General features: G+C 43.5%; 2 protein-coding genes across 5 annotated transcripts; one reads left to right on the forward strand and one right to left on the reverse strand.

Moving 5' to 3' along the window:
• Positions 1-52,651: 52,651 nt before the first annotated feature.
• LCLAT1 (lysocardiolipin acyltransferase 1) lies at positions 52,652-179,537 on the forward strand. 4 transcript variants are annotated; one of them, XM_080614531.1, is made up of 7 exons: positions 52,652-52,791; positions 52,921-53,032; positions 97,209-97,377; positions 100,272-100,470; positions 111,947-112,093; positions 120,851-120,967; positions 175,457-179,537. In XM_080614531.1, exons 3-7 carry the CDS (start codon positions 97,213-97,215, stop codon positions 175,963-175,965), a joined length of 1,137 nt encoding a protein of 378 aa, XP_080470657.1. In that variant the 5' UTR covers positions 52,652-52,791; positions 52,921-53,032; positions 97,209-97,212; the 3' UTR covers positions 175,966-179,537. The 4 variants fall into 4 exon arrangements, with proteins under 4 accessions (XP_080470657.1, XP_080470658.1, XP_080470660.1 ...); XM_080614532.1 differs by lacking the exon at positions 97,209-97,377; XM_080614534.1 differs by lacking the exons at positions 97,209-97,377; positions 100,272-100,470.
• Positions 179,538-215,627: 36,090 nt separating this feature from the next.
• CAPN13 (calpain 13) lies at positions 215,628-264,762 on the reverse strand (the record flags this gene model as incomplete). The annotated part of the gene is made up of 21 exons (XM_080615135.1): positions 215,628-215,654; positions 216,660-216,715; positions 219,589-219,705; positions 223,116-223,194; positions 224,183-224,251; positions 226,469-226,536; positions 227,410-227,467; positions 228,603-228,665; positions 230,358-230,394; positions 231,910-232,070; positions 235,378-235,526; positions 236,798-236,964; positions 238,192-238,266; positions 239,680-239,765; positions 241,465-241,536; positions 242,434-242,608; positions 244,424-244,557; positions 248,118-248,236; positions 249,489-249,558; positions 258,365-258,613; positions 264,679-264,762. The coding sequence occupies 21 exons, from the start codon at positions 264,760-264,762 to the stop codon at positions 215,628-215,630; spliced, it is 2,115 nt and encodes a 704-aa protein (XP_080471261.1).
• Positions 264,763-288,358: the final 23,596 nt, after the last annotated feature.

The raw sequence follows: 288,358 nt of genomic DNA on the forward strand, positions 1-288,358 counted from the left end.
CATTCTTACCCATGACTCTATCCATGCTCCTTTAATCCAGTGCCAAGCTTCCTACTTCTTCATAAAGCACTTGCAGCATCTATTTCCAGTCTTTGCACTATGGGAGCAATAGCTAACCACTCTGTAATGTTTTCCATTGCATATTTAACTTTGCATGCATGGTTTGTCATTGCCAGAGCTTTTATTTTCCATTCTGCAGCCTGAGAAATGCGTGCACGAGGCACATCTTTAGTGAAGGAACCCCTTCAGAGTGATGCCTTCTCCACCAGTTTTAAAGATCAGCACACGAACAAACTGCTGTGCTTCCGACAGAGCGCTGCTATAAATAAAGGAAAGGCCTGTTTTACTGTGATCCACGTCTTCCAGTCAGATCCCAACCCCCTCAGTATTGTGCTGATGCCAAATCAGCAAATGTTCAGGGAAACAGGATAGGCCACAGCTGTAAACCAGCGATGGCATCTTGTGTGTTGGCTTGTTTGGGGTTTTTTTTTAGTGTAAAAGACTGGAGTGGTGCAACACTGAAATTGCATTGTCTAAGATGATAAATGGAGCAGACAAATATAGCTGGGCATATGCTGAGTGTGGGTATAGGTTTTTAATTTCCCTTCTTCAAACCAAGATCTATAATAAGATGTTTCCTGACTTGCGTGTGAGTGTTTTTAATAGCTTCGTCTTTTTTTTCTTGCTGGATACTTCTGGATGTGGCTGTACTGGCCAAGCCCTGCACAGTAGATGCAATGAGTATTGTTTTACAGCTCTGAGCTGAGAGTACAGTAGGTGCTATAAACTGTCCTTCATGTCCACTCTGTCAACGGGTGAGCACATTAGCAGTCTTTCTTTGCAAACTGAAGCAGCATCAGAGATGGCAAAGGAAAGACGGGTTTTTTTGGGTGGCAGCATCAGAGCAAGGGAAAGCGTGCTCTTATTTTGTCTGCCTCTGCAGTCATAACAGGCAGTGGGTTTGGTCCTTGACCTTCTCCCTCACTGATCCAAACTTCTGGCTCCTGTATGGGCACCAGCAGATCCCATGGCCATGCAGCAAACAGGAGCTGATGGAAGATGAAGTGGTAGAAGGAGCTGGTAAACAGATTAACTTCACCCGGTGTCATGCACATGCACACCAGCAGCAGTTACTCCATGGGCTTGCCTGAAACTGCTCTTCATGTTAGCTTTGCTGAGTCTGTACTGTGTCCTTCATCTCTTAAGATGAACTAATTCAAATCTATGTTCACCATCCCTGTCCCATGATACAAAGGCAGGATGCCCAGGGTCACACTGTGCAGCAGCATGGGGCTCTGGCTGCTGCTGGCCAGGTTTCTTCATTGTTGTAAGAACCAGTAAGTCACATATGGATAAGTAGGGCCTTAAGGCTGGAGTCAGTCATGTGTGGTGACCGCTTCTTGCACTGGTCTTTAAAGTACCTGCCAGTGAAGGCAGATTATTAGAAGCCCTATGAAATGCGTGTACTCACTTAAAACTGCATCTTCAGACATCATTTGAATGATGAATCTTAGCTTTCACTTTAACAAAAGCCTTAGTTAGCACCTTTGTCCTAGGTGGTGCAGAAACCTGAAGGTGTATCCAAAGTACGTTCTTGTTTTAACCCACAAGATTTATTTGTAAAGCCAGCGTCGTGGCTGGGAGAGGCCTGAATTACAGCCTCTTTCAGACTGGAGCCAGTTCCTATGTCTCAGGTAGGACATTTTGAAGCCTTTTGCATAATACTTGTACTTCAATTTTATAGAAGTCAGTATTGTACTGATATAAGAAAGGCGAACATCATACTAGGAATGTGGTCTACAAGAGAAGATCAAACTATGTGTACCTACTGACACTGAAAGAAGAGAAAGCTGAGGGAAGGGCACGTCTCTAGGGCACAACAGGCCATCTGAGAGAGCGACATGTTTCTGCTGTCATACTAAGACACTTGCATCCCACTTCACTTCTCCCACTGTACTTCAAGTACAGGCACATCCCTTATTGAAAAGGGACAGTGAAGCAGAAGTGGAGCATTAGCCCTTGCTCTGACAGACTTTAGTGGGGAAATGTTTTACTACTTCCGTATCTCTGCTCCTCACTTCAGGAATGGGAGCATCACCATCGTTCAGCCTTGTGCATGTTAACAGACCAAGTAATCAGATGTTATAACTTCAGAGCCATGTCAGTCCTGACATGCAAGTTGATAGCTCTAAGTGGATGCAGAGTCAGGAGTCAGTAGTGGCTTTAGGAAAATCTGAGCATGAGTCTGGGTGAAGGACACCATCCTGATCAGCATCTTCTGCAGGCGTGTTCCCCCTGGACCTCTGAGACTGTTAACAGGGGGCAGGGGAGGAAAACAGCTCTGATGAGCTGAGCCCTAATGGGACCTCTTTGCTGGGGGTGTGTGCAGGGCAGTATGTCTGGAATCAGCTTTACAAAGGGGTTTTGTCTCCCTCTTCCCTCTGTATCCAGCTGGGCAGTGCTCAGCTGCTGGGACAAAGAGAGCTGGGAACAACTGCAGGGGCAGCTGCGCTGATGAGGAGCACACCCCTTCTGCTTGGCTTTGGCTGGGGCTGCACTGCCCACAGTCCCACGGCTGTGCTGCCATCCCTGAGGCTCTCAGCTTCGCTGCTTGTTCTTTGGTGCTGACTGCAAACATGGCTGTAAGTGCCTACACTGCTGCTAGAGAGGTGGCTCAGCAGTGGACACGGGACAGGTTTTGCCCTTAGAGAAAGGACTTTCATAGAATCCCTGGCTTTACACTGGTTTGAGTTGGGAGGGACCTTAAAGCTCATCCAGTTCCAACCCCCTGCCACGGGAAGGGATGCTTTCCACTAGACCAGGTTGCTCCAAGCCCTGTCCAACCTGGCCTTGAACACTGCCAGGGATGGGGCAGCCACAGCTTCTCAACATAGTCATGGTTGTTGCATTCCCTTTGTCCAGAAGCAATTGCTTCCCAGGCTTTACCGCACATCCATGTGTCCTTTTGCAACAGCAAACCAGGGCTCAGGGGGTCGTGCATGTCTCCCAGGTCATGTAGTAACTCATGGGTGTCTCTGTCCACACAGTCTGCATTGGGCCACTCTCTCTTCCTACGGATGTGGTGCAAACAAGAGCTGAGATTGCGTGACACTTGCTAAGTAACGCAGAGATACCTCTGTTCTGGGAGGGTACTTAGGAAATTCTTCCCGTTCAAGCCAACCCACAGCTGGCTGCTTTTCTCCTGTGCTGGCTTGTGCCGAGCAATCACCTCCCACTCTTCCTGATTCCAGCTTTGCAGGTGTCCACGAACACCTCACACCGGCCTGAGATCAAGCTGATGCAATGAGATCATTGGACTGGTGAAAGTCTATGCACAAGGCATCTTCCTTAAACCATAATTACCTTTGTGGTTACTTCCATTGCTGCCACAGCATTGTCCCTCTCAGGATGTCAATCACCACCTTCCCGCAGGGGACATTTAGGTTTTCCAGGAGGTTGCAAAGCTTTGCTCATAAGCCATGGAAGTGCAACCTAACACATAAACACCCATAAACCCTTCTTATGCTGACATCAAGCAAGATCAAAGCTTGCTGGTGACAGTTCAGCGTGGCACAAGGCAGGGTACACTGCACAGTGCCTCACAGGCCCAAAGGGAGATGTGAGATGTTTTCCTTGTCCTTGGAGTAAGTGGGATTGGTAGCAACATCCTTCTTCTCAAGCCGTGATAAGAGAAGGCGTTAATTCACCACTGACACCAAGTGCTGAAGTGTTTTATCTGGAGTGCCAGGCAGTAATACACTTTAGACAGAGAGATACTATATAAAATGGAGTGGTGACCCATGGAGGTGTAATTAGCTCTGCTGCCACATAGGAATGAGCATGTTTGTACAGATTATGTCCAATTTCTAGCAACACCTGCTCATTTGCTTTAACCAGATTTCTCAAAGAGGAACTAATTAGCACTTCCTTGGAAGCCCAGCAATGGCTTTACCTCTCAATCGGTATTCCTTCTGCTGGAAGGCAAATTAATTACTATATCAGGAAAAGCTGATGGAAGCAGGAAATCATCTTCATGCCTAAAATTAATTAAAGGAGAAGGCAGAGCTCACTAGACCTGGACGTCCTCTCTCGTGCAAGGGGTGAGGGCTGTGTGGTGAGTTTCCTTCTCTGCACCCTTGAATGAAAATGGTGTTTTGGATCTGTATGACGTCTGAGGGTGAGGGCTATGTGGTGCTGCTTCTCCAGGGTTTGAGCCCAGCAGCTCAGGGCAGCGCTTGTGCAACCCCAACAGTGGCACATGGTGGCTTGGGAATGAAGGGACCCCCTTTAGCATCGATGCTGGAGTCGTCTTCTGAGTGAGCCTGTGCCAGTGGGGTGGACAAGGCTCTCTTTTTAGTTCAGCAGGTGTAACCATGAGCGAGGCTCTATCTGACCATATTAGCACTAACTACAGTTCGGGAGCTAATGGTGTTAATCGATGCTACTGTTTGTAGAGCACCAGACTAGCCAACCCCTTCCTAAAGCAGAGGGTTATGATGAAGGCTCCCAGTATCCTGGGAGGCAGGTGAATGGTATTCAGATGCTGCAGGTGAGCGTGCCAAGGCACAGGGCAGATGTAACTGAACAGGACAGTTCTCCCAGCCCTTCATTCTGCTACTAACCACTACCTCTGCTGAAGCTTTATAGCTAAATAAACCCTTTAGAAAACCTGCTTTCCTCTCCTGTGTGATGGGACGAGGTGTAGCCATCCAACTTGGCTGTCCCACACCCTTGCCACATTGTGGGAGGTGCAGATGACCCTTCTTGTTCCATGACACATTCTTGGGGGTGTTTCTGTTTTGTTTCAACACCCTTATTTGTGAAATCAGTCTTCTCTTGACAGCTGCTGTAGGTGGCTTCTACAGCACTGCAGGCTTTATGAACAGATAGATGCATTTTGGGGAAGTGATTTGTACTAAATCAACTCCCTTGAGTCTTCTTTGCCACACACAGAGCACAAGATGAGGAGACATGGCCAGTCCTACCTTCACCTTGTTTGAGGCCCTGCAACCACACACTGAGTCTGTTAGCTTGGTTTCTGGCTATAAACCTATCTTCCAGGCCGCTATCCAAGCTGGCTTTGACCATCTCAAAAGATGGAGACTGCTGTTTCCTTTGATGTTTGACTCTCAAGCTTGCACTGCTCATGTATTTCTTAGTTTGTCCAGCTTCAGCCTACACATTTTACTTTCTGTTCTCCCTTTTTCTGATGGTGGAGCCTTTTAGTGCCTGGACTTACGTGTTTGTGCACTGTAACTGAATCCACTCTCTCAACAAGATAGACAGCTCTTAGGATGCCTCCCTAGCAGTGTCTTCTCCAGCTCTTAAGCTGCTTTTGTGGCCTGGTTCTATCCTCTTCTTAATTTTACTGTGCGTTTTGGCAACCATATGCACCAGGACACTGATGATATGTTCTAGTTCCAGGGTAAAAACTCCTCTGAATGCATATGTAAGGATCTCCCCTATATCTTCTTCCCCGACTTCCTCTCCTACTTGTATCACACTGAACTCTCAAACACTAAATGGAGCAGAAAAGTGCATAATATCAAAACTTGTTTAAAGAAACTGTTTGGGTGGAGGGGTTGTGCAGTGAAACATCTGGCAGTGCTGATTGCCAGGCCAAGGCAGAGAAGGAAAAGGACCAACAGTCTGGGCCAGCCTGGCAGCTCCTACGTATCGGTGCTTGTTGTCATGTCCCTTGAGGGGAGAGGTGTGTGACCTTCCAGAGAACAGAAATCCCAGTTCCCCAACCGACCTAGTTTATTTTCAAGCATCACTAAACTCCCCTTATAATATTTTATAGACCCACTTCTGTAACTCAGCATCGAGCGAGTATTTAATGAAATGATCCCCAGCAGGGACCTTAGGAGAGCTAATTGTACGTAATTGTACGTGCTCTGGGGGTGGGGTGGTGGGAAACATCCACAAATGCTTTAAATAATGAATTTTGCTTCTCAGTATTTATTTCTTTTTAGCTTTGGTTGTGGTTGCAATTCTGCAGACACTCATCAGTAGTGACACTGATGAAATGTCTGGGGCTGATGCAAGCCACTATCCGAATCAGGCCCAGGGAAGTAATATTTTAGTTTTTCTATGATCATTTTGACAGCTGGGACCTTATTTTAATGGCATCTATGCAAAACAGTTCATGAAGGAGACTTCTAAGGGAAGGGTTGGGAGAAATTCAAGGGTGTCCATTGGTGGGTCTGAGAGTTTGGATATATTTCCAGGCTTGAGGTCTCCCTATGGATCTCTGTCCACATCCGCAGCAGCAGGAGGCTGGGCCCATGGGTCAGGCAGCACTGGAAGGTCCCCCTTGATAGAGGTTCCTTATTTATCATATTTTCCTGCTTTTCTTCTCAGCACAAAACTTGCAAATTTAGTATGACCCATTGAGTTTTGGTGACCGCTTGAATGCTTTGTAAAAATGTGTTGAAGCATTAATGTATTATTATATCGTTCTATTATTATTTATAGTCTTTATTATTTTATATGTCCGCTATCTCAGCAGACCTGTGTTACAGCAGACCCCAGGAAGACTCACAAAAAAATCACATGAAGTTGCCCATCATGACTTTGTATTGGGGGACTGAGAATGAAATGGACCAAATTTTACCCTCCAGGACCTGGAGGACAAAGAAACTTAAGGAACCCTTGAGTACTGTTGATGGTATGAAGTGCAGGAGGACATAAGAGCTCTACTTCTTGTCCCATGGAGGCTTTTTAGCTTGCCAGTCACCATGGAATGAGGACAACTTCCAGTACAGGCTGATGCGTAGATACTTTTCCTGCTGCTGCTGAAGCCACTGGAAAAATCTGATTGATCCAGGATGTCACGTCAGAGCCTAATTCCCCTTTCTGCAAGCACCCATATGCTCGTGTTCGGTGCTTAATGAAAGGTAAGCTCCAGTCAATGGGAAAATGTGCTTAAGAGCTTTATTCGCTTTCTTAAGTGCTTTGCTGGGTCTGGCCCCATGCAATGTGTCAAGCACCTATTAGTCTCATCTTTTATTGCTGTAATATAGATAGCTCCTTGGAAATAACCCTTTCAACACAAAGATGGGGTGTTTTTCTTTGAGGGGAAGCCACCCTGTGCATATGCACTTACTAATAATGACAAGTGTTTGGGTATGTTCTGGCTTTCTGCTCTGAGGAAATAAAGGGAGGGAAACATGATGGTTTTGGAGCAGGTACAAAGCTCTCAGTCTCCTGGCTCAGACGAAGTTGCAGAAAGCATTTCTCTTTGTGTTGCAGGGCCTGGCAGCCCAGCAAGATAATAAAAGATAAAGCAAACTGTACGACAATGGAAAATGGTGAGCTCCCTGAGTAATTACAGTTGTGTAAGACGGTCGCATGTCTTGCAAGGCTTATTAATACAGTCACGTTTGTGTTATATAAGGGGTAATTACAATGCAGCCTGCTTACCATTGATTACACCCTTTGCCTGGCATTCATAGCAGCGGGTACACAGCCAGGCTGCAAAGGTGGCTCAAGAGGCAGTGAATGCCAGTGAAAGGAGAGGCAGGATGGCCAAGGCTGTGGGACCACCACCATGCTGTGGCTTTGGACAAACCCCAGGCAAATCACCCCGGAGACCATGTTGGCATGGGCAGGGGGGATGCCTTATCCTCCTGCTGTGCCACAGCCACCAAACTGCCTTTTGGGGTCTGGTGACTGTGGAGTTAGCGGCAGCTCTCAATAGAAAGTTAAATGGCCATAGATTACAGATTGGTGCTCCTGAAGAAGCTTTGCCAGGGTATCCTAAGGAAGCTGGGAGCTGAGGGATGTCTAACATAGAGGGAGGTCACTGCCCAAAGACACTGGAACCACCCTTAGTGCTAAGCAGACTGCAATGGTTTTGCCAGCCCTGCGCCATGCAGAAAAGCATCTGAGTCTTGTGGGTACCACATGATGCTCTCAGGAGCATGGGGTCAGCGAAGAGCAGCTTCCTGAGGTGCAGAGCAGACCCATCGCAATTCCCAAAGTCTGGTTTTGTTAACAATGAGGCACAAAAGATGGGAGTGGGCCTGGCTGTGGGATTCTGGAAGCCCCACCTTGAAGATGAAGAGCAGCTTCACTCGTTTGATGCTGCACATGAAAGTGCACACAGAGGGGGGTCTGAAGGCCCTTGTGTTACTTGTGTGGAGGTTGCAGCAGGCATTTTCCACTAATTTCAACAGCAGGGAGAGTCAAAGGGCCTGGACGAAGGAGAAAGGAGTGTAAACTCCCTGATGTCAGCTCCGGTGAGTCCTTGAACCCCTGCTTTGCATTTTCTATTGCATAAGGTACTTTAGGTGCTGAAGAGGGGCTCAAGTGGAAACACAGAAGCTTGGTCTCCGCAGGATGCTCCACTTTTTGGAGCTCTGCGCTGTCTGCTCCTGGCAGGGCTTGCGAAGGAAATGCCTCACAGCCATGTACAAGACTGCAATGGATGCTGTGAGCACACCGCGTCCCTGTGTTCCTGATTATTTCTCTGTATTCCTGACTATTTCTCTGGACTCCTGTCCCTTTTGAGAGGGTACTTCTCAGGCAGCAGCAAAGGCAGTGCCTCTGAGGGAGCTGGAGATAAGAGTACACATGAGAATGAGCTGGACCTACTGTTTTCTCCATGGAAACACGATTGGCACTCGGCTGTTAGGCCCAGCAAATCCAATTACAGCTGTAGACAGAAATGTGTTTAAAAAAACCCTAAACAAGCCAAGCTGGTGTAAATGAAATATTATGGTGTGCTTTAGAATCGTTGGGTTATTTCTTTGTTTTTTACACTACCAACTACATACCGTACCCCTTGAGGGGTGTGCGTGTTGAGTGATGTTTCCCCGTGGTGCTGCTGCCCTCTGAGGCCATGGTACACTGCCCCTGCGGTGGCAAATGCTGGCTGGTCCCAGTATTGATTTTTCCTAGGGCAGACAAATTACAGGGCTGGACAGGCAGCCAATGCTGAGCATCCAAAGAGTGAAGTGTTTCTGGAAAGTCACTTTCCATGGGCCTGAATAACCAAAACCTGAGTTCCTGGAGGCTTGTAGCCTTCCTCCCAGCCACTCCTGCCCCAGCAGCCCTCCAGTGGCTGGAGAAATCCCTTCCAAATACACATTAGTGTTTCTTGCAACGCAGGGGACCCCTTTTAAGGATGCTTTAAAGACTTAGTCTAGAGTTTGCCTAGAAATGTGGGACCAGATGATCCTTGAGGTCCCTTACAGCCTGGGATGCTATGAGTCTATATGTGGAGAAATGCTGTGAGGTCACGAAGCCATAACCTGAGTTTGAAAGCCCTGGTTACAGACGGATGTCTATCTCAAATAGCCACCATGAGTTTTCTGCCTCTGCTTGCATAATTCCCCATCCCCACAGGTGATGTGTTTGTTCTCCATTGGGCTGGGGGTGAAAATCGTTTCCTGCAGCTAAAGAGCTGCAGCTGGATTCTGAACACAGCACTTTAACAAAGAACAGAACAGGCAAATTAAGATCTCTCAACCTTAGCCCTACCCTTGACGCAGCGTTTTAGCCCACCCAGCCTTCTCCATGCATGCCTGGGTAACGCTGACAGCACCTCCCACTCCCCAGGTAGGGGAACCCTTCATGCTGCCTTTTATCATGTGCAGGTCATGGGGAGGAATCTGCCAGCAAAGCCACAGACTTCAAAACTATTCATTTCTGCCATTTAATTGCTTTAACTGCATGTTCTGGTGGGTACAATTTAGCATCTTTTTAATTGGCATCTCATCTGCACTTTCTGCATTCCCTCATGACTGGTTTGAGGTCTATTTTCCTCATTTAATCCCAGGGTGGCACACCTGTGGAGAAGTTGGGAGATGCAGATGGCTTTTCCAATGCTGCTACTGAATTTGCTTGAGTGGCTTTCAGACGCTTATCCAAAATACGACTTGGTTCTCCTATCTGTAAAATGGAGGTTGTTGCTTAATCCCCTTTAAATCTGCTGTGAGAGCTTGGGGTAGAAGCCACCGGGCTCCAAGAGATGAGTGAGCTTCTATTTTTCACTTTGTGACAGTTTTCTCTTAATTCTGTGCTTTGAAATACAGAGATGTATGGAAATGTTCAGCTTTTTTTGGGGAAGGTGGTTTTTAAAAGCTCTATAATTGTGGTATGGTGGAGAATGTAAAAATAAATCCTTCCCACAACATTTTAGCCTTGCACTGGACTAAATATTGAAGGAAGCAATATTGGTTGGTTCTAATTGTCAGGCTTCAGCATTTCTCTGTTGTGGAAACCATGTATCAGGGTTAGACGTTGTGTCTCATCCCAGCTGTACTGTGCTTTCTCATCTTGGTTATTCCTGAGGCAACAGCATGCCTCCCATCCGAAAGGGCACATTTCAGGCTCTTGAGGGAGGAAATACCACTCTGTGGTGAGAGGCAGCTCCCTCTGCAGAGAAGCATGCTGGTGCAGGCAACCAAGCACGTTCCTGCACGTTGAAGTATGGAGGGGAATTACCTGGCTTTTCCAGGTGGACTCCATCCCCAGAAATCAAGCCTGACCAACTGCTTGGAGAAGTCATCCCGTCCATCTTCCAGCAGTGAGCAAAGTCCGGGTATCATTCCATGGATATAGAGAGGGGTGCGTCAGCCCCTGCATCACCAGTGCCCTCTGCAGACCCTGACCAGATGGGCTCCATTTGGCTTCACCAGGACCTGGAGCAACCCACATTCTGGAGCAGCAGGGTGTTCATTCCCATCCTGCCTGGTGGTGGGCTCAGGCTGGAAGCAGACACCCTGGTGTGTGGTCACAGGAAGTTATCTCCTTACACAAGTGTCCCAATGCAGGTAGCTCTGCTTAATGGTATTAAACAAAGGGTGATAATGTTACCTTGGGGATCAAGTGGTGAGCTTTGTATGGCATGACCTGCAGCAGCAGCCTCTCATGCCACAGAGAGGCCTAGGGTGTCATGGGCACCAAACAGGTAGGGGATGGATATACTGGGGAAAGTGGCTAATGCCCTGGAATGGGTGGGCTGCTTAGATTAAAACCCACCTATTTCCAGCTGCAGCTCCTCTGTTTCAGCCCAAGGGCTCAATTTCATTTTGCAGTATTTAAACTATGATTTTGTGTCCAGGTCTGAACATGCCAAAGCCTTTCATACCCCAGCCCCCTCCATCTCCTCTTGCCCAGACCCATCATCAGCCCAATCTCCAAGCCTGCCAATGCTATTCATCCCCCTCCATTCAGCTAGAGAAAGAAGATGCTATAAGGGGGAAGTTATATGTGCGAGGACATATATATAAAAGCACATATATGAAGTGCTGCTGATCTCCATTGTGAGTGCAGCAAGTGTCTCAGCTGCATTAAAACAAGCTGCTCCCTTAATTTCTGGGAAGACAGCATGGATTTCGGGTGGGTTTCTGTCGGAAGGGAGGGCTGATGAACTCTTGATGAACTGGGGCTGGAAGCAGACAGTCGTTCCTATTGAATCAGCATCGTGTAAGGATGGGCTGATTAATGAATGTCAGAGAGCCCGCCTGAATCGGAGGTTTCAGGCCTCTGCTTTTTCTCTTTTAATTGCATTTTCCAGAGTTCACAGGCCAGAGCGAGCGGGGAAATCTGCGATGGGTCAGAAACGGCTGTGGTTTGGAAAGAATTTCAGGCATCCTTCATGTGACCTCCTCCTCCTCGCGCGCAATTGTTGCTTTTAAAAGAAGCAGTGATAATGGGAGACCAGGGGATCTGCCTTGCAGAACTCTTGTCCTCAGCCCTGCCATTTTCAGGTCCCTTCTTTGATGTGTGGTCAGTGCTGTGGGGAGATGTCCAAGGCAGTCAGGAGCCTCTCACCCCGCTTTCTGGCGACAGCCAAAGCCTACAGCAGCATTTTACAGTAGCAGCTTCAGATTAGTCAGCCACAGCTCCTGTACCATCGGCTGGGTTTGGACTTAGTCTGGAGCCAAGTCAAAGCTTGCAAGGCCATGGGAATGGATACAGCTTGTTTGAAGAGGATGGGGGAAAGCCCCCTGTGTTCCCTTGCTGACTCAGCTGGTCTTGTTAATCTTAAATAAGCCAATTAAGGCTGCAGGATAGGAACGCCTCTCAGCTGAAGGTTTGCTTGAGTAAAGGCTGCAAGATTTAGCTAAAGTGCCCCAAATCCCAGCAGGCTGTTCCTTACCTAGAGGGGCAGTCATGCCCTCTCAGCTCTTCCCATGCTGTGGGCAGGATGTGATTAGATTGAATCAAACCCAGCAGGGAACAAGCAGCAGCCTCAAGTTGCCCAAAAACCAGAGGATGGGGAGCAGCTCAGCTGTGCTTGTCACTAGGTAAGTTGTGATACAGCTCCTGTGCCTCAGTTTTTCCAGCTTCAAAACCGGTGGTTGTCCTGAAGGCTGTGGGACAATGACTGTGTGGTAGTTGTAGCACTGGGTTAAATCAAGTGTGTGTACTGGGGAGGACCACATGTCACCACCATGCAGGCAAGGGCAAAGAGTTCGGCTTTTGAGCATCCCCCAACAGCCTGGTGGTGGCCTCTCCGTGTAGTGTTTTTAGGCTTCCTGATGAAAAGGTGAAGCAAGTTATCCTCAGCTCCAGCTGACTGCCCTGTGCTTCCTGACAGGAACGCCATAGGAAGCTTGACCCAGCATGGACAGGCAGTGGTTATCCCTGCAAAACTCCAAAACAAATTGCTTTCCTGAGGCCTGAGACCCAACACAGGGCTGGGTGAAGCTCATCTCTGCCTGCGGTGCTCTAATTAAGCCTAAGAGACAAGATGATATGTAGGGACCCAGATCCTTACCTAGACAAGGTGCTGCAAAATAGGAGGGTGCTTGCAAGAGAGGGAGGGGTGGGGATTTTTCCCCCCTTTCTCTTTTCTTTTAATTATTTTAATTGTAAGAAGAAAAGCTCCCTTCAAAGAACACCTCCTTGGGAATTTATAATCCTCCAACCGAGTATTTTATGATCTCAACAAGAAGCTCATAAACCCAAATGTTTGGAGAGGGGAGAAAAAGGGGGAGTAAAAAGCAGGGGGTATAAAAGAGGCACCAGCAAGTCTCAGCTGAAAACATGGAGTGAGGTTTCCTAAGGCAGGGGTTACTGTAGGAGGAGCTTGGCTGGCTTGGGAGGAAGGATGCTTTTATGGGATATCTTGTTCTCAGGATCTTCTCCACACTGGTGGGTTGGAAATGGCAGGGCAGTGCACAATGAAAACCACGGAAATACTTAAAAGCTGGTATCCTACAGTCTCCACTTCCTTGTGGGGGTGTGTGTGAAGTTTATCATTATTTTTATTTTTATCATTATTGATATCTTTATTTTTATTGGTTTTGTTTTTTCCTCTTGTCTTTGCCCTCCCCAAAGACTACACTGTACTTAAGGAGAGGTTTTTACATGTTCTGGTTCAGCAGTCTCTGAGCACCGTCCCCTCCTGTGCTGATGGAAAGGAGTAGGCTTGGCTTTGCAGAGGACCTCTCGATGGGTCTGATCTCCTGAGGGCACCCTGGTCGCAGGGCTCTGCTGCCTGTGTTCCAGGGAACTTGAGTACCAAAGCTGTGTTTCTACTGTGAAATCAGGGCTCCTTTCAGACAGTCAAAGCCAGGGAGGAGCATCCATCCAATACTCTCCCATTTAGCCTAACCTGGCCAGTTTCATGTGTTTGCCATATTTCTCTACTGGAGAAGAGTCCTGTTTGTGTCTCCATGAAAGCAAATAAGCTGTGACCAAACCACTTCCCAGATTAACCCTTTGGGGTTCTTCTTCCCTTTATAGCTTCTGAGTTGTTCCTACCTTTTCAGTGTCTTTTCCAAATCGCAAACCTCAGCACCCAGTGCAATTGGTATGGGCTGGGTAAAACCGAGCCCAGCTTTCTCTTCGTAAGCCACATCGCCAACACATTAGGAGCTCTTTTACCTTTTTGCTACTTGGTTGTAAGGGGAGTTTGGAGTTGCTTGTCCTCTCTGATCCGCCAAGGGAGGTTTAATGTGTGCCTAGGACCCCTGGGTGCACAGGCAACTGTTTGCCTCAGAGCCAGCAGCAGGGAGAGCTGGCCTGCAAGCCATGGCAGTGGTACCCACTGCTGTCCAGAGCTGCTCTTTTAAGGCCATGCTCAGGTATTGCTCCTAAAGTGGCTTTAAGGGCTCTCTGCTGACATAACAGCATGTCCTGCCTTTGCTTTTTCTTTCTTTCATTTTTAGTGTTTTCAAACTCCTCTTTGGTTTAAGGATGTGTAAGAACGGCTCTTTCACAATTCGTGCTTTGGAAGCGTAACACTTCCCCTACGCTTGCTGAAATTTACTCAGTGTTTTCCAAAACAAGAAGTTTACCCCTGGCCAGGGTCCAGAATGGAAGATTTAAGAAAAGTAAACACTTCTGAGCGTGTGTGTGGGGTTGGTTTTGATTTTGTGTTTGGTTTTGTGTCTTGAAGCTACGAGGGTGGCTGCCCTTTTCCTCTGACTCCTTGTGGTGCTGCAATGGGATGTCCTCGTTTTCACTATGAGGGTGCTGAGGCCCTGGCACAGGGTGCCCAGAGAAGCTGTGGCTGCCCCATCCCTGGCAGTGTTCAAGGCCAGGTTGGACGGGGCTTGGAGCAACCTGGTCTAGTGGAAGGTGTCCCTGCCCATGGCAGGGGATTGGGACCGGATGAGCTTTAAGGTCCCTTCCAACACAAACCAGTGTGGGATTTTGGGAGGCACAGGCTGATGTGGTTCTCTTTGGTTTTCTCCTTCCTGACTCAGAGGGGCTGTGACAGAAACCCTGGGGCATGATAGTTTGTGCATGCTGGGATAGGTGAGCTTGAGAGCAGCGCGGAGGCTGGGCATGACTATAGCAGATACTCTCTGTGCTTTTGCATGTGTGTATGCAGATGTGCACAGGTACAGAGCCGTGAAGGTGAGTGCTCTTCCTTGTACTGCACTTTTATATGTATAGGAAGAAAGCAGCATGCTTTTATAGGCTTTATCTGCTCTCTTATCCGTGTATGTTCTCAGAACTATTAATTGCTGAGTGTAAGGTGATGGGAAACAGCTGTGTGAATCCATCCCTTTGCTGCTAGGCTCATTTCCCCCGCATCCTTCCACCCCTGCATTTTAGAAAGGAAAGGGTTTTATTATAAGGCAGCACTGTGGAAAAAGCTTCCTTAGAGAAACATACTGGCTGATCTGGGAAAGGCCTGAGTAATGGAGTTTTTTGTGGGCTAATAGAATAAAACTGCTCCACAAAAATATTATCACTGGGAACATGAGCTGAAAAGGGAATGATTCATGTGAAATACAGGATGTGCCTGTGTTGTGTATGAATCAGTGCTATGTGAAGTGGGAGAGGGCTGGGGCAAGATGAGCACCTGAGACCTGCCCCTGAGCATGGAAAAGATAAAACACCCTTATTAAAGACCTCGGTACAAGGCAGTAAGGAGGGTGAGATAGACCTGGGAAAACCACAGGATAGAGATTCCCCAGAGCTAGCACGAAAGCCATGTTAGAAACCCGGGTGATAGAATTATGATTAAGAACAGGCAGGCAGGATTTCTTGTGATACTCCATGCAAGACAAAACAAATCTCTTCCTCTGTCTGCACCTACACTACCTCACCTAGGAACATAAGAAACTGCTGCTGAAAGGAAGCTTTGTGGCCTAAATTTGCAGTTTACTGGGAGTTACAGCTCCAGAGAACACTTAGCAAAGAGATTGGGAAGGGGGGAATCTGTGACCTAGTCATCTTTTCTCTCTTCTTTTAAGGAGCAATTTTTCCCATCCCCACTATTCAGTGTTTCACAGGCAGCAGGACTTGTGCTTCTAACTTACTATAAGGGCTCTTGAAATCCACCCCTAATTTCTTCTCTGATGTTGCCACTGGCTGAAGTAATGGAGGAGAAGTAGGAGGCTTGGCTTTTGTGATGTTTTTGCTTTCTTTGTCTCCTGCTGAAGACCTCATGGTAGCACCAAGGTTACTCAGTGGTGCATGCAAGCTGTGGGCCCCAGGGACTGACAGGGCCAAAAAGCTGCTCTCGCCATGACTTTGAACACATGCCTGTATATTGTAGCTGGGCTGTTCCTGCCTCTGACAGTCCCTTGAGGTACCAGATTGCTGTGTTTGGAGCGGGACTTTCTGTCGTGTTATATTTAGGCTGTGGATTTGCATTGTTAACTTGCAGGTCTTCATGAGCAAGCAGCTTGCTTGTCACACCAAGCACTCACCTCCTGGGCTATGGCAGCCTTTGAGCATCTGTTATGTGGTCAAGGATGCTGCAATAGGGGCAAAACCTGTCTGAAACCTTCTGTATCACAAGCAGGGCTTGGACATCCACATGTCCAGCAGGTTATAGGTAACTCCTGGGGCTGTATACCCATAGCCATATATAACCCACTTGGAGGTCCCTGTGGTGCCTTGCTTCTTTGAGGTAGCACAAACGCAACGGCATGAGAGCTGGGGATGTTGGGCTCTCGGGGGGATCCCCGACTGCCAGGACTACCCATTCCCTGCACACTCATGGCTTGGACTGCTTTGCAGGGTCTCTTCCTAAAACAGAATGGTCTGGGTGACAAAATGGAAAAACTGCTCACCAGTGATTCACAGATGGATCCTAAAAATGTATATGGCTATTGTTCCTTTCCTGATGGCCCAGCTGGGATGAGTTGTTTTATAGAGGAAGCAAGAAGATAAACAAACCATTCCAGCATGCAAGGGTGAAGGCTGCGGTCCAGTTTTTTTCAGCTGCCTGAATTCAACTCCTAGATCATCCTCTGCCATCAGGCTTCCCTCTGCATCTCCTTCTCTGAGCAAGGAAGCCAGAAAAGGTGGCTGAGGATGTCCTTGTTGAATGCTGTGCTGGAATACTGCATGTAGGCACATGCGGGGGTGCTCAGGCCGTGATGCTTCTGCTCATCAGGTCACTGATTCAGCCGTGGGTCATCAGGGCTGGGGAAATGATGCATTGCAACACTGGCACAGCCTCGGGAGCAGGAAGAAGTCCCACTGGTGGGTGTCATTGATAGGGATGTGGTCCTTTTGCAACACCTGGAAGTCCACCAGTGCCTCTGGCAATGTCTGATGAGACATCGTGTGAAACGATCTTGCTGACCCCAGCCTGGCTCTATGGCTCCCACTTTCTGTGCCAGTGGGAACACTCCTGCCTGGCTGGAGCTGAGTCTCCCCTTTGCTCCCACCTCTCAGCGTGGCTGTCGCCCTGCTTAGCAGCTTAACCCTAGTTTGGTCTCTTTGAGCACAGGGAGGAAGCACAACACCCATTAAGCTAAAAAGCCAACTCAAAGCAAAGAGTATTGCAGGTGACACGAACTTGTGGGTGCCAGGATCCAAATAATTGCTTGTGAGGAAGCTCCTTTTAGTCCTTTCAGCAGCAGGTTGATCTGCAACAGCTCATTTCAGGTCTGGTGGTAGGGTTTTGGTACCATCTTTGACCCACTGGCTCTGTTCTGTATGCTGGTCCCTCATATAATCACACATGCCTGCAGTGCTTCACGTTTCCTAAATCAAAGTGAGTGATGTAGTGCAGACCCTCACATGGCCTTGATTTGCTCACCTGATATTATGCAAAACAAGAACAATATGGAGTGAGGCAGCACTGGTGCACTAATTGGTTCTGCAGCTGGTGTGAATCAACCTGGTTTTGGGGTGTCTGTGGAGTTACACCCATATGCACCAGAGATGGTGTGAGCCCTCACATGCAAGGGGTTCCTCTAAAACCTGTCTTGGTGTCAGACCTTGCACAAGAACCTAGACAGCAATACATTATTTTGCAAGCCTGGCTGTTCTCAGCAGAGCAGGAATAGGATGAGCAGGAACAGCTCCTCTGTCTCCAGGCTGCCCAAGTGCCACTTTGCTCTATTTTGGCTGGGTGACAGCTGGGAGACACTGGAGGGAATTAGGCTGCCTCAGCATCTCCAGTCTTCCATGTTTTCTCCATGTTTTCTCTCCGATAGTCACTTGCCAGATGGGGAGATGAAACCGGTGTTATAATCTTTTGATTTTGTGATGGGGAGAGAAATCTGTGCAACAACCTCAGACCCAAGCACCCACTTCTGCTCTGGGCACACTTGAGCCTGAAGCTGGTTTCCTGATGCATTACACCAGACCTCTCAATCAGAGCACCCCAAGCGCTGTGGGTTTGCCAGCCCAGAGCCCAGCTTTGCTGCTAAAGAAGCTGCTCTTGAGCTTGGCGTAAACCAGTGAATTTAGGAAGCAGGCTGCCTGGGAGGGTTCCCATATACCCCACTGTGTTTGGACAGGAGCACCAAGGATTTGGCAGATTTGCCCTTAGCGCTCAATAGCCTAAGGAAACCCCAAGCATATCCTTGCAAAGTAAGGATGTTTGTGAGTCTGCAACACTGCTTTCATTTTGACATGTGAAAAAGAACCTGTTATTCTGAATTACCTTGAATAACAAGGTTTCCTGCTTCAGCAGGTTGGCAGTTTACGTACCAGGTTGGGCTGGGCAGGAGGTGTCCAACCCTTCCAGCACATAATAGGACTTCATCACATGGCACTGCTGCTGGTTTGGTGCTCTGCAGTGCATTCCAGCTCTTCCTAAAGACTGATGTGGGACACCTTTCTAATGGCGTCTCAGGCACTATCACCTTCCCTGAAGCTTTGGACATCTATAGGGGTTTATGCTGTCACCCAATTGCTGGTTGGATTGGTGTGGTGTGCTCTGGGCATGCTGCTAGCTTGAGGCTAGCATAGCGATGGAAACATCCTTCATGGTCCCTATCTGAGGTCCTCAGTTACCCCTCAGGACCTCCTGTGCTGGTCCACCCCTGCCAGGGTAGCACAAGATGGGCTTGAGGAGCAGGTCATGGGATGAGGGAAGGTAGGAGAGAAGCCAGCCTCCTGACATGGTGCCTGGATGTCTTGGACAGTGTGGGCACCTCAGGGAAGGCTGTTGACGGGTCCAAGACCCTCCAGCTCGTAGGGTACAAAGATCACTTTTCTTCAAGCTCCATTATGGTGGATTTGATGTGAAACTGAGAGACAGTTCTTCACCAAAATGCATGAGAAGCAGGTGCCTTCAGTCACTGTTTGATCTCAGCCTTTCTCATGTCTCTGGTTTGTCTGCTTCTTTCACTGAGCACCTGGAAGTGGCTGACTAATGAAGATGTGCAGATGGGCATCAACTTCTGCATTATGCAGCACGTGGCTAAAAATAGCCAAGGTTGCAGGTCCAGGCCTGGCTCTGCTGGAGAGATCTACAGGGGAGAGGCAAGAAGTGATTTGTCCTCTGGTGCCATGGCAACACATCTCAAAATGTGAGCAGCAGGACCATGGTGGTGTGGCAATGTTCCACCAGTGGGTGGGATGACCTTGGAGAAGTGGGCAGCAGCAAGGTGGACCGTCATTCCCATGGGATGCTTGCAGAAGCCTCCTTCTCCAGCCTGCAGCCATCAATTCCCCACTGGCAGTAAGGAAGAGGTTTGTGAAGGCTGGACTAAAATACAGACAATGTGCCTTGTTGCATTTGCATTTAGGTGATAAAGATAATGTAGAAACTATCAGTGCAAGTGATAGGGGAAAGAATACAGCAGAGACTGAGCCACTTCTGCTTTGTAGCTGCATCTTCAGAAATGCCTGTACTTCTCCTTTTTGGGAGCATTTTCTGTTCTGTTCGCTTTTAGGTTAGTGTTCTGCTGCTTGTTAGGCACGCTGCTCCAGGTGCTTTCTGGAGGACAGTTCAAGTAAGCGGAAGTTCCACTAGGAGATGGAGCTCACTGAAAGTGTTATAAATGCTGCCCAAACCCAAGAGAGCAAAGGTCCATCCTCAGCTGCTTGGCAATAGGTGTCTTAGCACATCATGGCTCTGCTGTTTGTTCTGTTGTCATGTTGTCCCTGTAAACTGATGGATAAAACTTCACCTTTTAATGGGAGTGAAAAGGTGATGGGAGCTGAACTGAGATAAACAATTCAGGTACTTCTGTGAATATTTTCCTGCACAGAGCTGAGGTGCAGGCCATTAATATTGCTCACTGTTCCAAGTGAACTTTGGTTACAAAAAGTTGTTGTGTGCGTCTTGTTTTCCACTCTGTTCTCACCTGAAGGGAGAGGCTGAACATCCTGGGCCACATTTTCATGTGTGACATGACCTAGCTCAATTTTCCAGGGGACATGTGTGATTCTTTTCCAAAAGCTTGAGCTTTTCCATATAGCCAAATATATTAGATGGCCTGGTTTGAATTGGGCCCAGCATCAGGGCATCTCAGGCCCCTTAGAGACCTCACTGTGGGTACCTAAAACCAGGCAACCCGAATCGTCAGCTCTGCAAAAGCACCTTCATGCTGGCTCCAGGGTGACTTATGCATACAGGCTCTCACTGAGATGGCTATGGGTATTTGCTGTGCTCATTTGAGTTAGGGAAGTGGTGTAGGAAGGTTGAAATGGAAAGGGGTACAGGCCCAAATGTTCGGGTACAGGAGAGGAACTGAAGCACAGCCACGTTTTGCAGAAGTCTCTGTCTCCACCTGTGCTGTGCTCAGAGCTGTGACTCCTTGCCCTGCTCTGTGGAGCTGGGTCCAAGTTGTAGGTAGGAAACTGACTTTTGAGGCTGGTGAGCTTGGTTCAGTTGGGTGAAAAGATGGAAACTGTTCAGGAGAAATAGAACCCAGGGTTGGGTGTAAATTTTATGTGCAAATCTTCAGATTTTATGAGTTTTGGGTAGGCCGAATTTTCTTTTAGGCAGCCCCGTTTGTCTCTAAGGCTGAAGGAAAGTCCTTGCTCCTTCTGTCAACCTCTTTTATGCTGAGAGACAGCCCTGTCTCCAAGGAAGGGACATTCCCTTTGTCAGAGTGCGCTCTTGGGTAAGTGCCCCACTTCCCTGCTCAGGACTGAGCAGGTAGGATGGAAGGGGAAGTGAAATAAAAGCAATCAAATCAAATAGAGTAATGAAGTATAGTCACCAGCATTGCTCCTGGGACTGGGCATCCCCAAACTCCCATTCTAATGCCAGAGCAGATTTAACAAGGTGTGTTAAATGCTGAGTTGCTCAAAATGAAAAGCCTGTGTCTCGGGTGTAATAAGCACTGCAAGAAAAAACACGCTGCAAGGATCAGACATGCAGGTTTCAGATGGGTCTTCAGCAGATCTGTCTCTTGAGCTGCTGCTTGCGTCTCTGGATACATCCCTGGAGGAAAAATACTCATGGAGGTGCAGTTTGCCTTGGGAGAGTAGATCATACCTGTTTTGTCCTGGGAAATGCCGGTATCCTTCAGTCCATGACCTGAGGCAGCAGCCTGCTCCAGCTTTGCATCTTTGACTGTGTATTTGGGTGACTGAAGCATAGCTCAGTGCTGGCGTTACCCTGGGGCAGCAATACAGCACCTCCTTGCACTTTCTTATTCCTGTTTTCCACTGCCTCTTACAAAGCACAGCTCAATTCCCACAAAATCCAGGTTTTTTTCCCCATGATACCAGCCTCTTCTTTTTGGTAACAAGGGCCTATTGAGATAGGAACTCTGTGTGAAATCACGCTCAAGGCCGTGGGCAGGGAAGGTGAGGAGCTGTGTTGCCCTAACAGGCACCTGCAGGAATAGTGATGGAGCTGGCGGAGCACCTGTGGAAGTCTCCCTTCACCAGCAGCTTCACAGGGATCATCCTTCACAGCAGCCTTGATGTGCAAGTATTTACCAGGCATGGTTTTGGCTGCTTATTGAGCTAGTAGTGGCTGCAAATTGGGTCATGGCCCTGGGGTATTTCCTCCACAGAGGCTTTGTGATCAGCCATGCTTCACCCATGGGTGCTCCTCAACCATGGCAGAGCATCGGAGGACGACCTGCATGCTTTCCAAACCCCAAGCATGGAGAGCCATGGGGCTGAATTCCAGCTCCAAGGCCAGTAGAAGAGCTGGGGTGCCCTTCACCCATCCCATGGAGACATGCCCTGCAAGAGGTGCTGCTCTAAAAACTGCTGTTCTTTGTAAAGCATTAATATAGACTTTCCTCCACTACTCTGGCAATACTAGGCCATTACTATGGTGAAATGTCCACCATCCAGTTCTCGGTATCAGGTGTTATTTCCAGTTGGGTTTTGAGCGATGGCCACCCTGCAGAGGGAGCAGGCAGAGCCCTAGCACCAGTGACTTGGTGCTGTGCCCAGCGATGGCAGGAGCAGGGCAGCTGCAGCAGCTATTAGAAGTGATCATCAGTCTTCAGCCAGGGTGGCTGTGAGACAAGGAAGTGATTAGGAAATGGGAACATGAGTGAGAAGTCATCTATCAAACAAACTTATTAACCTAAATGCGCCAAAGAAGTTTCCACTGAAATATATTTATATATTTATTTATTTTAATTTGGGCTGATTCAAAAATGGAGAAAGAGGCTAATTTGTAGTTTTTCAATGTAAGTAACATTGCTTATCAAAGCTTCAGATAGCATGTGCTCATTTGTTCACCTGTGTCCAGCTTGAAAACTGCTAGCAGTAAAGAAGGGCAAATTGAGATGCAGGGATCATGAGGAGACTAACACTGCACCGCTCTCCATTTGCCCCTTGCTTTCTCTGCCTACACAGTCTCTTGCAGGCAGATGCATTTGCATCCTGTACCCCAAACTGGCAGGACATGAGCCAGCTCAGACGGAAAGCCACGTAGCCATGGTTAGCTTGGTTCCTCTCCAGCTGCCTTGGGGTACTAAAAGAGCGTGCATGTGTCTGTCTGCAAGGACTGCAGGTAAAGCCTTGTTGCATTTCAGCGGCACAGATATGATATGGGACCTGTAGTTCTGCTAGGGAAATGCATCCAACCCTGGGAGTAGCTCTGATAGACAGGCACTGGTTAATCTTACAGTCTTACTAAGGTAAGATGTTGCTGCTCGAGATGGCCACATCCACAGCAGATGACGCAGCTGAGTGCAGTGTGCATGTATGATGCTGTTGCAGCAGTGACTCAGTCCACTGATGTTAACTTAAAGCAGGAGGAGGTTGCCCCTATGAGGATGTGATGGAGAGCAATAGCTCAGGGTATCAAGTCTGTGTGCACATGTGTTTTTCCAGAAGCACCTCTGCTTGATGAAGAAATTACTGGCATCTGGTTGCCCATCACTGACCTCCCTTAAATACCTTGATTCCTTTAGGCCTGCTGGTGGTGTGACTGTCTGCAAAGAATCCCAAGAAATTTGAACCATGTTTGTGTAAATAGCCAAATTCTTGGGGTTTTTTTGTGAGCAAAGATGTCTTTTTAGTGAAGTGGTTTAGGCAGCATCGCCATGATTAGCTCAGTGAGCAGACCTGAGATGGTGAGAACCTCCAGTGGGGAGATTGTGCTGAGTACCCAGAGTTGGACTAGTTGCTGTTTGACTGCGTGTACCTTGCCCACAGCTTGGACCAGAATGACCCCCATCATCTGCATATTGCAGTATAGATGATGCCTCTGGCTGCAGGATCTTACAGAAAGACTTTGGAGAGCAGTAGGGCATTTTCCTCCTGTGGCCACACTGCTGGTGGCTCATTGTGATCTGATGAGTGTGGTTGGCCTTGTGTTCCCAGTTACAGCTGCCTGTGTGATCCCTTATGAAAGGGCTGTTGGTCCATTTATCAAGGCCAATCAATCTCTTTCCTAAAGACAATGATAGGACATTTAAAACAACAATACAGAATGAGCAGAGGAGAAAGCAGTGAACCACCTACCTCCAGGAGGCACAACCAGAGGTGTGATGAAGTTAATAACAGAGGTGTGCTGCTTTTCACACACACAGGGTCTGCTGTATAAAACCAATCGACAGCCTCATGTTTGATTATATTTCCTCTCACTTTAAAATACCCTGGGTGACAGTCTTTGTATATAGTGAGGTCTCTCAGTGCTGCATGTGATACTGAAGAAAAACAGTGAGTTTTGAGGTCTGGTGTGCTAGATCAGTAATTTCCTACAGCCAAAACCTGATAAAGTAAGATCTTCATCTGGATCTAATGTTCTCAAATCCATTTCTGCTTGAAATCTAGGACTTTAGTTTGGCCATTTAGGCCCTTGTCCTGTTCAGAGAGACCTGAAACAGATCTGAAACAAACAGGCTGAGCTGAAATGAAGACCCCAGGTGTGAACATCCCTGAAGTTTAGGGGAGAATCACCTCTCAAGATGGGCCATCTTAAAAACCTCTCTATAATCTATCATTCCAGCCCAGTGCAACAGTTTATTATGAAACCAAGAAAGAGAATGAACCTCAAAGTTGGGAAGGCTGGAGCCAATTCCTGTTGTACCCTTTGCAGATTCCTTCTCCAAGCAGCAAAAAATAACCCAGCTCTTCCACTCCCTCTGACAAACTCCAATCATTTTTATAAGCAAATACCAAAAGCAAATCAAAATATTTTGGATGTTGATTCACTTTGTGTTCCAGCCGTAAAGGAAATAAAGGGCTGGAGACCAACATTGTTTTCATGGTCTCTTCTAAAATGGGAAAAGAAATCATGGCAACTCAGATGTGTTTAGATAAACTTTGCTTCTAGTTTTAGGTTTATGCCTGGCTACCACGGTACTTTATGGGTGTTCATTTCTGCCAGCATTAGAAGCACTGTTACTGTTGGTCTTCTGCTGGATAAGGCCTCGTTGTCCAACCTAGACAAGACCAGAGAGACCTGACCTGTTTGCCAGACCAAGGAAGCCTCTCAGGCTTTTCAGAGCTGAGGTCTGCAAGGTGCTGCTGTGGATTTGAGTGCTTGTTGGAGCTGGGTTTGACATTTGAACTCTCTCATTGAATGTATCTGTTCTTGAAGGCAGCCATCCCACAGGGTGTCTCCAGACCACAGGGGTATGTTGTACCGGCTGGTGTCCATACTGCTAGAGGCTGAGTCTCTCTGGAGCAGCCTGGCTGCACCCACACTGCATAGCTCTTGGCTTAGGTCTTTCCTGGGCCACAAGTTATGGTCTTGACACATCGTTAGTATATTTCAGTGGGTTTCTTCTTTCTTTCTCCTCACCCAACTCCTAAAATAAAAGCTTGAAGAAATTGTGTGTGGGGTGTTGTAACCAGACAGGATGGTGCTTTCATAACGTGATGCTAATGGTATGTGCTGCATGCTCTGGGTTATAGTGTGCAAGTATTCAGAAGAGGCTAGTGCAGAGGGTCCCAGAGGAGCACTGATGTACCATCCCAGAAGGGACCAAAACTGGTGATGCGCCATCCCTGGAAACACTCAATGTCAGGTTGGAGAGGGGCTCTGGGCAACCTGATCTAGTTGAAGATGTCCCTGGTCATTGCAGGGGGGTTGGACTAGATGAGCTTTAAAGTTCCTTTCCAACTCGAACTATTCTTCAATCCTATGAATATGTGGTATGGATGATTACACAGAGAGTTAGGAAATGAGGCTATCTGTCAGTGTAGACACACTTATTTACATTTTAAGCCATAATTGTATTGATAGGTTTCCAGCAATGGGAGGGGGAATATTGGATCTGTCCTTTGGATTCAGTGGCTGCCCTGGAAGAATTCAGCAAGAGGAAAGGAGGAGGAAGTGACTTATTCCTCCTGAAGAGGCAGAGTGGTAAAATACAGTGTGAAGTTCAGCAGTGGTAAATATAGTTAAATCAACTGGGTTTAGTTCATATCCTGAGAGCCATAAATGTACACAGGTGAAATTTTATAAGCTTTTAAAAAGAATTTTATGAGCTTAGAGGGAGAAGCAGTATAATTTGAAACTAGCAATGGAAAAATAATGTAATATGGATTGTGGCATACCTAGAAAAAAGTGTTAACTTAACCTACAGAAGGACCATAAAGCATAAGCAACAAGAAGAGACCTAGGGATGTCTTTTATTCTTCCCCAGGACCTGGATCCAATCCCCTTTCAAAGCTGCAGTACCCACTGAAATTACATACTGGGCAGTCACAGAGTCTAAAGCACTCATGTGCCAGTGTCTCAAAGGGAGAAAGTGGGGAAGGTGCAAGTCTTTGGTAGGCTCTGCTAGTTCTCCATCAGGCACCCTCGGGCTTTCCTCCTGGGGACTAGAGGTTGCCCCTCTGCACACTTGATAAGAAGCAATGTTCCAAGACATTTAAAGATGCCTCATCTTGTCTAAGAAGTGTATAAGAAGGGTAGCCAGTAGCCTCACCTGAGACATTTGAATACCAAAAGATGCGGTCTCCGGAATCTCTTCTTGTATGAGTAAATTAAGTACCCCTAAGAGCAGAGGACTGATAGCAGCAGGGGAAGGCTGAGTTGTGCACGCTCTCTCATGTAACTCTGGCATTTAAGAGACTAGGACAGATGTTCCCCTTACCACTGACCCCTCCTGGGTTCCTGCTGAGCTCTGCTAGTGCCTGGAGCTGTCAGTGACACCTCCTGTTCTGTGCTCTGTTTCAGCAGAGGTTATTGGTTCCTCTGGATCACAAGTCAGGCTGAGGAAGTTTTTTGAGAGGGGAGGTGAGCTGTGACAGGCTGGTGAGCAGTGCCATAGGCTTCCCTTCAGCCAGATGCCATGGTAAGATAGGGGCTGAGAGCCATTCCTGGTACTTGTCAACCTGCCTGATCAGTTTTAAGTAGCTGCATTTCCACAAGTTTATATATCCCAGCATCATGGGTGAGTGGGATGCTATGTGAGTGGGTTACTTTGATTTGGTGAGGTTCTGCTTGCTCCTGACAGTGCATCCTGAGACCTCTTACTCTTTTGAGTGTGATAAGGCAGGCTGTGCTCTAGAGACTTGCACATCAAAGAAGTCTCTGTGACTAACCAGCTAGGTCTGGTTCAGATTCAGACATTTAGGAATGGATTTTCAGCAGACAACTAGATGTAGAGCAGTAATTAGGGCAAAAGCCTATTGTTGACCTTTTCTCACAGGCAAGAATTTATGCTAGAATATGAATAGCCACTCAGCACTGCATTTGAGACATGGTTTTCTGAAGCAAAGGCTTTATTCCAAACAAAACATTTCCCCCCCTGTTGCTAATCAGATCTGGCTTTGATAGAAAACTCATCACCAGAATCCTCGTATGGTGCTAATAGCTAAACTTTGCCTTCCTCAGTTGTGTTTGGTGTTATATATATATATATATATATATATATATATATTTAAAGCTTCTCTTGTTAATGCATCAAGTATGTGTAAGCAATTAACAGAAGATTGCGTTTGATTAAAGCTTACAAGAAGGTCTCCAGAGAAGTTAGTGTTCATTACTCAGTGAGTAGCCCTTTCAGCCCTGAATGGTGACCTTGGCAGAAGGTCTTAGAGACCACAGAATTAATTGAGGAAGTTTTAATAAAGGCTAGTGGATGGAAAAATATCTGTATGACTAGTGCATTGTTTGCTGGTGAGGGTAGATTTGGCAGATACCTATCCCGTTACAAATTCAGATACTGAGTTCATTGCCGAGCTGTTCTTTCAGGGTAGATTTGATGACACACTAGAGAAAGGCAGCTTTGGAAAATGTTCTTTGATATATTCTGAAGGATGTTTTGCAGTTTGACAGAAGCGTAGGATTGCTTACAGGGAGTCTGTTGTATTTAGCCAGATGCTTTCTTGGAACAGCATTTTTCCATGGCATCATAGAAGTGGTTGTGAGCCTATTCACTAACTCGTGTGGCCTGAACAACTTTTCTTAATGGAAAAGTAGCCTTATGTGTTGATTCTCTTCGCTATTGTTCCTTCAAGTCATAGTTTGTTGTTTGTGAATGCTCTGATAACTCTATATACTTGAATTCATTCAGCCTGAAAAAGGGCACAAAGAGGAGATGTTAGTATGGTTGTAAATTCCTACACAGGCATGGCTAAGCTTCAGGAAGGGCTTGGAGCTCCTTAGTACACTAGGGAAGTAGTATGGTACACTGTGGAAGTACAAAGGGCTAGCATACACAAAGAGTGTTTGTGTAGTGTCTTTCTGCAGTGTTCACATCATGTACCAGCAGATGAAGTGATGCGCATTATCAGGTGTTAGTTTTCCCCAGAGTGACAATATGCTCACTGCAAATAAAGACTGAAAGGAGCCTTCATGCCGTAAGTCCTCCTTCTCTGTACCAAGAGTATATTGAAAGGACTGCAGTATTATTTCTGCTTGTGTGAAGCCTTAATTAGGCTATTACATCAGTATCTGTTCAGAGATCCTGGCCTCTGTAATTATAGGACTATGCCATCTTGAAACATGTGGACCATGACTGTGGGGAACCCTGAGCAGTTCTAGAGAGAGGTTTTAATCAAAGCCCATTGAAGTCTTTGGGATTCTTCGTACTAATGTGGATGGGTTTTAGACTGAGATCTCGAAACTCAGCAGGTTTAGGTAAATAGGCATGAGTAACAAGTTGTTTCTCAAAAGCTCATTTTGTTGTCAACAGGGAAAATGCACTGCAGATGCTCCAGATGCACAATTCAAACAATTCAAGAAGTTGCTTTTTTCCTTTTGAACAGAGAAATACTTTTTCTCAAAAATACTGAAACTGTGAGGGTTCTTATCAACTTCAAGCAAAGCTGTCTCCACTTCCCAATCTCTCTTCTGACTCAAAGCTACTTTTTACTTACTATTTAAAGTAAAAAGAGATGTACTGCTAGCACAGAGCAGGAAGATTTGCTCCGAAGGGGGTAAAAACCTGTAAATATGGGCTAGACCAGAGGTCAGCATGTAACTGGCAAGTAATCAGCCTGTTCTTTAGCGTAGGTTCAAAGTTATCCTCTGGTTGGGCTCATGCTTGTTTTTGTTAACATTCTCATCAAGCAACACTGATGGGCTAGAGAGGAGCCAAAATATCCTGCCTGAACACCTGCAGACCTTGGACCTGGAAGCAAACAGGGCTTTGGCACTGGCTCTGTGTTGGCGTGATGGGTGAGACTGCAGTCAGGTCTGTGTGGCTTTCTGGGGGGTCGGGTCTCATCCTAACACTGAACTTTGTCTTTTGGGAAAGGCCAGCTCTTCCCTGCTGTCCCACCACGTGCCGGGCGGTGGGATGAGCCAGACGACGGGGACAAAGCGTCGCGTCACACTGCACAATGAAGAGCGTTAATATGAGTAATTGTTGCAGTATGTCACTGTGCTATTTTAAGGCTGCTTGCTGCGTGCCAAAGAGTGCTTTGGGCAGGGTTTTCATTACAAAATCCTGCCAAAGCACTTCCTGAGGGAATCATGATAAATATAGATAGCAGAGAGCCAGTCTGAATCCATTGCAGTGAATAGCAGTGGTGCACATGCCTTAGGGTCCCCAAGGCTCATAAAGCAGAAGACACTTGAGTTGGCTGATGTCCCTGAATAATTTGGCTGACTCCAGTGAGGGATTTTCAGGTAGCCTTTTGATATGGTATATAAGAAACACTGGAGAATCATCTCCCAGCTCTCCCTACCAGTGCTGCGGGGGTCACTTTTATTTCTGGCCCTTGATGAATCGTGATGAAGCCTTGTCAGATGTTTTAGGCCAACCGCTTTTTTCTCTTGTTACACAGCTTCATTGCTGACCATCTGTATGACATTGCTCTTTGCATCATGTCATGGCAGAAAAATACAGAACAAAGGGAAAATGTCTGGCTGTTTTTAAACTCTCCCTTTATAGCAGAATGATTCCCAGTTGCCACATGTACATGAGCAGCACTGTCCCTCATTTTGCAAGCAGCTTTTTGTTCTCCTCACTGTCCCTGAGGCTGCCAAAGGTGCCTAACCCAGCTGTTGTATCTGCAGTGTTGTCTAGGGACTACTGAGAGATTGTTCGTCTCCCAAGACTGCCAGACCTTAACATTCTATTCAAGTAATGCAAAGTAATGACTGCGTTGAAGCATCTGTATGTGGGGGTCTGGGCAGGTTCATCTCACCTGGACCAATTGGTCTAGTAGCCCTGATGCTGCTGCAGTGGGACTGCTCTAAACCAGTGACCCCATGTGTGCAGTGAAGGCTGTGATGGCTTTGGCCTCTGAGAACACTTCTGTAGCACAACGGCATGCCTCATGGGATCAACTTGTGTTTCACGAAGGCTGATTTTCACCACCAGTCCTGCAACACTCAAATGTGCCAAGAGGTGTTTTGTGTCTCAGTGGAGTAGCGGAGTCGAGGGGCAGAAGCGTCCCCACAGTGATGTGGGAGTGGAGACATGACTATGCTACTTCTGCTTGGAAACCTGTAGTCGCTCCTTCATGCTCTGTCTCTGGGGACTGGTGTAACTTGTTTCCCCATGTTGTAGGTTGTGGGCTGTTGCCAGTGTGTGAGACTGACATTCTATGAGCTTGTCCCAGGTTTCTGCTCCTGTGTGGCACCAGCGTTCCCTTTGCTGAGCTCTCTCCTGTTCCAGACCTGGTGCCTGAGGCTGTTGTAGAGTCTAACTTCAGGAGGTCTTACACATTTCTTAAATTGAATGTTGATTTAGTTGAAACTTTCTTGTCTCCGTGTCTGTTGGAGTCTGCTGTGGAACGTTCCTCCAAGGGATTCTTTTGAGTCCTCCTCACATCCTGGCTTCATAAGTGACTTCATCTCCTCTCCCAGCAGAAACCGAGAAGCTTACTCAACACATGAAGTCATGAGGAGCGATAGGGAAAGCTAACAAAGCGGGCCCATTCCTCCTGCAAGCTGAAACCCATTCCGTTCAGGGACAGCAAAACTCCCCTTTTGTATTAACTCCTTGCTGTATATTCCCTTCTCACTTAATTTCCCTTAATGTCCTGGCTCCTGAAGCCACCTGAGAGAGCTCCAGGACAGCCCCTGTGGGCTCCTTTCTGCCTCCTCCATTCCCCATCCTGACCAGGCACATGTTTCATCACCTCTACACTGTGAGTGTGCACAGGGAATGGAAACATAGCAGCAAGTTAAAACTTCCCATGGCTTCCAACCAGTGTGCTGTGTGTGCCATATGTTTCTCCAGAAAATACCTGTGTGCTTTGAAAATAATGCTGCCATAATGGCTCTGAATGCTTGAGGAGAAGTAAAATACAGGTCAGCTCACTGAGAGGAGTGACAGTGCATGAGCAGTAAATGAACTTGGGTGTCGGTATCTAATGAACCTCACAGCTCTGTGGGCTGTGAGAGGGAAGACATGAACTTTGTAGTTATTTTCAGTTCTTTTTCTTTAAAGGGTAAAGTTCTAATCAATTCAAAACTGCCCACACCGGATAAGGGAGGGTTTGTACATGTGTGTATGTGGTTATTGACGTTTATTATTTATTTTCTTATTCATGACAAAAATCCTTGATGAAAATCAAAGCCCATTCTCTTATCTCCTGTATAATTACTTGGGTAAACCAAACCTCAACTGTCTTGTTAAAGTATGAGAGATGCTGATTTGCTCATAAGTTTGTTATAAAGCAATGCAGACAAGGTACCTACTAATCAGTCTGAACAAAAATGCAGAAAAGGGTGTTCTAGTCCTCTTTGCAGCATCTGCATTGCTTTCCTTGTAAAAGAATAACAAGTGACTTTGTAATAGGGAAAATGTCTACTCCAGCAGTTTTGCTCCTCTGCAGAGAACTCCCTGTACCTGCTGGGAGAGCTGGATCAGTTGACTGCTACCTACTCTATTTAATCATCTGTTTTTGTGAGTGCTGGGAGCTGGAAAACAGGAATAACAACATGTTTAGAGGTCTGATCCTTTCTCATGACCCACAAGGACTGTTTCCACCATTCATTCCAAAGGGAGAGTTGCAGGTAGCGGAAGCGGAAAAAGTTATGAGGTAAGATAGCTGTGAAGGTTTGATTTGGACATGTTCATCCAAGCTAAAAACAACGATTATTTCCACTTCCCACCCTCATTGTCCCAAACAGCAATCTGACCTGCAGTTGCATGTGAAGACATGCTTTTGACATACTTCTCTGTAACACACAGAAGACGAGTCAGGTGTGAAGATTTGGGGTTACCACCTCTTTTCCACCCTAACCCTCTCCTGTTCCCTCAGCATCCTTCTCTTCTGCAATGTGTGCCTTGACTTCTCTGCATGGTGCTTAAAAGGAGCAATGAGGTATTCCAAGCCCCAGAGGTTGCCACCTCTTAGCCACAAATAAGACCAACCATGGCAGGGAGCATGCACCAGGTAAAACGCTGAAAGAATCACTCCAGGGACCTGTTACATTAGTGTCATTCCTATTTCCCTTTCATTTTATCCCTTGGTTTCACCCAACCAGGCTGATGCAGGGGTGGACCAGGTCTCAGGCATGGAGAACTGGTTTTGGTGAGAAACCCTGACTGTCTCCACAGGATGCCTGTGACCTTCAGACTTGCGTAGTTTCTCGGACTACGGCTGTCCGTGACTGAGAAAAAAGGTTTCTTGAATAGAAAATTCCAATCATTGACCTCATCAGGACAAAATTCATATTTGAGGGGGGGGGAAGGGAGAGGGGGTAGAAAATAGCAGTAAAGAGCTGTAATTGGAAGCACAATCTTGAGCTGTGACCAAATGGGAATTGGAAAAACCTGGAAGTTCCGAATGAAAGTCACATTTTTCCCCTTATACAAAATTTAGTATTGCCCCTAGAGACAAGTGATCTGTCTTTACTTCATACAGCTCACGGCAGCAGACCTCAGAGCTGCATTTTGGCTTGTAGAGCCTACGTATTTCCTAGCAGCACTGTTCGCACAGTGAATCCAAGCCTCCTGGCAGCATACACACTTCTCTGGGCCCCCTGTAGCTCCCCCAATACCCTTAGGGACCTGCAAGCAATAGGTTGAACACCTCTGTTCTCCAGCTCTGAAGCAGCATCCCAATTGGAGGTTTCTTTTGTAACCTGAATAGACCACATGGAGCTTTGGGTTGTATTGGAGAAGGTGGTGCTTTGCCTCTTTCTTCACCTGTCTAGGAGAGCAATATATTGCTTAAGAGCAGTGCGCAGAGAAGCACCAGCTGCTGTCATGGCTCAGCAACCTGAAAACTCCCTGGAGGCAGAGAGCTCCTCCCCAAGTCGTGTAAAAACTATGTTTGAAATGCCTTTTTTTTTAATTAAAAAATACCGTTCTGATCCGCCTTTGCCGTGGCACAGATTCCCTGCAGGCTGAGCAGTTCCCATCCAACTGCAACACATGTTCAACAACAAGAACATCCCCCACCGCTTATTTAAGCAAAATGCCTAGTAAATCTGTGGGTGTTGGAGCTGCCTTGGTGCAGATGAGCCTGGAGCTTGTCTGAGGGATCAGGGTTTATTTGCCAAATTGCTGTGACCTCCCGACAGTGACATTGGCTTGGTCACAGCCACTTGTTTCTTTCCATCATGCTGACAGAGCCAAGCACAGCACAGGCAGTTTTCTCCAAAGCCATGTAGCTACTGGGAACATCTTGTTTGGAGTCCCATTTATGTCCAGTTTAACCAAGACCCTTCTGGTCTGAAAGTGCTGGTGATCAAAAACAAGTCTGAGCTCCCATGGAAGCTACACCACTAACTTGCTGAATCCTTGGCTGAGTGATGTAACTTCTCAGTGCTTTGGTTTTCCCAATTGTACAACTAAAGTGAAAACTTTGAGGTGTTGTCTGACAAAAAAGCTGTAATAGTCTGGGGAACTTTGACTCCTTCTGCTCCAACAGAGAATAACTCACTTCGATTAACTATGCTGCATTTCAAGGGTTAGTCAATATTTGTGTACCTACAAGACCATATTAAACACTGTACACATGCTATGGAGTGTTACCACTGTTCTTTTCTCACTTGCAATTCTCTTTTTTTCTCTTTCTCTCCACTTTTGTCTAGTATATAGAGAATATATACAAAGGGCAGAAAAGTAGCAGCAGAGAGTGTGAATAATTCTAGGTCTTCGTGTGTCGGGGTGATCCATGGGAAGTTCACATCAAGCACTGGTTCCCTAAACCTCGGAGAAACTTAGAGTTCAGGTCACTGCTTGACTCTTTGAACTGCAGAATCACCTAATAAGGAGACTGATTCAGGAACCACTGCTCTTCGAAACATCCTCTTTGCAAATTAACTTTCAGACCAAAGCCTAAAAGCGGTAGGTAACTTCTATGCCTTCCTCCTCTCACTTCAGAAAACAGATGTCAAAAGTCATACCAACAACTAAACCCCAGAGGAACCTACAGCTCCTGCCCTGTTCTGTTTGAAGGCTTCACGTCTTTTGAACTCTCTAGGGCAACAGCCTGGCAACAGTCCGTGTGCTTTACTACAGCAATAGAAAGTGATGAGTGCTTTGTTCAGCACAGAGGTGGTAAAGGTCAAAGTCGAAGCAAAGCTGGCTTTGCCTGTTGTGGAAGCACCAGTCAGGGGTGAGGTTCCTCACAGGAGTGGGAGGGAATGGCTGCACAAATCAGTGTTAGATCCTGGATGGCGCTGGCAGTGCAGCTGGTGCAGTATTCAGCTCCGTGGGTACCACTGCTGTCTGCAGACTCCAAAGGAGATGCTTCCAGACAGATGGGTATCTTCCCAGTCATTAGGTAACCAAACTTGCTAGCCCCCTTTAGAGACTGGGAAAAGGAAATGGCCCCAGACACACATATCACAGTGTATGCAATATTCAACAGAGGAGAGCTTCTGCCACAAAATTGCTCAGTTATACCAACTTGCATGCCTGAAGTGCCTGCAGCTGTATTGAAGGACTCTGTAGTCAACCAGCAGCCTGTTTGTCAGAAGCCCTGAGCACCCATTATTGTTTTTGCCTTCAGTAAGAGCTAAATGTTTCTAAGATAAAGTGAAGGAAGTCAGACTATGGGAACTAAGAGCCATGGTCAGCATGTAGGGATGCCACACACCCTGCTCATTCTACCAGCCAGTGCACAAGCCTTGAGTGACTCTGCAGCTCGCTGCCTGCAGATGCAAACCTTTGGGATCTTGGTTCAGCATGCCCTCACTGTGTCCTGGCTGCATGCTTCAGCTGCAGACGTGTTGATTGTGGTGGCCAAAGGCTTCTGTCTTAAGGGGTTTTGGTAGAGAAGTCTGTGATGTTTTTCCCAGTCACGATAGGTTTTCCCGGCACAGTCGACCTGCTTTGTCACCTTCTTGTATGGTCGCGTGCATTGGGTGAGCTTGGCATAAAGTGCATTTTCAGAGTGTTTTTTCTACAGCTGTGCTTTTCTCTTCCAGTGGTAGGGTATCATAGCCCTTCACCCCTCTGCCATGAGCTCTGCCTTCTGCAGTCTGGTCCTTGCCTAATCAAGGGAGACAGCTTTCCTGTTGTTACTGTTGAAGCTGCAATAAATAGCATATCCATTTCTCCATTTATCTGCTTTTTGAAACCCAGCCCGTAATGCCAGCAATAATTACTCTATTTCTATATTTAGAGATCATCAGCACCTCATGAATATCAAATTGTACTGTTATTATCTCTGTACAATATGGGCCAGTCTCCTATCAGTGTAAACATTTATAACAGTGATTATCGGTAGGACTGCAAGAGATCCCAAAATAGACAAGGCTGAACAGAAGTCTGCCATTATTTGTTTACTGGGAAGGCAGGGGCAGAGCCAAAAAGTTGACTGAAGGTCTGATAGCACAGAGCCCATCTACCGCTGGTGTGGGAAGGCTGGTGCACAGGGATCTCTACCTGGTGGGACCATTAGGGGCAAGTGTGGAAAGCCCTTTGAGCCCAAGCAGCATCTTAAATCCTTGGCATAGACATCGTGCCCCACAAGCAAGTTCCTTCGTATGCTTCCTTAGGGTTTGTTTTTAGTCTCTTCCCTTGTCTGTGAGAAGCTGATGTTTAAAGCTCTAGTCCGACTGGTTTGGCAAATCATGGAAACTTAATTTCCAAATTATGGATTCAACTAATTTTACTGTCAGCATTACCTGGCAAAGGGGAAATGGTTAACGTCCCTTCTGTGCCAGAGAACAGTGGCATCTGAAGGCGTTTGGCCACCCCTCCACGGCAGTGCCTGCTGTTGGCTTGAAATGAAACTGTGCTCTGAGCCCAGGCAAATGGCAGGATGCAGAGACAGGAGGGCAGTGGAAGACTGCTGGGCATGGGAGAATGCCAATGGGTTTCTGCACTCGTTTGAGGGGTTTTTTGCTTTGATGGATGCGCCGCATTGCACTGAGAAGGGCTAACCTAAACCTCTGTCAAACAGTTGAAGCTCAGTGGATCTGGCTGCCTCCTAAGAGACCTTTGCCACCTTCTGGATCTCCAGCTGAGGAGGCTCCCAAGGGACAGTCACTCCCCATCACCATCTTTCAGAGCTGTCAGGATGCTTCAGCAGCTCAGCTCTTGGCATGGCTTTCCAACCTGCCCCTGTGTGTGGTCCTGGACACATATGTGGTTTTCCATCCAGATTGGTATCTCCTCACCACAAAGGATTATTGTCATTAATAATGGCAATGCTTAATCGAGTTACCTGTTTCTTTACTTTTCCTTGGAATTATTGCTCTGGAGTGTTTACTTGGTAGCTCTGTTCCCACCTGGGCATGACTAGGCAGAGCCACCTCCTGGCAGGATGCTAAGCACCCAGTACTTACCTTTGCACAAATATTTGCTTGCTATAAGCAGTGTGTCCCCAGTCTGCAGGCTGGGAGCACAGGGTTACCTCTCAGTACCTAACTTTTTCCACCCAAAAGGATATATCTATGCTTCATAATAACTGTTTTGTATATAAAGTGGGGGTGCCAAAGTACGGGCAAATGAAAATAGTGGTTCATCACTAGACCATACAACTCAGGGGTGGGCAGGTGAGCTGCTTGGAGACAGGGCTGATGGTTCTGAGGGACACCAGGAAAATGGTAAAGCCTTGTGAGCGCAGTTGATGCAGTGAAATTGCAGGTCCTGTGTTTTGCTCCAAGACACAGGCACATGCACACCCAAACCCACCCTTTAGTTTCCAGCTCAAAACACTTTAGTAACACCAAAGCCAGGCCCCAGCATCATATTTTCTGCTCCAGATAGAAAAAAGCTAGTAAACAAAGCTGGCTTCTTATCAATTCCTCATCCATGAAAGTGCTGTAATACACCCACCCAACAGTTTCTGTTCTAGCTAATTTCTAGAATCAGCTCTCTTTTCAGAGAAACCTCTGCTAGAAGAGGACATGACTAAGCAAGAGGAAGCTCAACTACAGAAAAATGTGAGTGAAACAGAAAATAATCACCGAGTAAACTAGTGCTTGTCTGTTCAGTGGGAAACAGATTCTAGATCATTCCTTGCAGCTTTGAGACTTCACTGGCTCTAGCACAGCTGGACTGGAGAGGCAAACAATGTACAGACCAGGGGCTCCAGGGCTGTACATGGCACCTAGCTCTCTTCTCTTGCACGAGGAGATGTGTCCTTCCGACAAGAGAGCTTTTGTACGCATGTTTATGCTATGAGAAAGCTGTCTATGTTTGGTTTGGAAAGGCTACGCTTGCTTAACAAAACCTGAATTTATCCCTGTAATCCTTCCCTGCATCTCCGTGGCCAGATTGGAGCAGCTTGTGGAAAAAATTCCTGTCTATTTTCAGAAATAGATAAAAGCATTCAGATTACAGAGTGCAAATCTCAGCTCGAAATGGCTGGAAAAATCCATTCAGCGCCACTGTCGCTGACCCCAGCGACCTCTCCAAGTAATGAATTTCAGTCGCCTCTGCCTCCTTCTCCTCCTGCTGCCGCTGCCGGAACCGCCCGCAACTGCAGAATGTCAGCCTGTGTCCCGCTGTTTATCCCCTGGGGAGCTGGGAGGGAGGCGTTATGTAAAAGAGTGGAGTTTGTGGAAATTGTGATTGATCTCGCTGCTCAAGACCATTGTGGGATCTTTTTAGGCTGGTGCTCATTCTGGCAGAGAGCTGGTGCACCAAGGATGAAGGGCTTTTTGCCATAGAAATGAAATGCCAGGAATTTGCCTCGTTGCCCACAGTCACCTCAGGGCTCTGCTCACTGCTGTACCTGGAGATGAGTACAGTGTCGTCCTCTCCACCACTGGGAGATCCCGAAGCAAATGGGCCTTTAGCATCATTTATTAGTTCATGAGAATGAAGATTCGATGAAGGAGATTACTGCTCATTTAGAGGGATTGTGTGCTTTAGGTAGCCCCTGAGACTTGATGAATTCCTGCTCATGGTGGATTAGACGCCCTGTTAGCAAGGAAAATATTAAACACAACTGCAGCAAGTTTACATATCACTCATATTTTGCTTATGGATTACAGGGTTAGTCTTTGTAATTAATCCCAAGGAAGAACGCATCCAGATGGACTGCAGCTTTTGAAAGATTAATGTTAATGGGATTTCTTTTTTTAATTTAAAACTCTGTTCTCCTTTCTGTGATGTTCAGAGCAGACCTGAGACGCTGATAAATTTGTGCCCAGCTCATCAAAGTGTCTTAACAGCAATCCTGTGGTCCTCCCTTGGGGTTCACCCATCTGATGATCACTGAGCTTGTGGCTCCTTTGACAAAACTGGGCTGAATCCTGGGAGGTTCTGAGCAACCTGATTTAGACCTGAGGGTGGTTAAGATGTCTTTCCTTCTGTTTCAGGATGATAAGCAGTATACAAAAATCTAAAGGAGTTCTGTGTGGCAAAATGTGATGTTGGAGAGATCGCGTGCTCTGATGATGAGTACGTGGTTCAGGATGATAGCACTTCTGGTGTTGCTGTCAGCCCTGCTAACCAGCAAGGAATGAACTCGCTTCACAATGAAACTTATACCTACTTTGCAACAGTGATGAGAGGCTTAATTTTCATGTATTTAGTGTGGATAGAGAGGAACATAGAACTGAGCACACTGCTAGTGAAATACGTGAACAGGAACAAAGTATAGTAGCACCAAATGACTAAACCAGTGGATATTTGATTTTTAAGTTACTTGAAAATACTTTGAGATTTTTGATTTAAATACTTCAGCAAGGCATCAAGAATGATATAAGCATAAATTATGCATCTATTGTTTGTGTATATTCAGAGCTGGGTTTATACCTGTGTACATACCTCTGTGTGTGTGCTTTCATGTCTGTGGTTTGATTATCCAAACACAGCTCAGCTGAACATAGAAGTGAAGGAAAGGGGGATCTGTGTGTGTATATATATATACACACACATATATACATCTTGTACATTGAGTGTAAGTGCCAAAATACACTGGAAAGCACAACACATGTATTATACTCTGCCTACTAGTCTAATGCTAAGATCAGAATTCATTTCATCCCACTGCCTCATTTTTAAGGCCTAGAGAAATACTCATAGTAGCCAAAATAATCTGACTCTTGAGCTCATTTCAGTATTTTCCATGTTTTTCAACCAGCTGTCAGATGAAACCTTCAGCATTTGTAAATGGTTGTTGAAACTTAAAAAAATGCTAGAATCTCACCATTTAAAAACATGCAAAATTGCTCTTCTTTTAAGTTATTATAAGCATTTTTCATCATCTCTAACAAAGCCTATATTGTTATTGAAAATAGTATACTTGAAGCAAAGTGTATAACTTCAGTACTTCAGATAATGGTACACCAACAAGGATACCACAGGAAAGACCGTTATGGCCTATAAAGGTTAATTAATTTAAATCCTCTGAAAGTAGTCAGGAAGGGATACATATTGATTCAAGGTTCCTGGATCTGCATATGTGGAATAGAATCTGAATACATAAACCTAAACTATATCTATATATGAAAATGAAGTCGTTCATTAGTAAATGGAACCAAATTGCAGGTTGTAACAAATTTATTTTAAATATCAGAAGATTTGGAGGTGTTCCCATTGTGATTGTGAGCCTGAGAACTACAACAGTGCATTCCTCAAGTAAAAACCTGACCTGTTCAGAGAAAATGTGGAAACCCAGAAAAAGATTCAACTCTGACCCATTTGGAAGATAAAATAAGCCTGTGATATCCTGTTTGCTCACCAGGGAGTCATACTTATCATTGAATTGCTACAGCTAGCCAGAATACAGGTAGTTATATATGCTGTATGATCCAAGTCCGTAAAATTGTTCTCATCTGTTGACTTCAGCAGAGATGAATGAAAGAAATTAATAGGACTGCTGTGATCCAGGCTCTTCCTGCAATGTGTAATGAGCCCAGGAATATCTCCTGTGTGCATCATTCCTGTCCATTCCAGGAGTTCCCAGGGCATTGTGCAAACCCTACAGCAGAGATATCACCATAACTACAGCTGCCAAGTCGCCCCACTGTCTGGGGCCAACTGATGATTGCTCAGCAGGGAACAGCTACATGGTACAGGTAACTTGTATCCATTCGGTTGGGGACCCTCTGGTAAAAAGGGGGGAAAATAGGGAAAAAAAGAGAAAAGAACAGAACTAAGATGAAACATTTCAGGACGGATGGGGAAGATGAGTCCTGTTCCTCACTGAAACTGTCCAGACTCTCTTACCTCTGTCCACGTCACACGATGTGTTTGGACAGCTAGGTGAATGGCTGGATGTGTTATCCAAACACTGAGTAATGCCTGTCATCACTTTGCTGTGACACTGACCAGTCAACATGGTTTCCCCTGGGCATCAGCCATGTGATGGAGGCAGAGGAGAGCGAATCTGCCTGGATAATGCCCATGTTTCATGTTGCCTCTTTGCTGCTGTTTGGATTATCTCTGTCTTTTCCATGTAGTCTTCTTCTTCAGTCCTTACTCCTGCCTGTTGCTTCTTGCTCTGGAGTCAAGGCCATGTGTTGTTTTAATGGGGGATTTCACAATAGGAGAAAGCATCTCCCTTTTCTTCTGGAGAAGGTAGGTTTAAAGGGCCTCCTCAAAAGGGTTCTCTTAGGTTTTCTTGATTACGTTTCTAGGTTCAAGATGAGCACAAAGTTTAAATTAGGCAAAAGGCTGTAATATGTAAAACCTGGAAAGCATCCAAACCTCCCACACTTACTATTTTCCACATACACCTTCCCAAAAAACTCCACAGCCTCATCTCTAAGATTAATGCTTAGTTTCAAACTTCGTTGTGTGTGGCAAAGAATCCAGCCTAAAGCTAACTGAATTAGTACCCAGCCCTTGGGTATTTCAGTAATCTCCAAACAGGCCCAGTAAGGCAGAATGGAGGGGGAGAGCAATAGATTTTGTAATTGAAAGGCTGTCTGTCTCCTAAGGTTGACTAAATGAGTTAAATTATCTAGGCTTTTCAGATTGAAGATTAGCATTTACATCTTCAGGCCCAAATTATTTATAAGCAGTTGCAAATGATGACACACATGTAGAAATACCTCTCATGGTAAATACTGCCTTGGGCACAGACTAGTCAGCACGAAGCAGCAGCCTCCATATAGTTTGGAATTACAGTACTGGGCAGAGCAGGTTACAACAATGCAACAGGAGAGGTGACCTTCTTCCTTCTGAACTGGGATGATGCAGCCTCCCAGTCAAGCACAACCGATCAGACAGAACAGTTTTGGAAACCACATTTATCCTTTCCAGCCTTAAGGAGTCTTGTGCTCAGGACATACTGATGTGGACACCTGACTTGTATGACAGTGTCTTGAAGAAAGCAGCATCACAGTTACACAGGAAAGTGGTCTGTCCCTTGCATACCTGGGCTGCTTTAACAACATGCCATAAAGGGGTCTAGAATAGTGCTTCTTTCTCAACCTCTGCCTGTAGGCTGTACCAGGAGGCAAGAGTGCGGTAAGAGTAACCGCAGTGCAAGAGGGTACACCACACTCCAACACCAATTTGCTGATAACTGGACATGGGTTGATGGCACTCTGTTGCCTACAGTCCTGCCTTGCAGCTCCATACTACATGGCTGATTCATTCAAAGGGTAGTATGGAGCATCACCAGGTCTTTGGGTGATTGTGCAGAAAAGCTGAGGGCTCTTCTATCCATAGTACCAGTAGCAAAGTTGGGGTTCTCCATTGCTGCCTTGCCTAGGACTGGTCACTGATCCTGACCCCAGGTGGGGTGCTGGAGCCACAGGGACTATTTTCACTAGAGGGAAGTGGACCTCTGCCAGCAGATCTGAAAAAGAGGGGTCTTTTGCTCATTATTTGGATGTATATTGCCATTGCTGGGTTTGCCTGCCTTTATGACTGTGTTCCCTCTTGCCTAATAAAGATCCAGGAATGCAATTGAGTGGTGGAAATCCATCTCTTTAAGAGCTCTCGGGGAGGATATTTTAGTTTTCTCAGGTTTCTAAGTGGAGATTGGAATTTAGTCCTTTATCAAGAGGGGCCATGGGTATATTAAATCCAGGCGTTTTCCTCTACTGTTAACCACCTGGCAGAAAGGTTACACTAATTACATCAGATGTATTTTCTCAGATTTTCCTGTTTCTATTATAAGCATGAGGCTTATGTCAGAGGAACCAGTCTGACGGCTGAGAAATGCAACCTCTCTTATCCATGTCTCACTTCCCATATTAACCAGGTGACAGAGAGACCTTCATGGAAGGGAAGGTGTGGAGATAGAAATAGGCTGGTTAAGGGAGATGAGCACAGAGCCCCAGGTCCGTATGCACAGGGCAATGAGCTGACAGGCAGTGTGTCAGCAGTGTGCAAGACTGTGGCTTGGACTTTGGCTTAGTAGGAGCAATGAAAGTAAATTTTATGCTGTGCAAATGGCTCTCCACCTTCTTCCTAATGCCCAGCAGACATTTTTAGGGGTTGCCATTGTGAGAATGATGGGAATGGTGGAGTAGATGTTGGCTTGGTCCAGAGTGGGAGGAAGAGAAATGAACAAGAGGTGGGAAAGGCCATGTTTATGATACTGAAGATGAGCCTTCATATCCTCCAACAAACCTGTGCCCTTCTATCGAATGCCACACTGTGGCTAGCCATCATCTCAAGCCCTGCAGTATGACTCACAGGAACTGGAGTATTTGGCCATTTATTACTTATGTAGTACTCAGTACTTTTTTGCTAAGGATGCGGCAAATCTTGGACATGTTAAGCTGTGGGCCAGGCTTTGGTGGAAACTTACGGTGCTTGGATTTTCCTGGAAAGCAGCGTTAATTATCTCTATCCAAAACCAGATTGCCCAGAAGTGAGAGTGGCAAAGCCAGGTTTTGGTAGGAAAGAAAACCATTGTCATTCTTGAAAGAGAGAAGCCCAGTAAAAACTCACTATTAAAAAGGGAGAAAAGTAAAACATGATTTAACCTTGTTCTTTCAAGATGAGACTCAGGCATAAAACCGCATTGTGGGTTAAAACTTTTACGTTTAAAGACAGATCTTCAGACATGCTCCCACCAGATGCTTTGGTAGATTGGAAATGAGCACCAGGGAAGAAATACAGTATTTTCTTTACATGATGCAACAAGATGTTGTATTTCCTGGCCACATGTAAAATGAATTTACAACAGAAACATGCCAGAAATGCCTGAGGGTAACGCTAGCCATAGCGGAACACTGAGTCTTTCTTTTTTTTTCTCCAGCTTTTAATAATGGGACTGAATGTCATTTTTTAAAACAACCCCAGGACGGGTGGCTGGAGAGGGAGATCAAGGGTCCATATTTCATAAGGCACATCAGGAAAAGGTTATTGTGTGATCAGATCTCATATGCACATACGTCCTCTGTCACACATGCTAAGATAACTCTCGAGGTTATTTGTTGCAACAGACCCCTACGGTGATGACAATTTGAAATTAATATTATTACTATGAATAATTGTATTGTTTTCTCTGATCCTAGTTATTCTTGTTTTCTGCTAATACGTGCATGTCGATGCTGTTAATTGCTGGCGTGACTGTAAACATTTCACATGATTTGCAGCGGGTAGGTTTAACGTCCTCCAAGCAAAAGAGAAAAATACACTTTGACTCTTTTTGGCCTTGAAACTATGCAGCTGATTTGCAAAATATTTAAGCATGGGGCTATCTGATCTCTGTTAAGGTCATTGTAACCTATAAGAACACTCCCACTGATTTCATTAGGCTTGATGTTACACTGAAAGGACCAGAGCAGTCAGAGCTGCCTATTAGTACAAAGAATGGAGAAGAGGGATAACCAATCTTGTAATGCATGTACAATAGTAAATTGACCTGCACTGAGTCCTGCACGTCTCAGAGGACTGAATGTCAGTGCTGAGCAGTAGGTGATGAAAATCCATATGGCAAGAAGGGTGGATTCAGGTGCTGATTACAATAGCGCAAAACCTCCCTTTCAGCATAAGCAATGCTTTACACTTTATGGAGGGAACAGGAGAAAACACCACTGGGGAGTACGTTGAGAGACCTGGAAGATCTTAATGCCATAGTTAGGGCTTTTTGCCTTAGTGTCAGCTCCTCCACACTGATGCACATATGCTTTATGCTTTCCTAACCACAATGCTATCCGAAGCCTCCATCTTGGTTAACATTTCATCATTCACACTCCGGGAATTATCATTTCCTCTAGACATGCTGACAAAGCTCATTGTTTATTGCTCACAGCATGTCAGAACTGCTGGTTTTGCTTCGGACTGCAAGATGTTTGGAAAGCCACATGCTTTTTCTGAAGGCGGTTCCATCCCCTCTGTGCCAGCCTCAGCTGCTGTGTTTGCTTACGCCCAGAATGCCGGATCCTGTCCACAATGAGAAAGAGCAGAGGAGAATGTCAGCTCAAGACTGACCAAACAGCACTGGTTTTCATGTAATCATGGCCAAATTCTTCCTGGCAGTCACTTGTACAGCCTTCCCAAACCAACGGGTAAACCCACGGATAACAGTGAGCCAGGGAGGGTGTTCTGGAGACGCTCATCATGCTGTTCCCCATACCCAGGGGAGATTACAGCTCTTTCTGGCAGCAGTATTGCCCATGGATGGATTATAACAGGGGAGGAGACCATGCACCACCCCTTCTGGAAAAGGAAGTGATCTTCAGCAATGGCTCTCTGCTCTAGGTCTCCCTGTCCAGAAATGGGGGCAATATCTAGCTGCTCACTGACCTGTTACAACACTGCAATCACGAACAGTTGCTAAATGTTGCAGTTGGAGAAATGCAGATCATTATTTATTAGGTACTGCATTTCATGTGACAGGACATACACCATCCGATGGATGGTTACATCTGGCTGAACAGTTAAGCCTTCATTTCAGTCCAGGAGGAGCGAGAGCTGAGTTTTTGGTGGAGGCTCCATTTCTGTCTTACAGGGAAAGTCCTGAACCACATAATCTGATCTCCCCAGCTAAAACTTCTCCTGGACGACCTGTCCTGCTCAAAGCAGTCCTGCAGGCAGGAGAGAGGATACATGGCACAGGAGCTGCCCAGGGTTCCTGCACATGAACTGAAGCCACCCAAATGCAGGCAGTGGGGGCAATTGGGCAGGTGTATGTGATGAGTGGAGGAAGAGCAGCTGGAATGGACCAAGCTATAAGTCCAGCACAGCATCGGCCAGGGGCTGACTTCAGCACATAACAGTTCATGGCCAGAGATGAGCGGGGCGATGGCAGCACTCATTGTTACATGGTGCAGACGTGCTCAAAGGCACAGGGCACATCCTTCAACAGGATGTAGGTCCCTCTGTATCCAGTGATTGCTCACAAGGTTGGGTTGCTTCCCCCATGGTAACCCCAAAGGGGCTATTCCAGCCCAGGAAGATAGGAAGGAGAGGTGGTGGGTTTGTTACCACTGGGAAATCAGAGTGTGTTTCAAACAGTTTTGGGGAGTGCAGAAAACTCCTGAGGGTCACTGGCACTGATGACAAACAGCAGCTTGACCACAAGCCCATAGGCAGGTATGTGTTACTGGGAGCGCTGTCTTTCCTCTCTCCCCACCAGCACCTCACTCTGTCTCACTTTGCTATGTTGGCCTTACAAGCCTCTGCAGATGTGACCTGTCTCTTGGAGCTTGTTATCCCACATTGTATTTGCATCACACTGGGTCTGTCCAGGTGATTAAACAAAAGGCATCTTTTTATTATTGTTGTTGTTTTTACTGTGCAATTGCTATGTCCTTTATTAGGGCTTTGCTTTTCCTGTGAGGAATAATCTCTGGAAACTTGGACAGGATTCTTTGGCTCACACTAGAAAAGGTAATAAAATCCTGGGAACCCAAAATGCTTCTCTGTTGTTTTCACCAAGCATCTCTTCCCATCTTGAAAAATGTGTTTCTGTGTTCTCATTTGTTTCCTAATTAAAGGAAAATTTCTTCCTAACCTGCCAGCTTTCCTCCTGTCCAGCAGACCTGCGCATTTGAAAGGCTGTGACCACGTGTTTAGAGGGCTCACAGGCCTTAATTCTGTTCCCCACCACACTTCTGACTCTCCCCACAGTTACAAGGAATCCACTTATTTTCTCATTGCTCTGGGTTCTTGGTCTGCCACCTTATATAATATTTAGTTACTTTTTCAAAACATTTTAAATCTCCATAGGAATGCATTATAAAAGTGCATTAGTATTATTACTATTCTCCATTGTGTAACTTTGAGAAGTAGCTTATGTAAGGCTGGCTCCTCTATCCTGTCTCTCCAACCCACATCCATTGTCCCAGTGCTGCTGCTTCCTCCTCCCATGACAGCAATAATTAAGCTCTGGTTTCCCAGTACCTCCCTAAGGCTCCTACCCAGACCTTGGGGAATAATCATCCAGTCCTCTCTACATCAGTCCAGAGACTGGGAGCTTTGGATTCGAAGATCCTGCTGTTTCTCTCTGCACCTCTGTTGAACACGCCTGCATTAAAGTCCTACTCTATGTTTTCAGAGGCTCCGGAGTTACTTGTATGATCTCAAAGCCCTTTTTTCTGGCATCTCTAAAGTACCCAATCAACAACAAAATTAGGTATTTCCTTACAACTATGACATGAGTTGTACTGGAGTGCATTTGTAACCTTTTACCCCCACACTCTCTCAGACTTTCACAAACCAAGTATAGTAGGATCAGAAGAGCAGTCAGGCAGTAACCTAAAGTAGAATGTATTCAGATAGTACGGTGGGAAGACTGAAGCTCCCGATAAGAATGGCATAGCTGAATGCTGATGTGCTACTGACTGTGATCTGCTTTCTCTGCCACAGCATTTTTCTTTTTAGTAGGCATTATTTTTTTGTTCCTTTCATTTTCTGTCATGCCAAAGCACCTATTTTCAGTGAGATAAAAGCCTGTCAAAACACTAGGTACTTGAACTAACAACGCCATGTAGGGGTTTTCAGTAAACAGGATGGTGACAAGAATCCAAAGGCTGCAAGCCAGTGACACTCCTCCATGCTCTTTCTCCTCTTTCTCTTCCTCCTTTCCTGAAGGATATTGGTCCACATCCTTACCATTTTATGTGAAACAGCTGCCAGGTTTCATGCCAGAGATGACTGCATTTCAGAGACAAGCAAATGTACTGCTGTATTGCTGCCAGTTACTGATCTCATGTACATTAGCTTTGGTTTCCCAAACGGCTCCGTTGGACTTCAGTGGGTGCAGTTCCAGCCTGACCCCAGTGGAAAAGAGATCTGAGCCCATTCCGCTGTTTTTTGGCATTCAAAAAATGTAAAGTATGTATTTTATAACGATGTACCTGTACATTCTGCCATCCTGTTAACTCGTGCCTCACACAGGCATTCTCTCTCTCTCGTAGCCAATTATTTAGACCGGAACTGGTGACTAATAGGAGCAATTTGTAGGAAACATGCTGTTCCCAAGTGACCAACAGCAAATTGCTAATGACTGGCATTAGAATGACCGTTCTCCAAAAAGGAGTAGTTGAAAGCCCACTGTGCACAGCACTGATCACATTTAACAGCAAAACAACCCTCCCTCATACTGGCACCTGCCATTTTTCCTGGCGCCTTCTTTTGCTGGTACATCTGCAAGAGCAATTACATTGAAATGCAACAACCATGTATTTGTTTACACAAACATGAGATGTGATTTAAAACACTTCAGTAATGTGACCTTCTAAACTTGATGGACAAAATATTAAAGCCCCAAATGCACTATAGGGAGCAATTCTGCACTGCTCAGGAGGTGGATCATAAGGCTTAATAGATCGTTTCCATCTCTGAAATTTCTGAGTTGTGATGAATGGAATTTGTTAGTATTTGAAACAGGAGAGGGGCACGTTTAAAAAGACTGGAAAGGACTGCAGTGTAAAATCTTTGCACTATAAAAAAGGCAGCCCTGGCTTTATTGCCCCTGTGGGGAGTCTCCCGTGAACCAAACAGCAACTAAATCAAATAAACATTTCTGAATTAAATCCATCTTCTCTTTAGCTTTGGGGAGTTAAAAAACCCCAGTAATTTACTGAATTGCCTTTCACAGTTATACCTGCAGATGCCTTTTGAATTTGATAGCAAAAACATTTAAACTCATAGTGTTTCCCAAATCAGCTAAATCCATTATATCACCTGTGCCAGTTACTATATTTGTAGGGCAGTAAACAGTGGCCCTTATTGTTTGCTGTTCATGGGGCTGTGCATAAGAATGAGCTTAGTCTGTCTCCAGAGATATACACCTACCTTACTGGCACGAGAAATATTATACCAGCTTAAATCAGTGCAAGCTTTCCATGCTGTCACTGCCTCCCCTGTTTTGATATAATCTCTTCTCACTGCTGTGCTGATACTCTTTGAGTCAAGGCCCCTTCTCTACTTCTGCTGTTTAAGAAAAGTAATTTAAAAAGTGCAGCTTAGGCATGTTATGAACAGTTAGCAGATTTCCACACCTAGGAAGGTATGTGGGCTCGGATATCTGCTTTTCTTTGCAAGCAGATGGGGAGGTGAAAATCCTTATGTGGGTTTGTCATATCCTTATCTCAAACCCTCCAGAAAAGTACGAAAGTGAAGGTGAGAAGGTGAATGATCCAGACATCAAGTAACTCAGCTCTTCTCGCAGGCAGTGAAATTTGCTTAGAAAACCCAGGAGAGAAGAAAAATCTGGGTAGATACGGAGCACTGCAGTTTCAGCAAATGAGATATATGAGGTGTGTCAGGACAGAGCATGGGATTAGGGCAGAGCCAGCCTAAAGGGTTTTAGGAGAATACACTGTAGAAGCTCTGATGAAGGTATCTGCACTGCTCTCTGGGGTGGAGGTCTATGGGGAAAGCATCAACAGCTCCTACCTCTTGCATTTATTATGATCCCTTCTCATCTTTCCCTTTATTTCACACAGTCCTCTTCTTTCCACTCTTTCAGTAACATCTCTGGGGTTAATTCTTCAGTTGTTTACATGTCATAGGACCATTAGGAAATCATTTAACACGTTCTGATGTGATTTAAGAGGTGGAAGTAGCCATGTGAACAGCAGGCTCTTGGCAGACCCGTAGTGGCTTGTGGGTCACAATTTGAAAACCTTTTGATGCAAGCACTGCCCAGGCCAATTAGCAACAAGAGCTCCTAGAGAGTCTCCTCATTCAAGTGACTGAGGCTTTTGCTAGGAGCAGGAGAACATGAGTTTTCTTTCTGCTGTTTTTTGGCAGCTCTAGGGAGGCGTAACTGGCTGCTTAAAGATATTTTCCATATTGCTTATCTTTTCTCTCCTTCTGAGTGCCACATGGTCTGTCATTTCTCTCAGCTCAGATATAGGCCCCAGGGGGACTTAGTCCATGAGTAAAACACAGAATTAAGCAACAGTGATTAAAACTAAAAAGTTTTAGGCATACTGCTGTAGTTAATGACACACTGATTTCAAGTGCTTTCCCCTCCTCTCTGTCTCCCCTCTCTTATGAGCTCCATAATGCCACTTGTCATCCAGGTGAGCTATGCCAACAGAGGATGGATGGAAGGGTTCCACTGCACAGCATATCACTAGAAACATTTTGTAAAGCCTACCCCAGCTATAGCCAAACCCCTCCCTTTTCCTGTTCCTACAAGATCTGTTAGTACAGCATGCCAGAGGAGCAAGAACTAAATTCGTGCCCCCACTGAGCAAACATTATTGTTTCTTTTGGCAGCTGGTACTCACTGGCCAACCTGCACCTACTGCTTCTTGCTTTGAGGGGCTGTCATCCGTGGTATGGGGAGAAGACAAAATTAATGCAATAGGGACACAGACGAGGGATACAAGGAGCAAGTCTATTGGCAATCAGGCCTTGCTGTTTCCAGTCTTCCCACAGAAATGGTTTTGTGGCTAAGTTAAATCTATATTGTTTTATTTTAAACATGTCCAAAGCTTGACTACAGCTTGAAATGGCATTATTGGTGTGGAGGTAAAGCCAGTACCTTGATGTTATTTCAACAAAGCCTTCTGAAATGCATACATTTCCAGTCAGCTGGATTCTTCCTTTTTTGCTGAATAGTGAACATTCTTTTCTTTCCCTCACTGTTGTCTTTGGCTGTAGAAATTGTACTTTCCACTTTCACAAAAACTGTAGGGGCATTATGAATGCCTGTATTTTTCTTGAGCAGACCTTTTGCTTTCTAACAAGACGGTTACACTATCTCACCTCAAGCAAGTTCAGCGTTAAGTGTTGTAAAGCACAAGGTGCTTATCTACTTTGCCTGTGTAGCTGCAACTGAAAATGAAATTCTCCTTTGTATTTTCTAATAGCGTGCCATGGAGAATGGTTGAAAAGATGTCATGTTCTTCTCCAGTCGGCTGCATGGCGACGTGATAGACAAAATGATTTCTCTACAAACAGTACAAAATTGCTTTGGGCTCCTCAAGGAAAACAAGAACACAATTACTCGTTGTTATCTGCCTTAGCAAATTGTTTTCTCCACAGTTACAAGTAAAATCGCTTAACTGGAAGCTTGTATAGCCAGGTATTGGTATTGTAAGGAGAGCTGGATAGCATTTCACATTTTCTACTCAAATTACAAACTTTGATTACTATCTCCTGTCATCACTCTCAGCAAGAAGGAAGTGTCATTATTCCTACTACACTGATAGGGAGAGGGAAGTGATTTTTCCAGGGTCACCATGGAAATGGCATAGGGTGGACTGCAGTAAGATTCAGGCTCATGTTTTGCTGCTCAGCGATACAGAATGCCAAAGCTCCTTACTTAGCTACAAAATCTTCAAGATTTTATGAAGCCATTTTAACATGGATTTCTTCCATACAGAGAGCTTCAACCTGAGACAATTGGCCACATGCATTTTTCCTTTTATCAAACTAATGAAAAGAACAGTGACTTCCCTGCATTGCGAATACCAGAAGCCACACATAGACGACTGCAGTTTCCCCTCTCTCACCTTCCTATACAACAGCAGTAGAATAATGTGGGACAGCTTTCCATTTAGCATTCCAGGGTTGCACCAGGAGGCCTGTATTGCAGGTGCCATCACTGCAGATGCCCTGATTCTGTTCAGACTTTTGAGGTTGCCCAGGAGCTTGGCCACAAGTCAATAGCTGACAGCCCAAGACATGTGTTCCCCTCGGAGGCAGTCTGCCTGTGTTATTTCTTTCACCCTAAGGTGTTGTGCTTAGCTACTTTAAATTCTGAGGTTTGCCTTCCTCTTCTCCTTGTTTTCAGTGAGGATTCATTTCACCTAGCTTTAACTGTCTGACCAGTAAGAGCACTACCAAAGTCAGCCATTTCAGCTCCCTGTGTGCTGAGCTGTCTTAGACATCCATTTAGGATGGAGTGGTCATTTTTGGAGCTGCCTAGATGGGGGAACCTCAATAACTAAGTCTGACCAAATGCAGGTTTTATAGTTAGCACAAGCCAGGTAAGCTGAATCACTGGGCAAACAGCCTCCTGACACAAGACAGTAGTTGTCTTCATTGCTTCGGCTAAGTGATTTTGAAGGCTTTAGGATGCTATTAGGACTTTTACTGAAGACCTTGTCCATACCAATATTGAGGTTGCAAGGTCTTTGAACTTTGTACAAGTCTCTTCCACTGCTTGTCCAATATCTATTTGGGATTTCTCTTGCTGCAGCAGGGAACCAGTGCCTCTCATCTGTTTGCTGTGCCCCTTTGCCAAGAATCTGGCTCCAATTCTCAATAATGTCTCACCAGTGGAAGACAACAGCTGAGTCCCCCCATAGCCTCTACTTCTCCAGTCTGAATGAACAAATTAGATCCCTCAGTAAGGGTTGACAATGGAATTCCAAACACTTTTTTATGACTTTTAGGGTGAGATTCCCTGAGTGCTAATTTGCTGGTTTTAATTTCATTTATTTCATTTATTTATTTATTTAAAATTTCAAGCATTGACAAAATTGATGAATGATTCTCAGCTCTGAAAAGGTACTTATTAAGACAATGAATTCTCCCTGGATGATGGTAGGCACTTCAGAAGAGCTGGTGATGTCCTCAAAACTAACTGCAGTAGAAAAGAGGGATCCCACCAGGGACAAATATCCCTAAACGGGTGGGGGATCAAGGTCTGCACTGGTGTTTGTATTTCGCAGGACATGTTCGTCTGTGCATGTTAAATGCTAGTGGGGTCAGAAAGAGCCTGGGTCACTTTGGTCCTAATCCAGCAACTCTGGGCAGCAGGGCATGGGCTCACTTTGCTTTCACACATGCATAAAACTTCACTTAAAACCTCCTGGCATTTTCCTTCTTGGAACCCAGGCAGTGGCAATCATAGAATCATAGAATAGTTAGGGTTGGAAAGGACCTTAAGATCATCCAGTTCCAACCCCCCTGCCATGGGCAGGGACACCTCACACTAAACCCTGTCACCCAAGGCTCTGTCCAGCCTGGCCTTGAACACCCCCATGGATGGAGCATTCACAACTTCCTGGGCAACCCATTCCAGTGCCTCACCACCCTAACAGTAAAGAATTTCTTCCTTATATCCAATCTAAACTTCCCCTGTTTAAGTTTGAACCCGTTACCCCTTGTCCTGTCACTACAGTCCCTGATGAATAGTCCAACCCCAGCATCCTTGTAAGCCCCCTTCAGATACTGGAAGGCTGCTGTGAGGTCTCCACGCAGCCTTCTCTTCTCCAGGCTGAACAGCCCCAACTTTCTCAGCCTGTCTTCATACGGCACGTTCCAGTGTGGCACAGGACCTGCTTCTGCTGCCTCCATGGCTCTTCCGAGCACCAGGGCTGTTACCCAGCGCCGGGGCGGGCATGGAAGGAGGTGTAGGGGTGTGTGTGGTAGCTGCTGGCCCTTTAAGAGAGGCCAGGGCAAGAAGCGGTGCCATGGCAACAGCTTGACAGCCGTGACCGGAAGTGATTGGCGGGTTAGAGGTCGCCGGTGGCAGCGGGAACATGGCGGCTGCCCTGGCGACGCTGCGTGCTGGCGGCGGCGCGGCCACGCTTCCTCGGGCGGTCGCCCCCTGAGCGGACGGGGTCCGAGCCGAGCTTCTTCTCGCCGCGGTGCTGTCCCGTGTGAGGTGAGAGCGGGTGGGCTTGGGCGCTCTGTTGCAGGCGGCAGGCCGGGGTCGCGGCCCTGGCCCTTCGCCGCTGGCCCGACCTTGCCGGTTTGTTCTGGCCTCTCTCACCCGCCTCCCGTCTCTCCGCAGGCATGGTCGGCGCGGTGTAGCAGGGCTGGGAGCCGCAGCGATGCCAGAGGAGGAGCCGCGAGAGGAGAGCGCTTAAGCCGGCCTGAGGATACGTTCAGTGTGTGTGAAGCGTGTATGTTACCAACAGTGGGGGTTTGATGCTGCTGCTTCTGTTGTACCTAGGGTAACGAATGGAGGCTTGTTCTAATCTTTTCTTTAGTATCACTCCATTTGGGAAGAGTAGAGCCTCTTGTTCGGACTTGCACATGCACCAAAGTCAGTTTTTGCCCTCTGTAGCTGTGTAGTTTTCCGTGTTCGTTGTGTGTGTTACCACTTCTCCCATCCATGTTGTGTAGGCTGCTTTCTCAGCTGGGGTTGCCCTCTGGCAAAGCTAAACTTTGACCTGAATGCTGTCTTGTGTAAGAAGCACAGTGTGAGTGTCAGAACAAGGCATGTAACTGGCACAACCAGGCTGTTCAGAGCATAACTGGCTGCAAAAAGCTGCAGACTGAAAAAAGAATGCTAGAATTAAACTGTGTGTGCAGCTTCACATTTTGTCCTTATGTGAATTGATTGTGATATAGGACTTGCTTGTCACTAGATTCCTCTTTTAATCTTTAGTTATGCCAGTGGATGGAATGGATTATGCTTGCATGATGGGAAGTTTGCTTATTGATTACTACAACTTGCTGTATCTCACTCCATATTAGCTTGTTTTGAAGATACCACCCACTCTCTGCTTTTGGACCCACAGCAATATTTTAATGTTTCTCAAGCACAAACTTATTTCACTGAAACACAGATTAGCAGATGGTCACCACCATCACCCCCCTTCTTCTTACTTTACTAATGAGGAAACTAGGATTAAAACAAAAGGAGAAAAGCCAAAGTATGTCTTAAATTGAACACAAAAATCTGAAGCAAGTTGTTGGACTTTGTAATCAGATTTTATAGTATGATGTACTATTCTGAACATGAAGCTTTTGTGGCAGCTGTAATCCCTGGCTCCTCTGCAAATCAAGGTACAGTTTAACAGTGTGAATAGTTTGGTCAGTGTACAGGCTGCAGCTGAAGAGTGTGGTCTCACTCCTTCACCATGCTTACACATGGTTATGGGTTACTGCTACTCTCTTTGTAGTGGATTAATGGTTGGATGATTTCAGGGACAGTTGATCTAACAGGTTTATGGGAATGGCTCTCTGTCAGATGGAAGTTATTTCAGTGAGTGCTCTGATATGAATGAGAGCTGTCTCTTCTTCTGCACTAGTGTAAACCAGCTGTGGGTTAAGTATAATGTGAAACTGTACCTTGAGAAACCAAAACTCATATTGGCCATTCAGAAAATCAGGGCTACATAGAAAACTTCTGAAAAGTTTGGATTTTAAAAGGAGAAGAAAAAAAAAATAAAAGCCAGCTATGTGTAGGGAGCATGTGGTAAGAGTGAAGGGAGTATAAGCCTGTGAAGGAACCTTCCCATCTTTCCAGAGTATTTTCTCCACTCACTTCATGGCACAGAGCTTCTGTGCTGAAAAATGGAAGTCTCCCAAAGCCTTATTTAGACTTCAGGGGCTGGTCCACCATGTGTACTCAGTGAGGCAGCAATCTTGAAAGGAAAATAATACTGCATTACAGTAGGATACCTTACTGTAAAAACCCAGCTGAAGTTGTGTGATGAAACCTTGATTCTGGTGTGTTCCTCAGTCTTGATGAGTTTTGCTTTCTTGGAGTATCCTCACCTCCTCACAAAAACAATCTGAAAAGAAAATTGGAAGGGGTTTTAGCAGCGTAGGGCTACTTGATCCAGCGGATCTTTTATGCAATTGCTCAGGTGGCAGCCTGTTGTGGTTCATCTGTTCCTGCAGAGTCTCTACTTCTTCAGCAGCTATTTTTAATAATGCCAGGCTGGATTCTTAATCACCTGAACTGTCTCAGGTGCAAATCCTCTTGTCCTTCTGCTCGCTTTGTATTTAATTCTGTACAGGACTTCTTACTGTACAGTTTCTATTTCTTAATTTTTGTTCAGACAGTCTCGTTTATGTCCTTCCTTACCTGTCACTTGTCTTGTCCTTCCCTGTGCTGCTGCTCCACATGCCCGCCATCTCTGCTTTGCTGAAACACACCTTTTCCTTTTCTTGGCTGCTTCTTCCATCTTCTTGGGACATTCAGAGTGTTTGTGTCAGTTTATGCTTTTCTCATACCAGGTCATCACTATGAACTATCTCTGTTTTCCTCTGTCCTCCTTTCCTTATTTCATTCTCCTGTTCTCCACTTACTCTTGTTCAAGGCTGTCCTTTCCTTGTTCCATCAGGTTGTGATGCTGAGAACACACAAACAAGATTCGTCATGTTCTGTATGTGATACTGAGTTCCATAATCTGGTTTAATATTTTATTAGCTAGGGGCTGAGGAGAGCTGGCTTGTTTGTGTTGCATGTGTGTTGTTTGGTCAGATAAGAGCTGGGAGGGGAAATCTAAGAGAGGGGAAAACCAGAACTTTTACAGTTGACTTTTTGTAACAGGTTCCTGCAGAGTGTGGGCAAAGGCTTGCAGTTTGGTTTTATGTGACATTTGATGATCTGACTGAAAAGTAAATTGCTGCTGAAAGACAATTCTGCATTGTCATAGAATCACACAGAATGGTTTGGGTTGGAAGAGACCTTAAAGCCCGTCCAGTTCCAACCCCCTGCCACAGGCAATGACACCTTCCACTAGAGCAGGTTGCTCCAAGCCCTGTCCAACCTGGCTTTGAATGCTGCCAGGGATGGAGCAGCCACAGCTTCTCTGGGCAACCTGTGCCAGGGCCTCAGCACCCTCACAGGGGAGAACTTCCTAATGTCTCATCTAAATCTCCCCTCTGTCAGTTTAAAACCATTCCCCTATGTCCTGTCCCTATCTGCCGTTGTCAAAAGCCCCTCTCCAGATTTCTTGTCATCTTCTTTAGGCACTGGAAGCTGCTCTAAGGTCTCCTCAGAGCTCTCTTTTCTCTAAGCTGAACAGCCCGAACTCTCTCAGCCTCTTCACAGGAGAGGTACTCCAGCCCTTGGAGCATCTCTATGGCCCCTTCTCTGAACTTGTTCCAACAAGTCCATGTTCCTCTTATGTTGAAGGCTCCAGAGCTGGATGCAGTTATAAAGTCCATTGTTGCTGCTGCAGGACACAGTGAGATGTGAGAGAGCAGTGTTAGCAGACTTCTTGAAACGTAGACAAAATGTCTCTTCTTTTTCTTAGTTTTTTTTTCTTAGCTGAAATAGTTTGCTTGTGAACTTGTTTTGCTGTAATAAACTTAATTTACTCAATTTGCTTGTATTAGTGTTTCTTACATGCTTGGGCACTCAAAACTGGGAGAATCTTTATTCGTCAGTACAAAATGAATTGCTCACTAGGTTCACACTCTTTCCTTTCATGAGTTTGAGAAAATTAATTTGCTGTTAATCTGACCACAGGTTTAGTTTGGGTTTCATTGGTTTGGTTTTTTTTGTTTGTTTGTTTGTTTTGTTTTAATTTGGCTGAAACAGAACTGATTTTTTTTCATCTTGCTCCTTTTAAACATGCCTTTCCAAGACTCTTCATCTGTGATATTAGAACTCTCATGACTCTTGAGGGTTTTTTCTTTGGACATCCTTTGGTATAATACCTGCTATTTATGTTATTTTAGGTATTAAGGGAGCAGGTATTGCTTTCCTTCCAGTGGTTCTGAAAGGTATTGCTTAATCTCAAGTGCCTTCTCATTGAATTTATGGTGTTTTTGTTGTATTTAAGGCACTCAGCGTATCTTAACGTTTGAAAGAAATCTGTATCTCCTTGCTCTGTTCTTCAGAGGTGCTATGAATGCTAAATGAATAGACTGCATGATAAGTTATGTGGATCACACATTGCTTGTAGAAAGAGGATTAAAAATGCTGTGGTCATTTATGAGATTGCTGTTTGAATCACGGAAGTGTTACTCTAAACTGTAGTGTCCCCAGGCATGCTCACAGTTCCTGGATGCTTTCATATATGAATGGTAGGTTGTTTTGTATTCCCTCACCAAATCAGTGAGAGGACAAAATGGTTGTAGTCACAAGAGTGAAAAGATGACCAAAACCCCACATTTTTATAGGAGAACAAGAAATAAAACAGAGCTAAGCTATTCATTTCTCTCGCTAAATCAAAGACAAGCAATAGCAGGCAATGCAGGTGCTGGCCAGTACACTGGTCCTGACTTTTAGACAGGAATGAGTTGCTTTGATTTCCTGGAATCCTGTTAGTTGCATCAAAATGGTAATGATTGTTATAGTTCAAGATTTAGATTACTGTTCAAAGTAACTGGAACTTATTATGGTTTAATATAGAATGAACATACAGATCTAGGGTTATTGTGTGATCATATGCATGTATATATGAATATAAAATTTTCTTTTAACTTTTGCATGGCGATATGATAATGATTACACCCAAATATAAATGTTAATTGTGATGTAACAGGAAATATGCTTCAAATCTATTAGCAAGATCCTCTCTGCTGTTTGAAGGTACAAATGTCAGCATTTTGCTACATGTGAGATGTTGTGTGAAATACCTCGTATGGCCACTGGTGCAGTTTTAACGGTGATGAAAGTGCTGAGAATCCTCTGTTCAGCTTGATCTCAGCTCTTGGAGAGTTGGAGGCAGTAGGTGACAGTTTCAGACCCTTTTTCTTTCCCCAAAGAAAACTGTGTCTAAGTAATTAATTCCACATCACTTGGTAATTTTGCTCTTAGGTTTCATCATGGTTACTGTTATCTAGTGCTGATATTGATTCTTTAACATCGATTTCCGAAATTTTCACGCAAGCAACAATCTGCAGCCTGCGTTTGTTCAGATGAAGTATTAGCATTATGTGTTTGAATTCAGAAGATAATTGCATATCTTGCAAATTACCCAATGTCTGTTTCAGCTTGAAACATTTAGAAATCCATTTTAGTTTCTCGTAATTACAATGTTTTAGTCAGACAGCCATCTAAACTTAGGACAGCACTTTGGCAGTGATCTGCTTGTTTTTCTAAAATGAGCACAGTTTCTGTGGTTAAATTTTCCTTTCATTTAAATATAGATTTTAATCGGCGTAGGCCAAACTTTTCCAACCATGTTTAAAATTAGCTCAAGCCATATTTTGGAAAGTATGTTCTCCTAATGTGATTTAACTTATATAGAAAAATGTATACAGAAATGGATGTTTTCAAGCTGATTAATGCTTTTAAATATATTTTTTATTTGCAAAAAGGTTTATAGACTGGCTCAAATATGACTTGATACTAGTAGTGTCTTTATAATAAATACCACTGAGAGCACTTCATGCTGTGCTTCTGAAATCTGAAAGGTAGCTGTTCAGAAAGAAACTATAAATTCCACTCATCAAGCAGCTAAGTTACAACATCAGAACAAAGTAAAATGCTTGCTGTTCTTCCAGACTTCCATGCAAGTGTTGTTTTGGAGATTACTGATGTTTTCATTGGTTGTCTTGTACTTCTTTAGGCAGGGTATAGTTGCCATTTTCAGTTGGTAAGTTGAAGTTGTAAATAGATGCATAGCAAGTGTTGAGCTTTGTGCAGACGATATTCAACATTGTACGTATTCTGAAATAGAAGTGGGAATGAGTTTGAGTTGAATCTCAGGTGGATATTGCAGCTTCCTGAATTAGTGCTAAACATTTGGTAGTTTAAGTTTCTAGAGAAGTATTAAAAAACCCCAAACAAACAAAAATCAAACAAAAAGTCCCTTCTGAACTGTTACCAATTTAATATTTCAGTTTTTACGCAAAGGCAGGGAAAAAAGGTCTTTGCTATACCTAGAAAGTTTTGCAGTTGGCAGAGTTCGAAGATCACAGGAGTCAACCTGTCAGCAGATTTCTCTTCAGGTAGACTCTTCCTACTGATCACAGGTCAGGTGAGATGCTTCCACAAAGAATTGGGAGGACACATGTTGTAAGAGGGAGATGAGCTGTATGGATTTCCATTCTATGGAATGCAGTGTGTTTTGATGTGAGATGTGCTGGTTAGCTCTGGCACGCTGTTTCTGGAGATGTAGAAAATGGTGTAGAAAAGAAACACTGTCATGGTTTGGAAATGAGACTGTAAGAAATCTGACTTAGTTTTTCAGATGCTTTGTTTTATTATTCAGATGTTAGAAAGACTAGGGTCCTTCTAGGTTTTAATACTTAATCTTACAGTAATCATGTGTCTGTTCAGCTGATCAATTCCCTTTTCTGTCAAGATCATGTCTGTTACTGTGATTTTAATTATCTGCCATAATGCAAAGAACGTTGGTTTAGAGAAAGCTGATGCTGTGGCAGTAGTAAGCAATAGCAAATTTATCAGTGACTGGTAAATCTTAACCTTTTTCCCCAGTTGTTGCAGCTTGTGGTATTTTAAGAAACTTAAATGGAACAAACACTTTTTAATTTCACGTAATGATTTTTCTTAACTAGGACTAATTCTTACTCAGAATTCATGTGGTACAGTGGGAATTTCTCAAGCATTCCTCTCACTGATGAATGTTACGTGTGATTCAGTAGTTAGGTGCTTTGTGCTCATTGAAAAACAACTTTTAACTCTTCTGGTATTATAAAGCCAGTAGACAGTGGTGACCACATGCTGATCTATGGAAATCACAGAATCACACAGAATCAGAGAATATTAGGAATTGGAAGGGACCTCAAAAGATCATCTAGTCCAATCCCCCTGCTGGAGCAGGAACACCTAGATGAGGTTACACAGGAATGTGTCCAGGCAGGTTTTGAATGTCTTCAGAGAAGGAGACTCCACAACCCCCCTGGGGAGCCTGTTCCAGTGTTCCGTCACCCTCACTGAGAAGAAGTTTCTTCTCAAGTTTAAGTGGAACCTCTTGTGTTCCAGTTTGAGCCCACTACCCCTTGTCTTACCATTGATTGTCACCGAGAAGAGCCTGGCTCCATCCTTGTGACACTCACCCTTTATATATTTATATACACTAATAAGGTCACCCCTCAGTCTCCTCTTCCCCAAACTATAGAGACCCAGCTCCCTCAGCCTTTCCTCATAAGGGAGATGCTCCACTCCCTTAATCATCTTTGTCACCCTGTGTTTGACTCTCTCCAGCAGGTCCCTGTCCTTCTTGAACTGAGGGGCCCAGAACTGGACACAATATTCCAGATGCGGTCTCACCAGAGCAGAGTAGAGGGGAAGGAGGACCTCTCTCGACCTACTGACCACCCCCCTTCTAATACACCCCAGGATGCCATTGGCCTTCTTGGCCACAAGGGCACAGTGTTGGCTCATGGTCATCCTGCTGTCCACCAGGACCCCCAGGTCCCTTTCCCCTACACTGCTCTCTAATAGGTTATTCCCCAACCTGTACTGGAACCTGGGGTTGTTCCTACCCAGATGTAACACTCTACACTTTCCCTTGTTATATTTCATCACATTTTTCACAGCCCAACTCTCCAGCCTGTCCAGGTCTCGCTGGATGGCAGCACAGCCTTCTGGCGTGTCAGCCACTCCTCCCAGCTTAGTGTCATCACAGTATCACAGTATCACAGTATGTTAGAGATTGGAAGGGACCTCAAGAGATCATCTAGTCCAATCCCCCTGCCAGAGCAGGAACACCTAGATAAGGTTACACAGGAATGTGTCCAGGCGGGTTTTGAATGTCTCCAGAGAAGGAGACTCCACAACCTCCCTGGGCAGCCTGTTCCAGTGTTCTGTCACCCTCACTGAGAAGAAGTTTCTTCTCAAGTTTAAGTGGAACCTCTTGTGTTCCAGTTTATACCCATTACCCCTTGTCTTATCATAGTTTGCCATTGAGAAGAGCCTGGCTCCATCCTCATGACACTCCCCCTTTATATATTTATATACACTAATAAGGTCCCCCCGCAGTCTCCTCTTCTCCAAACTATAGAGACCCAGCTCCCTCAGCCTTTCCTCTTAAGGGAGATGCTCCACTCCCTTAATCATCTTTGTCGCCCTGCGCTGGACTCTCTCCAGCAGGTCCCTGTCCTTCTTGAACTGAGGGGCCCAGAACTGGACACAATATTCCAGATGCGGTCTCACCAGAGCAGAGTAGAGGGGAAGGAGGACCTCTCTCGACCTACTGACCACCCCCCTTCTAATACACCCCAGGATGCCATTGGCCTTCCTGGCCACAAGGGCACAGTGTTGGCTCATGGTCATCCTGCTGTCCACTAGGACCCCCAGGTCCCTCTCCCCTACACTACTCTCTAACAGGTCGTTCCCCAACCTATACTGGAACCTGGGGTTGTTCCTGCCCAGATGCAGGACTCTACACTTTCCCTTGTTATATTTCATCAAGTTTCTCCCTGCCCAACTCTCCAGCCTGTCCAGGTCTCGCTGGATGGCAGCACAGCCTTCTGGCGTGTCAGCCACTCCTCCCAGCTTAGTGTCATCAGCAAACTTGCTGACAGTACACTCAATTCCCTCATCTAAATCACTGATGAATATATTAAATAATACTGGTCCCAGTACTGACCCTTGAGGCACTCCACTAGATACAGGCCTCCAACTGGACTCCGCCCCATAGACTACAACTCTCTGGCTTCTGTCCTTCAGCCAGTTCACAGTCCATCTCACTACCTGATCATCCAGGCCACACTTCCTCAATTTAGCTATGAGGATGCTGTGGGAGACTGTGTCAAATGCTTTGCTGAAGTCAAGGTAGACCACATCCACCGCTCTGCCATCATCCATCCACAATGTTATTTCCTCATAAAAGGCTAGGAGGTTGGTCAAGCATGACTTCCCCTTGGTAAAGCCATGTTGACTGCCCCTCATAACCCTCTTATCGTTGACATGCCTTAAGATGGCATCAAGGATAAGGTGTTCCATCACTTTCCCAGGGATGGAGGTGAGGCTGACCGGTCTATAGTTACCCGGGTCCTCCTTCTTGCCTTTTTTGAAGACTGGAGTGACATTTGCTTTCCTCCAGTCCTCAGGCACCTCTCCCGTTTCCCAAGACTTGGTAAAGATGATGGAGAGTGGTCTAGCAATGACTTTCGCCAGTTCCCTCAGCACCCGCGGGTGCATCCCATCTGGACCCATGGATTTATGGATGTCCAGATTGCTCAACTGGTCCCTAACCCATTCCTCATGGACTAAGGCAAACCGCTCCAGTGACCTGACTTCATCTGAGGTCTCAGGAGTACAGGGTTCTTCAGGACTGCCTCCGGCAGAGTAGACTGACACAAAGAAGGCATTCAATAACTCTGCCATCTCTGTATCTTCTGTCACCAGGGCACCCATCCCATTCACCAGTGGGCCAACCTTGCCTCTGGTGTTAGTTTTATCAGCTATGTATTTGAAAAAGCTCTTTCTGTTGTCCTTGACCCCTCTGGCCAGATTTAATTCTAAGGAGGCCTTAGCCATCCTAGCTGCCTTCCTACATCCTCTAGCAGCAGCCTTATATTCCTCCCGAGTGGCCAGCCCCTCCTTCCATGACCTATAAACTCTGCTCTTCCACTTGAGCATACCCAGCAGTTCCTTATTCAGCCACGCAGGTCTCCTGGCCCTCTTCCTTGACTTCCTACGTGTCGGGATGCTCAGCTCTTGAGCTTGGAATAAGCACTTCTTGAATGTCAACCAATCAAATCATGATGGGTTTTGCATGAGCACTGCAAACACAATCTTTAACAAATTATTTACTATAGTCAAGTTAGCCAAGAATCTTCATTTATAAGATCCTAGGTTATAAATTTTGCTCAAATTTATTTGTTTAGTTAAAAATGCTACCTCAAACTGATTTTAACAAAGTTGTTCATTTAACCTTATTAAGTGTGGGAGAGGAAAAAAAAAAAAATCCACCTTTTTTGGTTTTCGGGTTTTTTTGTTGTTTTTTTTTTTTTTTTTTTTTTAACATGGAACTGTTTCATGTCTCTGTGGTTTCAGTTTTTCTTATCCAGTTGAATGGACATGTTAAACAGGTTCAGAAATCACTAGATAGGAATTAAAAGATGCAGCCAGTACCACATGGCTATAAACATCCACTCTCCATCAGAAACAAAGGTGAAAACAAACATACAAAACTTATCCTATTCAAAGCCTTCTATGCAACACAGAAGCCATAGGGTTCGGTACAGTCCTGCAGCCACTATACCTCATACATGTGGCTGAGAAACAACATTTACTATCACCCTAAAATATTCTCATTACAGATATATAATGATCCCTGCTAATACAGTACACAACAGTATTATCTTTTTTAAAAAAGTATTTGACTCTTTCTCAACTTTGTTCAAAGTGAACCAAACTGCTAACTGACTTCCAGCTTTCAGACTATGGTCAGAGCTTGGAGCTTGCCCCTGGTTCTGCTGAGTAAAGATTGTGTATCAGCTGGAGTTGGGCGCCATGTGCTCTAGGGAGTCGTCACTAAGTCCTTTACCAAAGCCAAGGAAAACTACCAAAGACTTCTCAAAGAGCAAAACAAGTAGAAGAAATACTTACCTGTTAAGTCTCTGTTGGGTTTGGAATCTGTCCTTTTTTTGGTTTGTTTTAATGCCCCACCCATGGAAAACCTCTTTCTCTTGAGTACATTTCATAGAGTGTGAGGTGATACACTCCTGCCACAGTTATTGAGCCAGAGTGTGGTAAGGAGAGGCTAATCATATCCTTTCGGCCTCCTGATAGACAATAGCTTTCTTCTGGTCTTCCTTCCTCAGTGTGAAAGCACCACTAAATCTGTCAGCTGAACTAGTGAATTTCCTTGAACAGAAAACAGTTTTAGCAATTTCTTTCAAGGTCTCTTGCCCAGGTCAGTAGATTTGTCTTAAGACATGTGAAAATGATGCACTGCCAGTGCACTAATTTTGTGTAATTCATCATCAGATGGTGGAAACAATGTTGTGGGAATTGGCATGCATTTCACGGTTGGAAAGGGGATGTTTGGTTTGGTTTAATCTCTCTAAAATAATTGCAGACTGTTTAAGAAGATGGAATTTAATGTTCTGGGTACGTTTGATCTCTTTAAACTTTGAGGATAAACTGTTTTAGAACAGGATTGGTCTTACTGTGTTTTGTGCCATCTCCATGAGATGGATAGATTTTACACTAGAGTTTCCTTACAAAAATACTTGTGTGTCAATCTGATTTATAACAAGTGTTTTGCAAACTCATCTATTTCTAACCACTGAATGTGACAAAGGGTGTGTCTCTCAAAATCATGGCTTTGGTCAGAGAAGTGTGTTCTGCTATTAAGAACATCGGGTTTAAGTTTTCACTTGAATACCAAGCTTTAAATAAAATCCTGACAGTTATCCACTGTTTCCAGCGATTGCGTGGGTCTACTGCTCATTACAGAATGGATACTTCATTGTTTTGTCAGAAATGATTGTATCTTTAGATCCAAATTTCCAAAATTTGCTTAAACCAGTCATTTTTGTAAAAGCTGTCTTTGCAGAATGTTTTGGGGATTTTTACTTCTATTGTAGTAAAGGTAGGCATTGTACTTACCGTATCTCATCCCTATTCTGAAGAAAGAATCTTGGTCTCTTTCCTAAATATTGAGAAGCATTTAATTTTGCATCCCTGTTGGATACAGGGTTAGATGTTGAACAGTGTCAGGTCCACCAAGCAATAAAAAAATCCCACTTGAAGACAATGCTTTAACTGAATAACACATCTTATTTAGGTTTTGACAGTGAGTAAAAGAGCTGTGCATTTATCTTGTCTGCCACCTTAACAGCTTGTGAATGACAAATGCCTGTGAAGATGTCCTGTGTTAAACAGCTATATCTTTGTGTGTTGCTATTGTAGTAGGTCATTGAAGGACCTTGAGAGATAACTGATCTGCAAAATTGGGACAAAGGCTCTGTAGTTATGGCAGTATGGAAATTAATTCTAGGCAGAGGCAAATAGGGCTTGAGTGGTTACAATAGGGATATTGCCGAAGTGATTGTTGATAACATGGGGATATGTATTATCTTCTGTTCAGAGGGAAGATAGCTAAGATTATGTTTTTATTGTTAAAGTAATTTGCAGTAGGTTAGTCTAGTGAAGGATATGATATGATATGCAGAACACTTGTGCATTAGAGTATCTTTGAAAATATACAAATAACAGTTAATTAGAGAAAGAACCTTATGTAAAGTTTAGAGGATTCAGTAAGCTTTGATTGGGTCAGTCACATGTTAGCAAGATTCATTTTACACGTAGGCAGTGGCAAATAGAAGTGGTGAACATTGCTGGTTTTTGTTCCTTTTTAACTTTATGTAAGGCATTCATAAAAATCTTTTAAGACTGATAACTGCACATATTGTCCACAGCTTTAGCATGAGCACTGGGCGTGCAGAATTAAGCTTGCTTTCAGAACAGAAGGTATCATCATTGTAAGCAGAAAGCTAGAATGAGTTTGCATATTACAAAGAAAGATTCCATTTCCTGTCTCTGTCACCTCTCATTGTGTCTTGAAATACAGAATTAGCTCAAAAAGGCATATTTAGGACAGGCTTTTGCTGAAGTTTATATTCATAAACCTAAAATAAGCAAACCTTAAAATTTAGGGAAACTGGTAGCTGTAGCTTTGGATTTCAGTGGAAGATATTCTCTATGTACAATATTAACACAGATGACAGTGTTTACTAGCAGCATCACAAAGTGACGTATTGGATAGGAGATACCCCAAAATGGAAAATAGTAGTGGCACAATATTGTTGTACATAGAGTTCCACAGGCTGCTGAATATTTTAGAATGGAAGTTTTCAGCAATACTGAAAATGGCCAAACCTAGCAGAAGAGTAATATTTTAATGAATACTTGTAGCACGACAAGAGGAAAGAGAAATTATCAGCAAGTATTTCTTCATCACTTAAAGACTGCTGTTACTGCTGTAGCTCTCCAGCCATTTAGCTAAGTGGTTTGCAGGTAGTATATATTACAGATTGTAGAGCAAATGCCTTTGTTTAGCCTCAATATGCTGTAAAGATCCCATTTCCCAGGGTTTTTGCATGTGGGACCTTAGCTCTTCTGCAGGCAATGGGGGCAAGTCTTCCAGCTTTTAAGAACTTGGGATTTAGTGTTCATATGGAGGAGTGTCCCGTCCCCCCCCCCCGAGGAGTTTCATCTCAGTGTCTGTCGTTCTTATGAAAAAGGCTATAAACGATTTTAATGTTTAGAGTGAATTTATCAAGAACTTTGATTTCTGGTTTGGGAGCTGTTTGATACAGAACCATCAGTCTCTTGTTATCAATTATATGATTATTTTCTTCTTAACATCTCTCCCCTAAGCTGAACCTTCCTGAGAGCTTTCAGGTTTCTACCAGGCATGTACTGAAGAGCTAGAACATAAAAGTGAAGTTCATATTGGAATGAGATCTGGAGAGAAGCAAACTTGTGGGCAAGTATTTTTCCTTTTTCCAAACGTTAAGCTGCAGCCACATTAATAATATTTCTACAAAAACATTACTGGGCTAATTTAAAACAAAACTCTAGAACTGTTATATCCCACATGGCACGAAACATTCCTGCATTTTTTTTCCCCTGGTATATTAACTTCTTACACAGAAAGGAAATGAATTTTAGAAAGAATGTTATACATAAACCATTTGAGACATTCTCTGTTAAGGAAATACCAGCTGTCAGGAAAGATGCAGCCAATATTGAGTTATATTAAAAACACTGTAAAGGAAATATTTCTTAAGGAGAAGTGGATTAATTAAAGCATTTTAATTATTTTTGCTCCGGAATAAGGTTAAGGAAGTTCTATATAAGCCCCTTTTAAATGCAGCCATTATTAAAAGCCACGAATTTATTTTTCCAGGAGGAAGTTGACTTAGGTAAGTTGTTCCTTAACGTAGAATAAAGAAATTTGCTGACTAAAATATAACTAGTAGGAGGGCAGGGGTAAAGAGAGAGAGAAGAAAGACTTGGGAGTTATTATACTTTATTACCTTCAAATTCTAGGAAATAGGGTACATTTTAGGATTTTCATAGTAACATCTTTATTTGAAAATTGGCTCTTTTATGAGCAATTAATAGCACTAGGAGGCATTATTTGGCTTCTGTAGAGAAGAATAGTGAAGTGCACATAAAAAGGTACCTGGATCAGGCATGTGAAGCATTAAATATGATAGGATTTACACTTTCTGTAATTCAGCCTAGCCTGCTGCCTTTAAGGAGTTGTACACTGAATATGCAGATTTACTGTAATGGTTTAAAACAGCAGCTTTTGGTTTAATTACCAGTTTGTTCTTTTCCCCATTAATTGTTGATGCTATCAGAGCTACTCTGAAATGTAGCAAATACAGACACAGTTGTATCTGTTACATTATAGACAGTGCTCCAGGCTTTTTATTTATTTATTTATTTATTTATGTGAACAGGATGAAAGGGATGCTTAGATGTGATGTGACCTGTTGAAATGCTGAGGTTTTGATTTTAGCATAAATAGTGTATATGGGAGTGTTAGGTCTTCCCCTGTTCTAAGACCCTGCGTTTTCATTGTAATTATTTTCTGGAAATTCATAAAGATCAGAGTGTTTCGGTTTGTTCCTTGAAAACATTAAAATTGCATTTCTTAAGTTTCATGATTGCTCATAGAGATGAGCAGATGTTGTTCCCCCAAATTCTCTTCACGCTAGGCTTATGATCTTCAACTTCATTAAAATACCACCAGAAACCCAAGTACCAAATGATATATGGGCTAAATTTTATAGTGGCACCCATATCTCCACATTTGAACTGACAGTCTGTAATTTCATTAACACATTAGCTCTTTTCCCCTTTAAAAAACTTGCTGTTCAGGATGACTTCTCTTTTAGGAATGTCTTAAAGATTTAAGGAGTGGGGTCTGTAGAATGTATTTAATTTTGCATATGCTTGATGTTGTACAGTGAATTGAATAAAGGATCGAAGAAGATGGTCATCTGAAGTTTTAAATGCCACTGAAGAACTGGATTTTGCTTTTTACTTGATAAGCAAGACATGTAATTAACAATAACTAATTTTGATCCTTGTATTGAATAGTAAGGTTTCTAGTTGAGTACTTATAAAGAATGCAGAGCTTTCACAGCTGCAACTGAAACTAATAGCAACTGTTAATTGTGCTTCTGATACACTGCACAGTGACAGATACTCTGAAAAACATTAGTCTGGAAACATTCCAGATTAGGCAGGCACAATTCATATACTTTGATATAATGACTGATAAAGGACTGACGTATACTTTCAGGTAGTAGTATAATGTGCATAATATGGAGGAAAAAGCTAAAAATACAGGGTTTTAATAGCTTAGGCTAATTTTAGCACTGTACTATGAGAAGGGGAAAAAGCAATACAAAGTAATTTCTCCCTGTTAACCCTGCTGTCACAGCATGTGCATTGGGTGAGGCAGGGTTCCTGTTTGAAAAAACAAATAGCATGGCCAGGAAGGAACAACCTTAATTCTTGTGTTTCATAACTTATATATGTTTGATTGTGCAGCTTCAGCATTCCAAATGTTTTTTGAGCGTGCTATGAAGGTAACAATTCACTAACAGTGTGCTGGGTGGTGCTGACTGCCCTGATCTTTTAGCTGTGAACCTAGCAAACTGTAATCACGCTGTGGATAAACCCTTACTAAAGGTGATGTTCTCCCTCATGTAAATTCCAGTGGTGTAATATCAGAAAGCTTTTCAGGCTAAAACTCGCTATTGTATCTTAGACTTATAGAATGATTAGGGTTGGAAAGGACCTTAAGATCCTCTAGTTCCAACCCCCTGCCATGGGCAGAATCCACAGAATCTCTTCATCAATATGCTTTACTGACAATCTGTTTAATCGTATGCAAACTGATAGATATCGTAGATCGATGCAGACTCCAAAGAGAACTACACTGAATTACTGAATATAGCATCAAGACCACTAATCATGTCAGGGCTAGAAAAAAAATAATCCAAATAACCCAGGTTATTTCTGCAAAGCAGATTCTGCAGTTTGCCTGAATTATATAGATCCTACTTTATGCCTGTCACATAAGTCTTTCTTTTGTCCAGAATGAAGTAGTTCTTTGTGCCTCACGTATGCTGATTGAGCATGTGATTATTGTTCCAAGAAGAAGAAGAGGAAAAGAGCCTCTTTCTAATTTGTCAAGTCACATTCTGAAATTTTCTTTATAGTGAGAACTGTATTGGCCATCTAGGACCAGTCTGATGACTCTGCAATCAAGATAAAGGATGTTGATTGGAATGCCTTTCTTCTGGGAAATTAATACTGAACCACTATGCAGTGATTGACTTTCGCTGTCTGATTAGTGATAGGTTTGCCCAGTCTTTGTTGGCTTTCACAGTGAAGTTAAGCCTAAAAATGTACTTGAAGTTATTTGATCTAAATATATCTTTATCTTTTGTGATACTTCGAATGAGACAAAGCGTATTTGCTGAACTGGCAGGCATCTCTACAGGTGGATAACTTGCAGGGATGCATTTTGATGAGGCACAAAGCTTGGAGTTGTAGTTTTATCCCAGTTTATCTTATTTGGTGGTCAGTTAAATCTTTTCTTCAGCTGTTGATTGAGGGAAAAAAGAAAAGATATTGCTACAAAGTATATTTCTGACCTGAATAATAGAAAGTGACTAAATTATATTACCAAAATACATAGCAACTTTACCAAAGTTGCAGGTTGTTGATGTTCTTTCATGGGTCATCTTGCAGCTGAATTGAGCTGGTTCTTAACATATAGAAAAACCAACTTTTGGTGTAAAAGGGTCAGTTATGGTATATGTTAATGTAATTTTCCATCTCTATGCTTGATATCTTTATCTGACAGTATAGAAGCTAGAGATGGAAAGTTATAAAGAGAAATGATTTGACTACATTGTGTTATGGGACAATTGATAGATGAGTCCCTTTAGCTGTGTTGTGTTGAACTGCAGCCAGCCATTTTGAAATATTTTAAATCCTTAGCATTCCTGAACAACTGGAGAAGAATCCTCTTCTGATGTTCCTTCCAAAAGTGTTTATTACTTATTTTTGTTGTAGCTTGGTGTGAGAATTTCAGTGAAGTATCAGGAAATGATTAAATTTTTCCTTAGTGACTAATGCAGTTAAACCTCATTTAAAGCTTCAAATCTGTTACCATTAAAAAAGGTTTATGATTATGCTGTTAGAGGTTTTAGATCACTTTTAAATTTCTTATTTCCTTTAAAATGCCTAAAATCTCACCAGTATAAGATATAAGCTATTTATCTATATGCCTTAATTTTACTGGTTGAATAGGGAACCCTATAAGAGCAATCTTGTGCAAAGCTAGTTTTGCAAGTTGTGCTTTGTTCTGTTCATTACACTTGTGCTGGTGCATTTCCATTTCCAAACCTCATCAAAGTGTCCAGTTTATCGACATTCTGAGATGCAGAAAATGATTGGCCTGAGTGTCTTTGTGGTGTATGGTTTGAAGATAAGATGTGTCTGTAGCAGCTGCCAAACTGAAGCCTGAAGCAATGCCAGGACTTTTATGCCAGGAGTTTTATGCTGAGTTTTCTAGAATGGCTTTCTCTATTTCTTGTTCTGTCACCATTAATCTCTTTCTTCCTTGCCACAATGGTACTTTCTAAAAAAAAAACCTGATGTCCTTAGAAATGCTTATCAAATAACTTCTCATTTTGTTTGTCTATTATACACACATTTTGCATATTGTGGATTACTGTAGATTGCTCTGGAAAGCACTATGAAAGAGTCATGGCTTAATATAACTAAGTGAAAAAGATCTTTCAGTCGTTGCTCACGTCTTGTAGTCTACCTAGATGTTTGGTATTGCGTCCTCTTACCCAAATGTGAGAGGAAGGGAGAAGAGAGAGAAAGAAAAATATTGGAAGTTCATTGAACCTTTTTGTTCTGGAATATATTTACCTTTTCCCAAATTAGTTTAACTATTTTGTTAGGCCATGTTATGACACAGAATACTGAGAGCTTACACACGTTATAAAAAGCTTTAAAATTGGAAACAGTTTTACCTGTTTCCTTCTTCTCATTTATTTTTGGCAATGATTGGTGTGAAATTGTTGTCTTTGTATTGACCTTCATGTTCATACAGTCCTCACTGGTTTGAGGTCACCCATAGGTGATTCACAGGTGAAGATAATTCTCCTTCAAATAAGAGATACCTTCTTTATTCCTTTAGAGGTCTCATCAGCTTCAGGAGAAATAACTACTTAGCTTAAAGTAAGTTGCAGAATGAGGGGTGTTATTTGGGAAAGAAGGTTCCTTTCCTCTTTTGAGTCTTAGGAGGCATGTGAATTGTGAACTGAGGTAGTTTTAAGTGGCCATTAGAGCAATTTAAACATACATTGTAACTAAGCCACCATAGGAAAATAATTTTCTTTCCTGAGGGAGGAAGGACAGAAGCACTTGTTATGTACTTTGCAGTCTGCTTTGCTATAGGCTGTTTCTACTCTTGTGTAATGGTCTTATGCTATAAGAAGGAAGAGAAGCGCTTTAAACACAGGAAAATGTGGTTGTTAAGCCGCAAAAAAAATAAGAGGTTTCAAGAGCATGCCTAGCATCACAAACAGTGTCTCTCATTCTTGATTTTGCTTTCAGTTTGAGAGTGACAGTTTAAAGAAAATGATAAAAAAAGTGACTTTCCCTTAAGTGACAGAAATCTCTTTGTCATTTCTGTAATGAAAATGCTCCCACTTTGAAATGCTTGTTTATTTTCACAAGTTTGGAGTGGCTCTAAATTCAGCAACTTCAAAATGTGCCTGTAGGTTTGAATTGGCCTCCTTGACACACACTTTGTTGTTAAATAAAACATTTTTATTGGCACAAACATACTTGCCTCACCTATTTTCATTTGCTAGTTGTGGGAACGGTAACATTAAAGGCTGTTTAAAATATATGAAGCAAGTTCTGGGGTCACTCCCCACCTGTTGTTTGTTTTGGTTTATACAAGAACAGGGAAAGGTAAGCATGTTGGTGAAGTTCTGTCATATAAGTTGTGGTTCTGTAGCCTGCAAGGTGTAGATTTACACATCAACAGGTTTGACTGGCTGCTTCAGGCAAAACTTGGGACTTTTGGGATGACGAACAGTGAGTGTCGGCAAGAAAGGTCACTTCTTAGCTTTAAAGTAACCTAGAGTACACTGTACTGCATTATGGAACAAAAGACTGTAAATACAGAAAACCTTTGATTAACTTCTCCCTTTCAAAGTGTCTTGACCTTTATTGAGTTCCCCTATCTGACATTTTTAGAAGACTTTTAGTATTATTTCCTTTCATTATAAAGGGTTTATTTGCGTATTTGCTCCCACATATTTCGTTGTCATCTTCTTTGCCATGTGATTTTTCTTCAGCTACAATGGCACCTGCATTTCTTGTCAGCAGGGTTACTGTAGTAGGGTAGTGATGTAGGCCTTTTTTATATAAAATTCTACAAATGCGTTTGTGTAAGTAGATGTTATCTTGGTAAGCAAAAGAAAAATAAAACAAACAAGTGGAAAGGGGAAAAAAAAGCAAAGCTGGGAAGTACCTACAAGCGCATTCGAAAGACAGCATAATATATTCAAATTAGGAGGAAATCACATAGGATTCACATCACATATCTTTCTATTTTTAGTTTTGAAATTACTAGCTGCATTTTCTATTTAAAGGTAATATAGTTAGACTTCATGCAAGTGAATTATAGTATTGCACTGTTATTGTATAAAATAGTGTTTGTTGGTTGTGCTTCTTATACTCTTAATCTTTTAGAGAGGGGAGAAAAAAGCCCTTTGTGCTTTGGAAGTATCTCAGACATTTCATAGTCTGGGGTGGTGGTGAATAAATTATATTAAAAAATGCAGGCAACAGGAATACTTATTTTTGTTTTGTTGGGCTAGACTTCTCCAGCTGGCATCTTATCTTTCCTTTTCTTCTGGTGTTAGCAACATAGGCTGTATGAGATTACAAATAATTATTTTACAAGGAGTCATTACAGACTTGATCTTTTTACATGACTGTTCATACTGGTTCTACTGTCTCAGCTGGTAGCTGCCAGCTGTTCCTTAAAGGTCATGCCAGCAGTGCCTATTAATACGGCTTTGTCTTTCCTTTCCCCAGTTCCTATCCTGCTGTTGCTGCAGCAGAGTGGGAACTTTCTCCAACAGTTGAAGGGTGATTAAATCTTAGTGTTCGGTGCCTTGGACAGCTGGCTAGCTCAACAAGATCTTCCTGACAGCATGTCAAGAACTTCCCTTGCTCCATAATAACTGTCTGAACAAATCCCAGATGCAAGAGCTCATTTTCTCCTGCCTGCTTTCTTCCTCTAATTCTGTGTTCCCTGAAGCCTTTAAGTTGTTTTACATAAAGCGATGCTTACAGCTAACAGTGCTTTCTAGTAAGATAGTGCATAAAATGGAACTTTTCCTTAGAACAAGATAGCAAGTTTATACTTTTAAATTTTATTTTCAAGATTCCAGAAGAGGGTGGAGGGTGCTGGTAAGAATCACTGGTCATTTGCCTGCAAGAAGGTTACAGGATCCAGGGATCCTGTAGGATCCTGTAGGGGTGGAACTAGATGATCTTTGAGGTTCCTTCTGACCCAAACCATTCTGTGATTTTAATCAACTTGCTTTTGATTGAATACCTGCTACTGGTAGTTGAGTGAAACTGAGGGTGGGATTTGTACCTTTGAATGGACAAGTTGTCTGGCTGCTGTCAGTCCCTTTACTTTGTGAGTCTGGATACTCAGAACTGCAAAGGTGGCTTTAAAGATTGCTGATAGAACAAAGGGATTAGGTCTGTTTATATAGAAGACAAGATCAGCCTGCTAATGAATGAGTAATGTTGAGAAGGATATAAGCCCATGTCTTTTATGGCTTAAGATAAATGTTAACAGAGACTAAGAATAAACTTGCCATCACTGCCTACTGCAGGCTTTCTTCCTGCACCTTCTTATGAAGGACATGGTTCAAGACACTGTTAGACAAGATGACTGGGTGGACTACTGCTGATTCAGTTTGGCAATTTTTGTGGGTTTTCCACTGATCATTTTGTTCTTCAACATCATAAAAGATAACAGAATCTTTTAGGTCAAGACACTGCAAATATTCATTCTGCATAAATGTTGTTCTGTTAAATACAAGTAGATCTGAGTTTATAGAATCCTTTCTTTATTCAGCCTGGGCAATTTTCCAGTTTTCTGAAGGCAGGCAGCCCAGCAAGCACTCCTTCAGACAATTCCTCATCTTTCTCCTTTTTCCAGAATGAAAACCCAAAAATACCAGCAATGGGGGCCAAAATAACAAAGGAAAAGTGGGTGTTGCCGCTTCTTGCCAGGTTTTTTTGTAAATATTCCTCTCCTTCCCTGTCCCAGAATAATAACAAAACTTCCCAAAGAATCCACAAAATAAACCAGACTCTTTCAGCCTCTGATCTAATCCAGAGTAGGTGCCATAACAAAAATGCTATAGAATAAGTACTGTAGAGGGTATGCTTTTATCTGACTATTAAGGTTTTATTCCTCCTCTGTTAAGGTTGCAAGAAATTCTAGGGCATGTGCTAGGTCCTTGATGCTCAGCTGTTATTCTTGTTTCTAGGGTATTGATTGAGTTGTTGCAAGTTGCGTGTATTTTACTTGATAGTGAGGAATCTTAACTGCAGTGTCAGTGTATGGATTCTGTAGCTGAGGACAGACTGGGGTGAAATACTGTTATGAAGAACTGGAAAACTAGGGAATACAAGCTCCAGGGAGAGTGATCCTAGGCTACAGGTTCTCTGATTCATGCCCGCTTGCTCCTCTTCCAGCTTCAGCGACATGATTGGAAGTAGTAAGTAGGGTGAAGGGGTGCAGTAGGAAGCGAGACCCAGGAATCAGTGTTAAGCAGAACAGAGATGGGATTCGAAACCAAGGCTGCACTGGCACAATTAGTTAATAAAATGAAGGGCCGAAGACCACTGCTGAGAAGCAGGATCAGAAACTAAGACCAAACAAGAGGGATAGGAAGCAGGTTTTTAGAGCAATAATCAGGATGTTATCTGCAGCTGCAAAATAGTTGTTTGGGTTTCTTCTGTGCCAGATGTGTCTGACAAACCCTATGAGTTCACAAGGTCAGTTCATAGAATCATAGAATGGTTTGGGTTGGAAAGGACCTTAAGATCATTTCAGTTCCAACCCCTCTGCCATGCACCGGGACACCTTACACTAGATCATGTTGCCCAAGTCCCCTTCCAGCCTGGCCTTGAACACTGCCAGGGATGGAGCATTCACCACGTCTTTGGGCAACCTGTTCCAATGCCTCACCACCCTCACAGTAAAGAGCTTCTTCCTTAGATCTAACCTGAACTTCTCCTGTTAAAGTTTAAACCCGTTATCCCTTGTCCTATTGCTACAGTCGCTGATGAAGAGTCCCTCTCCAGCATCCTTGTAGGCCCCTTTCAGATATTGGAAGGCTGCTATGTCATTGAGAACCTCAGCCTTCTCCAAACTGAGGGTAGCCAGTTCTCCTGTTTTCTTGCAGAGAGGGTCCGCATTATCCCTAGTCTGTCTTTTGTTACCTATTGAAGCCCTTCCTGTTACCTTTGACATCCCTGGCCAGACTCGATTCTAACTGGGCCTTAGCTTTCCTGATTCCTAGCTTCCTGGACAGTGTCCCTGTATTCTTCCCAGGCTGCATGTTCTCACTTCCACCTTCTATATTTTTCCTTCTAAGCTGCTTTTTTCCTTCTAGGTTTTCTTTCTCAGCAGCTCCTTATCCATCCTCCTGGCCTTCCTGCTCCATTTCCTTCTTGTTGGGATGCAGTGCTCCTGAGCTTGGAGCAGGTGATCCTTGAATATCAGCCAGCATTCTTGGGCCCCCTTGACTTTTAGGGGTTTATACTATGGAACATAACTGAGGAGGTTCCTGGAGAGGCCAGAGTCTGCTCTCTTGAAGTCCAGGGGAGTGAGCTTGCTGTGTGCCCATCTCAATCCTGAGGATCTCGAACTCGACTGTCTTTTGATCTCTGCAGCCAAGGCTGCCCTGGAGCGTTACATTTCCGACCAGCCCCTCCCTGTTGGTGAGCACGAGGTCAAGCATGGCACCTCTCCTTGTCGGCTCCTCTATTACGTGCAGTAGGAATTTGTCTTCCACACAATCGAGGAACCTCCTGGATTGCTTGTGCCGGGCCGTACCGTCCCTCCAACAGATGTCAGGGTGGTTGAAGTTCCCCATGAGGACAAGGGCCTGCAAGTGTGAGGCTGTTCCTATCTGCCTATAGAACGCTTCATCCACACAGTCCTCCTGATCAGGCGACCTGTAGCAAACCCCCACAGTAACGTCCCCCATTGCAGTTCTCCCTTTGACCCTAACCCACAAACTGTCAGTTGGCCCATGAGTTCTTTGAATGTTGGTGGCTGGCTGCAGCTTGTCTGTCTTGTGTCACATGTGCTGCTGTTTTCCAAAGGTTGTTCTTAGTTTTCAAGTTGTTTCAACCTAAGTTGTTTCTTAGTTGGAATTCTTGGTGTTACAATGAATTCACTATTGTGAGAGTTTAAAGATAATTTCCCCCCCAAAGGTGTTTTTTATCAACAAGTCATTGAACTTAATCATGTTCGTACGTGTGATAGGAATGAATAATTTCTTCATCAGTGGATTTACTAGAGGAAGTTCTGCTGCCTTGGTTTATGCATTTAAACTCCATGAGGTCGCTGCCTTTTGATGTGTCAGATCTACACGATCGATCTGTATAATGTAATGACTGTATGAACTGTGCCACAACAGACTCAGAGAACTAACAGATCATTCCTTGAAACCATTTCTACCCATGTGAGTTGTGGTGGGACTTGTGACCTCCTTACAATGTTTTTGAGGATCCTAATTTTGAACATTCTCCAAAGGACAAGTATCTATGAAGTATTTCCTTGTCAGTGACTGTCAGATTGGAATTCTCAAACCAGAGGAAATAGCCACCCAAACTCAGACATAGTCTGGAATCTGAGGACCATGTCTGTGTAAGAAAAAAGCTTCTCAGTTCCTGTGCTTCTGCTTCTATTTTGATTGCTAATAAAGTTTCTGTTGTGGTTTTGGGTTGTTGTTGTTTTTTTTTTTCTTTTTTAAAATTTATTTATTTTGGAGAGTGCGAAAGATAGAAAATTTGATTCATAAGCTCCAGGCAATGTCTCATTGGAAGACTCTTGGAAAACCACACTTGTTCTAGAGACAAACACAATGTCATTTCAGTAGCATAATCCCTTTGTGAGCCTCCTGGAAACAAATGTTTTGCATGAGGCTCTATTTCTCTTGTTCTGAATTCATTCAAACAAATTACCCTGCAGTCTCTATTTGTGGTAAACTTTTCTTGAGAAAGCCTTTTCTTGAGCCTTGTTCAGAATCAAGACTGAATCTGAATGCTTTTTAGCATGTGAACAGGTAAATGTATCAAGCAAAGTACTGTGCCTCAGTCTTCTGAGAAGCTCAGATCAGTGTCCTTCAGTCCTTCCAGCTGGTGTCTCCATCTGTTCCCTGACCTATTGTGCTGTCCATAAAAAAGTAAGTTGACCTGGAACAGCAAAGCAGCTTGCTTTTCTTTCTTTAATTAGGTGATGACTTAAGATATTCACAGGCGAAAGAAGATAATTTGCTTAAGTAAAGCCAACTGATGGTAGAATCTCTCTTCATCTGTAGGGATCTTTTTTCCCCTTCTGCATCTGAACAATCCTAAGTGTTTGGTTTCTCTAGTGCAGAAGCCAAGATAGAAGGCTGGCTCAGAGTATCAGGGAGAGAACTAAGACATAAATCCAGATGACCTTGCTGAGACTTTGAAACATTTGCCTTCCAACTGATTGAGAGCATAGTCATGAGAAGAACGTGCTTGGGAATTTTCCACCTGCCCATTTGACGTCGGGCAAGAAAGAAACCATTCATTTCCTGACAGAGTGTCTGAAAACTGGAAGTGGAATGGTTAGTGAATGTGCTTGGTTTTTTGGCAATCTGATTCATAGTTTTTGAATGCTTGTAGTTGCCAATTCTTGATGCAATACATTTTTTTTTGATTCCATGAATAAAAAGATGCAACAGACAAGTCTTGAGGGCGTCAGAGCATACTGTGCTCTATTCTCTGTTTTGTTCTGCCTTGAATAGCAGGATAAATTAAAGTATTTTGTGGCCTGTCCTCTTCCATCAAGCCTCTGGGAAAGAAAAAAGAAAGGGTGGGGGGGCCAGACTGAGCATGGAAAATTTGATGACATTGCTCATGGGTTTCCTTTTCGTGTGAAATTTCCCTGAAATTTTCCCCATGACTCATTTCCTTCTTGATTCCTTTTTAACTCCATAGTTGGGTCTTTTTTTCCCCTTCTTTTTTTTTATTTTTTCCTTTAAGACAAGCAGGTCGCTTTTTCCTGCCCAGTGTGAAGTGGACTTTGCAAAGATATATATTCAGTGTTGAAGTTATTCTGCTATTTTCCGTAAGGGCAGATGCTCTCTTTTCTCTAAGTTCTCTTTATAGCCCATGGGCAAAGACAGGAAGCAAGGAATACACTTCCAAAGAAAACGGTTGTTAGTCAGAGCTGTATTGTGTGAGGGAAGAGGTGGTGGGAAGTAGGGTGTTTTATTTTAGCAGATGTCTATTGATGATTGCAAAGGTCTTGTATGGATGGGAAGTTAATGAGGGAATTAGTTACGGTTTCATAGCTTCTGACTTGCAGTTTTCAGTTCATGCTGATGTACACTTTTACTACTGGATACAGACTTTCCTATAACTTGTTCTGTGAAATGCCACCTGCCATCTTCTACAGTGGTAAAAGCAGCTCTTTTCTGGTTCAAAAACTTATATGTTTAATTCCTTTTTATTGGAGAACCAAGAAATACTGTCCAGTGTGAGAGATGTAAAAGGCTGATGGAACACCACAGTCCTTGACCAACCTGGAGTCATTTCCACTCATAAAATAAGTTCTATGGAATCCATAAATACTTTATTTACTATCAATAAATTTACTGTTACTACTCTGACCAAACACTTGGATGTGCTTAAAGCTCAGCAATATAGCTTTTATTACAAGGAAAAGAAAGTCAAGACTCTGTGGGTTTTTCTAGTACCTGTAAGATACGGCTTACTTCTGTTGTAGAAATATCCACAACGAATATGTTCTCCTATTGCAACTAAAGTTTAGCATAACAATTCAATGCATCTGAAGCATTGCAAACCCTGAAAGATCTTGGCAGCACTTCTTGGAATATCTTATTCCATAAACGTTTGTATGATCTGATCGCCAAACTATCTGAATGCTCCTTTCAGTGAATTAAGGCCTGTCCTCTTTTCCCCTTCTTTCCCTACCCCCTTCCAGAGTTCAGATGAACTGTATTATTAACAAGACCTGAGTCTTTTGAAAAAGCATGCGATCTCCCTAGTGAAACTAAGGAAATCATTTAAATTCTAAATGATTAATTTGCTGGAAAATAAAGCTTAAATACTAGAAGTAAAATCGCCTGCAGAGGTTAATTCAGTTTTGATCTGCACATTGGTAGTATCTTTGGTTTACGTAAACACATACTACTTTTTACTAGCTGTTTCCTTTCTCCAAACTTATAAACAACCAACTGGAGAGCCTTGAATGAAGAATGTCACTTACTCTTTACTTAGAAGCATACTTACCTGTCCTCCTCATAAGCAGAAAATTCCATGGTTGAACTTCTGTATCCTTTATGGAAAAGGAGCTTGTTTTGGAGAGAATTTAAGCTGACTTATTAGCTATGCTGTTCCCATATCACTAATAGCATCATTTTTAGTTGGATTTCTACATATGAGCCAAGTTTGGGATACTTGCAAAGAAGTCTGAAGAATGAGCTGAAAACTGAAATCCAAAATAAGATTGAAGTAAAATAGTAATAGTGAAAAAATAAACTTACCCCCACTCACCCTCCTACCTGAATATAAGTAGAGAAATTTTCCATGCCTTAATGTACATTATGTCAGAGGAACTTGCAAATGTGGAGAGAAAGTGGCAATTTCCTCGACTGTGGCAATTCTGGCTTAGTTCCTCTTTCTAAATGAAGGGGATTTTTAGGAACTAGATGATCTTAAGGTCTTTTCCAACCCTAACTATTCTATGATTCTATTGCAGCTCAGTTTTGGTTTAGGTGTATTTATACATTTCCAGTGTAAACTGTAAATTCTTAGCTTGTTTTGAAGTATCAGTACATTTAAATACTGGTATTTGCTCTTCAGCTGTTTCTTCAACTGTAAAGGAACCCTAAGCAAAAACTTGCTGCTGTGTTTGATTTTTACAATCCTGTTTCTGTGTTCTTGTCTCTGAATGTACAAATAGCTATACGTAGTTGGAAAGGCCAGGTTCTTGTAAACTAGATGCACACTCAGCAAGTCCCTGGATAAACTAGGCAAAGTAAATTTCCTTGCTTGGTCTCTGTTTACTTGTTTGAATTGGGAATAATTTGACTGGAAACAAATGTGGCTGTTCCTGAGTCAGGATGGAAATTATCCAGGGAATATAGTTGTCATGACAGAAGGAAGAAAATTTTTGGAATCAAAGCGGCACTTGAAATGTTACCACTTTAATGATTGTATTAAATAGTCTGTTATTAAGGACTGGTATCCTATTGCTAATGCATTGCATATGTAAAGAGTGTGTCTGTGGAAGGAGGTTGGAGTACTCATGGCATTAGTGATAGTTATATCCTTGGGACTATTAGAGAGTAATAGATTAGCCTCATAGCACACTGAGTAAGGCATCCTTGTGTCTGGTGTGTTAATCATCTGTAGATTACTTCTTTTAATTTATAGTCTTGTAAAAATCAAACTATCCAAGGGAAGATTCTGGTGGTCACGGTGATGCTTGGCCAGTGTGTGTCTGGCCTGGGATGGTCTTTGAATACATGTGATTATATGGAAAATAAATTTGGTTGATCAAATTCAGTAACGTTTGTAATGTGTTTTACTTAGCTGTTCATGATATATGGTTACCTGTGTCCGGTTTATCTAAACGAAAACTGAATTATCTTTATGGAAGCAAAATTATTAAATCAAAATATGGGTCAATAGCAGAATAGAGGGAGATGTTAGATATCTGCATGCTTTTATTTTCAAATAAGGCAACCTTCTGGAATGTTGTTCTAGACAAACTGTTGTTGGCTAAGTGAACTGAATTGCATACCTTTCCGTAAACATTTGATTACGTGATCGAATGCTATCATCTGGCTTTACGTTTCAAGGAGGATAACCCCATGACAACTAAAATACAGTCTGACACAGTTTTTCCAGTTATCTTCTGGTGGCATTGATGAGGCGTATTCTTTTGTACGTGTAAGTCAGCAGGAACAAACTGAGAGAAAACTGGAGAGGGAGCTGTGCTGCAGAAGCACTTCATCTTGCAGACTTTCTCATTGCTGAAGTTTGTTGTGACTCTGCGCGTGTTTAGTCACTTCCTGCAAGTAAAAAGAAAAATGACATTTTCCACCCTCACTTCTTACCCTCTCCATACATAAATGTTAGTGAGCCTGATAACCTGGGTCTTGAACTGATCTCTAAAACAGCTTGAAGGGGCTAAACTTCATTATTTGCTGAAACTCTGTCCAAAACTAAGCTGTGTGAATGTACAGCAGTAGTTGTATGTTGTTGGAGGAAGACCTTTATTCATAACAGGAAACTCTTCCATCTACAGTGTTCCTTCCCTTCCTTTTCTCAGAAGAAAAACTTGAAAAAAAATACCTGCCGTTATAGTAGTTTTTGGTGGGTTCTGAAGTCACAAAAACGTGAGGAGAGTGAGGCATCCCGGAGGTTAAGTGCCTCTTCAGCTTTTCCTGCTGTGATTACAAATTTTACTCAGGAGTTCTAAAGTATTAACCCCCTGTAGATCAAGCCTCCATGAAAATAAGCTGTGTGTATATTTGCTGCTTCCTAGGAAGAGAAAGTAGAGTTTTCTTTTGTGAAGTTAGATTATAGGATCAGCCTACTGAATGGAGTGAAATGAGATGGGGAATGAGGGGGAATAATTCCGATGACCCAATTTAAGTTACTTATGTAAATGCCCAAAATGAAATGAAGGAAATCCTTCTTTGATGGATTGGTACTAGGCTTGGCAAACTCCAAATTGCATAAGATAGTTTTGATCCGGGATTTAAAAAAGTCTGTACTACTTTGCTGCTATGAAGCAGAAGGCAGCTAATTTCTTTTCAATTTAATCTTTTCTCTCAAAGATTTGGGAAAAAAAACCCAACCCCAAACAACAAAAACCTTACTCCAGAAACACAGTGATGTTATTGTGATATTTATACAAAAGAGGTGAAAGCTGACTTAAAGGCAGTTCTTACAATCACTTCAATTCTTTTGTCCTCAGTATCTGTTTGAGCTAAAACACTGGAAGAAACATGCTCCTTTTACATAAGCATGTCTCGCTCTGGAAGCTGCTTGTGGTTTAATGTTTCATCACATAATGGCAGCTTATATGTGCTGCCAAGAGACCATTACTACTTCTCCTTGTGCTCAGGCTGTTCCAGGGAGATACCTTTAAGGTGAGAAAATGCATATTTAACAAACCCTGTCATCCCTGCCTGTGCAGTGGGAGAGCTTTGTGTGAACTCTTACCCCATTCCACCAAGCATAATTGCTGATGTTTCTGTGGAGCAAGTTTCATTTAGAAAATTAAACTAAAAAGATGAAATGAAAGCAAATACTGGAATCAAGATGTGATTTACAAGGAGAGGCTTTAGAAATGGCTTATGTAAATAATGAAGATTATTTGAACGTAAATACTGTAGTCTGTCTAGGAAAAGTTTTGCTTTCTGCAAGGAAACCAATGGGCAGGTTCATCTGATATTTTTAGAAGCTTAAAAAATGGGTTGTTCTATAGTAAAAACATGATGCTTTGAATTTTTTTTTGTTTTAGCCCCTAGTGTTACTCTTTGAAAGCACCAACTGCAGCTTTACCTCCACATCCTTTGCCTAGTGGGAATATATCAAAGAGCAGCACATGCTGGGACTAGCGCAGAGCTATGCACGTGCTGTTTGAGCAGCCATTGCTTCCAAACAGAATTACTGTGTCTTATGTTATCTCAGCATACTCTTTAAAAAGACTGTTATTTGCCATAGGATTAAACTGACGGGTGAATTTGTTTGTTGAACAAACAAATTAAAAGAGAACTTTGAATCAGTAGTATGGCTAGCAATATCTGTATTACAAACTGAGTTTTAACTCCATGCATTGCCTATAAAACTTCTATTCCTAACTATTGATGTAGAAGGTTGTTTACGTTTCTTGATATATTCAAATCCAGGGCAGAGGGAAAATGAAGACTTACTTAAAGAATAGTTTCACGAACATTTTTCTTCAGTATATTTTTTTCATGTGCTCATCAATACAGCAAAATTAGTAATCAGCTTTAATTGCTCAGCAATCCTTGACATTACATAGTCCAATGATTGATTCCTCTTACCATCATTACTTTAATAATATATCTGTTTGATACCAAAAGAAGAGATTCTTTTAAAAAACTGGTAGTGAAAGCTGCTTTACTTACAGTAGTGGTTCAATAAAATGTTCAGCTGTGGCTGAATTGGGAAGGAAACTCACGTTGTAGCTTGTATCTAGATTGGAAAAAAACCTGTTGATATAATAAATCTTGGCTGTTGTTGAAAACTCGGGGCTCAGCAGGAATCCGTGTGTCCTCAAATTTTCTCCTTACTGTGCTTTTGGAAGCTTTTTAACAACCAGGTTTACCCCTCCTTCAGTGAATGAGACGAGGGGTTTTGGGAAAGATGGGCAATGGAAAACTCCGGCTGATACATGCCTGAGTCAGGACATTTGTCTGCTGGGTGTAATTGCCTTCAAATTGTCTTTGTTAGAAGGCATGTTGTTTTGCCTTGCTTGGCTGTAATACAGCTTTCTAGTTTGACACAGTAAGTTCCTTTATTCCCGCTGCTGCATTGTTTAGGCTCTTTCTGTCCCCTCTCTCTGGTTGTTAACCTGCAACAACAGCAGGAGCAGTGAAGATCATTGGTGTGAGAAGAAAGTGTTGAGTGTTAGTCAGCTTTATGTAAGATTAAAAATTATATGTTTTAGCCTTGAGAAATTATGGGCTTAATCTAGATTCTCTGTGTTAATCCAAATATATAACTGATACTATATAAGAGTATTTTTCTCACAACACATTTGTAGATACCACAGAAGTTGCAAACATTTATCTTCTATTTAAGCCATGAAAACTGTATTATTAATCTTTAAATAAAACAATATAATTCTCTGTGTACTTCTGTAGAGAGCTTTTAAGACCATGTATATACTAAGAGATACCCTCATGGGAGGACAATGCTCTTATATAAATTCAGATCAAAGTACATACAAGAAATCATATTTGTGTTAAGAGTGGAAGCACTCCAAAGAAGTGTCTGCATATGTTCCCTTGTCAAAATTAGGAGTTTTAAACTTAAAACCTTGCTTTTAACTTTTCAACTCAAGAGATGGAGCCCAACGTCATGGACTGAATGGACTCAGCAGCTTTATAGGAATTGGTCCATGCACTAAGATAACAGTGCACTGAGATGAGAGTGAGCTTAACTTTTCCAGAACTGTCACTGTCTCAGTCATTCTTCAGTGTGGATGTGCTAAGGGGAGATATCAGAACTCTGAAGGGCAGGACCCTTGCCTTGCTTGCCACTGGGGCTCTTATTTTAGTGCCGTTGTGAAGAATTAGGTTTAAGGGTCTGCTCAGGAGGAGTTAAGATATACAGGAGTGTTTTTCAATTAGGTGCCTCCACCAGAGTAGAAATTCATATGTTATTCATTCTGCCCATGACCTTGGAAAGCAGCATCCGTACATGCCTTCTTGGTTTTATTCCTCTGGGAAAAATGGGAAGTTGACCCAACTGCCAGTTAATTAATTCGTAAGGTTTTAGTAAGAGAGCAATTTTACTGTCTCTTGCTTTGATGAAGGTCTTGTAACTATAATTTCTCTAAATGGTTCCCATGCTTTTGTTAGTATTTGCTTATGGTAGCATGAGTACCCTTAATAGACTTCAAGTAATACTCTGTAATATCAGTTCTTTGATCCTTGTGTTGCATTATTGGCCATCACGACTTTTACTCTTGTTTATCAAGCTGTTTGCTTGATGGTCATGCTGGCAACAAAAATATTTCAGAGCTTAACATCTCAGTATAGGGTAAGATAGCTGCCTGTTCCATGCTCAGATGGAACAGACCTCAGAAAAATGTCACTTAGCTCTGGGACATAAGAACATAATGCTAGCACTTCTGTATTCAGCTTTGTAGCTGTGCTTGTGATGTTTTCTCTTAACTTTAGCATGCCTTGCAGCCATGCCAGAAGTGGACTAATTTTTTTGAGGGTGTATGGTTTGAATGTAAGAGTGTACTGTCCTTTGGTTATTTGGGAGTACTGAGAGTTTCAGCAGTGTCTTTACTTGCATAAGACACAAGGAGAAATTTCAAACTGATTGTAAGGGGAGGGAAGCAGAATGTCATCAGCATCTGTTTTTGACATGTCCATGATTTAAAATTTCCCCAATAAAAATACTGCTTCCACAGTGACCATTGCAATGAACTCATTAAAGGCATTTCAGGAGCTGTGATTGCATTTGGGAGTTCTTCTGAACTAGAAAGATGTATGTGCTTTCTCATATATCCTTAGCCAGTTGTTCGGATACTTCGCTTATTAATGAGTGTATTGTACAGCTTGAAGATAAGCTCTTCTAGCTTTGCTTTCTGTGATATGTTAGTATGCTAATCAGAAGTAGCACATGCTTTCCAGGAGTTTTGTTTTTGTATTATCTTTTCCTGAAAGTTCAGGGCACTTGGTAAAAGGGGAGACATATGCCAAGGTGTGTTCCCAGTTGGAAATAACTGACAGAATGCTGGATCTTCTTGGAAGAGAAATTCTTGTAGCAAGAGGTGAGGAAAAAAAAAAGAAGAAAAACCTTATAATGAATTGCTCATGAATTGCTCGATCATTAAATCTGTCTGGCTCTAAAGAAAATTCTAGATACAGCTAATATAAAACATGTTCCGTGACTACAGAAACAGCTATGAGAAGATTCCTGATTTAGGTATTTCTGGTAGCATTTAGGTATTTCTGTACAGCCAAATCTGGATAATATCTTCCTTTTTTGGATATGATTTATCAGGTGCAAAGACTGAGTCGCTGCATTTCCTCTTAGATTCCTTGTTTTATTATTACTGCTTTTAAAGGGAAGAAGAGAAACCAATAAATAACCTCTAGACTATGTCTACATTGCCAGCTTCTCCTTTATCTTCCACATGATAGTGTTGATGTAGGTCAGGGTATTCTTCTGGCTTCTCATCCCTAGGGTATGAGCAGTGTTGTTTCCTTAACTATCCAGACCATTTTTGCTTCAATAATCAGAGTCTTTTAAAAGTTGTTGTGTCTTTTTGTTCCTTTCTCCTGCCACTTTGCAGCACTTAAGGCACTTCTATAGCAACATTAGCTCTACTGAGTTGGAGATTGGAAGTGGTCAGCTGCCCCAAATGTGCCTGTTTATCTATAACTCTTGTGAGGTTTTCCTTCTTTTCTCCCCCTTTTCTTTGCTTGACAGCTGTTGTTAAACTAGATCATTGCTCAGGTGTAAAATATAGTAGTCCTTGAATAGCCATAATGGCTTATTTACCTGACGAGGTCACTTGTTGTCCTGTAATTATTTCATGGATATTTTATTCTTGGGCTGCCTAGCATTCATGTGTCTGCCACGACATGTTTATCTAATGAATCTGCCACTTACAAATGTATTTGCAGCTGACTTGAAACTCATTCTTACTGTAACATTGACTTGGCTTCTGTGATGGGAAATCCAACACCTGTTAAACCACTTCTAATTCTTTTCTTATAAGCTTCTTTAAATTTCTGGCAAACTTTATTAGAAACTGAAGGTCTGTTTTAGATGTGCTACTGTTTTACATAATACAAAGCTGAAAAACCCAAATCTTAGTTTTAGATAGTGCTTTTTTCCATTTGTCTTCTGGCAGCTTAGTGAAGTATTGCATAAGCCCTGGCAGATAACTTCCCTGGTTGCTTCAGCATTGAATTACTTTATTTAGCTTCTTACACTGGTAATTTGTTGTAGGCTAAAGTGACCTTGCTAAATGTTCATGCAAAACATTTTATTATTCCTTTGTCAGTAGCACTGGGTCCTTTGCATCTAAATGCAAAACACTCTACAAGTAAGAATCAAGTGTTTGGTCATGTCTTTGTATGTGTTTGAGGGACCAAAGCTATTCAGCTTTAACAAGAAACATGAGTTGTTTTATTATACTATATTGGTAAAACATTTTCTGGCTTTGAGAACACTGAAGTTTAAAGAAAAATGTTGTTTGTTTTATAGAATTGGATTCAGTAGCCCTGGAACCAGAAGCAACATATCTGCATCAGCCTGCTGCTGTGCATGGGCTGAGAATCCCTGCTGAGACACGGAGCTTTATTAGCTTGAGAACAGATCATCTAATTCAGCTGTGTGTCTTCGCAGCAAAGCTTGCTTCTGTGCACAGCACCACACAGATGTGTGAAGGAGGTTTTTACACGGTGAAATGCAGTGCTCTGTTAGAAATGGCTTTGAAGACCTGGATTGACTTGAAGCCCCAGGACACCCCTTTGGAGTTCTGTCAGAAGATAAGCTTCTCTTTATAACTGGTGGAAAGAATGTATTGTGGAGCTGAAGGCGGGGTTAAAGATACAGTTCTTAACGCTGGTTTGTAATGTAATCTTATAAGTATCCAGATATGCTGTTGACTGATGCTGCTGGTGAGCTATGCAATTGAAATTTGAAGACTGTTCTCTAGAAGGCTCTGAAAAGCACAGCAGAACTTCATCTCCTACTGTAAAGTCTTGAAGCAGAAATATTACTAGTTAGTTAGTAGTGGGACAGTAGTTTGGCAATGTGTGGGTTTTGGCTATATCACTTTAGGTGTTCCATCTCCACCAGGACATAGCAGATTGAGAGTGGGATTTCATGTCCAGAAATGAAACAAATGCAAATAAACTGTTTCTGCTGCTTCTAGTGGGGGTGAAACGTTTGTAAAGTCTCTGCAGGACTGCTGCATTTTCCTTCCTTTGCTTCGAAGCCTTCCAGGTAACACACCTATTCTTGCTGCTATGATTATCTTGGAAAGCAGCCAGCCTGTACACGTAACTCATTAGAAACCTACAGTTTATGTGGCTTTTAAAGTTATTATAACCATGTGATATTTGCTGATGTGTAAGTATGCTTCAAAGTGCAATGTATTCCTGAGACAAAGGCAGCCCTGCAAAATCTCAAGTCCTCTGAAGAATGGAATTTTCCAATTAAGTGGAATTTTAAATGTTATTTGCAAACATTTTTTTTTTTTCCTTTCATATTTGTCTTGGAAAAATATTGAAAAAGCCTGAGGCACTTGCGCAGACACAAAGGCTTGGCAGAGTTTCTGCAATTGATAATAGCAATTTATCTTTATCATTATTAAAAGAATACCATAGTGACATAGGTTTGTCTGTAGGCACTGTTCACCGTCTCTCATACAAGTACTGTTTAGCCAGAATAATGTGCATGGTAGGGAAATAAAGGTAAGTCTCTCTAGTTTTCATTTTCAGCCCTTTTTAGAGTAGATAAAATCCATAAGCTGATCTTCCAATTGATTCTAGGTGGAGACTCACTGGCTTCAGTGAGTTTGCTGTTAGGGTTTTTAGCATGGGGCCTGCGGAAGTTTGACAGTGTGTAAAGTGCTACTAAGAAAGGGAATAAAGTAGTTTAGCAGTTCTGTTGTTTTACAGGTGCTGGCTGTCATAATATAGAGATATTTGAAAAGATAAAAAAGCAGCTTTGGTTAAAAAGAAAACCAATATACAACCAACCATGCCGTAATATTGCCCATCGAGATTCACGTTCATGTGCAGCATACATTATAACTAGAGAAGGAGGAATTGTTTGGGGTTAATAAATTTTGTTCTGAAACAAAGAGTTATTTTGTAAAGGATGCTCACGATGCTCACAAATACAAAGCTTTCACTGAAACTTTACAAGTTGGGTACTTTGCTTAAGGCCTCTAAAAATCTGCTTTTACATCCCCCCTTTTTATTTTCGTATTTGGACTCTTCAGGATAATATGAGTTAGCACAAGTGTTCTGTCATGATTACTGTGCTAGTGATGGTCGATGGTTTTGGTAGCTTGTTGAATAGGCTGTTTGAATTTTGTTCATGCACTTCTCCTGTGTTTCTTTTGAGTTGTTAACCTGATGAGAAAATTCTGTCTTGATAGGGGTAGAAAAGCCATTAGAAGTTCCATGGATGTATCCTTACACAGAAGGGAAGCGTGAGGTACTGTAAGGAGGTTGAGAAAAGAATTTATCTTGGACATAGTGAACACGGCAAAGCTTTTAGAACCTTGGAAATTCAACATCTTTTAAAATTGGCCATACAGGATCTGTTTGCAGTGCGTATCAGTAACTTGAAGAGCTTTCACTGTTCTCAGGGAGTGATTTTTGGTTCAATGCCAGCAGCAGAGATTTTCAGATACTCCACTAAACACTCTACAAGTTTTGTCTTTGAGTAACTGTTCTTCAGCACAGAGACCTTGATTTCTGTTTCTCAGCTGAGGATTTTCTTGTGAAGTAGGTACTTCTGACATTATAAATGCCACCCTTCTCTGCCAAGAATAGCTGTGAACTAAAGTGTTGGGGTGCTCTTATGCAGGGGGAAGAAACTGTTTTATTGGTTTGCTCTTGACCTCTCCAATTACAAAGTGGAACGTTTTATCTGTTTTTCATATTTCTTCACTTGGACTTGCCCTCTGTCAAAGTTGGTCAGCTATTTGATCTGTTGTAGACTTTTAAAACCAGAGGACTTAGATTTTCCAGCTATCAACCACAAGTAGCTTTTTTTGGTAAGTTAGACTGGGTCTAGAGCTGACCTGCCCATTTTACATGATATACCTAATAAAATTCCAGAATTGACCACTGCTCCATGTTTGTGCTAGGTTATGGGATATTTTGGTTTTATTTAAAGACAGGGAATGAGGGAGATGGGAGGAATACAATACCTGCCAAACCGATGTTTGATGACTTTTTATATTGGTTACTGTTTAATATAGGCTTGTGAGGCCACAGTAACTTGCAGGGTAATACAGAGTACAACTATATGCGTGGAAAGCTATGAAGAAGTAATTCAAAATTATTTGTGCCTGTGTAATGTGCATAATAAAAAATGAGTTAGCTTTTGGTAGAAAAAGCTCTTGTGTTCTTCCTGCAGCAGCTCAAATTTGTCAATTAATCTATATTTCCTGAATATAGTAAAGAATAAAAGTGAGCTACTTTTCCATAAATCATTCTTTTTTCTCAGGAAGCAACTGTAGCTGTTGCTTGATACCCTCTTACAAATGATTTTAAATACCTTAGCTCATGCTGTCATTGGTCTAATGGTTGTCTGGAGCAACACTGGAAAGAGCACAGGTAAACAAGAGTTGAAAGAGCATCAGATAGATTTGATGTCTGTACCCTGAGTGAATTATCTGCTTACACTATCAGAGGGCTGTACTGCAAAGTATCTTAGCCAGGTCTTTTTGCATTTGGAAAGACACAATTACTTGGAAGAACAAATTAAATATTCTATTAAATTTTTTATTGAATTATAATAGATTAAGTCTTGGCAAATAAAAGAGTTAATAAATTGTAAGATGCAGCTATAATCATATTACTGGTAATATTTACGGAAATTACACATTAAGTATGGTACTTTTTATTTTGTGCATGTGTAAGCTAATACCTGCTAGACTGTTACAGAGGGTGAGGGATGTGGTTTGTAATGGTAATTATCTTTTATTGCCCTATCCTATATTGTTTTACAATACACGTTAAATCTCGTGCAGGTTTTTAAATGCAAGAACTGCATAAGGGGGAAGTAGTTTAAATGGCCAAGTGCATGTTTCTTCATGTTTTTTCTGTGATAGTGATCTGTGACACATTTGTATGTTCCTTAAAATACTGAAGTGCCCAAGAGAAGGATCAGAAATAAAGTATACTTCATAGATAAGCCTGTGGAGGCTGATGGAGCTTCTTGCCTGTATCGTGTGGGCTACTGATTAGACTGGATATATGTGCAATTAATAACTCGGCTTCTTCCTGTCGTTGCTTCCCATATAACCTCTGCTATTTGTGCAGTTTTTTAACTGAGGCACAAGTCAGAAGTTACGTGGTCAAAGAGGTGGGTTAAGTTGTAGATCTGTCTATACAATGGAGTCGGTCTACAAAAGCGTGCTGTGGGCATTTTTCTTTTTACAATGCAGTACTACATCAAAGCTAGTGTTTTGTTCTGAGTGCAAGAATTGGTAAAAAATATCCTTTGAAACGTTGTGATGAAAAAAAACCCCATAAAATGCTCAAACAGAAAAGCCCTGTGCTTTGCTCGGCTTGAAACATTCTGCTGCGAACTTTGCCTGGCTAATGTGTTGTCACTTGGCTGCTGGCTTGGTGGTTGCTGAGACCCCTGTGTTGTTTCCCTAGGAAGCCGGGAAGGATTATCCAGCTGCCTGTGCTCCTGTCTTGGTGATTCTCTTTCGTAACCTTAGTAAATAGTGAACAAGTGAAAGTTGGGGTCATTCATCTGATGGCTTGTTTAATGGTCACCTCTGGAGTTGGCAATTTTTGTTCCCCACTTGCCAGCTCCTGGAAGTACAATTCACTTCACCCTGATAAAAGTTTGTAAAAGTTGTGGAAATTGTATCTTCTGACTTGGAAATTATGTTTCAGAATGCAAAATTGAACACGGGAGCCGGAATTTCTAGCTCACCTCTTTCATTTGCCATACTTCGAGGAAATGCAGAGCTAAATGAAGTCAGTTTCCAGTTGACTGCTGGCTTTCTTTGCAGAGCTGTTAGAGAAGAGGCATCATTGGCTGTCTGTGAGTTTCTGCTTGATTTTAATTGAAGGTAACGTTTACCTTTTCCACTGGTAATTGACTGAAAGAAGAATTAAACCCAGTGCCTAGTATTCCCAATTCAGTTCTTGAAGACTAATGAACAGTTTTATGGCCTGTGCTGATTGAATGGAAACATACTGACCTGTAACAATACAATGTTGTTTTATTGGCACTAAAGAGCCTTTCTTTATTTTTTCAGTAGTGTAATAAAACCTGATTTGCTGACTGCAAATCAGTGCTTAAAAATCTCTCCAGTTATCAAGCAGCTGGCTCTGTTTGTCCAGGTACTGTTGCTTAATTCCATACTGGGCATTAAATCTTGTTTTATGTTGAACCTGGAAGGTGAATTAACCTGTTTGTACAAGAACTTTGAATTAGCTAGGAACTGTTACGGGAACGTGAAGCGTGTGGTGAGTCTTGACTACTGTGAAACTTCTACACCTTTAATTTTAGAACTTGTTTTGTTTCTTACCAAGTAAACTTATTTTAGGGTGATGAGGCACTGAAATGGGTTGCCCAAGGAAGTTGTGAATGCTCCATCCATGGCGGTGTTCAAGGCTAGGTGGGACAGAGCCTTGGGTGACATGGTTTAGTGTGAGGTGTCCCTGCCCATGGCAGGGGGCTTGGAACTGCATCATCTTAAGGTCCTTTCCAACCCTGTTTTATGATTCTATGATTTTGCATCCTTTGCATGTTTATAAGCCATAGAAACGGTTATAAAGAAAACCTTGTTTTGTTGTAGAGAACAGGCTGTTTAAAACTTTTTGAAATCATCATCCTCATAACAAGCTGTGGTTTGTCTGTCATTCCAGCTGTACCTGGAATTAAAAGCATGTATAAGAGAAGCAAAACAAGCCAAAATCTGATCACACGGTGGTGCCTCTGCTTTATGTTACTATGCAAAAAAAAATGTTTGCATTAGAATACTGAGATAATTTCAAGTAAATATTCTAATAAAGGTTAAGTTTACAGAAATGCAGCCATTTTGGAAAGCAATTTGTCCTGTTGTAGCCAAGAATTTTTAAAATGAGCTGAAATGTGAAACAAAAATTGTATTTTAAGAATTACTGTTTCTCGTTACCTGGAGACGGAGCATGTTTTCCTTCTGCTATGGCAACGAGGACATGTGAAGTACAGTACCCCAATAACTTGGAGTTCTGCCACTAAATAGATGAAGAATGACAAGCCCAGTATGAGGGTGCTGTCTTTCTCACAGTTCGCAGCTTTCAGTCTGAATCTGAAAAGAATTTCACTGTCTCTGACCCACACAGCAAATGGAAAGTAGCTTTTAAGATGCATAAAGGCCATATTACATGCTAAATCCAGTGTTGAGAGTGATTACTGCCTTAGGAAGAGATAGCTGTCAGCAGCAGGAACGGAATACTTCTGTACTTTGAAAATGCTTGGGCTCTTTTAGTCAGACTTCCTGTTGAATCCTTTAGTTAATTTCTCGGGTGTCTCATCTCCGACATGAATCATCTCCCAATTTCTTTGGTTTGAGATTTTTCACATTTGTTTTAGATCATTTTACAAGTCCTTATTAAGTACTCCTTTCCCTTTGAGATTATTTGGTTGTTTTTAAAATCATGTTTTGAAGCTGCTGTATTTTGCATTGATTTGTAGCTGTTACTTTTCTTGCTGAATGCATATGTTATATTTGGGATGGGTGACATATCTGTAAAGTTACTTTGATTCTAAGCTAGGTGTTTTAAGGGACTGATAGATGCAAAAGGATGCTAATAGAGTCCATTCCCTGTTGTCTTTGGTAATAAGTGTCTGGGAATTCCTCAGGTGGCTGGCACAATGGTAAACTGTGTACAGTAAACAGCCCTTGTAGTGCCAACACAAAGTTGACACCTGTGTGCAGAGCCTGGCCTGGCCTGGAAGGAGTGCTGAGCCTGCATGCCAGTTGTGCAGTCCTCAGTATTACAGTGTTCCTTCTCAGCAGCGTGTGTGGCTACTTGGAGCCTTCTGCTCTTTGCTGGCCCAAACAAGCTTGTTGGATGGGGCTCGGAGCAACCTGCTCTAGTGGAAGGCATCTCTGCCCATGGCAGGGGGTTGGAACTGCATGAGCTTTAAAGTCCCTTCCAACCCAAATCATTCTAGGCTTCTGTGACTTTTGCTGACTAGCCCAGGGCATGTGCTGACGGTGGCCAGGACCCAGCATCATGTGGTGAATACCCATCCTTGACTGTTGACTAAAATGAGAATGTATATATTCATGTTTCTAAACTGACATGTATAGGTGACATGCATTTTAAGTCATGTAACCTGTTACCTGGGCTGTAACACCACCACGTGAACCCACAACTGAAAACACATGTGTTGAGTGTGTTAGCAATTTCACCTTGTTGCTAAAATGAGCTTGGTGAGCACTGTTTCCAGGAGGTCAGCTGGACGGTCGCTTTCTGCTGTAAGTTCTTCACTTTATCATAGGTTTCTCATTTTGCAGTTTTGCTCAGATTCATGAAGGGGGAGTTGTTTTTCTGTTCTCATACCTGTTTGCACGTTCTGTGCTTTATTGTGGTGGAGGTGAATCAGAGACAAAGTCTATCCATTATTTTAGATAAATGCACACATACATGTGTAAAGCTATATAGTGTATTATATATAAGTAATAAGCAAAATGTATGTATCACACTTTTAAATGTGGCTGCAAGAAAGATAAATGACTTTGATTTAGCACACATGGTATCTTTTGTGTCTAGAAATTTAACCCAGTAGAATGCAGTATAATTTATATATGCATATACTGTAATGTTAAAGAAAATAGTGCTGGGGTGCTGTGTGAAGAAGAGAAACCTCAGAACTTCCCCAGGTTTTTTTCATAGCTCAGATAGCTTCATCTTAACAAGAGTTTACAATAGTCTTTAACATAAAAGAGAGAAAAGATGGGTTTTTTTTCCTTGAGTATTTGGCTCGGTGCTATAACTTGAGGGAGGGACCAGTATAAACTGTGAAGAGCCAAGCCTGTAACTAAATGACCTACATTGCTTTCCTAGGAGTCCAGGAGGATGAAAGAGTGATGTCTTCTCTCATTAACTCTGTGGTTACCTGTGTCCGGTAGTCAAGTATTTGGAGCTTGGAAGCAGGGTGTCTGTCTGGCGAATGTCACTGTGTCTGACCTGATGAGCAGTGGCTCTGAGCAGCCTCACAGAAGACCAGAGTTGCCTGCTGAAGCTGAACGAAGTCATGTTCTGTGCATGCTAGGGGGTTTTACCTGTCTGAAAGCTGTCCCTAGGTGTTCCCAGATGTTTTGCTGTGTGATTTCGTCAAGAAAAACTTGATTAGATCAAGCACATTGAATTTTAATCCTCCCTGCTGCCTTTTGCAGTAGGTCTCAAATCTTGATTTGTCAGGAGAAGGCCTTTTCTTCTAGGACTGCTGCAACTAATGCTTTTCTTTGCCCTTTCTATAGTTCCTGCCCTCCGTTTTATATTCTTGTGTCCTCTGCTACTTTTATTTTGCACTTTCTGGACACAGGTTTGCAGTAACAAACACAAGAAGGCAGTTGGGTCTTTGTTCCTTCAGTGCAGTGCTCTTCAAGAATCCCTTGGTATGTCAAAATTGATTAGTGTGTGCATATGTAGACAGCTGGTTATTTAGTTCCTGCTTTTTGGCAGGAAAGAGAGTGCTCTGTGCTCCAGGATGTGAATAATGTGTATTTGTTTGAATTCAGATTTCATTGTGGTAAAATATTTCTGATACAGGTATTAGCAAACATTTATGTTTAGTGCTACTTTATTTGTTGCTATGCTGCAGGAGTTGGGCTAAATACAGCTCGCTGTGTCCTTCTTACATTGACAAATTTGCACGGCCTCTTCTCTTGGCCTTCCTCCAAATATGTACAGTTTAGAAAATTGTTTAAACCCAGAAGTATCCTAAAATAGAGCTACTTTCTTGTCAACATGAAATAGCAGAATAAAACTGGTGTGCTAGCCACACTAGTGTTGCCATTTCTTGACTTCTGAATGCTTTGCTGTGCAAACATTTTTGCTATGGACGTTGCACAAAACATGCTTGAGATAAATCATGTATGTTACATTACACAAGGCTTAATGGATTACTTTTCCATTGCTCATTTTAAAATGAAAAACACCAGCTTCCTGTTTTGCTTGTCTTGGAGTCCTGTCCATCTGAGCTCTTACAGTTTCTAAAATAGCCTGTCAAAAAAGGCATTCAGTGAAGTGACTGAAAAGTGACTTCTACTTAACCTTTGGTCTTCTAAACAATTGGTTGAGTCCTAAATAGATGAAACCAGACTATTTTTAGGCCCTAATCTAGAGAATTGATATTTCCACATTTGCTTTGTCGTAGCTGGTAGTAGTTGCTAAATTGTGAAAGCTGGTAGCTATTGCAAATGCTTGGAGGATTGCTGAGTGTTCCGCTGTAATGCATTAAGAAGCTCTGTGCACTGTACATTTCAATTTATAATGAGGGAGTCTAGCTCGTAGCACTGAAATATTCCCAGTCTAGACTACTGTCTTAAAAACCAGAGGATATTGGCTTTTTGGTGGAGTAAGTTGGAAAATAACTGATAAGGGCAGTTGAAGTACAACAGACTTCAAAAGGTCTCAAATTCTCTAAGCCAGGGTGGGTCAGGAGGTGGGTCGAGAGGTTTCAGCCACTGTTTGCCTGCCCTGCTGAGATGAAAAGGAGCTGGTGTTTGAAATGGTTGAGCAGTCTCGCAAGCTTTGAGTGGTTTCTGAAGGAGGTCACATGTAGACGCTTGTTAGGTGGGGAAGATGAGTTTCTGCAACACTGCGTTTAGCAAGAAGAAACAAAATGGATAAAGAGAAAAAGCAAGGTTCCCTGTCTTCAGAAAATGCTAATGTTGATGTATTGCCAGTTACAAAGATAATGGCTGAAAAGTTTAATATAACAAGTGTTCTTTGGTGGTTTTAGCAGGGCATGTTGTGATAGGATGAGGGGTGATGGTTTTAAACTAAGGAGGGTAGATTCAGGCTGGGTGTGAGGGAGAAATGTTTTACAATGAGGGTGGTAAAATCCTGGCACAGGTTGCCCAGAGAGGTGGTGGATGCACCATCCCTGCAGACATTCAAGGCCAGGCTGGATGTGGTTCTGGGCAATGTGATCTGGTTGAAGATGTCCCTGCTCATTGCAGGGGGTTGGACTAGATGAGCTTTGAAGGTCCCTTCCATCCCAAACTATTCTATGATTCTGTAATTCTCTTCTATACCTCATTAATACCTCTGGATAACAAAAATGACTTGCTCAAGAGTTTAGAGTGGAACCATGTTGTGTAGTAAGTGGAGGAAATTATGAAGCAGCTGATACTTTTATGATCCCTTTAATACCCTATTACTCCTTACAAATCACTGTGTTTATGAAGTCGTTCTCTTACTGCTGCTTGTGAAGTAGAGCATCTTGATTGTGTTTACTGTCATCATGCGTTGTTAGCCATGGGAAAAAGAGGAGTATTGCCTCAAACTAGACTTATGGACTTGAAGAGTTATGTATTTCCTTTCAGTTTATCTAACACAGTGCCAACTTTCTTTTTTCAGAGCCATGGTGTCATGGAGAGGGATATACTTTGTACTTACACTATTCTTGGGAAGTTTTTTTGGAAGTATATTCATGCTGGGTCCTTTTCTACCTTTGATGTTTATCTCACCAGCCTGGTATCGCTGGATCACAGATTCCATTGTGGCCACTTGGCTCACGCTCCCAGTGGTAAGTTTCAGTTTGATGAGTCAAGTTCTGGGCATCTGTTCGTAATCCGGCAGTTTAATTTGCTCACTTACACTTTTAATATTTGTTTTCTTTCCATGCTTTTGTTAAAATGGGCCTTAATACACTTACTAGCTGTGGAGACTTAGGTTTTAGCTCAGTGGTGGAGATTGTCCCCTTCTTCTTCCACAGTTTTAATTTAAATGTAAGTTAATATCATGTCTTAATAGTACTCTTGAAAAGGCCTTGTCATGACATCTCCATCCAGTGTCAGATGCTTATCAGAGGAGTGTAGGTGAAGCACTAGGAAAGCAGCATGACTTTTTAACATTATGTACTTCCTAAATGAATAGTCTAACAAACTATTCCTTTCAAGTGTGCTCCAACTATCTAATTAGGAAAATTACTGCCTGATACACTGTTGCTGATCTTCACTATTGTCTTGCTTAATCCCTTTTAGAATTTAGTCCTTATAGTTGAATTAGAGCAAATGATTTCAGCTGAAGAAGAACTGCCCCTAGAAATGATGGCTTTCTCACTTACAATGCATCAACTTTATAGGTATAGGAGAGATATACCAATATATATTTCTGGAAATATAAATTGGAAACCAATAACAAAGCCCTTCCCTGAATTGTTCTTGAGGAAAGGCAGTATGAATGGGATCTGTCTTTTCATCCGTCCTCTGAAAACAAAGGGACTTTGTTCCTCTAGGCCTTTAAAGATTTGTTTTAACTTTTTATGAAGTAAAATGCTATATTGGTGTGCAGAAATACATATCTTACTGCATAAAGGAAGTTTTATCTTTATTACATATCAAATAATTTCTGCTTTCTCTGTTTCTGTCTTGTGTGTTTTAAAAGGGGTGTGAGCTGTTTCCTGTTCTAAAACTTTTGTCCTTTTCGTCATTACTAAATGCAGTGAAATCAGGAGGGAAGAAATAATTACCCATAAAGGGAGTAGAGGGATTGTTAGTTCCTGTGATGATGAAATTTAGCTGAGTACTGATAGCATCACAGATTGACCCTTTCACTGCTTGTGTCCCAGTTCTTCTAAAATCGCAACTCCCAAAATCAGATACTGGTCTTCTGTCTGGTTAGCTGCCTGAGCTTTATAATTCTGGATCATTACAACTAGTTTGTGGTAACATTTGTTGTCCAGAAGTTTGATTTCAGCCCGCACTGGACCTAAACGAAAATAATTTGAATACTTTTGTAAAAAAGATTGTCTTCTTAAGGATCTTGGGAATTTAAGTTCAGGAAAGAGGTCTAAAAATGATTTTGCACCCAACCATTTTGAGGTTCAGACCTTGTCTGCATTAGTTTTCTGCCCTTATACTGTTTCATTCTTAGTTAGGAGAAGCAGGTACTTGGGTTAGTGTCTCCAAAGAATAAACCAGTGTTAGACCAGTTGAACTCCAACAGGGAAACTCTGACCCTGACCTCTGTGGTGTAAGAAAGAAACTTCCACCTTCCTCACTCCTCTGCCACATATTATTTCCTTTCTAGCAGAGTCTGTAGGATGGGACAGTGAGGTGGTCTCAACTGTTTTCAATTTATTTTGGCTTATACTAGCACTAGGGTAAGTAGAACGGGATATCTGTTCATTATTATGGTTAAGTAGATGTTAAATATGTGATGTGATTCTTATTAAACTATCACAAAAAAAAGCTGCTTCTTTCTTTCCTGAAAAAAAGATAAACTGTTTACCATTTTGAGCTCTACAACCTGTTCTGCTTTTGCAGTTTTCTGCAGTTACTCTTGACAGCAATACCTTTGCCAGAATTGTAGTGAGCTATGAATAGTATTCATATTTGGCACATAGAATGCTTTTCATTCTGAGAGCTCAAGCCATTTGCAATTGTGAGAGTGTCATTCCCGTTTTACAGGTGACTTAAACTGAGAAATGTGTGTTCTTTGAGGTTCTGTGGCACAGAGGTGACAGAAATATGAACAGAATAGCAAGTTGTTTTACTTCCTGGAGCTCTGTTTAAATCCCCAGACTTCGCTTTTTTTCTGTATTTTTTTGGGAGAAAGAATGGGGAAGGGAAGGTGAGGAGGTAATTGGAAGTTTTGTATGTTAAGGCCAAATGGTTATGCCTCTACGTGTCCAACCATGTTTTGGTGGTTTCTTTTCCTGTACTAACTAGGTTGGACAGTATCCTGCCAGTGGCCCTGATCTTAGGGCTTCAGGTCTTACCTCTAGTAGTATCTGTTGCCTGCATCTGTTTCTTGGGATTTTGTACCTTTCCACTGTTTTTCCTCTAGGCTTTAAAAGGTTGCAAGGCACTAGCATTCAGCCTGTTGTGGGATAGAGGCAGGTTTCTAGGTAGCAGTGTAGACCTGTGCAGACTTAGGTCTGCTTTAATGTACTGTGTCCAGGCTTGTTTGGGATTTCTCTCTCTCTGCTGCTCTTTGTGCCATTAGGTTCTAGCTATTTTTGCAGCTGGAAGTAAAGCACAAACCTGCTGACCATTTGGATCCAAGCAAAAAGCAAGAAAGCTTCTGATGCCTTCCCAGCCCTGCCAGTATTGAGCAATAGATTATTTGTGCAACCAGTCCCTGTTTAGATTACCTACCAAGTTATAACTGATTCCCTTACTTTTATTCTTATGTGATAGTATTCCAGGAAAACCAGGGAAAGGTAAGTTTAATGTTGGACATTGATTGGAAAAGAGTGCTTTTTAAGAAGCTCTATTTAGTTATTGTTTCCTCTTCCATTAAACAGCTGACTGTTACTGTGGGAAAGGTGTCTGCTTTATTAGAAAACAGTCAGAAATTTGTTTACCAGTGATTATGTGAGTGAATAAGTGAAATAATTCAAACGAATTTTTGTTGCTGATGGGCTGATGCTTTTCTTCTGGGAGTACAGCCATAATATTGAGACATTATTTCTAGGCCTTGCTGGAAATGGTGTTTGGTGCCAAGGTGGTTGTCACTGGTGATGGATTTGTTCCTGGAGAAAGGAGTGTCATTATCATGAACCATCGCACACGAATGGACTGGATGTTCCTGTGGAACTGCCTGCTGCGATACAGCTACCTCAGACTTGAAAAAATCTGTCTCAAATCCAGTCTCAAAAGCATTCCGGGATTTGGTAGGTTCCTAAACCCTTTCATTTGAAGGGAAAATGTGTTTAAATTTTGCCTAGCACTGTTCATACCCTGTTAAATAACCTAGGTTTAAATTCTGTTTCAGTACTTTAAAAGCAAATTGTGCACAATATGGGGCATATTGAACGATTAAACCATAGATCTCCCAGAGGACACCTGGACTTCATGCTTAAGCATTTCTTTTTAAAGATACCACATGTGCTGCTGTTTGCTTATAGGTAAAAATATTTCTGCTTTATGTACTGAAAGCCTTTGTCAGAAGTTTGAAGAAAGATTTTGAGTCTTTTCAAAATCTCTTTCAACACTGTGTTTTGATGCTGTTTCACCCCATGTTGCAAATGTTCTCATCAAGCCTCTTTCTTCATTATCAAATTGATACTATTGAGAAGATTTATAAAAACCAAAAAGCCCTGTAGGCAATTGCAAAGTTGATGGTTCATTTTAATAATTGTAGTTTTAAATTGAACTTGGTTATGCAAAATATGCTATACAGGATATGAAATAATCAGTATTTATAATGGTGTAGGCTGGAAATGGATCCGAGTTGCACATACTCAGAGAAATCGTTTCAGATAGGCCAAAAATTGACATTCAGATGGTTTCTGAATAAATAGGCAGACTTAGCTGAAATAAAAGCATCTCTCTGCCTTCTTTTTATCTCTTAGATTTATTTGCTGTTTTATACAAAACTAGCTTGGGTAGGATATGCATCAACTTTATGATGTCAAAAGAGTAACTTTATTTATGATTCCATTTTGTCAGGCCATTTATCAGAACAGATCATTTTGGCAGGATTCCATACTGAGGAGCTCTCATACTTTTGTTCTGTTATTGCATTCACTTGCTCAGCCTTTAGTCCTCTTAAGTAAGAGCAGCAACTAGGTAACATACTTTCCTTTCCCTAGCAGTCAAACATTAGGGTTAGTTTTCCTTGACAAAAGATATCTCTTTTAACATTACAGGTAATGAGAAAATACATATTTAAAGAAATGTTTTAGCTGTATAATGCAGCAGAGATGTTTTGAAATCCTTTCTGGAATCAGCTGCATGTGCAGCTTTTAACGTAGTGATGGAAGATGCAATCAGGAGTATCGGCTGGAAGGTTCACAGGTTTATCTCTTTAAGAGTAGCATATATTTTGTTTGTAAGAAAACATTTGTATATATGCTTGTTAATACCTTTAGTGAAACTGAAAGGTCAGCTCCAGGAGCTTGGATGCCACGTTATGTTTGACAAAATTTGTATCCTGAAAAGGTGTTAGGAGTTGTTTAAAGGTTGATTTTATTATACTTTTTTTCCCTCTAATTCTCATTTCTTTGCATAAACTGAGCACATCTGCTAGACTTGATGAGTAGGCTCAGGCAGATGGAGATGTAGCAGACAAGTGTTAGCAGACTACAATGCCATCTTTGTTCAGTCTGACAGAGTAGCTTAAGGTGCTAATGAAATTCTGGGCTCATGCTTCACTTTGTGGGCTGTGATGGTAGACATTTACTCCTGTTGTCTGTGCTATAGGATTACAATTTCTGGCAGTAGAGTAGGTGCCTGGATCTGTAGTGTTATAATCCACTGTTATTATGCAAAATCCCTAAGTACCCTCCACAATATATAGACTTTGAGTACTTTGGTTGCAATGTTGTGAATTGCAGCTTATTTTTCAGTAAACTGTTAATGTTGTGCTATTAATCACAGGAAGGGAATTAAACCAAACAACATCCTTCACTCAAGCCATAATTTGATGCCTAAAACTGTGAATGATCAGCTTCTCTTCTATCATAGTGTATCTATAAAAAGAGGCCTTAGCAATACGTGTCTGTGTTCAGTCAGGCTGTGTTTTGGGTGGCAGATTCTTGCAAAAATAAAGTATTCCCTATAGCCACATAATCAGGGGATAATTGGAGACTCTTAGATTAAATCAAGATTGCTGGAAGAAGATGACTCTGTATGCAGTTTGGTAGGACAGTGATATAGTAGAGGATGATGTCTAAAGAGGACAACCCTGAATCTCATAGGTAAGAGTAGAATTTCTCCTGCTTATCTCTGCTATGCTATGTGTTAGACCTTTCATAGCTGTTTGTTGGATTTAGTTTTTAGGGGTTTTTTAATTGTTTTGTGTTTCTTACATAAAAGTTTTGTTTGTGTTATGGATTTGTAAAAGTAAGAAGATAACTTGGAAATCAACTAGATGCTTACTATAATTGATCTTGAGATGTTGCTTGTTTAAGGTGTAATATTTGTGGAAATTAAACCAGCTACTTTCATCATGTCTTTCAGTTGCATCTTTTCACATATTTACATGAATTACTTGCACATAGTCGGAAGTACAGGATTATGGATGTATTCATCTATTTCCTAGATGTAGCTTAATGGTAATTTTGCTTTGAGTTTGAGAAATATTTTAAAGAATATAGTGTACTGCTCTCAGTCCCTTTTTTATTTTCTGATATTTCAAAGGCTTCTTGTTTTTAACAAGCATTTAGTTTCAAATTATGTGTAAGACAAGGTTTATAATGCAACCCTTTCATTTCCCCAATTCTGAAAACCTTGCTAGTATTAAACGTAGCACCTTTGTTGTCATACTTTCTCATTTGGGATGTAAAAATAGGCCTATGAGAGATTATACTCATCTAAGTGGTATATAAGGTGGGTGAAGAGCAAAGCTTGGCATAGAAATAGATCCGGAGTCCTTGTTGCCCCCTTTGTAGGTTAAAAGTATAAGGGTATCAGATTTAATAAGCCTGTGTTACAAGTAGGCAGTTATTTTCTAGTTAATGATAATTAACATTGGAGGAGTCAGTATTTCAAGGAGTCGCACTGAGTCATTTATCTAGTTCTTAAGTTATTAATTCTTTGCATTCCAGTGTATGAAAATACTTTAAATTGATTAAAGGTGAGCCTTAAAGTAAGAAGTCCAAAGAAAAACAGATGGTCCTCTCTTCCTGGAACTGTGGCTTTGGCTTGATAAATTGTGTGCAGTAAAGTTTTCAAAAAGAGGTATTACGTTTCAGTAATCTCAATTTCAGATACATTCTTGCAGCGTTTCAGTACAACTTGCCAAAGTTGGTGTCTCAAGGGAGCGCTGCTCTGCTCATAGCTGTTGCTGCAGTTTCTCATCTGACATCATCAGAAACTACTGACACATTCTGCAGTATCAGTTTTCAAGGAGAATTTCTAATGGCATTGACAGTTTCCTGAGTAGTCTGACAAGCCAGGATTTCTCTGTTGTGCTTGTAATAGATACCTACAACTTGTACTCTTGCCTATTCTCAATTAAGAAGGAGTAGCACTGGAAGTGATGCAGATGATGATGCAGTTGTGTTCAGCATGTCGTATGGAATACATACTGTTCGAGTAGGTGCCAAGGGACATACACCGTAGTGTCAGATGAGCCGTTAATGACTAGAAGACAGTTGCATCCTTTCTTGGTTTTTTATTTTGCTTCTTAGTTTCATTTGTAAAAGTCTTGTGATACGAACCAGTCAGATTTCACTGGAAATAGAGATCATAGAATCAGAAAATGGTTTGGGTTGGAAGGGACCTTAAGGGTCATCCAGTTCCAAGCCCCTGCCATGGGCAGGGACACCTTCCACTAGAGCAGGTTGCTGCTGTAGTTGCTGAGTAGTTAGAAGCAAAGATAACTGAGTAACTCTGTCCAGATCTTCATCTCTGAATTCAAGTTATTCTGTAGCTGGCATTGTTCTCGAAGAGACTGCAAGGTGTAGGAATGTTTTAGTTGTTTTATGCTTGTCTGGTTATAGTAGCTCTCAAAGGCTCAAGTTAGGTTTGTTCCTTGCTTAAAGTGCCAGGGAGGGAAAAAAATACAAAGGACTTGTGCTCTATTTCAGCACTGGCCTTAACCTCACCAATCTGTTACTGCATTTCAGTTGATCCATTATAGCTGTCCATGTGTGCGAGCTTCACCTGAAGCAAATTCAAAGTAATTTGAGTCACCTTAGTTTTCAATGAAGCAAAGCAAAACAACTCAAATGATCCTGCCTTGGCCACGGACTAAGAGCATGCACACTGACAACTATGATGGATCAGCTCCCCTGAAGTAAAATATTGGTGTTGCTAAGCCTAGAAAATTTTAGCATTTAACTCAATTGGAGTATCGTTAGAGCAGCACACTGCAGGGAATCTGTGTGCGTTTATATTGGCATGGAAGTGTTTGTGCCGCTGCAGCTACTTCCATAGGCAGGGGTATAAATACTTCAGCATAAAGCGTCTTTGTTCAGGTTGTAGCTGGATTTGCATTCAGATCTTTATCAATAGAGCAGACTGGTTTAAAAAAAATCAAAATTGTAACCTACTGAACTTTCTAGTAGAGTTCGTGCCTTGAGGGTCTTTGTTATGTTAAAATAAGCTGAAATGAGAGGTTTGAGGAGCTGTGACATTTTATCTTCTAGCAATTCAATTATGAGCTGCCAGACTTTAATTACCTTAGAGTTGTTATCCTACGTGATTTTAAAGTGGAAGTTGAAAAGCATGCTCTTTAATGGAAAGGACAATTGTTATGCTAACAGTTGTTCACAGTGAAGACTCTCTTGAAGAAGGTGTAAGTGTGAGGAAAGGATTATTACTTGGAAGCAAAAATGCAGTTTAATTTGGTTGTAATTCTACGAGCATTTTTTTATGGGGAAGAAAAGGCTCAGGTGCCTGTTTCCCAGCTTGGCTCTTCCAGAAAAGGCATAATAGGAATATTTTCAGAAGTATACTACAGAAATTCTCCCGACTCTGTCTGGGAGGGTGAAGAAAGCCCCCGAACAACCAAACCCTCTCCCAACTTTTGTTAAAGCTTTCTTTATGCTTTCTATATGATAAGGACTCCATTTTCTCTCCATCCCCTTTGTCTCTCCAAAATGCCCATCAGAAGAGTGATTTTGGATGCTATCCTTTCTCATTCTCCCCATATTATAACTGACAGGTGATGAAGAGAGTGGTTATTTTGTCCAAACTCACAGAACAAATAACAGAAGAATTAAGGTGGTGTGTTTTCCCAACTTACATTCCTTTGATGGTATCAGTGGGTTATGCAGCATCTGTACAGATCAGTGTATCAGGCTGAGTTAGTTTTGTGGTCCCCTCAGAAGGAGATACAGCATCTCAAGAGGATGCAGGGCTGCAGAAGAAATAACATATAGTAAAGATGACACATCCATGGCAGAGACTTGCTTTGTTTCATAGGGCTTGTACTTCCCTGTGAACTGACAGCCAGAGGTTGTTTCCTTTCTGTCTTTGGAGATTCTGGAATGACGTGGGGCTTAACTTTAGATACGCATTAAGCAAGACAAATCTTTTTGTTTCTTTGTGATTCTTCGTGTGCTGTTTCATTGTATTGATGAATTTTAAAAATGCATTAGAAACAGCAACTTTCTGGTCATCCAGAGGTTCAAGCCTCTGCTTTAGTTTGCTTTAGTTTTTACTGATCTTGTATTATTCTGATTGTCCATATCAAGGGACACCTTTCACTGGACCAGATTGCTCAAAGGCCTGTCAAACCTGGCCTGGCCTTGAACAGTTCCAGGAATGGGGCAGCCACAGCTTCTCCGGGCAACTTGTGCCAGCTCCTCAGCACCTCATAGTGAAGATTCATCCTAAAGGGAAAAGATAGACTGAATCGGATGTTTTACTGTAAAATTGGGAGTGCTACTGTGAATCTATATTTGTGGATTTTATCTCTTAGCTAGGTTTGTAATTTGCTCAAAGAATTCATTACCTCAGATGGTAGATGTTCAATTCATTATGCTCCTATTAACTACATTATTGGAAATGAGCATGGTTTAAAAAAAGCATGCCAGGAGCACAGATTGTGCTTTACAAGAGTGTTTCAAGAAGCTTTTTTATTTTATTTTCCTAGTTTTTGCATTCAAACAATTACACTGAATTTAAGAAAATCTGTCAATTTTCATTAGTAGACTTAAAACTATCTAGGAGAAAAAAACCCCACACATACCTCACAGTAAAATGGCTGATCCTAAGAGAATTTGCAGAAACCTGTTCAGCAGACATTACTGATAAAAACTTAACTGTAAGCCCTGGCTTCCTGTGTGATTTTCTGTGTGCTAACATCTTTCCAGTACCTGTGGATCTTTGAAATAAGAAACGTTAAGAATTGTGTGGTTATTGTCTTGTGGGTATTTTATGCAGCAAAATACTTGCCATAACAAATTGTTAATGGGCCCAATTATTTGTCTGTAGCGGGCTTCTGCACTTCCAAGTGATTTCCCTTATTAAGCCTAGATGTCTGGTTCCCTGTTGCCTCAAAAGCCTTGATCAGGACCAGACTGCTGTTGAATACAGGCACACTGAATAATGCTTGAATTTTTGACCAAGATAATGCTATGAAAAACCAGTGAATGATGCAGTCGAAGAAAAGAGGGAGGATGAATGAAGTGAAAGGGGGATGAATAAGAGTGAAATCCTGTAGTTAGGCCTCCTCCTTTCCTACTTGTTTCTATTTGTTTGTGTGTGTGGGGATAGTATTGTTAGCTGTTTTGTTACTTTGCTATAGGAAATACATAGATAACCATTTTCTTGATGTGTCTTTGCTTTCAATACAGCCTCTTACAGAGGCAGGACTTTTTTGGGAATACCTAATTTCTGAGATGCTTATGGAAATATACATAAATTTGTGATACAAAACCAACCACTTTCTTTGCATAACTCACCTCTTTCTCTCTTCTATTCATTGCCACTTCCATCCTTAGTATGTACTTACTCCCAAGTCACTTTTGCAATGAAAACACACTTAAGAAATTTCAGATTTAGTGTTATTTTCTTGTGAAGGATTTTGGGGTGAGGAAAACGGAAGTGCAGGGTCTTAGACTTTAAAAGCTGTATGCTTGCAGGTACCATTTTTAGTACAATGCTGCAAATTCTCAACCTGCATGAGGTATAATTTGCTTTATCCCCAAGGCTAGGAAGGAAATGCACCTGTACAGCACATTTCTCTTGTTCAATAACAGGCTTTTTTTTGTGTGAGTGTGATTTTTTTTTGCTGTGTAGAATTCTGTCCTGACAGAATATGTATCATTAACATATTACTGGAGATTTGAAGCTGCTTTTTCAGCTCTGAAAAGTTGATTCAAGGGTCAGGGTGACTAGTTACTCTACCTGATAGGTTTTTGCACTGCTGTTTTGCAGTTTTGAGCAAGAGCTGTGCGGTGTGAAGGCTTTCTGTATACTCTTCCAAGTGATATTGTTTATCCAAAATGTCAGCTCCTACAAGAAGATTGTTTTAGCAAAGAAATTGATTTACATTATTATGATTTCTTTAGCTTCCCTGTTTCTCTGCTGTGTTTTCGTAATCAATCATTTCTCAAGAACCTGCAAATCAAAAGGGAACAGTTTTTCCCCATCAAGTAAATGTTGCCTTTGCTAGGAAAAATTCCTGTTGCCCAGGAGCTTTTAGATGACCAAAAGTGCTGTGCAAAAAGACCAAAATATAATTGGTTTTGTTGAACAACATATTGACCTAAACTTAATAATGAACTGCACGGGATGTCTCACTGCAGGCTGCATGTGAGAAGGTGCTTCCTTCTGCTGCTTGTTCTAAAATCTTGCTGATGAGCAAAACCTTTCATTTTGCCCATTGCTTTACTGCAGTCTTCCCATTTCTCTCTGCGTTCCCATTTGGATCCCACATCGTGCCTCAGACTTGTTACGTGTTGTTTTTCCAGCAGCACAATGCCGGCACGCTGTGGAATGGAAATCAAAGGAAGAGTTGCATTTGCTTTGTTCAAAGGCATGCGTCTGCAAGCCTGTGCTGGGTTTCCTCTCCTGCTTGAATCTGGTGGGGTGGTGAATCATGTAAACAGCAGGCATTTTTCCCCATCAGTGCTTGATTCAGGGCTTTGGTTGAAGGCAGTAATTCATCATTTTTGTTGCCTTTCACTGGAGGCCTTAAAGCTTGAGCAAAATGTGGAAGATCCTTCCACTGTCATAGATGGTAAAATAGTTTGGTCCAGTGTCCTGTGCTGGGCTAAGTGAGGAGGAAAACCTGGGCCCTTTACTATTAGTCATCTAGGTGTTAGATAATCTGTTCTTATTTGAGCAGTCAGGAATGTTTTGTCTAATTAGATATACACTTAAAGGTAGAATAGTTCTTCCAGAACACTGGATGTTATCTGTTGGAAAGGTGAGAAAATCAAACCTGTTGTTTATTTTTAAAAACTGGATGCCTCCCAGCTCTCTTCCCTTCTTTTCTTTCTTCCTCTTTCCTGACACCTTACTGTCATTACATTACTGCCTCTGTTTAATATTTCATAGCATATATAGAACACCAACACTTAGGACAGGAATGGGAAACTTCTGCACTATATTCTCTGCTTTAAGAAGTTCAGTCAGGTAAAATATGAGTCACCCTAGCAGCAGCTTTCTTGGTAGCTGAAGGTGTTTGTAGTTGGATGTTCACAGTGCTGTAAAAGAATGATTGCTAGAAAGAGTTTATATGCAAGTTTCCATGTAGTTTAAAGCCTTGTGCTGCATCAGAAAGGTAGGGCAGAGGATGGGAAATGGCAGTGATGTATTTTTCCATGCTCCCTCAGTTATGGACCAAAATCAACTCTTCCTAAGGAGCTGCTGACCAAGGAAGTTATCAGCAGGCTTTTACTTTGCTTCTTGTTTCCCTTCTTTCTGCCTATGGATTCTGTTGCAATGAGAACACAGGGACTGAATAATTTAGGTGTGATGTGTGATGCCACACAATAAAATGGTTTTGCACAATACAGGTTTTGCATGAACTAATTTAGATGTAGTGCCTAGGGTGCATGCAGAAGGTCTGGGCTGAGAGGGAAGAATGACTGGAAAACACCAAAACCACAGCACAACAACTTTCCTAATCTTTATATATTTTTCTTTTCTGTCGCGTTTCAGAGTTGTACATGATACAGTACAAGGCATCTTTGTTTCTGCTTAGAGGGCTTTGTTCCTTTGCTGTGTCTGTGAGTTTGGTTTCAGATGAGGTATCGTAGAATGGTTTGAGCTGGAAAGGACCTTAAAGCTCATCCAGTTTCAAACCCCTGCCATGGGCAGGGGCACCTTCCACTAGACCAGGTTGCTCCAAGCCCCTGTGTCCAACCTGGCCTTGAACACTGCCAGGGATGGGGCAGCCACAGCTTCTCTGGACAACCTGTGCCAGGGCCTCACCATCTTTGCAGTGAACTGTGGAATATCTCAAGTTGTAAGGATCATTAAGTCCAGCTCCCCACACCTTGAAGGACTACCTAAAACTAAACCATATTACTAAAAGCATTGTCCATATGCTTTTTGAGCTCTGGCAAGCTTGGTGCCACCATCACTTCCCTGGAGAGCCTGTTCCAGGGACCAACCACCCTTTCACGTTTTCCTAATGTCCAGTCTGAACTTCTCCTGATGCAGCTTCATACAATCTCCATGTATCTTCTAGAGAAAACAAATACTTTGGTACCATTCAGTACTTGGCACCAGTGTAGTGAAATTTATTGTACCAGTAGGAGATGACTAAATGCCAGAAAAAAGCAGAGTTAAATTATGAAAGTTGTATTTCTGTTGCTTTAAAATTGACTGTTCTTTTTTTTTTTTTTGCATGTGTTTTGTTTAAACGTGGATAGCCTCTGTTAATAAAGCTGTACTGATACTTCTTGACACTGCAGATGTAGGAATCTGCTATATGCATAAATGCACTAAAACGTTGTGGTCAAGGTTTAGTTCTGTTTACAGAGGGGTTTTAGCAAGTACAGCATGCAAGATTTGCTGAGACTGCATTCTGGCCATTTCTTTTCTTAATTCATATAACCACTTCCAGTATGCAGTTATCTGGATATCATTAATTATCTCAATATCTGAGACTCATTAGGTCCAGATTGCAGAAGGCATGTTAGTTATGCGTGCTTCATCTGTTCTTTTGACGTAAAAACAAAAAGTATCTAACCCATGTTACACATTACACATCTTTAATAGTACAGTTAAGGTTCCTAAACAATGCAGAAGAGATTCTGCAGCTTGAGTAATGCATTATCGAGGCTGACTTGTGTAGTTGTTTTAAAAATTGGTGAGTTTAATAAATGATGTTCTGGCATATTCTCCTTTTAAGATACTGACACAAACAGAATAGAAAGGAATCCCTGTAAAGAGGAGCTGAAATAAAGCGCAAGAATAACATGCTGTAAGTCATCAGCAAAGGAAAAACAGACTTTGAGGATTGTGGTGAGCAAAGAGGAGGATGGGAAGCTGTGATGTTTTCTCTTTGATGTGGAACATCCATCTGCAGGTTTTCTGATGAGATACACAAGCTAGCCAAGTACAGTAGTAAGGCAATGTCATGCTCTTCTGAGCCCTGTTGGAAGAAGGGAGCATAACGGGCATGTGGTAGAACTGGAGCCCTGATTTTTCATCCTGCTTTCTGAACTATTGGACAGAACTTCTAATATTAGGTGATATACTGTATTCTAAATTGTTCCCAAAAAGCCAAGAACGCTTATTGAAGACAATGGTCTGTGACCCCAGAGCTGGAGGCTCAGCAGCAGTTCCATTTATTTAGCTGCCCTGCATTGCCAGTTTGTCAGGCTGTAAATCAGCACAGTTGTCTTATGTTTTTTAATACAAAAGAACAGATATACATCAAACTCTTCTATAAGCAAGTGTAAAGAACAACTTTGTATTTTCTTCTCTTAATAATGAAAATGGTAAGAAGGTATATGTAGTAAAGCCTTCAGAAACAATAGATGTTTTCTGCGCAATGCACATGCTTAACATGCACTACTAAGCGCAACTGCTTCCATATAATGTAGCTTTCTGTTGTGTTGCAGTGCATTTCTGAGATGTTTGTCCATAGGGCAAAACTGTGCTGCAGTGGTTAAGGCTATTATAGTGAGGGACATGGTTTTAAATACTCCACCTCATAGAATCATAAAATCATTTAGGTTAGAAAAGACCTTAAAGCTCATCAAGTCCAACCTTTAACCCAGCACTGACAGGTCCACTCCTAAACCATGTCCCTCAGTGCCACACCTGCAGGTCTTTTAAATACCTCCAGGGACAGCGATTCCACCAGTTCCATGGGAAGCCTGTTCCAATGCTTGACCACTCTTTCAGTGAAGACATTTTTCTTAATATCCAGTCTAAACCCTTGAGATAATTTCCTCTTGTCCTGTTGCTTGTTACTTGGACAAAAGAATGACACCCACCTTGCTACAACCTTCTTTCCCCACAGCATTGACTCTATTCTTGCTCCCTCGTAACTTGAGTTTTGCAAAATTGTAGTCATTCCAAATTTATTTAGACTTATTTGTTTAGATTATGCAGCCTTTGCTTCCTATCCAAAACTCCTTTTCAAGGCAACTAAGCGCTCTTGATCAGAAGATGGCAGGGGAGCAAATAAAATGTTGTGTGTAAGACAATTTATAGAATATTTTGGAATAAGAGACACCATAGAAGTGTCAGTGTGAAACGTTACTAAAGATGCGTATTTTTAAACCTTAGGCTGGGCGATGCAAGTTGCTGCCTTTATTTTCATTCAGAGAAAGTGGGAAGATGACAAGAGTCACTTTGAAAAAATGCTGGATTATTTCTGTGACATTCGTGAACCACTGCAACTCCTCATCTTTCCAGAAGGAACTGATCTCACAGGTAGGGTGCGTTTACCATCTCCTCGTGAAATGCTTAACATGGAATTTCTTGGTTGTTTATGGAAACAGTTAAAAGGAGTCCAAGGCAGGAGCAAGACTGGGTTCTCATGGACAGTACAAATCATAGTAAATGATCATATGTGCTGATTCATTTAAGAGGCACAAACATAGTTCCACTGAGAGGCTTTGCCAGTCTTCCTGACATAACTTATGTTCCAAAGCATTGATGATTGAAATGGCTTTTGAGTGGTCAGTGCTGTGTGTACATTGCTTTAGCAAGTCTCCAGATCACGAATAAATCATAGGCATGTTTTCCTTTCCTGTATTACTGTGGCAAACAGGGCAAAATCATTTCAGACCCATGGAAGAGGAGCACTAATCCATGAGACTTCTTGCCTGATGTTTTGAGAAGAGAAAATTGAGATGCTTGTTCCTTGGGCCATGTAAGCAGTCTGTATCTGCCTGTGTAAGAAAAATGTCTCCCTCAAACAATGTTGACATCATCATCAGAGTAAATCTAATGAGTTTAATCCTGTAGTATTAATTCTTAATAAAATAATATCTACCGTAATACAGGTATCTTATGGCATCAGTAGCAAGCTGCTAACCAGTGTTGAAGACAACTCAATTGCCAATAAAAGATACAACACTGTATGAATATTCTCTGGCTGTTCATGCCTTCAGCATGATTTGATAAGCATCATCTTTAAATAGAAAATCAATTACAATTAAGCTCCTACCTTTTATTGTATTTAAAAGAATTTTTACTATGCTTTCCATTGCAGATATTTTCAAATCATATTTTATTGCAATGCCAGATCAGTAAGTGCTAGACACCATATGAAAATAACAAACATATACTGCTTTTTTTCTTCCATGTTTCTGATATCCATAAAAATTATATGTATAGTATTCAGATGCTGTCACACTGTAGGGAATAGTCATCACTTCATCAGCCTTCCTAAAAGAGGATAAATTCATTGTATGTTATTGGGCTGCTTCAGATGGTATCTCTTGTTGAGTTAGTTATTTTGTATCTAAAATTAGGAAGAAGGATGGAAATTATCTCACTATAAATGATTTTCTTTTTCCTTTCAATTCATGAACAACTGTTCCCTCCTAGCTCTGAATTACGAGGTGAAATCTTTATCTTATTCATGGAGTGAGGAGACCTCTCCTTGGGTCACTCACACCCAGGTGTTTCCATCTCAAGATGACTGAAAGAATTCAACTGTTTCTAGTTTATTCCATAAATGATGTAATCCCTCCTGATGTTCCTCAGGGCCAACAGATTTTAGGGAACTGAGGAAGTATCATACTGCAGCTTTAAAAAAGAAGAATTAGCTGTGGACTGAGACAGCCACTTGTGCTTCAGAGTCCCAAAGGCAGCGGTGGGGATGCTCCCACCTGAATGTGGAATTGCTTAAGGAAACACAGGGTTTTCTCTCTGCTGTTGTAGCTGATTAGTATTCCTGTTCTGATTTCCTTCCTCATATGTGTGTAACACGTCCTCTTTAACTTTGCATTGTCAAATGGGTACCCGCACTAACTGTGCTGTTGTGAAGCCAGCACAGATGGGTTGTGATCATTTCCCCTGGGTTGTTGAGCAGCCCAGGGAGGAAGCAGTGCAATGAGAAGGAAGGAGTGATGGGCAGGGAAGAAGGGAAGATGATAGAGCACTGCTTCCTTGGGTAGCAGTGCTGGCTTTTGATATGTCAAACTGCCTGGTGTTTAGCGCTCTAACTCACCATCAGTAATGAATGCCACCTTGAGATTATATCTGAGCATAAGATGTATAGAGACAGGTAAAACCCTGGGGCTTTTTCTGGGAAAGTAAATAGCTCTCCCTATCTAATTGTCTTCACAGGAAACATTAGCTCATATATTTTAACATATTATAGGAGACAGGGCAAAATCCCTTGCCAAGCTAACAGGTTTATGCCATATGAGAATGATAGAACATAATGTATTTTATGTAATGTTTTGAAAAAATGACTTTCAGCAAACTGTTACGTTATTAACACATTAAGACCTACTGCAGCCTCACGTTCCATCTTTTAGATTAGGAAATAAACCACAGTTTTGTTCTGAATGGTCACTCAATATCCTAGGAGACATTCTGCAAACATGCAGGTAATGGCTCTTGTTTTCTGACCACATTTCAAACCTGCTAATTACTTCTGAAGACAAAATTCTTCTGGTGCTTAAAGTGAGAAATTAACATTCTACATGTACTTCACTGAAAAGCAGAATTGCTGTGCAGCCCTGTGCTCCTGTCATTGTTTTTATCCTCTGAGTGGCCACATTGACAATGATAGGTTGACTTCTTTTTATAAGAAATTGTAGAATGTTTTCAGGTATTCAAGAGCAAAAGATGTCAAAGAAATATAAAGTATGACTATTTATACATGGGCCATGCCTGAATGTAGGTTGGTGAAGTACTTTGCAGTGGGAGATGCTATGTAAATAAGCCTTAGAAATAGTAATGTCATGAACCGTAAGCGATGTATTTGCCGCTTGGATGCATAGGGTGTGAGGTAATAATTATATACTTATTTCTGATAGGTTGGTCATCTTTTCACTCTGGAGTACTTCAAGGTTAAAGCTGAGTGCGTCAAAGGTATTTGATTGTAATTGCTTAAAAAGAAGCCCTCAGCAGATAAATGTGTAGCCAGACTTTCTGAAGCCCTGAAGCAAACAGAGCAACTAATGCTTCTGGAAAGCTGGAATACAACCCACCATTTTGCTTGTTCTTTTGTTTTTCTTGGTGTTCCTTACAAGACTCTTTGTGGTAATTCTTCAGAAAGCAATAACAAAAAATAGTTGATGTATTGCTCTGCACCTGTTAAAGCCTCATTTCCTATGGATTCCTGTCTGCATCCCTGTACATGGTCTCTTCTCCACCCTGATTTCTCCTTTCTCCCTGTGTTTCCTTCCGTGTGACATTTCCTCTGCAAACCTCTTGCAGCAGTCTCTGCAAGAGGTATCATGTGCTCTGGCTCATCCTCACCAACACTTGTGTTAACCAATGGCCTGCTGCATGCTGTGCTGAAAGCCCTGATGGAGCCTGCCCTGGCTCTTCCTGTTGTTAAGATCTGTGCTCTCAGAGGCTGTCTTTACTCAGTCATTGGTTTTTCTAAATCTCCTGGAGGCTTAGTCATCTTTGAATCTCTTGTCTCTGTCAAACTTCGTTTGCAGGTGGCAATAGCTTCAAAAGTTAAGGGGAACAAACAGGTGGACAGAGTGTGATTGCACAGACCTTTTTTACTTAAAGAACTGCTGAAAAATAAGCAGGAAAGCTTGCTAGAGTCCAGATTTTGGCAGGAATTTTTGATGTCAATCACAGAAGGTAACTTTGTTGGATTCTTCTCTTTTCTAGTAAATGTGATGTACTTTGGTAATGCAAAAAAAGATTGTGTCGTATTTTGAAAGTAGCACAAATAAGAACAATTGCTTAACACCTTTTATGCTTTCTAGACAAACCTCCAATAGATAAATGAGGATTTTTAATTTTAATTATTTTTTTCTTTAAGAGAGATTTTTTTGAGTGCTTGCTTATTCTTTCGTTATCTGGCACCAATATAATTTTGAGAGTACTTGAAGTCATAGAAGTACGTGCATGCTTTTATCACAAGCTAAATTAAAGGAAAAGATAGTACTTAATATTCAAATATCAGTGCACTAGTACTGGTATTTCAATATTAAATACTAGTAAACAAAAATAAAAGTAGTGGATAATTGACCAGAAATAGTTGTATTAAACTTACCAGAATCAGCTTTCCAGTAGGATGATGAGGGAAGTATAGGAGGATGAGGGAAGTTTATAGTTCTTTTGGGTGACGTCTAGCAAAACACATCAGCCTGGACAATGCTGGATCTGTAAAAGCATGTGAGCGTGTTTGTTTGAGAGGAGCTAAGTCTGCATATGTATTTCATGGGGAGCACAGACTTAGTTTTGTTGGGTACAGGTCTTGGAGTTTTTGTACTCTTTGTACTCACATGAAGTACTCGTACTCTTTAGGCTCATACAAATGCAGCTTGTTAGTGCATTATGGCTTTCATCAAAGTCAAAATCTAGAGATTTCTGTTTTAATTCAAAACTAGCTCACAAATTAAAAATATAATTAGACTTAAAAAAAAAGGCATTTGTTCACTTTATCCTCTGGTTTTCAGGAGCAAAAGCAATTTAACTTCTTAAAAATCTGTAGCTCAAAATGAAGAAAATGGGTTAGCGTAATTTCTTCTCCAGTTCCTTGAAATGAAATTCTGAAGTGTAGTGCTTCCAGAAAGTACCAACTTTCTGAGCTTTTCCAGCCTACATAATTTTGATTTAAATGGGGAAAAGTGTAATGAAATGATGTACCAAAGGCAGCACCGGAGCAAAATAATTGTAAGAGGTTATGGCCAGACCCCTTAAATTCTTGTTTGTTTGTGTAGTTTGACAATTGCTCTGCAGTGATGTTTAAAGACTCAAATAAATTGACTTCTTGTACTTGTCACCACCCCAAAGAACATACCCTCTGTGAGGCAGCATGTAGTCATTGAAGGAGACAGAAGAGGAAAGGCAAGTCAGCGCAAGACTGGAGAAGACAGAACATGAAGCAGTTCTGGATCAGGAAAGGTCCCACATCACCCTCTATTAATAAATTAGTTGCTTTGCATGAAAATTGATTATTCTACTTACTTTTTTTTTATCCTAGGAGCAAATAGAACCAAGCAGTTAAGATTAGAAATACACGTAAAAGGAACGATGAGGAAAAACTCTGGGGGTAGGTTTCCTTTGGCTTAAATACAGTGTAAGTAAGAAAATACTTGTTTCTAGAAAGCAACACGTACTTGTATTTGTCAGAGAAGGTGAGCAATAGGGGGCATTACACTTAACCAAATGATGTGAGATGCATTTTGGGATTGAGGAGACCCAAACTGAATGAATTTCCAGTCCCTGTTTCAAAAGCTGCTTTATGCAATTTGTGTGTACTGGAAGCAAAGAAGAGAACATATGTTTCCTCTTTTTTATCAGCCTTACAAAGCCATCTTTCACTTTTTCTGTTCTTTCACCTGAGGATGTGATAATCTGGACTGATTATGCAGCTGACAGTGTAGCCTGATCTGTTGGTTAAGGGATTTTAAAGAGGGTTTGTTGTGTGAATTCCCTCATGTTGGAGAGGATGTAAAATGGGTTTCTAATTTCCTGGATCTCTAGGTTTCACATAATGGGGAACATCCCATTTTCTGCCTTATGTTGAATACAGTTCTAAGCAGGAGACTTGCTCTGAATGTTCCCCATAAGGTTTAGGTGCAAGTGTCTCTCACACAGGGACCCCAAACAGCAGTAGGTCTGCACCAAGGGGCTTGCACTAGATAAGATGGTCATCAGTGCATTTGTTCATAAGCAATAGCAAAGTAAGAAACTGTTTCTTCAGTTGCTGACAGTAGCAGGAGGGGAAGGAAGGGCATTTATTCTTACTTTTCAGTAGAGTGAAGGCACATCCTCGCTTTGCTTTCAGGATAGCATCAAAACCCTTTGACCTTCCTGACTTGCAGTAAAAAATATTGTTTAGTGCACAAAGACCTGTGGCTTGATAGTTGTTAGGAAGGGAAAAAGGAGATGATGTTTCCAGATGACAGTGATCATTATTAGCTGGGAGCGTTACTCTAGTTCTAAAATCCCATTACACTAGAGTCATGCCAAAGGGGAAAGGAACAATCTCTGTTATATAAAACTTAAAGTCCAGAGGCAAGACAGAGATACAGCTATCAGGAAATAGCTGAACAGTGTTGGCTGGTGTGCCAGCGTCCAGCTGTTCACACGTTTATAGAAAGGCATTGTAGTAAAGGGGAATTTGGAAGATGTTTTGCAGATGTTTATAGTGAGTTCTTTCCAAGTGCAAGGAGGTGCATTAAGAGGAGGTTTGAAGATGATTACTTCAAGGCAGTGGGCAGTGGAGGTCCCAAACCTTTTCTGCAGCATCGGTTAAGTCTTGCTTAGAAAGCAGAACTGTGCATTTACTCTTTGGTTTTCCTGCAGTGCAAGTAGGAGTGTTTTGCAAACACCAAGGAATTCATTTTCATGCTCCCTCTGAAACAGAGCCCTAGTGAGAGGGTTTTTCTGAGTACTCCTTAAATTTGTGCAGTTTGAGATGCTCAAGACATTTAAGATTTAAAATTTTTTTGGACTGCTTAACTTCATGTAGATTTACATAGCACTTGTGTCTCAAAGCTTTGATTGACTTGATTTGCAGATTGTAAATGTGCCAAAGTGAAACCCAAACTTGGATATGCAGAAATTGAAGAAGTAACTTCTGTACTTTGGAAGAAACAATACATTAGCTTATAAACCTTGTGATTAATTAATTTAGAACATTTACTTGAATCACCACAGGATCTGGAAGAGAACTCTAGACTTGTATACTTTTAATGGGAACACTCTTGGTGATCAACGTCATTTCTTAGAAAATGGAGAGTCTTTGTTGAGCTAATAGTGCAATGCAATTATATCTAAGAGGTAGAATCTGCCTTTTCAGAGGAACAGTTAATAATTACAAGATTGCTTTTGCCATTTCTGCCATTCCAAGTCTTGCCATTGCAAGTCTTGGAATTTGCTCAGAACTCACTTAGCAAATTTAGTTGTTGCAGAGGTAGGAATCCTAAAGACAAGTTCCCTTCACTCATTCAGAATAGTCCATTTTCAGTATTGAATTGAGTAGTAGTCAAGCAGACAAAAATGGATACTCCGATCATGTGGTTAAAGACATAATGCATATGTCCAAGGAAAGATAAATTTATGTAGCCAAGTGTAATTTTAGTATTTCACACATTCTGTAATTTTAGCAATGCTTCTTGAAGGTGTAATGTTTTCAAGTATTTGTACATTCTGGCTATTTGGCAAGAATTAAGTCTTTGGATTCTCTTTGCTGAATCACTTGCTTGGCTACCATGCAACAGTTTTCCTTTCCTCCAAATCAGGAAATGTGTGCACTGAATCTCAAGGGTTGTATGTGTGAAAAGCAGTGCTTTTATGCATGGAAACAGTAGGTCACAGGGCAAAAATACTCAATATACTGATATGCTATGGCATTTATTAACAGGTAGATAGTCCTTTAGGAGAGACACATGCATTTTCTGATAATCAAAGGGCTCATGTCGTTTAGTAAAAAAAGAAAAATGCAGGAAAGTTGCATTACTGGTAAAAGGACATCTCACACTACTGTTGATTTGTCTGCTTGAGCTATTCTTCCTTTACAGGAAAAAATATGATGATTATAAGGGGAAAGACTTACCTATAAGTATCAATTTTATTAAATTATTAAGCAGCAATAGGTTTTCATTACTCTGTCTCCTATCTCTGTTAAGGTTAACTGTGGACCTTAAAAAAACTACTTGAAAAAGAATAGATATTGCTTAAGCAATGATCTTATTCTATAGATTTTGTTTGTATAGATTGCAGGGATTTTGTCTTTTAAAACTGTAAAGCTATACAAATATGAGTTGTTTAATAAGATAGTTGATCAAATTAAAGCTAAAAGAGAGGAGATTTAGATTATGTATTAGGAAGAAGTTTACTACGAGGGTAGTGATGCCCTGGCACAGGTTGCCCAGAGAAGCTGTGGCTGCCCCATTCCTGACAGTGTTCAAGCCCAGGTTGGATGGGGCTTGGAGCAACCTGGTCTAGTGGAAGGTGTCCCTGCCTGTGGCAGGGGATAGGAACTGGATGAGCTTTAAGGTCCCTTCCAACCCAAATGGTTCTATGGTTCTGTGTTTCTATGTGGCTGATGCTGTCCACGTTGCCAAGGGAACACTGCATGTTCCATCGCCTTTGGCCGCAGGGGATGCACAGCAGTACACACAACGATGGAGGAAGTATAGCCACCGAAGTCCATTTGGCTGCTAACCAAGGCTGCTTGAAGAGCCTCCTGCACGTATCTGGAGAAGAAATTGCTTCCTTTCCGCCTGTCTTCAGAAGTTTTTGCTGTAGTGTCTGTATCTTCCTTGCTTAGTGAACTCGGTTAGCAACTACTTCTGAAAAGCCTTTGTTCGGTTTCTTCATGAGAGACTCTTTGCGCCAGAGGTTCGAAACACGTTTGTCATGGGGTTTAGCCACGATGCTTTCCAGATGCCTTGCATGTACTCTGCTCCAGCAGCAAGCATGTGTGGTGACACTGAGGCAGTTGGTCAGAACATTAAACCAGGGTATGTATGTGCAGCGCAGGTTGAGGAATAAAGCGTGTCAAGTTCAGAATGAAGATGGAGAATACTATTCTAATGTATTACATTAACTGTTTTCCTCCATTTAACATTTTGTTTCTGAAATAAGTTTAATGTGATTAAACATTGACCTCAAGGTATTTCTGTACATCATAGCAAATCTTCATTACTCTATATTGTGCCTTTCGAGTTTAGAAAAATAATTGAGCCAGTTAACACATTTTACTGTAAAATTGGTATTGAAGTGTACAGAGAGCTTGTAAGAGACTTTAATTTATAGATTCCAGAGTGCATTTGATAAATATGAAGGCTTTGCTGGTTATTTTCTAAAATGAAAGGAGCGGTAAAAAAGCTTTTCTTGCAATCCACATGGCTCTTCCTCATGCCATACTAGAGCCAAGAAAAGCACACTCACTGCCTCCACCTGAAAAGCTGTTGCATATTCATACTGTGTGAACTGCTGTTGTACTGTTCTTGTCGTATCATAATTACATGTGATTCTTGGTCTCCATGCACACTAATTGAAAGTGGTGCTTTTTATTCTCTCCTGCAGCCAATACCAAAGCTCGCAGTAACGAATTCGCTGAGAAGAACGGACTTCAAAAATACGAGTATGTCTTACATCCGCGGACTACTGGCTTCACTTTTGTGGTTGGGTGTCTAAGGGAAGGTAATCCTGCTTTGTATTTATATGTTCTTCTTGTCTTTTAAGATAACAAATCTCACCCAAGCTGTAGAAGCTCACAAAAATGCTTGAAGATCCCAAAGAATTTCAGCCTTATTGTCTGTACCGGTCTCTACTGAACACACAGACGCGCATAAGACTGTCTGCTCTGAAAAGCTTCTGGTTTTAAGTCTGAGAGCGGGGATGAGTTGTGATGTTAAATGGGCAAATGGAATGCACACCAGCGTGTAGATGCAGCGAGTGAGCTGCCCAGTGTTGCCAGGTTTTTCAGGTGATGGTGACTTGGAGAAGCTGCGTAAAATAGTTGTGCCCTTGGTAGAGAGGAGAGGAAGAGAACATGTTATACTTGCTTTCTATTTGGAAATGGTCTTCCATCCCTGTATGAATCTGGAAGTAGAGGTTGAGTCTCTGTTACAGGGGATCAGAGTATAAAGATGTGATTGCTTGTTAGATCGCTATGTCTGTGGGTCTTTTTGGGAATGGGCATTTCAACGAGATCTGAGGCCGTAATAGTGTAACCATCAAATAATACTGATGTGGCAGTGATTCAAATACAGATGAGTTGGAATGTGTGCAGGATATATGAATGTGTGGTTGAAGAAAATAAACACATACAGTAGATCTGAAGTAACTTATTTATAGATCAGTTATTCAGAGAAAAGCGTTTCTAGATCTTTAACACATGCTGGTTATTCTGACTGCCAAAGGAAGAAGTTTGAGATTATTGAAAGGAATAAGGGCCTGTGGGTAAGTTTTCTCCCTTGCTGGAACCCTTGCCTGGATTTTAGGAGCAGAGCTGGCTTGCATTTTGCCTGATTCCTACTAAGCAGATACCCTAAAAATCACTGTAAATGCTTTGATATTTTGTCCAGCTGGACAGTCCTAGCTGGACCATGTATCTATTTGACCCTATTTATTTTGGACATTCAGTGATGGGTATCTTAGATTTTTATCTATCTTGAATGTTTATGACTCAGTTTGCTATAGTAAAGAATTGCCACATAAGCAATTTCAAAAGCTTGTTTTACTTAAAACTTTATAGCACCAGGTTAACCTTGTGCATAATAATATTTCTAGCCTGGAATACATTTTCACTTGAAGGAATGTTTTCCACTCGAAATATTATCAACTTAAAAATAAAAAACCAAATCCTGTATTTGCTGCAGGAATGAGCTTTGTGCTTGTACAGTCATTTTCTAATTTGGTCAAAATGCTTTTCCATTTCTGTATGAGAGATCTATGCAAATTAGCCTATTGGGTTATAAAAAGGAAAATATTTGAGGCTGATTCCAAAAACATTCCAAGATTTTTTGGGGTTTTGTTTTTTTTGTCTAGTCTTTCAAATGCTTTTAAGTCCTACTTTTCTTTAAGGCAGACAAATCTAGTGTAAAATATTAATGTCCCTTTAGCATTGAACTTGCTACATGTTGGGAACCTTGATAGGCATTATAAGCTGTATACATTATGACTGTGTGCTATTATGTACTAAATTATGGGTGAGAAGGTGGTACCGCTAGCGTTTTAAATGCTTAGCTCTGAGTTATTAATTTAAGAATTTGTTTTCAGTTGTTTGCAAGTGTGCCAAAACCAGACCATTTGTGTTGAAATGTTTTATTTTTATGGACAACCTAACTGTAGTTACTTGACTTTAAAACACTTCAGTACATTATATGCCTGCATATATATATATATATACATATAATTACAGTATAGATATCCAGGTAGGTTTTCAGATATAGATGGCCTAGGGTTATTGTGCAACTCTGCTTTATCTTATCGTTTATACTATTTATACTTTATTCCCAATACTAGCAGTAATAAGAAAACCAGGTTTGTTAAGGATATGGTGTTAACATGGGTCCCTGTTTATGGACTGTCCTAATGCTACAATAGCATTGGCACTAGCAGTAAGCATAAAAATAGACTTGTTTCCTTTTTTCCTGCTTGTTATTGCAAGCACAAAGCAGTGTGTATGACTTTAACATGCAGGGAGGGAGTGGTGGAGATTTTAACATCATATTTACGTCTTTGAAAGTATTTTTGTGCATAGATGACAACCTTATTGCCCTATAGCTCTCCTGTGAATACATTTTGGCTTGTGGCTGTTTTTCATTCCTGAGGCTCAAGTGTCTTCAGGCCTGAGTACATTATTTTACTCCAAAAATAGGTTGATGAAGAGAGGGGGGAAAATGTCAGTAGAAGTTTAACTGCTTTTTGAATGCTGAAAAAACTAATTTAATTTGGCAAGAACCCTGATTAATATGCATCACAAGCTGTAGCATGAAAGAATTACCTGTTAATACATAAAAATAACTATTAATGACCCTTCTCAGTAGGATATGGAAAAAAGAGGGAAAAATAACCTTCAGTAAAATGCTGGTTTTATATCTGTAGGAGAATTTCTTCCTCTAGGAAGTATAGTCTGCACCCTGACATCATAATCTGTCAGTTATCAGTCCTTTGCTTTCCATAGGTGTCAGAAATTTCTGAACAATGTGATGCCAGTGATCACCAACACTCACATTCCTCTGACTGCCTTCTCACTCTTATACAGTCATTATTTCAACTATTTGATCTATTTTACCTGTAGATGATGCTATGGTGGTTTTTAAGTCATTGCTGAGATGATGAGAGCTAAGAAAAAAAAGAGAACTATATAACCTCCACCAAAAAAAGCAGTAAAAATTATTTAGCCAATACATTTCCTTGGCTTTCCTTATTTTCTTATACCTTTTTTTCCCCTACATTCTAGCTCTTCATGAGTGATAGCTCTTACCCTCAGAGCTGACTGTGCTAAACAGAAACCCAGGTAAAAGCTGACTGGTTTTGACTTTCATTATGCTCAGGTGCCAAGGCAGTGAAAATATTGTTTTACTTGTAAATGATCACATTACGGTTTTCTCATTCATATAAGCCTTAGAATCACCCAAGAGTAAACACAGACTATGAACATGCTTCAGATGTATAATTAATAGTACGCTCAGGAGAAGAGGCACTGCAGTTGTTGCTGGTTTTTAAGCAAGAGATTCAGGACTGATTTTTGGAGAAGTATGCTCTTTGGCCAAATAGTAATATTAAGTAGGATGGTTTCGTATAATGTCATTGCATATGGTAAGGGAAAATACAATATAGACATGAGAACACAAAGAGGAAAAGACTGCATGGTAGCTGGATAAGGTCAGCTTGCTACCTGATACACAGTATAGAGTATTACCTGAAGATGTGAGAGAGGAACCAAAATTTCAGTAAGGATTAATGAAGATGGAAAAGTATTAAATATACTTAGTTTAAATATAGACTAATGAAATATATGTGTTTTTCACCCCTGCGAGAAGGTGATATTTCTTGGGAACTATTACTGAATTTCTAGTGAATTATGCAGTCTTTGCAACAGATAAATCAGGTTTCTGAGATTCTTCATTAATCTTTACTGATGCATGTTACTCAAAACACCACTAGTCTTTTCTCTCGGCATTCTTTAAAGTTTGCTTCTGCAAGCATTTTGGTCTTAGTCTATCAGAATACTTAAAATATATGAACTCAATTAATTTCACATTTTCTTAGTGCTGAAGCACATTTGATCACTTATTGGGGCAGCCAGAGGAATTGTGCTGTGGAAGAGCAAACCTTTGTTGACCAGGGTGACCACTGCCGTCCCAAGGACTATCACATCTGGCTGGTTGGCTATTGATGGAAAGCAAAGAGAAATAAAATAGTTGATTTACTTCTTTCTAATTCTGTTTGCTTGATCAAGTATATATGAGCAACAGAAAATGAACTCTAGACACCAAAATGAAGATTGGTCATGGCTCCTTTTCTTTTTTTAACTCATCATCGCATACCTCTCTTTAACCATCTCCCAAAATCATATTTAATCCTTTTTTAAAGCTTGAAACTTTGAACAGATGTTAAGTATGGAGTAATTTTTGGCAGAACTTGGGTTAAGGCAAATCATCTCCTTTTACAAAATGTGGGGGTTTGATAATGACAAAAATGTGCAGGAATTTAAATAAGACTTTTATAGAAGCGTGCCTTTAACAATGTTAATTAAAAACATTGATGGCTCATATAATGCTCCTGAAGATCTAGTTTGTGAGATCCTGCTATGAAAGGTCATGAGGCTACTCATACATTAAGTATAGGTTTTCAGGCCTAGTTGTATTTTATAAAGTTTCTTCTGAAGTGCCAAATGACATTGAAAGTTCAGATGGCTTGAATGTTCTGTTTCAAAGAGATGGAAAATAATACTAGTTGATTTGATTCAATATCGTCTGGATTCATTGAATTACATACATTATCTTGGCATAATATCTGTAATTGTAGCCAAATAGTCTGTCGAGAGAAAATAGCTGTTTACAAATGTTTTCTTAAAATTGCTTCATGGCTTTTAAGTATTTTCTCTGGACTAAATAAACAGTAAGTGTTAAGACAAAGCAAAGGTTTTAAAGCATCATTAGAAGATTATTCGTACTTTTGTAGTCAGTTATTTCTGCAACATTAAATTCTTAACTGACCTCTTATTGACACTTCCTTTATATCCATCAACAGTTTAATATCTGGATACATTGGACTGGGTGTTCCTTTTATGGGGTTTATGTTTTACTGGTTTTACAGCATGATGAACAGTCAGAATTATTTGCCTTATTATAGTATTTCAGCTTCAAATTTATTTCTGGTTCATAATTAGCCAACTGAAAAAAAATAAAGCAGATAACAGCTGCCAACTACAGCATTCTAAAATAAAGATACAAATTTAACATGTTTGCCTTCATTGCATATCCTTACTGATGGAAGGAGACTGTGATTCTCATCCTGCTTCCATGATTGCTTCAAAATCCTTTTGCCCCAAAATAAATGTTTATATGTGCACCCTCAGAAACCAGTCTGTATCTTTTGTTGTTTATACCTGAGCATTACAGTTGTACAGCATTTCAGTATGCGAGTATCTCTGGTTTGTTGCTAGGGAAGGAAAATTGTAGTTAGGTGTTCAATCCAGGATATCATAGAATCATAGAATAGTTAGGGTTGGAAAGGACCTTAAGATCATCTAGTTCCAACCCCCCTGCCATGGGCAGGGACACCCCACACTAAACCATGCCACCCAAGGCCTCATCCAACCTGGCCTTGAACACCGCCAAGGATGGAGCATTCACAACTTCCCTGGGCAACCCATTCCAGTGCCTCAGCACCCTAACAGTAAAGAATTTTTTCCTTATATCCAATCCAAATTTCCCCTGTTTAAGTCTGAACCCATTACCTCTTGTCCTGTCACTGCAGTCCCTGATGAAGAGTCCATCCCCAGCATCCTTGTAGGCCCCCTTCAGATACTGGAAGGCTGCTATGAGGTCTCCACACTATGTAAATATTTTAATCCTTTGATACTTATTGGCTATTACGCTTTTCCGGGAGTTCTGGTATCCATGTATATTTATGTACTTAACTCTTAATGCCATTGATTTGGGTTATGGTACAATGTGTTTATATGGCACGTGGGAGCTAATAATATAGGGAGACAGTTTGTGATTTGCAGCTTAATATATATCTAAGTTAATAGAAGATGACACTCAGCTGGTCTTGAAAGCTCACCCATGTGGTTTGGTTCATCTTCACTGGGGTGTGAAGTAGCCCAAGAGTTACGCAGCAGGTCCTTGCAAGTGCTATCTGAATGTCCTCGCTCTTCATGGAGAACATAGTGAGCTCCCATGTAAAGCCATAAATAGATTATGGACCATCTTAAAGAGGTGATTCTGTCTTGACCCCTGCAACCATCGCATGAATCAAGGTGCTCAAATTTGGCATATTTGTGTAAATGGTGTTTACAGTTGGGACTCTTGATTTAGTAATTCATTAATGAGGCCCTTTAACTTGAAGTAGCTCCCAGAGCTTTCTTTTTCTTCTGACTTGGAAAGAGAAAGAGGCTTTTATGGGTGGCTGGAATATCAATGAGGAATGCTACCAAGATACTGCTGGAGACTTGTCTTCTGGTGTAAATGATGCTTCTATTCTTTGCACAGTTATGTCCAAAGCACCTACATCTTATAAGACAGATGCCATTCATTCTTTCCAATGAAAATCAAAGTAATACCCATTTCTAAGTGTGTTATATTTGGGTTTTCTTAAGGGAAAATTGATGCAGGTGTAAAATCCAGGTCTGTAATGGCTCTGTTCATTGAAATGCTCACGCTATGATGGGTGTATGAATGAATGGATGTGTGTCTTACACACACTGCTTTCTAATTTGATACACAAAGTTTCTTTCCTCTTCAGATTAATCTTGGGTGAGGCATGTGGGTCTAGATCACAGGAGCGTCTGCTGAATTACCTTCAGAGGTTTTATGTTCTCAGTTGGAGCACATGAAACTTAAGCAGTTTTCAGGTTGAAGCATAATTTATCTTCCACATAACAAAGGTACAGGGCATAGAAAGGCCCTGTACGAATGACAGTAAGGGTTAGATCTGTTGTTTTAACGCAAGCTAGCCTTCCTTTTGGTGACGGAACACATTTCTCACTCCCAGGATGGTATGCTGTGCTGCTGCCCAAATTTCTGTGGATTCTGGCGAGGCTGGAGCTTGCGCAGTGGCTGACACTGCTGTCTCTCAGAGCAGCTCTCTCCTGTTTGTACTGGTTGCTCGGTGCACGTGTAAACCAAAACCGGTCTGTTTTGGAAATAGGAAAATATAAGTGGCCCCACGAGCATTAACCTTAGGTCCCCAGTCAACTCATTTCACCCGTGCGTCCTTCAGATTTGCAGAGATTAAGCAGCAGCTCTAAACTATCATTCCTCAATGCAAGGAAATCCTTTCTTCCCTTTTTGTTTCCCTGCTGTGCATGTGTGCCTCCCAGAGTCATGTTACTAAGTAGACTGATACTCAGAAATTACAGAGCTGTTGTGAAAGAGCTTTGAGCAGGTTTTTTAGCTGAAAAGGCAGTATTAGAGCTTCACTGGCTGCAGTTATAATTGAACTTGTGCTTTTATGAGAATTGGATTCCATGCATCAAATAGCATAGCCTTTGATATAGAAATATTGGTATGTAAATGGAGGTTCGCGTGCCTTTTATGCCTTTTGTGTGTTGGTAGAAAATTCGTGACAAATCAGTAAATTTAAAATAACAACAAAGACCTTGTTCAAAACCACACTTTTATCTCTTGGCATGGCTGTGAAATCCAGCAATGCAGAAAATCCAGTGCAGGCTGTTGTGCTTTATTGTGAATGCTGACAGTTGTCTCTGTAATCTGGAACATGGGAAAGGGCAGCTTGACTTTTTCCAGAATCAAGTTAACTGTTGATGATTACCATATCTTGCAAACATCTGCCTCTGTTGGCTTTGACGTACTTCTCAGAATGAGCACCAGCTTTCTGTTAGCTAATTTCTGCCCTTTGGTACTCATTGAAGGTTTTGTTACTGTCTTCTTTCATCTCTTTACTGGAGTGGTATTCTGTACCGCTTGCCCCACCATAGTGGCAAACAGGCCAGTGTTCCGCTCCTACAGGGAAGAATTGGTTTTTTCAAAGACACTCTTTTCTCTCAGCCACCATCCTTTCCTCATTCCATCCTCCACTGCTTTGGAGACAGGAACACAGCCTCTCACAGAAGGGTTTGTGGTGGATGCATTTAGTGCTTGCAGGCTGACATGTTGTTGTTTGTGTCACCCTCATATCTCTGGTGCTCATTGGAAATATTTCAGGTTTTGTGTTCTTGAGCCTATCAAGATCCATCTACTGAAATAATCTCCTTACGCTCTCTTACGTGTGACTCATGGCTTGTGACAAGCAGATATACCATGCAGTGGATTATTTTCCATTTACCTCCTTGCAGGTTATTAATAGTCGCTGTGGTAACCATATTAAAGAATTATTATTTGCCAGCAGTTACCCCACAGTGGTATTAGAGGTTTCCACTGTTTTCTCTTAACTCAGAATACACAGTATCTGTGGTAACGATGTGGTAATGTTTGGCAGCTGTGGACTTCTTTTACTTGCTTCAACTGGAGCATGGAACAATGTTAGCTCATCAGTTCGCATACGTAGAAATGAAGCTTGGCCACAGATGAGTTCAGGAAAAAATGATTGCTCAGTAAAAACTAGAATTTTCTTCAAAATGGAAAATATGCCCCTGCTTTTCTTTTTTTTTTTTAAGCTAACATTTATCTATTTTTCAAGGTACTATTGAAAAGGCTTTTCTGGTTATGTACACGCTGTGGCTGGGTGGACCAACAGTATGTGTAAGAAGGTGTATCTGCTGAGCTAGGCTTGGTCAGCATCTCTCTGGGTGTGCATTTGGAAAGGTTATTAATCTGATTGGACTATTTATTTGGTTTGGTTTTTCCTATCGCGTCACTCATGGCAGCACAGTAAGCAAAGCACAGGGCCTTGCAATGCCCTTGGTGCTCCCTTGAGCCTGCACGGAATACCAAACAATCCATTTTGTGGGCTTATTCACTACATCCTTATGTCAGGCTTGGTACTATTGAAGTGTACTGAATACTGCAGGAGTAGAAGTTGCATAGAGACCTCATAGCAGCCTTCCAGTATCAGAAGGGGGGAGGTGCAAGGGTGCCAGAGAGGGACTCTTCATCAGGGACTGACTTCATCAGGACAAGGAGTAACAGGTTCAAACTTAAATAGGAGAGATTTAGGTTAGATATAAGGAAGAAATTCTCTACTGTGAGGGTGGTGAGGCACTGGCACAGGGTGCCCAGAGGAGCTGTGGCTGCCCCATCCCTGGCAGTGCTCAAGGCCAGGTTGGATGGGGCTTGGAGCAACCTGGTCTGGTGGAAAGTGTCCCTGCCCATGGCAGGGATTGGAACTGGATGATCTTAAGGTCCTTTTCAATCCAAACCATTCTATGACTCTGTGAACTGTCAAGCTGATTTGGGGTATTGTGTCAGAGTACTGAGCTTTGAGGTTGGTTTTAAAGACTTATGACTGCAGTACAGACAACAGGTGAACCTCAGATAAAGTTCAAATTTGTCAGTTAATGCTTGTTCTTGTCAGCCAAGAATCCGTGATTTTGTAGGTCATGTTGGTTGGATTGGTAACATATTTAATTATTATTGAAGTTGAAGTTAATTCCTACAAGCAGGGAAATAGTACTGATACCTATTTATTTCACATGGCATTACCAGATGCTCTACACAGCATACCCACTTCTTGTCTCTGTTTCATAGTAAGGCAGATAATTGCTTTAAGCAGTCTTGAGTAGAGAGGAGCCTAAACATACTTTTACCAGGACAAAATACTGCTTTAGTTTCAGTTAGGAGATGATGTTTCCTGATGTGTTTTATTAGAAAAATAACAGCATGTCCATGCTGAACAGACTAATCCCAAATCAGAGCCCCATTGTAGAGGAGATTCTCAGTCCTATTTGATGGATTCCCCACTCTTCTACTTTTTGCAGATGCTAGCTGTTTTTATTTCCAGCTGCATTAAAGTTGCTGCAAATGTATTTTGTGTTTTCCTGATACCACTTTTCTATATGAGTAATTGCTGGCAGGGGAGAAGATCCGTGGAGTATCATTTCAGTTACTGGAAATGTTGGAATCCTCAAGCTGTTCAGATACAGCCCCCAAGTCTGTAAGTTAGTAATAAAGCTTTCAGTCTTCTCTATTTGCAAAATTCGTGGATTATGTATCATTAAACCTTAAGTAGATTGTTTCTTTCATTCCTTTCTGCTGCTGCAGCTTCAGCTCTTCTTCCCTTTGCCCTCCTCCCAGTCCCCTGCCATTATTTTCATTGTATACAAAAATCACTCCAGCATCATGCTTCTCCAGGCTGACTTAGATCCCTGACTTTGGCAATCATTTGCAAGGCTCTGCTCCAGAGATGTTGAGAGCAGTGCCACATTCATGAGTTCTGGATGTTGCTATGGGACTGATACTAAAAAACGAAAAACAACATAAGAGGGCAGAGGAGCTTGGGAAATGTTGTAGTAGAATATGAATGCTTTTTAAAATAGATTTTTATCAAAACATAAACTTCAGCATAAATTCAACCCTTTACCTCATTCATCACCTTATATGTAATCTGAAATATTGCTGTCTTTGGGAGTTATTTTGTCAACCTTTTCCTGAACTAGAGGGCAGGAAATAAGGTCTTGGCTCTCAGTGTTCTCACTAAACACTGCTAGGTATAGGGATGGTTTCCCTTTACTGCCTATATACCATGCCAGTTATTTGAAGTGCAGTATAATGTGAATTTACTGTTACAATGATGTATATTACAGATACAAAGTTTGAATATATTTTCCCATAAATTAATTTTTCTTTGGAACTGGAGAACAGTTTTTAATACACGTTCAACATGGTAGTGTCTCTCCCTAATCATATTTCCTGCTGGTAAAAGCTAACAATATCTTAAAATAAGCATCTCTGAAATGCGTAACATCTATATTTAGACTTATGCAAGACCCTGGTTTTGTTTGCATTGGTAGTCATTGTTGAGCTTGTAGTATAACAATAAAAGTGAGTGCTCTTGGTGATTATAAAACAGTTCCAGAAGCAGGGACCTGAGCAATCTTCTGGCTGGCTTATTCCAATCACCAATCCTTCACTGTGCTGCTGTGAAAGAGGCCAGCCTGTCCTGATGGTTTTTGACATTGCACAGACAGTAAGGACATCTATTAGGAGAAAAGCATAACATGCATGATAAATAAAAAGAGGAGAGGCATTTTTAAGAAAGCTTCCGAGACTTTGGAATTTGTGAGCAATGGCACATTTGTGTTGCCTGGAAGTTGCTATGGGTACTGACGTTGAAAAGCCAAACATGCAAAGGGAAGACCTTAGAGACATAAGTCCCATTCAGAATCCTGTAAGAATCAGTGTTTTTTAAATCTGCTTGGATGCTTTTGAAGAATCATCCCCCAAAAGGTTTCTTTGCCTAAGTACTCTCCAGGTTCATCCTGTCAGCAGCACCGTTGTGATTTAACGCGTCCTCTTCTGCCTTCACTTAGCCAAAGCAGCATTCCTTCCAAAAGACCTGAAAGCTCCCTGGCTTCCTCTATCAGTCCTTTGCTTTGCCGCTCTTGTAGCATGGATCAGAGAATTAAATGAAACATATGCTCAGCAACCATGGCTCCTTCTTTCCTTCCCATTCTTCACATACTGTCTGCTAGGACTGTGTCTTTTTGAGGCAGATATTTTATTTTTGTACATTTGAAACATCTCACTGGTATATTAGCACTGTTGAAGCAGGTAGCAGTTAAGCTGCGGCTGTCTTGAATAGCATGTCCGCAGCATTGCAAATATTTAATAAATCTGTTAACAATACATTCCAAACCATACTGAGAGGCTGTGGAGATTCATCAGGATTTATGCTACCTGTGGTGCTGACAAATTCAGTCAGCATTGCACGCAGAGGCGCGCACATAAGCAGGCATTCAATGTTAAAATAGATGCATAATTTCTGATTTATAACAGCAGTGTTGTACAATAGGAGAGAACGTTTTCAAAGGATTATTCTCCTCCTTGAAGGGATAAATTCTCTTGACTTCTAGTCTTGCGCCTTTCTGTATTCTGGCACATGTTGTAATCAACCAGCAGCATATTCTTTTTCATGTCTTCTTGTTTGGACAGCAGTGGACAGCACAGAATTCATTAAAACACAACAGCCAAATGCTGGTAGAATATAATGAGCCTGTGACTCAGATGGTGGCGTTTTTCCTGTAAGGTATGATATACTGTGTACGTACAGAGCTGTGTATACGTAGAGGAGTTTTGGTGGCTGATTTCTGTCTTTCTTGGCAAACTAGGATGAGGATTGTATTCTAAAACGTAAACACAGCTAAAGGAAACAAATCTTACCTAGCCTTTGTGAATTTAAGCAGTAAGGATATATCCCCCATGATTTTTTACGAGCAGAATTACTTTGCCACTCCCTCTGAGCTGACCGAAAGCACTGTGTCCAGGCAAGGGCTGCTTTACACCCAAACTGAAGAGACTGTGGTAATGAAGCCAACATGGGCTTCAGGTTGTCAAGACCATGAGCAAAGGGAGTTCGCTCAGTCTGCAAAATGCCCTCAGGCATCCCCAAGCCAGTGTAGCAATTGTTGTTCAGAATGAGTGTCACTGGCTTCTTGCTAGAGGTCCATTGCCACCTCATAGCTGGTTGAGAGGAGAAACTCAATTGAGTAGTTACATGTCACTTAGAAAACATTCCATGATCCACTGTAGGGATGCTCTGTCTTTATCTACAAGTCAAACGGTCTCATAAGGCACTGCATCTTTTCAAAGTATAACAGGAGAAAAATGTGGAACATTCAGACAGCATGACTAAAAGCTGAGAAATAGGAATGTCAAGAAGTGAGACTGAATGCAGCCCTCTTGTGGTGCATCCTTTACAGCAAGGGAACAAATGTGTTTTGCTGGTCTGGTATTTCCTTTGCTTAGAATGACAAACTTTTAACACTGTATTTTGTGCTCTTTCATTTCAAACAAAAGAAAGGTACATTTAAAAAGAAAAAAGTCAGAATGGCGAGCGTTTGCTTTTACTGGCAGGGCCTTGAGGCTGAACAAGAAGCTATGAAAAAATAAAGCAAGTTCCATAACCTGTAACTTTCTTTGGAAGAGCCCGAGAAGGGTAAACCTGAGGAAAACTGAGGAGTGTCTTCATAGAAGAAAGGTGGAATTTGGGAGTCTCTCTTTATACCTCCAGAAATATTGCCTTCATTTTCCAAAATTCTATAGAAACTCTTTTACAGCTGTTATCTCGACATTGCTTGCTTAAAATATTTTGCTATCCAGAAACACATTCCTAAAATATTTCCATTATTTTAGTAGAAAAGTATTGGAGGTAGCTGAAAGAAATGAGGCTTGGAAATGTGTACTCGGACAGCCGGTTCTCAAATCCAAATCTTATAAATACAATAATGTGGTTTATGTCTATGGGTAATGCAGAGTAAACTTCAGGAAATGGTGGCCTGTACTCTTAACAGCAGATTCTCAAATACAAATCTTATAAATACAAGAATGTGGCTTATGTCTGTGAGTAGTCCAGAGTGCGCTTTAAGAGACGGTGGTATATCAAATGTGATACTTGAACATGCTGACATAATTAGCATCTTCTAGCTCTCAGATTTTGTTCACTTCACCAAAAAATGGAAAAGACTAAACAAAAAACCCACTCACAAGTGGTTTTCTAATTTTCGAGTGATGCGTTTCTTCACTAACTTTTGTTACTAAACTGTACTTCTTTATAGAGCAGAAATGTCATGGTGCTATTTCCTCCGTGGAATTCGCTGTGTATATCTGATGTGGACAAAAATCAGGAGTTATCTTGAAAAGCAGCACCAGCAATCCCAGAAGTATTACACTTCACAAAAGTCTTTCTCTGAATAAAACAAAACACACTAAGAAACCAATTATAAACAAATAAGAACATGGGCAATAGGCAGGTCAGGCTTCTGTCACAGAATAAACAAAGCCTATTGAGAGCTGCATGTAAAATATATTTTGTCTGCTGCTTAGCACACAGTGTAGCTAAAATGGAAAATTCTGTAAAGCCAGTATACTCTAAGTGATAGCACTAAGTGAATTGGCATTTGCAATTAGTTTTCCAGTGGTTTGGCGGCATTAATAATGCAGCAGAAGGACAGGATATCCTTCAGCTAAGTTGGTATGAGAAAAGCTTTTCATTAGCATTACAATGAACTCTGAGAACCAGGTATTCTTACTCATTGGAAAAAAGGTTTGGGGAAGCAAATTTTGTGTTTGAAAATGTTTGGCGAGTATGATTATTGTCAGAAACTAGTATAGTGTAGGGATAAAGTATCTTTCTCAGGCTGTTATTGTAATTCATAAGATGTTATTTTCAGCAGTGTTTATTATACAAAAGAATGTTCAGAACCAGATAAATACACTTGGGAGCCTTGTTAAATAAGAATAAACCGAAGGAGTTACTTAAAGTTACAAGAGAAACCAAATGCTGACATAGATGAGATAAATTATTCTTCCTGTTGGTTTTCCATAATAGTCTACTTTGGTCAAAAAAAAGAGCAGTCACTAATATAGTTGCCTATATGTGGGGCGTTCCCGCGGTGACGGCGGGAGATTTAAAAGCGGCTGCAACTCGATCCTAGCAGTCAGTCAGCTGATCGGAGCTAGCCCAGCTAGAGCCGGAGCCGGCACGCTTCAGAGACTACGAGGGTCAGAAGAGATTAGGAAAATCAGAGGGGACAGCGCAGAGACATCGCGATTCCCGACATCTCCCGATCCCCGAAGCCCCAGCAGCCCTTGCGAGAGAGCGGCTGACGTGGCAGGGGGCGTTCCCGCGGTAACGGCGACCGCACCCCTGCCCCTTGCCTTGAAAGAGCCTTTGGGAGGGCAGCGACCGCTGCCCACCGGGCGCAGGGAGGAACAAGCAGGTTGTGTTGTGGACTCTGTTGCTGGTGTCCCAGACTGCTGACCAATATGGTCGCCTCCAGAAGGAGAGCTTGCAGTAAGGAGACTGTAGCAACTCAGACAGAGATCCTGTCCCAAACCGTGGCTGTTCAGGTCTCTGGCTGCAGGGAGTGCCAGAGCCTGCTGCTGCCGAGGGAGGGAGGCCAGCACTCCACCTGTGTGAGGTGTGAGCAGGTAGAAGATCTGCTTAGATTGGTGGCAGAACTTAAGGAGGAGGTCGAGACGCTGAGGACCATCAGGGACTGTGAAAGGGAGATCGACTGGTAGAGTAACTCCCTAGCATGCCAGCCGGAACGGTTCCAGGGAGATACCCCCCACAAGGGGATGGACCCCCTGTCCTCTCAGACAGAGGGGGATGACCCGAGACAGCCCCTGCTCTGTAGCTGTTGCGCAGAGGTAAGGGACCAAAAAGACAATGAGGGCTGGAAGCGAGTTCCAGTTCGGAACCGTGGGCAACCTTCCTCCCTTCCTGCCCTGCTTCCCCAGGTGCCCCTCAGTAATAGGTTTGAGGCCCTGGATCTTGATGGAGAGGTAAGTGAGGATGTGGTGCAAGGCCAAACTACAAGGTCACATAGGAAAAGGCGGTCGACTTCGCACCTCAAGACTGCCTCTGACAAGAAAGAAAGAAAAGTCATTGTCGTAGGCGATTCCCTTCTGAGAGGAACAGAGGGCCCGATATGCAGAGTTGACCCTCATCATAGGGAAGTGTGTAGTCTGCCTGGAGCCCGGATCAGGGATATCACCAAGGTGCTCCCCAGCCTGGTGCACCCGACAGACTACTACCCGCTGCTGGTCTTCCAGACAGGTGGGGGGGAAGCTGCTTCCCGCAGTCTGAGGGGGATGAAGAAAGACTACAGGGCCTTGGGGCGGATGGTGAAAGAGTCTGGGGCTCAAGTGATCTTCTCCTCAGTTCTTCCATCTTCCGGTGATGATGTGGGATTGTATGGGAAAATTCAGTCCGTAAACAATTGGCTACGAGACTGGTGCTTTAGGCAGGGCTTTGGGTTCTTTGATAACAGCTGGTTTTATAAGGCTCCAGTCTGGATGATGGCATGTGGGAAAGGTTTAACTCACAGAGGCAAAAGGATGCTGGGGCATGAATTAGCAGGGCTCATTTGGAGAGCTTTAAACTAGATTCGAAGGGGGATGGGGTTGTAACTGGGCTTGCCCCAGTGGGGCAGCAGTCTAGGATTGATGAAGACCGGGAGGCCTCCTATAATGCTAGGGTGAAATTGGTGAGCTCAGCTCCCTCCTTGAAATGCCTATACACCAATGCGTGCAGCATGGGAAATAAGCAGGAGGAGTTGGAGACCTGTGTTAAGTCAAGAGATTATGATCTGGTGGCAATTACAGAGACGTGGTGGGACAGCTCACATGACTGGGATATACTCATGGAGGGCTATGTCCTTTTCAGGAAAGACAGGCCAGCCAGGCGGGGTGGTGGGGTTGCTCTTTATGTGCGAGAGCAGCTACAATGTACTGAGCTCTGTCCAGGAACAGGGGATGAGCGAGTTGAGAGTCTGTGGGTGAGAATTAAGGGGCAGGCTGGCAGGGGCGATACTGTTGTGGGTGTCTGTTACAGGCCACCAGATCAGGGTGAGGAAGTTGATGAGGCCTTCTACAAGCAGCTGAGAGCGGCCTCACAGTCACAGGCCGTGGTCGTCGTGGGGGATTTTAACTTCCCTGATGTTTGCTGGAAGGACTACTCAGCAACCCAGCCACAGTCCAGGAGGTTCCTCCAGTGTATGGATGATAACTTCCTCATGCAAATGGTGGATCAGCCAACCAGGAGAGGAGCGCTGCTGGATCTCATCCTCACTAACAAGGAGGGGCTGGTCGAAGCAGTAAGGGTTGAGGGCTGCCTTGGTTGCAGCGACCACGAGATGGTGGAATTCAGGATCTTGTGTGGTAGGACCAGTACAATAGCAAGTAGAATTGCAACCCTGGACTTCAGCAGGGCAAACTTTGGCCTTTTCAGGCAATTGCTAGGGGAAGTCCCATGGGCAAGGCTGCTTGAAGGTAAAGGGGCCCAAGATAGTTGGTTGGCATTCAAGAATTGCTTATTCCAAGCTCAAGAGCTGAGCATCCCGACACGTAGGAAGTCAAGGAAGAGGGCCAGGAGACCTGCGTGGCTGAATAAGGAACTGCTGGGTATGCTCAAGTGGAAGAGCAGAGTTTATAGGTCATGGAAGGAGGGGCTGGCCACTCGGGAGGAATATAAGGCTGCTGCTAGAGGATGTAGGAAGGCAGCTAGGATGGCTAAGGCCTCCTTAGAATTAAATCTGGCCAGAGGGGTCAAGGACAACAGAAAGAGCTTTTTCAAATACATAGCTGATAAAACTAATACCAGAGGCAAGGTTGGCCCACTGGTGAACGGGATGGGTGCCCTGGTGACAGAAGATACAGAGATGGCAGAGTTATTGAATGCCTTCTTTGTGTCAGTCTACTCTGTTGGAGGCAGTCCTGAAGAACCCTGTACTCCTGAGACCTCAGATGAAGTCAGGTCACTGGAGCGGTTTGCCTTAGTCCATGAGGAATGGGTTAGGGACCAGTTGAGCAATCTGGACATCCATAAATCCATGGGTCCAGATGGGATGCACCCGCGGGTGCTGAGGGAACTGGCGGAAGTCATTGCTAGACCACTCTCCATCATCTTTACCAAGTCTTGGGAAACGGGAGAGGTGCCTGAGGACTGGAGGAAAGCAAATGTCACTCCAGTCTTCAAAAAAGGCAAGAAGGAGGACCCGGGTAACTATAGACCGGTCAGCCTCACCTCCATCCCTGGGAAAGTGATGGAACACCTTATCCTTGATGCCATCTTAAGGCATGTCAAGGATAAGAGGGTTATGAAGGGCAGTCAACATGGCTTTACCAAGGGGAAGTCATGCTTGACCAACCTCCTAGCCTTTTATGAGGAAATAACATTGTGGATGGATGATGGCAGAGCGGTGGATGTGGTCTACCTTGACTTCAGCAAAGCATTTGACACAGTCTCCCACAGCATCCTCATAGCTAAATTGAGGAAGTGTGGCCTGGATGATCAGGTAGTGAGATGGACTGCGAACTGGCTGAAGGACAGAAGCCAGAGAGTTGTAGTCTATGGGGCGGAGTCCAGTTGGAGGCCTGTATCTAGTGGAGTGCCTCAAGGGTCAGTACTGGGACCAGTATTATTTAATATATTCATCAATGATTTAGATGAGGGAATTGAGTGTACTGTCAGCAAGTTTGCTGATGACACTAAGCTGGGAGGAGTGGCTGACACGCCAGAAGGCTGTGCTGCCATCCAGCGGGACCTGGACAGGCTGGAGAGTTGGGCAGGGAGAAACTTGATGAAATATAACAAGGGAAAGTGTAGAGTCCTGCATCTGGGCAGGAACAACCCCAGGTTCCAGTATAGGTTGGGGAACGACCTGTTAGAGAGTAGTGTAGGGGAGAGGGACCTGGGGGTCCTAGTGGACAGCAGGATGACCATGAGCCAACACTGTGCCCTTGTGGCCAGGAAGGCCAATGGCATCCTGGGGTGTATTAGAAGGGAGGTGGTCAGTAGGTCGAGAGAGGTCCTCCTTCCCCTCTACTCTGCCCTGGTGAGACCGCATCTGGAATATTGTGTCCAGTTCTGGGCCCCTCAGTTCAAGAAGGACAGGGACCTGCTGGAGAGAGTCCAGCGCAGGGCGACTAAGATGATTAAGGGAGTGGAGCATCTCCCTTATGAGGAAAGGCTGAGGGAGCTGGGTCTCTATAGTTTGGAGAAGAGGAGACTGCGGGGGGACCTTATTAGTGTATATAAATATATAAAGGGGGAGTGTCATGAGGATGGAGCCAGGCTCTTCTCAATGGCAAACTATGATAAGACAAGGGGTAATGGGTATAAACTGGAACACAAGAGGTTCCACTTAAACTTGAGAAGAAACTTCTTCTCAGTGAGGGTGACAGAACACTGGAACAGGCTGCCCAGGGAGGTTGTGGAGTCTCCTTCTTTGGAGACATTCAAAACCCGCCTGGACACATTCCTGTGTAACCTTATCTAGGTGTTCCTGCTCTGGCAGGGGGATTGGACTAGGTGATCTCTTGAGGTCCCTTCCAATCTCTAACATACTGTGATACTGTGATACTGTAAATTTAGATGAAGATCGCAAATGTTCTGATTTATCAGCCAAGGTAAAAAGAGATTGAAGAGGAGCTGATGTTTATCATCAGAACCTTGGAGCTAAGAGAGATTAATTAGAAGCCATCAGATGCAAGTTATGCCAATGAGTGGACAGATGAGGAAGTAGCATGCCTTTTGCTAATGCTTGTCACCACAGACCGCAGGGCACTTGTGTTTGTCAGAATGGTCAAATTAGCCCAGCCTTCAAAACAGAGCATGCAGTTCTGCTCAAATGGAGGTAACCATCTGGGCAGCCTACAGCAACTTTGGAATTTGCTGCCTTTGCATTCTGAATTCTGAATTCATAGAGTCACAGAATGGTTTGAGTTGGAAGGGACCTTAAAAATCATCTAGTTCCAACTCCCTTGCCATGAGCTGTCTGATGCCCAGCTACATCTTTATCAGCCAGTAATATCTCTTAGGTGAATGATTATGCATTCTGTTACACAATAGCTCAAGAACATCCAAGTTCCTAATGTTTTCCACATACTTGGTTAGAACACTATCAGGATTTTTTTGAAGGATCTCTTCCTACAGCTCCCTGAAGTAAGCGCTCCAAATACACTTCCATGTAGTCTTCATCACTCAATTATTACGATTTGGTCCTCTGCATGTCCTGATGCCTGTGCCTCAGGCCTGAAGGAGTGTTGGAAGTGGTCTCACCAGTTCTCCTGAGAAGTTAATGTTTTAATGTTCCTTCTCTCTTATGTCACTGTGTCCTTGTTTCTGTCTTCATCTGAGAATGAAGAGAGGAAACTGCCAACTATGAAGTTCAAGAGAACTGAGAAAACTCAAGCCTTCCCAGTCTTGTCTTTTAGATGTTTCTTCTTTCGACGCTCTGTGCACTCACCACCACAGTCTAGCTCCAGTACTGACTATGGTGCAAGTGAATTACTAGGCATTTCTGTATATAACACTCAGCTTGTTCTCCTTTTGAAAGAGGCTGTAATTTGGATAGGTCCCTCTTCTGTCAAGCATGAAAAACAATGATTTGCTAACTTCCTTCAGCAAAGGCACTCCACACCAGGTACTTGTCAGAAGGACCCTTGCATAGCCTCTGTGAGACTTTTGCTCTACCTCCACCCAAGGCAGTCCTGGTTGTTCTGATGCCTAACAGTTGCCCTGTACCAATAGCATGTGAATCCAGTGATGAATCAGATTGATGGATCAGATTTCTTGCCACGTGGCAGACACTTGTAATACTAACATTTCCTATTCAACCGAGATATATTTGGTTCCTTTTTTTGTTGTTCAGTATACATAATGCACCCTATATATGACATTTCGAGTGAAATTCAATTAGCAGCAATACGAGTAAGGTTGGTTGAGTTCAGAAGGTTCCCCTTGTTTACCAGCAGAGGCTAGAGGTTACACAGTGGAGGCAGCGTTGGGTTGCTGCTCTCTGTTTTATAAACAGTCGTGAATAATCAGGTCTTGGCTGCCAAACTTGTGTTCTGGATGACAGCCGGCCAGCTGGTTGCTCTCAAAGGAATTGGCTTTGAGTGGGTTATATGCTTGAATGATCGTATCTATCAGATTTGAAGGCAGATCCATGTTGAGTAAAGCTCCCAGAGGATGTGAGTACAACTCAGTGAAGGACAGGAAGGTCAGTGTCAGAACCTTGAATGGTGTGATGGGCAGATTGCAGACACCTGGGGTAAGGTGTCCGACTTCAGCTTTTCCATGAATTTTTGTCTGGACTTGAAAATAAATGGCTGTAACACCGAGTGTGGAAAGGAAGAACGATTAAGCCTCTGCTAGCAAACAAGCAGCAGGTAGTCATCTTGTTAACCAAAGGTGAAATTTGGTCCAGAGTGTCAAGCACAAGACAGCAAATGTGAGTGGAACTAATCCCAGAACTGCAAACTGCTTTAAGTATCTTAACAGGGAGGGAAATGGCAAAATTGTTGTTATTAAACCTGGCTATTGCAATACCTCAGTATTGCTCGGTCTTAGTGTGCTGTGAGAATAGCATCATGTTACAGGTGGTTTTGAAAATAAAACGGCTATGTCTTATTTCATCACAAGGCAGAAGTTGCTTTGCAAGAATTTCAGTGGCCTTTAGTGCAAGGTTAGGTTAAGATAACTTTAAGTGTCAATTTTGGCCTTCAGATCTCTGGCAGAATCCCTCACTTGTTGAAGTTAGCAGAAAATCTCATACTGACTGTACTGGAAAGGTAGTTGGATGTGTTGTTGCACAAGACAAGAATTGTATAGTGTTGACATACACGAATGTTTAAAATCCCTCATATTTCCAATAGATATTGATATGTTTACTCTAAATCTCAGTGAGACTTCCTGTGCGTAACTGTCTTGTATGTCAGTATGTTGAGATAGGTAGTGTGACTTTGAGAAAAGGTAAATGAAAGGAGGTGAAAGTTAGCATTTAAATGCTTGAATGCTCATTTAACTTGGTTAGGCTGAATGGTTGCGAGGTTTCTCTTTAGTAAGTGAAATGTGCATCCCCTTCAAGTGTAAAGCATCAGAAAAAGTAAGTATCAAAACACAGAAGAGGTGAAGATGAGTGGGAAATTGCTACTCATCTGTTGAATGGAAACTTGATGTTAAATAAGATCTTCTTGTGTTTCACCGTTTGAAACATAGTAAGAGTTCCAGGAACTAATTATCTGGCAATGGATGATGACATGGAAATATATTAAATATACATAGATAGCTAACCATGAATACTTGATGCATGCAAAAGAAGAGTCTAGTTAATTTTTATGTAAATTAAGCAACATTGAAAGTGGCAATATAATAAGCGAAAACATTGGTTTGCATTTGAATAGAACAAAGCGGCAAATTCGTGCTTGAAACAGAGCCTTTCTTCTTAAATTGTCTTTTGCTGGGTAGATATTTAAATGTAAGCTTTATTCACAGTAAAAACATGGTCTTCATAGGTATCATCTTGTCTAGAAACAATCAGACAAGTTAGCCTTTTAAAAGCTAATTTAATTCATTGCTTCGTGTCACATCTACATTATCGCTTTTAATGATTAAAGGGACTAGTATTGAATCAGTGTGATAAGCAGGCACAGTTAATACCAAGACTTCGTAAGGACTAGCTTGTTACCAAAACTTCATGGAAGTCATGAAAAGGGGTGCTCCCTACCAGGAAAATAGGAATGTTTGGTGTGGACTGGCCTGGCAGAGGTGGGGATGCTCCAAGTGCAGGCTTAGCTGCACCATGCTGCTTCCTTTGGGGGACAGCTGCAGTATGAATTCGGTATGAAAGATAGGAAACTCACCTGTGGTGACTGGGTTCAGAAGAGAAGCTGAGGAGGCTTGAGGAAAATGTTCAAAAAGAAGGTGCATTTATCTTTAGCCTTCTGCTGTGTATTGCTTGATAGATGGCAATGCTTGGCCTGACTCTTTATGCATGGTTTATTTGTGTTGCTTGTATTACTGCTTCAGAATTGTCCATGAATATAAAGGTCAAACGTTAAGAGTGAGGGAGGAGGGGAGAGTACTAAAGCAATTATTAAGTGTATTTTAATATGCAGTGGTAAACAAAGCTCAAAAACTGTTGCAGAACAGATGCCTTTGGCACGTTTCAGTGGTAAGCATATGGCTATTCAATTTTGAAATACAAATCCCAAAGCATTTAGATCACTGCCTGTCAAATAGTTTGTCATGACAGAGGGTTCAGCTCTGAGCTGCGAATTCAGTCCTATTCCTTCTTTCTAATCCACTGTTGAATTTGATTAGTTGAGCCAGCACTCAGCTCCCTCTAAGACAGAAGTCCTTAATCTGTGATAAATGCATTGCCAGAGGCACACGGGGCACAAGCTTTTACCTCTATATTACACAGTGCTGTGCATTATGAAGGTTTGAATACCTTTGGAATGGCTGAGAATGTAAAGGATAATTAAAAATTAGAAGCATTCGCTGAGCTCATATTTTAATGCCCCAAATAAAAACATGCCGTTATTGCAAACAGTTTATATGCACAAAGTTTGTAGATGAGACTGTATCACTTGAGCTGCAAGTCACAATGTCAAAATCCTAAGTTTTTTTGCCTTAGCTTGTTTCCAAATCTACAACTCTCACACAGAGTTCAAGTCTAAAATGAATGAATAATTTCATTTTATAAATGTCTGAGAAACAAAATCAGAAAAATCATAGTGAATTAGCTTTGTATTTGTTGATGAGCACTGTTTTTATAAAGGGAAAGCTCTAGGACCAAGTCCTTTCAGTCTTCCTTCACAAGCCAGGGTTGGGCTTTGAATTTAAAAGTTGATGCAGACCTGACTGCTTGAAGGCCTAGTGTATTCTCTGAGGATGAAGCCAGATTTCTTTATCATGTTTCAGCACCCAGTATCACTAAATCTTAAAGGACTGTTTTAAGCCATTTGTCGGGAGAATGTTAATTCTATTTGGATGAAACCAACAATGAAAGCGGAATTAGAGACAAAAACATTTTAATGCTTGGAAAATGTGACACTCATAAGTCAGCAAACATCACAAAGCTGTTTGTGGAATCTTAGTTTGGCTTTCTTACATGTATATAGGAGATGATCTGGTTGTCAGCTAAATGCGTGCCATGCTCCCCACACACACATCCTCTGCCTCACTGAGCACTCACTGAAGGAGCAACTTCTAAATATTTTGGTTTCTCTTTTTCTTCAGCGTGTGGCCCCAGGGCTGATACGCTGCACTAGTCAAGCTCTTCTAAGCATCTCTGCTCCTTGCTGCTTTAGTACTAGAGTGCTTCTTGATCTCGAAGGAATGTATTGTCACTATGTCTGTATTTCCCTCATGCATGTGGGAAGTTGAAGCTCAGGAAGACTAAGGTTAGATCTACTGCCTGGTTTTAGACACCTATGGGCTTATTTTTCAGTCTTTGCGTGCAGCTTACAGCTGGGGATGCTCAGAAGCACTGTAAAACTGACCCTAGAAACTTCCAGCCAGCCAAACCAGAAGATGAGAAATTAGAGTCTGTTTATGAAATAGGCAGAAATAGCACACAGTTCTCTTGGGTTTTATTGAGTAGGAAGATTGGTTTGAGACTCAGCTGCCTAATGTTGAACTTGTCCTCTTTCCTCCTCCTTCGCTCTGTTTGTTGCAGACCTTTCTGGTCCTGTAGCAAATGAAGCAAAGCTCCTGCACTCTCTTGTTGCACAACCCTGATTCACTGCAAGTTCAGGTCCTGGGGCAAAGTAATATATCGTCACAGAACTGAAGATAATATCCATTATATAGGCAGAGGCAACCTTAGATGTGGCATTTTCCTACATCTGAGTCTTGAACTTTGCAACCTAATGTTCTTTACGACAGATGCATTTTATGTTATTTTAAATGTTTTTAAACACTAAATCAACAGCTAATCATACAACAGATACTGCCGCCATCCCTCCCCAGGCTGGGTTTCTGTTTTGGTTGCCAAATTCCCTTCCAGAGCTGTTAAATAGTTGTCCCATTTGCATTTGAATCAGATGGCTGCCTTCCCCATGCTGCATGGGTGGTCACACGCAGGAGCAGCAGAGAGTATAGCACAGTCTTTTACTCCGGTGAAGTGAAGGCCAGAAGTTGGGAATGCTCAATAAGGGCAGATTCTTCTTACATTTCAGCTGTAAACTCTATAAAATGTTTGCTGAGCATGTGCAAAATTAAGATTCTTCAAAGACTCAAAGTTGTTGGCCAAATTTGGGATGTTTTCTTGGAAGCTGGCAAAAGGCGTATTACTGACACAAATACCATCTCCTGCCAAACTTGAAGTCCCAGTTCCAAGGCTTGGGGATATTAATCCTTTCCAAAGAAGAAACCATCTGAGATTTTTTTTGGTGACTTTTTAAGTAACAAAAACATTTTTTTTTCCATAGCCTCAGTCTTTGATAGAGCTGAATTGCTTCAGCTGAGATTGTGGTGCCCGTTCATCCCTTCAAAAACACAAGAATCTGAGGCTGAGAGAGCCTGGAAATTTAAACCACTTCAGTCCAAGTGGTTTGAACTTGACTTTGTACATAGCAATTACAGTAGAGTCTTGTAATGAAAGGGCTAGGAAATTGTAACGTGGAGGTACTGTGCCTGCTTTATAGTAGAAGAAATTGGCTGTTGTCGTCTGAGTTGTTTCATTCTAGCATAAAACTCAGGAATTTTATTTTTAGACCAAATAACCCAATCTGGTCTGGGCAACTTGTCCTACTTTGATTTTTTACTTGATCAGGAGAATGTGTGATATGTTGGCATTGCATTGTGCAGGCTCCATCCAACCATCTAAGGCTAGTTTGTTGGGCTATCATCTTGAAATACGAAACGTCTTTTCATGAAAAGAATGCAAAGAACTTTTGTTACTAATAACGTCTTACCCTTTATGGGTGAAGTTATTTTACTCACTTTCAAGATGAATTCAGCTCTCACCGACTTCAGTGAGGATCTGCTGCTTTTCTGCCTGCCTGCTCTTGCAGGGCTGGATCCTTAGCTGGGGTGAATTAGTTTAGCTCTGTTGAAATACGTACAGCTTTGCTGCTGTACATTCAGTCAAGTATTTGCACTTCTTTTAACTAGAATGTTTGGGTTTGCACTTGGAAGTTCAGGTTTTCATATCCCGGATGAACTTTAGTACTAATAAACCAGGAAGTGGTTCTTAAGTTGCTTTTCTTCTCAACAAGTTGCACAACTAGAGGGGATGGGGAAATTATTAGTCCCCCTAAAAGCTTTGTAACCAGCCGTGTAGTTTTATGTACATGTAAACCAGCAACTGCCACCGGGGAAAAATACAGGAAAAGGGTTGTTATTCAATGAGAGAATTCTTCTGATACGATTCACCATCTGGCCTGCAAATCATTGTGTCATAGCAGTGGTCGTGGGGCAAAGGAGCAAGCATGCAATGCCAGAGCCAGAGAGCAAGGGATGTGGATGAAGCTGTTTGATTTTGATGGTAATGGACAATGCCAGCCTAAGTGCTGCAGCTTAACCTAATGCAGCAGGGCAGTCAAACCAGTTGGCGAAAGGAAATAATTGATTCTTACAGATACAGTTAGGCACTTGACTCAGTTTGATACATCTGGAAAGACCACGGGGTGTTGAACTTCTGCCCTTTTGTGAGAGGTGGGCATCTGATGAGTCCAGGTCTCCACAAAACCTCCTCCTTGCGTCTGTGCATTCATTGGGCTGCAAAATAAATTGGTAAATCTGGCACGTTGGCCATTTTCTGGGATACTGTTTTTAATTTCCCCAGTCGACCAGCATCTTTGGAAATTTAGTGTTTGCTGTCTCGTATATGGGCAGAGGTTGCTGAGAATTTAATGGTTTATTTGTATTGATCAAGGAAAATAGCTGAACTTATTAGAAGTCAGCTTTAATATTAGGTGTCAGACATGGCTATTTTTAAATTGCTTGCATCTTGTTGATACAGTTCAGTGTAAACATGTAACAAGAACAGTTAAACATTTTCTTTTGTAAAATATCTTTTAGGGCTTGGAGGGGGGTTGGTTTGTTTTTAGAGCTTAACAAATGCAATATACTTGGTATAAAATAAACTCAGTAAAATACTGGTGATCTCCATTTCCAGATTAGTCTCTCTCTGAAAATGAATATGTTAGTAATACTAAATGAGAAAAGATATTTACCAGCACTTATAGAGCTTTATCACTTGCTTTTTGTGTTATGTTTGCCCTTTCATGTACAAATATTAGGGATATTGCATGATATAATTCCTGTTCTGCTTTTTAAACAAAAGGAGTCAGAACAAAAGAAACTCAACGCTCCACTAAATGTGGCTGTTATCCCGTATTTGAAACGACTTAACTTGAAATTAATAAGCCGGCAGTGGCTTGTGTGTTGTAATGACCATAATAAAGAAATGGCTCTGATAAAATCAAGACATGGTTTATGGCCTGCTGTACTTCATGCGAGACAGGATCATGCTAAAATGAACAATCTCCTCCTCACCCCAGACAAACAAAAACCCTTAGACAGAAACAAAATAACTTCTTGTACTTTAATGCGATTGTTTGGTAGCTTTACCAGCAGTTGCAGTTTTAGTGATGTTTATGCAAGAGATTGCATAATGGCAATTTGACACAGGAACACTCTAAAATGAGCTATAAAAGCCGAACCTCTGGGTGCAGCCGACTTCAGAGACACAGTGGAAACCCACTTACCTCTGCTATAGAAACAAGCGCCTTTCTTCTCGACCATCCCAAGAGTTTAAGTAAGCAGAAGTATTTAGAGAAGATTAAGTTCTTCAAGACTGAACAATCTGCTCAAGTGGAAGGTGTCCCTGCCTAAGGCAGGGGGTTGGAACTGGTTGAGCTTTAAGGTCCCTTGCAGCCCAAACCATGCTGTGATTCTGTGATTTGAAGAGTAATTATTTGTCTCTGTAACACCAAATCTTTCACCTGTGGTGACTGTTCTGGCAATTTAAGAAATCAGTTCATTTTGTGCTGACCGCTGTCGCCTCTCTGAGAACATCTGATGAATTGAAACTCCTGAGGAAATATGCAGTCAGTTGTAATAAGTGAGTAGAGAAACAAATGTGGGTTTTGGAAGACAACAAAAGACGTGCTAACTCACCCTTGTAAAACACTGATAACCTTCTTGTCCTCTCAATTGCCAGAAAAAAGCACCACTTGTTCGTTCCTTTGTGGCTGGAGCTTGAAATTCGAAGCCTAAGGCAGGCAAGGGTTTCCTTTAAAACAATGTCTTTTAAGGTCCCTTAATCCATCAGAGGTTTTGATACAGATTCTTACATGAAGATTTATTTGGGAACCTGACTTTATGCCAGTTTCAATTCTGGTTAGCCTCCCATCCCTTTTTTTCTCTCTTATTTTCCTGCAAAGGGAACATGTAAATGTTTGGTTGAGTTAAAGCTTCCATTTGGTGGTTTCTTGAGTTAGGTCTCGCTTCCCCTGCACTCGCACTCCACCCAACTTTTTCTTCATGACTCACAGTAATTTGTAGGTAGTAAAAGTATTGGGGTCTACACATTCTCCCTTTGCCACCACTGACTTTCTTCCAGGAGTGATTTAAATCAGTAATGGAGCCTGGCAGTGAGGCCCTCTGCAAATTGTGGCTGGGTCTCCACCTCTTAGTAACTCATGTAGTCTGGCTCATTTAGGGGGCATTGTTCTGGGCTTTTTTATATGACAGTAATTCTTTCTGAGTTCCATTGTAACTTTAAATGCTGAACCAAATAGCTTACAGTCAGAATGAAAAGACAAGGGCCATCATAAGGAATATTATGGAGGGATGTGGTAGCAGCAAGTCTCGCATGTTCCCTTTAAAGACTTAAGGAAACAGCACTGTCTACTGAAACTAGTCGAGAGCTTATCCAGAGATCTGAGCAAAGGGTGGTATTTGAGAAGGCATTGCAGAGTAGTGGCAAGGGTCTTTTAAAGGAAAATAACTAGTTTCCCTGCTCCTTCAGGAGCTGCTTCAGGGAGAGATGCAAGAAACAATGAAACTGGAATAACCAGCTCAAACAGGCAGCTTGGAGTCTGCTGCCTAGGTCATTACTGGTTTGCTACAGAGAGAGACATAGATTTGTGCATGTTACAAGCCTCTGGCTAGCAAAATTTGCTTTTGCGAACAGTGTCAGTGAGCTTGTGGGCAGACAGACTGGAGGGACATATTCTGCAGCTCTACGGCATCATGTCCCGAGTATGTGGGGAAATGGCTCAGCTTTACAGTTGGGATTTTCAGTAGAATAGCTCTGAAATGTCTGTAAGAGCCTGGCAAAAAAACTATTCACAGTATTCTGGTTCTTTAACTCTGAAATGGTGGTTCTACCATCACTACTTACAAACCTGTAGCAAACATGACATAATCTGCTTTTTCTGTGTGTGTCTGGAGGTTTTACTCTATTCTTTTGCTACCTTCATGGGGCTTCATTATTCGTGTATTGTCCGTTCTTATTCAGTCTTAATTCCTTTGAGTTTAGGTTTTTTGGAGAGTTCCCATTATTGATGCACTGAAGAATATCATGGGCAGAGGTTACCAAAAAAGGGTGTGACTTGGGAGTGGAGTAAATTTAGCACATCCACATTTTATTAAATTTATGACTTACAGAATGCTCAATATTCCACAGAGTCGCCAACTGACCCTCATTCTGCTTGTGCTGATGGATGTCCTGAAGCTTTGCCAAATAGTTTTGGAATTATATCCTCCAGAAAATGTTATTGCCTGTTAAAAGCTTGAATGTGACCTTTTCTCCTTTCTCTTCTCTCTGACCTCTGTCTCTGGATGCATCCCATATTGAAATTCTTTCTCTTCTCTGTCCATTTGGCAGGAGGATTCCACCTCCTGCACACCCTCTGTAGTGTTTTAATAGAGATAAAAATGGACATTCTTGCACGCAGCACCATCTTCAGAGTGACATCTGTCTTTCTGCATCATCTTTCTGCATCTGGACAAGCTGATGCTTTTAGATCTGGATATTTGTAACAAGCTTCAGCTCTTCAAACAAAACTTGTTTAATTGTTAAAGGTTTTTTTTAAATCTTATGAAATGTTCCCTTTTTTTATGGTTTGGGCTTTTTTTCCATACAGCTGTTGATCTTGTGCACTGCACGTTTACAGGCATGAGTGTCTGCAGCTTTTTAGTAGCTTTTCCTGTTTATGGACTGGAGAACATTTCAGATGGAGAAGACCAGCTGGAGTGAGAGCAGTGTCAGCATTCCCTATGGCAGTTTTGATCACGCTAAATTCTGTTAATAAAATTCAGGGTCTGTATATCAACATATTGGAAATGTTATATAAGCATTTTCTAGGGAGGATGCCGGGTCTGTGAGATGTAACTTTAAAAGTCTTTCCTATTTCTTTAAATCTTTTCATTTCAGAACTCTTACAAAGCCAAGGTTTTTTTCTAGCATCGCCAGCAGATTTTTCAAAACAAAGATTTAGGAGTCTTTTTTGGTAAATGTTAGAGGTAATACTTTTAATCATGAGCTAAGCCAGAGCTATCAAAATAACCTTTAGTGCTGGTTTTAAAAATGATAGCACTAAAGATAGGTGGGGTTAAAGCAAACTCTGCAGGTCGGTATATGCAGATGTAGTCTCCAAAATAGCTTTATATGGATGCACTCACCTGACCTGTGTCCTATTACAGGAACCACATGTGCAGACTAAAAGGGACATTGCATCTGTATTCCTTGTTCAATAACTGTGTGTTCAGGAAAACCAAATAATGTATGTGAGGAGAGAATAACACGTTATGTATTGTTCTGCTCTATAACATGATGCTTCTCTTGTTCATTTAACTGTCTCAGCAACCGCATTTGGCCACTTCATGGCTTCCTCTGCTTGCACAGAGTATGGTTTGTGGACTGCAGGAAATAAGGAGAAATGAAAGATACAGTTGGCACAGGGAACATTAATAAGCATACACACAGGGGTTATAAACTGTTCGAGGCACTGGTGACTGTGCATATGAATAAATAGATACAAGGGATTAAAGGAGATTCTTTAAGTTTTAGATCCTAATCTAGCAATTTCATTTGTAGTCAAGGGACTGCACAAATACACAGGGTAAGCTCTGAACATCTGACTCCAGGACTGTTACTACATTAGGTTTCTGAAAATAAAGCAATTTGTATGAAACCCAAACAGCATTCTTCGTGTAATTCATCTTCTGCAGGCATCTTCTGTCTTTCAAACATGTCGAAACACAATATATTCTTATTAGTTACTCTCTCAACTAAGAAAAACATGCTTGATTTTTGTTTTATTGTATTTTTCCTCCAAATTTATGTTGTACATTTAATAGAATGCTCACAGTAGTCATTTTCTGTCCAATATGAATATTTTTTTTACTTTAAAACTACAGGAATAAAAAACATCAACTTGCTTTTTTTAAGACATGTAGATAAACAGATGTAACTACCTATAAATATGTATATATGTAGTTGTCCAGATCAGGAGTTGCTATTTCTTTATACTTAATTTTAATAACTCAATTTGCATTAATTTTCGGGCTAATTTAGTAGGGTTTGGTATATGGGAAAAGTACTTCCAGAATGCCAGAGTAAGTTATATTTGTCATTGCTTTTCTCTCTAGAGCAAACTCACCCATCTTTTTCTGTGGCAGCTGTGTTAGCGTCTTTTGCACACACAGGACATTCAGTGCTGTAATGTGGCAAAGGAATTCAGGCTTTGATGTAACCAAATACAACTCGAGCATCTTCATTTCAGAATGGCTGCACTTTTATATATATTTTTTCCAAATAGCCCCTTTCTTTTCTATTTTTGAGTGGAATATAAATAACTTTTGTGAAGCCTTGGTTGATTTCCTCTCTAAATGTATGAGGTTAACATTTAATTGCAATTCTGCTCATGAAACAAGGAGTTGAACATATCATTTAGTTGTGTGATTGTGTTTCCACTTAAGAAATGGAAAAGTACAAACTCAAGTTCTGTTTCAACAAGGCATCCTTAAACTGTTGATTACTTTAGTTGAAGCAATAGAGAAAAAAGTGGATCTACCATGCTCAGAAGTTGATTTTCAGAAGCAAGAAGTGAATCACCACAGAAACTATTTAAAAACCTGAACTAAGCTTTTCAGCCACCAGCCTTTATGACTTTTAAAGATAAATCACGTCCTCTATCCTAGTAAGAGCTTCCCTGGAACCCGCTGGATTGTTTTGAGATTCATCCATAGGACTGAAAGTTGTTGTAAGGAGTTGCATTATGGTAACCTTCTGCAGGTCCCAACCAGGACTGATATGTTTGATTCATATCTGCCAAATATAGTGAGTACATGATAAACACACAGAAAGATGCAAATCCTTTCTAAACAAAAGGTTTTGTACAGAATTTTGCTCATTTTGCACGTGGTGGGAGTATTCCCAAAAAGCAGCAATGGAACATCTTTGAGCTTTCACACTTCGGCCATTAGGGTGGTGGGTGGGAGAGGAGGGATTGAGGTAATTCACGTGCAGTGTTGCCAGTAATGTGCTTGGCATGCAGTTGACTGTAGTAAGCAGTTCTTGGCGCTTCACATTTACATGGGTGAGTCACATAATTTCTAATAAAGAATCCTATGTGTAATTTAGGATGGAAATTCTCGATCTGTTTCATAAAGGCAGGAAAGATAATTAGACAGGCTTAAGCATGCATGTGTTTTGTACACATTGTGTATGGAGCAAATAGTCCTCTTCTCCTAAAAAGAAGTAAATTCCAAATACTAAGTGCACGAACTACAATCTTGTTTTGAGAAAATGTGTTCACCGTCATTTATAAATACTTTTTCATAGCTGTAACAAAAGTCATAGAAGAGAATGCCTATGTCTGGTTCAGGGTTGTCATTTTCATGCCCCTTTGACTGCGAACCTCTCCTTTTCTTTGGCTGAACCAGCTTATTTGCAGGGTTGATTACTGAGTTTTATTAGTGAGTAGGTACATGCCTCCCATGAACCCTAGGTGGGATTCAGAGCTACTGTTTCTGTCTCTGCAGTTAATTCTTTGATCAAGCACTTGCCATTTGTAAAGTCTTGCCAGGGGAGCAAGAATGAGGGACTAGGCAAAGGGGGTTTGTCATAGATGCAGTATTTGATGTACAATGGGTCATTTTTAATTGTTTTGAAAAATGTGTTTACTCATTTTCAACAGTGTTTTCTGTAGCAGAAGTAATTACATTGCGTTAAGCGTCAGCAACGTTTGATCTGTCAGTTTACAAATGTACATATTAAGCATTCAGTAGAAATTCTGATTTTCAAACCGAAGGCACTGAAAGCCCAAAATATGCTGTTTACTAAAGACATGATCAGCTTAATATCTCATAGAAGTAGCTTCAAGCATCTTGCACTGTAATAAGGAAGACACAATGTTTTGTCAAGTCGCTATCAGTTATGATCATCATGAAAGAACTGGGTGACTGATGGGAGGCAGGAAGCAACTTGTAGAAACTGCTGTACTGAAACACAGCCCCTCAGTTTGGTTAAAAAGAAACAAGGAATGTGTCGTCGTCCCCCCCCCCCCCAACCCCAAAGCAATAAATTGAAGTCAGTTCTGGCTTTGTTGTGCTACTTGAGAAGAATGAAAAACCTAAGGAGCTATTCCACGTGGTTTTCTTTTTCTTAAAGATGGACTCTGCAAAACTGAAGTGTCGAGGAGTTTAGGGCTAAGCACATGTGGAAGTGGTGGCATAGCCCATTCTTCGTCCTGCTCTTCCCTTGAGGCATTGCACCCTTGGGTACCTCCTGTTGACAATAGAAGTGTATTGTGTGTGTGAAAATGTCAGAGCTGAGCACTGCCTCATGGCAGAGTGACATTTAGTATGGATCTCTTCCTTCCTGGAAGTTTTTAATTTCAGGAATCTACTGAAGCTGTTGCTGCTGTAGATAAATAAATACATAAAGATACTGGGAGAGAGATTAAAAGGTGCTAAACCCCACAGTTTTATCACATCTTTGGTACAACTTTGCTATTTTCTTCCCACCTAGCTTGGAGATGTTTGTGCTAAAGGACAGGAGGCATGTACCTATTGTGTAATCAAAACAGTGTTGTGTTTTGTCAGTGGTGAAGAAGTTCAGGTCTGAATGGTGGTGAGATGTCCAGGTGTCTTGTGGGAGGGTGTGCTGCTCACTTCTGTTGGAATTTGTAGCTTGAAGGTCCTCTTGGGTCCTTCACCATTTCAGAAAAGGAACAGCTGTGGTTCCATGCCTTTGTTTTTTCCATCCATTGCTAGCCAGGAATTTGTGAACATCCTTCTCGGATGTGGATCTTGCTGAGGTTATTCATGTCTTTGTCACCTCCCAGGCTGAAATACTGCAATTCATACTTGGAGCAAATGTTCATAAGCCTCCAGAGCATTTAGCTGATGTGTAGAAAGCAGTGGCATACTTCCTGAGTGAGTTTAATCAGCATGGGCTTGATTTTTCCAGATAGCTTTGAGGCCTTTTAACTCTGTAATGAATTTGCTGAAAGCTGCAGGTGTGTTGTATCTCTGAAAATTAGGTCTTGGGAACACACTGAGCTCATGTCTGTTACTCTCCTTTAGCTACCTAACTTGTTCCAGATGCTGTTCTAGGCAATAGCAGCTAATAGAGGCAAATGCTACTCTAGGCAACAGTAGAATAATGAAGAAAAAATGTTCCAACCCTTGGCCCAGAATTCATATGAATTACAGGAGGACGCTGTGTTCTGTGTAATCTTGTTTTTGCATCTTACCAACACAACAGATGAGAGCTGCTGGTTGGGTTTTCTGCCATGGGAAGACAAGCCTGCACCCACATCTTGGATGGGTAGGGGAAAACAGAGAGTGCTTATTCTCTTTGATGGATGAAGGAAGAGGTTTCTAATAAGAAAATACACTGTGTGTATAGCATCCAGTCCAGCCTGATGAGCTCTCTTGACTCCATGCAGTGGGAATACATGTGTCCCACTGGTATCAATGGGCAAGGTTACAGATTCCCAGCAGTACCAGCATGGCTGTGTGGCAGGGTTAGCTTCTGCTGGCTCTGTGTGCTGAAGGGACTCACTGCAGGATCAGGGGGAGCAAAAGGAGCATTCAGTGTGAGGCAGGAGACAGGGAGATTGCTGCTTTCTGAAATGCCTTATTACTGGATTGGTTTCGCTGTATCACCTGCATCCTCAGAATGAAAGTGGCTTAAAATCTCCTTTTGAAGAGAAAGGTGCTTGCTAACACACCAAACAGGCTACATTCGTCTTTTGCTAGCATACTTAACAATTGCATTCATATCTAGATCTCTGTCCAGGACAGTTGTCTCAAAAATTAAAGCAGAGCAAGCACTGGATCAGAAGGCTCCACATTCAAGGTAGTCCCAGAGGCCAGAGAGCAGTCCTGAGCTCAGATGTGTTTATTTGCCCATGAGAACACAGGTCATTCTGCTGATGATACAAGAGCATCTCAAATACGTGTCTGCCAGCTGTTCCTCCTGCTTTGAGCAGTCGCTTTCCCTGCATCCGAGTTCCCGTGGGCAGGCCGCAGTGCACATTTCATGAAGTCCTTCCAAGCAATCTCACTGTGTCTTGTGCCTAGTAAGATCTCAAACAGAAAGAGTATGCTGGCCTGCATCAAAAGGAGTGTGACCAGCAGGTCCAGGGAGGGAATTCTCCTCCGCTACTCCCCCTGCAGTCCTGCATCCAGCTGTGGGGGCAACAACACAAGAGGGATGTGGAGCTGTTGGGAGTCCAGAGGAAGCCACAGGGATGCTTTGAGAGCTGGAGCAGCTCTGGTATGGAGACAGACTGAGAGAGCTAGGCTTGTTCAGCCTGGAGAAGAGAAGACTCTGGGGAGACTTTATAACAGTCTTCCAATACCTAAAGGGGAGCTACAAGAAATCTGGAGAGGGTCTTTTACAAGGTCATGTAGTGACAGGACAAGGGGGAATGGCTTTAAACTGACAGAGGGGAGATTTAGATGAGACATTAGGAAGAAATTCTATACTATGAGGGTGGTGAGGCACTGGCACAGGGTGCCCAGAGAAGCTGTGGCTGCCCCATCCCTGGCAGTGTTCAAGGCCAGGTTGGATGGGGCTTGGAGCAACCTGGTCTAGTGGAAGGTGTCCCTGCCTGTGGCAGGGGGTTGGAAGTGGGTGAGCTTTAAGGTCCCTTCCAACCCAAACCAGTCTGGGATTCTATGATTCTATAAATTTCCACCTCAACATTACTGAATTCTCAAATGTAATCCATGTGCAACAGTCCTTGTTCCAAGGGGACAGGGAAAAAAAAAAGGAATGCAAATATAGATCTTGTATACAGAGATGCATCTTGCCTGGAAAGCTGATGTCTATAAAAGGCTTACAACAGTCTGCTAAAGTAGTAAACATTAGTAGTCCCATCTTGCAGAGAAACAAGGGGTTTTCCATAGCAGTGGATTTTAAAAAGAGCAAAGAGCTGCTGATGGGCTTCCCTTCTTCTTGTTAGGAAGCTAAAATTACCTTTGATATAAAGGGCAAAATAGAGAAGATCTAAAACAAATCCCCTCACTGCTGTTCTTTATCTGTAGAATAGACTCAGGAGAAGAGCTGAGTGGGAGGGTCAGCCAGTTCTATTTTCTTTTATTTCTACAGCCCTGTTCCAGTCTCTAGCACTGATCAGTTATAACAGCAGCAGCAGATTGCATGTCAGGACACTTTATGAAGTGAGAAATTAGGACTGTTGAAGACTACTTCACAGATGTGTGAACCCAGCAGTAAAGTGAGAATTAGATGTAAATAGTATGTATAATGTTATGAACTGAGCCTGTCTTTGGGTTTGTTTTTTCTTTATTTTTGGATATTGTAACAAGGTGTAGAAAGGGAAACAGTACTAAATTTACAGGATTTCACAGAATTCTGAGGGTATGTCCCCAGCATGATGGTTGTCTTGTTCTCTAGGTAGAAATATGGTGTTTAAAGCAAAACCAATATTGATTCATTCCTCTATTAAGAGATAATGAAGAATATTTATACATGTCTATTCACTATGTATTGTGAAGACAGAAAATGAAATACAGCTCTCTCAGGAGCATTTAGGAACATGGAATTTATGATGTGCTGCAGTTGCGTGTTTATTGTGTACTGTGTTTCATAACGTATGGTGGTCTCACATTTCCATCGCTTTACCTTAATGTATGGCATGCTTCTGGTGCCAAAACATCACACTGGGGGTTATCCACAGGCTACACTGGATTTACGATTTCCTACTTCACCTTTGTATGCCAGAATGTTTTCTGTGTCTTGATAGATAAACGAGCACATCTTGCAGTAAAAATTTATATAGGAATTCCTGGAGCAACCGGTACAAAAGCTGTGGCATGCTATACATTTAATGATAAGACTTTGGCTTTGCATTTATGTTGAATTGTGAAAGGAAGACTGAAATCCCTTTTCTTAACGTAAAATATTTAAAATCAGGCATTAATTGTGCCTAGATTTGATAAGGCTACTTATCAGCCTAGACATGTTTGCACACAGCAGTATCTTCTCATTTAAATTCAATCACAGTCACAAAACAAGCCTGGCTTAGACTAGCTGAAGATATAAACTTCATTTTCATCTCATTAGGCCACCTGGAAGCAACAATCAGCGAGTAGTCCTGACGTCAATGGTCTTTCTACTTCATTAAAATGTTAATTTCATGGCTTTAATTCCCTTTGTAAAACGTGCTGCTGCAGGACACTCTATGCAGATTTATTCTGAAGCAGACAAATCTGCATGCCATATTCCTTTTTTAGTGCCTTAGGTTCTTTCAGATTTTTATTTTTAGCCCTTCCTATTTTTATAAACTGCTGTGAAACTATGATCACCATAACAACCAAAAAGTAAATATTTTCTTAAAACAGCCCTTTGAGAATGTATACTTAAGAATCAGGAATTCAGGGCATCATGCATTTAGTGGTATTTTGCTCGGCTGTTCCCTTTTTCAGTATTCAGAAATGAGGCAGGTATTGTTGCTGGCTAACATTTTCAGGCAGTAGATCATGAAGGGAAAGCATCCTGTAATAAGTCAGAAGCAGCTACGTAGATCAGCTGTAGCATCAACATTTTTAGTTGAGAGCCTACACATATTAGAATGAAATGATGGACTTTTCATCCATTTTAGAATACTTCCTTGATAATATGTACTTCCTCAGCATTTAGTCATCTTCATCTTGCTTTAGGGGATACATTTCTGGTTTTATAGCATACTTCAACATTGTATTGTGTGTCATAGATAGAGTTCAACCATTGATGGTAGAAGTGTGTCTTCAGTACAGGAAAATGAGAAGGTTCATTAAATCTTTTCCCCTTTTACTGTATTCAACTGGTTTTGAAGAGACTGAGTACTACTGTATATTTTTTAAGGTGCTATATAAGCTCTAATTATGTTATAGTATGTCTGTGCTATCTATAGATAGATGTTATCTATACTTCTATTGCAGATGGTAAAACCAGTGTGCAGGGTCTGGATTTCTCAGAACCCACTGCTGATGCAGCTTCCTGATCAGGAGTACTGTGCTCAGCCCGGTGGTTCTGATGACACTCTTGGGTCTGGGCTGGTGTCAAGACTCAACAATACGTCTTCTTGCTCTACACTGGCAGACACTGTCACTTTAGGCTCTGTACAAATCTCACTGAGCCCCCACTGCCAGGTGGTACCAAGGCCTTTTTGTGAAGGACCCTGAATAATGTATGTAGTTTGCCTGATGTTAACCTGGCTGGAGGTGACAGAGACTGCTAAGTCCCAATCCAGCAAATGAAGGAGTTATTTTCCTAAGCACTGGACACATCTGAAGTTTTATCTCTGGGAATCCTAGCCAGATGCCCCTGATAAGCATCTAAGAACAGGTAGTTAATTTGGCCTCATGCCCATCCAGGGACTGCCAGGAGAGCAGTGTAGATGCTGTCTACTACTGTGTACATCTCTGCTAGTTCTCTGGAAGGTGTGTAGCTCAGGGAGCAAAATAGAAATGTGTCCTATAATTGTAACTGAGAAGTAGCCAAAATAGCTTTAAAGATGTGAATACAGTAGACAGCCTTCAGGACCTCCATCAGCTTCCTATTTCAGATTAGCTTAGATAATTTACCAATGAGTCTTAAACCACGTTGGTACCTATTTTGTCACTCTTAGTGTTAAGGGCGAAGTTTTTGAAAGTCAGTGAAGACAGATGGACTGTGGCCAATTCATTTCCATCTTGGGGCTCTTGCCTACAACATTATTTCATCACAGGCAGTGCCATAACTCAATGTACCAGTCAGTTTAAAATGCCAAAGTGTGCCAGGGGTTTACTCTATGGATAGAATTATTCATTCATGCCTGCTGTTGGTGAGAGTGGAGTGATACTATGACGACTTCTCAGATCACAGATTGATCTAGAAAAATATTCCATTTGTAACTTGAGATTTAGGTGTTATTGCAGCAGCATATTCACTCTTCTAACAGTGTTTTGATTTGACATACAATATATCTTAAAAACTCATCAAAGCATTTGTCACTTTGGTGTGCAGTCCACTTAAACACGAGTTACTACAGGTGTTTGAACAGTTGTCTTCAGTTTGCCAAATGAATCTTGTTGTCAGCCTTGACATTTGCAAGGCCATTTCTAGGATAGAGCAACATAGTTAAAGCTACTGTCGTCACTTAATGAGCTTTGGACCGTGGGTTGACGTGGCTTTGGGAGAATAAAAAGATATCTTTGTGTTTTGTATTTCTTTTGCCTCAGTCTCTAATTCTGTGTAGTTCCAAAGATATTCATGTTATAATTGCCTATTGTTTGGTTTGTTTACTTGTTTTTAATGCTTTCAGAAGCAGGGCAGATGGAAGAGTCAGTGGGTGTTAGTTTGTGTCACCACTGCTTAGGCAGAAAACATACTGAGATGAGTGGTGGACTTTGGGTTTCAACATTCATCTTGCCTTCCATCTTTCAAAAAGTAGAGCAAACGTGCTGAAGTCCTCCTTTGCTTGTGCTTGCTTACAGAAAGGTTTTTACCAGAACAACCTCTTAGAGCTAAACTGGCTTTGAACTCAGCCAAGCTGGACACGATTTTTCGTTGCCCCATCATTTATTTGTGAAAGACCATCTGGCAGTTCATCATTCTGCAGCTCTTGAAAAGCCTAACTTTAACTGCACCTCAGATGAGAGATTATGCTCTTCAGGTAAACCTGAACTCTCTCACTGCGTTTGCTGACCTGCCATGTGAATCAGTGGCAATGTCTTTGTTCCCATTTGTAAGGACAGCCTTTTTCCTTCCCACTGGGATGGAAAACAGGAGACATCCGGTTGCTCCTGGCTGATAAAGACATTGTGCTGTACCATGGCAAAGCCTTCTTATGGGCAGTTGAGAGTCCCCTACCAGCTCTGGGCCAGGTCTCTTCCTGACTCTCATTCCTCCAGAGCAGAGGTGCTGGTGCATTTACTGGTGGTCAGGAGGGGTCTTGTCCTTTCCCTCCTGGTTGAACATATCTTCAGCTGTTTGTATCCATAGATCAAATATGAGTGAGAATAGCAATCTTCACCTAAAGTCTGTGCAGATGGTGTCTATCTTGTTCATGGCCATTGAGACTAAATATTGAGACTAGTGAGGCTGAATGTTGACTGGAGTGAACCGTGCTACTTGAGGGAAAATATCAAGGTACTACTGAGGAACATGGAGTTTTATGGGATGTGCTACTGATGTGCATGTTTCCAATCTCTGCTTGCTGTTCTGTACACCTTAAGATCTCCCAGTAGAGGAAGCTGTGTAGCAAGGACTACATGATGCCTTTTGTGCTTTGAGTGGTGAGCCTGGGGGGAGCAATGCGCAGAGACATTGTTTAAGTGGTCTTGAGGGAAAGGTTTCTGACGTTTCTGAACTCAAATGTGTTAGATATATCAAAGTGTATTTATGGAAAACATAGCTCAAGAGGCTCTTCTGCTATGACAAGTAGTTTCTCGCCTTAATTAAGCATTGTCATCTCAGTGCACTCTGTGAAACTTAGGGGGCTTCATTTTTCCCGAGTCAAAATATTTAAGGAAAACAATTGTGTGCTGACAACAATGGGCTTTTTAACTTGCAGGCCATTTGTTTCTGTAATTCCTCTGAAATAATGTGCATTGCTTAAGTTGATTTTATTCATTGTGGTTTAGTTATGTACATATTCATATTTGTGTCAAAAAGCAATGTTAAAAACATTTGTAATGACTGCTCCCAGAGCTTTCTGGCACACAGTGCCAACAGAGTTAAATGCTTTGCAGGAGTTCAGGGTTGGAAGTCTATAGCAGATATTTTCATGAAACCAGTTTTGGGCTTGTGTTCAAAGAGGCCTGTACAACACGGATTTGCAACATTTTCTCATCTGTGACTTCAGCTGCCAGCATGGAGTTGCCTTCTGATCTGTATAAAAAGATACCAGCCCACTGCAGCCCACATCTTTAACATAAAGGTGCAATGCATGGATCATGAGCCTAAACCTGATCATACTTGCCTTTAGCAGAGGGACACATTTGGCTCAGTGTTGGGCCGTTGGGTACTGGGATGGTGTAAAAAGTCTCTGTCAACCTTGTACTTGCAGTACTGAGACCAGATCTGAAGATGACACTGGCCTCTATCTGACACTTTTGCTGTCCTTGAGGTAGGAATTCAGTTTTTACTTCTCAGGCTGGCAGGCTGACAGCATCACACATGTGGAAGTACAAGATGGATGCCTAGAATTCAGCTTCCATCTGGACACAGGAATGACTGTTCAGGCACTCTCAGCAGTCTTTGCTCATTTTCATTCAAAGGATTGACTTTAGTGTAGTTTTTTCTAAGCATCCCTATGAAAAGCAGTTGTTGGAACAAAACTATAAGCAAATAATCTTATTTCTGGAGACAGATCTTTTTGCTGTTATGCATTTAAAATTACTGCAATCCCTCATTTATCTACAAGGCCGTGATGTTTTGTTTTCACAGATCCTATGGCATCCTTTTTTACTTTCCATTGGACTGTCACAATAGCTTCTTATGATACAGCCATTCTCACATCACCAATTAAGTGAGCTGGAGCTGAGGGCATTGATTGGTGGTTCCAGCAGCCACCATCAGAGGAAGCTCATCTGCTCCTTGGCTTCTCCGTGTCACCTGCAGGGTGGAGGAGCAGCTGCTTTCCATGCTTCATTTTTCCTAGTGCTTTACCAGGGAAGGGAAGAAATGTTGTTTGAATTGACACTGTAGAAGAGTGATGCAGGATGAACTGTGCATGTCCTTCACCTTGGATTGAGTGAACAAGGGGGGTAGCAGCTAATCTGTTTGGTCAGCAGAACAGGTCTCCAGTCTCTGGTCTGGAGAACAGTCTTACAAGGAATGGCTGAGGGACCAGGGAGAGAGGTTTTAGTCTGGAGAAGAGAAGGCTCAGGAGGACCTTATTGCTCTCTACAACTGCCTGAAAGGAGGTTGTAGTGATGTGGATGTTGGTCTCTGCTCCCAGGTAACAAGTGATAGAACAAGAGGAAACAGCCTCAAGCTGCACCAGGGGAGGTTTAGATTGGATTTTAGGAACAATTTCTTCATGGAAAGGGCAGTCAGGCATTGGAACAGGCTGCCCAGGGCAGTGGTGGACTCACTATCCCTGGAAGCATTCAGAAAATGTGTAGATGAGGTCCTTGGTGGACATGGCTTAGTGGTGGCCTTGGCAGTGCTGAGGAATGGTTGGACTTGATATTAAAGGTCATTTGTAACCTAGTTGATTCTATGACACTATGATATCACTGGGGGAACCAGTGCCATCAGGATGCAATCAGGAGGATGTTTGGTTTTACAATAATAAAGGCTTGAGCAGCTTTTTGGGATTTATTTAGGAGAGAAAAATAGGAGACAGTTATGTGCCATGGGTACCTGTAGGGTGATGCCTTCTTAAAGAAGTGCATCTCTCGTGAGACCTCACTTGGAGTATTGTGTGCAGTTCTGGTGTCCTCAGCATAAAAAGGACATGGAACTGTTGGAACAAGTCCAGAGGAGGCCACGAGGATGATCAGGAGACTGGAGCACCTCTCATATGAAGATAGGCTGAGAAAGTTGGGGCTGTTCAGCCTGGAGAAGAGAAGGCTGCGTGGAGACCTCATAGCAGCCTTCCAGTATCTGAAGTGGGGCTACAGGGATGCTGGAGAGGGACTCTTCACTAGGGCCTGTAATGATAGGACAAGGGGTAATGGATTCAAACTTAAACAGGGGATGTTTAGATTGGATATAAGGAGGAAGCTCTTTACTGAGAGGGTGGTGAGGCACTGGAATGGGTTGTCCAGGGAAGTTGTGAATGCTCCATCCCTGGCAGTGTTCAAGGCCAAGCTGGACAGAGCCTTGGGTGTCATGGTTTAATGTGAGGTGTCCCTGCCCATGGCAGGGAGGTTGGAACTGGATGATCTTAAGGTCCTTTCCAACCCTAACTATTCTATGATTCTATGATCCTGATCAAGAGTGGTCAGTCCTTCCTGCACACTGTGGATAGGAAGGGCTGGAGGGATTTGTGCTGGTTGCTCTCCCTGTCTGCTCTCCTTCCATAGCAGCTGGGAGGGTGCATGTGTTACATGAGGTTTCTCTATGTGAGGAGGATCCAAAGGCAGTCAGACCTTTCAACTTCATGGCTCCTTTCCACCAGAGGAGCTCCACCAAGTAGCTGCAGTAGGGTTTGGGTCTGATCCCATGTCGTTAGGGAGGAAAGAGCTATATTATCATTATCCTTTTTAGAAACCTTAACCACAGCCTGTGGAGGGATGGCAGTGCTTTATCTGACAAATATGTTACTGTCTTTCATCAGCTGATTATAATCTTGGAAGTTCCAGTGTGGCTGTTTTTCCCCTCTTCTTTTTTACTATTGTGTTTTGTTTAACTTTCCCTAATGAGCCCAGTGAAAAGCAATTGTTCTAAATAAATCATGCGCGCTACAAAGCAGTATATCACAATTAGGTTTCCATTATACTTTAATTGGGCGCTGCATTATTAAATTGATGTCTTTGGCTTCTTCCAGGTCTCAGACTAATCCTGAAACAAATTCCTCTTTGTGGATAAATATTAGTCAGTCGTAATTAAAGAGTATTCATTGGAGTTGCAGCTTTTCATTAAATCCCTTTCTGATTAAGACAGCTCCCCCAAGTACTGGGCTGATTAAATTTAATAAGATTTGTCCACTTGTGTGTATCATGGTCTGGTGGAAACTGTTTTAGCACCAGGGGATTGGGAACAATAAGTTCATATCTCAGTGCAGGCAGTTATGGGTCTAAATGCCTGTTATGTGCTGTATGCTCATATGTGAAGGAAACAAAACCCATGGGAATTGAATTAGTAGTATTAGAGTTGAATATCAAAGGGTTACATTACATCTAGAGGGTTACAGTAAAGAATGGAAGATTAAAGTGTGTTAGAGGCTCTGTTTTGTTGACTATTTCATGTCTAGGGCTTTGTTGTGTAATTGAAACCCAAGTGCTTTTCTGCCCCAAACCGATTTCACTCTGTGAGATGTATAGATGAGCTTGTTTCTAGAGCTGGTTCAGGAACCAGATGTTCCTGACTAAAGGTCTTCTAACAGCAGAGTATGAAATGCTTTTAGAGCAAAATCCTTGTCCTGGGTTTAAAACAAGGTGAAGCAAAAGCATGATGTGGCTTTCTAGTATATATATGCATCAGAAAGAAGTTATAAGCTTTGTAATTTTCTGTGTGCTGAAATTATCCCTTCTTGTCAGGCTGCTGGTGCTGTTCTGCATTCCTCTTGCTTTGTACACAGAAATGAAAACAAACCACTGTGACCAAGAATGGCAATAGCACAAACCGGCGAGGCATGAAATGCGAGAGACTGGCTCAAGATGTCTGTTGAGGCACTCCATCCAAATATTTGAGGTGGCTGCTAGCAGGTGTTTTTTCAACATCTAGTTCATGCTCTATTTTTGGTGCAGGGTACGTTTTCATCTAGTGTTTTGTTTTGGTATAGGCCGTGTTTGTAATAGCACATCTCTCAGAAGTCTGAGGGTGTTTTCAGTTTCTTCTCATGTATCCCAAATACAATGGGTATATCATCTAGACCATCTTTTGTATTGAGAAGAATCCAGGTTGACCCCTAATTCCAGATTCCTCCTCCCAGCGCTGCTGAAGGCTGCACTGACAATGAGTGATGCCTGGGACAGTTGGAAGAGGGCAGGGCTATAAAACAGTGTCAGATCACTAAGCAGCTAAAGAGTACTCTCTAGCGGTTGATTTTGGGTAGTGATAAGAATAGCGAAGTGCACTGAATTAACATAAGGTTACTCATCTATAGCCATTAAAAAAAAGGAAGAAAAATAGAGTAAGGTGAGGAAAGGAAGCTGAACTTTCTATCTTAATTGTAGAAGAGAATAGATATAATACACTAGAAGCCAAGTATAAATTGAGAAGGACCCTGAGAAGAAAGACTTGGGGGTGTTTCACAGTATCACAGTATGCTAGAGATTGGAAGGGACCTCAAAAGATCATCTAGTCCAATCCCCCTGCCGGAGCAGGAATACCTAGATAAGGTTACAGATGAGGATGTTTGTTGATGAGGATTTCACCATTACCCAGCAGTGTGCACTTGCAGCCCAGAAACCAACCATGTCCTGGGCAGCATCAAAAGGAGCATGACCAGCAGGTCGAGGGAGGGGATTCTCCCCCTCTAGTCTGCTCTATACCTTACAATCAAGCATCCAGCTCTGAGGACAGCAACACAAGAGGGACGTGGGCCTGTTGGAGCAAGTCCAGAGAAAATTCCTATCCCACATAATGGCAAATCCTAAACTATTTATATATATATATATTTGAAAAGAGTATAAACAATGATTGTGGATGAATCGGGGAAAATAAATAGCATCTAATAGAATGAGAAGAGAGATTGGGAATGGTAATCCCTTTAATGCTTGTTTTAATTGGGACCCTGAAAGCTAACATATGCTTTTGTGCCACAACATGGCAGTTCATAAATACTGATACTCCAGAAATTCCAGGTTTTAAGCCAGCTGTGTTGTTTACCTAGCAGTAATATCCTGCGACGTTGGGCATCATTGGTATGGCACTTGTGTATGTAAACTGTGCCAGAGTATTTTGCTTTGTTATTAACTCACCAGGCCACTCAGAAATGACAGTGGAAAATGCCGAGGTAACAGCTGAATTCTGGCAGAAGTGGATTACCTCGAATGGGGATGTGTTTTCTTTTGTTGAGATTGATGCTTAATTCCATCTGTGTTGGAGAGAGATTGTTCATCCAGGCGGAGAGCAAAGAAATGTACAGCGGTGGATTACGTCTTTCTCAGATTCCCAGTGATTTCAAATGCCCAACAAGCAGCAGAGGAATTAGGTGGACAGTCTGTTACATTAAAGATAAGAATAAGCTCTGTGTGTTTGTGTGTGTATGATTTATTTTAAGGGTATTTGATGTCTTTCTTTTGCATAATTGTCATCATACTTAGCCTTCCAGAAATACTCGCATGAAATAAATAAGCTGTTTCCTAAATTTATGTACATTTGACTGTCTAGCAAGACCTCATGACAAGGTAGTGTACACGTGATGCTTTTTAGAAAGATTTCTATACTGCAGAAGGATTACTATACTGCAGTATAGTATATTATCTTCATTTCAAGCATAATTGTCATTCTTGTCTGTTGGTTGTTTGCCAGGAAATTCATGTTAGAGCTTCGTGGAGTTGGAGAGTCGCATACCAATGCCTCTCATGTTATATGAAATATCATTTTTCTGTATGAAAAAGTGGTGGTATACTATAAGCCTAGAAACAACATGTTTTCTCCTTCCTAACATATAACATACCTATGAAAACCAAATTCCATATGTGTATGTAGAGCAGACTTGTACGGAAGGAAGGAAGAGAGCAGATATGCGAGTGAAAGAATAAACATGGCATTTTTGTTATCTGGGTTTGATAAATATAGTTTGGGAATGATAGGGTGAAGAATGGTGAGTCAGTTATGCCTGGTCATCCCTAGTGACTGAAAATAACTTGTTATTCCAACCCTTTTATCCCTGAGCTCCCTCCTCTCCACATATTTTTGTATTTTATTTATAGCTCGACCAGCTTTTGCTTTGCAATCTGTAAAATAACCCTTCAGAGCCAGGGAGGGAAGACCAAAGGGCAGCAGCCCCCAGGCAGTCTTGCGGATGGAGGCACTGGGTTGACCTGTATCCTGTTGCGATGGCTGCGTCTCCCCTCTCTCCTGCACACCCTTCCCTCACCTGCTCAGAGATGTGTCTTAAATGAGCAAACTCATTTCCTGCAGTCATTAGTTGGTTTGTGTTGACAGCAGTATGCAGGAGCCATGTGCAGTGCTTCAGATGAGCTGCCTGTGGCTTTGGTAGCATCTGGGTTGGAGGGCCCGTGCTCAGGGCTGTGGCAAGACAGATAGAGTAAAACCTTAATGGAGGTTGTAAACTGTTCTGAAATGCATGAAATCCATCCCCACAGCCCATACTTGTATTTATCCCATAAAGCATAGCTGTGCAAACCATGCCTGCAGTAATTATGAGCTAAATCTATTGTATTTTGCTTTGGCTCAATGTGTGCTTAAGTATTTTTGTACAGTTTAATCCATGAACTAAGAATCGGTTTAGCACTGGATATATCTTAACTTATAATACACATCTTGATCTGCTCTTAGCTTTCCCAGTTTTCCCACAGCACTTCTGTTACCATAACGGAACTACACTGTGTCTCCCTTCTGGTATTAGCTCAGATTTGGTTTGGAGAGGAGGAAGGGAGCTAGCAGGTTTCTCTGCTGAAGAAAAGGGGATCCCTTGTATTCAAATAGAAGAGGACAGATCTACTTCTGCCATCATAGTATCACTGGTTTATAGTCCTGCAAAGAATCACACAAGAGGCATTTAAGTTGACTAGATTTTATTGGCATGACAAGTTCGGTGTAGTGATGCTGATTAAAAGAAGGTAGAAATTTGTGTACATTATTGTTTGCTTAGCTGCAGTCCTCATTTTTTTTACTTACAGAGAGCGGAGAGACATGTTAAAGCAACAAATGAGAACCTGACTAGCAGACACCAGCCTGGGGTGGGAGGATCTCAGGCTCTGTCACAAGGGAGAGTGGAAAAACTGTCCCATAGCTTGTTTGTTTGCCATGATTCAACTGGGGCTCAGAAACCTCTCATAGATGGTTTGCCAGGCCGTATTCTCCTTGCCTGGAAGGCATTTCCTGGAAACCAGGGAGTGGTACTTGCCAACTTCCCTTTACCATTTCAGCAGGTCTGGTGTGAGGTGGCTGCCCAGTTTAGCTGTGGTGGCTCAGCATTGACTTTTGCATTGGAGAATGGTGGGGTTTGCATCTCAACCCTGTTGCGCATCACTTTGAATCTTACCCAAGTGCCATCCTGGGACACTCGCTGTAGCTTGCTGGCTCTGTTGCCTTCTAGGATATGGCAAAGGGCTTTGTAATGCTTAATAAACAGGCTGAATATCGGCTCTCACAAAGAGGCTGTAGCTGCAAGAAAGGATGTAGTCTTTGGAGGCATAAAAATGGAAACCGAGTGGGCATGTTAGCACTAGATGTCTGCGTACAGACTTAATGAGGCCATTTTGGAAAACTCTACCTAGTTCCAGCACCCACACTTTGAAAAGTATGGTGAAATATTAGAAGAGATTCAGAGAGCTCAAAAGGGATTTGAGCTTTTAAAAACAAGCTTCATTTTGACATTTCAGGAGCTTGGTAGGTTTACTTTGTTCAGGAGCAACTTCTGAGGCTAGCAGACCAAACGGACACTTACCCACATGAGCATGGACAGCTCTTTAATTTAGCCAAGTTATATGGTCAGGAAGTAAAAGTATAAATATGATGTAGTCATACACATACCGCCCTCCCATTAATTAAAGGAATTGTCAATCTCATGTTAAAAGCTTGAAGGCATTCTACATAAGCGCCTGTGGCCTGTGTTATTTAGGAGATCAGATTAGATGATGATAACGTTCCTGTCTAGTCTTTAAATAATTAAAGGAGGTGTTTGCAGAGATTTCAAAGTCAAGCAGGTCCCCTCCCTAACAACTTTAGTTAGTGGTATTGTTTTACACATTAATGAGACGGGGCATTAGGTAGTAGAACTATGTGATTTCAATGTATTTTATCAAATGAGTTAAGTGCATGTGATGATTGCTGATAGCTATGAGGGCGTCCTTATATCTCTTGATCTTTGCACCAGCCAGGCTGGAGGTACCTTGTAGATCCCAGTAGTCCTCTAACTCCTCTATGGGGTGCCCAGAGCACATTTCCTTCCTGCTGGGGAGCAGGAAGCAGCCAGGGCTGCCCCTTCCCCAGGCTCCCACCCTCAAGGACAAGAGGTGCAGCTTCCTTAACACCTTTGTGTTGGCAGGTGGAAGGTCTTCCTCTCTCCTTGTGTCACAATACTGGTGAAAGTCAGAGAGCTAGAGAAAGAATTGTATGCAGGATCGCTCTTCTCTGTTAATCAAGGCCAGCATTATCATTCTGTCTTTTTTTGTTTGCTTGATTGCTACACTTACCCAAAAAAGATTTCCAATAACTACTGAGTTGAAAGTGATTTAGATTAACCCTGGCTGACACTGCTGCTTTAAAGAGGGCTGCCTGAAGTTCTACATCTTCACAAGGATGATACTTCCCAGGAGGAGCTGTAAATCCTTGAAGCTACTCCCTCCTGTTACAGTATCCTCAAAGAAAAATGACTCAAATCTCAGGAGCTAAGACAGTAATATTTCCCAGTAAGCAGTTTTAGATGGCTTTTGTTTTAATGTCCAAAGATGTATCTTTGTTTCAAAGGTAATGTACAATACTCAGATTTAGTGGAACATAGCTAGTTTCTTCTACTTGTTTCCATCTCTGCCTTGATTATGTTGCTGATCAGTTTATTTACAGAAATGCCAGGCATCCTCCTGTAGAGTTCCCAAGGACGTGTATATAAAGTTGAGGATATTAAGGGATGGGTCAGGGAGTTGCAGCCAGCGTATTAAACAATAGCCTGGAAATGCAGAGCTGTGTGATGAAGGAACCAGTTATATTATGGTGTGGAATGAAATGAATGGGCCTCACATATTTCACAGAATAGCTTATTTAAAGGTGGTCATGAATATTTTGTTGTGAGAACATCTCAGTCTACCTCTTCCCGTTCTGGCTCAACAGCTCATCACGTGCTGTTCTGGGATGTACTGTGGTTAAGAATAGCGTCTTCTCTGCTGGATCAATGCGGGGGAAGAGACTATAATCCTTGTAAGATTTAAAGTAATTTCAGTGATAGCTAAAGTAGGACAAATTACAACTGCTGAGATTCTTGCTAGGGATGGAAATGCATAATGGCACTGTTAATGCCAAGGAGACTTGGCTGTCTGTTCACCTTCCAGACTGCTGAGAGTCTGAGCAGTTCATTGCATGGATTTGCCTAGGGCCCATCCTCATTTTTGGCTCACTGATGGCCATTTTGGCTTTAAAAGCTTCTGTTCTGAATCATCATTTTGGACCATAGTCACTGCTTATATAGATCCCTTTGTTTCTCCGTGAGCTTGCTTAGCATTGTGCAGTCCAGGGTTTGAGCAAGAAAGTGTCCTTGTCATTGACATGAACCAGAACTGAGGAATGAGCACTGCTTGAGCTCCTGAGCCATGCTCATAGCAGAGGGTAATAGGTCCATCCCCAACCTCCTGATTATGTTGTGGGGCTGAGCATCGCTTCTAGCAGTTTTCACCAACTGCAGCTCCCTTGCAATATTCTCTTGGTAAATGTGTTTAGAAGAAGCTGAAAATAGTTTAATCCTGCCTTTTACATTCATGCTGGGGTTTTTCTCCCCTAAAATACTGTGCTGACATGGTACTATTGAACACACACAATTAAAAGTAATTTTCAGTTCAGCCGCGACATCTTTATTTTGAACCTATTAAGAGGCTGATGGTTGTAAAGTTTTTATAATAGGTTGAGAGATAACATGTTTGTCAGCACACATGCAAAGGAGCACGAGGGTACAAGGGCAGGCAGGGCAAACCCCAAAACCCAGATGGACAAACAGAACCTCTATCCCAACTCAATAAGGGCTGTCCCAGGGGAGCTGCAGCCCGTGAGTCAATGGGAGAGGCTCCTGTCCATCACCTTACAGACTGAGGGGCCTTGCTGCTTGTGGGACTCTTTAGATGATGCCCAGGAGGAGTGTTTATGGCTTGTACAAGATTTATTTATGGGATATTTAGGGAAGGAACCAAAAGTGGGAAAAATGAATGGTTCAGTGTGGTTTGGGAGGAGCAAGTTCGGGAAAATAGAGAAATAAGGAGTAAGAGGGGTTGGTCCCATGTAACTGGGGGTGGTCAGTAGACTTGCCTGGATATGCCTTGCACCTGATCAACCCAGCCTGCCTCATCTTCTCATTAAACCCTATTTCTAACTATTTTCTGGAGTAAGGGAACTCTGTGGTTGTGTGTGTGAGGGCTACCAGATGCTGCAGCTTCTAACATAGAATAAAAAAAGAATCCTGATGCAACAGCTAGTGTAGTGAAAGAAAATGTCCTCATTTTTCCATGTAAATGTTTTTTAAAAGAAAGCATCTTTCTGTGATGCTGTTGATTTGGTCATGAGCCTGGTACGTTCTTCCTCTGCCACCTCTGAGTGCAATGCCCAAAGCAACCAGCTGTGCATTGGAATTGCTTGAAGAACTCGAAATAGAAATAACTTTGATTGGAGCACAGAAAGAAAAGGAAAAAGTGTTTAAAAAGAAAAGGAACAGTGCTTTTGAGTCATTTTATCATCCCAAAATGGAGACCGCCTCTTGGATTAATCATCATCTGCATGTTTTGAAGTTTATAGCTGCTTAACAACAGTTGCACATAAACTTTATATTCACTCCCAAGAACTGTAGCAAGGTTTCCTTTCCTGAGGTGCTTTTATAAAGCGTAAGACAGAATAGTGTTTATCGGTATGAAGGATATATGGTCGTCCTACTGCAGGAAGAAGGTCTTGAGACTGTGAAGCTACTGAAACTGGTGTGTCTCTGTCCTGAAGAGCTGGGCTACCTCCCTGACATCTTAGCTTTAATGGCAGTTTCATAGCTTAACTAGATTTCAGATGCAAAACTGTGAACATTACTCGATTTCCTCTGTCCTTCATCCCTTCCCCAATGGGATGTGGATAAAGAAGATCCCTTAGATTTCACTAAAAACATTGCAATAACTGCTTTGTCTACCAACAGCTTCTCTGACCTATGAACAAATACACTTGCTTACTTCATTTCTGACCCACTGGAGCAGAGTGATGTGGCTTCCTTTAGGGCAATTTCTTCTTACAATGTGCAGAAACAGATTTTTTAAAGTAGATCCTTAAATTCAGGTGGGAAATCAGTGTCAGCTCTGCATCTTCACTTTCCTTTGCTGGTTGACTGCCACATTGCTATTGATCAGCTCTTAGGTATCTTCAGACTGCAAAGGCAAGAAGTTTAAGTTTAGAGGGAAATGGAGACGGTAAAGATGCTCTAGGCAAGGATGCAGGTTCAAAACTGCCTGATTAGATCTAGCCTAAGGGAATTTTGTCCCTGCTCACAAATGGTCTACCTTCATCTGCTACGGTAACTTTTCTTCTTTTTTGCAGATTTCCTTGTAGCACGTTTGTCAGTGGTGCGCTGACCCTGGCCATATTGAAAGATGCCATTGATAAATCAGCAGAGACCCATAGAATCATAGAATGGTTTGGGTTGGAAGGGACCTTAAAGATCATTTAGTTCTAAGATCATGCAGAACCTTTTTGTTCAAGTGTGCAGTGTGGATCCCGCAGCTTTACTGCACCTAACACTAGCAGGATATGCTTCTTTCAGCAGCTGTAGAAAACTGATTGAAGCTGGTCCTCTCCACATGCTTGCCTTGCCAGGGAATTACAGCTTCTGGCTGCCATTTGTGTGGAGTTTTTAAATATGTATGACCCAAACAAGGGGCCTGTTGAGAAAGGCTCTAATTTTCGTGCGTATGAAACCTGGTATTCTGTTCTTCTCTCTTTCTGATGTTTCTGTGCTTTCAGATATGCTAAATCTACCTTTGAAGTTTCATTTCTTCTTATGTAGAATACACTTTAATAGGTGAACCTTGCAGCTGGGGATTAGGAGATACTGGTTCAAGTTTGGACACACCAGTTCATGTAATCATCCTTTGCCTTGGTTTCTGCATTTGTAATGCAGAAAGGGTAATGTCCACCCTCCTGTACGTGGCTTTTTGAGCTTTGCTCTGGGTGACTAATTTAGAAGCCACAGTGTAGTGTGGGCCTTCTACAGTCTGGTGTGAAGCCCTGCTGGAAGGTATCTGTCTGGGGATGCTACAGATCCATAGGTAATGAGCAGAGGCTTCCCCATTTCTGATCAGGAATTCACGGGAAGAAATATATCTGCATGGTGAAGAGATCAGAGCAGCTGTGTGTGTGTGTGCAGGGAGTCCTGCCCAGTCCTGCCAGTGCCACTTGTACAGAGTCAAAAATCTGTGTCTTAAGCAAATCTGATGGCCTGTTGCCTGTGATCTGCATGCCAGTGGTCCTTATGAGTAATGCCTTGGTTCTTCAAGAGCATTTGCAATGGCAGACTAGCTGCCATTGCAAGACACAAATGACTGCGTGGTGGGTGAGAAACTCACGTGGCCAAAACCCCTTCTCATAGAAGACTTTTTTCATATAAGGCTCTCAGGAAGGCTGAACCTTCCTGGCCTCCTTCTTGAGATAAAGTGCATAGGTTTTATGTGTCACTAGGATCTGGGGAGTTATAGACAGTTATAAGAGACGGATGTATCTTACAAGCATATGTAGCAGCCCTTCGCCACACTGGGCCAGGAATTAGGGGATGTCTGTCCTGTAGGATGACTGTAATTCCTTCTGAAGTATTTGGTGTAGAGAGAGGAAAGCTGTTCTCAAAATAAAAATGCTTTGTGCTAAGGTGCAGCAGGCTGGCTATCGTTTCCTTCTGTAAGGACTGGGTTTCTAAGACACATTCAATTCTGGAAGAAGATCTGACAGGTTTTACCTGTGCAGAATACAGTGTTTCTCTGCTTTGATAGAATGTGATCCCATAGCTGGACTAAAGCTGGAGTATTGAGTTTGCTCTGACAGACCTCTTAGGAGCCATTCATAGCTCTTTAAAAACCCAAGCAACCTGCCACAAACCTGTCCAAGAGAGATTGCTGTAAGACAGCAGAGTTATAAAATACTCCTAAAGGCTGAATAGGGATTTTCCCCCTCTTGTGATATTTGAAGTTGAACTTTAGATACATCATTTTGAACATGGCCTTTTAAAGTAACTTTCTGTTCTGTCCCTGTCATTTTCAGAGCTGTAAAGGAAAGACAAAATGCCAAGGGAGGGGAGCAAATGAAAAGAGGGAGCAGGGCGAAAGAGTAGGTGTTGATCATCTTTGCAAGAGGTGACATCAGCTATGAGAACAAAAGTCTTCAATCGCTGCAACTGGAGACAGCTTTTAGTCTCCAATTCTATTTTGCCCTGAGCCAGCCAGGCAAATAAAAACAGCAGCATAAATCACTGCTGGCAGAACTTCACAGTTATGCAACATCCAGTGCACCAGGCACCTATTTTTAGATCAGTTTTACACTAGAAGAATTTACTTTATGAAATCTAAAAAGAATGTCTGGTCAGAGGCTGGGGGATAGCGAGGGTATTTAGAGAATGCAAAGTGTAAAAACACCTACTACAGAGATGCACAAAGTGTAAAAATACTTAGTACAAAGATAGCAAACCCCACTTTGGCGATAGTGATATCCTTTCAAGAGTGTTGGCTTGATCAGGTGAGGTAATAAGAGTTTGGTTTTTAATAAAGAGGGGTTTTTTTATCAGTATTCCCTGGAATTTCTAATCCAGAATTGCTGTTTAAATGTTAACTATACTCACTTAAAGCTGGGCTTCTCTACCATTTATGCTGTACTTTTGTCTTTACCAGATCTGAGATGCAGTAAGCAGCAGCTCACCTCCTTACAATAGTGACTGGTCATACTTTAAGCAATTCTGTTAATTGGAGTTCTCTGCAAAGCTGGCTGAGCCACAGAGATATTCCTCATCCTTTATGAGATATTCTAGATTTAATCAGCTCCTGATACTTAGCTGGTATATGTTTCACCTATGTTTTCTTAATCTTCAGTGCGTATGCTGCTTGCTCCAGATCAAACTGAATCTTTTTCAGTGTTCACAGGAGCATACACTAAATTATATTTCATTAGTTAAAAGCAATTTCAGCTTGCAGCACAGGTATGAGTAACTGAAGATCAGTCTCACATACTGTGCTCTTTATCCAAGAATGCATATGCATCTTCTCTCCTTTAAATTGGATTCTAAGCTCTTACTCACTGCTGTAATTTCATGATAGTTTGTACTGTGTACGGTTTTGTTCTCAAAGTTTCGTGCTCAGATTTGGAACAGATAATGACTGGGAAGCGTTTGACCTTTCAGCCTTCAGAGATTTTAGCAGATACAACATACTCTGCATAGCTGATGTACCTTGGGGATTTCTGCCGCAATTTGGGCAGTTTTCAGTCATGCCTTGAAGTGAATTAATGTTCTGACCGCTGCATGATCTGTACTGATTATTTTCTTTCCCCTCCAAACTTTTCTGTAGGTGACAATCTCGATGCCATCCATGACATAACTGTGGCATACCCCCAAAACATTCCTCAAACAGAGAAGCACCTTTTGAATGGAAACTTCCCAAAGGAGATTCACTTCCACATCCAGAGATACCCCATAGAAACAGTCCCCATTTCTAAGGAGGAGCTGCAGCTTTGGTGCCGGAAACGTTGGGAAGAGAAAGAGGAGAGACTTCGACACTTCTATGAAGGTGGAAAATGCTTCAGTGCAACAGGGCAAAGCATTATTCCACCGTGTAAATCTGAGCTCAGGGTCCTCGCGGTCAAGTGCATCTCGCTCCTGTATTGGACAGTGTTCCCGCTGGGTATGCTTGCACTGCTGTACCTCTACAGCTTTGCACAATGGTATTTTGCAGCCATGATCATCTTTTTTGTTGTGCAGCAAAAGATATTTGGTGGGCTGGAACTAATTGAACTCGCTTGTCATCGATATTTTAAAAAGCAACAGAAAATTCATGACATGAAAGTAAAAAGCAATTAGTTCTGGGGTAGAGAAAGAGGTAAAAATGGGTGGAGATGTCCTGTGAATTTTATGCACAGGGAAGAATTTTTGCATGAGAATTGTCTTTTCCTATTGCCATTGTTAGACATTTGCACTTGATTCTGTGAAGAGAAAGAAAAATGTTAGTTACTGCTACACGTGAAAATGGTAGTTTTTATCTCTGAATGTAATTTCAACACTGCTCTTGCAAGCAGCTAGCAACTGCATTCTGCTGTAATTAGCAAACAAATTGCTGGATTATTGAACAATCATAAGGACATTAATAAATGTGACATGCACTGAACTTTCATGTAGAAACCCAAGCTGTCCAGCTAAGAGAGACAGATATATGATTTCTGTATGATCACGCTGTTGTAAAGTAAGCCCTGGGTTTGGAAATGATGTTTTGATGGTAGGAGGAAGGAGGACAGATTGTTTCTTTTTTCTATTTCAAGTATTCAGACTTCTTATTTTAAAACAATATTTTTGCATAAGCTTTTCCAAACACTACTGAACCTACCACTGTTCAACCACACTGGCTTGGTCACCAGCAGGATTTTTAAGCTTTGCAGCCTTGTTTGTAGTACAGAAAACAGTGCTGGCTTTGCCTCCACTGAAGTCTCAACTGATTATTTCATAGACCTGTGCAGCTAAGTTTTGATTTCTTAATGTTTCGTACTGTTTTCATCTCCCTGATAGCTGTGGGAGACTTGTTCTACTGTAGTACACGGAGCTGTGGGATAGGGGAGCTGGTTTTTTGTTGGTTTATTGTTTTCTTTTTCTTGTAGAGGCAAAAATAAGCCCCTGTCTCTGAGTAGCTGGCAGATATTTCTCCAAAAGTTCTCCTTGTAGACATTGTTTGGTCGAAAACATTTTATTTATTTTTCAGGCTAGGCAAGATACCTTTTTTGAAGCATTTATGTTGATTTTTACATTGCTTCCTTAGGCATTTCAAGTGTCCATATGGATGAGTAGGAAGACTGTTCGTCCCATGTGTGTCAGCCAGACTGGTTGAAATGCATCTGATGCAATGGTTGTCTCTTTACAGGCACAAGGGATGGGTTTCAGACTTAGCACAGCACAGGGAGCTTGAGCTGCACCTTCCATTGCAGTATTGTCTTTGATTGCCTGATGCCATCATTGCTTTTCCAACCTCCTTTGCAATTGCTGGGGTTTTTTTGGGGGGCTCCCATTATAGCACTTTCCCCTACTTTCATGACATTCAGAAAATCCAAAGGCTTAAACTCAGACAAGGCACTTTCAAGCATGTTCCTTGTCATATATAATAAGCGTAATATTCGTGCTCACATAATAAAAGACCTAAACATTGCCAGCACTTCAGAGGCACTTCAGGTTAAACCTCAAAAGTGTTAGACCACTTGATCAACTGTATTGCTATAAAACGTTCCTGACTTACTCAGTATTTGTTGTTTATTGCATGAAGGCTTGGTTGAGCTAAACCGAGATGGCCTGGCTCCATCTGTTGGGTGACATTGCCATGAAATGTGAAAGTACAGAGTCTGATGAATATCTCAAGCATTGGGTCAGCATGGGAGACACATCTGTTTTCTTCTAAATTACAACACTAGGCATGTTTGTCTAATGTGTTTGTATCAAGGACCATTTCTTGAACCAATCACCAGCTTCTATTCAACCGTCCCTTACAAGGTGACAAGTACTTTTTAATCTACGTTTCTAATAACATTGTTTATTATGGGGGAAGTACTTGAAGCCATCTGGGTTACTCTGGGTTTTTTAGTCCCCTTTTTCAATAAATAAACCTAGGTTTATATTTAGGGTTATGTTTCTTAATGTTTTTTTTCATATTGATAGTTGATAACTGACAACTGATGTTTCATTGTCATGAGTGGAAGGAGGCCCTTTCTGCACTATGAGGACTTCTTAAAGCAGAATTCTGTGATATCAGAGGCATGGTTGCAGCTTAAATCTTCATAGCCTGGTTCTGCTTCACCTGATAACGCTGCTTTGATGCAGTTCCTTGCACATCAGATAACTCGTTGCAAGGGAAAACCTAAAAACCTCATTTATGGTTAAGGCAGAGGAGACCCAGAAGGCTTCTTCTAGTCTGTCCTGAGCCACAGCTGTACTTTCATACCAGGAGTAACCATGGCCAGCCTACTCCAACAGCCTTAACACAGTCTTCAGGAATGACTTTGGAGAACAGGTTATATATGTTGGTGACATAAATACCAGCTACACTTATCTCAGTCAGTCAGAGAACTTCGTGGTACCACCAAATGTATCAGAAAAATCAGTGTGAGTCTTGGTCATGGAGCGGTGGGAGATTTTCATCTGTATGTGATTAGATGCAATCCAGCATTGACTCTTACAAGGGGTTTTCTCCCAGCTGAAGCCAAACATATAATGTGGTGAACATCCTGCAAATCTGTAATCCATCCTCCTCTCTCATGTATTTGGATTAAAGAAGAACGATCTTCTTGTCAGCTGGTAATATCACATCTGCAGTGCCTGACTCCATGATGTGGGGCAGCACATGGTAAGTGAAGACTCCTCCTCTCACAGGCAAGGATGCTGGCTTTGTGACTGACATAGATTTTCAGATTATGTGCATCAATTTCCATCTTAATCAGAAATACAAGATGGGAAAAGAATGACTGAAACTGAAAAAGCTTTGTGGATATAGAAACTTCTTTGTTTACAAAGTGGTTAAGGAACTGGGGAAAGATCTTTCCATGAATGCTTTTTTCCCTCTTTGGTCAAAATGTAGCTCTTTACTCAAAAGGTTCTTAATGTACTCATTTTTTTATAGACTGTTTTGTTCCTACACTTTTTCCCTCTTTGAAGTATACTAAGATGGCACTTAGGGACATGGTTTAGTGATGGACTTGGCAGTGTTAGGTTTACAATTGGATTCGATGATCTTAAAGGTCTTTTCCAGCCTAAATGATTCTATGATTCTATGCCAGGTAAATCACTCAGTGCTGTTGGGTTAAAGGTGCTGATACTCCAAGAATCACACACACCCCTCTTCCATGGGATGCAATTGGCACCAAGACTCGTCTCACTCATTAGGTCACTTCCTCTCATAGTCCCAGCAGCAGCAGTGCTCAACAGCAACTGTCCTGTCTATGGGACTTACAGGTCTTGCTATGTCTTGCTTTCATCATTTGAGATCAGTGATGTGCTTTGTAAAGACACTACTCTTGTTTGCTCAATCAGATGTTTCCTCATCAGCATCAGGGGTTTCTTTCTCTCTGCTCAGAAGGTTGAAATCCTGCCATCTGTGTGTGTCATATGCATAGTGGGATGTCAGACCAAGACATTTCTCTCTTGGCTTCAAAGCTAAAAGGCCCAAAGCTGGTCTGAGAGGTGTTGTCTTGATCATACAAACATAGTTCCTGATTTTATGCATTGCATCAATCTGTGTTGTTTAAAAAAAATCTGTGTTTTTATAACTGGATTTTATATGTACACTCAGTGAAAGGAAACACCAGGATACTACAAACCTACAGAAAGCCTTAGTTTTCAGAGTTCACTGATTATATTAGAATGGTTTAACCATGTACCAGTTACTCTACAGCAACAATAAAGACCTGAAGCATCAAATGTTTAATTTTGCCATTTTCCTTGTACTGCATGACATATTCTGTATGGACTCATAAAGAACAAACTTTGTGTTCAATCATATGCTGTGTCTTGGGCAGATGGGTGTCTGTGTGCTCCACCTGTGGTTTATGGCTGATGGGGCAGTGTGACTCCCTTCTCTCCATGGGAGGCTGGAAGGGGGCAGCTGGCTGTACTCTCTCTTCTACCCTCTTCATATAATGGAGACCTTTGAGTGTGCAAGAGGTACATCTCACTTTGAACCTGCTTTGCTGCTTAACCACTATTGTTAATAATGGCTCGAAAGAGTATGTCAGGTAGTGCTGTGTAGGGAAGTCCTGCATTTTAGCTGCATCCTCTGAAGACCCATGTAATTACTGACACAAGAAATGAGCTATTGCAAGTTGCACGTTCTTTAATGTAACGTCAGATCACAGGCTCTTAATTTCTCTCTCCATTGAGGACTGTGTTTCCAAGGTGTTGTGCTCCCCATTACCTAACAGGAAATAGCCTTGCTGTGACTGCCACAGCCCTATAAAACACCTGCATCTCCAGCAGGCAGCATGTGGCAGAAAGACTACAAGAAATGGATATCCTGCTAGCAGTTTTTACAGCTGGAGATGGTAATCTGCAATGTCTACATATGCTCTGAGCCTTCAAATCAGTCCCCACAAGTCCAAATGAGCCATGCTCTGTATTGAGTGGCTTGTCTCTCTGAAAAGATGGCTATCACTTCTTCCTTGTTTCCTCAGAGCACAAATATGCAATGAAGAAATCGATTTCTCTGTCTTACCTGCCATTATAGCAAATAATAGTAATGGAGGCCAAAGCTTTCACCCTCCAGCTGCCCCAGACACCTCCTTTGCGGTTCAATACAGCAGGGAAAAGGTTGTCTTAAATTCCTGAGGACTTCGAATCAGACCGCAGGCTGCCTCAACCAGAAACTATTCCCTGGAGCGGGGAGCACAGTCTGTGCTTATAACGTGCTTGAGTGACGCTCATCCTGGAGAGGGTTTGTGCTGAGGCACACAAGAGGCAGAGCTCACCTCTGTCCTTGCTGGGCCTCTCAGAAGCCCCAGCATCTGTAGCAGGAGTGGAGATAGGCCCTGAATTTTTAAGGAGATGTCTTTGGTTTATTCCAGTCTGGCCCCCATGTGGTTCATTATCCCATTTTCTGGCGTTATTTGTGTCAGGTTTTCTTTGGTGGTGGGATATGCAGGGTGCTGACAGGAGCTGGAGCAAAAGACAGCCTGTGTTTTCTCAGACAGGCATTGCTGCTCTCGGGAGAAGAAGAAGGGTGTTTGCTCCTTCTGAGATCCTTCACGCTGGGCTGCATGAGAGAGGCAGGCACAGGGGCTGGTGTGAGTGTGATGGTTTTGGTGGTCAGCACCCTCTTCCCTCAATTTCTCTTTCCAGCTTGCTTGTCAGAGGGAGGAGGCAAGAGCCCCTTTCACCTTCATGCAGGGAGCAGGGAAGCACCATCAGCCTTCCCAAAGGGAAGAGCTCCGGGAGCTTAGGCCTTAGCCTTGCTTCTGCATCCACAGGACAACACCTAGCAGAGGAGGATAAGCTGCTGCAGGGTGCAAGAACATGAGAAGATGCTGCAGTTGCTTTCTGCAGAGCCATAACCTGGCGTGAGCATCATCAAGGTTTTGCCGTCTACCTCCTTGCACTATTTCATTGCCTGCCTTTGAGGCTTGCCCTGCTGCTTGAGCTGCTGTGTGCCTAGTGAGAGAGGAATGATTGCTGGTTGACACGGAACCCAAAGGGAAGGGGATTGTTAGGGATAATGGGATAGAGGTGCTGGGGAATGTGTTGGCTCCTGCCAGTGCTGGGTACTGCTGATTGGGAGTGTGTCATCTTGATCTGGAGGCTGAAGGAAAAGGTCTACAGGAAGAGACTTTATTTACTTAGACATGTTGAGAGAAAATGGAGAGGGTAAGAACATGCTCCATAGGATAGTTCACAGTGGGACTCACGGACTGCCCCAGAAAGAACCTCTTTATGTGTTCAAGGCCAGGTTGGATGGGGCTTGGAGCAATCTGGTCTAGTGGAAGGTGTCCCTGCCCATGGCAGGGGGTTGGAACTGGATGAGCTTTAAGGTCCTTTCCAGCCCAAACCAGTTTGGGATTCTATGATTCTCCCTGGCAATGAGTTGCCTCACTGTCCTCCTCACCACTGCAGTTAGATTTCCTTCCAGATAATCCACTGCAATGATTCAAGTGGAGATGTTCACTCTGGTGAGTCCACAGGTTTTCTTCCTGCAGCTTTGCACTCCCTTCCCAGTGCTGTTCAAAGAGCTCCTTGAAGCTCTTCTCTGCACTCATTTCACTTGAGAAATGCCCCTTTTATAGCTACTTTAAGGGAAGGTTCACACTTCCCTGGGGCTTTCCTCAGTGCTTTGTGATGGACACATAACATCAGAACCAATGGATCGGCCTCAGGGTCATGGCAGGGAAACCTTTCTTCTGCTGTGAGGGCAGGAGGGGTTCCCCTCCCAGCACACAGGTCTGGTTAGGTTGGACTAACATACCCGGCACCCATACTATGGGGAGGTGTGGAGATGAGCTTGCACTGCTTCTAACAGGCCCTAAAAACAAACCCTGGAGGAACAGAGCCAGCCATTTAAAGGAAATGCTCAAAACAACCTCTTTTGGCAGAAAACAAAACTTCTCTGATTCCTTTCTTGCTTTATGCCTGCCTTTTCCTCCCTACCTCCCTCCCAGGAGCAAGAGAGGAGAAGGTCTGGGGACACCCTCTAAGCTTCAGTTGCTCAAAGCAGGAGAACACGATCCTGGAGCTGCTGTGTTACGTGGATCAAGGTGTGCTGCCAGGTCCACGAGGCAGGAGTTGAGGGGTGCTTCACACCACAGGCTCCTTGCATTTGCCTGCCCCTGGAGAGACCCACAAGGAGAAGGGGCCAGATCCAGTTGCTCAGTTGGTTCATCTTGCTGGATTGTTGCGTGAACATTGAGAGGTCCTCATGGCCAGCACAAGGACAATGGGACACAGAGCATCACCCTGCAAGACCCCAGTGCTTCATCCACCAGCTGGAAGGTGAAGAGGAGCGCCTGGGAAAGGTGGAGCTGTGCACAGACCTGCTGGCTGACAGCCCTCGAAGATGCTGTGAGTAATGTGGGCTCTGGCAAGGGGCGGTGCACAGGCAGCACTTACTGATAGCCACAGATGTGTCCGGCACGAGGCACTAACACGTATGGGTTTGAGGCTGCACATCCAACTTGGGAAAGGTATTATTCCTGCTCCCCGAGGCCTTGGCTGGGAGCGAGTCCCACCATTGCGGGCAGGACAGCACGGGACACAGCTGACCCTTAGCTGCTGGGGTAATGTCACATTGCCCCAGCAGTGAGGACTGGGTTATTTCCTTCCAGATACAGTAACTCAGCTCCCTGCCCATTCCCATCCATGGGAGTTCATCGTGGTAATTCAGTGAGGTTTTGCCTGACATGGGCGAGAGGGGGCTGATGTTCAGCTGTGATCTCTGATCAACACTCTCTGTTCCTGTCCCACACCGCCTGTGTAGTCCCAGAGGTGGGGAGCCTCAGCCTACACACCCAGCCTGGCTTTAAAGTAAGATGCTGAAGCTCTAGGAGCAATCTGGCTGCACAGAGCTCAGTGTGGGCTGATCTGCCCCACTCTCCACAGGGAGATGACTTTCTCCATCCTCTGCTGCCATGGCCAGACTGCTCTCCCATACAACAACTGAAAAGCCCACTGGGGGGTCTCGGCTAACCTCTTCTGCAGCAGGAAGGCTGATGGGGCATCGCTTTCCTTCCCAGCCACTGGTGAAGAGCAGTGATGGAGGCAGGAGTTCAGCTGGACGCATATGACCTCTGCTGCCTTCTCTATTTCCACAGCAAGATGAGCTGCCGGGAGCAGGGTCGCAGGGTAGCTTGCTCAGACCTCTGTACTCTATCACTTCGGCTCTTGCAGCTGTAAGAGGGCAAACTTGACCTTGTGGTCATTCAGGGCTCAAGTGTCACACACCCAGTGGGCATCTCCAGCCTCCTTACTGCAGACGCTGTGCTCCTCTAGAGGTTCTGTCCCTCTTCACCGGGGAAAAGGAGGAGGCTTTTCCAGGAGCCCCTGAGAGCGAGCACGAGGAGATGCTTTCTGCAAGATCACAGCAAGGTGTTCGGGTCTGCCTCCTCCCAACGTGAAGGGAAAAGGCAGGCTCTCAGCTTTCCACTGCTAATGACAGCAAGTGCCATGTAAGTGAGAGAGAGCCTAATTAGGGATTAATGAGAAAGGAGCCTGTGGTTTTATTATCCATTGGACATGAGTACCGTGGATGAGCAAGAGAGGTTCCATTAGCTGCTTCCTGCTGCGTTCTTCCAGCAGGAAAGTCCTCAGCAGGCTTTCTGCATCACTTAAGGCCAGGAGGTAGAGGAGGGCACTGCGGACAAGGAGCAATGGGGTCTGGTGTCCTCTGCTGCAGGCTGCCACAGACCCCAGACCTGTGGCCTCACAGGTGGGCTGCAGAATTTGGAGCAAAGCCCTTGGGGTCTGATGTTGGGTCTGACACCAACCAGGGCATGTGTCACGCTCCTCCTGCTTCCCAGACTGGGGGCATCTCCTGGGGATGCACTGCTCCTGGAGACACAGACCACACTGTGCCACGGACCCTGGTGGTGGGTGACTCCAGCCCCATGAGAGCCTGTTTGGTCACACTTGTCCCTTTTCCTCAGCATGGTGCCTGGTAGCAGGCCATGGCAGATCAGAAAGGGGCCTTTGGCTCTGGGATCAAAAACCCAGCAATCTCCTTCTGTGGAGCCAAAGCAGAGCCCCCTGCTTTGACCTCTCTGCCCCACTGAATCTGACAGTGAGGGATGCTGGAAGAGATCAGATTGTTGCTTGTTAGCTAAAGACAGAAATAAAACCGGGGAGGTTAAATACCTGATCTTGAATCAGCTTCATCATTCCCAGCCGTTGCATAAAAGCTATTCAAGTTATTACAGGACATGCTGGATGCTTGCACAGCAGGAACAACAAATATAGGTAGAACAGTCCTTGTCATAAATATCACTCAAGCTGTCTCAACAACCCTCTTTGCCACCATGATGCAGCTCGCAGCCAGCCTGGCTGAGCGATGTCAAACCAGTGGTGGGTGCATTTGATGTAAAGGACTACTTTGTAAATAACACAGGCTTGCATTGGTTTATAATTAGCAGATCCCTGAACGTTTCTAAGGTGAGAAAGCTCCTGACATGGGGCAGACTTGGTTTCTCTGGGGTCTCTCTGCGTGGGGCTGTAGCTGCAAGTGCCGCAAGGAACTAGAGACCAGTGGTTAAAAGTCACTGTGCAAGACCCCCACTTATGCCTGCATTTGTCAAGTGTATTAATAATGTTCTTCATACTGTACTTTGAATGCTTTATTTAATGACTACTCTCCATTTCACTCTCCGCCATTGCAGTCACATCTAGGTCCTACAGTTATCAGATGTTCATTTTGTAAGATCACAGTCCAACTTTACTGATGTCATGGTGTTTCATACTGAGATGTCTTTATTACCAAGCGTATGGACTTTCAAAGCCTTCTGTATTGACACAGCATGCAGTTAGGTGCTTTTGTTGCTCTATTAACCAAACCAGGTGCCTTTTCCACTAACGAACCATTGCACCCTACTTATAAAGTCATTCAGTTACCCTTAGTCTGCCAAATGCTCCGAATGTATAAAGTCCTTTAGTTACACCTAGTCTGCCAAATGCTCTGACACATCCACTTAGGAAATTAGCCCAGCTTTTAGCTGGGTCTCTCCAAATCCTAGTCCTTCCATGCCATCCCACTCTTCTACATCATTCCCAGCAGAGGGAAGGAGGAGAAAGGAGAACCTTACCCTGCGCACTGGCAGTGATGGTAGAGCAGAGAGGTTGCGCTGAACCTGGAGTACTTCCAGGGCCACTGAGCCTCACTGAGTCACTTGTTAAGTCAATATAGCAGGAAGTCATCACAAATAGAAGACACTGGCAATGAAACAGCGAGGCATCCATTCACACCCTTGGCAGGGGTGTTTTGGTTCCCAGTGCCCTGCGTGCCCACAGAGAGGACAAGCCGCTGCTTATTAGGCAGGTTACATGATTGAAGTGGTCTATATTTATCAGGAGTGCGTGGTGTACACACCTCAAGGGTCAGATGCCCCACAGTTTGGAGGACATTAGCTCCCGTAATGAATCAGCAGGGAGAAGGACCTAAAAATACATCTCAGCTGCAGAAGAGCACCATAAAGTTGCTAAAGGAGCCATGGTCAGGATACACCAGTGTGCCTTTCCAGCTTTGGCTGGGTCATGATGCTGTGCTCCAATGCTCATCGCCTCTGAAAAGGAAGGACCCACACTGCCCTAAGCCTCCTTTCAAACTTCTGCTGTGGTGCTGGGTGTTGAACCAGTGCCTAAAGGAGAAAGGCCCCTGTTCCATGCTATAACCACCGTGTTGTAAAGTCGGGAGGAGATTTTGCCACTCTCCTGCAAACTGAGACCTGAGGATGGCTCCTGCCAGGCATTGCGCATCCACAGGTGAATGAATCCCCCCCTAGAACAGCGGAAGGCTTGTCTGTGTCGTGCTGGGTGACCAGGCTGCAGCTCCCAAGACCTGAGGTGCAAAATGTGGAGGGGCTTTCCTTTTTGGAGACCCTGTTTAAATAAGCTTATATTTACTGATGTTTAATCTCTGTAGTCCAGATGTCTTCAGAGCAAGAAGGTGCCCATGCAGAGGAGATGTGTGAGGAGATGTCCATAGGCAATCAGTTTGGGTTGTAGGCTGACCGCCAGAGCAGGGCTACTTCTAATGAGGGCTTTGGAAGAGGGATAGACCATGCAGGGATATTGATGCAGCCCCTTGTCTGGAGCAAAACCACTCCGATTTGGCTGTAAATGGCCAGGCACTCAAAACTGTTTGGACTTAATGTGTTGAGCTTGTGCTTGGTCAGGACTAGCTCACAGCTGGTTTCTCCAGCCACTGAACTTGCTATAGTGTCTCCCAATGGCAAGGCATGTTGTACTTAGGAAAAGAGTGTGCAGAATCCATTAAAAGCAAAGAGAGAAACATTACATCAATCCCAGTGATGCGAGCGTGCTTGTAGGCAGGAATCACACCAGTGCTGCAGTGACGGGAGAAAGCATGGTCACTTGTGGATGTTTTGGAGCCAGGAACCTGCTTTCTGGAATGCACTAGAGCGGGCCTGCAGCAACATTGCAGCTTGGCAAGGATGCTCAGGAGTCCCTGCTGGAGCACAGTTCACCCAGTTCCCAGTGCGAGAACTGAGGGGAACCAGGGATCAGCCCAGCTTGGTTCTTATCTCTGATAGGTGGCCACAGAGTGGTCTGTAGGTCCCTCATCACCCTCCTGCCCGTGCCCAGTGGGGAGAGTTAATAATAGATGTTGGATGCTGCGGGAAGATGCAGAATTTAAATGAATTGCCCTTCCTTCTTAGTAATAAAGACGTTTCTCCCCTAAGAGCCCCTTGATTAATTGAGCCTGCGACTGACAAATCAAGGACAGGAACGCATCAAATCCAATAGGAACGGATGAAAATAGCATTATGTACCCTCTGATGCAGTCAGCGATGTCACGCAACAGAGTGACTGCGGAAAAATAGGGCCTTGAGCTGGAGGAGCCTTCATTAAGATGTGGCAAAGGTATTATTAAGTAAAAGAACATTGATTTTATATGAAAGATTTGGCCATCCATATTGAATATAATCTCAGTAATGTAATCTCAGTAGTTGCTTTAAATGTCAGCCTCACTTGGCTACTTCTGCTTTGCTGGGGTTGCTGCTCTGAAATGAAAATGAAAACTTCACCCTCCATCACCCATTGTACTCCATTAGCAGCTTTATAGGCTGTGCCCGTACCGGGAAAAATTAACATATGGCTTTCCTATAGGGAAAAGACATGTGCCAGAAAGGCCCATGTATATAAAACATATGTGATGGTAACGTAACAAGTAACTTACAAAGACAGAAGCAGCCAACACACAGGATAATTCAAAGCCAAACTCACTTGAAACTCCGGGCTTTCATGTGAAGCTTGAATACCCGGCCAAATTCTCCACTGCTATGAAGGCATGTAGCTCTGCTGGCTTCAGCTCCATGTCCTTGGAAGCTGAAACCCCTCTCCCAAGTCCAATCCGACATATTCTCCTAAGTAATTTAGTTTTCTGGGTCCCACATGTCCACGTGCAGCGACAGCAATGCCTGCACAGGGCTGCTCTGTGTGTGTGTGTTGGCTGGAGAGAGGTGGCACTCAGGGATGCTCCCCATAGCTCATCAGAGAAGTGGATGCTTCAAAACCGTGGAAAAGCATCACTGAACTGATAACCTTAGAGCACCATCAATTAAAGGTCCTCACTCAGCAAAATGATGCACGACACCTCTGGTCCCAGCTGGAAGCATTGGGCACATCCGAAAGAGGCATCCCCCAGACCTCAGAGGAGTTGAGGATAACATCCCCTGGGGAAGAAGGAGAGGAGGAGGATCTCTGCTGGAGACAAAAAGCCACGGCCCAGCAACAGGGTGCTCTTTGCTGCCTGCTGTGGAGATGTGCAGGCAGAAATCCAGCACTGCAAGCGCGAGTAGTGCTCGCATCATCTGAGACACATGGAAGCTTGGACCACATCCTTGCCTGTGTCCGTCTGAGCCTGCAGCACCTGTTCTGCTCCAGCCCTGTGCTCTCCCCACAAGCCCTGGGATGAGAGCAGCAGCCTTTGGACTTTGACGGAAACAAGGGATGCCACCAGAAGAGAGGGACCATGGGCTCAGAAGTAGCTAGGAAATCACTGTCGGGAGCAAGGGAAGATGGGAGAGTTTCGATGTGGTTATTCCAGCAGGTACGGGGAAGGCAGGTGTTTGGACAGTGGGTGGCTGAGCACACCGGTTGCATAGCTCTGCTAAAGGAGCACAGCAAAAGGCATCAGAATAATTTATTTGTGAATCAGAAGTGTCCAGATGCAGCTGAGGACACGGAGCCACTTGACTGTAATGGAGTAAATTTTCTCCTTCAAAGTGCAGCACATAAACCCTTTTATAGCCACGCACCAGCTAAGCTATTTTTCCTCCCTGCCAGCTGTTGAAAGCCATTTCTGTGGCTCCAAGCCTTCACCTGCTATTCCACAGCTACCATTTCGTTGCCTGCTTGAGCACTGGGGAGCTGATGAGCAGAGGAATAGGAATAGTCCCATACTACAGGTGGGGCTGGCCAGGGGATGGGGAGAGGGAGCACCATGAGCAGCCATGTGTGGCAAGGCCCACCTCATGTTCCTCCGATGTGAGGTCTGCTCCGTGCATCACTTGTGGTGATGGTGCCACAACAAGAACCTGGATCTTTGCACGGTGAGTAGGAGAGCATGAGAGCGCCTTGCCCTAGGATGCTGAGGACACCAAAAGGCACATACGGGTCCAAGAGCAGGTATATTGGCAGAAGAAAGCTCTTTGGAGAGCTAGTTAATGCATAGAAAAGACCTCCTCAGTGACACGTTGCTGGAGATGTGTAGGGTTTGTGAGCAAGAACCCTCCTGGGTTTGCTGCAGTTTTATTCTCTTCCTAACAGCCCCTTTTCAGGGCTACACAGAACTTTGATCTGACCAGGTTATCCTTGGCCTGATGTGGAAACCAATGATCCTCCCTTAGGTCCACCATTTTTCCTTCTCTGTTGCCACTGTGAAACAAGAAACCAGATTAAATTGCCATAAAGGTCATCCTACAGGACTTTGCTGGATAATGTCTTAATGTAACAGGATCGAAGTGCAAGGCTTGAAACAAGAGGGGCTTTTCCCCACATCTTTCCTCTGAAGAGTGGGAGCAGGATCGCCTCTCCATTGGACCAAGAGCTGGGGTACCACAACCATTTACTCCATGGAGTAAATGCCCCTGGATCAAAGGTAGGTACAAACACCTGACTCCCCTTGCAATCAGTCCCAGGGGGTGTCTGATGGAAATACAGACACAACCTCCCTCAGGTAAGAAAGGGGGAAGAAAATGGAGAGAAAATGTATTTGGGCGATCCAGGTAGTTTTGAAAAGGAGCGGAGCACAAAGGGGAGAACACACATGGAAAGGAAAATAGCGAAGCTTTTGTGTGATGCCAGCAATTTTCCTTTCCTTCGCTGAGAATGGAGCTGCATGAATGTGCACTGTTATGGTTTGCTCTTTCAAACGGCCGAGTCAAACACAGCTAAATTGCAAAGAGCCACACAGAGACATGAGGGACACGTAATGACAATGTTTTGTCATTCCTCCCTCAGACTAGATGGATGTGGAAAGCGGGAGGAAGGGGAGAAAGAAGTGCATTAGGATTCAGACAGGATTTTGATAGCAGTTATTAAATGGAATGTAAAGGTTATTTTTAAACCCGAGCCCTGAGTGCTGTTCCAAGCATGAACAGACTGGCAAATGATCTGAATTTTTCCATTTTCTTAATATTGTTCCTAGGGATGTGTTTACCACAGAGGCAGGCAAAGTAAACTTGAAGTGTATGAAAAGGGAAAGGCGAAAGAAGAACAAGCATTTTGCTGGGTACACAGGCAAAATACACACCAACAGAGCAACAGTGGGAACTGAGATTTCATTGCCAGTACACCTTGCTCTGGGATAAGAGCAGCAACGAGCGGGACCAGGATTCAGGGTGTCCCATGCACTCAGCACTTCACCTCTTTAACCCTGGAGCAGATACTAGGTATTTGTGTGCATGGTGTCGTCCAAACTTGGCCCCAAAGCCTCTGTAATGCATCCTGTTGACTTTGATCAGTCGGTGCCAGGTACAGGCAGCAGGAGTAGGCTGGCAGGGATTCTGGAGAGACCCAGTCAGGCTTCATGCCTGAGTTCATAGGAAGCTCCTGCACGTCCGCTTTCTGGTTGGTGGTCTTGCAGAGTGTAGCTGGGATTCAGCCCTGCCTAAACCTTGCCCTAGACCTTGTCTTGTCTCACTGAGGAGCCGTGGTTTTCATCCAAGAAGAGGAAAGAAATGGGCTTGTTGTTACTCAAACCAAAGCAATCCACAAACCCTAGAGAGGTGGTGGACACTTCAGAGAGAGGAACCATCAGACTGTCCCATCCCCACCACCGCAACCACAGGGCTGAATTTCTCCCTTGCATCCCAGCATGCCCACATCCTTCCCATTGTGCTCAACACTCACTGCCCCTTCTTCTGTCACACTGAGCTCCTCAGAGTGACTTGTTTCAGATCCTTCTCTCTAGCTGTGTTCTCCCTCTCCCACATTAGTTTCTGGGCCCATCCAGTCTCAGCTGTGAATAACTCATCTTATGACTTAGGATTATCTGCGTTTCTATAATGTGCAGTGCTTCAGCCACTGGCAGCTGATACTGGTTATTGCTAATGAGCAGTAGTTAATGTGGCAAAGAGTGAGTGTGGAGGAGGGAAGGAGAGGTGGTTGTTTGCCACAGTGGTTATTTTCCATAGGGAGGCAGACAGAGATTGTCTTCACTAGTAACCCTGTCCAAATGCTTCAATATGGTTGTTGGGTTTGGGTTTTGCTGACCACTGGGCTCTACATTGAGGCCTGGTTAACAACATATCCCCCTTTCCAGTCAAAGAATTTTCTTCCCATATCTAGAGTTCAGCACTGCAGGATCTAGGCAGGGGTGCCAAGCTAAGGTTATGTACACAAGCTCCAGCTTGCTTAGCCTTCCTGGGTTCATGTGGCATTCCAGTTGGCTCAGTTGTTGGTCTTTAATATTGTCACCTTGCTATTCTTAGCGCTACTCATCAAGAGCATCATGCATAGTAACAGTCACACCACTGCTGTGAGAGCTTGTGAAGCAGGGTGTGTGTTGCCAACAACACACAAGCAGCTCCCTCTCTTCCCAGCCAGAGTATTTACTCTCCCTTGCAAGCCTCCCCTGGTTGCTGCCATCTCCAGGGAGCAGTGAGAGGAGGAGGATTCTGCCACCTTACATAGAGTGCCCATCTGTGTGCTGTCCATGGCTGGTAAGATGAAGTGCTAAGAGGAAAAGGTTAAAAGCCTTCCAGCAGCCCTGCGAGCTTTGCCCGAGGAGAGGCTCTGATAGCAGTACACCCCTGTCCATGGCACTGTGATGCTCTTGCTCAATCCCGCATTTTTCCATCCTGGCATGTGCGTACCGATGACTTGCTTCACTCATTTGAGCTGTGCGCTGAATGAAGATGAAGTGACATCGTCATGGCAACACGTGTGGATTTCCTGGTTGCATAGCAACCGGATGCAGGCTGATGTAAGATGTGTGCTTGTCTCCTCCTCTGGCAGCGCTTTTTTGATGTGTCTGTGTGATTTGGTGTTGTTTTAGTTGCGTATTTTCATCTGTTGGACGTGCCATGACATCAGAATGATGAGAATGTTGTTTTGTGTGCACAGAGGGGAAGAGACAGAGATTATCTCCTCTGAGAGCACTCATCCGAGGTGCTGTCTTGCTTTGGAGCACTAATATGCACAGCTTGTTTTTGAAGGCTTGATAGTACTTAATCTTGCATTTGTTGTAACTACTTCGTGTAACATAGACTGGAGGAGGCAAGGAGATGCATGTCAGTGATTTTGTCTGAAGCTGTCCTCTTAATTTATTCATTTGTCTTGTCAAAGGTATAACATTTTTGTGTCTGGGGCAGCTGTAAACAGGTCTGGTTTTTTTCACAGCATCTATAGGGAAAGCTGCAGGTCTGGTTTTTGTGCAGACCAGGTATCTGCAGAGCCGACTGACCATTAGCAGTTTCATGGGTCATCTGCAGCATAGCAAGGCTAAAGATGAATCCCTGTATACGAGGTGAAATAGTGAAAGTCTGCAATGTCCTTCTTGCTTAAGGGTGTGCTTCTTTATGTTGAAGCAAAAGAAGGTTTTACAGTGATGGTGTGGTTTCAATATCTGCTGACAGCCAAATGGTCAGGATCTACACATCTCAAAGCATGTGTCTGCTAAATGTGTCTCAGTTCACTGGCAGAGAAGATCCAGGAAAGATGCTAGAGGTAGCTCATAAGAATCTCATGTAGCATCATTCTTTTCCTAGGTATCTTCCTGTGGGAGATCTGGCTCTCGGGCTCAGGAAGACAATTAGCACTTTAATAGCTACTGTCCTTAATGGAAAACATTAATTCAATTAGTGCAAAATGCTGAGCCTTTCAGAGAGCTCCACACATGGAGACAGCTTCTGTAAGCCACAGAGCATGAAGCAGTCACATCAGCATGTGTGCTTGGAGGAGGGTGTCCCAGGGCCCTGCTCCAGCCAGAAAATTAGGCAGAACAAGTCTCCCATAGGAAGAGCAAAGCTCTTCAGATTTCTTCATTAGCTTGCCCCAGTAAGGGTGAGAAGGGCAATACCAGAATGACATGGGGAGCTCTGTGTCTGACCTCACTTCTAAAGTCATGATGGGTCTTTAGTCACTTGCACGCCTGTGGGGTACATTAGCTGAAATATCATTTGGGAATAAAGAACACCAGTTCAAAGCAGGGGATGCTGAATTAGAGCTGGGGGATTCAAATTATACAGCAAGTCCTTGGTCCTGCTTGGTCCTCTGCATGTCCCACATAGATCAATGGAAGATGGTGAAACACTTCTGGTAATAGTATGTATGGACAAGAGAAGCAAGAGGCTATGCGACAGCCTGGAAGAGGGAAAGTGCAGCAAGCCCTTAATGGACCAGAACTGGCATTGCCAGCACAATACAGAGGGATAGGGCATCCCTGGGGGAGGTCAGGACCACCTCAGTCAGTCACTTGCCCTGGTTAGAGAAAGATAGTTCTGGAGACGAGGGCCTCCTGCATATAAGCTTGTGCTTGTATCTTTTTGTGCTGTATGAGATAGGAAGACTGGGCCCTTGGTGAGCTATGCATCCATCCATGCCATCATTCATGAGCAGATATTGCCATAAGTGGTTTGGGAGAGGGGGATGGACTACACATCTGTCCAATATAAAGGGGAAAAAGGTCCCCTGACTCAGCCAGGAAATCCATGCGTGTCCCAGTAACCCCAAAATCTAAGAATTAAATAAAAATATTATAAATAGTAATAAAAAAATATGGCTGTCAAGTTTTAGCAAGTTTTTAAGGCACTGCCAGCTTCGCAACAAAGGCTTTTGAAAGAGCAAGAAGTGATCTGTATCCCAGTTTTCCGATCATCGGGTCCAGGAGATGCAGATGAAGAAATCTATAAGGAACTGAAGGCTTTTATCACCCCAAAGACAGACTGAATGGTTGTATACATTACTTCTCAAACACTTGGGGTGTTAGAGACAGCAGTCTCCAAACAGCTCTTCCACATGATCGATGGTAGCAAAAAGGGATTTGTCACTGTTTGGCTTCAGGCTTTTCACACAAAACCATGTTTTATACTTTGTTTGCTCAAAGAAAAGAATACTTCAAAAAGCCTTTATTTATTTGCCAATAAATGTTACGGAGCCTGGAAAACAAGCACATCAACCTGGTGGTGCTTTTTCCCAAGCCACTCTGATGCAAGTTCCAAGATCTGATGCCACTGGGATGCCCCAGCAGTCAATAGGTAACTCTTGCCCCAGAGCAGACCCTTCTGGCATATCCTTTTTGATATCTTTCAAGAATTATCATCACACAGGGATTTCCTCCTGTGGAGCCTGTGCTCATGGGTTATGGAGCAAAACTCCAAACAGCCTTTCTAGATGCCTGCTTGTTAGGTGCTGTTTCCTAAGACATGTGCCTACGAGAGGCCATGACAGGCTTTTAAGAAGCCTTTTCCGTGTTACATAGGTAACTACCTGGATAGCACAGCTCATCCTCCTCTTGTCCTGTGTCCATCTCCTCCCAATACCTCATGAGAACATCTCCTCTTCTCTTCTTTAAATGTGTTCTCCCTCCTTTTGGATATTAACACACTGCATTCATTGTTTTCTTCCCAACCTTTCCTATCCTGTTTGGTCAAGTCATTTCTTTGAGGGGATACATCTGCAGCAGTACCTCTGCTCTGCTCACACGTCTGCCCCAGGCCCAAGGATGTATGGCTCAAGTAGGTGTAGCTGGCCAGCTCAGCATTTTCTCCCTCATGCAATGTGTTTGGCTGAAAACCAACTTCTCAAAGCACGTAATTTTCTTTGCCAGAGAGGTGGCATTTCTGTGGCAAATGAAGCTTTTCCATCAAAAACCTCAAATGACTGGAAACAACGGAGTAGAGAACAGATTTGCTATCCCTTGGGAAGTTGTACTTATGTGTATGAACCCTTTGGAGGTGCAGCTGTGGTGTCTGCTATGGGAAAACCTGCGGCAGGTCTCTCCCTCCTCCTGTCAAGCAGCAAAAGCAAAGAAGGATAGAGCCGTGACCACCAGGAAGGATTTGTCTCCTTGCATTCTCCTCTGTCTCCCACCATGGCCCTGCTGCAGCTACGGCATTTGGGGAATATCTGTGATAAGAGCCAGGGTGAAGGTGGATTTACCAGCCTCAGAGGTTAGCCTCTGTCTTAACACTGCTAAGGTAGTACAGGCATTGCACCTGCAAGGACTGGAAGCCTAAAGTGGTTTACAAACTGCCTTCAAACCAGCCACCCGTATCGGACCAGCTCTTCCTGTAGGCTACAAGTACAGAAGATCTCTATGAAGCTTGAATGTTAGTCTTTTTATTCTAATTTTTAATGTATTGCAAGCAGAAATGACTCAGGTGGGTAAATACCACCTCATCCTCATGCTTCCTAATGGGCACAAAACCTGGAGCTGGGTCTGTACTGCACATCCCTCTGCTCACCACTTTACAACCTCTCACAAAACCCCTGAGCACCCGAAAGGCGAGGGGGTAAGAAAGCTTGACTTGTTTACAGCTGCTTTTCTGCTGGCTGTTGTGTTTGGATGAATGGTTTATTCTTTTCTGCCCAATTGCTTTGCTTCCCAGACCATCCATAGAAAATGTGGGAGCAGCATCAGCCCGCCTCCCTGCTGCGAGTGGAAATGACAGTGCTGGCATTTGCTGTCATTTTTTAGGGAAGGTAATTGTTGCTTTTCTTTTTCTTGCTTATGAAAGCCTGAGCAAAGTCTCTTTGTTTGCGGATCGATCTGTTTGCTTTGGTTTTGTCCCATTTGACTGATTCCCTGGAAATCAGACACAACTGCCTCTGTGGAGGAGACACCTCTTCTGTGCTCTTGGCATCATGCTCGTTCAGGGAAACACACTCTTGAGGTTGCAGGCAGCAACTTCAGCAATGGGAGATGGAGCTGTTCCTACTTCTGTACTGCCCAGACCATTAGCCCTCACATAGGCATTGCCTATTGGGGTGACTGCAGCTCCTTTGGCTCTGCTTCTTCCCACTTTCCTCCTGGGGGGTGGCAACACATCCTGGAGACAGCACTGCAGATGTCCGACTTCTTTACATCGTGGCTGTGCTGAGGGGAAGGAATGAGGATATCTGTGCCAGTTTCCAGCTATCTCATGGTTTGGGTTTGAGGAAGACCTTTGATTTCTTAAGTTTTAATTATTTTTCTCATAAATACAACATGAGGATTACTCTGGTGCTTGGAAGAGAAGCATCACTATTGCTGTTGTTATTTCTATTGCTACTATTACTTATTACTTCTTAAGCCAAAGGACAAGCCAGATGATGCCCTGGGTATCATAGATGCTGGGTGCCTATCATAGGTGCATCCCATGGACAGGCTCTGTTGCAATGCTCACAGCCTGTGGGAGCCAAATTGCCCTAGGAGGTGCAGCAAGTGCCAGAGGAGAGCTGCCAGAAGTGGACACAGGCAGGATCTGCAGCCTCCTGGCTATGGGATGTGATACAAAAAGGTAAAGCATGGATGCAGCCACCTCAGGGGAAAAAGATTGGCCCAATGGTTTCTTCTGCAGGCAGCTTATTTCTGCATCTTCCCAGCCCTTTAAGTTATCCTGGGACACCCTGGGCTTCAAAACCCATCTCTGCCCCTTGCTCCTAAATGCCTCCCCAGGCATTTCCTCTGCTGCTCTCTCTATGGCATGTTGGTGTGTGCTGCAGTGGGCACTGTGGGTTGCAGGGCCCCTCTGGGCTGGCTCCTGTGGAGGAGCAAACTGAGGACAAGCAGCTGTGAAGCCACTGAAGCAAAGCACATCCACGGGAGCTGCATCCTCCGGGAAAACACGGCTGGGGCTGAGGAAACAGCTACGGGCACATGGCAGACGTTTGGCTCCGAGCAGAAATGGTCTGAAACGTTTATAGTGAAAGGGAAAGGGGTTTCTCAGAAATAGGTCGGTGAGAAAATCGTCTGGCCTGCAGCTGAGCGGTGAGTCTGTCAGGGTATGACTGCGTGTGCCTTTCCAGACAGACCATAGAGTCAGGGAATGGTTGGGGTTGGAAGGGACCTTAAAGCTCATCCAGTTCCAACCCCCTGCCACGGGCAGGGACACCTTCCACTAGACCAGGTTGCTCCAAGCCCCGTCCAACCTGGCCTTGAACACTGCCAGGGATGGGGCAGCCACAGCTTCTCTGGGCACCCTGTGCCAGCGCCTCAGCACCCTCATGGTAAAGAATTTCTTCCTAATGTCTAATCTCAGTCCCCCCTCTGCCAGGTTAAAGCCATTCCCCCTTGTCCTGTCCTTACAGGTCCTTGTCAAAAGCCCCTCTCCAGATTTCTTGATACTGTTGAACTGGTTCCTAAAGATGTGCTGGGATAGGTGTCAGTGAGATCTCCAGGCAGCCCAGCCCAGTATTTCATTACTGATGGAAACACCTTTCTAACGTTCAACCCAAACATTTCTCCCCCCCTTTAACCTGTGCAATCAATTCATCTTTCCTCTCAGGTAATTTTGTGAATTCCATGGCTGTTCTCACTGCTGTTTCTAGCACTGTTCCCCTGGGCATCCCCCGTCCTCTCACTCTGAGGTGCCTTGGCGGCAGCAATCAGAGACAGGCCATGCTGGAGGGGAGAAGACAAAGGGAAAAGAGGAAATAAAAGCCAAAAGACAAGGGTAAGGACAAGTGGTAGCAATTTGCCTCCCAAGTAGCTCATTCCAAGCATGCTTGAACACTGCCTTTGCATAATGTGTATGGCTATATTTGTCCGTGAGACAGAAAGAGAGAGAAAATGTTTTTCCACTGAGGTCATTCTGGCTCACTTTTTCCTCTAAGGAAATCAATGACCTCTCCAGTCCTTTCCATTCCCTCACCATCCATGGTGCAGATTCATAGCGCTGCCTCTGTCAAGCAGTGATATGCTGGATTCCTCTCTCTAACGATGGTTGGGGTCTTTGCGCCTCTAAGTCTCATATCTCCTTGCAATTTCTTCCTTCAGGAAGCACCTTCTCCCCTTTCCGTTTCGATCTCCTCATTCCTCTATTCACCCTTCCCTTCAATTGGGGATGGGGAATGGAAGATCCCTTTCCTGAGGCTGGTTTCTAAGGGCTCCAGGCCAGCACCAAAGGAGAAGCTGTAGTGGGAACAATGAGCTATGGTGCCTCTGGAGGGTGCTGCTCTATGCTGGGTCACTGCCTGTAAGAGCTGGGGTGGCTCAGAGGTGAGGTCAGGAGGTGCATATCCCAAGGGTGGTTGTTAGCTTGTCTGACTAGTGGAGTCCCTCAGGGTTTGGTACTGGGACCAGTATTATTTAATATATTCATCAGTGATTTAGATGAGGGAATTGAGTGTACTGTCAGCAAGTTTGCTGATGACACTAAGCTGGGAGGAGTGGCTGACACGCCAGAAGGCTGTGCTGCCATCCAGCGAGACCTGGACAGGCTGGAGAGTTGGGCAGGGAGAAACTTGATGAAATATAACAAGGGAAAGTGTCTGGGCAGGAACAACCCCAGGTTCCAATATAGGTTGGGGAACGACCTGTTAGAGAGTAGTGTAGGGGAGAGGGACCTGGGGGTCCTAGTGGACGGCAGGATGACCATGAGCCAGCACTGTGCCCTTGTGGCCAAGAAGGCCAATGGCATCCTGGGGTGTATTAGAAGGGGGGTGGTCAGTAGGTCGAGAGAGGTCCTCCTTCCCCTCTACTCTGCCCTGGTGAGACCGCATCTGGAATATTGTGTCCAGTTCTGGGCCCCTCAGTTCAAGAAGGACAGGGACCTGCTGGAGAGAGTCCAGCGCAGGGCAACTAAGATGATTAAGGGAGGGGAGCATCTCCCTTATGAGGAGAGGCTGAGGGAGCTGGGTCTCTATAGTTTGGAGAAGAGGAGACTGAGGGGTGACCTCATCAATGTTTACAAATATGTAAAGGGTGAGTGTCAGGATGATGGAGCTAGGCTTTTCTCAGTGATGTCTAGTGACAGGACAAGGGGTAATGGGTGTAAACTGGAGCATAAGAGGTTCCATGTGAACATCAGGAAAAACTTCTTTACTGTGAGAGTGACAGAGCACTGGAACAGGTTGCCCAGGGGGGTTGTGGAGTCTCCTACGTTGGAGATATTCAAGGCCAGGCTGGACAAGTTCCTGTGTGATGTACTCTAGGTTACCCTGCTCTTGGACTAGATGATCTTTTGAGGTACCTTCCAACCCTTGGGATTCTGTGATTCTGTGATTCCGTGAAGGCCACCAGAAAGCCAGAGCTGTTTCTTGTTTGCCTCACACCAGAGTGAAAGGATGCACCGAAATGGAAATGGATCTAAAGTAGAGACTTAAAATTGATGTATTTCAAGTAGATCCTGGCTCCTGAGCCCGGGACACCCCCTCCTCCCTAGCTCAGGGGGATGTTCAGATCAAGGAACACAAGTTTTTCATTGACAAATCAATGTCCTTAGAATATTTAACATCTTTTAAGCTTAGCCCTAGGATCTTTTCCTGTGAGAGGCAAAAAAAGATCACAAAGGTGAGATAACACTTGATTTCTTTTTTGGCTTTAAATTAACCTGTCAGCTGGAGGATTTTGATACTACCCAAGGAAAACTGTATGGTAATATTGACATTCCTCATTCCCTAGGTACTGAACCCTCAAAAATGCAGAGTTGCAGCTGTACAATTCGAAAGAGATGCAGCATCTTTTCCCGCTGCTGTTGGCGGCTCAGGTTCTGGCTGTTGGGAATGAAGACTGTCATAAGAGAAACGGTAAAGCATCCAAAAAACAAAGAGCCTTTAAGCTGTGCTTGAAACCAAGCAAGTAGTGCTGACAGCCTCCAAATCCTGCTGTTTGCTTCCTGCCTTCAGAAAGGGGCAGCACAAAGGTGGTGGGATAATGCGCTCCTGTGGTCTTCTGCAGAGATGCTCCATCAGCTGGTTTTCCCAGGTTTACTGAGTCAAACAAACAGTCACAATCCTGTATTCTTACCCAAATCACCCACATAGCTTCACGTAGCCTTGCATTAGCAATCTTACTGCAGGTGTTCATGATGTTTCAGAGATGCTGGAGGCCAGAAGAGCACAATATGCATAATGAAAGGCCTGGCTTGATGATAGGGACAGGCCTGAGTCAACACCCATTTGAATCAAACCAAGTGGGTTTGTACACCCTTCTAGCTCCTCTGGAGCAAATGGCTGCCAACCCTTGCCTTGGCAAAGCCTTAGTGATCCAAAGGCAGATGACAAACAGCAGGAAAGCTTATGGGCTGGGGTCTGTCCTTACCTGCTTCCCCTGCGCAGTGGCACATACCTCTAAAATGCAAAGGTTTTGGTTTGGAAACAGATGCCAAATAGGAAACTAGTCCTGGTCCAGTGTAAACCAAAGTTAATGTGAAGATGTGATGCTGCCCAAAGGACCGAAGAGCTGCCCAGAGCTGAAGTCCAGCTCTGACTGCACTGTTTGGCACCCACATGCACCTCCTCAATCCCACTTTAATTGCTGCCTGATGTGTCTCTTCCTGCAGAGAAAAGCAGGAGCTGGACTTTGACCTCCCCCTGATTCAATGCCAAAAAGAATGGGTTTGGTGTATGGTAACTAATGCCTGTCAGTGGACCTGCTGGGAAACCCTGTGGAGTTTGGCACCACACTTCTATTGAGATGTCTTCCCTAAAGCTGCAACCTCAGTTTTCCTGTGTTAAAAGTCTCATGTTGATTATCTGTTTCCCTTAACCTCTCTGCTATAGCGCTTTGTTTCCAGGGAAGATCAATAAATGTTAAGCTAACTGCCTCTCAGGGCATTTGTAATACTGGCTCTTCCACTGCCTTCATCTTCAGAGAGTTTTCATTACCCTGTTCAAAACCACTCTAACATGTTTTGGGGCAAAGGTTGTTACAGCCTCTTCATCGAGTGAAAGCTGCTTAAAATTCTATTTACTGTTTAGGTAGCATTAACAACCAGATCACAAGAGGGGAAGGAGAAAAGGTTTTTTGCAATGGATGGGTGTGTGGTTCAGCTCTGTTTGCTGAAAAGGGGTAACATGTAGCTGCAGTATGTTGTGGATATGAAGCCATGCAATATATCTCCTGGAAGCTGTGTGGGGTGAAGAGCACCCCTACTGAGAACCTTATCCATCCTTTTTGCTTCCCTGCTTGCAGGCCAGGAGGGAGTTTAAGCTGAAAGGGCTGTGGTGGTGCAGAAGGACCAGGGTGTACAGGTGAGCTGCTCCCTTCCAATGTCTGGAAAGGATGTCTCCACAAAACAGGACTATGGGATCTTTCCCACCTTCCCACCAAAGCCTTCAGCCTCTCTCAGCCATGCTTTGTCTATTATGAGGATAATTTCAGATTTTGGATGCCTGTGAGCTAGAAAAATCACTGACACCCCCAAGCCTCTTTAAAACAGGGCACTTACTTAACCACCAGTTTCTTACAGCAGCCACTGCCTCTGCACTTGGTGTCTTTCACCCTTCAAGAGGAGTTGATAAAAGTATGGGAAGTCAAGTCCCCAGACAGCTGCAGGCATCTAAAATCTGTCTGTTCCTGAATTAGAGTATGAAAATGTCCAATTCCCTACCTAGAGACACTCTGAAAACTTCACCGCATCATCCGGCTTACTTTGCTCTGATTCTGACTGTGTGTTCTAATGCAGTTAAAAATGCAATTTAAGGAAGCAGTTCAAATTCACTAAAGGAAACATTGATTTCTGAAAATGATGGATTTCTTTTTTCTGTGTTTTTTCTCCTAAATGAAGTTCATGATAGAATTCCTTGGTGTTGGCAGGCTGAGTATTGTAATGCTCCTATCAACATTTCTGATTTATGCTGAGATCCTGTCCTCTATCCTCTAGTTCCTATCAAACAAACAAGCAAACAAACAAGTGAAGCCAAATATTTTATACTAGCACTGAGCCACAGCCCTAACCCTGCAGGATGTTGTCCTTGCAAGTGTGCTGGTATCAAGCTTTCCGTTGTGTTTGCTCCTAGACTGATGGGACAGCAGATAGAGGAGAAGAGCAGGGACAGAACACTCCCAGGTGGAAGAAACAATCACTGCAGGAGGCACAGAGCAGGGGACTGGTAGAGCTCTGCAGTAATCTTTGCCTAGCATCATTGTAATCCAAAGGAAACGGCACAGTCAAGGGCCATTGTGCATAATATAGAATTATGGAATCGTAGAATCATAGAATGGTTTGAGTTGGAAACAACCTTAAAGCTCATCCAGTTCCAATCCACTGCCGTGGGCAGGGACACCTACCAGTGCACCGGAGCAGGACAGGACAGCCCAGGTCAGAACCATCACCTGACCTTGCTTTATCTCTTACCTTGTAGGTCAACCTCACCCTTGGGGGTATGTATGAACAAATAGCAGAAAAGCTGTTTGCTCAGCCTCTTTTGAATCACAGCAGACAACTCTGGCACATGGCAGGTCCACATAAATGTTTGGGATTGGAGCCACAGGCAGGCAGAGGCAGCTAAGGGCTAAGAGCTCTGCTCTCACCCATGGGCATGTGTGCATGCACACGCATACATGCACATATATGTGTGCCCAGCTGCCTCCTTGGGGCCCATCCCTACACATGTGGCCATAAATGGATTCCAGCATGATTGTGAGAGATCTGGGAAAAGGCAGATTAGAGAGCTAGTCACAGGCAAATGCAATTATAGAAAAGTAGTTCAATAAATAGAATTATGCTCCTCCACCCCAACAAAGGATTACACCCAGGATTTGATGAAATTTAGGATAAGCAGAAATCAGGCACTGGATATGGAGATTACCAAGGATCTGGAGACAGGCCAGTGCATGCTGCTGGAGAAAAGACCCAGCATTTACCAGCCTTTGCATGGATGCTGCACTGGGCAAGGCTGTCCCTTGTCAGTGTGGAAAGCCAAGGCCAGTGTTGAGGTGGGTCCTTTCTCCCTTGTTGCCTGCCACAGCAGCAAGCCAGGGCACGGTGTAAAGATCAGACTTACTTTGCCCTCTGGCTGGTCAGTAACCGAGTGACTTATCTTCATTTAGCTACGAAACATGAGGAATAGCTTATTCTGCCGCATAACTTTAACTGGCATTAGTGATCATATGGCTGTTCATTTTCCCATAGTTATTAACTAGCAAACAGTAGCTGTTTCCAACCTTTCACTGGCCAGTCAAAAAAAGAAAGCTCCAAACGATCTTGCGAATGATCTCACATCAGCACATGCTCCGCTTCCCTTGCAATGGCACTCTTGCCACTTAACATCATAGCACCCTTACTGCATCTCAGTTACCTCCTGGAGTGGTACAGACACACTGATAAAGGATGCAGAGGCTGGGCCCACTGTCCCATCTCTCTGATCTTCAGAGTCATCCTCAGCTCAAATTGATGCATCTGGGTTAATTTCCAACGAGTGGATAGCCATGCAGACACATGATGAACAGATGTCATCTCTGCATGTGCTTTAGTTGAAACGTTAAACAATTCTTCACTTGTATTCATACCTGGCCAGTATTAAGGAATATCAGACCTGGTAACTTGATAACACTGGGAATTTGTCTGCAGGCAGCAACACCGAGCCCCCTTACCAAACCGTATCAGCCAACAAGCTAAAAAGCACAAATAGAAAGTCCACAGAAACAGAAAACAAGGTTGTTTGACTGATGCCAAGAAGCCAACGGACCTGAGAAACTGCTGATCAGCATTTCGTATTATCCAGCTGTTAGCACCAGGACATTAGCATTCCCAGCCAGAGTGTAGTACCAAGATCCTGCTATGTCATGTTCTACTGGCTTTAATAGCTGCTGCTGCCATCATTCCACCATGCTGACGGCAGAGTGGTGGCTGCTATTTAAGCAGCTCTAAATCTATCCCTGCCAGGAAATGGCTAGGAACTGGGGCTGTTGCCACATTGCCAATTAAGCCTAATTAAAGTGGGAAATGAGTTGGTTTTCCTCATAGGCAAAATAGGTTTTGAGAAAGGTGCCAACTTGTATGTTGTAACTCCAGAGACACCATGTTGATCTGATTCCTCTATTCCTTCTGCTCGCCCTTCATCAGAACACAGGTCCAGTTCCACGAACCAGAGCCCTCTGTAAGAAAGCCATACTGAACCCAGGGTGTGCTTGCTCCAGCATTGCTCTGCACTCCCAGGGATGAGGGCAGCCAGAGCTCCTCGGCTGTTGGGGCTGTGCTCTGTGGTACGGGCACACACACAGCATCCTCCAACCAAAACTGCCTTGCTTGCAGCAGGCACCAAAGCAGACTGCTGCCCCATAGACTGTGGAGGAGAGGCAGCACTCAAATTAGCAAGGGTGCATGCATGAGCTGAAGGTGAGAAACAGGCCCAAACCCTGCATACCAAAAAGTGATGCTCTAAAGCATGGCAGACCTTACACCAGCTCACCCAGCCCTTCTCCACTGGGTCTAGTTGGATGCAGAAAGGGTCAAGGAGACAGTGCAATGCTGCCTTGGGGAACCCAGACCCAGGAATCAGTCCCACCTTCTCCCCTTTAAAGCCCACTTAAAGATCTAGAGGTTTTTATTTACTTATTTACTTATTTATTTATTTTAAGGTGGGGTTTTTTTGTCTTTTAACCTCAGAGCTTGTGCAGTGCAGCTGGGTCACAGGCTCAAGGCTTCCTTTGGGAAAGGTCTTCTGGAAGTGAAAGCTGAGCATCTCACAACATCCTCTAACCTGGGTCCCTGGGCCAAGGCCACAGAAAGTGCTGCATCAGGCCAGCTGAAAGGGCCATTAGCACAGTCTCCTGCCTCCAACAGCGGACACCTTGGGAAGGGTACAGTGACAGGGACTGGATTCCTCATGAACAGGAGGGGATGCCTTAGAGCCTGGTACCCACTGTTGGTACCCATTCCCTATGAAGTTGTGGGATGGCTTTCCAAGGCAGCCGCAGTGTCCCACAGAGATGAGCCCTACCATTTCCTGATCTATTTAATGATTCCTCAACCAGAAGCTACCCAGAAAACTGCTATTTTCTTCAGTGCTTTGTACATTTTTCGTGGGTGGCATAAGGTGGGTGCAGCACCCTCAAAGCAGCTCTGGCGCTACCAGTACCGACCATGAGCCTCTGTGTTTGTGGAAGAAAAACATCCACTTTGCAAGAGGGGTTTAACACCTCCAAAGCAAGCTGTGTCCTGGCGTTCTATCACGAGTCTTACCTACAAGATGCTGCGGGTACCGTTGTCCCTTGGCTGAAAGCGTAACTGAGCGCTTGTCTGCAGTTCAATTCTGCCATCTGCAGCTCGCGTCTGGAACTGCGGAAGGTTCTTCTGCCTCCCACCCACTGCCAAGCTCCACTTTGGAGGTGGGCAAACAACCCCTTATTCAAACAATCTCCTCAGGTGAAGTTCATGTGTTTAAAATCTCCGGAGGTGAGAACAGCAGAAACAGGGCTTTAAGGGGAATGACTATGCTGTAAATGAGGAGAAGCCTTTTCCCTAATGATTAAGTACTTCAAACACACACCTTAAATGACAAATTAAGATGAGATTAGCCTCAGGGGAGTGTTTCAATATCAGCAGTACAGGGGGGCTGTAACTGCGTTGATTCCCAGAAGTTCTTATCCAATCTGTCCATTTTACAGGGGAAAAGAGGTTTGTTTAAATGCATTGGCCCAGGAAACTCCAACTTGCCAAAGCTTTGCATTCCTTCATTGCTTTTTTTCAGGAAGAGAGTTTGGAACTTGCTCGTTTCTCCAAAGAATGGGTGCAGGTGGATCACCAGAGGTGGTTGGCAAACATCTGCTTGGATGCATAAAACCAGCCACTGAGCAGCCCTTGAACAGCTTGGTAAGAAGACGTTGTGATGACTTTGACCCCACGTGCCCCCAAGCCAGCTTTTGTGCCTTCTGCACCACCCCAGGATGGATCCCACTGGAACACCAGTAGCTATCATCATCCTCATTCAGACCTCACCACTTCAGATCCTCTTGCTGAAGGAGAACATTGTGCTCCAGCCCTCCGCTCTCCTGTATTATACATGACATGGCACGTCCCTGGATTAATGAAGTCTTCATCTAATCAGAGCATATCTTGTCAAAAGAGAGAAACAATCTGTTCCTGACCTAAAAATTTCTGCTGCTGACTTTGTACCGCTGGGTACAGTTGAGCCTCAGGTCTTTCAGTTAAAAGTAAAAGGGAGTTTCAGGAATCCTGCTCCCTTTTTTTACCTTGCTTGCTCTGTTATCAACTTTCCCATAGGCCTAAAGCAGAAAATAATGCCTCAGTTTACCCACCTGCAGAACAGAACCAACTCACCCACAAAGTACCTTGAAAGCCATGAATGTTCATATAAAAGCCTAATGCCAGTTGTGCTTTTGTTAATACTATTCTAGAAGTACATTATTACATTGAAATAACAAAGGCTCTTGCTTAGCGTCTCACACGAAATGCCATCTCAGTAACAGCAGTCTGTTCATTAGAGAAATGATTTGGTTTTTAATGTGTGACTCATGAATACCTTTCATGTATGTCAGTGGGAATGTTTGCCAATCCACCACTGGCCCAGCAGCACCAGGACCACATCCCAGGACATGGCTGTGGTGGTTCAGCATGGACACCATGTAGCTTCCTCAACCTTTCAGCAGCTTTGCAAGCAGCTTCTGGCCATTGCTTCCTTTAGCCTGGCACTTTGGCTGTTTGCTCAGCCTTCTGCCTCTTGGATGTGACTAGTGCCTGACAGCACGATGCTCTCCCAGACTTTGGGAAAAGGTGAGTAATAAGACCTCAAAATGCAATTGTACCAGGGAAAGCACCAGAAATTATTTCTACAAATGTGGGTTAATGGAAACAGGATTCTTCTATCCCATATGCTGAATTTGGCTTTAAAAACAGCCCGCTGTCTATGAAGAAGAGCCTGCAAAGTCATGCCTTCACGTCTCAGCAGCAGAGATGAGTGATTGCAGATGTTTGCCTTTTTTAGGACTTGTTCATATTAAAAGAACATTAAACAGGAAGGCTGGATCCATTGTCTGCTTAAAGAGCTGAGCCAAAGATGCTGTTTCCCAGCACTTGTCAGCATAAAGTGGTCAGGTAAGTTGTTGTTAGTGCCTGGGGGAGCTGGAGTTTCTAAGTCCACCATAAGGTTACCGCAGCCAGCACTGGGAGCAGAGTCAGAGCCTGCAGGAAACGCACTTTCCCATTGCTGCTGGCTTAAGCTGGTGTCACTAAAGCTCAGTGTTTCTGACAGCCCAGGATCTCAGCACGGCTTTCACACACCCCACGTCTGGCAGGCAGAGCCCAGAAGAACACGTCCAAGTCCATCACAGCACATTGCTCTCTCTCTGACTTCCTAACAGCTTCAGTCTGGTGTGGATGGTTTGGCCAAGGGGCTCCAGTGGAAACCAGTGCCATCTGTGGCCCGGTCAGGTGTCCTATTTGTCTTCTAACTTTGATTTCTGAGGAGCACAGCAGTGCAACTTTATGCTGGCCATTACTGACGATTTTTTGATCGCAAAGCTTGAAACTGCTTATTTTTTCCAGTGGGGGAAGAAAACCCCAACCGCTTGTTTTCAATCTGATACAACAATGAAAAGGGAAGCTTTTCTGCCAGTGCCTAAGAGAAAAAGAAAGTATCTGAAGAAGAAGTACCTGGCATTCACAGCCACTCTTTTCTTGTCACCATTCTTCTTGCCATCCAGTCAAATGAAGATAACCTGACAACCTCCATTTCATTTCACTTCACACCTCCTGTCACCTCTGAGCTCCGGAGAATATCAGACGTTAGTCTGGGGAAAAAAACACATAACAAACCCTGACAAAACCCAAGACACATTGGTGTCTTCACAGGTTAATGGCTGTGTTTGGGTCTTGCAGATCACACACACCCCATTAGTAAACAAAGCACCTTCCTGTTCCATGGATGGAGGTGTAACTTGTGTTCCTCAGAGGGAAAAAGAAGGGGTTTTAGGCCGTGGAATCTGAGGCTGATGGAGAGGGCTCACCCCACGGCTGTGCCTCATACCTTGTCTCGGCATTTCTCCCAGTGCTAAGCTGGGAGCTGTCATTACAGCCCAGCTCCTCTGCATCAGGCAAAGCAAGTACACAGAGGTAAGGGGGATGGATATGACACAGCAGCAGCGGGGAGGAGGCTATGCTAGCCCCACAGTCCTGGGCTTGCAGGCAGGGATGGATCTTCTCCTCCTGTCTTCTCCTGGAGACCTTCTGCTCTGCTTGGATTTTAGTGCCTGGAGAAGGTGCCATCCACTACCACACGCCCAAGCGCAGGCTGCCAGTGCCTCTGGCATGGTCATAAAGCAGCACATCCTACAGAGGCTATGGGACAGGCAGAGAGCCTGCTCCTCTCACCACACCTGCAGCATCTGCTTCAGTGCAGATGTGGATTTGGCATTGGTGAGAGGAGCCATTGCACAGCCCTTGAGAAGGTAACAAACACCTGCACAGAAAGCACAGAGGGCACTGAAGGTGGTGTGGAGGAGCGTCAAGCTTTCTGTGCCGCATTGCCCTTAACTCCTCCAAAGCCGCTTCTATGAGGGCTTGTCCTTCTCCTCACCCATGAGAGTGCTGCTAAATAAAGGAAGCTATTAACATCCACTTGGATATGTTCAGTGTCTCCCAGGCACCACAAGTGGTCATGCATGGCAGGAAGACGGAGGTGGCAGTGCCTTGATGTGGCTCCTGCCTCACCTTGCTGGCTGGCTGTCTACTCTCACCCTCTCAGGACTTCTCATTTTGTCATCCAGAGATTTTTGACCTCAGGAATGGAACGACCTATCTTTTCTCTTGAATGTTTTCAAGTATAAAGCAGCTCACAGGATGGGCAAGCGCCGTTCCTCCTGCTTTTCACTGCAGTCTTCCCGCAGAGTTTGTATTGTGGCAGAGCTCTACTCGACTGGGCTGCTCATTCCCTGATTTCAGGCTAGAAGATCATTTGCAATCTGCTCTGCTGACTCGCCATGCCTATGCAATATCACCCTAATGAATACCTGCTCTACTGAATACCAAGTATCCCTTAGGCAATAATGTCCCCTGTCTCTCTCCATGATACACATATCAGCTCAAATTTGGGGAATGCTTCAGGAGATGTGTTCATCAGCTGCTTGAATAAATCACCCTATGAAGATGATATATTTACTCCCCTTTCTTGAATGCAATGCTTTTCAATATATAATACTGTTTGCACAATAATCTTTCACCTGGCACAGCCAGCCTCCATACAGAGGTGCTCCTGTGGCACTTTGCATTTGATGCTGGATGCCGTTAAATCAATATACAGCACATTAAGCAGGGAAACAGTATTTCCCCAAGTGGAAAGCTGTATGTATTAATCAGCATCAGCCCCATGCGAACCAGTTTGGTCTCAGGGAAGGGACACAGGTTGGCTCCCTCAAACCTTTGGGATTCCAGAAGCAATGCCAAATTTCCTCGAGGTGCTGCAACAAAGATCCTTCCCATGGTGGTTTAGGGACAGGGGCAAGGGAAGGACTTGGATTTAAGCCTTGCAGAACTTTACCCTTAGGGTGTGAATGAGCTTCCCAGGGGTTTCATCGGGAGCAGATTTCTGCCTGCCAAGTGCTGCCAGCAGTACGTGAGCAGTGAAAGGCAGGAGCTCAGGCCAGGGAGCCTCTAGATGTCACTGCCACGCAGCAGAAATGGACCCCAGTGCCACAAGGGGATGAGGACACCAGGCCCAGGCACAGCTGGGACACAGCTGGCAGCAGGCACCCAGGGCCCATGGAAGGCAGTGGGAAACCTGCCCTGCAAAGGCTGGTGCACTCACAGTCTGCTGAGCAACCCACTCCCCAGGGCTGAAAAGGTGATGCTATTGTAGGACTGGGAGCAAGGAGGGTAGGGAGCGACTGTAGGGTGAGGCATTGCAGGTAAGGAATTGCCAGGAAATAGTAAAGCACTTCAGTTCCAGCCCTGTGGCAAAGAGATCCTAGAGACAAGAGCTGAGGCTAAGCACAATAATGCCAAATACAGCTGGTACAAACCCCCTACTCCCCAACCCCCCCCCAAGATATGGTCCCAACATTTGCCTGCTGAGCCACCTGAACACAGGAGGGTCACTCCTGATGAGTTTCCATCTGCCTCCCTGAATTTGCAGTACCGGGAGAAGGACAGGTATATCTCATTTGAGAAAGGGTCACCATCTCACTTAAGGCAGCAGCAAGAGCTGAGTGCTTCCAGGCTTGCAGGCATCCCTCCACATGGGAATACAGGTCCCTTACTCTTACACCCTTACGTGAGAAATGCCTGTGACTCTGCAGCCCATGGTCAGAGCATTTGTGGTGGCATGGCATGGGTGGTCCCTGCTTCAAGAACTGCACTGCATTAGGAAACAAACATTAAAATCATTAGTGCACACCTTAGGTGCATGAGCCAGTGGGCTGCTCACAGCCAGGATGGGCTCACTGCAGCATGGGCATCAAAACCACAGCCTCTGAGGCTTCTGGGAATGCTGCATGCGCTGGGAACATCTGCAGGATCAGGCCCTGTAGGCAAGATGTGCAAGAGCTTCCTTCTCCATCTATCCTGAGATGACTTGGGGACCATCTCTGCTGGGCACTTCAGATGTGGGGCCTCTGGGTCTCAGGGGAAGGGCAGTAGCAGCAGGTCTTCAACGTCTACATCCAGGGGTTGTGTTCACAAGGTCAGCTGTCACCACTTCTGCACCAGAGTCCTTCTAATGCTAATGGTTGTCTCAGACCTCACCTAATTTCATGAGCTCTTTATCCCATCTTCAATACTAAGGAGTTAGGAATCAGTAATCTCATCTGCTTCAGCTTCTGCTTCTTCACATTGCCAGCTTCTCACCCTCTTGAGGGTTTTAGCATCATTAGGATTCAAAAATAAAGTATTTGTTCAAGGTCCTTCTCTTCAATTTCTAATAGCAGATCCTCTGAGGGCTTTTCAGATTTGTCCCCGAGGACTGGAAACTGATTTTAATTCAAAAAAGCTGGAGATTATATTATCATTAATTGCGTGAATCCCAGAGCTTTCACAAATGTGAGAAACCTCATGGGGACTGCACTAACATTCAGAGCTGGCAAACACAGAGAAAGGTGCACAGAAGATTTTAACAGAGACACCATCCCCATAAAGTTTGCCTTCACAGCTTAATCACACAAAGATGAGATGTAGAAGTTATCCCTCCTTATCTAACACCCCCCTAATCTGAGCTGCTTTTGTTTTTAATGTTGGGCCCTGTGTTTGTCAAATGTATTAAGTTCCTTGTTGGTTCTGGAGCTAATAGTCACTGCTGCAGATTGGCCAAATCATTGTTTTTCTCCCTATTGACCCAACTTTCTTTTTTCCAGGCTACCAAACACCCTTGGCTTTGCTTGTGGGATGGTTAATCAACAAGTCTGTCACAATGATGGATTCCTCCTGAATTGTTGCTTAATTAGCTTGGTTGGAAGTATAAATCAAGCAGGATACCAATTCTCCCAATGCTACAGACAGGCAGCCACACTCAGCTTGACAGCAGTGAGTTATTACTTTCTGCCCCAATGCAGGATCAGCATGCAGGCGCCAGCCCGCAAGCCCAAAGGGGCCATAGGTTCGTCTCAGAGAGCACTGGCATGCACAGACCACACACACCAGAGTAAAGGGTTGGTGTGATGGAGGTTGGTGACCAGCTGCAGGGGCTCTGTACATGGGCATACACACACATCCACATCGTCTGCCTATGGGGAGACAAGTTTTGTATCACCCAGGATGTCTGGTGTCTGCTGCTAGCAAGACCAAGTTTAGAGACAAGGGCTGGAGAACCTATCCTGTGAAGAAAGGCTGTGAGAGTTGGGTTTGTTCAGCCTGCAGAAGAGAAGGCTCCAGGGAGACCTTAGAGCAGCTTCCAGTGCCTAAAGGGGCTGACAAGAAATTGGGAGAGGGGCTTTTCGTAGCAACAGGACAAGCGGGAATGGCTTTAAACTGACAGAGGAGAGATTCAGGTGAGGCATTAGGAAGAAATTCTTCCCTGTGAGGGTGCTGAGGCACTGGCACAGGTTGCCCAGAGAAGCTGTGGCTGCCCCATCCCTGGCAGTGTTCAAGGCCAGGTTGGACGGGGCTTGGAGCAACCTGGTCTAGTGGAAGGTGTCCCTGCCTGTGGCAGGGGGTTGGGACTGGATGAGATTTAAGATCCTTTCCAACACAAACCACTCTGGGATTCTATGATCTTTGTCTCACGATAAGCAGCACTGCCTTCCACAGAAAAGGAATTAAACATCATAACAAAAATAAAAGTAATACATTGCTTGCAAATTAAGATTTTCAAGACTGATCTTGATAGCTTGCCATTTTTATAGATGGGACTTTCACACAATAAGAAGGTATTTAAACCTGTTGACCTAAACTGAATTTCACAATTTACCACGGGTAACTTCTGTGTAGCTACAGAGAGCTTGCTCTCAGCATGTCTGAGCCAGCTCGAGCATCCCTGAGCTGTGTGGCGGACATCACACAGAAGTAGTTCCAGATTTCTACTTACCCTTTTTGACTTCCCAAGCTAAACTAAACAAGCATACTTCTCTGAACGGCGCTACTTATACATCTTTTTAGCAAAGCATATTTATTTGTCCATGGCCACCTCTTTTATTTATCCTCTCTCTTTGCCGGCATATTCAGAGAGCTTAATAAATGACCAGTGATTTCAGGTGGGATGTGTAAGTCACACATTGGAGAAGGAATCTGTTTGTTTAAAACCATCTAAAAAATATTAGAATAACCTATTTATAGTGATTTACTTTCCTATAATTTTCAGTGGAAGTTTGGGCTCTCCAAGTTGCAGAACAAAACACTGCATGAACTGACCTCGTGATAACAAAGACTTGTGTCCTTTCTTTACCTTGTGACATAGTTGTTGCTCTGCCATGTAATATCTCATTGCCAAAGAAGTAAATCTCTTGCTAGTGTGTGGATGCCCCAATGGAAACTTGTGCAGAAGGTCTGGGTGAGGCATGGTGTGAATTATATTGCCATGGAAACCCTGAGCTGCTTTCATCCATTGACATTTGCATCCTTTTTGGCATTTTCCCAGACACAGTTTTCAGAGATCTTTTTTTTCAATAGCTGAGTGGAATCAATCAGTAGATTTATTGTTATCACCATAATAAATAAGTCTGAAGGTGGAGTTTGTGTGGAGGCTACAGCAGGGTTACAGTTATCTTGCACATTTAAGTTAAACTTCTGAGCAGGAATTATATCTGAAGAAGCCCTGTACTTTTAAACACATCAGGGCAGAGAAAGAGGAGCTTGTCTCTTCCCAGACAGTCCTGATATTGGTGCTGGTAATCAGAAACAAACCACTGAGCAATCTGTTCTACATCTCTAATATGCCTCTTCATTGCCCTAGCAAATCAAACGGAATCCCTACAGCTGGTGAACTGAAATATGCACAAGACTTGATTTTCTTTTTTTTTTTTAATTTATTAATAGAAGGTTAAAAAAAATCACAAAGCTTCTGGCAATATTTATGAATTATGACTAATTTCTTCAACCTTTTTATGGCATTTAGAAATAGCACACAAGCAAATTAAGAAATAATTCAAATACAACTGTGTCTTAATTATTTTTGTTACGTATGTGATATACTCCTTCCACAAAAGGCCTGATTCTATTCTTGTTTGTAATGGAGTTAATGGAGCTGTTCCTGACTAATGTGCATTAACAGGAGAACTGGCCATACTATTTACAGGAAGATGAAAGGAGATTATTATTGTCAACACTTCCAGCTTGCCCAGACCATTAAGTACTACCAGCTTGCCCATGGAGCACTCTCATTATCTCCTCTTCTCTGTTCAAAGCAACTCCCCTTTGCCTGCAAAGGACTCTTCATCCTGACATCTGAGTGCCATCAAGCATAAGCAAATGTCCATGGGAAACCTGGCTTCACTCCTTCACAGTGGCTTTTCAAGAACCCCATGGATGGCTCTTGTATCGGATGGCCTTGGGCTGTGTCCTGCAGAGGAGCAGAAAAGCCACCTAAAACAGAGGAAAAAAGACTCACTCAAAACACAGGTAGCTGGAGATCAGTCTTTAGAAGTTACTAATGAGAGTACTCTATTCAGCAAACGCCAAGTGTTTGTTAGGCTCTGGTTTGAAGAGTTTCAATCCTCTGAGGGGCCAGTGCTAAGAGTGCCCAGTCTCTGGCAGCAAGTGGCTGCTAAACTGCTCAAGTGATTTTAATTCAAAACCGATAAGTGAAAATTATGATTAATTATATATTCGCAGGAGTTATGATCAGTTTATGAATGATTCATGAAAGAAAAAAGGAAGACTAAACAGACTATGAATATCATTTGCAAGCAATAATTCAGGCAACTTCATCCCCCGAAGCGAGGTCCTCCTAGTCTCATGTTTACCTAATGACAGCATGCAGTGCAAGGGGTGGATGCTGTGCGGTGAATAATCTGTTTCTGCACATCAACGCAGCAAAATACAGCTTTGCTGTGACAAAGGGAAGGTGCAACCTCCAAAGCTCTCCAAAACCAAAGGCCATTCTTTCAAACAAACAGCTGTGCAAACGGTGCTCAGAGGGGTGAAGGCATATTGAGCGGAGAAGCTCAGCTCCTGATGCAGATGGACATACTGGATGCAAGCAGGAATAAAGATAGAGGAGCAGCTGGCCATGAACGCTGTCCTGGAGTCAAGGGACATGGAGTCATCCCTGCCTTGAGTCTGAATCTACCATGCTTTCTCCCTGAGGGAGTGTAGTTTACACCCTGATTTTACATTCGCCTTTCCAGCTTCTCACGTAACTGGCATCCAGTATCAACTGCCTTGAGAAACACGATGTGAGATACCAGAGATGCTGCTCGTATATTAAGGACAGGTTGGACGGGACTTGGAAGGTGTCCCTGCCCATGTCAGGGAGTTGGAACTGGATGAGCTTTAAGGTCCCTTCCAACTCCAACCAGTCTGGGATTTTATGATTTCTGATTATAATTCCTATCTATAGGAAGGCTCATGGCTCATCTGGATGCAGTCCCTGGATTCAATGAAAGTCCTGTGTTTTGGGTTTTTTTCACTCCATTTTGGAACTAGGTTGATAAGGGAAGTATGTGACTTTGTCCAAGGGTGCTCCATGAGCTCCTGGGCTCAGCTGCAACACAGTGACAGTAGGCTGCTGGCTCGCCACTGCATGTTTTCTCTATGGATTAGATTTTCTCCTTGTTTTCTCCTCAGTGCCAAATGTCTGGGACCAGTACTAGCACTTTATCATTGCAACAGGAATAGCTGCATCCCAGTGGGCTAATAGAAGCACAATGGTCAACATGGTTTAAGGATATATAATCAGTTTTGTAGGAAAAGGCAGAGTCCTTCACAAGAGCCAAGTAGCAAAATCGGAAAGGCCAGGTAAACTTCAGGGTAAAAAAGCCCCTCTCTAAGCCTGACATGGAGGGAGCAAACATCAAACGAAGTACAAGGTAGAGACTGTTGTTCAAAGATAAACTAAACCACTTAATTCCATTAAAAATGTGAAACACTGACCAGGAAATCTCAGTGACCTCATATTCACATCCTGTTCTTGGCTTTACATTTGCTGCAGCTATGTAAAATATGCAGGACTAATTGCATCCCACAGAGGAAGACAAAAAAGACAAGTTCTGGTAGCTGATCTATTGAAAATGTATTATCTCAGGTGGGAACAGGGGGCACGTGGCTAACTGAGCCATTGGTGGTTTGAGCAACCAGACCATCAGCAATTCCCCAGAGAAAACAGCCCATAGTCCACTTCCCTTTGCAGACCCACTCATGCTGCAGCTTTCACTCTTCTCTTTCTCTCAAAACCCACCATAACCCCAGGGTGAGCTTTCCATAAGGTCCCCACTCATATTCACTGTGGCTGCTGTACGGACATCCACCCCTTTCTCTCAGTATGTACAGTCCTAAGGACATTTCTTACCATCCACATTGAGCTCTGACATCTCTTTAGGTGTACATGACAAGAGTCAGCCACTGGAAAAAGAAGAAAAGGTGCATTTAAATAGTGATGTTACGTTAAGTATTCAAACATGTATCTCGGTACCTTCAGGCTCTGACTCAATGGCTAAGGTTCTTTTGTCCTGCACAGGATAGATAAGGGGTTTTAGAACTGCTTTTCCCCCTTATTACAATTCAGACCCAGAAACACTTTTCGTATGTTACTTTCCATGATAAATTATTGCAGCATCTGCAGCAGGAACAATTGCTGGGAGAGGCTGGCACCTGCGTGATTGCAAGTGGAAGGGATAGCAGGGTTTGGGAATATGGTTATCCTACAGATCATAACACAGGTTCAGGGCTTCTGCTTGGGAAATGCTCAGCTCTTGGTGCAAACCAGATTTAATGAAGTCTGAGCCACTGAACTAGCCATGGAATGCAAACAGGAGCCAGCAAGATTGTAAAAGGATTTTGTGAAAGATCTTTTTAAACACTGTGTTGTCAAATAACAGTCCCCAGACTGATAAAATGCCGCACTCAGGCATATCACTATGGAGCACAGCAGGATTTTTGCTTCAGACTAGCTGATAAAAAGCTTGATAGATCCCCATTCCGCTAGCTATCCTTCAGGCTGTGCTTGCAAGACAAACAGCAGCAGCAAGCATTCGTCTGCTATTTCCTTCTCAAAACCAAGACGTTTTGCAATTCAGAATTAACAGATGGGGCAGTAAGAAATGAGGGCATGGATTTCTTTTTGTCACTTCCTCAAAGTCACTTTGAGGAACATCTCCAATAATGAGAGTCTGGGGGCAGTAAGGGAAGACTCTGCTTCGGACATGGGTGGCCAGCACTGAGCTGTGCTCACCCTAGCGAGGCTGCACAACTGGGAAAAACCTCTCACCCATTAAGCACATCCAGCCAGGCAAAACCCCCGTTGGTGTCAGAGGCAAAACCCCCAGTAACATACATCACACATCACCTTTAACTAACATACTCAGTGGGTCCACTTCACACCTGGGGAGAAGGAAGGAGCACTCTTACCTCTGTTGCCGTCATCAAAATCTGTGATCCGCCCTCTGCTAAGTTTTGAAATGCATCTACAGATGGAACAAAGAAAATCTCATTTCATGAGGAGGAAACAAGAGTGCAATGCAGACATAAGGCTGTGGCAGCTGAGAAGCACGGCTGTGATCCCTGTGCTGGGATGCTCTGCCTTGGTTAAGGGGTCCACTCACACTGCCCTGCCTCTGCACACCTCTGTGCTGGGTACCCCCTTTTTCTTGGCCCTGGGACCACAGCCTGGAGAGGCATCCCAATTGCAGGGCCGCAATGTAGGACGAGTATAGGGATAGAGAGTGCTCAATGTGACTGCTTTCATCTCCTCCTGTAATTTGTTCCAATTGTACCTCCTGCCTGAAGACTGACAAGAGAACAGTGAACTAATGAAACACATCTTCCCACAGGGAAACTTTCTGTTGGTCCTTTTCCATCCTCCCTGGCAGTGAGTGATCACAGTGTGCTCTAAAGAAACCAATGCTCTTGAAGTCATTAGTATGCCTTGCAAGTTTTTTCCAGGGAATATAAATGCAGATGCTGCTGTTATTCAGCTCCAGTTGGAAATTAACATTGCTGAAAGTTTTCTGACAGAACAGTTTGCCATCAGGAAATCTAAATCCATTCAAATATTGATATTCTGTGTGCACATTTATATTGCAATTGGTCTAGGAGAAACGTTTAAATCCAAGTGTTTGGATAAATTCAAAACATAGAACTTTGAGTTCTATTTATTTATTTTGAGATTACTTTTCTCCTAGAAATGCGCTGTTATAAACAGTAATAAAAACTTGGAACAAATTTCAGCCTGTCTATCCTTGAATGACACATTCCTCCAGGAGCCTTTTTCCCCACCCTGAATGGAAAAGGCATTGTAAGGCCATGAACGTTTTGAAACCTGCCTGGCTTTAGACAGAAGTGCAAGGCTGTTGGGTGAGTGTAGGAACAGGGCAAAGGGGTGCACTGCCCATTTGCCTTTTAGGAGACAACCAGAGCTACTAGCACGATGAAGCACACCCAGCCTACAGTGCTCTGAAGAAAGCCATAGAACAAGGAAACCCCATGTTGCACCGAGCTCCTTGACCAGGTTGTATTTGCAGGGCTAGGCTTGCACCTAACAGTCTTCCTAAGAACAAATGACAGAGCTGAAGTTACCTCCTCTGGGTAGAGGTAAGTGCCCCTTTACTGCTTCATTAACTCCCATTAAATACAGTTTGCGAAGAAGCTGCTGCTTTTGCTTTGGGTCTTATCTCTGGCTGTCTTGAAAGGATAAGCAATGAGTTAATGGAACAGATTTTATCTTTCCTGCTGCATTCACACCATCATAAAGGTGGACTGCCTTTTATTTGCACGTGGCACTCTTATCCTCTCCTGTAGCGATCTTATTCACAATGATTTGAAAAGTTTGAGAAATATATTCCCCATTAAACCCTCTGTCAAGTGATAAGTGCAAGAGTTGAGGGCGTTTTATGATCCTCATTACAGACAGCAATGAAACTTTCAGAGAGTCCTTTCCACATGGATGTAAAGAAGTTGTCTTTACACTGGCACATTAGTAAGTTGCAAGAGGACCTTTTTGAAGATAAAAAAACCAACCATGGAAGTAATTTAGGCACAAAAATTTTCATCTACAGCAAAAACCATGTACAATCACAAGGAAATTTATGTTTACAAGTTATCTTTCTTTTAATGAAAACATTAAAATCAGGGCACAGTCTGGCTTTATGAGCTGCACTCCCTCGAAATGGTGTTTTAGGCAGTGTCATCTGGGCGGATCCACTGACCACTATTGGCGCATCAAACATCAGTGGTAAAAACACATGGGAAATAATGAACACTCATTTCCATGCACTGTCGAAACCCAGCTCGTTCCAAAGATGAACTAAATTGCTGTAGCAATGTTCTAGCACGTAGGTCACAATTGCTGGGTTTGTTTAACTACCAGCATTTCCAGTCAAAATGCTTATTATTAGAGTAGTAAAAATTATGCTTTCGTAAAAGAGAATTCCGTTTACTTTCAGGCAAAGGCTTATTTACAGACATTGCCTCCTTGCAACTGCCAGACAATGGCTGCACACAACACAGGCATGGGGGGTTTTATCCACCGAGAAAGACCTCAGACCTCCTCCTTGCCAAAATCTGAGAGAACTTTACATAAGTTGGTGAGGAAAACGTCTCTCCAGTTAAAAGGGGAAAAAAACATGTAAGAGCACCTCCCTTGCTGTGATTCAGACTTCTCTGATTTTTAACCACAAAAAGCCTTCCACTTGAGATGTGCTGCTTTGTTCCTCTCCGCTGGGCATGAATGCATGCAGTCTCGCCTCAGTGGTACCAGCATTGCTCCACACCATCCTGCAGGAAGCTCTGCTGTGGACCAGGATGCTCAAGCTTGTGTGGAAGGGCACCAGCACACAGGTTGGTTTCAGGAAATGAGTCTTAGTGCACAGGGGCTCTAAGGACAAGCCTGCAGAGGCCAGGTTAATTCGTGCAGCAAAAATGGATTGACAGCTGAAAAAGCTCTGGACATACATTAACATCACAAGACAGCATGGTGCTGCTGCAGCCCACAGGCTGTCTGATGAACTCTGATGGGAAACTGGGGGGCAACTTTCCTTCTGGCTCTTTTCAATGAGGGCATCGCTGTATTCCCAGCTGCTTTCTCTCAGCACTAAACCACTCTCTACCAGCCAGCTGCTCCTGTGGGAAGGAGACAAATCTGGCTTCTGGCAAACAGGCTGCTCAAAGGGCTGCCTGGACCATGCCTGGCCTTTGGGGGCAGGTTTGTTATTTCCGAGCTATGTGTTGGACATGTATTTTCACATCCAGCATTGTGTCCCTTGCCTCCTGCCTCTGCTCTCAGTGTGCCTTTGCAAGCTCCAGCCCCTGCCCTATTCCAGACCCCAGCACTGAGACTCACAGGTCATGGTTTCAAGGCGCAGCATGCAACACACAAAGTCAGAGAATCCGATTCTCCTGGCAGCATCGCCGTACCGCAAGGTCATCAGGCGCAGGAGCTGATCATTAGCAGCCAGACCTGTGAAGGGAAGAGGACTGACAGCACTGGGGACACACTGTGAGATGATGGACCAGCTCTGATGGCCTTGCGCACCCTGCAGAGAAGCTGGGCTTTCCATCAGACCCCACCTTGTCATGTTAGGTCTCTGCATCCCTGGAAACAAGAGTTTGCCTTTCCCCAGGTTTGTGCATAGGAGTTGGGGTACAGTGATGGCAAATCAAAGTTCTTCCAGTCATTAGAACAGTGGCTTCAGTCAGCAAGCAGGAAACACTGAGCTAAATAATCTACTGTTATCTCGCTTTGCCTTTTTAGCTTTTATTTTCTATAAGAAAGGGTGATATTCTTTGGCTTATAACTGTTAAAGTCTGGAGTAGCATTTAGAATACCACTGCTGCTTTCTGTTAAACAGGGAGATGCTACATACTCATGCTATTATGCGGTACAGCATGCCTGGGATTTTTAATTTTTACATTTTCTCTTCTATTAGGAAATGGTGAAGGGTGCATTTCTTTTTTATTAGCTGATTATTCAGAATTTGTGTCACAGTCTGTTTGGATGGAAATTGGTATTCAATTGAATGAACAAAAATTGCCTTTTAGAATGATTCTTTTATTAGTTAAATAAAACTACCCTAAATGTGCTGGCTGTATAAAAGGAACGATTTAAATGTATTTTGCACTAAAAGCTGATTTGCTAAACAAAAGAGAAATTTTCTGCAGAGAGCTGGACTGATAGCTTTGGTTTAATGCGTTCTCCGAGACTTCAGACAAGTCTCATTTGTCCCTGGTTTTTAGTGGCTCAGCTAGAAGAGAAGGAGCTTTCCTCATTTTTCAACAAGCTCTAAACTTTTAAGTTTTAAATGCACTCATCATGGAGTTAAATCAGTTAAAAAAGCAGAAAAGTAGGATATGGTTTCTCCACATCTATGTAGGGGGAGATACAACCATGGAGGTGGGTTAGTACATCAACAAAATCTGGTTCCATGAGCCTAGCTAGAGAAGGTCTCCAGCAGGAAGCAGACACACAATGCTGGATATTTAAATAAATAAAATACATTTGCGCTGAAGACACATTCCAAATAAGAGAAACCTGAATTTAATTTTTTTTTTCCCTAGGAGATATATCCAGTAATTAAAAATCTAATTAATGACATTTCTTCTTTGATTCTGGTTTTAAACTGCTGCCAAGAGTCACTGTAGTAGTGAGCAGTGAGCTCTGTCTCAGTTTTAACCTTTGGGAGGCAGTGGGAATTCAATCAAGCTCTCTCCAGAGAGCAGATTCCAGCAAGCATTTCAGTGCTGCTTACAAGATGTTGCAATAATGTCTTACACTAGTAAAACACCAACAATTTGGCATGGGCAGTCTGGGATATGCTCAGAAATCAGCTCACCTGGCAATGTCTCTCAATTACCTTCATCAGCAAGACCGAGGTGTCAGTCCTCTCTGTTCCCAAGATGTTTCAGTTATGTGCTGTTGCTTGTTTGTAAGGTTACTCCCCACACCTTTTGCCTGCTGGATTCCTTACTCTGGTTTTAGTCAGACTTTAAAACACAGAGTTCATATTTCCCTTTCTGTTTTTATTATTCTTATTTTGATGCATTTAATATTGACAATGAGCTGTTTCTAAATACATGTCAGGGCAGCACTGCTGTTAATGCAGCAAGCCTGCTTTCTCCTGGCAGAAAATTTGACCCATCATTTTTAAGCTTTGAAGCATTAGGACAACAGTGACAATTAAGCACACACCTCACTGTTCTGCTGGGGAAAGCACTGAGCACTTCAGGGAGCAGCTGGCTAGAAGCTGCATTTAAATACATTAGTGCCATTCCCAAGGTAGCACCAAATACTTTCTGGGGCTGTCCACTCATTCCTGCTTACAAGCCGGGACTGGGATCATCCTAATGCAAAGCCAGATCCAAACGCAGCTGTCTGGCTGAGAAGGTGGCAAGAATAAGCTTTAATTTTCTTTTTGCCCCCACTCAGAACTGCTTATAGCCTGACATGCATTGAGTTTATCATTTAACAGTGCCTTATTATCCCTTCAAATACTGCTTTGGTTGTCAGGACTCCTCAACGTACAATTTGCCTCCCAGTTTTACACTTTAGCACCTTTCTCACAGAATGGACCTGGCAGATTCTCCTCTGATATTTGGCACATTAGTGCTGGGCTCCTCAGGCGGATTCTAATGCTCTTCAACCTCACAGCAGCAAAAAAATCACACATACATACCCTGAGCTGATGGCTCCTATGGGTAGCAATTCTGCACTGGGTTCTTCCTGAGAACAGCACCCCTCTCCAAGCTCCAGGTAGCCAAATGGGAGCTTCTCTACTGTACAGTCGTTAGAGGATTGGTGGCTCACAGCTGTATTTCACACACAAAGTCTCTGGAGAGATGACCCAGCTAAAACGTTTTGCTCATATCCTTCACTTGAGTCCTGTGTTCAGCTCTGGGCTCTCCACCACCAGAGAGACATTGAGGTGCTGGAGGGGGGCCAGAGAAGGGCAATGGAGCTGGTGCAGGGCCTGGAGCACAACTGTGATGGGGAACGGCTGAGGGACCCGACAGGGGTTAGTCTGGAGAAGAGAAGGCTCAGGGGGGACCTTATCGCTCTCTACAACTGCCTGAAAGGAGCATGGAGCCAGGAGGGGACTGGGCACTGCTCCCAAGGAACAAGGGATGGGACAAGATGAAACAGCCTCAGGCTGCACCAGGGGAGGTTTAGACTGGGTATTTGGAACAATTCCTTCCCCAGAAGGTCAGTCAGGCCTTGGAACAGGCTGCCCAGGGCAGTGGTGGAGTCACCATCCCTGGAAGTGTTCACAAACCGTGTAGACAAGGCCCTCAGTGCCATGAGTTAATGGTGGCCTTGGCAGTGCTGGGGAATGGTTGGACTTGATGACGTTAAAGGTCTTTTCAACCTGGTTGAGTCTATGATTCTGTTTGGAGGGCTCCCATGCACTTACTGCAAGTTTCAGCACTCACGTAGCCAACAGAGGTCAGTGCAAACTAAATAACTGCCTGTCACTGTGGCTTTCCCTTACAGACTTAGTCACTGCCCTGGAGAGAAACGGCAGGAACTGGGGCAAGTGCTGAGCATCGACTCTTCCTTGCTCCTTTCTTCTGCTGGATGTTCTGTCTGTGGCCTAGAGAGACTATAGATAAGCTGTCTGCAGGCTCTGGTCAGTGCTGTGCTTCTCTACATCCCTGCTGCCTCACCAGCTGCATTGCAAAGGGTTTCTCCCCGAAAAGAGTTTCACTGCACTACAGCAACACAACTCTAGAGCAGAGCTGTGATTTAACTGGCACCTCTGTGCAATCCAAACCACTTTCTTCCTGAAGCTCTTTTTTTTTTCCTTTCTCTTTTTCACCCTTTCCCTCACTGCAACAGGGACAGGAAAGGGAGTTGCTCAGCACCTATGGACATACCTGCTGCCTGTATTGCACTCTTCAGTTCAGATACATCCAGAAATCCAGACTGATTTCTGTCTTCCTTGCTGAAGATATCCTAAAAAAATCCAGAAAAGGGCATATTTCAAGCCCATATCAACATTCCCCAAATTTACTACTGCATCCAATTACACAGAGTGCTTTCTCTCCTCAATAAATAAGCCGCAAGGAAGTTCAACAGGTGAGATAGGGTGACCACGACAAGGGAGACCCGTTTCCAGAAGGCTCAGACAGTATGTTACTGTGCAAGAAATCCCACAGTTTTGGGTGTGTGGAAGCCTTTTTGCTGACTCTCCCTGGTTAATGTGTGCAGGCAGCAATGGAAATACTCACACTTTGACAAAAAGACATTGTCTGTAACACATCAAATAAGCCAGGAGTCCCTGGCTCCCAGAATGGTGTGGGGTCATTTTTCCCGACACACCATTGAAACCCCACAAGCCACACTTGAGGCGCTGTCAGGGGGAAAAGCACCATTGCTAGAAAAGGAACTGGCACCCCATGTCCTAGGTGGTCTAAGGCCATCTCAGAAGGGATGAAACAAATCAGAGCCCACCCAACCCTGATCAACCCGAGAAAGCAAACTAGCGTCCTCACTGCTTCTAGACCTAATGCCTATCCCGGAGCAGAGACATTTCTCCCACACTATCATCGGATCCTACACGTTCCCAGTACAAACTGCAGCAATGAGAAAATTACATTGTTCAGATTACTCTGTTCAAGAACTCATTTCAGTTTGGAAAGCTTTTAAAAACATTGCCAGTGGTGGCACAAAGATTTCCATCAAACTCTGAGTCTAATTGGCCTTCCTACCTTTTCCCACTTTTCCCTCAACGTTCCCTGCAACAGAAAAGCTTCGGCTGCTCGTTTGGAGCACTTTACACACACCACTGCTTCCTAAGCCCTAAGCTTTTGAATGAGAACAAATCTGAGCCCCTAAGCAAGCAACATTTTTCCCCCCAGTGCTTTGATCTCCCCAAGCATCTGCACCCTGCTAATGAAAACCCAGGAGTGCAGCATGAGCAAAGAGAGCAGCCCCCATGTACCATGTACTTAGTGAGACTTCGCCAGAGGCTCCCGAACTCCTGCATTGTGAGTCGGCCGTTCGAGTTGAGCTGTGCATTTAGTTAAGTATTGAGCAGTCAATGAGAGCTAGACCTGCCTGCCTTTGTTCCCAAGGATGCTGCCTTCACATGAAGGCAGACGTAAGGTGCAGTCTCTTCTGTCTGTCACTTTATGTTGAGAAAGCCAAGAGCTTTTCGGCTCTCAGTCATGCTCAGAGTTAAATTCACCTTCTTCGCACATTGTACAGCTGCTCATACCTGTGCTCACAAGCAACAAAAGGTTTCTATTTATACAGTACCTTTAACCACAAGGGAACCTACAGTGATCACTTCAGTTGACATTTAGCCACTGAGCACAGAGGTCCCTGTGGATGAACACGGCCCTGTGCTCCAGGCGATGTGTGCATATTGCCTTGCCTCTGCACACAAAGCAGCATAGTATTAGCTCCAGGTGGATTCTTCTGGAGGAATAGGGACTGAAGGAACCAAGAGCACAATGACCTGATCCCGACTGCTGTTGTCAGAAGGCACCAGCAGCCTTAGAGCCATGCATATACCACATGTGAGGAAACACTTCCCCACCACGAGATGCAGGAGCCCAGGGTGTCAGTAGACATCCTTTGGGGATGCTTGAAGGACTATGTCAGTGAACCTGCTCCTCTCCACACCACCATCTAGGAGTCCTGGGCAGATGTGCACTTCACCTAATGCAACTGGGATGGTGAAAGTTCCCTGAAAGCAAAACTCATCACCAGTGAAATATAAGCAGGTAAGTGCCACTGCTATGAAACCAGGGTGTAAAAACCTGATCCTGTCTTTGCAGGTTGGGATAGGTCACACTGTACATGGGTAATATGCTGCCCAGAGAATGAAAATCCATCTTGAATTAAAGCAGAGCAGTAGCTTTGTCAGTTCTTTGCATCTGCCATGCATTCACAGTGTCCACTTAGCCCAGCAGGGGCTCTGGAAAAGGGGGAAAAGTCTCTTTCACTGGCTAGATGCAGAAAGCTGTAAATAGAGAGGGACCTCTAGTCATTTTTATTCATTCCATGAGCAGTTGGCAAAGGTCTGAATATGCCTCAAAGTTATTTCAAGAGACAACGAGCAAGCAAGGGGAAAGAATTCCTGTTTTCATCAAGGAGCTCTCTTGTTCTACAATGGCCAGCAGTGTATTTCCAGTTGCTGTGATTTTGGCTGGGATAGAGTCAATTTTCTTACTAGTAGCTGGTACAGTGCTGTTTTGGACTTAGTGTGAGAATATCGATAATACACTGATCTTTTAGCTGTTGCTAAGTAGTGCTTACCCTAAATCAAGGGCTTTTCAGTCTCATGCTCTGCCACTGCGGAGGGGCACAAGAAACCAGGAGGGAGCACAGCACAACCAGTACAGCTGACCTGAGCTAGCCAAAGGGATATTCCATACCATAGCACATCACACTCAGTATAGAAACTAGGGGTATTGGCTAGGAGCCATTGATATCTGTTCAGGGATGGGCTGACCACTGGTCAGCATGTGGTGAGCAATTGTATTGCGAATCACTTGCATTGCCTGAATTTTATTCCTCCTTTTTTCCCCTATTATTATTACTATTATATTTCACTTAATTTCAATTATTAAACTATTCTTATCTCAACCCACAGGTTTTACCTCTTTCAAGTTCTCCTCCCCATCCCACCTGGGGCAAGGTGGGGGCACATAGTGAGAGAGTGGCTGCGTGGTGTTTAGTTGCCAGCTGGGGTTAAACCATGACACCAGTGTTGCCTTGTTAATGGTAACAAAACCGTGTGATCCATCTAAATAGGGAAGATACATTGGAAAAGATGAATGGCCTGCCAAAAGATGATTTGGCAGTGACAGCGCTTCTCCTCCTAACACCAGCCCTGCTGGCAGTGATAGCAGCCTGCTCAAGCTGCCATCCCAAGCCACTGTGGTTGTAACCATGATGGAAGAGCTGAGCTATGCCTGAGCTCTGTGCTGTCTGCTCACCTCAGGCTCTGCACCCAGTGATAAAGATTAGCTGAGCCCTGGGACCTGCAGAGGGGAAAATGAGAGCAAAGATTTAGCTGGTAGCAGAAGGTTGACCCTCACCTTTAGGAGACACACCAGAGCCATGGCAAAGTCCTGCATAGACCCTGGGGCACTTATTTACTGAGGACTGTGTCTAATATTTACTTGCAGGTTCTCACGCTGGGATGCTCAGCTCAGCCATAACTCAAGGCAAGGATGGACAGCACTGGGGAAGTTTATTGCTTCTGCAGAAAGGATACATCCATCAGAGCTAAAATGCCTCTGCATGAATCGAAGCTGAATCTTCCTCCCAGGCTGGTCATTTCATCTGTAAGGATTGACAAAACAGAGGAATTAGAGACAGCAAGGAGAGTAGCAGAGGCATCAGCTCACCATTTGGAGGGAAAGAGGACACCAGTCTGAAGGCTCACGTAGCTAAAAAGCCCCAGATCTGGCTCAAACAGCAACCATGGCTATGTGCCAGGCTGAGGTCCACTGAGGGAGCTGGACATGCCTCAGATATCTCTACTGCTCCCTTTCCTAAGGACAAGTGCCCTCTTTGGGCTCACAGGTAGCTAACTCTGCACATTCTCTGCCCACTTTCCTGCCCTAATGACAACTCCTCCCTCTTACAATAAGGATAAGAAAAATGACAGTGACAAGAAAGGCCATTTATGCAGAATTAGCGAGTCCTAAGAGCGCTTTGAACCTTGTGCGTGACTCAGTTTGAGCCCTCCAGCTGTGCCTGTCTCATGCTATTTTCCAGGTGAGCAGATTAGGAAGGCTGGGATATGCTGGAAGCCAGCTTGAGGCCTCTGCAGAGGAGCGATGCAGGCTGGATCTGAACTGGGAGAAACTGGGTGACAGTGAGGAGAGTGGAAGGCACAGCTCCCTGGGGCACTCAAGGGTGCAGCCCAGCCAGGTAATGAGTTCCAGCTGCAATTGGTGGGGCACAGAGCAGGAAGGGAAGCTCATCGGGACTGCAGGGGCTTCCAGGAGGACAGCAAGGGTGGGATAGGTCTGCAAAGCAGGAATCCTGGTGGAGGCAATTCTCATTCTTCAGGATCCAGCACTGCAGTAAGCCACACTGAGGACTTTTCGGGTGCATCAGGACACCACTAAATCCTCTGTCTAATTTACACTAGACTAAGGATAGGGAAGCACCAAAGACATTAGCTGGGGTTTAAGAGATCAGGATCACCTTGCAGGATCACTTCATTAAGGAGTTCTTGCAGCTGCGAGGCATCGATTTCTGAGCCCTAACATAGAATAAAATGCAAACAGAGGTCTGTGAGCAGAGTTTTCTCCTGTGTCACTTTAGCCCAAAACTTCTTTACTCATGCACTGTGGGAACCAAGAAGGACCTCTGCTTATATCAGAGGAGCGGCAGCACCTTCTCGGGAGCATAACAGCCCTCCACACTGCTGGGCCACTTTTCGTCCTTCCTCACAAGAGTCTGCAGGGCACTTACAGGCATTCCCATCACCACAGGGTATTTTCAGCAGTGAGGGAAAGTGAACATCTGCTGACTTCACCAGCCCCTAGCTGGGGAGATATTGTAGAATCATAGAACAGTTTGGGTTAGAGGGGACCTTAAAGCTCATCCAGTTCCAACACCCTGCCACAGGCAGGGACACCTTCCACTAGACCAGGTTGCTGATGGGCAGGCTCAGTGGACTGGAATGGGCAAGCAGACTGGGAGCACAGGCACTGCTGCTGCTTCCCTCTGAGCTACGCATTGGGGAACCTTTCTTTCTCCCACCTGATACACACCTGGGGAATTCAGCAAGGTGTTAATTTTCACCTTCGTGCATTGAATACAACTATTAACTGCAAAAGGTCCACTGTGCAAGGACTTCCAGCAGAGATTTTTTTTTTTCCCTCTTCACTAAGTCAAGGAGTTCTTTATAACTGTTTATTAAACCATTAAAAGCATCTCCTGTGAACACACAGAGATTGGCTCTGAAAGAGCAGGAATCAATTACTCAAACACTGACTGATGTCTGGTTTCAAAGGCAAATGGAAAACAATGCTGATGGGGGGGGGGAGGGCAGGGAAATACCCAAGGCTTTCTAATTGCTTTCAGTAAATAAACAAACCAAAGCCAAAAAAGCACCCAGGCAAGCCCATCACCAGCACAACCACAAATCTCCAGTCCTCCACTGACAGATGGGGCTATCCAACCTATCCCAGCTGAATGTCTCATTTTTCTGGGGTTTTGGGCACGCCAATCAATACTGTTTTCAAGGTATCTACTTGAGGCTGGAGCTAGATTTCCCCCAGAAAACACTTTTCTAAATGGATTTGTATCAACATCATAGATCAGTTTTTCTTTTTGCAACTCCACATCCTTATTAATTTTTATTTTTCAGCAAGATGTTATAGGTAGGATACCTGCTTAGCGTATCGTAGGAAGATAGCCTTATAGGAGCTGTCCTGGTTTTGTCTTGGTAGATCCTGGATCAGAGATAAAGTACACAGATAAATAATTCAGTTCCAAAACATCTGGAGGCAGAAGTCTGCAGATGCAATCAGCACTTCAGAGAGGGCAGGGAATGTAAAGTACAGGCTGCAGTTTTAACACCTCGAAAGTAAAGTGGACTGGGAATGAGGAACAGCTACTGCAATGAAAGATCCATAGTTTGGATGTTATCAGGGCCTGAGGAAGACAACAGAATACATGCAGGGTGAAGTTCAGCAAGTCAAACGTGAGAATAGATGTACAAAGCATAATCCTTATTGATGGCCCTCAGTTGAAACCACTAGTTTATGGTGTGTAAAGATTCATATGAACAGAGAAAAATAGAGCAGGAGTTGACTTTCTCTTTTCTCTTGTACCTTCTGAACCCCAAGCAGGCTTGACTCCACCTGAGCAATTGCAATTCAATGATGAAGTGATTTGTTCCAGCCCTCTGGTGAGAATCTACCAGGCACTAAGGGGAACGATCCTTAACATTATGAAGTTTCCCTCAAAAATCTAAGCCTAAGTCCCAATGCCTTCATCTCTGTGTGAGATAATTCACACCAGTGAAGCCCAAATACCTGAACAAGAGCAAAAAGTGTGGGTATCATAATTCATCAAAGTCAAAACACTGGCTAACATAACAGCTGAGTAAACTGACAGCTTGGCAGTGAAAAGAGATAATAAGCCACCATTTGCACTACACCGCTAATGGGGCTTAATTGCAGGCTGGAAAATGAATCACAAGGAAAGGTCTCTGTTTTCTGTTCTCCTGCAGCAGTTTTACACCTTTGGCTTCAAAGACCTGCACTGAATTTGCACTGCTATAAATAACAGCCTCTCAGCAGCAGGGTTTTGTAAGCAACTGATGAGGCAGCAGCATCTGGACCAGCTCTGGCAGTTTGCACAGTTCACTGTGAGGAGGTCCAGATGGTAGCTGGGCTAGAGAGGCTGTAATGTGGGTTGAACTACAGGTTTAACCACGTTTTAAGTGTAATTTCCCTTATATCCTTGAAGATATCCTGATGAAAATCAGAAGAAATCTTCTTTGGGCCTCACCCCTATGGACTCCTGTGCTTTATATGGTGCAAGCACTTAAATGAAGCTATTATTTAGGCATATATGACCCTCTTGTGGTCTTATCTATGAGCTACCCTCTATGGGAAAGTCATGTATGATCCCGCTGTCAGGTTTGAAGTCTTTTTAAAAGAGGTCAAACTCATGCTGTGACTTTCTCATCAGTTTCCCCCTCTCTCCTCCTTAGATATGTACTCATTTACAGACATTGCAAGAGTTTGCTATCTCTGAAGTGCTCTCCCCCTGCTATATTTAGTTGGTCAATGTATTTAATGTGGCAAGATGGAAAGGACAGATGGACAGGCTGACAGAGGGACTGTATAAGATATGATTCCTTAAAAAAATCAAACTCTGAAAGAGACGTATGTGAAGAAGAGAGGCTTCCTTGTCACTCCTGTCTCTCCAGAGACCTCAGGCTGGTCACCTGGTTGTAGAGTGCCAGAGCTGAACTCTTGGACAGGTACTGGGTGGTGAAAGGAGGAAAGAGCAGAGTGGTATCTGGTATGTGGAGAAGGAAGAAGAGGAGTCAGTAGAGGTGGCTACCAAATGGTCAGCTCTCTGAGAACCATTCACCACCACCAGTACCCACATCAGTTTTCACAGACTCTTACCATTGGTGGCACTGGGCTGGGTGGGGAGTTTGAGTTCCTGGAAAAGAGTTACAAGAATCAAACTGGAGAGAACAGGCCTTTTCAGAGCATCTCTTTGCAGATATGGCAGAAGGCAGGCACCAACAGTGCCTGCAGCCCTACAAGATGCTCAACACCCACACCACCCAGCTGGTCCCAGTTCAGTCAAGCCTGTTGCACCAGTCCTGGGTCTCTCTGTGTAAGCAGACATGAGTCTCTAGCTGATGGGGAGCATGGCACCAGCAGCAGAGAATGGGTAACTTGTCTCCCTCTGAGCATGCCAGGACTAATCTCACCACACAGAAGACAGGGCTGCCCCACCTTGAGCCACATAAAACATTCACCTGCTTTCTCTTTGCCTAGTTTAAGAATTAGGAATAAAAATAGCATCTGGGCTATTAAAAGACAACATCTTTTTAAAAGGCAGCATCTTTCAAATGCCTGCAGGCTGCCTGAAATTCAGCTGAGGTCACCATTCCTTCTGAGACTCAGTAGCAATATTCAGAACTTGAGTTTTGCATTTGGTAGAGAAATTAGGCAAGAGGGATGCTATTTCAATAACATCTGTGTTATCATACAGGTAAGAGCTGCCGACCCACAAAAATGGGATCCCAATTCTTGGCCTAGCTCAGGAAGGTCTGTGAGGGTCAGAGGCTCTCCTAGAAAGAGAGGCTGAGGCTGAGACATCTTGTGCATTACTCGTCATGCTGAAGGCAGTCCAGCCCAGAGCACAGGCGTCTTATTTGTTTTCCATAACCAAGGAGCTGCCTTAGCTGGTTCTGGGCCAGGGGCCAAAGCCTAGACAGCAATCCCCTTATTATGATACTGTAAGAGCTGCAATCACCTCCATTATAAAACTTGCTAAAGGAAAGCCACTGTACATCTAATTCTTGAAGGTCATTTGTTAAGGCTGAACACCAAGGCTTGCTCTTCACACAAAGCACACCCTCTTATTTATGCAAAAACACGATAACAGCTGCCTTTGCATGAATTAAGTCACCATTTTCCCCGCTAAACTTATCTTCAAGGCCCTTTTCATACCCACATGGAGCCCTGCCAGCCTGGCTATGAGATGGCTGGGTGAAAGGATCAGGGCCTTTCACTGCTCTTCGTTTCTCTAGATCCCACTTCAAGCAGTATGGGACCTGATCCATCAGGCAGCACAACATAAGAAACTACGTAACAGTTGTTAAGAAAAACAAGCTCACATTCCTCCTTTCAGTAAGGAGAGATTTCCCCACAGCTGGAGGAGGATATCTCGCAATCATTGCTTGCTTGTGTGGCTCTTTGTACTAAAGCTGACACCCTTGGTGGCTGCCCATGAGCTATTGCCCTGTTCTGCAGTGACCACCCCTAAGCATCCGACTATATGTCTGATCCCCCTCAATATGGTGCTTAACACTCAGCTGTGTCTTCCCAACACACTTCTAAAGTATATTAAAAGTAAATTGCCACATTAGTTATCTTGACATTAAATTGTTAAATCCTGGCAGACTGTAAGTCTGGGGTCTTTAAGGAGTACTTATTGTCTTACTCATTGTAGTCTTGATGCTTCATGAAGATTCTTAAAAGGAATTCAAATTCTTGGTCCTCTGTTGCAGCAGGAACAACAGCATATGTTCCTGGGCTCAGGATAAAGTAGGTGGTCACGTCTCGAGTCAAGGCAAAAGTTTGCTTCAGAGCTTTGGAGTTCTCCTGAAAGAAAAATATAACTGGCTATCTCCCCTCTGTGTCACCAACCAAAGTAAATCAGCAACTTGCACCCACAGCAGCCTTACATTCCCCCACAGCTCTCTACATATACATCCATCTAACATGCCTTAACCTCCCCAGTGGCATGAAAAGCCCATCCAGGTGACACACTTTGTTCAAGGATGCATCAAAAATGCACAAGGGTAGAAGAACTGAAAGAAACAGAAGGCAAAATGAATGTATGTGGATTTGAAGAGAACTTGGATTAACATTGAGCAGACTGGAGCTCATGAAGCACTCAAGGATGAATACCCCTACTAAAACTTCCCTGAGTTCTAGTGTGACTCAGAAAGCTCACTGAGCATCTCACCCAGATGACAACGCTTCAAGAATCACAAACCAAACCTTCCAGCAAGTGTCACACGAAAACAGAATATCCTGATCTTTCTTCTGTTATTTCAGTATTTTTGCTGAGATGAAACAAATATAATGCAGCAGCTATTACTATGATGACACGTTAAGATAGCATAATAAAAACCCCTTCCTAAACATATTCCCCAAAATACATCAGCGTGTATAAATTCCATTTAGAATGGTTATACAGCGTGGCAGAGTTATTTATGAGCCATGCCTTTGGGAGACAATAACATAAAACTGCTATTTTGCAAGAAAAAAAACACATAAAAAGATGACTACTGTTAGAGACGGCTGGGAGGTATGTAGACTGCCAAGTATTATGGGTCAGACCTGGAAGAGATAGGAACGGGCACTGCTGCAAAGAAATAAATGGTGTAATCCATTTTTTACTTTTGGGTCTCATTACACATTCCTTCTGGTAAAAAGCAGCAGCAGATTAATATCTGAACGGAGTCAAAACCGGTGTGAGATAAGAATCAGGCTCTATACATTGCTCAGATCTATCGCACAACATTAAACTTCCCTCGCAGCCATGTATTAGCGTTCCATGTCCATATTTAATCAAAGGCTTCCTAGAGCTGTCAGATACGCCCATTCTGGTTTGCATCCTTGCCCGCACTGCATTCCCCTCTCATGCCGCCCAGATATAACACTCTTTTTACTTCACAGCAACAATCTCTAAAGGTACTGAGCAATGAATGATGCTGCTAACGAATAATGGCAGTGAAAGCAGTTCAGGGAGGAAGAGTGAAGCCACATGAACCTTAGCAATTGCACTCTCCACATGCAAAGAAAACCCCTTGTAAACTTCTATGCAGTGATAACCTCTCTGACCACTCTCAGGCGCCAAGGCTAGGTATTGGGAAATAGGCTGAGAGAACAGCGCTGTAAACCTGCCCTGGTTTTAGCTCCTGGACTTGGCTTTTGCTTCTACCAGGGCAGGATGCTAGGCTGGCTGTGAGAAGCTGGAAGACTGTTAAAATACTTAGGTATTATCTCTGGGGGAATATTTTCTGTATAAATCTGTGGATTTGTAACAATACAGTCATTACATTACTAAAAGCTATGGCATGACAGAGCAGCGCATCTGTCCGCTTTCCCTCACTGACCAGGTGTTCCACAGTAATCCTGGTGTCTCTAGCAACGGTCTGTTCTGGCCTTGCCCTCCAGGTCCTGTGTAGGAGACCACCTAGGGTTAGAAGCCCAAACTGAGCCTGAGATGAGCTGTGGCCACAGAGGTCATGTCATCCAGACCTGACATATCAAATTCCATCTGTCTTCGGGAACATACCAAGAGAGAAAAAAAACTAAATGACCACCCCTGAGCATCAACTGGAGGGGAAGAAAGGCATTTTAAGTATCAGGCAAGAATAGACAAAATCTGTCCCAAGTCTACTTCCTGATTAAACAAACCCGTTAGAAGGGACCCAAGACCTCCCAGTGAGGGTCATTTCTGTTCAAATGGGTAACTAGTCAAGGTGGACACACATCATGCAAGAGCATGCAGGGACCTCGTTTACTGGCGATTGCTGGGGTAGAGCTGATGATGACGCTGGAAGAAGAGTGTTCCCCATTTACCAGGAGCAGCAGCTCTTCCCAAGTGGCACAGTGAGCTCCATGGAGCCCCGCAGGCCTGATATTTGCTCCAGGCAGTGGATCTCCCTGAACAGGGATAGTCAGTTCCACTTGCTGGAAGGCTGCTGTTTTTGTTACATTTTGTGTTTCTCAGACACTGTTTTCGATGAGCTACAAAGCCATGCTCTTCCTTTATGCTGCAAGATTTACGGCATCTATTATTCAAAGTCTGCAACTAGGGAAAACCTCTCCACTGATCATGAGAATGTGAAGTTAGGGTCATAGCAATCTCTGCTTCCTTTTAGTCTTCAGGCTAAGAACAACTCCCTCCCCCGCTCCTCAGCCAACAACAAAAACACTTTGGAAAAGGCTGGTATCAATCCGCACTAGCAGTTGCATTTTCAGTATGGCTGGTAATGCTCTGACAACTGCCCTTGGAATGACACCTCCCTGGATAGTCAGCAGGAAAAAACCTCAAGGATATTGTAATGAAGGTCCCAGGTGTCCGAGTGGATTGCTTCCACACTGGTCTTGAGCAAAGCCTATTTTGTAAATGGGTTTTGCATGGTTTTTCTGTGATAGGAAAGGAGGAGTTGATTAAAACAGGCCCACTTTGGGGAACAAGAAGACATTTGCTTCCCTATTAGACCTGGAGTATTGCTCACATTCTGTGGTTAGTGCTGGCTGCCATGCTTTGTGCTGGGCCAGCAATGCATGTCACCAGTACTGCTGGGCACAGAGAGCGTTGCCCTGGCACATCTTGTACCTAGGGACTAGTACCCTAGTGCCCAGGGAACCTAGGGACTCCCTCATTTCCCCAGAGCTATTCTGGGATGCTACGGAACTAAATGTTCACCCTTTCGTCTCTTAATACATGAAAAGAAAACTAAGCCTTCCTTACTCTACTTTTCCTGTGATGTTCTATGATAGAAGGCATCCAGAAATTTATTGCAGATAATGTCTGCTCTCTTTTTGCAGCTTGAAAGGCAATTCAGTCTTTCATTTCCCTGTACAGGTATAATAAACAACATAGAAAACAAGGACATGTAGGGATAGGAGAAGGGGGAATGGCTTTAAACTGAAAAAGGGTAGATTTAGATGAGACATTAGGAAGAAATTCTTCCCTGTGAGGGTGCCCAGAGAAGCTGTGGCTGCCCCATCCCTGGCAGTGTTCAAGGCCAGGCTGGACAGGGCTTGGAGCAATCTGGTCTAGTGGAAGGTGTCCTTGCCCATGGCAGGGGGTTGGAACTGGATGAGCTTTAAGGTCCTTTCCAACCCAAACCATGCTGTGTGATTCTATGATACTGATTGTACTTACCATGGTGATCAAAAAGCCAATTTTCAGGTTTTTTGCATCCTGCGCATTCTCAGCGTGTTTTTGCATGAGTGAAATTACCACGTTATAAGTTTTTGGTTCATAATCCATCACTTTGAAAAAATACTGAGGGTTCATTGAAACTGCACCTGCTGAGAAAGTGTTAATAGATTAATAGTAGCCACATAAGATGTCCCATTAGTAGCCTGTTGTGTAAGATCTTGCTATGAACCCAGAGGAACAGGCTGTTACTGCTCCAAGATCCTTTGAGAGCACTGTAGTCTCTCCATTACCAGGAGCTGAGGCATCTGGAGTTAAATTAATTGCACATTAATCATTCTAGAACTCTCTGGCAAAGTCATAAAAGTCATGCAGATTTCTCACCCCATTACATCTGCTTCACCTACATGGCACACTTTCCCTGAGGCACAAACACAGTGATTCTTAATCGGCTGCCTAACCCAGTGGCTGAACTCAAAAACGCTGTGGCTTGGAGAGCATTATCAGTAAAAGACAAAATGGTCCAAAGCTATCCTTCCCTTCTTTCCTGTTAGTGTTGAGCACAGAGAGAATAGGCTTTTTTTTTGGACAAGGTTTTGGTTAACAGGAAGCATTCCTGATAAAAAAGCAGGAAAATGCCCAAAATGGGGAAAAAAAGAAGTGAGATGGCAGCATCTGCTTAAACCAGTCTAGGCTTTAAGCCATGTAGCTGCGTTGCGTGGCCTTGAAAGCTGAAATTTAGCCCACTTGCTTGGATAGGAACTTTAGTAGACGGCTGGTGGAAAACACAGCTCCAAGGAAAATAGTTCTGGCCACGTGCTCTCAACTTCAGCCCCTGCACCTCCTTGCTGAGTCCCAGTGTCTATGGTGTGCAGCAGCACAGACATTGTTTTATTATCACCCCTTGAGACATAGTGATCAAGGTTACAAGGAGGAGGCTGAAACCTATAAGCCAAATAAGAGCTTGCATTGCCATAAGAGTCCTTGCCCGGGCAGTAAAACCAGAGGTCTTATTTGCTCAAAGGCCTTTCTACCTGTGAAAATAGAGCTTTGTATCACAATTCTTTCCTTTCATATCCATTTAATTTCAGAGTATTTCTTACTCTGTAAAATCAGCTTTGCCGGACCAGACTTTCAGGTGAGATCCCCAGTAACAGCTACTGCAACTGGCTGAAAGACGACAAGCACATTTTGATATAAAGAGTTCAGGGCTTCTAAATCACAATTCTCCTGTTTTAACTCAGCAGCCGGTGCCACTGCTTTATTTCTACCTCTTTAGCTGATGGGTGCTGTAATGGCAAAGGGCAGACATTAGCAACTGGCAATCGATATTTCTCCAATTCAGTGCTCGGAGTGCATGTTTTAGTGTAAGCACCAGTGGAGAGGAGGAGAGGACTGGGTAACTGCAATTAGTGTTCATTACCTGGAGAATAGCTACTCCTGCCAGTGGCAAGGACTGGTCTCCACAGGCTGATGTGCCTCTCCACAGACCACGCTGTGCAGTGCTGATCCCCAAAGTCCAGAAACGTTGGAGTGCTGTTACATACATACAGCCAGGAAAACTGCTCCTGGAAGCTTTCACAGGACATCCTGCAGAGAAGGGTTAAAATTTCGCCTTTCAGTCTGAGACATCGGTCAGGCATTCATGTTCACCCTCCACATCTTTAGAACAGGATTACAGAGAGCACTACAGGCTATAGCTGAGCTAGCTGATACTTCACAGAAGTCAGCTCTCAATGCCTTTAACTGCACCTGAAGCCCCAGGGAAATTACAGGGCATGTTCAGTAGTACCTAGGTGGAGCACCGCTGCCTCCACCACATCCCTGCCACTGCACTTTGCTTTGTCCCTCCAGCGTCCTGCCCTGCACTCATGCTTTGCTCAAGCGTCCAGTGTCTATCTCAGACCAGCCAACTGTTCCCCTGCTTTCCTCAGAACCTCACAGAGCAAGTGTGCACTTTCTGAATAATAACAGCTCTTCTAAAGGCTGATATCTGGATCTGAGAGTATTGCAGGCAGTGAAAAAACACAAGCAGCCAAGTGCACACACCCTAAGGTTCCTAAAATCACAGAGGGGTTTGGGTTAGAAGGGACCTTAAAGCTCATCCACTTCCAACCCCCTGCCATGGGCAGGGACAGCTTCCACTAGAGCAGGTTGCTCCAAGCCCTGTCCAACCTGGCCTTGAACACTGCCAGGGATGGGGCAGCCACAGCTTCTCTGGGCACCCTGTGCCAGCACCTCAGCACCCTCACAGGGAAGAATTTCTTCCTAATGTCTCATCTAAATCTCCCCTCTGTCAGTTTAAACCCATTCCCCCTTGTTCTGTCACTAGAGGTCCTTGTAGAAGGCCCCTCTCCAGGTTTCTTGTAGCTCCTTTAGGTATTGGAAGACTGTTATAATGTCTTCCCTGAGTCTTCTTCTGCAGACTCAACACCCTTAGCTCTCTCAGACTGCCTTCAGAGGAGAGGTGCTCCAATCCTCTGATCATCTTTGTGGTCTCCTGTGGACTCACTCAAGCAGCTCCATGTCCCTCTTGTGTTGTTGCCCCCAGAGCTGAGCACAGCTCAAGCTCAGTGTTTTAGGGGGAAGGGCAGTGTGACAAAATGACCAAGTCTCAGCGAGCTGGATTTTTGCTTCTCTCGCTTTTCCTTTTTTTTATCTTTCCCACCAGCTTGATGCTTAATCCTGACCAGCTCCATTTCTCCAGGTCTTGTTTCCTCTGAAACCATCAGGTCAGGACAACTGCCCAAATGACTCTTCTTTCATAATGAATGCAAACAGAAAACCTGGTAGAGAGAAGGAGCAATAGGGACATACCAAAATTCTCCATCATCCTTGTTTCTGAGGAGGGCTTTTCTGTATTTAGACTCAACATGGTCCCACTGAGGAGAGCTGCGAACAGGAAAAAATCAACAAGCAGATGTGAGGCACAACTCTCCATCTCTCTGGCCAGCCCGTTCCTCTAACCAGCCCATCAAGTCATGAGGGATGAGGAGGGGTGAGCAAACTGCACATCAGGAATGGGACTGCATGTGATACCTTCATACCCAAAGCCAGCAAACAGCTCTGCACCTTCGCTGTGTCTGAGTTGCCCACCCTAGGATGGGGAACCCTGCCTCTGCCTTCCAAGACCCAGCCACCTGTCCCTATGCTGGAGAGCTTAGTAGGTACCAAGGCAAAGTGCTGTGAAGTGCTGATATTACATTGACGCGTAGAGGGCACATTAGCCAGTCAAATGGGTTGTTTCCAAGCAGTATGTTTATAATTAAGAGATAATCGTACTTTCTGCAGAGTTTAAGATAAATAAACAGAGCATGAATCAATAATTTATTGATTTATGCAGTTTACCTGTGAATGCGCTTTACTGACATTTCAATTACTGTTAGGATTATAGCTCACCCTTCCAAAGAATGGGAGGATTCTGTCTGAGCAGATAGCTATTATCCCAGCCCTAAACATGTCTGCACCACCCGCCAACCCATCCAGACACAACACGCTAGCCTGACTTTTCTCAGCAGAGAGAAGTGATCCTAGCAACAGGGAGAGGCAGGATGCTATTAAATCACATCAGAGTGACACATGAACATCTCTCTAGTCAGGCAACCACTGATGCAATTCCACCAGGAAAACTAATATCTATTTATTTATAAAACACTGTTGCAGTCTTCCTCTGTATCATTCCTTTCCTCAGAAAAGAGCAGTGAGGTTATACACAAAGCAGCAAAGTGGTCTTTGCATCTCCAAAGCTGTGAGCAGGATCCAAAAGATCAGTTCAAGCCATACAGCAGCACTTTGCTTTGCAATAACCAATGACCCTTTTTGTCTCTCTGTGTTCAATACTGCATAAAAATACTGCCCTACTCTCATCGACTCTTCTAACCATCCTTTCCCCACATTCAGACTCACAGGAAGGTGAAGAAGGAGCAAGAAGGAAGATGCATGATTGCTGCAGGAGAATTCAATAGAAGCAGCCAGTCAGTGTCTAGGGAAGTGGCCAAAGCTTACTCCAGGTAATAACAACTCTTTCATCCATGACTTATCCGGATTTACCCGCTGGGAAAAATGTACACATAGACAAAAAGGGATACCTGAGCTAGGCCTACTGATGGGCACATAAAATCAATGCTGCATTAGTTTTTCCCACACTGGATTTCTGTGGGCAGTCACTTTGCAGATGGAAAGAACACTTATAATGTACTGATTTAGAAATATCCTTTTCATTACAATGGGTGCAATGCAGGGGTCTTCTACAATAAGCCTGTAAAAAGTGGTTCTTCTTATGAGATTGAAGCTTTAAGACCATACTTATCACTCCAAGCCCCCTTCCACTCCCCATGGCCCCATGGATTCCAGATCCTGATGATATGTATCCAGCTATTCTTGTAGCGTATCTATAAAGAAAGAGAAATAAACTCAGTCACAGCTTTTCACAATTGTGATATTCAGTGATGAGGTGGTTAATAAAAAGGATCTTCTTCCATACGTGAGACCTGGTTTAACTTCTGATCTCATTTGACTGCAGCTAAAAATCAGTGCCTTTTGCTACAGCGCAAAGGAATGACATGTGGGAGAAAACAGCGCCCAATTTGCTATCCTGAAGACAGTGAAGAGCTGACACACAGGGAAGCAGCAGCATTCCTGCCACACCGCATGACTTCAGCGGCCTTGGGAAATTCCAGTGCCTAATGCTGCACATCTAATGCTGTGAGTCAGCAAAGGCAGAAACTTTGAGGAATGAGGTCACCAGACTGCCTGGAGTTAATGTCAACAGTCAGCATGAAGAGATGATGACAAACAGAACCCGTGGCTCTTTATCTACAGCACTGTGGTTTCCAACAGCTGCAGTTTCAGTGCTTTTCTCCACTTGCTGTTACTGGTTTAAGCCAGAAGCAACTCACTTTCACCAAAGTGGAAAGGAGAAGCAAACCTTTTGTTTCCAACTCTCCTTATGCACACAGTGTTGGAAACAAATGCCATGGAAGTCTCTTCCCAAGAAAAGGTCTAGCCCATGGCCAGCCTCAAGTCATCCCACACAGGACACCCCCATGGATGCCTTGGCAAAGGGGCAAAGACTGTTTCTCCTCTCTGCACACATCATGAGCAGCACCATGCTGAAACAGCCTGCTTCCTCTCCAATAGCATTCAGGATCCTTCCACCCCTGCGTTGGGGAAAACCAGCTGGGGCTTTCTCTGTAGCCCAGCAACCCTCATCCTTCCATTTTGGAGCCTCTTGGCTACAAGCAAGTGTCCTCCAACAAGAAGCACACTGATTGATGATGGCACTCAGCATGCCATAGCATGTGGGGCTATGAACCAAAACCAAGCTTATACAGAAAATCATGAAAGAGAAGGGAAGAAGGGAGAAAATAGCTTAGGGAAAACAATGCCCCCTTTCCAAAGTACTTTAAGTTCCGAGATTAGAATGTGTTTTAGCTATCTTGCTTGATAGCATAACCACTGTTTGGTTTCCTTCTCGGCCTTGCTCACTGTTAACTCTCCCTGTGTGCACTACAGCTTACTGGGGTAAGCCATGTTCTGATTTCTGGCTGCAAAAAAACCCTCATTTCTTTTGATCTGTGTGATAAATGGATCCTGTTTTCAGATCAGCAATATTAATACCTAGCCAGAAGTTCTGCATGAGTAGAACAGCTTTAAAAGATTCAGAAATGCTGCTCCTGAACCAGTGAGTTATTTACTCTTCACACAGTGATTTTTGGCAGCTTCTGATTGAGCTGAACAAACGTAGATCTGCATTATATGACAAATTCCACAGTTTCAGCCAGTGATTCTATTCCCATTTGAAAAGGAAAAGTGATTTTTTTAAGAGTCAGCATGGAATGCAAATCCCTGGAAATGCTGTATTTGCTGTTGAAGTGTCCTAAATCAAAAGTGAATTAAAGTTGCATTAGAAAAAATAGATTTTTCTCCCTATTCCCATTGTGCCAGGATCCTTCCATTTCCTGGAATTTGAGTTATGTGCTTTCAACAACCTCTCCTAAGTGTGAAGCTAATTAAAATTACTCTGAACAAAGCAGCAATGTGACTGTCCTGTAGTGGATCACCAACACAAGAACAAGTTCTTGATCTTACCTTCTCAGCTCCAGTGACAGTGTAGGCATGACCCTGTACAATCCCATTCTTCAGCTCTATATTCCTCATCAGCTGCAGAAGACAGAAAGCACAGCTTTTAGCTCTCTGCCACACTGCAGATGTATGGCCATCAGCTCCCACAACTGTCACTTGGCATGGCAGAAAAACACAAGACCTACTTTTGACTACAGCAGCATCTCAGATACTCTGGCTCCAGAGGAACGTGACTGTCATTCCCACTGCAACCATATGCAGGTCAGTAAATTTAACAACACTACAGGTCCTCACATATTTCCAAGTTCTTCAGTGGACCAAAGCTGCTGCAACTGCAGAATAACCTGGATTGGAGTTACTGGCAGGATTTCTCTGCCACCCACAGCCCAGTATCAGCCACCTGAGCTGAGGGGCTAATCCTTGGCTTGTTTGGAAGACAAGCTTCATGTCCCGATGGAGCAGGCAGGCACTACAGGAGCCATATATCACACTTCGCACTCTTCCCTTACATGCTGTAAAGGGAAGCCTTGGGAACCTTTTAGCAAGACACTTGCTGGGCATCACAAAGCCTTTTGCAGCTTCTCAGCAGTAACACCTGTAGCCTGCAAATCACAAGGCAATAACAGCATCCTCTCACAGAAGAGAGGTGCATTTTGGCTTTGCTAGAACCAATCACAAAGCTAGGAGGTCAAAATCAGTCCTGCTGCAAGAAGGTACCACTCTGTTGCAGTGGAATTAGCCAGGAGAGAAGCCACAGACCCCACTCTGACAGAGCAATTCATCTACACATCTACCAAAAGCCTTTATATTCCTTACTGCATAACCTTGCCTACTTTCTGCTGCCAAGATCTCTTCAGGCATCCATAGGCTGTAACTATTGCACAGAGTGATTCTGGACTTTCTTTTTCAGTAAAAAGAGCATCCTTTATGCAAATAGTAAGCCAGGAAATGGATGCTACTGGCCCTGTGACTCACCTGGCCTGAGGTGCTACACCCCATCAGACAATGAGATTTGTCAGCTGCCTTCAGTATCTCATGCAGATCAGGAGGAGGATCCTTCAAGGAAAACTGTACTTGGACTCCACCTGTGAAGTCTACTAAAGCATCAGAAAGGTAGCCGCCATGCAAGTGCTGGTAGGAACCCTGCAACCTGAAACAAACCAAACCCCAAGAAGTTAGTTACTCCTCACACTATTTCAATAAACAAGGCACAGTGATGGCTTTCAAAATGGACATGCACATGAAGGTGGCGAGCATGGGGTATGTAGACACTGGGACCAGTTAATGAAAGGAAACATGATTGAAATACATGGCCAGGCACAACACACACTGTGGAATTAATGAGGCAGAGGGACTTTTTCCTATGTATTCACCCACATGTGACACAGCTGTCTGGAGCCATTTACAAGCAGTGGAAAATAATAAGGTGTATCTCATGCCAGTGCAGACATTTTAGGGATATGAGCTGCATCGCATCATGAAGTGTCTAGTTTCCTTCTTCTGAACAGGAAGGAAGCCAAGGGTTGAACAGTTCAAATGGATGTTTCAGATCAAACCGATCTGAATTGTTAGTTTCTACATCATATTTTGTCATGATTCTTCACAAAAATGGCCAGCATCCCTTTGCAAATGCAAAATAGGAGAAGAGGGAGGTGAAGGTATTTGCCCATGCTCCCAAGGCAAGATATAAATGAGTTTTCAGCACTGTTCTGAATTCACTCTGCTAGAGTGCAATAATAGGATAATAATTTAATATTGCCACCACAGTCCTTGTTGTTTTTATCGTGTGCTTTTTATTGAGACAGCAAATAAGCTGGAACATGCCGTACTTAGAGCAGGTAGAGCATGCTGTTAAACCCCACCATACACACTGTATTTAATGAATGTAATCAAATGAAGTCTGCAGCTAATTGTATTTTGAAGGGTTGTCCTTGTCCTACACTGATGAAAAGAATTTGTCATGGGCACCGGGGAATAACTTCTCAAATGGGAATCTCATAAACAGCATCGCTTGCAACTTTAATTTAATAGAGGTTTGGTTTGCTTTGTAATTAAAATCTTATGCAGCAAATTGATACTGAATCCTGAGTCAACTTTTCTGAGATAACTCTGGGCAAAATGTATCGTATTCCTGAGACGCCCAAATGCTGCTTTAACACTTGCTTATTCCTGACCAAATCTGCCAAAACAATTAGCTCTCTTCTTCAGCTCCCCTTTACTGCATTGCAAATGTTGCACCAGCTTGAATTAGGGCAGGTGTACCAAGTTCTAGCCCTTTATACTACTCCTGGTACAGGAATGTCTCTTCAGCATGTTTAATAATGGGCAATGTTACAGGTGCTAAGGGACCACACTGATCTCTTTACACCTCAGAAGATTTAAAAGAGTGATTATCTCTTTATTAAACATCATTAACCCTGCAGTACTTTGGGGACCTCAGCCAAGAGTCAGAGTGCTCTGTGTGAAATGAGAGCTGACCAGAGACTCACTGAAGCGCATGTGTTGTGCCTGGACATGTTCTTCAGCCATGCTTCCTCTCACTGCCTGCTCCAAGTATCTGCATGATCTCTGATTAGTCACTGTAAACAGAGGCAATTCCAGCTTAGAGTTCACAGTTTTAAACAGAGGAAAATATGGAAAGGAAAATGGGCAAAGTCTGCTTGAAGTAAACAGGAGATGCCCAGCCCCTTTTGTGTCACCAGCCATTGCCCGGTTCATTTTACTTCCCAGGCATTAACATCCCTGAGTTGGACTGGGTGCATTTAGGTCTTCAGCCCGAGACCAGCAACTCCAGGTTATGTTGGCTCTGTGTATGCGTGCAGCCACAGTTCCTTGCATAAGCATAGCACAACAATCACAGCTGCTAGCCTGAACTCCTCCCTGTATGCTTTGTGTAAAGCGAAGGGTGAAACCACATGCAGAGAGCATTCAGCACTGGGCAGAAGAATAGACCACGTATGTTTACTTGGCATATGCTTTTTCCAGCAAGGATGGCCAGAATTCGTTTGACGTTCGAGGGTGTACAGATAGGTATCTTCCATTTAGGAATGGCAGCCGGTCATCTATCACTACATCCACCCAGTCTCCGTATTGCCAGAACTGGAAATTAAGAAAAGAAAGAGTACGAATGAGCCCCTTTCAAGAGCTAATACTCATGCCAAGCAACAGCCTCTTGAAATAGCACAGGAATTAATCTAAAACATGGATATGTGCAAGTTCTCTCCTGAAACGCTTCAGGCTAATTGTTAAACAAGCTCCCAAGTGGCTGGATTTCCCAGTGGCAAGGGAAGTCATTTGGGAACATAAATAGTCCTCTAAACAGCGGGAGGAAATATTAAACAGGGGATATATGCAAATATTCTTGGGCAATAAGAAGCACTCAAGATGATAAAGAACAATCATGCCGATGGTTCAGTGAGCCTTATTCCTTAGGTGCACTTGGATTTTTCCCTGTAGCACAGCTCTTGGCCAAAGAGCCTCTGTCAAGATTCAGTCTCTAGTGTTTCTTCCCTCTGTGTTTCAGCTAAGACTGTGAGATACTGTCATGGACAGGAACTGTGCAGCGACTAAGGACTGTTTTGAGGTGTTTTCCATCTCCTTGATAGATGAGGAGGATGTAGGCGGTCTCTTTAGCATGTGGACAGAGCAGGTGTTTCTCCAGCTGATCCAGCTGATGAAACCTTTCAAGGGAGAAGATAGGGAAAAAGATGTTTTGGGATGAACTAAAGGAGCCATTTCCAGAGTCATTAGCAGATTAATGTAGCTTAGCATGATTCGCAATCATAAGAGGCCAAGCTCTTATTTGCAGTAATGCTAAGGACTCAGTGGAAGTATGCCAGCAATAGATTTAGTCTAGCATGATTTTATTTTAACAGCTTTGGTCAATGAAAAACCTCAAAATGAGCTGTTCTGTTAGAAAAGCACAAGACCAGATGTGCCCAGCAGCAAAGCAGTTTAGAGTTTGCTAAGCAAAGAGCAGGTTTGATCCTACTCACATCCTGCCTCACCCCAGCCTCTCACTTCCTCCATTAGTTGTGGCAGAAGGTGGCACAGTTGGACTTCTGAACTTGAGCTCCAGCAATAATTGAAGGGTTCTGCTTGATTTTGGCAGGACAGGGTTTGAGGAAAAGCCTGCCATCAGCTGTCCTCAGCCCAAAAGAGAGACAGACAAAGGGATAGTCCAAAAGGAGCTGCCCTTTCTTCATCCAACATACTGTCACCAGTCAACAAGAGGCAACAGGTCTGTATGGAGAAAAGGTGTGACATCCAGCCACACTTCCCTATGGTGCTCTCTGTGCAAGAACAACAGGTAAAAAAGGAAAATAATATGGAACTGTCCATGGGGATTAACGCAGTCTGAACCCACTGAGTGATGTTTTTCAAAACTCCAGGTTCTTTGGCCATCTTATTTTTCTTCCCTGGATAAAGAGAGCTGCTTTGCCCTGGCTGCCGCAGACTTTCAGATAGCAGCCTCATCTGAGCTCACAAAGACAGGAAAAGCCCCAGTGGGAATGAAAAACCTCATGGAAAATCCTAGGATGCTCTGGGAGTGCAAGAGTGGTAAAAGAGAAGCCACTATCCTGCATATGCCTTCAGAAAGGGCCAATGCTTTCACTTTCAGGCTTGAGAGCCTGGCTTCATGGAATTCCTTTATACCCTCAGGATTTAAAGTACTGCAGCTAGGAATATGACAGTAAATGAAACAAAGAATCCCTGTGTAGGCAGGCTGCAAAGAGGGAAGTTCTTCGCTTCCACATTTGTGGGGAGCCTTTTAAATCAGGACTTCATTTTCCTGGGCTTAGAAAAGAAGGAAAAACAAATGGACAGTTGCAAGACGACAATACTGTGTTGTTATTTCACCCCATTTTTTTCCTCCTTTGGCAGGGATTTTGGATAAATCCAGTTCTGGAATTGAGCAAGGCGAAAACCCCAAGCGTTTCAACCACTCTTTTGAATGGTGCTAGAAGACACCTTTTGGATCTATCCTGAAACAGAGATCTTGACCACTTCTGTCCTTTAAAGATTTCATTAGGGACATTAACACTCAGGGCAGATCCCCGCTGTTTTGAGTTGACGCACTGTGCCATACATAGTCCCTACAGCATACTTCTGGTTTCTTAACCAGGCTGAGCTGCTGCTGCTCACCGTCACAACACGTGGCACACCTTGCCTCACAGGCATCAGAGCTTCTGTGGCAGAGAAAGTGATTCCTATACAAACACAGGACTAACTTTCTCCCTGGTGAAATAGCATCAGTGCAATTATTCCCTGGATAAAAACATCACTCATCTTTACTACAGCTGAGGAAGTGCTTAACACCTTTAACTCTTGCAGCTGAACAGCCAGTGTTGTATAGGAAGACTGAAGCAGCCCGAGAGGCAACGTGCTCCGGATGCAAAAAGGTGAAAAAAAGTTATAAGCTCAAATTATTATATTAGTATATGATATGGCTCATCTGTGGTTCTTCACTGAGCAGAGGACTGGTGGCTTAGCCTGTGGATGGCAGTAAAATATCTTTGATGGAATAATTGAAAGCATTGCCGAGAAGCATTTCCATTCAGAGTAGCTTTCTCAGGGGTTTATTGCTCAAGGAAAGCCAGAAAGAGTTGCATTGATTTGCAGATGAGATGACAGTGAAAACATTTTCAGATACTGTAAAGTATTTATACTGCTTAAGATTTAAGGATTGCTCCTAACTAATCTTTTCAAAGCTCTCATGAAAGAAAACCTAGCTTGCATCCTTTTAATGTGTTTGAAGCAGACTGTTGTCCCTTTAGCTGGTTTATCTCATACAGTGCACCTCTGCATGCTGGAAATAGGCCAATACAGAAATATCTGGTATTCCAAGCAGCAAAAGAATAGAGCAAAATTTAGACTGCCTGCAAGATAATCCTGCTGGTGCTGCTCCACGAGAGGCCTCAGGAGTCAGAAAAGACTCAGTGCCAGAACTCTTTGGTACTAAACTACATATAACACAACAATTTGTGAAAGAAGGGGAATGAGGAACAGTTGAGTATATACTGATTGTCTACATCCATCTGGAACTCCATGGTCCTGCAGGTGTTTCTAATCCCACAGATATTTGGTCCACTCAGATACAAGAAAGCAAAGCCTGCCAGTGACTATCCTGTCACCTTCCTGGGACATTCAGAGAATTTCAAGAGTGCTTCTCTCCCTGAAATAAGTCTCCTTTCATAATATCAAAAGCCTGCTCCTCTGATTTGTCTCCAAGGATTTGCAATTTCAAGCCGTTTCCATGAGCTAAAAGGGCAAGGAAATAAATAGGGAAAGAGAAAATGAATCCAGATAGATGAACAACACAAGTGTGGTGGCAGCCATAACAAACTGTTCAAATCACAGCAGACACTAGAATGCCATCTAAAACATACAGGTACACAAATGTATCTGAACAGCTGGTATCAGTATCTCTGGAGTCATAACTTTCAGGAGAGCTTTTCCAATTCTCTGCAATGTGATTGCACCACCTGGAGCACGAGGAATCACCGGAAAATTTGGGATTTTCTGTAAATATCTGAGCTGGGAGTCAGCACTGAAGAACCACAGCACTCAAAGCTGTCAAGATCTGGGACTGCTGTTGGATCCCTGTATAATCCAACCAGCCAAGCCCGAGCAGTACCAATACAGCAAAGAGTACATACCCGGAAATGAAAAATCCCAGCATAATCATTCTGGAATCCCTGATCCCTTGGTAAAACGTTTCCCAAAAATTGCTTCTGCAGTGTCAGGGAGCCCAGGGCAGCCAGCATCCAGCAGTCACCTCAAGGCAGATAAGAATGCAGTGCATTCAGTCAGTTACCACTGTGGACCATAACTAACTCTTTAGCAGGGTGGACTTCAACATCTGAGACATCCAAGAACTGGTTTGTTAGAAGAAACCAACGTTTTTGCATCTCCTCCTCCCCCCCCCCGCCCCCCCCCCCCCAACACTGAATGCAGTATTCACCAGCAATGTCCATTGGGAGCCCTGATGCCACCCAGCCATTCTCTTCTACTTTCATTCTCCTATCTTTTGTGGTGATGTTGAGACCTGCAATCTAGAATACTGTTTAGGAAATCTTCAAACCTTTCAGTGGGGTGAAAAATGGAAAGACATTTCTATATATGACACAGTTCTGGTGTCCTCAACATAAAAAGGACATGGAACTGTTGGAACAAGTCCAGAGGAGGCCACAAAAATGATCAGGGGACTGGAGCACTCCCCATATGAAGATAGGCTGAGAAAGTTGGGGCTGTTCAGCCTGGAGAAGAGAAGGCTGCATGGAGACCTCATAGCAGCCTTCCAGTATCTGAAGGGGGCCTACAGGGATGCTTGAGAGGGACTCTTCGCTAGGGACTGTAGTGATAGGACAAGGGGTAACGGATTAAAACTTAAACAGGGGAAGTTTAGATTGGATATAAGGAGGAAGTTCTTTACTGTAAGGGTGGTGAGGCACTGGAATGGGTTGTCCAGGGAAGTTGTGAATGCTCCATCTCTGGGGGTGTTCAAGGCCAGGTTGGACAGAGCCTTGGGTGACATGGTTTAGTGTGAGGTGTCCCTGCCCATGGCAGGGGGGTTGGAACTACATGATCTTAAGGTCCTTTCCAACCCTGACTATTCTATGATTCTATGATATGGGAGCAGAGCTGCTCCCAAAGACAAGCATGGTTATGGGCCAGGAAAAAACGACGGAACCGATAAGGGTGCAGACACATGTTGGAGCTGTGCCTACTTATCCCAGGACTGTGACCCTTGTACTTGAAGCATCTGCCCGATCTCAGTTGCACCTTGTCCTTATATACGTAAAGGGCAGGTGTCATAAATAAGTAACAGGGATTATTGCTGCTGCATTTGGGAATCCTGCTAAATATCTGCGATAAATTATGCGTGGACTTGTGTGAGTCTGGATTGATCTGCAATAATTGTTTACTGCAGCTACCATGGTCTTCCCACCGAGCACTCAGAACATAGCAAAACAATCACAGGTTATTGCTTTGTGCCAGTCTTTTCCAAAACAGGAATATGACCTTACCTATTTCTCCTTGCATGACATCAAATCTGCTAACTCCATCTATGATCAAATGAGGATTTCTCTGCAGTTCCTGGAGGAAGGAAAATGCAAAGAGCAGCATGAGTACCCTGCCGTGCCAGCAGTGTCTTACTGCCCCTTGGAGACCCTTGCTTGCTTACCTTTTCCACATCTGAAAACTATTCCTCTTGAACCCTGCTGGTTTTTTGTCACCAACAAAACCAGAAGAGATACTCAGGCATCTCTTCTTTAGTCTGCTCAGCTATTCCTAGGGATGTGGGCTTGTGGCTGGGTGTGCACTGAGCTTTCATTTGGGTTTCTCTAATGCTAACAACACCTTTCAAAGAGGGCTCTGAGCCTGGCTATAAAATCATGCTCTTTCCTGAGGGAGAGAAGTTTCCAAGCAGCGTGGAGCAGGATCTGTACTTCAGCTCAGCAATGGGTCTAGGAACATTTTATTCTCTGAGCCTTTTTTGTTTCCATGCAGGACTAATACAGATCAGCCAGGGCTGCTCTTCATCACTGGTGAGGAAGCTATAGAAAAACAGCTTAATCTCTGGCTGCAAAATCCCATAGGCCTGGCTGACATTTTTAGTTCAGGGAGAATTTTCCTTGCATTCCTTGAGTCTGGCTTGGGCAGTGAAGGGGGAAACACTCCAAAGCCTGGTTAACACACAGAAATGTGAACCGTTCTCCCATCAGTGTCTGCTATTGGTCTAGGATATCTGACTGCTCAGGTAGCAATGGCCCAAGCATCCCCTGCAATACCCTTGTCACACCTCAACTGGGTAAAGTTGTTTTGAAAGAGCTATCAGCCTTAAATAGGAAAGTCACCATGCACCTAAGAAAATGAAGAGATACAAGGGAGAAAAAAAAAAACCATCTGAGTAAGAAAAAAAATACAGCAGCTCATCCTTAAGCAGGCCCTGGCATTTCTTCTCCCAAATCGATTTGACATGCTGCTCAAAAATGAGACCAGCGCACAACGTGACTCGCACGGTTGCATGAGCTCAGCATTAGCAAACACTGTCAGGTTTCTGAAACGGCTTCACGGTGATCAAACCCCTCCAAGAAGTTTTCCTATCAGGAGAAGATACAACGCAATGTTGCTGCTTCAGGCTGGTGGATACATCATGCTCCCACAGCACTGCTGACACCAGGGAAAGCAGCCTGGGCTGGCATCTTCCTTGACAGATGCTTTTGTGTAGCCATCCACACCTATCCCAGGACTTCAGGGATTTGGGGCAAGAGATTTACCAACAGCATAAAGGAATGGGTATTTTTGTTCCCCCATCACTTTTGAGGCTCTTGAAGTCTTAGTTGCCCCAGGCAGGGTGTCTGGGCTCTGATGAATGTGCTACCATGAGGGTAACCACCATATAGAAACATCAGCCTGAAACTGATGGGAAAACAGCTGCTTCTTTTATGCAGATTCCCAAGGAAAGGGCTGATGCTCTGCTCTCTGCTGGGACAACAAAGCTCTTAAGTGCGTTGTTACAGAGACCAACTGAAAAGTCAGCCCATTAGATGTCTCAGCAGATATCCTATTGCCCATCAAGACATTTAACTCCCCAGTAAACAAACAGGGATGGGTTGAGTCACTAAGCAGGTTCCTTGCCCAGAACAACCAGCGATTTTGCCTGAAAAAAGAAGACATGATCTGAAGTCAGCCCCATCCAACATGCCTTGACTGTGCATACAGATGATTGTGGCTATCATAGGGGACAAAAACTGAATAGCTTTGTTTCCAGGCAGGGTGCATTCCTACAGATTCAGAAGCAGAAGCTGCAGAAAAGGCAGGAGGAGGCAGTGGTGGGGTATTGCAAGACCTGATACTCAGAAGAGCTCTGGAAGAGCACGACCCCTGCAGTCAGTGATGGAACGCCTGTTCCCTTGAAGGATGCTGTGTGGAGGGAGCCTGAGCTAAACACAGAGGGTTTCTGAAAGAGTTCAGAGATGACGTAATTGTGCTGGGTGCAGTGCGTTGGAAATGTGGGCCTTCTCAACTAGGAGGAAAGGGAGCAAAGGAAGCCTCCAGTTAGCTCCTCTTCCTTCAAAGTCAAACCACCAGAAACTATCATCTACTAGTGCAAAACACAGCTAAGCACGTAGTTGCCACTACACAAAACATAGAATCATAGAATAGTTAGGGTTGGAAAGGACCTTAAGATCATGTAGTTCCAACCCCCCTGCCACGGGCAGGGACATCTCACACTAAACCATGCCACCCAAGGCTCTGTCCAACCTGGCCTTGAACACTGCCAGGGAGGGAGCATTCACAACTTCCCTGGGCAACCCATTCCAGTGCCTCACCACCCTCTCAGTATGCCTCAGTATTTGCTAGTGCTCAAATTGCACAACAAATAGAGAAACCACAAATTTAATTATAAATCTGTCCAGAAGCAGCCGCCTGTTTCACTGTGAAATTATGATGAGGCTTTGCAGCATCTTCCCTGAGACTTCTCAGTTTTAGCCGGAGGGGGACAAGAAGAGGAAGCTCAAGGAGACACGTGGTTAATCCTCAGAGTACCCATGAGTCCAGCAGTGAAAGCAACCATATGGTCTGCAAGTCAAGCACTCTGCCTAAACTCATCCCCCCAGGACAAAGCTATCATCGCTGGCTTTCCCTGGCCCACTGAAGATTTCATTATGCATTCAGAATAAAAGAGAAGTTTAAGTTCAAACCAGTCCATCCTCTGGGGAATAGTCTTACCACAGAAGTACTGTTTATCCAAAGGGCAAGATGGAGAATTAATTTGAGAGGTGGAAGGACAGTGCACTGTACATGCATTTGCCTGTAAAGTTCTTTTTATAAGTGCTTGAAATTCTGAAGGAAGAACAAGTCCCCAGAAGCTAGAGGTGAGTAGTGTAGATGTAGGCCATATGCAAAGGACACAGTCAAACATTTCTGTGGAAAATTGGAAGCCCAAGGTGGGATTTCATAGGCAGCATAAGCCAATCTGACTGCAGGCTGCTCCTCAGTATGGTGGTCTGGCTATGGCCACTTCCCCACAGATCTCCCCACTGGCCTAGCATGATCCAAGTGCAGGCTCAAGAGATTAAGAAGCAGGAGATGACTCTTTGCACAGCAGTCTCCTGATCAGTTCACCTTAATCCTACAGTAAAATCCCAGCCTGGCTTCTGTTCCTGCCATAGCACCACATCTTTCCCTTCAGCTGCACTAGCATCGCTCCCTTCTGCTCCATCTCCACCTTCCTGACACATCCTGCCACGGTAAGCCGCAGTGTTGCCTGTTTAACACACACCAATTAAGAGAAATAAAAAGGCTGCAACTGACTGAAAGCCAAACTCTGTTCTCAGCCACACAAATCTTAATTCAGCATCACTGATGTGCCTGGAATAGCGTTGCTCTGGAATAAGAAGCAAACACAGTATTGCAGTTCCCTGGGCTGAGGGAACCTGACTAGCAGTGCACTGAGGAGGGGTCAGGCACACCCATTACGTATGTCCCACAACCACAGGAAACTCCACAGGGTAACTAACACAGAAATAAGACGGTTGGAATACCAAGGGAGGGAAGAACAAAGGATAAACTGTGCTGGCGCACACCAAAGGTCTGCCTGTTGCAATGACTTGTCTCCAACAGCTTGCAGAGGGAGAGGAATAACCAAGCAAGCTGAAACTAATGCTCCTCCCGTATACATTCTCTCACTCTGACCACTTGAAGGCTAAAGGACTTTCCAGGCTGGAGGCTTTATCCACAGTTTAGTGTTTATTAGGCCTTGTGGGAATTGGGAATCTGCCTAATCTGTTTACTTTTGTAAACTCATACTGCGTTTTTCTTTGACATTCTCTTAGATAGGAAGAACTGGGCTAATCTCAAGGGTTTTGCTTGCACCACCAGATCTCAGCTCCCTGCTTTACAGCAGAATAGCTCAATTCCTAATCACCTGTGGTCAATACAAATGCCTTAGCTGCTTAAAAACCCCTGCTCTTCCCCAGCTTGCTTTCACAATGGAAGGAGGTCATCAGACTCCTCACAGGTGGGGAGCCCACACATGTAAGAGCAAAGTCCTGTTGGGTGACAGACTGGTATCCAGCAGGAACAGAAACCAGCTCAGATTTTACCTGCAGCCGGTTTGCTTTGTGTGGCTCAATGCTAAAGAACAATGACAATTGCAAACACAGGAGGTAAACACAACAGAGGTAAACAAGAAAGATGGACCTGTCTACCCCAAGCCTTTGAGAGGCAGTTTCCTTACAGGTCTTGAAACCTCCCACTTAGACCATACAGTACAAGCTGGGTGTTACCAACTATTCCCATGTGGTCATCACACCACAACCATATAATCCTGCTAGCTGAGTCCCCAGCCTGAGAAAGAGGGAAGCAGGCAAGACCATCAGAGTGCTGCTTTTCCCTTAACCCAGGATCCACACATTCCCCCACAACACACACACACACACATAACCAGCCCTCTCCAAAAATCAATAGATCCAGGAGATACTATGCAAACAAACCCTCCTCATTTAAAGCCTGTGCAGAAAGATAGAGGTAATAAATGGAGATGCACTGCAGCTTCCCCGGCCCAAAGACATGAACTCTGAAGTTGAGGTCAGATGCAATCAGCCGAGTAGGCGAGGGCTGACACAATGGCAGCCTGGAAACGCTGTTCAATTACACTGATTGCACGCACACCCTCAAAATAAGGTGAATTGATTTTGATTTCCATCAAGGAGAAATACTGAGCAGTATCCAAGGGCCCTGTGGCTCCTGGGAAGCACTGGAGCTGTGAACTCCATCAGGAACAGCTAGCAAGCAGCTTTGGCTCATGCCAGGGAATGGCCCCAAGGTGACAGACCTGTAAGTAGCACAGAACAGCACTATCCGTCATTGCCACCCTTTTCCCGTAGCTTGCTTTGTTAAAGCACTCATGTGACAATCCATATTTCTCACTCCCACCCCTTTTTCTTTAATATAAGAGCTAAGTTTTTAGGCTAACTACAAACCATTTTCTAATTTCTTGCCTGAACAAAACCTGTCTTTTTCTCCCCTCCAGCGAGACGGGCCAAGGCTGATGCAGTAGGAACTCCAGCTCAGTTTATCCGTCTGGAAAGATTCTGACTTCAAAATGACTTTTTTTTTAAAAAGGATCCATTTTGGCTAAGTCAGTTCACAGCATCACAGTATCACAGTATCACAGTATCACAGTATGTTAGAGATTGGAAGGGACCTCAAGAGATCATCTAGTCCAATCCCCCTGCCAGAGCAGGAACACCTAGATAAGGTTACACAGGAATGTGTCCAGGCGGGTTTTGAATGCCTCCAGAGAAGGAGACTCCACAACCTCCCTGGGCAGCCTGTTCCAATGTTCTGTCACCCTCACTGAGAAGAAGTTTCTTCTCAAGTTTAAGTGGAACCTCTTGTGTTCCAGTTTGTACCCATTACCCCTTGTCCTATCATTGTTTGCCACTGAGAAGAGCCTGGCTCCATCCTCGTGACACTCCCCCTTTATATATTTATATACACTAATAAGGTCACCCCTCAGTCTTCTCTTCCCCAAACTATAGAGACCCAGCTCCCTCAGCCTTTCCTCATAAGGGAGATGCTCCACTCCCTTAATCATCTTAGTTGCCCTGCGCTGGACTCTCTCCAGCAGGTCCCTGTCCTTCTTGAACTGAGGGGCCCAGAACTGGACACAATATTCCAGATGCGGTCTCACCAGGGCAGAGTAGAGGGGAAGGAGGACCTCTCTCGACCTACTGTCCTGGGTTCAAAACTCCTTAAAGCTGATGGTATTTGCTGGGAATTAAATAAAATGCCAATAAACAAATAATCACCAGAAGCAGTGCAGAATCACTCAGTTCCTGACAGGAGGTTACATTTGCTTTAGGAAGGGGCAGAGGAAGGGAGGAAAATGTGTGAGGAAGCCCTTTCACAAAATTACTGAATCAAATGACAAATCGCTTTTCCCAGCAAACAAGCACTGGCTCAAAATGTGTCATTTTCCAAAATGCTTCTTAGATGCGAAGTGCAGCAGCACAGTTCTGAGCCTCTGCTACGAAAAAAGGATATATCCCTTGCTCAAGCTCAGACTAAAAGCAATCTCTTTCTGTGGCTTCTACCCAAGGCCACAGACTGGTGGACTTCTCTTAGACCCTATTCTTCCCTTCCCCTGACACCAGATACGAGATAAATACCCAAGAACTCCATGCCCTGATGCTATGAACAGACTGTGATGATGCAGAGGAAACCCATGTCAGCTACTTCAGTCCTTTCACCACACACACTCCTACAAATCGTATCAGAGGCACTCTGTGATTTCTCTCATGTTGATCCTGGCCTGTCTACCTTGTAGCTTTTCCCTCTCTTCTGGATCCCCCCCAAACATCACAGCCTGTGTTAAGCAGGGGGTGGACTTCTTTTGCTCAGCAATCCCTCCCTCCATAAGGGAGCTACAGGGTCCTGAAGGGACAAAGGGTGAGCAGTGCAGGAGCAGTGGCCTGTGACCTTGAAGACTCTAGAAAAATCTTCAACAACTTCACCCTCTGCCCATTTTAGTTTTTTTTTAAAGCATAAGCACTGAAATTAGAGACTATCCTTAACATTTGTAATGGGTATCGTATCGAGCACAGCGGTGGGCTATCCCTGATGCAGGGCCTGGCTGAGTACGTGGTTATCTCCTCTCACTTTTAGAATCATAGAATGGTTTAGGCTGGAAAGGACCCTAAAATCATTTATTTCCAATCCCCTGCCATGGGCAGGGACACCTTCCACCAGACCAGGTTGCTCCAAGCCCCATCCAACCTGCCCTTGAACACTGCCAGGGATGGGGCAGCCACAGCTTCTCTGGGCAACCTGTGCCAGGGCCTCAGCACCCTCAGAGTAAAGAACTTCTTCCTTATAGCTAACCTAAATCTCCCCTGTTTAAGTTTGAACTCGTTATCCCTTGTCCTATCACTACAGTCCCTGATGAAAAGTCTCTCTCCAGCATCCTTTTAGGCCCCCTTCAGATACTGGCACATACCACGTTCAAAAATATAAGCAACATTAGCAAAAGTAAAGCATTCCACATTCAGCACCACTACAATTCACATTGTCCGGATCATCCTAATTCAGTTTCTTTTTTGCATTTGTATAGTACTACTCATTATGGTCAGATCAGAGTGAAACCTTTAGCCTAAACCTTAATTGATCAATAATAGGTATGCAGCAACAGCAGATCATTCCATGACTTCCTCTGTTCTGCTCAACTGCTTGTGTGAAGGAAAATCACAAAAGTTCATTTGTTCTGAACATTTCAAAAGGAGCACCTCAGTTTTTTAAATCTGACATGACTCTTCGAGGAGAATTTCCCTTTCGTTTGGCTTTGGAAAAGCCCAGCTATAGAAAATAATCGGTTCAATCTAAAATAGAACTTCTCTTCCATTTCTCAAAACTGTGGGTGAACCAAAAGAACAGTTAATGGCAGAGCTCCTACTGGATCTGGTACCTCCAACCCCATCTCTAGTAATGTTTGAAGTACCCCATGCAAAATCTCTGTTAGAAATTGCACACGTTTCAATGAACATAGACTGAAGGCCTGGGGATGAAAATACAGCCTGGAACAGTCTCCATCTGATGGGAAACTGCAGCTACTGCAGAGTTAGAGGTGGCATTACAGGCGTTGTCCTAGTGCTCCTGACTCACCTCTCCCTTCAGAGACTCCCATACTGAATCAGCTCACTTTACAAGCCACATGATAAAGCACCAACACAGATGGAAAGTGCCTTTACCTTTGGACACACAACTTTTCTGGTACTTCCAGGCCCTGCTGCCGCAGCAGGTAGTGAGAAGTTCAAGCCTCGGGTCCCATCCCTCTTACGACAACACTCAGCCACAGCCCTATTGGTGTCCAAGTTGCAGCTTCTTCTCCATCTACTGCTTTACCACATCACATTCCCTTAACACCAAGGCAGGGGCTTCCCAGCTTTCTATTCAGGCATCCACATTTACAAGCTCTGCAGGCTCTCTGTGCTAGCCTGTTTCCCTTCTGAAACCCATGGCTTTCACTGTCCATGCTGGTAGCAGCCTCTGATGCTGCTATGCCATGGCCACCACATTGCCAGGCTTCATTGTGCTCTCATTGCCCTACTTGCATATGCCATCTAAGTAAATCTTCCCCAGTTGTCTTGTCCTGTCTCTCACAGTTACTCTCTCTATCTTGGGGGTTTCCTTCAGGAAGAAGGACTGGTTTGCTCCAGCCCAGGGAAGCCAGAGGCCCCAGGCACCAGTGCTGTGCTCAGCAAAACCCAGCAAATGAGCAGCACGTGGCAAACCCAGTAGCTGCATTATCAGCAAACTGTACCTAGCAGTGCTATATAACACAGTCTGATCATGGAAAGATTCCCTAAAGCAGATCCTAGGATAAAAGAGCTGAGTATGTGATCCCACCTTCCGGTTTAAACATCCGTATGCCCGATAATGACAACTGCCTACTAAACTGCAGCTATGAACACACTTCATCTCATGCCTTGTCCCAATTACTTTAAATAGGTATTGCTGAGTCAGTGGCTTGGATTACAGAAACTGGAGATCTTTAATAGAATTTTACAGCTTTTCAGGTTTGCACAAAGTCCCCTAGAAGCAGATCAAAGTGGGAGCACTAGTTCTAGTCAGGTTCATTGTTGGAAACAAGCTTCCTCTAAAAATGCACCCAATGAAATCATTAATGTTACAGAGGTTGTCTTTCCTCCACACGTCCCACAGCAAGAATCCCCCAGTGGTGTGCTCCCAGTGGTCTCCTTGGGGTCTCCTTGGGGTAACCAACTTCCCTGGTTAGCACAGATCTCCATCCCTAAGAGGAAGGCCTTTAGCCGCTGGCTATCAGTGCTCCCATTCAGCAGCAGGGCTATGGAACACCCAAAATGGCATAACTCACCGTTGGCCTCTTCCATTGTATTTGACACAGCTCATCCTCTGGGAGCAGGTTGGGACCAATGGAGCTGACATGAGCAGGGAAGGTGGCATCCTCAAAAAGCACTCCTTGGCTCAAACATGAGGCTCGCAGGTGGTTGAAGTCCTGGTTATTAAATTTCCTCAGGTTCTGGAGGCTTCCTGTTGTCCCTGTTGTTTGCCAGCCCTGCTCCAACGTCAGACCAGAGCCAGGGGCAAACATTGTGCCCCTTTCCTGTGAAGGGGAGACATGGACTGTTATTAGTTTCCTGATCAAAAGTGATGCCTTAGGAGTGTATGTGAAAGCAAACACCTCTCCCTGCCCCCAAGAGTTTTGTGCTTGCAAAGCTGAGGGCAGTCACAGTGACAAAATCCTTATTAGCTAGAAATGCATGAGGAAAGAGTCGTTGTCAAATCCCAACTGGTTTATCTTAAACCAGTGCTGTCACTGCTACAAATTCAATTTTGAGTCTACCCTGAAGACAGAGAGCAAAGCTGTTAGCAAGCCACTGTGTTAGCATTGAGGTACATCTGCAACACAAGTGAGCATGAGGGATAGAGCAGGAGCTGCAGACACAGGGGAGGATGGAGGTGTGTGAGCAGGAAGGATGCTGTCAGGTACCCAGCGTATCATGTCTGTGCACATGGCATTTTTGAGTTGCTTTATCTCATTTCCATTAGTAAGTGCTTGATGGTCACTGTCTCTGAGATGTAAAGAAGGCAGAGACTTACCTTTCCTTGGGATCTGCTCCAAAGACCCCACGCACATTGGAGGTGGCTTCAATCAGCTTTCACAGACAACCCACTAGACTCCCTACAGTGCTAATACAGGACCAGCAGCTCCTACCCATGGCTTCCACTTAAGATGTATCTTCTCATAAATTAGCACTAGAAGATCCACCACATGCCCGGAGCAAGCCACCCCTACATTTAATTAACCAACTTCACTGTGTTAATTTCTAGCCTGAAGTCACTGAATTTCACTTTCAAGTCACAGGATGTCACAGCTTCCACCCCCCCTTTCTTCTCTTCTAGTTATTTATTTATTTACAGTTTTGGTAGATGAAAGGCTCTTTCCTACCAAACAAACTTGTCTGTAGATCCAAGATGTTCCTGGTGCGGCACAGAGAGCAGATGGCTCCAGTAAGAGCAAAGCCTCAGATTTGTGTTGGGAATCGTTCACACATGTGAAAAACACACTGAAGGTGTGATACAGCCACCCCGCACTCATGTTTTTTCTTAGTGTAATCCCTTTTCTCTATCCTTCAAGTCACTTGGCCTCCTGGCATTGTAACAACAGCGTAGAAGAAATAAGGAGTTTTGCATCTCATTGTTTTAATTAAAAGCCCCACAAAAAAATCAGATAGAATTCAGAAACCTCCCTCGGCCAATAAGAATAGAACATTCCCCTTGGGCTTGCATTTTTTAATACAATGGAAATAAATCTCGTGTAATGTACCATAACACGACAAGGGAATGGCTTCTTCTTAACAAATACTCATTTGAAACTGTGCCCAGGTCCCATGCATGCTAAGATCTATTCCTTGCAACAGTGTTCCAGCAAAACTGATTAGTAATTCCAAAACTCAAATTAAAACTAACAGAGCTTGAAGGCTGGGTCTGACACACGTTCCCTCTCTTCTGACAGAGAACAAGAGTTTTTAGCATGTGTGTGTGTGTGTTTAATTACGTTGTTTAACATATCCGGAATAAATTAGCATCCAGGCTGAAGAAACGAATACACTTAACTACTTCTCCCTGGCAGGGATAACTTTATCAGCATTGTGTTTGGGGGCACACATGCACAGATACACGAGCAATATATCCATCCCTGCCGCTGTGCAGGCAGCGATACCTAGCTGGCATTGTCCTGCCTGCACCAGCACACTCTGCCAGCCACCTCGATTGGAGGGAGAAGCACCCTGAACCCTGGCCACAGCCCTGTCCTGGTTAACCCTCACGGGTTCATCAGCAACAGCTTTTAGAGCAGAATATTGCCTACCTGGCAGGGGAGCTTCTTACCGTTACTGAACTCTGAGGCAGAAAGACTTTAAAGGGACAAAGTCATAATGCAATAGGTCTCAGACCTTGGACTGGTCCTTGCTACAAGATGTTGGAGGAGAGAGGGAGGGATTTCAAACACCTGCAAAAGCTGCTTTCAGACATAGAAATCACAGAATAGTTTGGGTTGGAAGGGACTTTAAAGATCATCTAGTTCCAACCCCCTGCATACACGTGTTTTGTGTACAAATGTCACATGTTATGCAAACTCTGGAGGAAAACAAGAGACCGCCTCTCAGCTAAGGACGGAAATCATTATTCACAAGGGATTAAACATTTACTTAGTCCCGGCATCTCCTCCAAAACATTTATTTACCTGAAATCGAGAAAGGTGAAATCACACCCCGATTTGCATCTGCGGCTCTTTTTTGATTCCTCTTCCTTCCCAGCAGGGAGAGATCTGTCTTCTCGGTGGCTGTCTCAGAGGGTAGAATTGTGAGGGTGGGGAAGGGAAGGAGAACAGTGGAAAAGCTACAGAGAGGATAAAAAGAGATCAAGTGTGACAGTTGGAAGGGATGGAAAAGAAAGGGGAGTCCCTGAGGATATCAGAACAAAAAGGTTGGTGAACCCTGTAGAAACTAAACCTGGGAACCACAAGCACCCACCATTTCCTGCATTAAACAGCTTAAAAACCAGCAGCAAAGGGTGTCTCTCGTTTCCCTCCAGCATTCATTCATGAAAGATGTCAAGCCACTATTATAATCAGGTACTCAATGGTGGCAAATGCTACTGACAGCTAATTACACTTTGCATAAAGATTTATGTCAGAGTACAGACATAATTTCCTTCAATGGCTCCTGATATTTTTCACTGAGTAAAAAGTAAAAATAGGCAATTAGAAAACATGTGCCTGCTTCACAGTGAACCTTTTCCTCTCCACTGCTTTCTCAAAACATTCCCATTCCATGATGGCTCAGCTGGCTTTCTGTACCTTAGGAAGAGCAGCTGAATTTTCTCAAACCATACAAAGAACACCAGAAAAACCAAAAAGCCAGCAGCCCTTCTTTTCCTCTTTCCCCTCAAACACTCCAAACTATCAATGTATGTTTCATCTCACCCATAATATACAATATATACTACAGTAATGCAAGCACTTTTTCCCTCTAAGACACTGCTATTCACATATTTGCAGCATTGTAAAAGCTTCAGGAAGTCAGTTCCAGAAGTGTCTTACAATGAAGGGAAGTGTGAGTTTGTGAGCTCTCCTTGCATTCAGATTAAGACCACTGACAGCAAAATGAGCAGGCAGAGCGGGGATCTGAACTTGGGCATCCCAGACCTCAGATGGACAACATCTCCTTGTACATACAGTGTGTGAAAGCCTTGAGAGCACAGAAAATCAAACCCAAAGCCAGGCATCTGGCAATCCTCCAGGAGATTACTTCTCCAGTGGCATCTTGCACGACCTTCTGCTCCAAAAAGCCTATGAAATACTCCCTTCTGGCTATTTATTAAGTCAATTTTCTCCTCATTTTGCATACCTAGCACAGGACAGCTCCAGATACCTTTTTTCCACCTCATTTAACAGCAGCCTACAGTAACTATAGAGACCTCCTCATCTTAGGATCTCCATTCCCACTTGATTCAATTACTTCTGACAACTTACCGTTTTACTATGAGGCTCTTTCTAGGACAGCAAATTCATCTTTTCTTTCCCTCCAGGTAACATTAAGGACAGGGACTCTAATTTATTCTGTCTCTCCAAGAGAAATCGCTCTCAGTGTGTCTGTGGTGCTTTCCCAGCACTATTACATGTATTTCACCTGCTTCATCTTGTACTAAGTAAAACAGCAAAGGGATGTTTTACCTGCAGTGCCTCCGGCGTAACCCTCCAGCCAACACCAACAGTGACAGATAGGCTGGCACTACCCATGTTCTCCTTTATAGGGCAGCTTTTGCCACGCCCTAAGTAAACGTAACTGCGTTGAAATCAAGTTCAAGGCCAAAAGCAAGCAATCTGACTTGGGTGTAATAGTTTCATGCAGACATCATACCATGGAGAGAGATACATATACATCTATTAGCCATCCACGATGAGTTACCTATCAATACGTGTCAGCTGACAGTTTCCTGTTAAGGTTACACTTATTAGAAAACAGGATTTGTTTGCACCTCCCACATTTTTACGTTGTCTGTTTTCCTCCTCAAACCATCAGGAAATGCAGCAATCTCCCTGGATCCAGGCACAGCCTGGCAGGACTCACCAGGAGACGAGTTATCAGAGCTACGTGTCATTCTTTCTGCAGCAGCAAAAGGAGTGGATACTCTCAGGCTAATACCTGTTAGCATTTACACTGGGCTCTTACTTAAATTAGCATTGGTTCTCCCACTTGGTATTTCATTTCCTTCAGGACTGCTTGAGGAAGTAAGAGTTATCCATATATTTAGGAGATCTAGGGGACCAGCCTTCATTATCCGAAAGCCCAAAGCCAAAGAACTAAGGAGTATCTAGCAAAAGTATGGGAAGGAGAAGGTTATTTCATTTTTGGAAGGTCAAACTGAGATAGCCCAAAGAGACACAAGATTCAAGGGAATGGGTGCAGCACATTCTCAGGGACACATTCCCTGACATTCCCTAAGTGTATCCCTATAGCCTGTAAACGTGTTTTTGAAGGAAGGGCACTCAATGTCCTGGTGGACAGCAAACTGAACAAGAGCCAACAATGTGTCCTTGCAATACAGTGAACCAACAGCATCCTGGGCAGCATGAGCTGCAGCATAGCCAGTGGGTCAAGGCAGGTGATCCTTCTCCTTTGTGCAGTGCTTAGACCGTATCTGCAGGAGTGTCCACTTTTGGGCTGTCCAGTGTAAGACGGGCACTGAGAACGCAGCAAGTCCAACAGAAACCCAGCAGGATGGTCAGGGAGCTGGAGTACACAGTGCGAGAGAAGAGGCTGAGAGAGCTTGTCTGCTCATCTACGAGGAAGAGACCTAATTGTAGCCTCCCACTATCCAAAGGCAGTTACAGAGAAGGTGGAGCCAGACTCTTCCTGAATGGAAACAGCAGACAGGCAGAGTCCTATTGACTCTGCACAAACAGCAGCAAGGAAAATGAACATAAGGTTGGAGTAAGAAAAGTCTTCAGGGTGGTTTAGCCCAGGAACAGATGCCTGGAGGGACTGGAGCATCTCCACTCCTGGAGACGTTCAGCTGACCAAGGCCATAAACAGTATCACCTAACTTGGAAGTCAACCCTGCTGTGAGCTGGAGTAGGAGTTAAGGACCTCCTGAGATCCCTTCTCAGAGAACTATATGCTTCACTGTTTCTGGAGCTGCAGCATCCAGGCTGGCTGGGCCACACGCAAGTGGGACACAGCAGTGGCAGCACAGAAGCTCACCGTGGTTGCAGAGGTCACTTGAAAACTGCTGTGGTTGGTACCTTTAGGAACTGCTTTTAATACCCAAGCCAGCAAATGGAAAACCACCTCAGGTTCTGGCTGCACGTACATAGTAGGGTAGGTACTTAGCTCAAGAAATTACCCTCTCTTCTTCAAGCTACCACAGCTTGTTCATCAAAAGAACAGTCACTTTTCAGTGCATGTGCATGGAGTTTAGCATGTGGATTAATAGAAAAATTCAGCAATGCACAGTTCTTCCCTTACCCAAAGCGACAGAATCACCTGATTTGTTCAGAACAAGACTTCCTAGTTGGACTGCAGTCTCTTTGAGGTAGAATGCTAGCAGTTCCCATAGCAGCTGGTCGCTAGGAGCTAGGGGAGATGAGAACATAAAAGTGCTCATAAGAAAGACAGTTCAGCTTCCTCATCAATATTTAGTTCTGTTTTGTGGGCCTACAAGCTGTGTACAACATCCTGCCGACTCACATTTTAGGGCTTTCATTTCCTCTTGAGATGTCACCGTTTAGCAAACTCTAACAGGAAACACATCCATGTAAATTAGAGCAAAACCTGCCCCAGAGAGCAAAACAGGTGCAGTTTTCCTTTAAGAGCTGTTTTCCACAACCACTACATAAATAAAAGCTGATTGCTCCACCAGAAGCAGGGAGCAGAGATTTTCTTCATTGCAGGAAAGGAGCTCTGGGGTGATAAATGCCAGTGCTGCTAGCTCATCTGACAGCAAGCGTGCTGTTAATCGCCTCCTCTCTGGAGAAACGGCAGGTATATTCCCCTCCAGGTATGGTGATTCATTGTCTGGAACTGATATCTCTGCTTAAATGGTGGATTAACATGATTTAAGAAATATTCATTGCAAAGTTGATTAGAAAGCACCATCACCAACCCGGCAGGAGATTTCAGTTATTGCAGCATGACAGCATTCTGAGATTGTCAGCTTTTCTGCAGAAGGCTGTATTGATGTGTCCATTTTCACAGTGGCTCCAGAGAAGGAAACCCATGAGGCTGAGGGATTTATGCACAGTATTTGCTCTCCTAAAGTGTTTGTGGAATCCTGCTAGAGAAAAGAGGCATTTGAGTGAAAAGCAGAGGGACAACAGGGGTATTTTCTGCTAGTGGTACCGTACCCTGTGAGGTTGTGGCGGATACAGCATTTCCCTGACTTGAGGTTTGATTTTTGAGGAGCAGGAGCATTAATCCACCTCAGGGTAGCCGTGCAGTTTAATCCGCTCAGGAGCAAAAGATGCTGAGGGATCACAGGAAACTCAGAACTGCTTCTACACTGTCTGCTACCACCTCAGGGCTGTTAAAAGCACAAACAAAGGACGGGACCAACAACTGCCATGTGTTCCTTCCCTTGGTCCAGCTGGCACCAACATCAAAGCGCATATACCAAGAAGAGGTATTGAACCCCTGTTCTCTGTTAGCATGGCTTAGGAGGTCTCAGCTGCACCACAGAGTTTCACCTATTTGGGGATTTAACAAACTTTTATTCCTCTCCGCCCCAGAATAAAACTACACAAAAAATGAACAAACCACAGGATTCTTTTGAAAGGGATTTTAAACTAAGTATATTTATCTGCTGCCCGCTTTACCCAGCATTCCTGAAGGCAGGCTGCTGTTCTCTGTAGCCAGCAGCAAGTTTTCTATCATTTTCAGGGAGGGAGGACGGCATAATGTTTTCCAAGTGCTGGTGGGAGCTTTGGCATTAAGAAAGGCAGCTATCCTCCCTCCACCCACAGAGCATATGTACCAGAGTATTAGAGATTGCTGTCTTCTGCAACATTTCAGACATATGTCTTCATTTCTTATTTCTGTGGCCTTTACCCCTGTGAAGATCACACTCATTTTAGCAGAAATACTCCTAATTTACACCATGGTAAGTAGAACAAAAAGGCAAGGGATTTTTCTAGGCTAGTAAACACAACAATGTGTTGCGTGAAGGGGGAATCTTCCTTTAATCACCTTCACCTTTGTAGCAGTGACTGAATGTCCCACTGCTTTTGCATTATGGGACAAATAGGAGAATGCTATTAATCCATTTCATTTCCTCGTTCGTAATTCTGTATGTAGGTCAAGAGTTACCATTTATTTGCTTCTCTCAGTCAAGACGCAGGGAGGCTGTGAATAATACTGTTCGTAGACAAGCTCCTTTGCTCTGCTTTTATGCGCTCATATTTCTGGCAGGACCTGCCCTTCTAAAGCACAAACTTTTATGACTGTATAAACTATCAGGCAAATAGCAAAGTCCTACTTCAGCATCTGTTTTTACCCAGCCCTCGCCCACGAGCTGCCCCTCGGTGCAAATTCACCACGAGCTGCAGCACTTTACCATCCTCACATATGAATCATTTTGTTCGTAAATGAAGTACAACTGCTGCTGGAGTGAAATGTGGCAGCTGCTTAACAGTACATAATGAATCCGCATAGCCGGATCCTGCTGCCACTTGACGGAAGGGGGATTTGGTGTAAAAAATATATCCCTCTGGAGTCCTTTTTCTTTCCAGAAGGAATATCCACTGACTTCAGAACTACAGTGGGGAGTCTTCAAGAATAAAAATAAAAAGAAGGAAAAAAGAAAGAACCCAGACAGCCTGCTACTGACACCCATATTAGCACTAGAATTCCCCAGTGGAATATTTTTGCTTCAGAAAAATGCCGATTTTTCAAACACGAAAGCCACTAGCAATGAATTTTCGCCATGAGAAAGACCCAATGCATCTCAATAATGCCACTAGGCTCAATTTTGGGTTTGGAATAGGTGCATTTTTTGCTTACGAAAAACCCATCACTTCAGGATCCTCCCTCTATTATCCAAAAGGTTTAACATTGCAATGTAAAAAAGATTCCAAGTATTACTGCAATAGTTCACAACATTCAGTCCACATTAGTTCACTACATTCAGTTATTTCTCAAAACATGATTTCCCAGGAAATTTTGGACTTGGTTTTCCATTTGAATGAGGAACAGAATATGAAAGCACTTTGAAAGTACTGAACCTCTACAAAACTGAAAGCCCGGTTTGGCCCCACAGCAGCTAGCCCTGAATCATTCTAGGGTAAGAAAGAGTCCATCCCATCATCATGAGTAACAGAAAGCCGTGACAGCCATGACATTATCCTTGCAAGTGACACGGATGCCCTATCATTTGGTCATAGCACTGCTGGTTCGCTTTACCAAACTTAGCTTCCTGAGCAGTTACTAGCAAAGTAAGCGCACTAAGTAAGTGAAGGAGCACTTTTTCCCTTCTTACCATGGTGTCCCTCATCTACCTTTTATAAGTGGCTATTGGGTTCCTTGCAGCAAGCAGGGACTCTGTTAAAGTCAGACTTTGTGGAGGGTGCATCAAAATGAAGTTCTTGTTTTCATCAGCATATTATGCCTTGTTTGGTATTGCTGCATCCAGCCCTTGTTAAAGCCCTGTAGGCATGAGATAATTTATTTCACGCCTTTTTGTTTTGTTTTTGTCTTAGTGTGAACAGATTGCAACAGTCTCACATTTGTTTGGTTTTTTGGAAGCATCCCTGCCATCCTCTAATGAAGAATCCTTGGCCTGCAGATTGTTCACAGACAGCTTACTAGAAACATTTGCAGTTCACAGTCCTTGCCTCAGTCTTTGCTGACTAGTGGCATATATTGCACAGCACAGCTTCTTCTTCCTTGACGTCTTGTTTTTTGTAAGGTGTTAAGAAAGATGCACAGCTGGTATTCCAGTCATAGGCAACTTGCTGTCCACCATCCGCAAGGCATTCAACACATAGAGATAGTAAGGACTGGAGTGTGAGACAAGCCAGACAGTTGCTTCAGTATTCCGTGTTCTTCAGTCCATACTCAAAGCCCGAAAACAGGGTTACCATCTAAACCAGGGCAGAGGCAGAAGAGGAATATGAAGTTAATTGTGGCAAACCCTAATACTGTCACAGTGGAAATAAGACCATGAGGTGGCTGGAAGTCACAAGCATAACATCCTAGCCTTGTCCTGTAAGAAGCCCTTGTGGATCTTCTCCACCACACAGTAAACATGTATCCTGACAGTGTTGGCTAATATTCAAATATTTTGGTTCCATGAAATACAAACAGTAAAGGAGAAACTGAATTAATTTCTCAAACTAACACTCCCATCAGCAAATTCCTGGAAAATTTCAAAGATTAAAAACCCAGCAGGCAGATGGTTTTTGATGACTTTGGCTTTGTCTTCTCTTGATCCAACAGAAGTGACCTTGTCTGGAGCAATAATAGCCAAAAATACATACCTGGAAGGTGCCTAGCAGCTTAAAAAGCAAGACTGTCTTGAAAGAGGATGGAGAGCACGCCAAGAGACAGAAACCTGATGATAATGTCTGAAAGAAGCATGTTCATCTCAGTTACCATGTTAGGCAAGACACATGTTAGGCACAGGTCTTCACCCTCCAGACAGAGCAGCAGGTAGCTCTCCTTGCAGCCCCAGCAAGCACAGGCACAAGGCTCCCAGGATCGTGCCCTGTTTCTATGGAATACACAGGGTGCCAAAACCAGATGTTTGTAGCATTTGGACAAATTCAGAATGTGTCCCACTGCAACCAGGAGTTACCATCCATTGCTCTTGATAACTGACACTCCACAGTCTCTCTCACACACATTGATCCCAAACTCACCCCCATCACACAACGTCTCCTGCCCAGCAGAAGATGAACCATAGCACAAGGTGGAGCGTGGTTTCTGTCATTACCCTGCTTTCAGCTGCTGCTAGAGCTTTGTGTGAAAAAAAACCAGTCCATGCTCTGTACCCCCTCCCACTAGAGACCCATTTGGTCTCTCTCTAAGAACAATTTTGGCCAAGAAAAGAGTCATCTCACAGCATCAGCACTTGCCAACATCACAGGGTTGGGCAATTAAAAAACCCCAACACCACCACATAAAACCAACCAAACAAGCAAACCTAAACATTACCAGCCTGAATATAGTCATATTTTCTCCTTCTGATAACTTCATAGCCAGATGCCTCTGAGCTCACTCACCTGACTGACAAGTAAGCAAAATACTGCCCATAATAAAGGCAGCTCAGCTTATTCTTGAGGCTATACCTGTTTAACACCGTTCAGTGGTGTTGCTTCAGCTCAAATCAAAGGAGAAAATGACCCCCTATTTGAAAGGCATAGGAAAGGTGGCAAAGCTATCAAGAAAATCTCCAGCCAGAAGTGGGCTCCTCCAGTAATTGAGACAGTTTTGGTTTCGAGGGCTGCAGTCAAGGGAGGGGATAAAAAGCAACAAGAAGATTTTGCATAGAAACAGTTAAGGGCTTTACTTGGATGAATTTTTAACACAGACTTGGAAGGAAAGACTGACTTCTTTTGCAATGTGGCTCTAGTGGGTGCTCTAGTGCCTAGGACACATGAAAGACTCAAGCCTATTTGAGCCAAAAGCAAAGACCGTATGATGAAGGTCTAGAGATTAAATATAGAGTTTAAGGCATAGAGCCCAATGGTGCCCTTCCTGGGGCAGTCATCCTCAGCAGCACAGTATCAGGACTCAGCATGGATTCAGGCATACAAATGGCTAAATGCCTGTTGGAGAAAAGCATCCTCCCCATATTCTGCCATCCAAGAACTGTGAGAGTCTGGCTGTGACCTGTGTGAACAAATACACCAGCACATGCTGCTGCAGTGCCCTTAAAGAGTTTACGTGCTTGCTCTCATTTTCCAGCTTGTTGCCACAAGCCTGCGGTGCACCAGGCATGCTGGCTGGCATGCCATTCCTCATGCTGGCCCTTTACTGTAACTTCTTTCCCCACACGTGTGCTAGCAGCAGGCTCCCATTATGTGCACGAGCAGCTCCAGCCCTGAGCTCTTTTGTCAGGATGAAAGTCTCTTCTCTGAGCTGCACAACATGCTTTGATAGTGCAGGTCTGCTCTCTCGGCTCTGCTCTATCAGCATGCAGAACAATGAGGACTGGTGTTATAGCTGAGGTATTAATTAAATACCTTAAATAGATAGATAAAGCATTTAGCTAGGGCTCAGTGCACACAGGGAGAGCAAGGCACCAGTACAGAGAACAGCATATGGTCCCTAGTGAATGTTTCTGACACTTTTCATTGACATTTCAACTAATGTTCTTCCCCGATTACCTATATTCGACGATGTATTATGGAAGCGCATCACAGACTGCATTTAACTTTTCCAGCCAAACTGCACTATATTGCTGAACACCTTCTTCCTGGGGGAGTAGAAGGAAGAGGACTAAATCCTAGAACTCATAGTGGTCAAGCACAGGAGGCTATGGGTCACAAACCAGGATAGAAACAGGGCCAAAATACAGAACAAGAATATAAATAGAAGGACAAAGTCTTTAGTAACTTCTGTGAAAACTATTTCACCTAGTAAATAAGTGTCAAATGCAGGGCAATGCCTGAAAGGGAAGAAGGACACTAGGAGTGGACAAAGCTCAGTAAGACTGGCCCCAGGGTGACAGACTTGGAAATGCTTTCTCCTCATTCAGGTGAGCAAAACTGGTGTAACACCATACTGGGAAGCACCTAGAAGAGTCTGGAAATAGACTGGAAAACAATATGATAGAGCCTCAGTTCCTGGTGCATTTTTAGTTTTAACTTTTTCTAGAACAAAGCGTTAATTTTTAATTTGGTGAGCTGATTAGAAAATGCCACACCAAATCACGAATCTCAGTATACCAGCACTTATATAAGAGAGGTTTTAAGATGGAGCAAGAGCTGGATGAGAAGCTGTCACATGCCCCATAGCCCACTTGATGAGAGAGGTCTCATCCTTCCTCAGCCATCAGCTGTTCCGATGCTGCTGAGCCATGCAAAAAGGCTGTGAGTATGGAGCACAGCTCAGCGAAAGCAGCTCTTCTGACTCACTAATGGGAAAGAAAAGGCAAAACTATCCTAGCAGCTCCCAAGAACAATCAAGGACCTTGACTGTGCCACACTGAACCATCAAAAGTTTGTTCTCCAGTGCAAGATGAGACACTTTGAGCTTAAAACAAATCGATGCTGGGACCATTCTGTATTGTCACGTTTTGTTTGCTAATGTGGGATAAGGCTTTGAGGCAATACTGAATCAAGCCCCTTGTTTACTGCATCCAAGAGAAAACTCTGTATAAGCATGTGTGTGATGTGCCGAAATGAAGACTAAGCTATTTCTCTCCTGCAGTCTGAATTTCAATTACCGTGCTTGTTGCAGTGTACTGAGACCAGGCCTCACTAGCCATTAGCTGGAGAATCAAACTATAATGTGTTTGACTCAATATATGTCCTAGTGAGTGACAGAGAATGGTATTGAGGAGGAAATACTGCAGGCTGTGATGGATCGGATTCCTAGAACAAAGTGTTACCTTCCTCTTCTCCACTCCCTTTATATCCTCCTACCAAAGCACCAGGGATGGTCCAATTAACTATGGGCTACAGATAGCGTTGAAGCATCTCACGAGGAAGTCACAAAGATGGGTATCATACTAAATAACTGCATTGTCAGAGAGAGACAGATGAGGTCACTGCATTGCTGGGAAACAAAACCTGAAAATGATGTATATAGATATCCCATCCTGCAGCTTCTTTGGGGCCGCAGGCTGCTATTTATTATGTGCCTCATACAGTAAGACTTTGATCCCTGACTGGAGCTTCCAGGACTTCTGTAATCCAAACAGTAATAACAAACAATTACTCCATGTCAGAATGATAAATGATTAAAAACATTTTATTGTGTTTTAACAATTTGGTATATAAAAAACACAGGGAAGTTTCTGAACAGTTAATCTTTAATCTTTTTTCAATTAACCAAACTGATTAGTAAATCTCTGGGCATTTTGTTAATGATCACAGTTATGTGCTGTGGAAAAGACAAGTGATTACCATAAAAATTACATTTTATGAAGGTTTCTATGCCTTTGATTTACTTGCTGTGTAACCAGCCCTGCAACAGTACAGATATACAGCCACTTTTTTACCTCCCTCTCCTCCCACTTGCACACCCTATGCCCTTCTTGCCACTACCACCAGTGGTAGCTTAGAGGCAGGTTAGATCCCGTAATCTCATTCAACACTGAGCAATAAGTGCGGAGTTAACAAATCCTCGTCCCTACTCACAGTGGACCACGCTGAAGTTGGTGGCTGGCACTGCCAGGGCTGTGCCCCACTATGGGTTACCGGGGCACAGCAAGGAGCTTGACCCGTGTGCTTTTATATCCCTTGGTGTTTGTCAGAACTCCAGGGAGAAAATTATACTGGTGAAGCATTCACAGAGAGACAATCTAAAGTGAAAGCAGAAAGCATTTAATTGGAAAATTAATTCCCATTCATAATTCAAGAGTCCATCTCTGAAGCACACCTGAAATCCTTGTTTCTCTAACCCGGGATTAGCTCAAGGTCTGGATTTCCCAATGAAACTATGCACAACTGCCTGCTGGGCTTCAGGATCTGAAACAGATGCCACTGACTTTGACAGAATGATTTAACAACTTCAGTGTAGCTGGGAGCACATCTTCTGGGACAAGGCAGCAGTACCTTTGCCCTGCCTGGGGTCTGTGGCCACATCACGCACAAGCCACAGACAGCAAGGCTTCATCAAATACAAAAGGAGATGCCAATGGCCTGAGTATGGCACTAAGGCCGAGAGCCGTGTGTCCATACCACAAACTTTCTCCTCAAAAACAGGCAGTCTGATCCAGGCTGCCAGGGAATTTACACCTACAAACTGGCACATGGTAAATAATAGTACTTCTTTGCTAGCCAGCAAAACCAATCTTTTTAGGGTTAGTTTCAGACCTGAAGAAAAGCCCACCTGCCCGAGTGCTTCCCTGTTTCTTTTCATCTGCATCTATATCAATAGGCCTAACATAAGATGCTACATCTCTCTGCCATGCTGATTTTGCTCTTCATTTTCACCATTCCTCTCCAGCACTTTTGTAGTGCCTGCCCTCACATCTGCATCGGTGCAAAGCCATTTGTTAAAGCAAAGACCATATCCACTGACTCTATCTGTTGACCGCTACCTGGTGGTGTGTTCCTCATGGACAGCAAGTCAAGTGTCACCAAAGCACAGGAAAGTTGGCTTGTGTTGCTTTCATCATCTGCAGTAGGTATTAATGCCTGAATTGTAGTGCATGAAGAAGGATTACAGCTAATGCAATACCCAGAAAGCCTCATTAGCACCAATCCTTCCTTCTGAGCTTGGCTTTGATTCACACGTGGATGTGTTTACTCCTGATTGAATAAATCATTTACAAACATCTCCAGTCAGCCCTGTGGCTCATAGAGCAGGGCTGGATCACAGAGTGTTCTGCCCTAAAGTCACACCGGCACCTTTGGTTTCCCACACAGTTATACCAGGTCTGAACTCCACCCTTGCACATAACTGGGTTACTCCCATTGATTTCTCTATCTCTTCTCCCAGTGACCAAGAGGACTTACAGCCAGGAGATGACTGGGTGGTGGCAATCTGAAAGTGCCTTTCATAATGGCAATGGCAGGGTAGTTCAGCAAGACTGTGAACATCCCTGTTTTTCAGATAGGTCAATGGGGTGGCATTCAATGGAAGTATAATCCCCTTGTTGTTTTGCTGAGGAATTACCTTTCTTCTTCTTTTAAAGGCTTTGTTGTCTGGGTTTTTTCTTTTTTTTCCAGGTTCCTGCTACTGTCATGTCACTTTTCTACAGACTTGCTTCTAAATAAGTTTACTTGGGAAGGGTGTATTCAAAAATAGTATTCTGAGCAAGGCTTTCAGTCCCAGAAAATGGAATGAGTGTTGAGCAGACCGAGTCATTGAAAGTAGACCGAGTTACTGTCATTTGGGTGAAATCACACAGAATTTCTGCATCAACAGGCTATTGCAGTGTCCAGTCTGTAGCTAGCGACATACAGAAAGCTTTGCTAGGAGCACTCTTCATTAGAGAAGACATTCATACCAAAACAAATCATCCTCCGCCACCTGGGTCTTTTTCTGGTAAAAGGGAAGAAATAATATGTGACAGATGCTGATAACTTTGCTCAGAGTGCTTCTGCAAGATATTCAGATATGGCAAAGCAATGCATGGATTAAAAATCTATCCTTGTCAAAAGAAGCTGGAGGGAAGTCCACTGCTATCATTTACCAATAAGCAGCCCACAGCTGTTTCTTCCTAACTCTGGGTCATATTCTTAAGGCATATGCCCAGCTACTAAGGATTTTAATGACTTATTTTTAGCAGTATAAAACATTGTTAAGGTCATACTGATTTTAGGCAGAAAATAGAAACACATCAGGTACCTCAATGCGTTCAGACCAGCTAATCAACACATCAGCACAGCCAGGATTTTGAATCTCAAATACTTTACTTTGAGCTGCTCACGGACTGAAAAATTCATTAATCAGAAATGACTAATGGCCATATTCAGCAGGAATGATCTCTGATTCGCTGTCCCGACAGCGAATGCATTTGAGAAGCCCTCAATCTGTCCATAGGAAGATCAGAAATGATAAGAAGAGGTGACTTTGGCTGCCCTTCCCTGGGAAATTATTTTCTTGTAGGAAAACCCGGTTGTTTGGCCCCCAGGAGGAGCTGGGTAAGCCTGGGTGCAGCTGAGGGCATGCTCTTGGCAATAATAGCACCTGTCCTACAGAAACCCTTAGGAAAAAGTTTGCAGAAGCTATAATATTTATTAATAAATATCTATCATTCCATCTCCCGTGTTGGCTCAATCCATCAGGAAAAGAAACATCTGCTTCTGCAGTGGCTGGCTGATCCATCTGCTGAACTGCACACATGGCAGTAACAAAGTGTTGTGAGGTTTTGAAATTGCATTTGCTACGAGATTGAAATCGAGCAGACCTGCAGCAATTGCTCTAAAGCTATATACACCCAGTCATCAGCCAGCCACCAGAGCACTGCAGCACGGGCGCCCCAAGGTGACTCCAAACCCTCAGGCAAGGTCCCTGCCTGCAGAGGAGCTCCCTTTTGGGTGTCCACCCTACTCCTCATTCCAACCAGGCTGGGGGCTGGATTCAGGGCAATAGCCAGCCCAAGGCACCCAGGCTCGGGGAATCAGACAGATGATTTCACCTTTGGGATGATAGCACGGCTCTGATGGACACCAGCCACGCATGTGCTGAGTAACACTGCTCCAAATATGCCAGTTCATCTTCCTGCTCCCCTGGGAGGCCTGTGGGCAGCTGAGACAGAGGAAATACAGCTCTTAGCTCCCTCTAACTCAGGGAAGATCACTCTTTTCCTCCAGGAAAAATGTGCTTCAGAAAGGTGAAATGGCACAGAGAAGTACGAGGAAACAAAGAAAAGAAACAGCCCTGCAGAAAACAATCAAAGGAGGAGGAGGGGAGGAAGATGCCCCTTCCTCTCCCAGACTCCCGTGCTCCCTGTCCTGCTGCTCCCCTAAAATCACTTAACAGGGAGAAAGTCTTTTATCGGCACAAATCCAAATCTCTCTCGCTCTTTCCCTAGGTTTCCAGAAGAGAAACCTTCTGGAACCTTTCCACCTCTGCTACAGAAGCAGCCCAACATGCAGGAATCCTCCTTAAGGCTTCCCCTCCACCCAGAGCAGCGCTGCTGACAGCCCCTGCAAACTGCCACCACCATATCCCTTTCTAGTGACAGAAAGTGGCTTTTTGTTTATCCACCCGTGTCCATCTTACGTGTGAGTAACCCCACATAAGCTAGAGCACAGGTAACAGCACACGTCTGCCTATACTAGCCCCAGGAAACCTGCGTCTTTGCACAAGGGAGACTGTGGGCGCAAGAACACGGGAGAGCAAGCACACAGGACCATGGCACATCCACTGGTGCCACATCTGAACACCTTATTCCATATCAAAACACACATCAGACACACTCACTTTTCCCCCTCCTGCACAGATACAATTAAATTGAGAAGAAGTTGTCTCTTGGTGCCAGCAGATCAGCCCACGCCAGCCATGCAATTCGATGCTGGGTGTAGACTTCACTGTCAGATACTCTCTAATCAGCCAAGCTGTTTGCAGGCCCTTTTCTTTCTTTCCTTTTCTTTTTGGGGTTGTTTTGTTCAGGGCTTCATTGTGCTGGCAAAGTTCCTCCAGGCTCCTGGGCAAATCAGTTACATTGCAGTGCATGCCACAGACAGAGGGTTTTCACTGGAGTTCAATGTAATTGCTAGCATTTATCACTTTAATAGCCTAATGAAGGTGAGATGTAATTAGAAAGGGTGTCAAATGGAATATGGAGTTTGTTTTACAATTACCTATACAGTGGGTAACCACTGGCACAGAACAATGCCTTTTAAAAAGCTGGTAATACGTGGCATAAATGTTCATCACTGGGTGACTTCAAGTGACCCAAAGCCACATTCTGTAATTGCTGCCTTTCTTCCTAAGCACTTGAAAGCGAAGATTGAGCCCCTCCCAAGGCGACTTTTCCAACCCGTGAAGATGGTTTATATCCACACAACTCAGCCTGTGTAACTGTCACCTTAACATCATTCCCACTTGCAGAGTGATCAGCAGTGATTTTGCTTGAGTGATTTTTGTCTGTGTAAGCAAACTCAAATGAATGCAACAATAATAAGAACTCCCAGCAGAAACATGGCCATTGCAAAAAAAAAAAAAAAGCCTCCAGAAGCTCACACAGAGCTTTCTCATCACACACATCAAAAAAAAAAAAGGGAAATGATATATATATATATATATATAAAAGTATCACTGAGAATTAGAAGCAGGAATTTGCATTTCTTTCGCTTTTACTCAAAGTTTTCATACTCAGGGTGAAGGAATTTTATGCAGCTGGCAGGGTGGCTGACCCTAATTTAAGGCAGAATGCCTTAAAGGCACAAAGAACACTTTTCCTGCTGCTAAATAAATACCAGAGTTTGTGGCTTGATGAATATTTTGCAGTAAAGTAATGATGGCTGATGGTGCCATTAGCAGATAATGCTGAGTGGGAGATCAGAGACTGACAGATGCAGAAGCCTCCGAGTCCAACAATCATGTACAAAGTATGACTCTCCTTAAAGAGCTAATATTGTTTCTGAGTAACAGAGTATAGCTTTAATTTGTATAATCTCTTAAAGGCTGGTCAGATTACTGGAAGAGTGATTAATTCAGAGAAACCAGCCCTTTCCTCTACAGAACATAAGCATGGACTTTGGTACTTGGTTAATATCATAAGGATGCTCTAGTTCCTGTAGTTTTCTCCAGACTTTACAGCTGTAGCATTAATACTCTGTTGTACTGGCATCCTTCTGACATTACCTAAAATTGATTTTAATTGTGCAGAAGGCAGGCAAGTGGTGAAGTTGACAATTGTACCTCAAAAAGTCAGAGACAGTGAAGATGCAGCCTTCAGCTCTAAGAGTTTAGGCTTCCCTCAGCCTGGCTGTAACATGAAAGCAGAGGCTCTTGTGCCTGACTACAAGGTGCTTCCATTCAGTTAATCATGACAGGGCTCCCACAGGTCTTTCAAATCAATAACTGGCTCTGCATAGAACCTCCCTACTGCAGGTGCAGCAGAAGATTCTTAAAGCACTCACAAGATGACAACAAAAGTGTTCCTAACTACTTAACAGATGACACTCCTGTCACTAGTCCACCATGTAACATTTTCACCAGATGGTAGAAAGCATTTGGGTCTTCCAGAATCATTACCCTAATAGCTGTGAACTGAATCCCTTTCTGCATTATGTGACCAGCTATAAAGGGTCTGGAGTCTCCTTCTTGAAGGCATTCAAATCCCACTTGGACACGTTCCTGTGTAACCTGCTCAGGATATCTCTGCCTTGACAGGGGGTTTAGACTAGATGATCTCCAGAGGTCTCTTTCACCCCTAATGATTCTGCATAGTACTTTTGAAGAGTGTGGTCACACTTACCTAAGCATCAGTCTGCCTCTTGATACACACTCCCAGCCTGATCTTCATTTCCTAGCCTAAACAACATGCATATCACTTCCAGGTGGCATTTAACTATCATGGTGACATACAAGTTCAGTTTATAAAGCTTCTTAAAATTCAGGTTGAGGCCTGATTCCAGTTTCTCTTTACTTTGTGTAACCATCTGAAGCTACACAAAGAGAATATGAAAATGACAGCTATAGGTTGGGCAGAGAAGAGATTCAGAGCAGCCCTACAGAGAAGGATTTGGGGGTGTTGGTCGATGAAAAAATGAACATGAGCCGGCTTCAGCGTGCACTCGCAGCCCAGAAAGCCAACGGTATCCTGGGCTGCATCAAAAGGAGCGTGACCAGCAGGTCAAAGGAGGTGATCCTGCCCCTCTACACTGCTCTCGTGAGACCTCACTTGGAGTATTGTGTGCAGTTCTGGTGTGCTCAACATAAAAAGGACATGGAACTGTTGGAACAAGTCCAGAGGAGGCCACGAGGATGATCAGGGGACTGGAGCACCTCCCGTACGGAGACAGGCTGAGAAAGTTGGGGCTGTCCAGCCTGGAGAAGAGAAGGCTGCGTGGAGACCTCATAGCAGCCTTCCAGTATCTGAAGGGGGCCTACAGGGATGCTGGGGATGGACTATTCATCAGGGACTGTAGTGACAGGACAAGGGGTAATGGGTTCAAACTTAAACAGGGGAAGTTTAGATTGGATCTAAGGAAGAAATTCTTTACTGAGAGGGTGGTGAGGCACTGGAATGGGTTGCCCAGGGAGGTTGTGAATGCTCCATCCCTGGCGGTGTTCAAGACCAGGTTGGATGAGGCCTTGGGTGACATGGTTTAGTGTGGGATGTCCCTGCCCATGGCAGGGGGGTTGGAACTGGATGACCTTAAGGTCCTTTCCAACCTTAACTATTCTATGATTCTATGATTCTATGACCATTTCAGAGAAGCACCATTTTATACTCACCTTGCAGGGTTTTAGGTGCCTTCACAAAGACGAGGTAGCAGCTCAGGTACTCTCTTTCTTTTGGTCAACTGAACACAGGTTTTCAGTATCCTCAGAAGAAATTCTTCCTGCTTACAGTTATATTGCAGAAGACAACCAGACTTGTTATTTGGGGACCATGTAATTACTTTCTGTGTGGACATCCCATACACGAGAACCAGCACAGGTTGCCCCAACAGGTGGGAGCCTGCAGAAGTGAGAGCCTGTTCCAATGCAGAGGCCATATAATGACAATGATGTCTCAGGAAAAGAGATGCTGCTAATTGCAGCAATTAAACAGTAATGATATAATTAATGCAAAAATTATGCATGGCTTAAATCCAAGCTATTGGAGTGCAAGAGGTATTCATCATGCCTAGATGAAAATCATTCCTGTTGAGATGATATCAAATCCACTTTATGACTTGATCATGGATAATGGTTACAGGTAATTCAGGGAAAAGTGGCAGACTGTGTTCAGCAGAAGAAGTAGCTGATGGTAACAGCAATGAAACACAAAAGGACTTTAAATTTGGCTGGGCAAACTGAACACTGAAGGTGAAGCTATCTGAAAGTCTTGCTATAGCAAGACTATTCAAATCCATGCCCTAGACCAACAGCAGGTATTACGCCGCATATAGACAGAGGCAAAGTTTGGCTTAAGTTCCCAATAAATTCAAATAGACATTTTAGTACATTCCCTTCCAAATGTATGACAAGAAACAGCACCAGAAAAGTCAACTGGTTCACTTTACTTTTCACAAAGCAGCTTCACCAAAGCAACCTTTGGTGAGGAGCAAGTTTATAGAACAGCATTAAGTCGGTATAGCTACCTGTCACAGTTCCAGTCTAGTGTATTCACAAATCCTTAATTTGAGAAATGAAGGCAATTAATTGGAAGTGGAACTATGAACTTTTAAGAAATTTGTGTAATATTGCTTAAACTTCAGAAATCGGGTATTCCCAGAGAGCTGTTCAAAAAGGGTGAAAGTTAATAGCAGTCAGTCTGTTCTGTTTGCTCCATGCCTGCCCCACCTCTCAGCTCATTCTGCACTTCAGCTTCTGAATTCTGAAAATCCACTTTGCCATATCTCAAAGAATCTCCCATCAGGACCGTTAGGTTGAAAACACAGCTGAGAAAGCCTCATAAATCGCAAAGGAAGGATTTGCTTTGCCATATTCAAAGCCAGTTGTGGCAGCCCATAAATGTCATCAGTCACATCAGTCAGGTGGCTCTGCCCAGTGACTCTTTCCCACAGTTAGATCAAAGACTGTTGCTGTGATTGCCATTTGATTGTGCAGCAATGGCAGAACTGTGAAATGCTTAGAGCAGTTTGGCTGTGCTACAGGTTGAGAGCATTGTATCTTTGTCGTCCTACAGAAAAGCTTTGGATTTGCAAAGTTGGACTGAAAACATGGCCAGCACCAAGCCTTTCCCACAAATCCAGCTTGAAATATTACTACATTAAGTGTTAGTTTACAGGAACTATATTATTTGTGCATCCATATTGGGTAGCTTAATGTGGCGATAAATAAAACCAGAGTGTTTGCTGTGTATTACCATACATTTTAACTGACTGGTCTTCCTATGGACAAGGACATTGGTCTCAAGGAAAAGAGAAGGACTCTAAGCAATCTCTAGGCTGAAAATGCACAGTTCATATTAGAAAGCAGCCTACCTGCTAGCGCAGACTTTTCATGTGTATTCTTTTTGTACCATGGTCCACATGTAATCAATTTTAACCAACACCTCAGTGGGGAACCCAGAATCCTCTTTGGTTTCTCACCAAGTCACTGGGGTGAAGTCAGTAGGGAGTTCTGAAAGTCAAAACTAACATGTGTACAGCTTTGTCCTCCAATAGCTTTAAATACTTCAGTTTATTTGCCTCTAGCTAAACACAGAAAGCCCTGAGGTCCAGTAAAGCGGACACAGTGTTTGTGTTCATGCAAGCATACAATATATCGGCCATTTGGCTTTATGAAGATACCTTGTTTGGTGTCTAAAGAGGAGTAATAGCTTTCCATTTAGACTGTGGAATCTACTGTTTAATAATAAATACACTCCTGACATTGTTAAATGATAGCCTGCTTCTAATAAACCCCCTGCTGATCAGTGTGGTGGTTAGAGTGGGTAATTCATCTTCCTGGGCTGTTAAAACTTTAGCTGTGATTATAGAGACAACATGAATCAGACACGATCAGCATGTCCCCTGCTGGTCTGCTCATTTTCTGCCCATAACAAAATACTGGCTAGTTTTCTCTTCGTGTTGCAGATCTTATTATGAGTTGATTTCATTATTAATCACTCCTAAGGCTTGGGAGGCTCTTTCAAAGCACGTATGCATGGGATCCACATGGTCTACAGCAAAAGACTACTCTACATTCATGCTCGTACTTCTCTCAGGCTACTTGGTGTTGAGTTGTTACACCTTTGTGCTGCTGAGTGAAAAGCCTGCAGCCACACTCTTGGCTTCTGAAGAATGAACTGAGTGCTCCAATTTTTAACTTGATTTGCTACCAGAAAGAAAGAAAAAGAGGGGGAAAACAATCAAGTTGTATTATCTTCAAATCTGGCCTCAGCAGCTCCTGAGGATTTGGCTCTATGAAGTGGCTCATAAAAGCCTTCCTTGCCATCCTGCCCACTAACATCCTTTGGTCTCACACACTGATAAGGGCTTTATTTGAGTAATTTAAATTAGCTGATAATTTGCCAACAAGTTGGCTGCAGGATGCACCAGACAGCCAAGTGCCCTAGAAAGAGCAGCCTCCAAGGAACAACTTCCAACTGCCTGAACAGACCTGGCTTCTCACCCCATCGGGGTTTCACCAGAGATAAATGGGCTCCCACTGGAACTACTGAGGTTGGCATCAGCCTGCGGGAGCAGGCACATCGTGCCAGGAATACCCAGGCCATGAACAGCTCACCACTGATATCCTCCACAAGCTATCACTGTAAGCCTCTGGAGATAGAGCTCCACAGGTCCCAGCACAGCCCTGCACACTCGAGCACACAGGATTTAGAAACTCCTCATTACCTCACATTAAAACAGATCAAGGCTGACCTTTTAAAACACAGACTGGATAGTGTGTAGTCCCTTTGCATCCATCCATCCACACACACACCCACAGCTGCTGCTATTATTATGACACAAAAAGTTGAAGTCAGGTTAAGGACATGTTCTTTCTCTTTCCCCAATCCAGTTACTTCTTAAAAAACCAAATGAGGCACCATGAATTTTTCCTTTCCCTTCTGGATGCTTGCGCTCTCTGGCACCTTTTGACAACTAGCATCAATTATTGTGATACATGAATATGGGACCTTTCCTTTCCACAGCTGCATACAAGCAAACCAACAGAAGGTTTTCTTTCTGCCACAGAAGACAACAAGCTCAGCTATGAATGTCACCCTGTCCCTTGCCCCTGGTCAGCCACGGTGTCTTTCCTGTTGTCTCAGGGACAAGCTGAATTGGCATCTCCTGCTAGGAGTCCATCTGCTCCTGTCTGGGGGTAACACTCCTGCAGTGCAGGACTCACAAAACAAAGCCAGTCTTGGCACAAGTGGAGCTGGCAGCCTTGTGCTGAGGGAAGAGAGGGGATGACTGCAGACAGGACTGCAAATGCATCTGTATCTCCAGTACCAAAGTAGTGTCCTAAACCCTGATACCTCTTAGATATCCTAAAAATTAGATGTTAGCACACATCAGGAAAAGCTAATAAAAAAGATCAAGACAGATGGGGAGGAAGGTGAGAGGAAGAAAGAAGGGAGGGAAGAAGGAGAAGAAGGAAGAAAGGAAGAAAGAAAAGGTGATAGTTTTGTTGTGTTGTGCCTTTTTTCCCCTCTCACTGCTTTTCCCTTTAAAGCATACTCTCTGTTTTGTTGTTTTCTGTAGGTTGCCTGCCAAGGTATCTGAACAGACACCAGCTGAGGGCCACATTGAAAGGGAAAAATCAGCCAGAGGAAGGGAGAAGGAAAACACAAGACACTGAATCTATCCAGAGAGAAAAGCAAGCTGCATGTATGACACTCCAGAGCCACCACTTACCAACTGGCAGCCCAGGTATAACCTCACAGACCAGCTTTCTGCCGCTTGAAGGCAGCAGGAGCAGCCTGGCATTTTCTTTGCAAGGCAAGTCCCTCAAAGCAGGTAAAGCTGTTTCGCTTGTCCTAGTAATATGCTTTGGGCTCCACCACCCGACCTCATGAGTTTCTTTAATATGATTGGGAAATACAGTACACCTGTCCTGAATTAGAGTAGATAGGTTTATCTCGTTGCAGAGCCAACTCACAGATGAGTAGAGATCAGATCAGCTGTAAGAAATGCCTTTTATTCTGCAACTTGTTATTCACAGTAAGGTGAAAATGGCTTCAAAGGTGATCCCATGCACTCTGAGGGATATCTTCTTCTATCTAATGTAGTTTATACAAGCCAAATTGGGTTTTGCTTCAAACATCTCTCTGCAGAGGAAAATCAATTTCAAGATGTGATGGCTGTGATCTTTCAAGCTAAGGATCCATTGCAAATATACAAAGCATTTGGCAATGCAAAGCTGCAGAGACAGGACAAGTAATGCCCATTACCAATGTATGTGCTGTGTCCAGATCAAGGTTTCACTTTCAAAGCACTGAATAATCCATTGCCACCCAAACAATGGTTTTATTAATGGAAGTGAAAATATGCTGTGAGTAGATAAGCAGATTCCTTTTAACCCTTACAGCATTCCAGGGCAGACAGAGTCACTGGATCAGTTATCAACCACAATAAGAAACCCTGACAGTGCAGGGTGCTGACCAAGGTCCATAGAGGCTCTCTGCACCCTGGGAATAGGCGTTTTCATGCTCAGATGATTTGTACCATCCTCAGTTAGTCCCTGGTCTCACCTGAGCCACTGCATCAGCATCATACCTCAATAGCTTATTGTGCATGTTGTGAACCCACTGGCAGTGCTCTTCACCAGTTCAGGTGTTAGACTGTGCTTCCCACCACTGCCAGACAGCCAGGAAAGCTCCCTTTCACCTTAGCTTGTCCACAACCCTTCCCAGATCAATTCCCCAAGGATTAGTAAGGTGGGGAAAGTAGCCTCAGGATGAGGATTAGAAGCACTCTCTCCCAGCACTGCATGTTCTTTTGGTTCTTGTGAAATGATCATTGCTGTGTGTTCTTCTTGTCAGTGGCCTGGGGCAGCTAAAGTCCAGTAAAACTCTTAAGTAGTGTTGGCTTAGCCCAAGAGGATCAGAGTTAATGTTAGTAATACCTTTGGATCAGGTTGTGACTGGATATAGACTTTGAATCTGACTGTGTTAAGAGAAAACAATCATCTCTGTTAGAGAAAAGAGGCTGGGTATCTGTGGGGTGATCCAGAAATTGTGAGCAGGATCAGAATTCATGAGAACTGCTCAAAGTGCTTTTAACACTGTTTCATCTAAAACATTTCAAGTGCTAGAACACTGTTACAGTACCAGGATGCTGACCTCCATTAAAATAGGCTCAGGCAGCTTCTCCAATGCTGGGAAAAGGAGGCATGGTACTGTATCTGACCGCTGCAGAGACACAAACATGAAGACAGGGTGAGAGAGTTGGGCTTGCTCATCCTGGAGAAGGCTCCAGAGAGGCCCTGTAGCAGCCTCCCAATACCTAAAGGGGGCCTATAGGAAACCTGGAGAAGACTATTTACTAGGGCATTAAGTGACAGGACAAGGGGGAATGGCTTTAACCTGACAGAGGGGAGATTGAGATGAGACATTAGGAAGAAATTCTTTATGGGGGTGAGGATGGTGAGGTGCTGGCACAGGGTGCCCAGGGAAGCTGTGGCTGCCCCATCCCTGGCAGTGTTCAAGGCTAGGTTGGACGAGCTTGAAGCAACCTCATCTAGTGGAAGGTCCCTGCCCATGGCAGGGTGTTGGAACTGAATGAGCTTTAAGGTCCCTTCCAACACAAACCATTATACGATCCTCTGCACAACAGACTTATGGATCATTATGTATCTCCATGGTCATAGTTAGTGGGGACCAGGTAGTGCATGTTTAATGCCTGATAAAAGCAGGGCTCCTCTGAAGGACCACAGGAGCACTGCAGAGGCATGTGTATGCTGGTGTGCTCCCCCACACGCCTGACCTTTATTTCCTGTAACTCTGCTCAAGCGATAACCATCAGTGGTGGTGGTAGTGGATGCCTGAGTTGTGATAGTTGCATCAGACTCAAAGTGGATTCAGGCAGACAGATAACAAGACAATAGCCAAGCGTTAATGAGAGCAACACACATCCTGCAATAACCCTAGTCCTAGTCAAGGTCCAACTCAAGCCAAGTTTGGAAAAAACCTTAATTTCTGTAGTCTATATGCAAACATGACTACAAGACAATTGTCTTACTCCATAAATAGTGGACAGCCCAGGGCCCATCAAGCTCTACTGCACAGCAGTGGGCTGCACACGAGGATCTCCCCTTGAGTAGGGACACCTCTCCAGTTTACTCCTTGAGGCTGAGAGATTCCTTGCTGCAACAGATCCTTGGTAAGTGATTATCAGCATGATAAACTTTGACATCTTAGCTAAGTGACATGAAGGAGTGATTGTGCATATATCATTCTTTAGGCATAAACTGTCGACCAAATCTTGGACTAAGTCTGGATCTAACCACATCAAGACTTCTCTCTGAGAAGGAGTTTAAAACACAAAGGAGTCCTTTCTGAACCTCATGACTCGACAGGAGGATCTCCTTGACAGTTTTATCTGACCGTGTCCTCTATGCAGTAAATACTCAAGTGTACCTTACCATCAAATCTTGCAAAATCACTGTTGCATTTACTAACAAACTTTGTTAAATCACTGTTTTATATCAATAAACATATTGCTACTTCTGTCTTACAAATGAAGTGTGTCATTCAATCTGGGACAGCATGCTCTTTTCAGTAAGAAAACTGAGGATCAGGTGGACTTTGCTCTGGTGCTGTGTTACAAACCTGACTCTATGGTGTAGCTCTGAGTCACCGGGGCTAAAAGTGCAGCCCATGGCCAGGTCACTCTACAGAGGGTCCTGCCACAGCATTAAGGTGCTTTGTGTGCTCCCAATGTCTTGGCAAAGGACTCCCTACTGCAGCATTGAGAACTACTACCCTACAGTGAAAGCAACCCTCTCCCTTACATAGGGTAAAACTAAGGAATTTTAAAACTAGTAAGATTTGTATCAACTTGACCTTTAGATGGGAGTTTGCTTCTTCCCACTTCTCTCATTTTGAGTGGTGGCAACGGGTTAGCCAGGACACTTCTGTCTGCAATCAGCTCACAGCCCAAGGTAAGAAAGCTTGGGTCAGAGAGGCTGCAGGAAGAAGTATCTTTACAATCAGTAAACTTGTTTACACTTCAGATCTCTTTTTCCACCCTTCTCTTAAAAACACGCTGAACACATTCCTACTGACGCGCAGACTCCAAAGCCTTCCAACCTGGGAACAGTCCTGATTTTGCAGTGTCATTCACTACATGTGTCCGGTTGCACATAAGTTTTCTATGCTCCTTTTCCTCTTTTTCCTCCATGGTTCGTTGGTTTTACGTTTGAATTTAACCCTGTATAGTAGGAGCATCTTGTCTGGACACTTTTTCATGTAAATCACAGGAAAACGAGAGATATCACTCTTGATGGACAGTCAACAGATAACTTGACAGGCACTTAGGCAAAACCCAGCCTTGAAAATCAGTCATGTTTCCTTTTGTACATTACAAGCAAGCAGCTTGGATTTCCTCAGTGCCCAGGTAATACCAGAGAAGACAAAACAGCCCCCTACACCACAAGAGCAGCATTCTTACCTGCAAATTTATACATTGCTTTTCGCCAGCTCTAAGCTAAAATGCAGCTCAAAACTTAATTAGACTCAGTTGGAGAAGTAGTAGCTTGTAACAGGTTTTTATTCTTACAGGGTTCTGAAGGCACTTCCAGTGAGTAACAGAACAGTGGACATATGGAAAATATCCATAAATCTGAGATAATTCCACTGGATTTCAGCTCTTATGTCTCAATGTAAGCTGGACGTTCATACAATGCTTTCCTTAAACTCTTTAGCCACCTAAAGCAGCCATGTCGTTAAATCTGGAGCTGGACTGATCATTCAGAATGAATTTAGCCAGAATATAAATGAGCTACAATTTCTTCTGCTGTTTATATGTAACCTGCTTGATTTTGCTTCCTTTACCACTTCTACAAACAATTCTAGCCCATAGCTTTTCACTAAAGCTTGTAAGATGTGATATTTCAGCAGCACAGATCTTATTGCACAGTTGTGATCAGCATCCAAGCCATGAAGAGCACCAGCCTGTTATACTATGGACCCTGGTTGGCTTAGGCAGCTAAGCCCCTACCCACTCCCTGCCAAACAGGATAGGGAAAAGAATCAGAAGGGCAAAAGTAAGGAAAACATAGACAGTTTAATAAATGAAGGAAAAGGAAAAAAAAAACCTCAAGCAACCTAGCCCTAGTGTACTGTCTGGGGCATTAGACTGGGAGATGGAGAAGGCCTCGGCATCATGCAGGCAAAGCAATAACCAAGACATTGTGTGTTATCAAGGCTGTTTTGGTCACCAGTGTAAAACACAGCACCATACAGGCTGCTATGAGGAAAATTAACTCGATCTGGACCAGATCCTGCACAAACAGATAAGGATCCACAGAGATAACTCCAGAGACTCCCAGCCCATTGCCAGTCCAGTACTGCTGGCATTGTATGCAACAAAAACTAATTCTTGGCTTTCTCTCTGTTCAAAACATTCAGCCTTCTCTAAAAGTCTGGGAAACTGAGGCAGGGAAATGAAGTAAGCTATCCCAAGTTGCTCCTTGAAATAGAAGAAGGGACTAGCACTCAGGGTAGGTGCTTGTCTTGAACCATAGCCCCATTTTCCTCTTGCATCAATGGATAATCAAAGATCTTTGAATTTGCTTTCCATCTCTTTAGTACAAAATTACTACATTGTAATGTTGTAAGCTGAGGTTCCAATCACTGATGCTTTGCATTGCTGTCTTATAGTACTGTGCTCTTACAGAAGGAAGATGAGCATAAAATACCTGGAAATCACATAAGCAGCACGGTAGCCTTCCCCAGCCCAACTAAAACCAGACAGATTTGTTCCAAATGGAGCATGGATTTCCTCTGGGAGGGAAGCGGAAGGCTAAGGTGCGTTTTGGTTGTTTGGTTTTTTTTTTTTGCATAGCCTTGGTTGGCTTTTTAAAAGTTCTAGCCCTGAGTTTCCTGTTCTGAATCTAATTTTCCCAAGGCACAAGAAGTGACTTATCTGGAATTCATAAAGGCTGTCACAAAGCTCAACAGCCAGGATTAGAACCATATTTTCTACTATCTTTTTCCTTCAAGTCAGTGCAAAATGTTACCAAAAAGCATTACTACCAAATGACACTAGGGCTTATATAGGCACAGGAGCCCATCTAGATACACCTGTCAGTGTCATGTATATCTGCACAGCATGAAAATAGATGTCTAGACAAGTAACAGATCCAAAGCAAAAAAGGTTCATATGTCTCCAGCGTATTTTAGTGTGTGAAATAAAGGTATGAGTTGGCTTTCAGCAGCAGTTAACCTTCCCCCTGACACGATGCAAGGTCTCTTTGCAGGGATGCTAAGCAGAAGATTTGCTAAATGCCATATCGGGGCTAACTCTGGAGACTGCAGGTCCATTGCCTGCTTATATAAAGCTTCTCAGGAGTCAGGAGTCAGGCTGACACCTTCAGGCTTCTCCAAAAACACG

Source organism: Psittacula echo (assembly GCF_963264785.1).
Source record: "Psittacula echo genome assembly, chromosome: 4".
Lineage (NCBI taxonomy): Eukaryota > Metazoa > Chordata > Aves > Psittaciformes > Psittacidae > Psittacula > Psittacula echo.

What these genes read in the sequence shown, in the direction of transcription:
- LCLAT1 (XM_080614531.1), top strand. Translation starts at nt 97,213, where the DNA reads ATGGTGTCATGGAGAGGGATATACTTTGTACTTACACTATTCTTGGGA. An exon ending in CAAAAGCATTCCGGGATTTG is followed by an intron (nt 100,471 to 111,946) that starts GTAGGTTCCTAA and finishes TTTAAACCTTAG; the next exon opens with GCTGGGCGATGCAAGTTGCT. An exon ending in GGTTGGGTGTCTAAGGGAAG is followed by an intron (nt 120,968 to 175,456) that starts GTAATCCTGCTT and finishes ACTTTTCTGTAG; the next exon opens with GTGACAATCTCGATGCCATC.